General features: G+C 43.5%; 2 protein-coding genes across 2 annotated transcripts; both read right to left on the reverse strand.

The window, feature by feature from the left end:
* Positions 1-7634: 7634 nt before the first annotated feature.
* Phf2 (PHD finger protein 2) lies at positions 7635-104828 on the reverse strand. The gene is made up of 22 exons (XM_090329898.1): positions 104692-104828; positions 40330-40415; positions 39589-39703; positions 34716-34876; positions 29926-30067; positions 26666-26852; positions 25620-25782; positions 24445-24532; positions 23965-24071; positions 23409-23500; positions 22266-22355; positions 21406-21774; positions 20293-20412; positions 19759-19874; positions 17825-18003; positions 17631-17701; positions 16859-17019; positions 13628-13902; positions 11986-12081; positions 11403-11512; positions 10221-10617; positions 7635-9611 (listed from the first exon to the last, which is right to left on the reverse strand). Exons 1-22 carry the CDS (start codon positions 104787-104789, stop codon positions 9523-9525), a joined length of 3312 nt encoding a protein of 1103 aa, XP_090186024.1. The 5' UTR covers positions 104790-104828; the 3' UTR covers positions 7635-9522.
* Positions 104829-114185: 9357 nt separating this feature from the next.
* Positions 114186-213960, reverse strand: Fam120a (family with sequence similarity 120 member A). Its single transcript, XM_090329900.1, has 18 exons — positions 213472-213960; positions 193600-193846; positions 188905-188987; positions 175327-175455; positions 174501-174597; positions 164015-164112; positions 163301-163584; positions 156935-157022; positions 154838-155065; positions 152236-152410; positions 140744-140993; positions 135538-135652; positions 129757-129966; positions 128546-128729; positions 127162-127299; positions 125148-125289; positions 124178-124274; positions 114186-116063 (listed from the first exon to the last, which is right to left on the reverse strand). Exons 1-18 carry the CDS (start codon positions 213943-213945, stop codon positions 115755-115757), a joined length of 3348 nt encoding a protein of 1115 aa, XP_090186026.1. The 5' UTR covers positions 213946-213960; the 3' UTR covers positions 114186-115754.
* Between the last annotated feature and the right edge of the window lie 54501 nt (positions 213961-268461).

The following is a 268461-nucleotide window of genomic DNA, read 5'->3' on the forward strand; positions in this document are numbered from 1 at the left end:
CTAGAGACACCCCTGCCTGTGGGAGCTTGGCTCAGTGGAGATTCTCATGGGAGCGCACGTTACTCTAAAAGTAGATGGTAAGGGCTGTGGTCAGCCTGTGTTTTAGAGGAGAATAAGGTACCCAGGGAAAGCCAGTTCCAACTCACTGAGCCTAGCCAAGTTCAGAGTGAGACAATGTCCAGGTGATCTCAGGCGCCTCCCCAGGGGAGTGTGGATGGAGGCCAATGGCCACTTGTCTAGAAAGGACTGGGCTGAGGAGACCTGGCTTATACTTGGCAGGGCAAGCTAGCCCACCATGGTAGAAACTGCCTCATCCGCCAGCCCCTGAGCACTGCCCAGGCACCCTCTAGCCATGAATCACTGGGGCCTCACCAGAGGAAACAGTGATAACCCCAGGCCCCAAGAAAGGCCACCCGGATGCCTGACTGACCCTTCTAGCTCAACACTGTCTGCCCTTCCCTTCCCCCCCAGCCCCATGTGTCCTCCACATCCCCACCCTGCCCTTAGCCCACACCCTCACAGGCCTGGAGCCCCCTTCCTCTTCCAGCTCCCATTCAGGCTTCAGTCTCTGCTCCTGAGATCTATTCAAGTGGCTCCTATTCTAAAAGGCCCCAGGCCACCCCCACTCCAGTCCCTTTCTTCCCAGGTTCCCTGGGTCAATCAATGAGCTGTGGAAACAGGACCACCACTGACTCCACCCGTGGCCCCAGCACTGGTCTGTATAGGGTCCATGTCCAGAGACTCTTCAAACCAGGCTGCGGGAAGGCCTATTAGAGAACCCCCGTGGGTCTCTGGAAGTCCAGGCAGGAGAATGGGGAACGATGGAGGGTTGTTGAGCTGTAGAGTAATGAAAAGAGATGGTGATTTGGAGCTGAATTCCAGAGATGATGAGGATGGGATTAGAGAGACAGGCCAGGGCCAGTATTAGGAGAACTGGAACAGTCTTCTCTAGAAGGAAATATGGGCACAGCCCACACTGTTGGGCCACACTAGCCTTCAGCCTTGCTTCACAGATCCCAGAAGAACAGGATTTGATGACTTGGAAACATGGCAAAGGAAGTAGTACTATAGAGTACTGAGTTTAGGACAGGAAAAACAACTTTAATACAAGAGGGTAAAATTCCACAGAAACCCTAGTGCCAGACACTACTACCAAACTCCGACTCCGACTCCTCCTCCTCCTCCTTGTCCTCTTCCTCCTCCTTGTCCTCTTCCTCCTCCTTCTCCTCCTCCTCCCAGAAGTGGCTCCATGGCATCAGAGGAAACTCACCCACAAGGAAACTGAATCAATGGTGACACCTGTGAGCCTCTCACTCAGAGGGGATAACCGCTCTGGGACCCCAGTGCTCAGCCAGGAGTTACAGCACATCCCAGAGGCCAAGCTAAGCCAGAAAGCAGGCTGGCATCCAAGACTTGGAGGTGAAATGGATGGTTTTCTGAGTAGAGATAATGGCCCAGGAAACACTGTGTGGTTCTTCACTGAGCTGGTGCTGGCCAGTGTGGTTTAGCTTTGTAATCCTGGTGGCGCCCAGAGGCAACAGGATTGTCCCCAAGTCACAATCCATGCATCCCTGCCCCCAGCTGAGGGAGTGGAGGAGCTGAGGCCCTGAAAGGCCTCCTGGGGTACATGAGTGCAGTGCCCCAGGATAGTTTAGGAGAAAGAGGAAGGGAGAAGGGGAGGAAAAGATAAAAAAAGAAAAAAGGAAAAAAAGAGAAGGAAGGAAGAAGAAGGGAGGGAAGAAAGGAAGAAAAGAATAGAGGAGAAAGGAAAGGAAGAAATGAGGGCAGAAAGAAGAAAGGCTAGAGAAGAGAGGAGGGGAAAAGGAGGGGGGAGGGAAGGAAAGAGAAGGAAGGGAAAGAGAGAAAAGGGAAGGAAGGAAAGAGAGAATAGGGAAGGAAAGAGGAGAGAAGGAGAGGAGAGATGAGGGGAAGGAAATGGAAAAGAAGGGAAAGAAAGGAAAGAAAACAAGGGAAGGGAAGGGGAGGGAGGGAAGAGGAAAGGAAAAGGAGGGAGAGAAGCAAAGGGGAGGGGAGGGAAGGAGAGAAGGAAGGAAGGGAAAAGATCAAGATGTATCAGAAAACACTGCATTTCTGTTAGCTCTATCTTTGACAAGAAAACACAAGACATTATTGACATGTTTCTGTTAGATAACACATGGCAAGAAAAATGTCCCTCTTCCATGTAAAAAGGCCCCCACAGCCACAGTGATGTGTCCTGGGCACTTATTAAATCAACCAAATGGATTTAATGAGGTGATAAGGCAGAGCATGTTTCCTGTGTGCAGAATGTCCTAGGCAGGCAGATGTCCAATAGAGTGGCCCAGGGACCATGGTGGGGGTGAGTGGTGCTCAGGCCTGGCAGGTGCAATTCTCACAAAATGCCAGAAGGTCCCTGGCTCTCTTATGCAGCCACGCTACCCTATTTCCCTGGGAGGGCATGATTCCCAAGACCACCCAACATGGCAGTCGGAGTGGGCGCAGCTGTCTTTGGGTGCCTTCCTGGCAGCTTTGGCACCCTGGCCTTCAGTGTGCCAGGCCAAGCGGGACTCCAATTTGAGAGTCCCACGAGGCTGGATCCCAGGGCCCTGGTCCAGCTGAGCCAGCCGGACAATTTGTTAATTACTGGGATCTTGCTCAGAGGCCTTGCAAGGGCCCAGCCGGCCCGTGTTTACACACTGGCTCTTCTGTTTGGGGCCTGTAAATCCGTGTCAGATGTTAATGGAATCGCCTCATTTTTCTGCCGAGGTGGCATCCCTGGGTTGTTTGGACTCAGAGTGGGCGGTGGGCGGTTCAGGAGGGAGGCCAGGACTTTATTGGAGGCCATTTGTCAGGCCTAAGACAGTCCAGCTCCCCTCCTGCAACCACCCCTCCCCACTGGCTGTTCTGCCCTGCAACCCCCTCCCTCTACCAGAGACAGCCCTGTTTCTCCAGCTGAAATGGGGTGGAGGGGGACAGCAAAAAACTGTGTGTGTGTGTGGAAAAATTCACAAAGGGTTTACTCCAAAGTGTGAAAACTGGAAATAAGTAAATGTTTCATTAACCATCCAGAAAGGTCTGGCACCTGGCATGCACTGGCAGCTTCTCCCCTTTACCCAGGACAGATGTGCCCACCAGCCATGTTGAAAGTCCTTCCTTCTCCCTGTAGGTGGAGAGGTTTTATTGTCAGGAAAGCAAAGGGGGAAAAGGCCCAGAGAGAAAAGTGACTGCCCAAGGTCCCACAGCCAGCTAGATCCTCTGGGCAGAAACACAGAGTAGGGGGCCTCAAAGAAGGGCTGGGTGGGGCCCTCGGGTGGCCGAGGCTGGCCTGTAAGTAGTACTGGTTGGAGTGAGGCCCACTGCTCCAACTCTGCAGTTGTGAAAGCTGAGGTCCCAGCTGATGACACACAGCCAGGTGAGAGGAGGGCCTGCCAAGGCTTGGAGAGCACACGACTTAGCCGGCCTTCACCCCCTTTCTCTCTGCTTTCACTGCTTTCTAGCTATGCCTCAGCAACCCCACTTTGCTCCCCACCCCACTTCCCAGTTCCCAGAGCCTTTGTGCATACTGTTCCCTCTTGAGAACACTGTGTTCCTTCAGGAGCTCAGGGTTCTGTCTGCTCCATAGTTACCGTCTCAGATTGGCCTCCCAGGCCAGACTGGTCCACACTCAGTCCTGTTCTCTCTGTGGAGAGCACTTGTGGGGGGGCATGATTAGGAGTCAGTGCAACTTTAGTATATGTGAGCCGTGGCCACAGTCAGGAAACCTATGGCTGGGCATTAGTAGCTCACATCTGTAATCCTAGATACTCAGAAGATGATGATCTGAGGATTGTGGTTCAAAGCCAGCTCCAGGCAGGAAAGTCCATGAGGCTCTTATCTCTAATTGCACAGCAAAAAGTCAGAAGTGGAGTTATTGCTCAAGTGGTAGAACACCAACTTGAGCTAAGGGAGGGCAGGGAGTGTGGCCTAGTGGTAGAATGCTAGTGTTGAGAAAGCTCAAGGACAGTACTCTGGCCCTGAGTTCGAGCCCCAGGACTGGCAAAAAAAAAAAGCGGGGGGTAGTGGGGCTCTGGTGGCTCATGCCTGTAATCCTAGCTATTTAGGAGGCTGAGATCTGAGGATCACTGTTCAGAGCCAAACCCAGGCATTAAAGTCCAAGACACTCGTATCTCCAATTAACCACCAGAAAACTGGAAGTGGCACTGTGGCTCAAGTGGTAGAGCACTAGCCTTAAGCTGAACAGCTCAGGGACAGCACTCAGGCCCAGAGTTTAAGCCTCATGACTGACCCCTCCCCCCAAAAAAAGAGAAAAAAAAAAAGAAAAAGAAAAGGAAAAGGAAAAGGACACCCACTAGAATTTCTTACATCAGTTACATACTTTGCTTTGTTGTATGTCTGTTTTATGTTGCTATAGGGGGTTTGCTCTCTTGCTCAGCTTATTTGCACAAGACTAGTGCTCTATCACTTGAGTCATACCACCAACCCAGCTATTTGCTGGTTAATTGAGATGGAGTCTCACATACATTTATGACTAGGCTGGCTGGTTTTGAACCTTTATCCTCTAAATCTTAGCCTCCTATGTGGCTAGGATTACAGATGTGAGTCACCAGTGCCTGGCACATGCTTTTCTTATTCCTGTTGTTTAATCTCCCGATGCCATGCACAAGAAGGGCAGAGACCCCTGGTTACTATGCAACCATACAAACTCTGCCTCAGTGTTTCTCTCTGCAAGCAGGATCCTTGTTCAGGACTGTGCAGGGTCTGAGGCAGGGCAGGCCTGGTCAGGCTGGGGACATGAAAGACCTAGAGGAGGAGAGTGGTAGGTGGGCATGCACCTCAGGGAACCTTGAGTGCTTCCCTCTAGTGGGCATGAGCCCACGCCCACACATTTCCACTTGCACTACCATCTTTGGACAGTTTTGTCCATATCCTGGGCATTCGTGCACTTTTAATACTCTTCTAGATGGCTTTGGGGGCTGTTTTCCTGGCCACCATCTGCAGGAGAGCCTCTCTCAAAAACCTAAGTGTTGTGGAGATGGTTTGGCTGTAGTTAAATCCTTCTCTACCATCTGTATACTCAGTACCTCAGTTTTCTCATTAGTAAAGAGACTCACAGGATCTCCCTCAGAGAGCAATTGTGTAGCATACAACAGATGATACAGATACCAGAGTCAATGACTAAGGTAGTCTGGATTTTACTTCCCAACATCCACAGCCTGTGTGTCATTCCTGAGTCACTGTCCCCTGCATCACCCCCCCCCCCACCCGTCCCCCAATCCAGTCAACATTCTGTAACAAGCCTTAGGTGCTAAATAACCACCAGCAATGGGCATCCTGTTGCTGGCCCTGCCCTGCCCCCTGGTGTTCATTCTAGGCATTGCCCCCTTGGCCTTCTTTTTGGGCCCTTTTCTGCAGGTTCAAGGACTGGCTCAGAGGCAGTGGGACCGGAAGACTTCTATGAACTTGATGGTGAAGACAGACTGAGCTGCTGTATTACTGAGATTCTAGGCAGACCTGGAGCAGATGGGCACATGGCAAGGAAGCGGAGGCAATGCCCTACCCACTTTTTCCTCTGCTCACACAGGTCTGGCTGCCTGCCTCAGAAACGTCCCCATTTCCCATGGAGCTACTCCAGGGACCTTCCGGGCCTGTCCTTCACACAGGTGGGCCACCCATACCTTATCCTATGATGCAGAGGGAGCATGGCTCTGGCTGTGCTCTGAGCCTCTGTGGACTCAGTGACATGGACTAAAGATGAGGCCTCCTCCTGGTTGCTGTGGCCCCCAGTGACAGCTGGGGCAGTATCTCCATCCAGCCCTCACTGGGAAATCTTTTAGGGGAGCCTGCAGGAAGGTTGGGGAGGGGCACATGTGGGTTTTCCTGCTCTTTGGACAGATGAGGTTGCATCAGTCAGGTAGAGCCACGACAGCTGCAGAACAAACAGCCCCCAAACCTCAAGTTCTGGAGCAAAGGCCCTGGCTCTCTATTCCATAGGGACCAGCAGGAGGTGAGGACCAGCTGCAGGGAATTATGCCCCAGGCCAAGGTCAGGGGAATCTCTCTGAGCACAAAGTCCCATCCCAAGGCTTCCTTGTAATGTGCTGGGATACAAGGGACAGGCAGCTAGACAGGCCCAGGGAGGGCTGAAGGTCAGGTCTCCCTTCAGCAGAAACAGCCCCAAGTTTGGGTCCTCTGGCATGGAGGGACCACACCATCCTGGCCTCTGAGCTAAGATGCCCACCGAGGCCAGAACAAGGACTCCTCCTGGTGGTGCCCAGCAGAAAGCGAAGGGGCCTGCTCCCTGTCCCCTCCTCCCTCCCCTCCACATGGTGGAGCAAAGGGGTGGAGCTGGGAGTCCAGGGAGCCTCTGTGCTGTGGGCTTCACCTGCCCAGGACGGCCTCGGCCAAGCCCCGCTCTGTACCTCAGGACCACGCAGGCCCTCGGCCTCAATCCAGGATACACAAATAGAAGAATCCAGTGAGGACCAGTTTACAACCCTTGGCCATATGCCAGGCTAGTGCCAGGCTGACACAAGATGGAGTCTGGGCCCAGAGAGAGGCCACGTTGCATCAGGAAGCCCCTTCTGGGATTGGGGACCCCCCAGCTTCTTGACAGTCCTCATAGCCTCAATGGGATAGGGGTACATCAACGAGTACCCGGACAGCCCCGCTGTGGGAAGTCCAGGCTCCAGAACCTGAGCCAGGAGAAGCAGCACAGCCCAGAGAAGCTCAGTTCAGGGCATTGTCTCCCATCAGCTGTGGGGAGGGACCCCAGGGACAGTCCTACATTATTCCAGATTGGGGCTGACAGGCCCCCTAGCTCTTGCTGAGATCTGGACTGTGAGTGTCCATACTACATCTGGAATCTTCACCAACCTACAGCTGAATATAGGCCCAGGGTGGCAGTACCAGGACCCCACCCTGGCCCTGCAGCTCCGAGGTCCAGGAGTCTTAAGGGGACCCTTCCTGCAGTTCAGGGGGTCACTCTGGAGCATCAAACTGGAACTCGAGGATGCTCAGAGAAGGAACTTTCCCAAGGTCACGGCACAGGCCTCCAGATGAAGGCCAGAGTGATTTACACCCACAGTGCCTCACAGGGGTCGGGAGGCCTGGAGTGCAGCTGCGTCTCTTCTGAAGAATCTAGCTTGCTCGACTTCCTGCACAACTGGGTGATCTCCGCCACAGGCCTCCTGTCTCTAGTTCTTTCTCTGGAGTCCACAAGCTAGCTTCTGTCAAGGTTCCCTGGAGAGACCCAGGGGGATCTGAGGCTGGAACCTGCACAGGAACTTGACTAGCAGGTGTGGGCTGAGGTCAGGCCACTCCCAGAATTCAGTTCTCTGGGTCATCAGGCCCCGCATGCATCCCTCCAAACAGCCTTGCTCATGTCCCCCCACCCCCCCTGCACCATGGTTAGTTACCAGGTTGCCATGGCAGCACACTCCCCGACCTCAAGTCACTCCAGGGAGTGTTGGTGTGGGTTTGTTATGAAGGTGACCCTACCCACAGGACAAGATCCTCCCCTCAGCTGCAGGGCCAGGCTCAAGTCCCAGCCTCTCCCAAGGAATGCTGCTCGCCATGGCCTAACAGCAAGGTGATACCTGGACCACAGCAACTGAGACAGAAACCACACAGACATGATTCTATACAAAACCTGAAATATTTTTACTTTTTTTTTTTTTTAAAACTTTGGTCTAAGGTGCCTTAGACCTCATGGACTCGATACAAGAGTAATATGAATTGGGAAATAAAACACTTTAATAGCCACGATAAACTTTTGTTAGAAATGTACATGTTGCCAAAATAATAATAAAATTAAAAAGAGAGAAGAGAGAGGACAGCTTGGTGCCTGGGATTAGATTATATAAATGGTCACAAGGACAGGGAGAAAAAGGAAGCTTTAAAAACACCAGTTCTGCGTGGCCTGGGGCTGGGGGGGGTACGGGGGTGGACTCTCTCGAAGCCTCAGGCCCGGGGGGACGGTGGGTGGCGGGAGCCCCTGCTCACAGGACGGGGGTGTGGGTAAGGCCTCCGCCAAGCTGCCTCTCCTTGCAGACAGAACACCCAGATCATGGGCATATAAACAAAGCTCATAAGAAATGTACAAATATAAAAAGCTACAAACATTAATAAATTACAGCATCACAAAACACAGAAACACTTCACAAGGTGCTAGTAAAATAACTGTTTCCCCGACCCCTCATCATACAAGAAGGAAAACAAAAGAGCTGGTATGAAAATTGAAGACGCGTCTTCAAACGTGTCTGAAATACATCTCCTGTGGACTATTTGCTTCTGTTAGAGGCAGAGTATATAAGGCTGCGCGCACGGCACTTGTTTTTCAGGCAATACCTTAGTTCCTAAAAGAAAAATCAGAGTAAGAATAATAACAAAAGGAAAGAAGGAAAAAGGAAAAAAAGCGTCGGAACCCAAGTGTCCATCATAGTCAGCAAAAAACTCGTATAAAGGTTAATGAAGGACTCTATAGAAAGAAATTCCTAGGAGATACTTTCACTCTTATAAAAAAGAAGTCATTTAAAAAGCTATTTACACGCTACATTCTATGAAAAATATGCTTCAGGAAATACATCTAAAATTAAAATACAGGATTGCCTGAGAAACAAATCCAGCCCCTCCGTGTCACCGGGCAGACAAGCCATTTAGGACGGCCGCGCCCGACGCCACGCGCCCACGCGGGGGAACACAAGTGCTGTCCACAGGCACCCACGCCACCCAGCCGCCACCTGCCCAGCCACCGGCCTCAGGGCTTGGGAGGGGAGGCAACTTGACCAAGAAGTGCTTCTTCAGAGTGTAGCCCGCAGAGCTGGGCGGGCTCTCCACGCGGCTTAGCCTGGGTCCCCTGGACCCTAAGACATGGCTGAGCCCTCGCCCGTCCCTGGGGCCCCACAACACCCACCCCCAGCTTCACATGAACACTCCAACCCGGCTGCTTGGTCCTAGCCGCCCCAGAGAAACAGCTCTGCGTGGCCAGCCTGCCTGCCACCTGCCAGCTAGGGGAGCTCAGGGCAGGCCTCTCCTCGATGGCAGAGTGCTCTGTGGATTTGTCTGAGACCTCTCGGAAAGAGAAAGGATGGGGTAAAAGAAGTGTCCTGCTTGTTCCTCCTCATCTCTGTGTTATTTGCCTTTTTTTAAGCCTCTGGAGGCTACCAGCCTGTGGCCAGCTCAGACTCGGGCTGATGAGCTTTGGCTCACTCCACCTTCCTTGAAGGACTCAAGCTCCCAGAAGAGCTGCAAAGGCCCTGCAATCACACCCACACTCTGGGGTGCCTGGAGGCTGTCTGAAACTGGAATGGTCCTCAAATTGGCTTCTGAGGAACTGGTCACTAAGCAACGTGAGAAAGGATGTCCATATTCAAAACAAGGGACAGCCTCTCACTGGGCTCACTCCGCCTGCTCAAGGGACAGACGCTGATTTGGGGGAGTGATGGCTGGGAGGAGGCGAGGGCCACCCTCCGTGGGGGGAGGGGCTGATGTCTCAGCGGGGCTTGGGGGTCCTGAGCAGAGCAGAAGGATCCTGGCTTTCCACACTTTAAAGGAGCAGTTTTCCATTCCGATGAATTTTCAGAATCTTCCCAAGCCTCTGCTTGGCGGTGGCCATGCCCTTTTTTGTACGTTTTCCTGTGATAGGGAGGGGAGGACACAGAAAAGAAAGTGAGATGGCTGGGGAACAAACCACAGGTTGGGGTTCCCAGACCCAGAAAGGTGGCTCTACGGATTGGGACTCTGAAACCACCACCACCCTGCCCGGGTCTGGGCCTGGAGGACGCTGTGCCCACCAGGGGTGGTGGGGAGTGGGGTAGACTCAGGGTTGGGGAATAGGAGACCATCTGGTCCCCACCCCCTGGGAACAAGGCCATGGCAAGCCATGCCAGTGAGCATGCACCCTCTCACAGCCACTGCCGGAATTCAGGCTGCTGGCTGAGGGTGCCCGACACTCTGGGTGGCCAGTGCCCCGCGCCCAACCTCAGCCAAGGGCTGAGCACACACAAGGCAGTATGTCAGGCCCCAGGCTGAGGACCTCCACCCTAAGGCCCAGTCAGCAGATGGCCCACCCCAGCCCCATGGGCCACACCGCACCTGCTCTCTGTTGTCCTCACAGAGGCCCAGGCCTGCTCTGATGGGAACTCTTTGGGCGGCACTGCCCCCCCCCCCCCCAGCCTACACTATCTTCTCCCACAGGGCAGAAGCTTCAAGTCTGGGGTTTCCCAAGGGCCCAGTGGAGGGTACCTTTGGCAGCGGTGTTGTTGGGGGATGATGCAGAAGGCCGCCTCTGTGTGAGAAAGACTCCAGGGGCCATGGGTTGGGAGGCGCGGCCAGCCTGAGCCCCTGCAAAGGCGCCGGCCGCTGTGTACTCGTGGTCGGCCAGGCTGCTGCTGTGTGATTCAGGTGGGGGCTCCGGGGAGCTGCCCTCCTGCGAGGCCTGGCTACTGGCTGTGCTAGTGGAAGCTGGGGTGGTGGAGGCTGGGGTGGTGGAGGCCGGGGTGGTAGAGGCCGGGGTGGTGGAGGCTGGGGTGGTGGAGGCCGAGGTGGTACTGGTAGACGCCGAGGCAGAGGCAGAGGACGAGACAGTGTTAGGAGGCAGCTTCCTTTTAGTGCTCTTCTTCTTCCTGCTCTTCTGCTCCTCCTTGGATAAAGCACACACACATGTCACCCACAGAGCAGCCCCTGCACTGAGCCTGCTCAAGATGCAGCACAGCATGCAGCCGGTATGGTCTCTGCCTACGTCCAGGCATGGAAGAGACTCCGGCCTCAGGACCAACCGAGCTGTGGCCCAGAGGCGTCTGCCCTGGCATTGGAGAGTGGCGAGGGCTGGATGTGGAGCGCTCTAAAGCACTCTTCTTGAGGGCGCGAACCGGAGCTGCCCGGGGACATGCGGTTGTATGGAGGCATGGCTCTGATGTCCAGCAGCTGCCAGCCTGGCCCCCTTCAGTGTGGTCGCTAAGTAGCTGGACGTCCAGGATAAGCCCACCCTGGTGCTTCGCTCGGAGTTGTCATGGGCCTTTTGGCTCTTAGATACCCGTATGTGGCCAGACCTGGATCAGGTCCCCAAGACCCCAGGACTCACTCTCTCAGGATTAGGAGGGGATAAAGGCGGCTGGTGAGAAAAAGGGCTTGTATGGATGGGCTTCATTAACTGACTTGGGGGAACCACTTGACCAGGGTTCCCAGCGAAAGAGAGAGGCCTCAGAGGTGTAGTGGGGGCCGGCTCTAGAGGACAGTGCAGTCCCAACAAGACGCTCACTGTTAGGGTGAGGCTGTCAGTCCAGTCTGCCTGTCACCCAGCTGCCTGTCACCCAGCTGTGACCAGGAGGAATCAAATGCCCCTGGTGTTCTGGGTGGAGGAGAGGACCGAGGAGTCAGGAAGCTCGGTGGAGGTGGCCTCATGGGATCCCCTCCACCCCTTCTCACCTGCTGGGACAGCTTGGCTGCGGCCGCTGCCAGCCCGGTCTCTATGGAGGCTACTCGAGTCCCCTCACGCACAGGCCTGTCCTGCCTTGGCACCGACGGGCCAACCCTTGCTGTGGACGAGAAGGACAGGCCCTTTAGCCTCCAGCCCGCCTGCCTCTCCACGCCTGGGTGCCACTCCCAACCCCAGCTCAGCCACCTCACAACTCCAGAGGCTGGCGGCACACTGGGGTATCCATGAGGAAAAGGCTGGGGAAGGCAGGGGCATAAGCCCCCGTCCCACTGGCCACCCCAGTAGGTGTCCCTTAGCCACAGACACAGAGGTGCCCTCATATGGACACTGATGAGAGAAGACACCTGACAGGGTACGTGGGGCTGTGGGGTGAAAGGTTCCATGTGGGACCAGGGCTCGGGGCCGAGAACAAGGCAGAGCCCCAGTCGAGCTCCCGGGACAGCAGACTCCTGCATCCTAAGAGGCCTCGCCTGCCGCACGCAGGCTGGCATAGGCAGAGCCTCTTCCTCAGCAGTCGGGGCAGCAGATGTTGGCACAGCGCCCTTGTCAGGTGCCAGCCCACCCCGACACTACCTGTGGGGCTGTAGGGGGCATCGTCCGAGCCTTTCCTCCTCTTCGACCGGGACTTGAAGACAGGATTGTCTTCATCAGACTCCAGCGAGGGGTAAACTGAGGGAAGAAAGAGGAGAACACGTCCCTGAGCTGCTGGGCACAGTAGGGCAGAGCTGCAGGGGCCACAGCCTAACAAAGTGAAGTTGCATGCTTGGGCCGAGCCCCCTGCTTGGGCACAGGCGCTCAGACACTTCCAGATGAGAGGGCACCTACACTGACCCAACACCAGGATACCCCAGCCCAGCTGCTGGCTGGAGCCCCTTTTCTCTCAGGTCTGCCAATTTGAGCTATTCCCACAGACTGGGATGAGGAGAGGCCACCTGGGTAGGGTGTGCCCAACAGGGAAATACTCCAGCTGCCATCAAAGATGACAGCACTGAAGATCTGGGGAGCAAGAAGGGGGGGGCGGGGCTGGGAACTTCCCAGTGACTCTGGGCACGGTGGCTGGGGGAGGCACTGCAGGCCTGTCCAGGAGGCTCCAGGGACTGTGGCTCTGGCAGCTGAAATGGGGCATTCCACACCCCCAGAAGAGCACAGAAAACAGGAGTTCACTTCACTGTCAGCCTGTGTGTCAAAGCCCAAATCTGTCCACCAGATGTGGGGCAGGGCTGCCTTGACCACGGGTGCCGCCAGCTCAGCAGCCTGGCTTGGCAAAACCCCCACCTCTAGCCATTAGCACGGTGTTGAGAAAGGCTCGGGACTGAGCCAAGGCATGGCCCGACCTGGGAACAAATGAGCCTGGCCAGCACACAGTGCTGGTGATGTGTGCTGGAACATTCCCTAAGGTGTAGTGGCAGCCCTTGCCGTCAGGCCCTCCAAGCTGGCTAAAAACAGCCCCTGCCCACAGTAGGCTCTGGGAGCCTCGGCCTGTGCCGGACTCACCACCTGACCTCAGGTGTGGCCACCAGGGTTCAGCTTCATGAACCCTACCTGCTACGCAGGGCCTCCGGAAGATAGAGACATCGGACCTGTGACCTCGCTGTGCCCACTTGGGAACTTAGTGAAGGGGCCCTGGGCCCAGGCCCATGTGCACACATGCATTTGCACGCATGCACACACACACACACACACACACACACACACACACACTTTCACAACAGCTTAGAGTGGAAGTGCCCAAAGAACCTATCAAGGAATATTACTGAGCCTTAAAAGGAAAGTACCAGACAAAACGGATAAACCTGAAGACAGCTGAGTGAAATAAACTAGTCATAAAAGGTCACATGTTATATGGTCCATTTACATGGAATGACCCAAACTGGCAAATTCATAGGACTCAAAGCTTATGAGTTGCCAGGTAGATAGGGGCGGGGCAGGCCGGGGGGTGGGGGCGGAGGGAAAGGGGGAAAGAAGGGAGAATGACTGTTAATGGCCATAAGACTTCCTTTGGAGGGGATAAAATGTCTTGAAATTATGGCCATAATTGCACATATCTCTAAAGATATTGTGGATTTTATGGTCTATGAATTACATCTCAAAATTGACAAGTGGCTTGAATGTTCAGACGTCTGGATGGGCTCCCAGTGGCTCAGGGGCGCTGCTGCCATGTGCCCTGGTCCCCAGCCCCCTCCTGGCACTCGGGCCTCCTAGACCCAACGCTCACCATAGTCAGAATCCTTGAAGCAGGCATCCAGGTGGTCCTGCTCCTCCTCGTAGTCGTCCAGGTCCACGCTGTTCTTGGCGGTCCTCTTTAGGAGCCGCTTGCCCCCGCTCTTGCTGCCACCCCCATTCTTCCGGGCACCATGGGCTGCCAGCGAAGCACCCTTGGCCTGGCCAGCAGCCCATGTGGTCTGCAGGCAGGAGTCAGAGGCCTGCAGGTTGGCCATGGACAGCATTCCCTGAATGGCTTCCTGTGTGCTGGGGGAGGCAGGTGGCTGGCTGGGGACACACAGAGACAGGCATTCAGCCATGGTGTTCCACTAAGGCTGGATATACAAACCGCAGCCCTTAGCCCAAAAGACTTGGACTCTAGCCCACAACCTGCAGAGGGCACGAAGTGGCATGTTATGATGACTTCCTTATGGAAAAGGCGAGGCAGGCCCCTCTGGTCATTACACACATACTGAGGGAGGGTTGGAGGGCCTGTGATGGAGAAGGGCCACACAGAAGAGACACAAGAGGATGGCAAACGAAGGGCCTGCTTCTCGAGAGATCATGCACTGGGCTTTCCTCCTTCACCATGACTAACAGACTCAGCTGCCTCCCTCCTGCATCCCTGCCCACTCTGTATCCACTTGGGCCCTAGCCAAGGGCTCTGCTAGAACTAGCCCAACTGTCACTGCACCTGGATGGTCTTAGACCCAGGTTAGAGGCACACGGGACCTCCACTGTCTCCTCCCTCTGCCCTCTGGGCCTATCATTCCTCCTGAGATGCCTGTATCAGCGTTCTCCTCCTTCCAGCCCTAACCTGCCCCCACCCCCACCGGCCATCCAAGGTCACTGACCCAGGGCCACGGGGCAGCATCTCAACTGCTGAGGAGAGAGGGCAAGCTGGGAGGGAGATGAATGCGTGCAAGCCCAGGACCAAATGTTGACTATAAAGAGCCACAAGTGCACACAGCACTCTGCAGCCCTGTGTGGGTGTCTCTGGGTGTGGTGGGGGAGGAGCATTCATGTCCCTGCATACTTGTCACCGAGATGGCAGTGTGTGAGAAAGACGAGGAGGTGAGCTGGGCATGGCGGTGCGTGCGTGTAACCCTACCACTTGATTACAAGTTTCAGGCCAGCCTGGACTACACAGCAAAACCAGGAGGAGGCAGAAGGAAGCAGCAGCATGGTTGAGGCAATAATCAGTAGGCCATCGAACCCTCGTTGAAATGACTAGGGTCCCTCTAGGGACCCGGAAAAGCCACTGCTCAGAACCCAGAGGGCTCCACACACAGAGGCCCTGTGGGAGGTGGACAGGGACAAGGAGCCACCTCCCGTGAGCACAGACAACTGTCTGTAAGGGACATCACTGGGGCCAGGCCTACTGCTAGCTGAGGGCTCCAGACTCAGAAAAGCCTTTTCCTGAGCCAGGAGAAGAGAGGGTGGCCAGTGGTCTCTGCAGCTCTCAAAAAGGCTGCCTCCTAGGACAGAGGCACAGCACTACAAAACGAATGGTCAGTAGCCCTGAGCTCCTGGGCAGTAGTCCTGGCCTGCTCTGTCCACGTTGCCTGAGCTGTGGTTCTGCAGGCCAGCTGCTCTACACGCAACTGCACCATCCCGAGTAGGGAAAGCACATACAACCAAGCGCCAAACCACACTGCACTGGACCCTCCCTTGTTCCCAGCCCAGACTCTGGGGGTGCCAGGACACCCACCATGCGGTTCCCAGACACAGGCGGCAGGGCCCATGTTGGGGCCTGTGTATATGTGAGCTGCCCACCTGTGCCATCTGGGCGGCCCCCGGGAGGGGACTTGACCACATGCCCAATGGCCCATCTGTCCACGTGGTCACTGGTAAATCAATGAGCAAAGTTGAACTAGTCAGCGTGGAAAATAATACTTTAATCCTCCAATTATCATACCAAAATCCTCTTCTTTCTCCCCTAGAGGTAAACACTAAGCAAACCATCCACAAGAAATTAACATATTTTCCTCCATTTTCTTCAGCTGTTCCCCCCTCCCCCCAACAGTCTGAACTTAAAACAGAGCAAATGGACCATCAAAAACTGACCTACACTCCAAATGGGGAACTCTGGGAAAGGAACTGCCCGCGGCAGGCTGGGCTGAGGGGGGCAGCCAGCTCCCAGGCCCCAGCAGGCGTGAGTCCATGTGTGTGAGTACACAAGCCTCTACACAATGTGCTCCTAGAGACGGGGTGCAGACGATGGGGTTTCTCACTAGCAGCTCAGTCTACCCTCCTAGACACAGAGCTTCCTTGCAGATGCAGGCCTGGAGCCCGCTGGATACAAGGTATCTGGAGACTCAGCCAAGGCTCCTAGCCTGCCTTCACGTAGGGTGACCTCTGTCTCATCCAGGTCCTTGGCCTCCGGAGCTTCTCACAGGAGCCCATGATGGGCAGCTGGTACATGAGAGGACTCTCAGACCCAGAGGTCAGTCCTGGAGCACCTCCCAGGAGGAAGGTACCTCTGTGAGGTACATAGCACAGCACTGCAGCCTCTACTGGGGTGGGGGCCACAGCCAGATTCCATCTCTCAGCTACAAATGCCTCTCTGCAGGGAGGACAGAACAGGGAACTATTCATGCTGAGCAAGGAATCTGTATCCCAAATCCAGGGTGCTTTTCTCCAGTCATGTTGCACTCTCATGAAAAGAAAGTGCCTATGGCTGGCTGGCTGTGAACACAGCATCTCATGCAAAACAGTTATTTATGAAATAAAACACAGCCAACTGATTTAGCAAAAACTCTTTTCAATCAAGCCCTTAATCTGCCTCTATGGAGCGCTGCGTGGTCCCAGTTAGGAAGTTGTGAAACCAGGGGTTCAGAGGCAGATCTGTGCAGATCAGATCCCACGGACCCTGCTTTCCCCAGGATACCCAGCACCACCAAGAGTGGGGTCCTGACTCAGGCAAGGGGACAGATTGGTGCTGTTTCTCCCCCTTGGGCTGTGTGTGGGGCCACAGGAAAGGTCTAAGCTCTCCCAGGCTCTTCAGCGGAGGAAAGGAGCCTGCCCACAATGCCTCAGGTGCCCACCTGGAGACCGCTGGGGATGTTGGAGAAGGGGGAAGTCCAGTGATAATTTCCGTGAGAAAAAAGGAATGATCAAATGCTTAAAACCTCAATTGAAAGCCTGTGCTTTAGATAGGATTTAACTGGAAGAGAGATGCAAATCCAACTCAGGACTCTGGCTGGAAGTCCATGAGTGCTGCCAGGCACGGACCAGGACCCACCTGTTGGGATTGTATTCGAGCGCCCCCACCTCCTCGCTGGCCTGCAGCAGGTCCAAAATGCCGGCTGCGGAGCTCCCACTTTCCTTCTTGACTTTGGCATTGCGGCTGGGCTTGGTGTCTGTGTCGATGTGCAGAGAGCCCTCGTCTGAAGAGTCATCACTCTGCAGTACAGGGACAGAGCAGCTGGTCACAGCAGGAGGTTAAGATCCAGCCAGACAAACTTAGGGTAGGTGTGGGTACCAGAGTTTTCCTAGGACCCCAGACCATGAAAGAGCAAGCTGTCTTTGCAACCACACTCCAAGAGTGAGTGCCAAGTGTTTCACCAGACATGCAGAGGCTGTGCAGGGATGAGCAGGGCTCATCCCAGGCCTTTGATGGCTCTGGACCTGACTCTCCTGCGTCCCCCCAGAAGGTGTGGGGCCCCATCAGGACTATGGGAGTAACACTTCCTACTCTCAACAGGCTCCCTGGTCCCCAGACTCCAACCTTATTGCAGTTATCTCCCTGCAGGGTGAGTTCAGCTGGTGGGAGGGGCAGCAAGCCAGGCCTGGGACCAAGGACTCGGGCGAGCACTCACCTCACCTACAGCAAGCAACTCTACATCCTAGCCCAGTCCCTGGCCTCCCTACAAGAACACCCAGAGGCAGGAGAAGCTGGATGCCCTGACCATTGGGAAGAAACACAGAAACCTCTCCACCAAAGGGCCAGACCATGAGCTACTCCCTAGGCTACAGTCCACAGGAACTGACAGCCAACCCAGAAGGCAGCTCACCTTGTACACCGCCGAGTCCAGCTTTGGCTTCATGACAGGAGTGGGAAGCATCTCCTTCTTGTCCAACAAGACTGAAAGCAAAGCGCAGAGGAGTTCACTAGGGGCCTCAGGTGGAACTGGTCATGCTCGGACCCAAGCAGGGCCAGACAGGTTTCCCCAAGTTCCTTGCCCATGCCCTCCTCCCCCCTACTCACAGGACAAGTCCCTCTTCGGGGTGTTCTTCTTCCTCCTGATGGGAAACTCATCAATCTTGAGCTCCCCATCATCTGACACATACTCGTATTCATCCCTCACTGGCTTGGCCTTGTCCTCCTTGAAGTTCTGCAGGGCCCCGAATACACCAGGGCTCGTTGGGGGCCTGAGAGCCTTGGAGCTAGGGCAGCAGAAGGAGTGAGTGGGTCAGCAGCATCCCCATGGCCCTGACATGAGCAAACAGCTCAGATCTCCCAGGAGATCTGAGGACTCCCAGAGGGTGTGGGTCTGAGCATCCCCTTAAGAGGCCAAGCAGCAGGTGTCAGGAGACCAGGCTGGGGATGTGGGGACACTTTTCAACCCCATACCTCCCCCCTCTATACCATGTCCTTTGATGTGTGGCTCTGGTATGCAGTTTACAAGACACAGAGAAAGCTCCTCCCTGAGCAGGTTAAGTTCTTGAGTCTGTATCACCACAAGTTGGCAGGGGGAATCCTGGCAGGTACTGAAATCATTCTCAGTCCCAGTTGGGAACAGAATCCAACCTTCTTATCTTTTTCTGCATAGCTACATACTTGGGGGGAAAAAATCTGGACCTGGGTGTCTAAACAGTATAACCTGTGTCCCTGGGGTGAGGCAGGACTTCAATGAGCAAGGAGCCCTAGGCTTGGGGCAGGTTTCTGTCAGTTCAGGAGGGACAGGAGACCTAGGCAAAATGCCTGGAACTTCCAACCAACATAGCTCCAGAAACATGGACAGCACACAGAATCACACTGCCCCCAGTGCCCTCCGTGAGGGGGAGCAGCTAGGCCTGCCATCTTAAGGCTGGTCTGTAGAACACAAGCACATATATGCATACATATACTCCATTCTCCAAAGTCTGTGACACCATCAAACTCAGAATTGATGCTTCTAACAAAGCAAAGACCATCCCTCAACATGCTTAGGGCCAGCCAGTCCTGACAGCAAGACCAGACCTATGTAGACTCTGCCTTTGCTGAGTGACTATGATAACACTGCCTCCCCTCTCCCTGGCTCAGCCCTAGCACCAACCACTCAGAAGGGACCTTCTCCTATCTCTCAGACCAGGAAACAGATCAGGCCAAGTCAGAGAAGCTGCTGCCCTCCACAAGGACCTATCTGATTCAGTAAGAGACAAATGGGAGATTCAGTGGGATACGGCTATGTGTTGTTGAGCAGATATGGCCATCTGCAGCTGAAACCATGAAAGTCCCATGGCTTGGCTCCTAGGTTTGCACCCTCTTATCTCTTGGCTCAGCACCACCTCCCCCAAGAAGCCTTCCTGACTTTCTAACTTCTGGGTGCTGGCAACAACTGAGAAGAAATGAATCTGTCCCATGACACTCATCAAAGCTACAACTTTAGGAGGACTTCCTGGATTGCTGGGTTCACATGGCCCCACCCACAGGCCACAGGGCTGACAGCCAAGTCCTGACGCCCACCTAGGTCCTGAGCATGAGCTCACAGCAGCTGCTCTGCTAGTGGGCTCCCTCCATGCCTGGCTATGCCTTCCTGCAGGTCCAAGACGCCCAGCCCACCTGCCGGCAGAACATCCTAGAAGCAGACACATAGCTCTCTTGGGTCCTAGACACAGATACGGGTGTGTGGAACATAGAGCTGCACTCAGTGAACTCTGCAGCTGGGATGGGGAGGAGCCCACAAAGGGTTGTGTGGGCAGTGTGCATGTGGCATGTAAGTATGATAAAGATTGTATACGTGGTATGTGCTTGGCATATGTGTATAATGTGGCATTGTCTCTGCTGTGTGTATGGTGTACATGTGTGTGTGTGATGCATCGTATATGCCTGTATAATGTGTGGAGTGCAGGATGCACATGCACGTGAGACACATGGCATATGCACAGTGTGGGGTGGGTACCTGCATGGTCACCCCTCCCAAACAAGCCCTCACATACCCCAGGAGTTTCTTGTTAGAGAAGGAAAAGGAGAACTTGTCCTTGTTTCCAGCCAGAGGTGACTTCTCCAACTTCTGCTCCTCTTCCATCTTCAGTAAGGAGTCAGGTTTGCTGTTCTGAAAGAAAACCAGGGCTGTTCTGGAGCCCACCCACAATGGGGCCACGGTCCCAAACCTGTAGCAGTGGGCAAGGACAGTGGTCTGGAACAGGCCGGAAAATGTCACTCACAGCTCTGAGGGCTGCCTGCCCCAAGAGGAGATGGTGAAGACAGTGAGGATGCCATGCACAGAAGGTGACACGCTTGGCCCTTGTACCTGTACTGCTCCCCAGGAGTGACCCACCGGAGGCCATACACACTAAGGACCCACACAGACATGCCTTATGGTCACCACTTCCTGAGGACAGGCAGACACATGCCTCTACACACCATGCCAGGTTCACATCTCTCATACTTGCTACGCATGCACACATGTACACATGCACACGCACGCGCACACACACACACACACACACACACACACACACACTTCTCACCTTGTACTTCCACTTGGCCTCTGATTTGCTCTTTGTTTGCTCTCGGATTTCTAGCCTCTCCACATCATTCTGTGTGTGAACTACATCCTTGTTGGGAACACTCAGGACATTCTTTGGGGTCTAGAAAACAGAGCAGCCAGGTGGGACTCCCTTGGTTCACAGCACAAAAGCCTCTCCATTCCTACTGTTGCCACATGCAGTGCTCCCATTCATCTACCCAGTCCTCCACCACAGGTCCACATGTTCATCTGTTCATTTATGCACTGTTCAACCATTCTCCAGTCCATTTTACCCATTCGTTCATCTAATCATCCATCATCCATCCATCCAACTGTTCACACATTTATTTGTGCACCCATTTTTCCATCTGTTCATTTCTAATTCATTCTCAGTTCTGAGCCCTCACTAAGAAACAAAATACCAATTCACCCTACTGCAAGCCTGTAAGGATGGCCCCCAAGAAGTGGAGAGAGCTGAGCTTCCCCCAAGAAGGAATTCACACTCAATGGTGCTTGGTCTTACAGGCTCAGGTTCCTGAAGTCAATACTTAAGACCTAGTGGGTCCTAGGGTTGGGCCATTTCTCTCACTGTCCAGAGGGTCTCAGGCCTAGGACACCTTCGGCATGCTTTCAATCTCTCTTTCTCATACCTGTATTTTCTCTGCTGTTTTTGCATAGAATCCTTATACGCCTTCAAGCTCCAGCCCCAGAAAGTTCCTTAGTCCCCTGGTAATTTCTAGCCTGGTGGAAAGACTAAGTGGGGACACTCCTTCCTAAAAGACCTTTCTGCCTGCTGCATCAGGAAGCTCTGCCAGCTGCTGCCCCTGCTACAGCACAAAAACGGTGCTGCCTCTCTTTGGGAGCGCTTCACCTGTCACAGGCTCTCAGGGGCACAGCCTGCCCACCTGGGGTCTGGGCCACACAGGTCAGGAATATATTCTTTGGACAGGCTTTACCCACAGCAAAGCTCCAGACTTTTGTACCCATCAGGGACCTTGCCCTACAGATGGTTTTCCCTTCCCACTCAGCTAAAAGAACTTGGAGGGCAAAGACCCAGAACACCAGCTGGTTTCTGGCCCAGCCTCTAGGGGGTAAAAAGGAGCAGTGACCCCACCTTGCCCTTCTTGGGTGGCTCCATCTTGGTCAGTGCTTCCTTGGTATGGGCCTCAAGCAGATCCAAGTTGGGGATGGTGGGTGAGGCTGACTCCCGACTCTTCTTCCCTTTCTTCTTGTTTCCATCCTTGAGCTTCAGAGATTTGGGGGGTTTTGGAGGTTTGGGGGGCTTTGGAGGCTTGGGCATTTTAGATGGCTTAGGCATCTTCATAGTCTTGGGAGTCTTTTTTTTGGACACTTTCTCCAAGAGGGATCGAGGTGGGGTGGCCTCAATAGGAGATGGGGGCTCCTCCTTTTCCCGGTCCCCATCACAGATCTCATCGGAGGAGACAACAGTGTTTACTTCTGGTCGGACAACTTTGGAGGCGCTCTGGAGTGGGGAATGAAAAGGGTCATGTGCGTTTCTTCCAGAGGGCAGCCAGGAAGACTCCATATCAGGACTTAGGAGATCTTCACAGCTACACTAAGGGAGGTACGTCAGCCAGAGAGGCACACACTGCACACACGATAGTGACACGCCCACACCATCCCACTCTATCATGGGATGGCTCACGCTGCCCTTACCATCCTACAGCACTTATGTGGCCTCACATCCTCAGCACTTCTGCCTTCCCCAAGCACCAGGGGCTGCCAGGGTCCAAGTAGGAACTCAGGGCTGGATTCAGGAGCTCCCTCCTAGGTTTCCTACCACAGAGGATCTGCGAGGCTGTCATCCATCATTCCCTCCCTATGCACTCACACCAGGAATTGGCTCCAGAGACCTGCAGCTCTCGATCTAGTTGGCTCCCAAGCCCAGAGACAGTATTTGCTTCCCTCTGCAGGGGATGCCAGGCCATGAAGGTTCATTTCCAGGGATCCTACCTCGCTGAGCCTGATCTCTTTAGCCAGGTCCTTGATGAGCTGCGAGGGCCTGAAGTGTTCAGGGAGTTCATCTTCGTGCTCTGCCAAAGCCTGTAGGGCAGCAGGGTCAACACCAGTTCTCAGACCAATTTCTCCATGTCCCTCCAGCTCATTCTCTGCTTGGCCAGTGGGACTATGTCTAGCCCAGTGGGCCTGAGCAATAGGCTACCATGGAGCCCAGCCTGGCTTCATGGGGTCTGAGCACCCTGCCTGACAAGAGCCTCTCCGTGAGACCTACTCCACAGGCAGCTACACCCTGTCCCAGGGCACAGAGCTTCCCCTGAGCCACGGCCTGCAGGATGTGGTGACATGAGCCTACCTCTTCTTCCCATGAGGCTGAGATATGGGAGGAAGGACCCCTTGATTGCTCCATCCTGGAGGACCAAGGGGCCAAGGGAGATGTTAGCAGAAAGATAACCCCAAAAGGGGACTAGCCACCTTCCAGGCTCATCCTGAGCACGGTAGGTTGCACATGGGGCTCCCTACCTGGCCTCCTCTCATGAAGGCCCTATAGACTCTCCCTCATGCAGGGAGCCCTCCTTCCGGAGGCTGCGGTAGCCAGGTGACTCTGAACAAGGAAAGGACCTGAAGGGACAATGTCCTAAAAGTGCCTGGGACTGAGTAAGACCTAACCCCCACAACCCAGGCAAGACAAGAAACCGAAAGCTAGCTTCTTTATACCTGTGGGGAAACAGCCTCGACATCCCCAAAGGAGCCAATGCCGAGGGGTGAGGGGAAGAGCAAGTTGGCGGGGGCTGCACCCATACAAGATACACGGCTTCTGAGTGGGAGGGGCCAAGAGCAGCCCAAGAATTTCTTGTCCAGATCCTGATGCATGTTCACTAAGCGCCTGCCTGTCCCTCCCATTTTATAGTACTCTCCCCATCAGAGCCCCAGGTGTGGGGCTCTCTCAACCTGCATCCATCCTCCCTGCCCCTCAGGGTCAGAAATGGAGAGATGACGGCTCTGTCTGTGTGACTGAGTCAGGCTGGGCTAACCCGGGCAGACAGCCATTTGTTACCTGATGAATAGGACCCACTTTGTCTATTTTCCAGCTCACCCTCCATCCCCCCCACCTAAGAACACGAGTGATTGGCTTCCTACCTGCTTCTTCGTCCATGACCTGAAAGCACCATTGAGAATTTTAGCTCCTTGGACTAAATGAGAGGGCAATTGTTTCCCAGATTTATGAGAACCTAAGGAGGAGACAGTGGTTAATATGGGTGGTGGGCACGAGGCCCAGCAAGAGGCCCTTGGATTCACATGGCTCTGCTTCCCAGAGGCCTCTGCCCACAGCTACCTGCCCAACTGCCAACGGTTTCTTCTTAGAACCTGGGGTACCCACTCAGCAAGGGGAAGGGTGAGCCCTCCTACCCTGAACAGGAGGTCTGGCTCTACCCTCTCTGTCTCATACACAAGCCTTGTCTTCACCAGGGGTTGTAATTATGCTTGGAGATGCCACACACCGACCCCCCCCCCCCCCCATGGTCCTGTACCAAGCACCTCCAGGTACCTTCTTATTCCCACAGGTTTTGTGCTAAGGGGTTGCAATCAGGCCACATGAAGATAACACCCAGACCAAAACAGCTAGCCTGGCCCCAAGTCTGGTTGTTCCTGAGACGGACACAGACTCAGATGTCCAATCCAGAATGACAGGTACCTTTGAATGCCTCCAGTAGGTGCTTTCCCATGTACCAGCAGGCAGTCTCAAAGTTGGGAAACTGAGTCAAACTGCCCAGTTTCAACCTTCTTTCTACTTCATATGCCCTGGAAGCCACAGCAGAAAACCATTCAGTGAGGAAAGCAGCAAGCCAGCCATGATAAAGGAACAGCCCTATGCCCGGCCACAGCCCAGCCCATCAGCTCCACAGGTCCCTGCATGGCTGAGGTGGACCAGAGGCACACATCAGAAGGGCCATAGGGGTGGAGGAACTGGGATGTGGCAAAACCCAGGCCACCCAGAAGACACCTTCAGTGTCCTCTCACCTCTAGCACTTTTAGACCCAACACCTCTGGAGCCAACCTCCCCCACTTAGGTCAGGCCTATCTAGAATGCAGGCCACAGTGGTCATCACAGCAACCCAGTCATAGGGAGACCTGCCAGGTGAGGCCAGAGAGCACCCGGCACTGTGGGCACTACCTCATCTGCATCTCCACACTCAGGCTGTGGAGGAAGTGTCCCGCGAAGGCTAGGCAGTCCACAGGCGTGAGCGTGGCATAAATCCAGCCTGGGAGAAACAGAGAAGGGCAAGGCTAACCTCCACACTCGGAGGCTACCCGTGACTAACAGACTCCAAGCTCCTGTCAGGGCTGCCTTAGTCCACCATTGACTCTTCACTGCTTAGCACTGCTATGCTGCTCCAGACCCCTCCACCTTCTGAGAGAACACACCAAAGGTAGTGCACTGTCCAATCCAGTGCTGCATGAGGCAAACAAGGAAGCTTAGGTCCAGGAGCAAAGGGAATGTGCCCAGGCCACTCTGGGGGAGCAGAGCAACCAAGGACAGTAAAGCTAAGCCACATATTTGTATATGCCAGGGCAACAGAAGACGGAGCTATGGCTACCACTCTTTCTCTGGGAGCTAGGATTTGGCCTTGAATTATCCTCCCCCAAAAAACTGACTGTGAAGAAGCCAGGAAAGGAAAGAAGAGCCCTTAGAGATTATAGAGGTTCAGATATCAATTGAACTCGGAAGACTTCATTTGGATCCTGACTTAAAATGGAAAAAAAGTGAATACATAATCATTAGGAAATCTGCACATCAATTGGTCATTGGATGATACTGCAGGCTTGCCATTAAATCCTTCACAGGATGTAATTACCTACTTTTAAATGAAGTATTTCAGATAGCAGACTCCTTGAAGTCTCAGATTTACTCTCCCAGGAGGACCTAGGGGCCTTCAGCTGCTCAGGACACACTCCATCCTATCCTGGTTCAAGATGTCCCCCCAAACACTTCAAAATCAGCAGATGGTGACCTTGTGGTTTGGCCTCCTTGTCTTAGATGTCATGGATGCTCCCCTTACCTTGGGTTCTCTAAACTGGTCTTTCCCGTGTCAGAGGCTCAGTCACAGAGAACCAGGCCCTGAGGTTGTGGTGAGCTGGCTTGCTACACAGCCCCAAAATGGTCCTGGCCCTAATGCTTCCTCGGCCATGGAGCCAATGCTGGGTTTATTACAGGGACTGGGCTGGGACAGGCAGCCAGCCAGGGACATCAGAACATCCCAGTGATGGGACATGTCTCGTGGGGGTCAGTGCAATGACAATGACAAAGGTCAGTAAGCCTAGGCACCAGATCCCCAGGACCCTGCTCACCTGAGGGAATGAAGAGGGTCTGACCCTGCTTGACAGTGCACTTGTAGCACTTGTCGACCTGGTCGGCAAAGAACATTTCACTGTGGTTCGAGGATGACCGCCAACGCTCATAAAGGGAGATGTTGGCAGAGGCTGGCCGGATGAGATAGAAGATCTTCTCCCCCTGCCAAGAGAGCCCATTGGCAAAAACCACAATGTTGGGGATGCAGAGACAGAGCTGAGAACACAGTGGTGTGGGTGAACAAAGCCTACCCTGTCTGGGAGGCTACTGGGAACCAGACAATGCGTTCTGATTTGCAGGTATCAGGCCCAGGCCTGCTGTACCTACCTACCCCAGTGTGGTCAGGGGTAACATTCCATAACCCTATGCCATCATTCTGTGGCACTACACATGGCATATGGGTAAATAAAACTATAACCAGCTGTCTTTAGCACCTCCACTCTTGAGAGCTGCAGGGCTTCCAGGCCCGGCCCTGTACCCACAATAGTGAGAATCCCATCCTCAGGCACTGGGGCTCCCGGGCTGAGATGATACCAAGGCTGCTTGCTCAGAGCCAGGACTGGTACTTGAGCCCACCACTCCAGCCTGAGCCCACTCTGGTGTGGAGAAATTCAGTTTGTGGCTAGTTAATCCCAAAGCTTAGGGTTTCTGTCACCTGTGCTTTCTTCTGGCCTTTCTCTTGTTGCCCCAGTAAGGAGCCCACAAGCTCTTCCTACCAGGTCAGAAGCCCACTGCCTTCTTGGCTAGCTTCTGTGTGGGCCTGGCACTGGATAAGCCTCCTAGGAAACCTTCCCAACATCTCTTTCTCTTAGGAGTCACCCACTGGCCTTATTTGATGGTTAATGAACCTCAGTCCCATTAGAAAATGGAGGTACATATTTGTCATTGGTCCCAAATATACCCTGCCATGGCTTCATAGCCTAAGGACAAACATGTCAGTGTCCCTGTGTGAGAAACATACTGCAGGACCTGGAGGGATCATAGACTATTAGCAAACATACCACAGATATGCCAAGGCAAGCCATGCTCTGAGGGCGAGGCTTACCTTGAGCACATGGTACCAGGCGGAGGCACCACCGGAGTCAATATGGAAGTCAGTATAACTGTCCTTCACGCAGATCAGGCAGTACTTGGTCACTTTGGGCTTGGCCAGCAGTGCATCATCAGGCCAATAGTTTTCTACCCAGGACAGCTTCTTCACAATGTCAGGTGGCTCCACAAAGCTGGACATTCTGGAGCCAAGGAGGAAGACTGATCAGTGGTGATAGGACCCGTTGCTTCCTTTTTTTTTTTTTTTTTTTTTTTGCCAGTCCCAGGGCTTGAACTCAGGGTGAGAGCACTGTCCTCGGGCTTTCTCAAGGCTAGAACTCTACCATTTGAGCCACAGCACCATTTCTAGCTTTTTTCTATGTATGTGGTACTGAGGAATTGAACCTAAGTCTTTGTGCATGGTAAGCAAGCACTCTTACTACTAGGCCAAACTCCCAGCCCCTACTTCCATTTTTTTTTTTTTTTTAATATCCTCTGAGGTGGAAACGGTCCTATGAGGTGTGTCATATCCCTATTTCACTACATGCAGCAGCATCCCTATTTTACTGAGGATCTGGGGCTCTCATAGGGCTGAAAAGGCCTAGCTGTTGGATAGTTCCCTTTCTAGGAACTGGAAAATGGTCAGCTGATTGATCCGAATTTCATAGTACTGCAGCATAACAGAGCCCTGACAGTAAGCACTTTGCATACTCAGTGTGGTGCCTCCTGAGGATCACCTGAACAAAAGCCACTGCTGGCCAGAGCAGAAAACAAGCATCCCACCACTTCCAGCTATGTGTAGACTCTGTCAATTGGCTGCGTCACATCCAAGGGCAATGACAAAAGGTGAAGGTTGCCCCATGATTTAGTGAAATGTCACTTCCTGGATAAACTGTGCCATGATGTATGCATCAAAAACACCAAGCTCAGAAGTCTCTGAGTGGTAACATTTCAGCTACCACAGAGAACCAAATCTTGGAGTCTTTGCTGCCTCAAGTAAAGCAAGGTCTCTCAAGTCTCCATGATCCTATCTGAAATTCTCTGTGGTACCCTCACATTCCTTCTCTAACTGAAGGCCCCCACACCACAGACAAGACTGTCTATGTGAATCTTTGTAATCTACTGCTGCATAGACATTTTACCATTCAGCTGGCTTTTCCCATTCTACAAGAGCTGAACCCTCATGGGGGTCTGGCAGGCTCCATTCTCCAATCCCAGCCTCTTCCCTGCCTTGGACATCTGCCTTGGGAACCACCCCCTGAAGGACAGTCACATACAACCTAACCAGCCCAGCTGATCCACGCACTCTGCAGGGACTGCGGTGCACTGTGTGGCACAGTGTGACCTCAGGATGCCTGCCTACTATAACCCACCAACTAAAATTTCCTGAGTGAATCCTAAATGGATAAAGTCCTGGACTCTGCAGACTCTGACCCAGAGATCCCTGCTTCTCCCTGATTGGGCCTGCCAGCTCCACATGTGACCTCCAGGCAGGTCATGTACCCACAGGACCTATGAGAAATAAAATCTTTATTTCCACCTGTGTCTTTACCAGTGGAAGGGAGCTTTCATCTCAAAGATCTCAAAGCAAATACTGCTGCAGACTACAAGTCTGGTTCTGCCACCAGATGTGATATGAGTGCCTTCACGGCAGACAGTTGACACATCATCCCCACAGCTCACTGCACAGTGGGCACTTCTCGGGGTTACTACAAGCTACTGCAGGCAGTGTAGCCTGGGAGTCACCATGACAGCCAGTGAGCTTGGGCCTGACCACTGTATCTTGTGGACAACTTTCCAATGAGGCACAGGCTTCCTTCTTCTTGGTCAGTGCACGAATTCTCAGAGCTTGTACCAGAGCAATGGCCTAGCTCACAAGAATGCTCTGGTATGTAAGTACCAACAAAAGCTACAAATGAGGCTGGGAGTTTGACCTATGGTAGAGTGCTTGCCTAGCATGCACAAAGACCTGGGTTTGATTCCTTGGTACTATGTACATAGAAAAGGCTGGAAATGTGTTTTGGCTCAAGTGGTAGAGCTCTAGCCTTGAGAAAGCCCAAGGACAGTGCTCAGGCCCTGAGGTCAAGCCCCAGGACTGGGAAGAAAAAAAAAGCCACAAATGATCCCTCCGAGTCTCCCCAAGTGGTCCTTGGACGAGGCAGGAGACACAGGAAGGCAAAGCATCTCTCTCCCTAGCTCCATCACCTGATATCTCTGGATGGACCAAGCAGCAGGACAACAAACTTATGGATACAGGACTCTATGTTCTCTGGTACCAGAATAATTCATAACTTAGACTATAACCATGGAGAAAATCCTTAATACATGGGGGGTACCTTCTCCATTCCCATATTCTACCCATTTTTGCCTTTGTTGCTAGAAAGCAAGTGCCCCCAGTTACATTCCTTTTCTGTGGCTCCTGGCATAGACTGTTTTTCCTACACCTCCATTTTGCTCCTGTGTTATCTCTTTATGCTTCCTGGAAGAGGGCAAAGTGGAAGTAATGCAAAAACAAATGCATTCCTAGCCACTCACGCCTCATGTTGGGGAATATTCCACATCTTTCCTGAAGGGCCAGTTGGAGAATAGAAAGGCCTGATGGGAGGCAGGACAGAGGTTACAGAGCATGTGTGGATATGGGGCATGCATGAGAGGCATATGTGTGCACAGGATATGTATGTGCAGTGGGTATGTGAGAGGCATGAATGTGAAGGATGTGTATGTGAGGGGTTTGTATGAAGGGAACATTGAGGGGGTATGTGTTTGCAAATGGCATGCATGTGCAAGGGGACATGCATGTGACATGTGTCATAGGTGCCAGGGAGAGGAAAGGTGTATGTGTGCCAGTGGGTCCATGGGCCACAAACTGCGTGGATAAGCACCTGTGGTGGTCCATGTGTCAGTGTTCTGAGTATGCACCTATCGGTAAATCAGGAAGATTCACAAGTTTGCCAGTGTCTTTTTCTCAGTATGCACATGTGTCTAGGTACACATCAGTAGTGTGTGTGTCACAGTGAGTCATTCTGGAAGGGACTGCTCCACACCTCACCATAATTCTCTCTAGGAGTGTGAGCCTGGTCAGGCTGACTTCCTTTCAGCTCCTTTTGTCTGAATTGTTCAGTGTGTTACTGCTGTACTTTAAGAAAAAAGAAACAGCAGGTACTGTGTGCAAGCACTTCACAGTCCTGTCATGTCTCTCCTGGAAGCTGCCAGCCCAGGGAAGGAAATCAGCTCGTTTTGGGCCCTTGGGGACTGCCTCTAGGGTATCTCCATCACCTGGTATCAGAGAACTCGAGGTTGGTGACGTTGAGGACACGCTTGCGATTGGTGCTGTAATAATAGTCCACGAATTCCTTCAGCTTCATCTTGCAGTCCTTCTGTTTGGTGACGTCTGTCACGTCCACACTCCGCTCAGGCCCTGGAGGATTGGAGGAAGAGTGAACATTTCTAGGAGGTGGCATGGCCTCCCTGAAGACAAACATGGGAGCAAACCCTGACACTGTCAGCTTCCCTCAGATAGGGCGGTAACCCAGAATAGGCAGGGAGGGTGGATTTCAACTTAAGGGACTCTGAGCACCAAGTCTCCTTTAGCTGCCATTCCTCAGTGCTTTCTGCAGTTATCAAAAGACATAGGTGAGGCTGTGAGGTGGTCAATCTCAGGCCTCAGAGAGGGGAGCCAGGTCAGAAACTAAACCTATAGTGGCCTGGTCAACCTGAGTTTCACAAACACAACAAATACAAATTAGCATAAACATTATCCTGAATGATACAAAAATTAAAATATCAAGGACCCTACATGTTACATGAGTAGTATAATACTATGGTTTGGTAAATGTCCCCCAAAGGCCTATGTGCTAAATAAAGGCTTAGTCACCAGCCAGTGACATGATAGGAAATGGGATCTTTGGGAGGTGGGGCTGAGTGGGAGGGAAGTTAGGTCACTAGGTAGGGGTAGGACTTGAAGAGGCTATTGGGTTTTTTTTTTTCCTTTGGCTTGCTGGCTCATAATGGAACAGTCTGCTTCACCATACCTTCCTTCCATATCCCACCTCTGTTCAAGTCCCACAAGTATGGGATCAGGGCTGGGGACCTTCAAAAACCTATCTTTTCCCCTTGTCAGCTATTTGCCTAAGACATTTTGTTAAGTGACATAAAGCTAACTAATATAGATACTAACTCATTATTCTAAAAACGGATCAATGGAGGAGTGAGGGAAAAATGTTTGTTTTGATGAGGAAAAGCTTAGGGCAGTCAGCTAATTGAGGTGGGAAAGTCTTTACAGAAGACTCAGTCAATGAAGGGACAGCATGGGTGGCTTCAACTGCAAGGCTCCAATGGCTGTGGTGACATCACCAAACGTATGCCAGGCCCTGAGAAAGTTCTCTCTGTGAAGGCACAGGGCCCAAGGGAACAACCTACCACAATCTGAGCCTGACCCCCACAGGCTTCTGAGCTTGTATTTACAGGAAACACCTGGGATATGGGAACTTACTAAGCCACACCACAGGGACTGACAGCCATGACCCAGAAATGAGAGATGGCATAGCTCCTTTCTCTTATTGTGCCACAGACAGGAGCTTGTCAGAGAGAAAGAGACTTCAGGATATAAAAACCAAATGTTATATGTAGTCTTGCTTGAATTCTGATTTTAAAAGACCAGTGTAAAAAAAGGTTCTGTTGAAGGAACTGTCATACAAGACAGAATTAAAGTGGATCTCAGACTCCATCAAGGAATTACTGTTAAGTAATTGTAGAGTATGATGACAGAATTAATATTTAAAATCAGCTGCATTATTTACCATAGATAAGATATGGAAGCAACCCAGATGCCCCTCAGCAGATGAATGTATGCAGAACATGTGGTATATGTACACCATGGCATTCTATACTTCCATCAAAAGGACTGACATCATCCCATTCATAAAAAAAAATGGAAAGACTTGGAAAAAAATCCTATTAAGTGAATTAAGCCAGACCCAAAGAAATATAGGATCATGGTTTCCCCTATTTGTAACAATTAGTATGTCTAGGATAATCCTAGCAGAGGATCACAGCAGCTCAATAGCTACGTATGTATGACCATTTAAAAGATGCTATTTCCAAGATATGGAAACAAGATGTTGTTGTTATTGTGGATAGTGAGTTCTTTCTTTTTTCCTTTCCCCCTTTGGTTTATCCCTGTAGTCACTGCTCTTGATTCTGGTAGCCTGTCTCTTGTATATAAGTTTAGGTTTGGGGAAAGAGAAAGGGAAATAACAAAATGATGAACCAAAGACACAGGGTGAACCATGCAACAGCAATACCCTCAAGATGCTCGGTTGGGAATGAACTTAAGCGGGGAAGAGTCGGGAAGGAAAGAAAGTAAAAGAAAATGAAAGAGGGGGTAACAATGTTCAACAAGAAATGTACTCATTACCTTACTTATATAACCGTAACCCCGTAGTACATCATCTTTACAACAAAATCAAATTAAAAATTTTAAAAGCTGCTCAACAGCTATGTGCATATGATCATGTAAAATAATGCTTATCGAGCCGACTATCAGTGGCACACATCTGTAATCCTAGCTATACATGAAGCTGAGATCTGAAGATTGCAGTTCAAAGCCAGCCCAGGCATGAAAGTTCATGAAACTCTTATCTCCAATTAACCACCATAAAATCAGAAGTGGCGCTGTGGCTCAAGTGGGTAAAGTGCTAGTGTGAGCTGAAGAGCTCAGGGACAGTGCCCAAGCCCAGAATTCAAGCCCTGAAACCAACTCTCCCTCCCCTCCCCCCAGAAATGCTTATTGAAATGAACTCCAAGAAATAAAAACATGGTCATGGGCTTGCTACCAACCTACCCCTTGAGCCACAGCCCACTTCCAGTTTTCTAGTGGTTAATTGGAGATAAGTCTCACAGACTTTAATGCCTGGGCTAGCTTTGAACCATGATCCTCAGATCTCAGCCTCCTGAGTAGCTATGATTACTGGTGTGAGCCACTGTGCCCAGAGAAACAAGGTTTTTTTAATTTTATTTTTTGTGGAATTTGTTTTTCTGGTTTTCTCCTATTGTTGCTGTTTTTGATTTCTGTACCTTTTGTCCTGTATGTAAGTTTATGTGACTTGAGAGGGGAAGGGGAAGCACAGAGATGGTGGGACAAAGTGTGAAGCAAATGCAACAGTGACACTCACTAGACCTGTGTTGAAAATGAACTATACAACTTCGTGGGGTAAACGGGTTGGGAAGGAGAAGAAACTAGGGGAAAATGAAGGAAGAGGTGATATTGTTCAAAAAGAAATCTACCCATTACCTCACCCATGTAGCTGTAAACCCTCTGTATATCACCTTTACAATTAAAAAAAAAATAAATCAGCTGTGAGAACTGCATACTGAGTTTTACCAGTGAAAAGGTGATCTGCTTTAAAATACTCCAAGCCAAAGAAAAATGGAGATGACAGAAGAGCAGCAGGAAGCGGTGGTTTGTGGCCAGTGAAGGTGCACCTGGCATACTTTTCATTTCTTTCATTTCATGTATTTTAAAAGTTCCATAATTTAAATAAATGAATGAATGAAAGAGAAACTTATAAACAATAAACACCTTTAAGAAGCATATCTTGCCCATTCTTGGAGGGAAATGGGGACAAAAACCTGAGAAGGGGTATCAATGTGTGAGAAGTAATGCACCTACTACCCGGCGAATGTAACTGTAACCCCTCTATATATTACCCTGACAATAAAAAATTTAAAAAAAAGAAACAGATCTTTCCTGTTCCATAGGCCTAACTATCGAGGATGGGGCTCTAGTAGCTGGGGCAGCCTCAGGCCATAACAGAGTAGGTTCCCATCTCCTACTATGAGTGAGATGAAAGTCACTCCTACATCACAAGAGCTGAGGGAAATGCCTGGCTGGGCGGGGAGGGGAGAGCACTCCCTAAACAGTAGTTCTCAGTGGCAGAAGCATCCCTGAACAAGGCTGACATGGTATAGGAGAAAGGCAGTCCCTGGTGAGCAGAGCCAGACTTCTGTATGCCTGGTAAACTCTACCACCTTCATGGAAAAGGTAGGAGGAGGCTGGTTCACCAGCATGGTGGAGAAGAGCAGTAACAGCTACCCCATCTACCCACAGTCAATCACTGCTGGCCAAAGACTACCCCTGGCACAGCACAGACACAACCATACCCTATCTGCACACCCTTTTGAGAAGAGTCCCTCAGAATAAGCCTCCTCCACAGATCTCCCAATCCCTTTAACTCCAGCCCAGGATGAGTGCCCTCTTCCCAGAGGTCTCACAGTTCCCTTAGTCCATGTTATCCTGTCCCGCTGCTGAAAAAGAAATACAATGGCTTCCCACGCGGAAGCCACCATGTGCCTGGTGTTCTCACTGGACCCCAGAACCCACCCACTGTGGGCTCCAACGATGTGGACAGGCAAGCTCAGAGCAATGTGTCCACAGCTTATCATGTCTACCCAAGATATCCCCACCAGTACCTGAGTTCAGTAACCACAGAGATCTCAGAGCCCAGCCTGGCAGCTGCCAGCCCCACCAGAGTTACTACAAAGCTAAGTCTGCCTCTCACTCACCATGCAACACCTTTCTCACTCACATGTGCCCTGACTGGGCATGTCAGAGTTATGGCTGCAAGTGGGCATGTGATAGCAGTTACAAAAAGCATCAGCAAAATCCTAGACGAACCCAGAAGGGGAGTGTGGGAGGCAGGTTTCAGTGTGGGTGAGGAAGGCCTGGCCCTTGGCTGGCAGCCAGGATGGGAAAGGAGCCTCATAGCTCAAGGATTTTGGCCATGGAATAGCCATGTGACATCCCACAGCAGAATTCATAGCTGGGGAAAAATCAGAGTAGGTCCCTCTCATGATTAAAGCAACTGAGAGGGAAGGGGTTCCTACCAGGGTCTACTTAGTGGACCCAGTATCATCTAAGAGTTCCTAGAATAGAGGTCCAAGGCTTTACCTGCTCATACAGTACCCAGAATGTGGCCAAGATGCTAAGGATATGTGCCCAGGGAAGTTAACCAGGTCCAGCCCCCCAGCTCCAGGTCCCCACAAGATATAAAGGAGTCAACACTTACCCACATAGTTCTCGACGTCACTGACGTAGAACGTGGGGGCTGGGACGGCCAGGCCCAGCCCATCTTTCTTGGGGACAAGAATGGGTTCAGTGAAACCATGCTCTTCCATGTAGCCCAGCGTGAGCTGACTGCCTGGCACACGGGACACCACATCTTCAGCGCTGAGGAGAAAATGTGGGTCAGAGTTTATGCCACATATGTCTACACGAACCCTGGAAGGTCAGCCCAAGGCATCACATTGGGGACTACCAGAGCAGCCACACCCACAGAGCACAGGGAGACAAGAGACGCTGTGACCTAGGAAAGCCTCTCTCACTATTCATGTCAGTCCAGCTTAATGGATGAGGACAAAACAGATCCTTCCACTAAGTCTGGGCTGGTTAGGGAATAAGGCACTGTCAAAATGAGCTCCACAAGGAACAATGTCCAGGGAGAGTCCCTCCTGGGCAGATATAATCAGTCCAAGGTTTCCAGTCAACCCTCACAATCAACTGCATCACTGGGATGTGAGATCCTAAAGCAGCACTCTCAGGAAATCATGTCTCCATGGTGGAAGGGACATCACCTTCCACATCATTCACCTGGAGACCTAGGCACTGCTTAGTGCAGCCACAGAAACTGTCAGATATAGAAGGCCCCTTTGCCCACCCCTCCTTGACTCAGTTTCCCCATCCATCCAGTGGGACTTGTCAAGCTCCATGCATTCCAGTTTTATCTAAAAGCAGTAGCTTTCAGGATCAGGGATGACCAGCAAAGAACCACCAAGAGTCCACCCCTGAGAAGGTTCCCAGAGCTAAAGTCACATGGAAAACTAAAAAGTCAGGCTTCAATTGTCCCCAGTCCTGTCCAGGCCTGCCTACTCCAAACTCCTGCCTTGGCTGAAGAGGCAGGGGTAGAGCCCAGGACTCCACCAGGTTGGTCACCGTGAACCTTGTGAGAATGTCTAATCCTGGCCCCTGCTGGATACTGCTGCTACCACAGACCAAGAGGTGGATGTGGTAGTGTGGAAGGACAATGGACTGAAAATATGCACTAATCCTAGAGAGATTCCAGGAATGGTGTGGCCCAGAGAGCGCCTCGTCTGTTCAAGATCACATAGCCAGATGTCCTCTGTCTCACCTCTGTGTGTTGGGCATTGCCCTGGTGTGTGGACCCTCCTGGATATGCGGGGAACAGGTCCATAAAAAGCACACAAGATGACAGTTGTGTGTGGCTTGGGGAAAACAGCAACATATCACAAAGGGGCCTGGAGACAGGAGTAGTGGGCAATGAGCACATACGGAGTTAGACTAGGAACATAGCTGGTCTAAGGTCAGCTTCCCCAGGGTATGTGCCAACAGAAGACAGGAGAGGAGAAAGGTTGTAGAATCTCAGAACAGGGACCCAGAGCCAAGATGTGAGCAAGAAATGTCTCAGAGAGCACAGTCAGTAGAGGAGGCAAATAGGTGGCAGGAAAACCCAAGAAAACCCAAGAAAGCAAGGACATCTATGACAAGGGAAACTGGGGTGTTCAGTTTTGTTGAGGAGCCAGTTAAAGTCAGGAAAGAAAATCTGGGTTGAACACATAGTAACAGTGTTAAAGATAAACCAACAGAGTGACTGGAAGAAGAAGAGGAGGAACAACTATTACCATAGACAACTGAGCAAAGGCAGGGATACCAAGGTGGTGCCAAGTAAGCTTGGGAAGCCACAGAAGTCTCCCACCTAGGGGACTGATAGGTAAAGATCAGCATTGGGAAATCCAGACCTCTAGCTCTTATTGCACTGGTCAAAGTTCCAAATGTATTCCAAATCCAGAATGGAAAAGTAAAAGTACAACCCACAGAATAGGAAAGAAGTATTGCATATTAAATAGAAAAGTGTACTGTGTGGGAAAAGATATGTTCGATTCCTACCAAAACTTGGAATGTTAGATAAAAATACAAGGCATTCAAGCTGGGCATGGTGGCTCACGCCTGTAATCCTAGCTACTCAGGAGGCTGAGAGCTGAGGATCAAAGTTCAAAGCCAGCCCGGGCATAAAAGGACCTGAGAGTCTTATCTCCAATTAACCTCTAGAAAATGGGAAGTGGGGCTTGGCTTAAGGGTAAGGTGGTAGCCTTGAGCTGAAGAATTCAGGTCCAGGGGTAGAGGTAGGGTGGTAGCCTTGAGTTGAAGAGCTCAGGGACAGCACCCAGACGAGTTCAAGCCCCATGATCCACAAGAGAGATAGAAAGAGGGGGGGGGACAGGGAGGGAGAAGGCATTTAGATGACCTTGTTGGATGGCCTTTCATGACTTCTAAATTCACTACAAAGAGACATCAGCCTGGAGAACACAGTGTTAGAGTAAGAAGAGATACAGAGCAACAGGGCAGAATTGAGCATCCAGAATGAGACCTTGCAATATGCACAAAAACTGACCAGGAGAGAGTGGGGAGGGAAAAAGAGCGAAAGAGAACAAAGATTATAAACAAGTTGTCATACCTAAAAAATTTTCAACCTAGCATGTATCAAAGAATAAACTAGTTGTTACAGTGACAAAACTTTTAGAAGAAAACAATGATAAAGCTTCATGTCCTTGGATTTGATAAAGGATTCTCAGCTATGACAACAAAAGCACAAGGAACAAGAGAAAGATCAGATAAACTGAACAGTACCAAAATTACTTCTCTGCTTCAAAGGATATAAAAATACAAAAGGAAAAGTACTTTTACTGCAGAATAGAAAAGAGTATTTCCAAGTCACATATCTGATAAGGGACATATATGTAGAATATATAATAATGAACATCATTTTACACAATTCAGTAATAAAAAGACAAAAAAAAATGAGACAATGGATCCCACTAGGCTTTTCTCCAAGAAAGATACAGGAAGACCCTCCCACCCCCTAGCACAGTGAAAGGCTATTCAGCATCTCTAGTCACCAAAGAAATGCAAATGAAAACACAGGAGGTGATACTTCACACACTAGCATAACCAGACTCAAAAAGCTATCCACATATTGCTGACAGCAATGTCAAATAGTGTGTCCCTGCTTTAGAATAGCCTAGCAGGTCCTTGACTAGAGAATGAATTACTATAGGACCCAGCAATTGTACTTAGAAAAAAAAATTAAAACATAACTACACAAAAACATTTGTACATGAACACTTAAACTAGAATTATTTGTAGTAGTCAAAAAGTAGAAACAATCTAAATGCCCATCACTTGAGAATGGATAAACAAAGTATTTTGTCATACAATGGAATAAGACTCAGCCAAAAAAAAAAAAAAAAGGAGTCCTGGAAAATACAATATGGATAAAAGTAGATTAGCAGTGGCTTAGGGCTGTGGAGAAGGGGGTGGAAGACAAGGGTAATGAATAAACGGATTTTGGGGAGGGGATGAGGAAAAAGTTCTAAAATTGACCAGTGAAGATCCATGACTCTAGGTACACTTGAAAAGCCATTAATTCTTCCCTTTAAACGGGTGAATTACAACTCAATAAACATGGAGGCAGGGGAAAAGAGAGAAGAGGGGGGAAAACACTTGACACATAGAGGACCAAGGATAAAAGCAACACTAGATTTCTCATCAAAAAGCACATAACCAAGAGAGTGGAGAGAACATTTCATGCATCAATAGAAAACCTCACATACATAACATTATTTGTCCAGTAATATTCTTCCAAAGTGAAGAAGAAATGAAGATTGTCAAACATAAAGAAACCACCTGACAGCTGTGGGCAGGTGGACTGGGGACGGCATCTAGTAGCTGCCCTTTCTCCCCAGGGCCACTGTCTGCCTTTGTGGGAGGCCTGTCTGGCTCCCAGCCTGGGCCTGGGCCTCAGGCAGAACAAAGGTGTAGGCAGAAGAAAATCTCTACAGACACCTCAGGACATCCACTAGGGTGCAGAGAGGATACCTGGCAGGTATTAGGCACAAGAGGAAAGGAGAAAAGTGCCTGCTTCCCAGAGAAAAGTCACTGGCACAATCTTTTTTTTTTTTTCATATATTTTTTATTGTAATTATTAGAAGGGTAACATTATATTCACCAGATAGAAGGTGCACTACTTCACAAACGTTGACACCCTTTCTCAAATCTTAGTCCCCATTTCCCTCCCCCTACCCCCGCCCTTCATCTTATTTCTCCCCCTTCCCTATCCTATTTTAAATAACCAACTAAGCATATATACAATATATCAGATAACAAGGAAAATACTGCAACAATATGAAATAACCAAGGGACAGCAAAAGAGATGAGAGATAACATAGTACATTAAGGACAACAATCACTCATTATATGGCTTTTGTTTCTATATCTGGAGGTTCTTTCATTTAGTGTCATACTATATGGCCTTATGTATCTAGGTTTTGCTCTATTGTAAATCTCTGCTAGGAGAGCCCAAGGTTTCTATTGGTTATGACAAATGAGGGAAACCATTGAGCCTATGTTCCTTTGAGTCTGACTTACTTCACTTAATATGATTTTTTTCTGTCTTTCCATTTCCTTACAAATAGGGCGATGTCTGACAGCAGCATAGAATTCCATTGTGTATAAATACCACATTTTGTTGATCCACTCATCAACTGAGGGGCATCTGGATTGGTTCCATATCTTTGCTATGGTAAATGGTGCTGCAATGAACATCATTGTGCTAGTGGATTTAGTATGTCCTTGTTTCTGGACGAGTGGGTAAATACTGGCACAATCTTTTGTCCCCCTCTCCAGCCCGTGCTAGGTGCCAACGAAGGGGGAAAGCAGGCATCCATGAGAGTGCTGGGGCCCAGATGGGGGATCCCCTGCTCCCTGATCAGGTTCTTGGCTCCTTCTCCACTGACTGGGTTACAGTGGGTGAAGGGAGAAAGGTCAGCCTGCCCCATGCAGGCCCCACCTGAGAAAGGCCTTCTTACCTGGGGAAGGTCCGACTCCGCAATTCCTTGATAAAGACCTGGCTGCCGTTCTGTACAGGCTTCACATCAGGTGTCTGCCCTGGACCATGTTTGTGCCAAGTCCGCTTTTTCTTGACTGTAGGGGAGACAGGTGTTGAGATCTATCACCAAACAGTCTCACCTGGCCTCTGTGGTCCTCATACCCATAGCCCTGAAACAGAACTCAGATGGGAATCTAAGAGCCAGTAAAAAAGCTGGGAAGTCCATGGACACAGCAAAACTCAACACTTCTCCTAAGGACCAGCCTCCTACACACACCTAGCACCTCTCTCTACACATGCACGCACATATACGCGCACATGGAAGAACCCTCAGTCTCAGGACTCCTTCTCACCCTACATGCCTAAAGGAGCTATGACTTATAATCACTCTTTGATCCCAAAGCAGGGATCTCCCCCAACCCCTCCTCATTCAAGACTACCTGAAGCCTGACTGAGCTGATCTGGGGTCACTGGTAGTAATGTCTTTGAACAGGAGGGAGTTGGTATCCTATAATGTACAGTAAGCTAGGCTGGAGCAATCTCCAGGTACCAGAATTCTCAGGCTATAGCACTGCCATCAGGAGCTACCAAGTACATGTCAGCCCCAGCAGCACAAGGATAAGGCTGATGCCCAGCGAAAACCCTGCTCTTCGGCAACCCAGATAAATGTATGCAGCTTTGGTCAACAACACAAGATTACTACCCAGACTGTAGTACTTACGTGTGGACTTTCCATGGGTTTTCTCACAGTTTGGGCAGTGGTAAATATCAATGTCTGGAGCCTCCTCTTCTTCTACCCCAACACAGCTGAAATGGAAGGAGACAGACCATGATGCTTACTCACCTCCCTCAGCAGCTTCCACACGCCCAGCTTGAGGGAGGGTCCCTGCTTACAGAATGGGACTACGCCAAATAGAACGGCCTTATGTGGAGAGTATGGTCCAGACCCAGTGTCAGAGATGGTCATTATGCAGAGCCACTGAACAGGCCACTCATCCAAAGACTACCTCAGTGAGGGCCACCACCACCCTGGCAATCCACGACCCAAGAATGGCAAGAGGGTGTCTCAGCCAAGCCACATTCATCACTTCCCCATGAAGCATTCTGGAGCACAGGACATACCCAGACAGCCTAGTGCCACCCCATATGGACACCAGCCTCGTTCTGCCTCAGAGAGTTCATGACAAGGCCTCTGTGGCAGGCACTACGGCCTGCCCTGCTCCATCCCTGGACTTCATCCAGGCTCCTACAAGCTTGCTTGGACACTTATCCCAGAAGAGCGCTTCCTACTAAGCAGCCACCGGCCTGATCACTAGAGAAGCATTTAGGAAATGATGATGGTGTTAAAGGATATGTTGTAAAATATTGACAGGCTTCTAGAGTCTCAAATCCAGCAACAGATGCTTCTGGTTAAAAATGACAAAATAACAAATGTAACTATAACCCCTCTAATATATTATCCCGGCAATTTTTTAAAAAAGTGACAAAAGAGCCCAGAACTGGTAGCTCATGTTGGTAATCCTAGCTACTCAAGAGGCTGAGATATGAGGATCACAGTTCAAAGCCAGTCTGGCAGGAAAGTCATTGAGACTCTTATCTCCAATAAACCATCAAAAAGCCAGAAATGGAGTGAGGTATATTTCAAGTGATTGAGCACTAACTTTGAGTACAAAAGTTCAGGGACAGAGGCCGGGAGTTTGGCCTAGTGGTAGAGTGCTTGCCTAGCATGCATGAAGACCCGGGTTCGATTCCTCGGTACCACATACATAGAAAAAAGCTGGAAGTGGTGCTGAGGCTCAAGTGATAGAGTGCTAAGTATTGAGAAAGTCCAAGAACAGTGATCAGGCCCTGAGCCCAAGCCCAGGACTGGCAAAAAAAAAAAAAAAAAGTTCAGGGACAGCATCCAGGCCCTGAGTTCAAGCCCCAGGACTGTCACACGCACATATATGCATGTGTGCGCACGCAAAAGCACATGCGTACACACACATACACACACACATGCAGCAAAAGAGCAGCCATCTCTACTATGTGATAAGTGAGAACTCAGCCCAGCCCAGCAAAGCAAGACCAAGGAGAGTTCAAAACCCCATTACTACCAAATAACAATGATGATGATGATGTGGCATTTTCTCCTTGATCACCTGGAAACTATCAACAGGCACTGGGCAGATAGTTTTTACTTAGGTCAAACACTACTAATCCATCAAAAAACCAAGATTCCAAATATTGGTTTTAGTCACACTTAACATAACCGAATTTTTTCTTTTGTTTTATTTTCTATGTGGGAGCTTGAAGGAGCTGATACCAGTTTTATTTCCATCAAAATTAGCAGAACATTTTTAACACTAAGATGTAAAAGTGAAGAGACTAGGAAATAGCAACAAGATGATTCCTGTGGGTAGTGTATGTGCCAAAGCTGGTCCCCTGTTTCCACTAGATGGGAAGCTTACCCCAACAAATGGACTCTGAAAAAAATCCATCGCACAAGTTTTTGTTATTGTTCTGTTGTTGCTTTTGTCCATCATGGGACTTGGACTCAGGGCCTGGGTGCTGTCCCTGAGCACTTTTGTTAAAGGCTAGAGCTCTACCACTTTGAGCCACCACCCCACTTTTAGATTTCTGGTAGCTAATTACAGGTAAGAGTCTCAAGGACTTGTCTGCCTCAGCTGGCATCAAACTGTGATCCTCAGATCTCATCCTCCTTAGTAGCTAGGATTACAGGCATGAGCCTGTAGTACCTGGCTCAACTTGTTAGTTTCTTATCTTAGTTACAAATTGAAATAATGAGGGGAGAGCAAGGGAAGTGAGAGGAAATGAGAAACAACTTATTCGTCCATTTACAGGAATAGACTCTACTGTCTAGTGTCCCTCCCCTGATGAAACCATGTCCATGGCCGATGTGGGCATGAATGACAAGACTAGCTGGGTAATGTCACAGATGAACAGAGCCTGGAGATTAGACCAGATGCTGCAAGTTGGCTCAGCTACATCAGGGTTGGGAATTGGTGAGGCTTTCCCTCTTCTACTGCCTAAATTCAAACCATTGTGAACACAGTACATACTGCAGTGCAAATGTTAGCACTGGTCTTACACTTAATGGGCTGGGAGTTTGGCCTACTGGTAGCATGCTTGCCTAGCATGCACGAAGACTCAGGTTCGATTCCTCGGTACCACATATATTGGAGAAAAAAAAAAAAAGCTGGAAGTGATGCTGTGGCTCAAGTGGTAGAGCTCTGGCCTGGAGAAAAGTCCACGGACAATGCTCAAGCCCTGAGCTCAAGCCCAGGACTGGCAAACAAACAGACAAAAAACCAAATGTCACTTTGTTTGTCACTCTTGCATGAGATGAGACTAGAGGCCCCTCAGCCCAGGCTCTGAGACATTCACTCACAGTCACCTTGGCAATGTCAAGAAAGACCACCAGGCCCTCCCTGGATTGGAGCCACTGGGGACATGGGCTCCGGGGGAGGGAAGCTCAGGGTGACTGGAGCAACTTCCTCAGGAACATTTGCTCCCAGGCTAAGCATCCAGGAAGGCACTATTCCTGACTTCCTACATCCCTCAAGTATCACCTGATGAGAGAGAAGCATGCCTGAGCTTTTTCTCTCATCCCAGTGTGGATCTCTTAAATGTGAGGGCAAGTAAAATATTTATGTATAAATGAAGCCAGCAATGAGAAAAATCAACCAAATCTAACATTGATAAGCACTTAGCTAGACTGACCAAGAAAGAAACAGAAGACTCGAATTACTAAAACTAAATGAAACTATAGACATTGTTATTGGCCTTAAGAAAACAAAAAGAACTGTTATAAAATATCATGAACAATTATAGTCCAACAATTAAGGCAACTTGGATAAAATCCTAGGAACATATAAACTTTCAAAAAGGGATAGGAATGTAACTCAGTGGCAGAATGCTTGCCAAGCATGGATTTGACAGCCAGTAAACATACCATACACTCCCATTCTCTCTATCTCTCTCTCTCTCTCTCTCTCTCTCTCTCTCTCTCTCTCTCTCTCTCTCTCTCTCTAAGGAATAGAGAAATTTGAATTTGTCTTTTATTGTAGAGCAGCTGTAAGAGCTCTTTAGCATGCGGGGATGCTTATCGGATATGTAACATGTACATATTTTCTGCCATTCAGTTATTTTTTTCCTCTATTGATCTTTGATATACAAAAGTTTTCTATTTTGATCAAGCAGTCTAGTTTTTTTTTCTTTTGCTGCTCATCTAGTAATCCATTGCAAAATCCAAAGTCATGAGCACTTATTTCACGTTTTTTCTCTAAGAGTTTTGTAACTTTAGATCTTATAATTAACCTGTTAATTGATTTTATATGGACTAGGAGGTAAATATTTAATTTTCTTTTTTAGTATGATGAACTGTCAACCATAATGCTCTGGATCTCATACTCCAGAAGAACTAGGATTACAGACATAAACTCCTGGCTAGCTGTACTGTTTTTATACATGGCCTTTATTATTCTGAGGGAGTTTCCTTTTATTCCTAAAAGCAGTCTCTAAAAGATGAGCTAAATAAAGATGTGGCTCCAGTAGTAGAGCACCAGGACAAGTGAGTGAGCAATCCAGCCAAGCAAGTATGAGTGACTGAGTTCAAATCCTGGTACCAGGAAAAGAAACAAAACAAAACAATTCCCAAAGCAGACAATAGACACAATGATAAGCAGCTAAAAGTTCTTCTGCAAGATTACAAAGAAGGGAGGGAGAAAGGAGGAAAAAAGAAAATAATAAAGTTAAGAGACTTGGCCAGGCATAGTGGCCTGAGTTGACCACTAGAAAACCAGAAGTGGGGCTGTGGCTCCAGGGGTAGGGTGGTAACCTTGAGATGAAGAGCTCAGGGACAGCATCCAGGCCCAGAGTTCAAGTCCCATGATTGGAAAAAAAAAAAAAAAGTTAAGCCAAGCGGTGGCTCATGCCTGTAAACCTAGCTACTCAGGAGGCTAAGATCCGAGGATCAAGGTTCAAAGCCAGCCCAGCACAAAAGAACCTGAGACTCTTATTTATCTCCAATCAACTTCTAGAAAAAACAGGAAGTGGGGCTTGGCTCAAGTGTAGGGAGGGAGCTTTGATCTGAAGAGCTCAGGGACAGCACCCAGGCCAAGTTCAAGCCCCATGACCCACAGAAGACTTACACGTCCCAATTTCTAAATTTACTACCAAGCTATGGTAATCCAAACACTGTGGCACTGGCATATGGCTAGCTAGATGCACAGGCCAACTGAATAGAACTGAGATCCCAGAAATAAAACCAAAGATCAATTGCCAGCTCATTTTTGACAAGGGTTATTACAATGTTATTCAATGTTTTTCTATCAAATTGGGTAAAGGATAATCTTCAAGAAATGATAGCCACATACAAAAAATGAAGTTAAATGTCAACCTCATACCCTATACGAATGTACAGGGTCAGCACTCTAAATACAAGATCAAAAATTATAAAATTCTTAGAAAAAAATGAAGTAAATCTTTACAACTTTGGATTTTGCAATGGATTACTAGACATAATACCAAAAAAGCATGAGCAACAAAAGAAAAAAAAAATAAACTAGACTGACTGGTCAAAATTGAAAAGTTTTGTGCTTCAAATATCAACATAGTAAAATGGCAAGTGAAAAAATACAGTTGCAAATTAAGTTTCTGATAAACATTTGGCATCCACACTGTATAGGGAACTCTGATAACTCAACAATAAAAAGACAATCTTATTTCAAAATGGTCAAATGCCTTGAACAAACATTTCTCTAAAAAAGATAAATGTCCAACTAGCACATGATATAACATTCAAGTTCTTACTAGAGAACTACACAAATAAAACATTTCATACCCACTGAGTGGCTATACTTCTTTGTAGGTATGTAAAAGGATGAGGAGAAATTGTAATCCTCATAATTTTCTCAGCTGAGAAAATGTAAAATGGTGCAAGCAGGATGGGAAAAGATTGGATTCCTCAGAAATAAACAATAGAGAGTACAATGTGACCCTGAAGTTCCATAATGATACACCAAAGAGCTAGGGACAGGCATTCAAACAAATCATTGTACATAAAACACAATAGGAACCACAGTAACAGCCCACATCTCCTACGACCAGTGAATTGATAAAATACATAATATAACTGATAAATAAAATAGATACAAAGGAATATCATTTACACTTTAAAAAGGAATAAACAATAAAAGTTCAGATACATCTAACAACATGGATTAACATCAACATATTACTTTAGCTAAAATTTCCAGACATACAAGTACTACTACTGATTGATTTAATCCACAAGCAATGTTCCTTACAGGCAAATCCAGAGACACAGACCAAGTAGTGGTAACAGAGGGTGAGAGAAGAAGGGAAGAATCACTGCTTAATGGATGTGCAATTTCCTTTGTGAAGTGACTTGTCTTGGAACTACATACAGGTAATGGTTATACAACATTGAGAACATCAAGGGCAATCAGTTACTAACTTTAAAGTGGTTACCTTTAAGTTATAAACTTATATGAATTTATCTCCATTAAAAATGAGGGGACAGAGGGGCTCACACTTATAATCCTAGCCACTCAAGAGGTGGAGATTGGAGTATTGCAGTTCAAAGCCACTGGGCTCTTATCTCTAATTAAGCACCAAAAAAGCTGGAAGTAGAGCTTGACTCAAATGGTGGAACATAAGCCTTGAGCAAAAAAGTTCAAGGAAAGCACTCAGGCCCTGAGTTCAAGACCCAGTGTTAGCACACACAGAAAAGAGAGGAGTAAAAGAGTCAGATCACATCATCACTATCACCACCATTATCAGTAAATTCACTATCATCACCACTACTATCACCATCCTTCTCCTCCTTCTCATCACCATCTTCAGTCTTCACCATCACATCATTACCAGTACCATAATCACCTCTAATCATCATTATCATCACTGTCAGTGACATCACACAGTTAGCACTATTCCTACATCCCCATCTCCACCACTACCATCACCCCCATCTTTATCATTGCCACCATCACACCACCTCCATCATCTTCACATTCATCATGTTTTTCTTCATCATCACAAACCCATGAAATCTAAAGATTTTGGCTGAAGTACTCATTCTGACACAGACTGAACATCATAAACTCTAAAGACAATTTTTGTAACCCTGCAATGATAGGAATTAATATTAGCTCTGTTTAGAACAGGGAAAATGGAGTACGAGAGTTTAATTATATTTATATCTCTTCACTCACTAATTCGCTGGAACTGTACTGACCAGAGGTAGATGAAGCAGGTAGGCTGGGGCATCAGGTGCCAAGTGGCATTCACAGATCTAGTGGTCACTGTCCATACCCAATGCAGTGAGTGAGCTCTTCCAGGACACCCAACTACTGAGACTTAGACTAGTGGCTTTACTGCCACTGCCACAGTCCTTTATATCTGGACAACAAAAGATGAAGCCTAGAAGATGGCCTTATATGCTTCAAAGCTGACTCTGTTAGAACAGACATGGAGTAAGTGGTGCTGTGGCTCAACTGGTAGAGCACCAGCCTTGAGCAAAAGATGTCAAGGACAATGCCCAGGCCCTGGGTTTAAGCCCCATGACCAGAATAAATATATATAATAGAACAGAGATGGAAACAACTTCTAAGGTATCTGAAGAATTAAGTAAAAGACAAAGCCCCCAAAAGCAGAAACTAAAGGAGTATCTGCTTTAAGGATGCAACATGAATTTGCACACAAACAAATTGGAAAAGAAACTCAGGAAGAACACTAATAGACTAAAACATGCCCAAATCATCAAAACAAAGTTTAAAATGTACACTGTGAAAAACGATGACCATATACAGTCATTATATGCAAGGTATATGAAGTAAAAATTGAATTCTATAACTGAGAGTAGGGAGGGATGAGGAAAGATGGGGCAAATGACTGGAGGGAGGAGTGACATGATCAAGATGCATCATACTCATAACCTGACTCCTGAAGTGGAAAGATCATAAAACAGCTACTTAATAAAAATTAATTTATTAAAAACATTGAGGGGCATTGATAATTAGAGTCAGGTGTTATTCGGGTTTGGGCTGTTAATACTGTTAGGGCTTTTTCGGTTTTTAGGGTTTGGGGTGGGGTAGTTAAGGAAATTTAGGCTATTAATGTTTTTAGGGTTACATTTAGGTTTGTTAAGAATGTTAAGGTTTGGGGCCAGGAGTTTGTTATAACGTTAGTCCTTGCCTCCTAGGCTGGAAGACCTACATTGGATTCTTGGTTGCAAAATACATAGAAAAAACTGGAAGTGGTGCTGTGGCTCAGTGGTAGAGCTCTAGCCTTGAGAAAACTCAAGGGCAGTGCTCAGGCTCTGAGTTTAAGCCCCAGGACTGGCCAAAAAAAAAAAAAAAAAAAAAGAATGTTAGGGTTGTTAGGTTAGGGTTTGGTTTATTCAGTGAGGGCTGTTAATCCTGTTAAGAGTTGTGAGTATTAAGGTTAGGTTTGTTAAGATTCTTAGTTTTTTTAGGGGTGGGGGTCAGGCTTGCTTTATTAGTTTCAGGTGTTGTTAGGATTAGGCTGGATAGGTTAGATAGGGCTGTTAGGTTGTTAGGATTTGGATTATTAGGCTTGTTTTGGTTGTTAGGATGAGAATGTTGGTAAATAGCACCAGGTGTTGTAAGTATTAGATCAGTAAGGGCTCTGAGAACTGTTAAGGTTGTGAGGTTTAAGGGTAGTGTTTTTAGGGCTCTTAGGGTTGTCATGGCTAAGATTTTTCTCTACTAGGTTCACATGGTTAAGGATTAGGCTTCTTAGGGCAGTCAGGCCTGTTATAGTTTATAAGGGTTGTGTTCTGATAGAGTCAGCGGGTATTTGAGCTTGAGCTGTTTGTGCTGTTAGGCCTTTACAGTTTTTATGGTTAGGGTTAGGTTTGTTAAAGCAACAAAGGCTATTTGTATTTTTAGGATTAGGTTTAGGTTTGTTAAGAATATTATTTGTCTGGAGTTAGGAGTTTGGCCTTGTGGGAGAGTGCTTGCCTAGCAAACACGAAGATCCAGGTTCGATTCCTTGGTACCACGTACATAGAAAAAGCCAGAAATGCTGCTGTGGCTCAAGTGGCAGAGAGCTAGCCTTGAGGAAAAAGCCCAAGGACAGTGCTCAGGCCCTGAGTTCAAGCCCCTGGATGGGAAAAAAAAAAGAATATTGCTGACTTATCTCACTCAACTTGATTCGCTCTAGACAAAGTCAAGACCAAAGGAACAAAAGGCACATGGTCTCCTTAATATGTGGATAATAGATCCAAACAGTACAAGAGTGATGACTCAATATTTGGGTACCCAAGGTTATGGATATGGTCTTGGAGATACAGACATAACTACAAAGACATAAAAATTTATGATGGGCTATATATGCTATAGACATAATGTTTTATTACATAGATTAACATGTATCTATGACATACAAACCCTCAATTTAACTTATGTTCTAAAATCTAGGTGCCAGTGATAGAGATTCCCTTCTTGAATACTTGTTTTATTAAACATGATATTGGAAATATGATGTAAAAACCAATGTTAATTAAAAAAGAAAAAAGCCATTAATAAATAATGTGTATTTAAATAAATACAACAAATAAATGTATTTTATTAGCACAATAAAATTGTGCTAAATGAATAAAACTATAAAAATTCTGTGATGTTTAAAACAAACAAACAAACAATAGTGAGGGGTCAGGAGTGTGGCCAAGCAGTGCTTGCCTAGCCCTCATGAGGTCTGGGTCTACATAAACACCAGCTGGAGAAGGTACTATTCCTGAAGGCTGGAGGGGGGGAACCTCTGCAACAACACAACCCTACAACTTCCTCCTTCCAATACTACCTATTACTCCCCACACACCAGGAAATAAACCTGATAGCATGGGTCAGAGGCAGTGACTCATCTCAGCAGGATGAGCAGGAAGCTCTAGGAAATGATAGTCGAGTTCTTCTGTTTCTGTTCCAAATAGGCTCAGAAGACAGGGGGCTTTATCTTCCTTACCCAGGGAGAACTAGGACCCTAGAACCTGGGCCAGAGGTAGGTGCAGTATCCACAGGACCAGGTTATAGATGATAACAGGAGCTACTTGCTCACTTAACACAGCCAGAGAAAGCAGAGTTTTAAAAGGTCTGATATACACATCCTGAGCCACTGCCCCAATCCCCACTGCCTGGACCATTAATGGAGAGACTAGTACCCAACTCTCAACACCTAACTCCTAGGGCCATGAAGACCCAATTGTGCAAGCCACTCACACTGCAGCCACTATCATCGCACAGGCAAGCTACTCGTTGACACTGGTCAATTATTTTATTGTGCCAAGGTTAAAACTTTCCAAGTGCTCCTAAGAAATAGTTGGAAAATGATTTTAAAAGAAGGAAAGGGAAGAGAAAAAGGAGGGAAGAGGAGGAGGAAGACAAGGAGAGTCAGGCATTGGATATTTAGGAAATTGAGCTCTGGGGAATTGAGGTTGGAACACAGATTAGGCAGAAAAGTCTGCAAGACTCCACCTCCAATTAATCAGGAAAACAAACAAAAGCCAGAATTGGGGGCATGGCATAAGTGATATACACTCAGCCAGGAGCAAGCAAGTTAAATGAGAGTACAAGGCCCTGAGTTTAAACACTACTACTGGCAAAAAGAAAGAGATCTAGGGCCGGGAGTTTGGCCTAGTGGTTAAAGTGCTTGCCTAGCATGCACGAAGACCCGGGTTCGATTCCTCGATACCACATACATAGAAAAAAGCCGGAAGTAGTGCTGAGGCTCAAGTGGTAGAGCTCTAGCCTTGAGAAAGTCCAAGGACAGTGCTCAGGCCCTGAGCTCAAGCCCAGGACTGACAAAAAAAAAAAAAAAGAAAGAGATCTAGACAGACAGACAGATAGACAGACACACGTGCACACGTGCACGCACACACACACATATACACACACACACACAGAAACAGAGACAATAGTTACAGAAAAAAAAGTTACCTATTCTTCTAAGATAAGCCAGGGATAGGTAAATGATGCTAATATTCTGAATGGGATTTAACAACCCTGTGGTTATGTGGTCCCTAGAGCCCTGGTGTGTAATTGATACTGTCTACTGAATGACAGAAAATGTAGCTTCCTGTAGCCTTTATGTGAAGAATCCATTAATTAAATACGAAAAGAACTATTCATTTATTAACGTTATTTCAATTCTCTGTCATTCATGCAAAATGGACAAATGGATAGTGAGTATAAGTTTGAAAATTCCTGCAGTTTGTGTCCAGTGACCCTGTCTGCTCTGCGCTCTGCAGAATGCCACCATGGGCCACCTGACACTTAAGCAATCAGATGAAACAGATTCTGTGCGCCCTGACATGTATGACACAGATGTATGTTTTGTGTGTGTGCATGCTGTGTTGAGATCTGTGTGCTTGTTTGTATACACATGTCCACATCTGCATATGCATGTGTGCCTGTGTGCATGTAGTAACTTGGTCTACTATACCCATGTTGCCTCTGCGGCACCTCCAGTGTAAGGACAGAAGTGAAGGTGGTGGCATGTTGAGAAGGCACAGGAGCAGAAGCATTATCTCATGTCACTGGACCACCAGGTAAAGCCTGTTGGTTTCATCTGGGCCAGTTGTGACCCTAGCAGCCCGAACTGAATTAACTCCAAAGAAGATTAAAACTAATGCAGTGCCCAAAGCCCAGTAACTAGGAAGATAATGGAATTTCCCAGTACAGAGGTGGATGGAGGTGGGGGATAAGACAGTCAAAAAAAAAAAACAAAAAAAAAACCTGGCAAGAAGGCTGGTGGGGAGGGCAGAACTCAGTGTCTTGCAGGAGACACAAAACCCTATTAAGTTCTCTAAAGAAGTTTGTCTGCTCTCTGGAAAGCCTGGGCTCTGTCCCAGTGTAAAACCCTAACCCTGCCATTCACCACTGCTCTGGTTGGAGGACATACAAGGGAGGCCTGAGAGAGAAAATGATGACTATGAAGCTGTCCTGCAGGAGGAATCCTTGCTCTGCAGATAGGCAAAGGCCTGTCAATGTGGCTGTCTCTTTATCCCAGCCCAAGTGTGGAGGTATAGGTTGTGCAATGGCGGCCTGCCTATAGAGCCATGCTCTGCTGCAGATCACAGGGCATGTGGTTCTATGGGGCTTCACATGGGCTCGGGCTCCCTCCCGTAGAGCTTGAGCACAGAGCTTGAGACTCGGGTACCAGTGGCTCACACCTATCATCTTTAGCTACTCTGAGGATCAAGGTTCAAAGCCAGCCCTGTCACAGAAAAACCTGTGACATTCTCACCTCCTATTAACCAGAAGAAAGTCAGAAAGTGGAGGTATGGCACAAGAAGTAGAGCATCAGCCTTGAGTGAAAAGCTAGGGATAAGAGTAAGGCCCTGAATTCAAGCCCCAGTACCAGCATCAAAAATAAAGGTGGGGGCGCTGGCTGGGAGGGTGGCTTAATGGTACAGTGCTTGCCTAGCATACATGAAGCCTGGATTTCTCAGTCCCACATAAACAGAAAAGTCTGAAAGTGGCACTGTGGCTCTAGAGCACTAGTCTTGAGCACAGAGAGGCTTGAGCTCAGGGCCTGAGCAATGATTTGTGGTTTTCTCAAGGCTAGAACCCTACCACTTGAGCCACAGCACCCCTTCTGCCTTTTTCTATGTATGCAATACCAAGGAATCAAATCCAGGTCTTCATGAATGCTAGGCAAGCACTCTATCACTAGGCCAAACTCCGAGGAGGAGGAGGAGGAGGAGGAGGAAGAGGAGGAGGAGGACGAAGAAGAAGAAGAAGAAGAAGAAGAAGAAGAAGAAGAAGAAGAAGAAGAAGAAGAGGAGGAGGAGGAGGAGGAGGAGGAGGAGGAGGAGGAGGAGGTGGAGGATGTGGTGGAGGAGGAAGTGGTGGAGGAGGAGGAAGTGGTGGAGGAGGAAGTGGTAGAGGAGGAAGTGGTAGAGGAGGACATGGAGGAGAAGGGAGGAGGAGGAGGAGGAGAAGAGGAAGAAGAAGAAGAAGAAGAGGAAGAAGAGGAAGCAGCAGCAGCAGCAGCAATCCTAGTAATAATGCCTTCTTTTTTTTTTTGCCAGTCTTCCCCCCCCTCCTCAAGGCTAGTGCCACTTTTGGCCTTTTCTGTGTATATGATCCTGAGGAATCAAACCCAGGTCTTTGTGCGTGGTAGGCATGTACTCTACCACTAGGCTATACTCCTGGTGGTGCCTTCTATTTTAATCCCAGAGGAAAAGTGGACAAGCAGAGCCCTCGTCTGCAGAATCTGGAGGGGGCATTGAAGCACATAGTAGGATCTCCACTGCTGGTACAAATTCAAAGAAGCAACTGTTGGTACAAATGGCCCTCTAACAAAGTTTAACCTTTAACGATACTACTACATGATGCAGGAGAGGTTGCAGAGGAAATACATTCTCATCCTTCCATTTGGGGACCAAGGTAGGAAGGGGTCTCTTCTACCCGAGTCATAGGAAACAAGAACTTGGAAAGGTGTGTATCCTTTAGGCCATCTACAAACCTAAGACAAAGAGTGGATATGCACCAAAGACTCATGCTTGAGGGAGCTATTCACACTAACAAAAATTAGGACCAACATCCCTTCTCAGTCAGTGAGGATCAGGTAACCGGGTCACGTGATTTCCACATGAGTTCATACAGTTATTTGAACTATCCTTTTTGGGGTGAGGGGCTAGTAGCTCAAACCTGCAATCCTAGCTGCTTAGAAGGCTGAGATCTGAAGACTGCAGTTTGACACCAGCCAGGCAGTAAAGTCCAAGAGATTCTTATCTCAAGGAATCCCTAAATAGTCAAAAGTGAAACTGTGCTTCCAGTGGTAGAGCACCAGCCTTGAGTGAAAAAGTTCAGGGACAGTGGCCCTGAGTTCAAGCCCTAGGACTGGCACAAAAGGAAAAAAGAAATCTATCACCTTGGGGTGGGGATGTAGCAATGGTGGTATTCTTTTTTTTCCCATATATTTTTATTGTAATTAATAGAAGGGTTACATGATATTTGCCAGATAGATGGTGCATTAATTCCCATACATTGATACCCTTTCACATGTCTTGGTACCCATTTCTCTCCCCCCCCACCACCCTTCACCTTGTTTTCCCCCGTTCCCTGTCCAATTTCAAATAACCAAATACAAATATATCCGATATATCAAGTAACAAAGTGAGATACTGTAACAATATGAGATGACCAAGGGACAGCAAAAGAGATGAGAGGTAACATGGTGCAATGGTGGTATTCTTCCTTACAAAACCTTGGGTTTCATCCCCACTACTGCCAAAACAAACAAAAAGAAAGTCTACAGCTTTTTTTTTTTTTTTGGCCAGTCTTAAGGCTTGAACTCAAGGCCTGAGCACTGTCTTTGAGTTTGTCTCAAGGCTAGAGCTCTACCACTTGAGCCACAGCACCACTTCCAGCTTTTTTCTAGGTATGTGGTACTGAGGAATCGAACCTGGATCTTTGTACATGCTAGGCAAGCACTCTACCAGTAGGCCAAACTCCTGGCCCAGAAAGTCTACAGATTTTAAAAGTGCTTGAGTTCAGACCTTTAAGGTCTATGCACATCCTAAAAGCTACATCATTTCCTCTGTATTTGATGATAACCATGTTCTTTTTCTATATTGTTCTGAAGTTCATAAATAATTTTAAAAATGAGCTTATCACTGAAAATTAGCTTTAGCTTTTATAATCAACAACTAAAAGTCCTGTTTTTTTGTTTTTTTGTCGGTCATAGGGCTTGAACTCTGAGCCTGGGTTTTATCCCTGAGCTCTTCAACTCAAGGCTATATTCTACCTCTTAAGCACAGTGCAACTTCTGGTTTTCTGGTGGTTAATTGGAGATAAGAGTCATAGACTTTAGTGCCTGGGCTGGCTTTGAATTACAATTGTCAGATCTCAGCCTCCTGAGTAGCTAGGATTATAGGCGTGAGCCACCAGCTCCCCACACCCTGGTTCATTTTTAAGGCTAGCTCTTCTAGTCATCTCTTCCTCCTTTCCTATTCCGGATGGTCCTCATACGATTCCTGAGCACTTCTAGTCTGGAGGAAGGTTGGGGGCCCTTGACTCAGGACCACTGTGGCAAAATAGGCTCTTGCTATTCAAAGTTCTTTTCAGAGTTCACAAGGAAGCTGGCAGACATGACAGAAGAGGAGCTTACAGGATAGCAGGGAGCCTGGTGACTTAACCTGCAGCAAAGTACACGGGGCAACTTCTAGATCCAATACCATCCAACACACATAAAAACTCTCCATTTTGATTGCCACCACCAACTGTGTGACCCCAAGAGGCACTCAATCTCAGTGAGTCTCAGACTCTTTCTCTGTAACCAGTGGACCAACATAGCAGGTTGGCAAGACAATTACAGGAGGGGTATGTGTACCATGGCACACACCAGGTAACTGTAAAGATGGCTTACTGCTTGTCAATCAGCACCATTCCATCACCTGACCAGTGTATGCCTGGAGGGCATACATGACTATGCTAGCTTGTGCATTAGTGGAATGGGTGCTATGTGTGCAGGTTGCAGGCACAGGACAGGCTGCCTCTGCAAAGGACATACTGAGGATTCTTGATGAGCCGAGTCCCACAGGTCCTTTTTAGATGAAGGCATGAAAAAAACAGCATGATGTCTGGAGTAGCCCTGGCAGGTCTGCTGCTCCTCAGGGGGTTTCCACTTAGCAATGTGTCTGAAAAGCTCTGGAAAATCTAGACTCTAATTCCTATCTGTCTATGCGACCTGCTGGCTCGGAACCTATTCCTAAAGACAAGCCAGGCCCGGCCCTATGCAGTTGGGCCTATCTTAGTCCCTTGGTAAAGTTGGAGAACCAGGCCCAAGTGGCTTTATCACCTCTCACTGGGTTTCCTAAGACCCAACTTGTGGGGCTGTGACTTCAGTTATGGAGACCATAGAATCCTGTATAGACAAGCATCCCAAGTGTGGAGCCTACCTCCATCCTTCTTTTCCTGTCAGCCTCTTCATAACCACTCATGGAGCCTGCGCCAAGCTGCTGGCTTTAAGTCAATTATCTGGGAATTTCCTTCCTATCTACATATTTAGACTGGTCTTGATTACAGAAAAGCCCAAGTGGTGAGTAGAAATCACACAGAGCATACCTCCCTAAATCTGCAGTGTGTCATTTAGTGGTGATGATCCCAGGGCACTTAGCCCTAAAGCAAAGGGCTTTGCTGTGAACATCTCAAAAGTCCTGACAGCCAATGCTCTGTGCAACCTGAAAATCCAGCCCTAGCCAGACCCATTACCAGAGGAAGCAGAGAAGCCGTGAAGTTCCGATGACAACCCAACTACACATGGAAGACAGGAGCGTGGAGAGCACCAAGATCAAAGTCCCTCATGGTGACTTAGCAGAAATAAGGCATTTCTTAGGGGTTTCCTCTGAAGATCAGACCTCTGACACAGTCAACGTACAAAAACACATTAGCAGGTTTGTTCAAAATAGGTCTCACCAGAGAGAAGGCAGCAAGGTCCACACCAATCTAGCCATGATATGTGCCTAAGGAGAAGAGGTCCCTCTCATATTTCCATGGAAAAACAAAAGGTGGGAGACCCTTCTTAGACCTGTGAGGGTTCACTGCCATCACTAGTTGGGTGCAAAACTCAAGACAATGGAACATACGCCCATTATCAAGGACCCAAATAAATGAACACTTGCAAGCAAGTTGCATGTACTTAGAGAGCTCTCGGTCTAGTCCTGCAACACATACTAAGGATGTAGCCAACAGGTAGGAGACTCATTTTTGTAGGAAAATAACAGAAGGAAATGGTATCTTTCAGTCTAATGATTTATAGGAAGGGACCCACAAATGACTTTTTGACCTGGGAGAAAGTATGCCGTCCACTAGAAATTCTCTTGAGATTTCTCATCCATCAGGATGGCAGAGATCAAAAAGTCTGGAGAGTTCTTGGTGTTACCAATCATGATAATCAGCTTTCCATCACTGTGATGAAACACCTCAGAAAAATCAAAGTAGAAGGAAAGCTTTATTGCCATGCTGTTTCAGATGTTTCAGTCCATGGTCCCTTGAGACTGCAGCCTTTGGGCCTGAAGCAAGACAGTACATCGTGGGGAAGTATGTGGTACAAGAGACCTGTTTATGTCACGAATGGCAGGCAGCAGAGATAGAGGAGTCAGGGTCCCAATATGCTCTTCAAGGGTATGCTCTCAATAACCTAACTTCCTCCCACTGGACTCACCTCCTGAAAATTTCACCATGTATCCAAGCTCATCAAGCTAGGACCCTAGCATTCAACATGGCTTTGGAAGACATTCAAGATACAAACTCCAGCACACCGGCATACCAACAAATGTTCTTGACAATTCTTGGCAGGAATCGCCATTAGCACAAGTTCTTGAGTGAGAGCAGCTGATGCTGTAAAACACACACACACACACACACACACACACACATCTGTTGTATGTCTTTTTCAGAAGACATGCGGACACAAACACATAAACACGGCATTCACTGCAGCAGCCAAAGATCTGAACCAGAATTAAGCATCCACTCAAGGGAAATAAAAGTCAATACACTCAAGTGTCAGGAAATAAAAACTATATCTTGCTGGGGGAGGGAAAGGGGGACAAAAACATGAGAAGGGGTATCAAGGTTCAAGAAGTAATGAACTCATTACCTGACCAATGTAACTGTAACCTCTCTATACATTATTTGACAATAAAATACAATTAAAAAAAAACTATACCTTGCTGATCTGCACAATCTCCAGGACATACTGCTCAGTGAGAGCATAAATTGCAAAAGAATATAGAACTACACTTAGATATTTTGGGGGTGGCGGGTAGGTGTGAGGAAATGAAAAGAATCCCAAAAGATGCTTGTCAATGACCAAAATGTTCTGGAAAGATATATCTCTGGAAGTTTGGTGCCTGTGTCAGCTGTAAAGGAAGACAGAATTTTCACTGTGAAGTTCGGATTGTTGAATTTTTTCATATATGTATCTATTGTTATCAACCCCCCAAAATATTCAGGAAGTGTGTGTGTGTGTGTGTGTGTGTGTGTGTGTGTGTGTGTGTGTTACTGTGGATAGAATGGAATTGTTACTGTGGATAGAATGGAATCCAGGGGGGGCCGGGAGTTTGGCCTAGTGGTTAACGTGCTTTGCCTAGCATGCATGAAGACCCGGGTTCGATTCCTCGGTACCACATACATAGAAAAAAGCCGGAAGTGGTGCTGAGGCTCAAGTGGTAGAGCTCTAGCCTTGAGAAAGTCCAAGGACAGTGCTCAGGCCCTGAGCTCAAGCCCAGGACTGGCCAAAAAAAAAAAAAAAAAAGAATGGAATCATGGAATCCAGGGTCCTGTACATGCTAGGTAAACACTCCACTAGTAAGCTAGCTATTCATCCTTCCCTGCCACTAAATGATATTTTTAGTTTCTTTTTCTTTTCTCTCTTTTTTCCTTGCTTGCTTGCTTTCATAGTACTAAGGATTCATACTTGTTAGGCACTCATCACTTGAGATAGAGTCAAGTACCCTTAGAATTTTCTTTTTTTCTGACTGCAAGGCTTGAACTTGGCATTTGTGCTCTCAATTGACTTGCTTGCACATACTGGTACCCTACCACTTCAACCATGCCTCAGTCTATTTTTTTCCTAGTTAACTGGAGATGGTGTTCCATGGACTTTTCTTCCTAGACTGGCTAGAAACTGTGATCCTCCAGGTCTCAACTTCCTGAGTAGCTACAATTATGTGATATAAGCCACTGGATCTGGTGCACTAGAATATTTTTAATAATGGCAAACTATCTTGGGCAGTGCTATATGAATCTTCAAAAATACATAGCAACATATATGTATATATACAAGTGTTTTGAAGATATTCTTCTGAAAACAAATAAAACTCTTCTCTGACTCTCAAATAAACCCATGTACAGTACAAATCAAAAGCAAGAACTGGTATGTTCACAACGGTCAGGGAAAGTGGCTTGATGCAGGCAGAAAAGGAGGCTTTCAAACAGCAAAGGGAAATGGCTGCATGTCTGGTCCTCTTGTCTAACCTTTTGGTTGGTGAGAAGACATGAAAGCTAGGCACAGGGACTTCCCTTGATCTAAAATGTTTGCCCCTTAAGTTAGTTAGCCACTCAGAGTAGCCAGAAGAAGCTGCATATGCAGGGAACAAACTTTTAGAATATATCTCTAAAGACACAGAGAGATTAAAACAGTGCTTCAAACCATAAATAGCAAAAAATGATCTCAACATCCAGAGAAGACTGGCAGAAGAGGCAGACACGTGCAAGCATTACAAGTAACGCTAGGTCCATGCTGATGTATATGGGGATAAACTCCTTGCTTTTAAATTTGTCTATTGCTCCTCCCACCAAAAAAAAATTACAAAGCATATTATAAGGATGTCCCAAATTCTACATAGTCTTAAGACACAAAATAAGGATAAGAACCAGACTTGGATGTGACAGTGACTTTGGAAATTGGAATTATCAGAACAGGAATATAAAACAACTATGATTAATTTGCTAAGGTCTTTACTGAGAAAAACAAACTGGAAGAACAGCCAATATAAGTGGAGAGATGGAAGAAGCTCTAAAAAGGAAATGTTAGGAATTGCAAAAAGTGATCTGAGCTGGGCTTGGTGGCCCATGCCAGTAATCCTAGCTACTCAGGAGGCTGAGATCTCAGGATCATGGTTTAAAGCCAGCCGGGACACACTAAAGACCCTGAGATTCTTACCTCCAATTAACCACTAGAAAACCAGAAGTGACACTATGGCTCAAGGGGTACAGTAGCCTTGAGCTTGAAGAGCTCAGGGACACCACCCAGGCCCAGGGGTAGAGTGGTAGCCTTGAGCTGAAAAGCTTAGGGACAGCACCCAGACCCACAGAGTTCAGAGTTCAAACCTACAACCGACCAAAATGAAAAAAAAAAAAAGTGATCTGAGGGGAAGATTAGATAAAGCTATGGAAAAACAAACTAAAATATATGTCAATAGAAACTTCCAAAGCTAAAATGCAAACAAACAAAAGAGACAAAGACAAAACAATTTCCAAGAACTGTGGGACCAAAAGTATAACAAATATATTGCAGGGGAAACCAAAAGGAGAAGAGAAAGAGAAAGTGGACAGAGGATATATGTAGCTGATAACTTCCCCAAATTAATATTAGTCACCAAACCATGGGTCCATAAAACATAGAGAGCATCAAGCATGATAAGTGATAACAAATAAACAAAAACCACACAGAGGCAAATCACATTAAAGTCACAAAAAAATCTAACACAAAGAAAATGTCTTCTGAAAATCCAGAAGAAGAAAATGCCTACCTGTAGATGAGCAAGAACAGAATGACATTGAACTTCTTAGAAGCCATGTCAGCAAAAAGAGTGTAGAGTGAAACATTTAGTGTTAAAAGGAAAAACTTAGCAACCTAGAAACTGAATCCAAGCAAAATCATCCTTCGAAAGTGAATTAAAAAAAATACTCTTTATTATATAACCAAAATCTGTGCGAATTGGCTACCTGTAGACCTGCCTCACAAAAAACATTAAGTTCTTCAGAAAGAAGAAAAATAATGCAAGTCAGAAATGTAGAGTTAAGCCGGGCGCAGTGGCTAACGTCTGTAATCCTAGCTGCTCGGGAGGCTGAGAACTGAAGATCAAGGTTCAAAGCCAGCCCGGGCACAAAAGGACCTGAGACTCTTCTCCAATTAACCTCTAGAAAATGGGAAGTGGGGCTTGGCTCAAGGGTTGGGTGGTAGCCTTGAGCTGAAGAGCTCAGAGACAGCACCGAGGCCAAGTTCAAGCCCCATGACCCACAAAGAAAGAAAGAAAGAAAGAGAGAGAGAGAGAGAGAGAGAGAGAGAGAGAGAGAGAGAGAGAGAGAGGGAGGGAGGGAGGGAGGGAGGGAAGGAGGGAGGGAGGGAGGGAGAGAAGGAAGGAAGGAAGGAAGGAAGGAAGGAAGGAAGGAAGGAAGGAAGGTAGAAAGGAAGGAAGGAAGGAAGGAAGGAAGGAAGGAAGGAAGGAAGGAAAAGAAATGAAACGTAGAGGTATATAAAGATATAAAATTAGAACGTATTTCTCATGTTCTTAATTTAACTAGTAGACAATAATTGGTTTGAAATAGTAACAACAACAGTTATAACAGCTACAGTTCATGGGCGAGGAGCCAAGTAAATAATTAAGATTTGACCAGTTAAGGTAAGAAGTAATTAGAAATACTGTTTCTTGTTACCCATGAGGTGCTACAATATTATTTAAAAGAAGACTTGGATTAGTCATAAATGTGTATTTCATACACAAGGGAAAACACTAAAAAAACTTTTTAACTTTTTTAACTTTTAGTTAAAAAGCACTAATGAAGCCAGGCACTAGTAGCTCACACCTGTAATCCTAGCTATTTAGGAGGCTGAGATCTGAGGATCAAGGTTCAAAGCCAGTCCAGGCACAAAAGGACTCTTATCTCCAGTTAACCCCTAGAAAATGGGAAGTGGGGCTTGGCTCAAGGGTAGAGTGGTAGATTTGAGCTGAAGAGCTCAGGGTCAGCACAGGGTCAGCACCCAGGCTGAGTTCGAGCCTCATGATCCACAAAAAAAAAAAAAAAAAAAAAAAAGTACTAATGATCTACTGGGAGGATAAAAAGATGAAATATCAAATATTCAATCAAAATGAGAGAAGTCAGGGTGGATGCTGTGACTCAAGACTGGGAGGAAGTGAGGAGAAGGGATGGGAAGATTGTAGCTGCAAAGCAACCCAGACACATTCCTGTCAATATATATTTTATATATATATTATATACGTGTGTGTGTATATACACACATAACCCTATCTCAACAAACAAGCCAGCTAGAGCGGTGTACATCTATAATGCCAGCTTCATGGGAGATGGAGGTAGGAGGACCCATCTGAACGTGAAACAGTTTCTGAAAAACAAACTAGAAAAAAATGGCTGGGATATGGCTCAAGGTAGAGCATTTGACCAGAAAACACAAGGCCCTGAATTCAAACCTCAATATCACCAAAATAATGACTTGGATGATTATGATAATTGTGATAATACTACTACTAATAATAAAACCAAAGAAACCACAAGAAAGACAAAAACTCAAAAGATATAACAAGGGCAGTAAGATAAAACATTAACAAATATGGTAGATATTAATCCAACTACAGCAGCAATCACTTAAGCATTAATGATTTAACTGGTCAATTAAAAAAACAAACTGTCAAAGTGGACACAAAATAAGATCTAACAATATGTTGTGTACCAGAAACCCACTTGAAATATGAGGTTACAAAGTTCCCTGAGGGCAATAGCTGCTCCCAGTATGCAAAGAAGGGAAGCCTCTATAATGAAACCAACTGAAAAGTGGACAACAGACCCTTTTACCAACTAGTTTACCTCAATCTGAACATTGCTTGGGTCCAGACCTCCTGCAGAGACACTGGCTGATTACTGACTACTGAGCTACATCCTCTAGTCCAGTGGTGAGAAACTGCACCTCAACCCAGCCACAGCACTGTCCAAAAGAGATTATTTCAGCTGAAATAGTATAAAAGATTATAACTTAGAATGAATGACATGGTCTCAAATATACAAATTCTAGCACAGAAACACAAGAAACATGAAAAAATAAGACAATCTGTCTCCTCCAGAAGTCAACAATTCTTTAATAAAGGACTTGACCGACAGTGAAGTGGATTAAATTTCAAGCAACGAGCCCAAAAGACAAGGATGGGAGTTATCAACAAAATTATAGCGAACACGTATAAGCAGTAGAATGAATTCAAAGAGGATACAAATAACTAATTTAGCTCAAGGTCAAGACAAATAAACAGGTAAATGAAACAAGAAAAACAATGCCTGATAGAAGGATTTCAATAAAGACATAGAAATCCTGAAAACAAAAATCCAAGAAATGAAAAGCTCTATAACCCCAATTTCCAAAACTTAATTGAAAGAATTTAAAATGAATAGAATTTAAAGTAAGAGTATCAGAAAACAAAGATAAAATAGAAGAAATAGATCAATAAGACAAAGACAAAGAAAAAAACACCAAAAAAAAATACAAGTACAACAAGCCAAACTTCTAGGATACTATCAGAAGACCAACCTATGAATTCTGAACACAGAAGGAAAAAGAGACACAATTAAAGGAACAGAACATAGATTCAACAAAATAATAGTTGAAAACCTCTGGTCTTGAAACTGAGAATCATTCAAATAAAGAAGGCAATCAGACCACTGAAGATCAGAAAACAAACAACTCCTAACATGTTAGAGTTAAAACATTAAATACACAAAGTAAGAACATTGAAAACTACAAGGAAGATGTAACAAGTCAAATGTAATGGCAAACCTATGAAAACAACAGCAGACTTTTCAACAAAAACTCAACAAGAAAGGACATTAGATTATATACTCAAAACTGACAAAGAAAATGACTTAGATTACTATATCCAAAAATCTTTTACAATTGAGGGAGAAATAAAAAACTTTCTATGATAAAAACAAAAGAAATGCTGGTACCCGTGGCTTATGACTGCAGTCCTGGATATGTAGGAAGCTCAGATATGAAGATCTGAGATTCGAATCTGAAGCCAGCAGGGCGAGAGACTCTGTGAGACTCTTATCTCCACTAAAGTACCCAAAAAGCCAAAAGTGGAGTTGCAGCTAGCTCAAGTGGTAAAGCTCCACCCTTGAGCAAAAAGAAGCTTGAGGACAATACAAGACCCAGGATCAGCACCAAAAAAGAAAACAAAGAAATATATAAGCAGTAAACTAGCACTGTGGGAATCCTACAAGCCTGGCACAATGGGAGTGGTGGCTCACTCCTGTAATCCTAGCTACTTAGGAGGCTGAGATCTGAGGATCAAGGTTCAAAGCCAGCCCGGGCACAAAAGGACCTGAGACTCTTATCTCCAATTAACATCTAGAGAACGAAAGTGGGGCGTGGCTCAAGGGTAGGGTGGAATCCTTGAGCTGAAGAGCTCAGGGACAGTGTCCTGGCAGAGACACACAAGAAAGAATGAAAGAAGGAAAGAAAGAAAGAAAGAAAGAAAGAAAGAAAGGAAGGAAGGAAGGAAGGAAGGAAGAAAATAACACAAAAACAATAAAATGACAGAAACAAACAACATATCTTTTAATATTAACCAAAAGATACAGAATGAGCTGGGTATCAGTGGCTCACATTTGTAATCCTAGCTACTCAGAAGTTTACATTGTGAAAAGCGAAGGGTCAAGACCAGCCAGGCCAAAATGTCCACTAGACTGCATCTCCAAATGCAGGGCTAGAGTGGTAGAGCACCAGCTGAGAAAGCAAGTGAGTGTGGGGCTCTAAATTAGGACCTCAATACTAAAAAAAAAGAAGACAATGGCAAATTGGATTGTAAAGCAAGAAATGGTCATTTGTCCTTAAAAGAGACCCATCTTACTAATGTGAGACAAGCATTGACTTATGGTGAAAGGAGGGAAAAAATCTTTTCAAACAAATGATGCAAAAAAGAAATCATGAGGACCGGGAGTTTGGCCTAGTGGTAGAGTGCTTGCCTAGCATGCATGAAGACCCAGGTTCAATTCCTCAGTACCACATACATAGAAAAAAGCCAGAAATGGTGCTGAGGCTCAAGTGGTAGAGCTCTAGCCTTGAAAAAGCCCAAGGACAGTGCCAGGCCCTGAGCTCAAGCCCAGGACTGGCAAAAAAAAAAAAAAAAAGAAATCATGAATGGTATATTCATGGTATATCTGTTAACTAAATCTTCTAACTAAAATTAGCCGGAAGAAACAATGATAGCAGCATAATAATAAAGAGAACAACCTATCAAGGAGAGATAATAGCTGTTAACACACATGTTCCAAATACTGGAACACCCAATTTTATTAAATACACATTACTGGGCTTGACTTACAGGCACTGACAGAACATAGCACAGTAACAGTGGGAGAAGGCAGTACCCTATCCTCACTAATGGATAGGTCACCCAGACAAAATAATCAACAAGTAAACTGCAGATTTATTGAAGCAGAACAATACATGTTGAACAACTAGTGGGTCATTGAAGAAAGAAGGGTAGGGAATAAAAAATTCCTTGTGCCTAATAACTGCTTTTGTTTTATCTCCTGGGATCTAGCAAAGGCAGTGTTAAACAAAAGTTTCACATCTATGAGCAACTACATCCAGAATAAAAATAAAAATAGCTGAGTGCCAGTGGCTCACACCTGTACTCCTACTTACTCAGGAGGCTGAAATCTAAGGATCATAGTTCAAGGCCAGTGAGGTGGGATAAGTCAATGACACTCATTTTCAATTAACCACTAAAAAGTGGGAAATAAAGCTGGCTCAAGTGTAGATTGCCAGGACAGCACTTAAATTCAAGCCCCAGTAGTGATACCAGAAAAAAAAAGTTTTAATTAATTTAACAACAAAAAATAGATCTTAAATAAGCTGATCATGCACTTTAAGCTCCAAGAAGAACAAGAACAAGCCAAACCCCCAAATAGCAAGTAAAAAATAACAGTAGTAATAAAAAAATTAGGGAAGAATAAGACTAAAAATGTCAAAAATTTAATAAAACAAAAAGCTGATCATTTGAAAACATAAATCAAATTGATAAGCCTTGAGCAAAAGTGGCCAAAAAAATAGATGGAAAAAAGCCCAAATCAATAAAATTGAAGATAAGGAAAAAGGGATATCAATACAGAGCAAACAAAATCCAGAGGATCATTAAGTAATACTTTAGGAACTTACATTCTAATAAGTTGGAAAACATAGAAGGAATGGATTCATTTCTAGATGCATTTTACTTATCTAAATTGAACTAATATGCTATAAACCACTTCAACAGATATATAAGGAAAAATGAGTCTAAAGCAATAAAAAAGATTTTCTCTCTGTCTCCCAAGGTGGGGAAAAAAATAGCACAAGACTTCTGAACTTTAACAACAACTACGTTACTTAAGCCACTCCACAAAACAGAAAGGAAATACATGATGCCAAATTCATTCCATGAAGCCAGTGTTACCCTGATACCAAAACTGGAAATGGACATCCAAACAAAAGAAAATTACAGACAAATCCCCTAGATGTCCAAAGGACATGTCCCCTATGACCAAAAGGACATATTATCAATAAAATAAAGATACTTATCAACTATGTTCAACAATACATAAAGAAGATTATATACCGAGATCAAGTTTGTTTCATTTCAGTAATGCAAGGATGGTTTACCATATACAAATCAATAAATGTAATACACTATATAAAAATCAAAGACAAAAACCACATGGTCATCTATTATACAAAAAAAAAAATTTGCACAAATTCAACATCTTGCCAGTACGAGGCTGCAATCTAAGAATCATAGTTAAAGTCAGTCCAAGTGAAGAAATCCATGAGATTCTTTTTTTTTTTTTTTTTTGCCAGCCCTGGCCTTGAGCTCCCAGCCTGAGCACTGTCCTTGGACTTTCTCAGTGCTAGAGCTCTACCACTTGAGCTTCCGGCTTGTTTTTTCTATGTATGTGGTACCGAGGAATCAAACCCGGGTCTTCATGCATGCTAGGCAAGCACTCTACCACTAGGCCAAACTCCCAGCCCCCAAATCCATGAGATTCTAAACTCCAATTAACTACCCCAAAATCTGGAAGTAGAGCTATGGTTCAAGTGGTTTAGTATTAGCCTTGAGCAAAAGGTCAGAGATAGTACTCACTCAGGCCCTGAGTTCAAGTACAAAGACCAACACACACACTTACACACATACACCCCAACATCCATTCATAAGAAAAGCTCTAGGGCTGGGAGTTTGGCCTAGTGGTAGAGTGCTTGCCTAGCATGCATGAAGACCCGGGTTCGATTCCTTGGTACCACATACTTAGAAAAAGCCGGACGTGGTGCTGAGGCTCAAGTGGTAGAGCTCTAGCCTTGAGAAAAATCCAAGGACAGTGCTCAGCCCCTGAGCTTAAGCCCAGGACTGGTAAAAAAAAAAAAAAAAAAAAAAAAAAAAAGAAAAAAGAAAAGCTCTAAAGACAGGAGTATAAAATGCCTCAATATAACATAAGCTATATCTAACAAAACTATACTGTCATATTAAATGAGAAAAATCTGAACTCATTTCTACTAAAGTCAGGAATGAGACAAGAGTGTCCACTTCTCCTGACTTTTATACAATATAATACTGAGATTTCTAACCAGAGAAATAAAGCAAAAGAAAGAAGGAAAGGTGATTAAAATAGAAAAGGAAAAAGTCAAATTATGCTTTCTTGATAATATACCTAAACGACCACTGAAAAGTAAAATGGAGGGAGAGAGGGAGGGAAGGAAAAAAGACACTAAATCTGATAAATACTCTAAGCAATGCAGTAGGATACGAAATTAACAAAAGATCAGTAGCTTTTCTATGGGCCAATAATGATCAGACTGAGAATAAATCAGGAAACAAGCCTAGATAACGGATGTCTACAATGAACACTATAAAACTCTGGAAAAAAAAAAAAAGAAATTGAAGAAAACACCAGAAGATGAAAAGACGGTGTATCGCATGGATTGGCAGAATTAATTTTTTCATATATTTTATTGCAATTAATAGAGGGTTACATTATATTTACCAGATAGAAGGTGCATTACTTCACAAACATTGATACCCTTTCTCATGTCTTGGTCCCCATTTCCCTCCCCTTATCCCTACCCCTCATCTTGTTTTCCCCCCTTCCCTATCCAATTTCAAATAACCAAATAAGCACAGATAACAAGGTAAAATACTGTAATGAGATAACCAAGGGACAGCAAAAGAGATGAGAGATAACATAGTACATTAAGGACAACAATCACTCATGATATGGCTTTTGTTTCTATATCCTGGAGGTCCTTTCATTTAGTGTCACACTATATGGCCTTACGTATCTAGGTTTTGTTCCATTGTAAATCTCTGTTAGGAGAGCCCAAGGTTTCTACTGATTATGACAAATGAGGGAAACCATTGAGCCTATGTTTCTTTGAGTCTGGCTTACTTCACTTAATATGATTTTTTTCTAACACTTTCTATTTCCTTACAAATGGGGCGATGTCACTCTTTCTGACAGCAGCATAGAATTCCATTGTGTATAAATACCACATTTTGTTGATCCACTCATCAACTGAGGGGCATCTGGATTGGTTCTATATCTTTGCTATGGTAAATGGTGCTGCAATGAACATCATTGTGCTAGTGGATTTAGTATGTCCTTGTTTCTGGACAATTGTGTAAATGCCAAGGAGTGGAATTGCTGGGTCATAGGGGAGCTCTATGTTTAGTCTTTTGAGGAACCACCATACTGCTTTCCATAGTGGTTGAATGAGTTTGCACTCCCACCAACAGTGTAGTTAGTAGTGATCCCTCCTGGCCACATCCCCATCAGCATCTGTTGTTACTAGATTTCTTGATCATGGCCATTCTAACTGGAGTGAGGTAGAATCTTAAGAGTTGTTTTGATCTGCATTTCTTTTATGTCCAGAGATGTCAAGCATTTCTTCATGCGTCTTATTTCTTCAGAGAAGACTCTCTTTAAGTCTTTGGCCCATCTTTTAATGGGATGGTTGTTTCTTTGGAGATTAGTTTTAGAGTGATTCAATTTTTGAGCTGTTAATATATTTTAGATATGAGGCCTTTGTTGTATGGTTAGTGAAGATCTTCTCCCACTCTGTAGGCTTTCTAGTTAGTTTGCTAGCTATGTCTTTTGCCATACAGAAGCTCTGCAGTTTAATGCAGTCCCACTTATCCAGACTTTTTCTGATTTGTTGTTTCTAGGTCCTTATTAAGAAAGTTTCGACCTGTGCCAAGGACACCTAGTGTATCTCCAATTCCTTCTTGTAAAGTTTTCAGTGTATGGCAGGATTAATTTTTATGAAATTTGTATACTTCCAAAATTTGTATGCTTCTACAGATTCAATGAAATAGATGTTCAAGTTCCAATGATATTCTTTCAGAAATAGGAAAATCAACCCTAAAAATTATATTAACTATAAAAGACCCTGAATAGCAAAAATTAATCGTCAGCAATGACTGCAGCGCTAGAGGTATCATAAGAGACTTGGAATTATATTACAGAGCCATAGTTACAAAAACATGGTGCTGGCACAAAACAGATACTAAAAACTAATGTAAGGGATCAAAAGGCCTGGTAATAAAACTCTCCAGCTATCACTATCAATTTTTTTCTTACAAAGGAGCTCAAAACAGTCATTGGAGAAAAGACAGCAACATCTCACCAAATGATGCTGGCAAATCTATCTACATCCAGAAGCCTGAAACTAGACCCCTATCTTTCATCCTGTAAAAAATCATTTCCAAATGGACCAAAGATTTTAATCTGAAGTTTTGAAACTCCTATGAGAAAACCCTGATTGCATGGGCAATTATTTTCTGAATAAAACTGTCCAGGAAATAAAAGCAAGAACAGATAAATGGTATTGCATCAAATTGAAGTAATTATCTAAATCAAGAGACCACCTAGTGGGTGTGGTGCAGTGGCTCACTGCCTGTAATCCTAGCTACTCAGGAGGTTGAGATCTGAAGATCACAGTTCAAAGCCGGATGGGACACTAAAGTCCTAAAACTCTTATCTCCAATTAACCACCAGAAAACCAGACATAGCACTGTGGCTCCAGGGGTAAGGTGGTAGCCTTGAGCTGAACAGCTTAAGGGCAGGGAGGGCCCAGGCCCAGAGTTCAAGCCCCATGACCACCAAAAAACAAAAAAAGAGATCATCCCAGTTAACCACCAAAAAGCCATCAAGTGGTAGAGTACTAGTCCTAGGAAGAGTATTAGCCCTAAGTTCAAGCCCTATGATTGGCTCATGTGTGATGTACACACACATACACACACACCTTGGAATATACAACAGACTCAATATTAAAAAGAACAAATAATTCAATTAATAATTGAATAAGTGAGCAAATGAATTGAAATGACTGTTCTCAGTAGAACTACAGATGGCTAAGAAATATATAAAGAAATATTCAACTTCCTTTGCCATAAAAATGCAAATAAAAATCACACTGAACACATGGTAGCACTGGTACTTACCACATACTATGTTGAAAATGAAGTATACAATTTGTGGGTGGAGATGGGAAGGAAAAACTGTGTACTTAATACCTGACTTTGAAACTGTAACCCTCAGCTGGAGCAGGAGGCCCAGAGTCCAAATCCCAGTACCAGCACACAAACAACATCAACAGTGATTACACACATGATAGAGAGGAGCTGACTCTTAGAGAAATGTGAAACATTTCCCCTCATGGGATCCAGAGGGAAGACTTGACCTCTCAAGTACAGAATGGGTGAAGGAGTGCATTACCAGCACAGATTCTGAAAAATATGCTGGACATAGGGAGTCAATGTATCCAAAGATACAGGTGAGAGAGAGCATGGAGACAGTTAATAAGGCAATGAGGTATCACGTAGTATTTAGCTCATAGCAGACACTGAATAAATACAACTTGTCCTTTTCTTTTAATAATGTATCTACACATTTATTCATCTCTACAACCAGGGATATCAGTATAAAGATCCTTGTTCTCATTTATGATAGTCTCAACAAGATATGTGTAAATTATTAGAAAGGCATACATTTAATTTTTCAAATACATGGAGGAAAATGATTATAGATAAATGCATGTCTATATTTTTTCTTTTTCTTTTTGCATGAAACATTCATTCTTTCTGTTCACACCAGATTTTACTACCCTCTGACTTCAGATTTTGAGTGAAAAACAATGTTATTATTTGTTCTTCAATCTCTAATTTTTTCCACATACCCTTTACCTTTTGATTATTCCAGTCTTCTCACATCAAAATTCCCTACTGGGGGCTATATTATAGGATTATGAAGCACCAACATTATAGGGAATTCACTCCAGTATCCTGTTAATAAAAATATAATGGAGCTGGGCATGGTGGCTCACACCTATAATCCTAGCTACTCAGGAGGCTGAGCTCTGAGGATCAAGATTCAAAGCCAGCCAGAGTTCTAAAGACCCTGAGGCTCTTATCTCCAATTAACCTCTAACAAACCAAAAGTGGCACTGTGGCTCAAGGAGTAGGGCAGTAGACTTGAGCTGAAGAGCTCAGGGACAGGGGCTGGGAGTTTGGTCTAGTGGGAGAGTGCTTGCCTAGCAAGCACGAAGACCCAGGTTCAATTCCTTGGTACCACATACATAGAGAAACTTGGAAGTAGTGCTGTGGCTCAAGTGGTAGAGCACTAGCCTTGAGTAATGCCCAAGGACAGTACTCAGGTCCTGAGTTCAAGTCCCATGACCCACAAAAATAAATAAATAAAATGGGAGCAAAAAAACCCTAAAATAAACAAACAAAAATCTGAGAGTCCATATCAGCCCAGTCATATGTCTGTCATCAAAAACAAAACAAAACAAAACAAATGCTGGCAGAAAGGCGTTCTCATATACTGTTAGTCAGATGGTAAACTAATATACCACTATGAAATCAACATGGAGGCTCATCCAAAATTAAAAATATTACCTAGCTTATGACACTGCCCTAATATTCTTGGGAATTTAATGAATCAAAATCAGCAAATAAGACAGATTTCTGTACAGCCATATTTATTACTGCACTGTTCACAGTTAATGGAGGGATTAGCCTAGGCACCCAACAACTGATGATTGGATAAAGTCTTACTTAGGTAAAGTATTATTCAGTCATAAAAATGAATGAAATTCTGTCATTTGTAGAAAAATGAATGGAACTGAAAAATCACTGTAAGCAACATAAGCCAAGCTCAAAAGTCTAGTCACATTATTTTTGATTATGTATAAAATCTCAACCTAAAATGATGATAATAATGAATAAGAGTGTAAAATGGGGTTACGTAGTATGAGATCCAATAAGAATACAAAGAAGCTAATACTAGGAAATGAAAAGAATCAAAGTTTAGATAGATAGTAGGGAGTGAGAATGAAAAAGAGAGGATGCTAGATATAAGTTTGCCATTTTAAAAAAGTTATTCATCTTATATATACTGCTATCTTAGTGAATCTTATGAATACTTGAAACTTAAGACATCACTGATACTAGCACTCCTAAAACTAAAATGGGTCAGAATACAACAGAATATGTAGAAGATCTGTAAGGAAATCTATGGACTCTGATGAAAGAAACCATAGTACTAAAAAACACATAGAAAGAGTCCATGTCAGACAGGAAGACAGCATTGTCAGCTGTCAGCGATTCCCAACTTGATCTATAGAACTGGCACAGGAGCAGGAAATCCCCAGCAAGTTACTTTTGTGGAGATTAATAAACTGAATCTAAAGTTTATGTGGAGAAGACAACACAACAGAACAAAGGAGATCAAAGTGAGAAGGGTGGTATTACTGGCTTCTAGACCTATTATAAAGCAACGGTGATCAAACTGTGAGGTATTAATGAAATAACAATAAAACAGATCAATGAAAAAGAATAAAGATTTCCATAGAAATATAACTGGTTGATATATGACAAAGAAGGAAGGCAATACAATGGAGAAGAGATGGTTTTACAACAAATGAACTGAAATAACTGGAAATTCATATACAGAAAAAAAAGAATCTAATCCCAACTCTTATATATTTCACAGAAATACCTTCAGATCATATACTGAAATGTAAATATAAAAATGCTTAGAAGATAAGATGGGAGAAAATTTGCACAACCTCAGTTTGGTAATAACTTTTTTTATTAAAGTATTAACATTGATTTTTACATCATATTTTAAGTGACAAGTTTAGCAATCAAGTGTTCAAGGGCGGGAATCTCTATTTACAATCATTGGGACTGGAGTCATAGGTTTTTAATGTCTATATAGTTATGTTTATATTTCTATTACCATGTCCATAGCATTGGGTATGCAAATACTGAGTCCTCGCTCTTGTACTCTTTGGATTTAATAGCCACATATTAAGGATACCATGCGCCTTTTGTTCCTTATGTCTTGACTTGTCTCACTCAACATGATTCGTTCTAGATTCATCCACTTCCCTGCAAATGCCATTATTTTATCTTGTCTGTTGGCTATGTAGAATTCCATTGTGTATATATACCACATTTTCTGTATCCATTCATCTGCAGTAGGGCATCTGGATTGTTTCCATCGCCTGGCTATTGTGAATAGTGCAGAGATGAACATAGCTGAGCAGGTGTCCTTATAATATCTTGGGTCATGATGTTCAAGATAGATGCCCAGAAGTGGTATGGCGGGATCGTAGGGAAGGTCTATTTTCAGCTCTTTAAGAAACCTCCACACTGCTTTCCAGAGTGGCTGAACTAGTCTACATTCCCACCAGCAGTGTAGTAGGGTTCCTTTTTCTCCACAACCCTGCCAGCAACTGTCATTGTCTGAGTTCAAAATCTTGGCCATTCTTGTTGGGGTAAGGTGGTATCTTAGAGTTGTTTTTATTTGCATTTCCTTTATGTCCATAGATGATGAACATTTTCTCATATGCTTTTCTGCCATTTTAATCTCTTCTGATAAGTCTCTCTTTAGTTCCCTTGCCCATTTACTGAATGGTTTATTTTGTTTGGGGGGGATTCGTTTCTTGAGTTCCCTGTAGATCTGGATATTAAGCATTTGTCAGATGTATTGTTGGTGAATCTTTTCCCAGTTGGTTGGCTGTCTCTCTACTTTTGCAACTATATTTTTATCTGTACAGGAACTTTTTATTTTTAGGTAGTCCCATTTATCAAGTCTCTCTCCAATCTGTTGTTACCCTGGGATTCTGTTCAGGAATCTTTTGCCTGTGCCTAGGAGTTCCAGTGTCTCTCCTACTTTATCATGTAGCAGTTTCACAGTTTCCGGTCTGATATTGAGGTCTTTGATCCACTTTGAGTTAATGCTTGTGCATGGTGAAAGGCTAGGGTCAATTTTTAGTTTTCTGCATGTGGCTGCCCAGTTTTGCCAGCACCAATAATTGAATAGGCTGTGTCTGTTCCACTGTATATCTTTGGCTCCTTTGTCCAATACAAATTGCCTATAGGTATGTGGTTCTATTTCTGGGTCTTCTATTCTGTTCCACTGATCTGGTCTGTTTTTGTGCAAACACTAAACAGTTTTTGTTATTATGACTCTATAGTAGAGTTTGAAGTCTGGTATTGTAATACCACCAGCATTACTCCTTTTGACTAGAATTGTTTTGGCTATTCTAGGTCTTTTCTTGTTCCATATGAATCTTTAGATTATATCTTCTATTTCCGTAAAGAATGTCTTTGGGATTTTGATGGGGATTGCATTGAATTTGTATATCAATTTTGGCAGTATAGCCATTTTCACTATGTTGGTTCTCCCTAGCCATGAGCATGGGAAGTCTTTCCATTTCCTAGTGTCCTCTTTAATTTCTTTCATTAGGCTTTTATAGTTTTCATTGAATAATTCCTTTACATCTTTGATTAAGTATATTCCTAAGTATTTTATTCTTTTTTTCCATATATTTTTATTGTAATTAATAGAAGGGTTACATGATATTTGCCAGATAGAAGGTGTATTAATTCACATACATTGATGCCCTTTCACATGTCTTGGTCCCCATTTCCCTCCCCCCCACCCCCACCCCTCATCTTGTTTTCCCCCCTTCCCTATCCAATTTCAAATAACCAAATACAAATATATCCAATATATTAGGTAACAAAGTGAGATACTGTAACAATATGAGATAACCAAGGGACAGCAAAAGAGATGAGAGATAACATAGTACCTTAAGGACAACACTCATTCATTATATGGCTTATGTTTCTATATCCTAGAGATCCTTTCATTTAGCGTCATACTATATGGCCTTATGTATCAAGGTTTTGCTCTATTGCAAATCTCTGCTAGGAGAGCCCAAGGTTCCTACTGATTATGACAAGTGAGGGAAACCATTGAGCCTATGTTCCTTTGAGTCTGGCTTACTTCACTTAATATGATTTTTTTCTAAGTCTTTCCATGTATTTTATTCTTTTGGGGGCTATTGCGAATGGGATCATTTTCTTGATTTGGCCTTCTGTTTGTGTATTGTTGGTGTACAAGGCTACTGACATCTGAAGGTTAATTTTGTATCCTGCCACTTTGCTAAAGTAGTTTATTAATTCTAGAAGTTTGGGAGTGGAGTTTGTTGGGTCACTCAAGTAGAGGATCATGTCATCTGCGAATAGGGATAGTTTGATTTCTTCTTTCCCTATGTGGATCCCTTTGATGTCCTTTTCTTGCCTTATTGCTCTGGCTAAGGGTTCCAGCACTATATTGAAGAGAAGTAGAGAGAGTGGGCATCCCTGTCTAGTTCCTGATTTTAAGGTGAATGGTTCCAGTCTTTCACCATTTAGTATAATACTGGCTGTAGGTTTTTCATATATGGCTTTCACTATTTTGAGGAATGTACCTCTTATTCCTATTTTTTCTAGTGCTTTCAACATGAATGGATGTTGTATTTTGTCAAATGCCTTCTCCGCGTCCAGAGAAATTATCATATGATTCTTATCCTTAGCTCTATTGATATGATGTATTACATTGATTGATTTGCAAATGTTAAACCAGTCTTGCATCTGTGGGATGAAGCCTACTTGACCATAGTGTATGATTTTTTAAATTTGTTTCTGGATTCTGTTGGCTAATATTTTATTGAGGAGTTTTGTGTCTGTGTTCATTACAGAGAGAGGTTTGTAGTTTTCTTTTTTTGTTGGGTTTTTCCCTAGGTAATAACTTTTTAGGTGCAGCATTATAGGCATGATTCATGCAGAAAGATTGACAAGTTGGACTTCATTAAAATTTCAAAAACTTCTGCTCTGCAAAATACACTAAGAAAATAAAAAGAGAAGCTACAAACTGGGAGAAAATATTTACAAAACATATCTTGTTAAAGAACTGGTACCTGAAATTTGCAAGAACTCTTAAAACTCAATAATAAAGCAACCCAACTTAAGCATGGGCTATAGAACTCAGCAGACAGTTCAGCAAAGAAGATATCCAGATGGCAATTGTGAAAGCATATAAAAAGATGTCAACATTATATATCCTCAGGGATACAAATTACGAAAATGAGCTCCCACTACACACTTATTAGACTGGCCAAAATCCAGACACTAACAATACCAAATGCTGATGAGGATTGGAGCAACAGAAACTTTTCTTTATTCCTGGTGGGAATGCAAAATGGTGGGAAGACAATCTGGCAGAGTTTTAAAAAGTAAACATATCATTTTCAATGATTTAGCATTGGTTTTCCTTGGTATCTACCCAAAGGTACTAAAAACGTATAGCCTCATGAAAACTTGGATGTGTGTGTTTACAGCAGCTTTAGAAACACAAAGCAAAAACAGAGAAGCAAACAAGATGTTCCCTGGAGACTAAGTGGATAAACTGTGGCATATCCAGAAAAAGGAATATTATTCAACACTAAAAAAGGATGAGCTGTCTCTCCATGTAAATGACATGAAAAGAACTGGAATGCATAGTACTAAGCAAAAGAAATCAATCTGAAAAGGCTACCTACTTATGATTCCAACTACATGACATCCTAGAGATAAACTGGAGAGATAGTTGTTTGTTTTTAAGCAGTTGTCATAGGTTCCAAGAAGTAGGACAGAATAAGTAGGTAGAGCATAGAGGATTTCAGAAGAAACTATTCCTTGAGATACTATAATGGCGAATTTAGGGCATCACAGTCAAAGTTCATAGAGTAAATTCTAATTCAAACTGTGGATTTTGTTGATGAAAGCAGACCAATCCTAGTTCAATACCTTAAATAAATCACATTAGGGCAAAATGTAACAGAAAACTTGTGACAGGGCCGGGAGTTTGGCCTAGTGGTAGAGTGCTTGCCTAGCATGCACTAAGACCCAGGTTCGATTCCTCAGTACCACATGCATCAATAAAAGCTGGAAGTGGTGCTGAGGCTCAAGTGGTAGAACTCTAACCTTGAGAAAGTCCAAGGACAGTGCTCAGGCCCTGTGCTCAAGCCCAGGACTGGCAAAAAAAAAAAAAAAGAAAAGAAAAAGAAAAAAGAAAAGAAAAGAAAAAGAAAACTTGTGACAGTGTTGGGGGAACTCTGTTTTTTTATTCACTCAGTCTTTCTGTAAACCTAAAAACTAAATCTATTAAAAGATAATCCATAAAGAAAAAGTTCTCTTTATGCCCACATGTTTCCTAAATGGAAGACTCACAGAAACTCACACTTGTCCACTGGACTTGGGTGGGAATGCTGAGAGATACCATGAAAGCTACCCAAATGGGAAACTCTCATGAAGGAATGGTAAATAAACACTTGAAATGCTATTACTCTATCTCAGATATTGCTTTAAATAAGCACTATTAAGCCAGACTACCACTCTGGCAGCTCATGGCTATAATCATAGGCTACACAGGAGGCTGAGACCTGAGATTATGTTTCAAAGTAAGCTCAAACAGACAAATCTAAGAGAAACCAGCAAAAAGCAAGAAGAGGAGGTGTGGCTCAAGTGGTAGAGTGCCAGCCTTGAACATAAAAAGAGTCCAAAGGCCTAAATTCAAGACTCAGTGCCAGCAAGAAAAAAGAAAAAAAGTAAACAGGGACAAAGGTAGAATGCACAAAAACTTATTTATGACCAGGCATGGTTGTTATGTGTCTATAATCCCAGCCACCTGGGAAACAATACTAATTCAAGCTCAGGTGAGGAAAAACGCAAGATTCTATTTGAAAAGAACTAACTTGGGGAGGGAAATGGGGACCAAGACATGTGAAAGGGTATCAATGTATGGGAATTAATGCACCATCTATCTGGCAAATATCATGTAACCCTTCTATTAATTACAATAAAAATATATATATAAGAAAAAAAGAACTAACAGGCTGAAGTGTAACTCAAATGATAAAGTGCTTGCTTAGCAAGCAAGGCTCCAAGTTCAGTGCCCAGTACCTTCAAAGGGGGTAGGGAATTGACGGAATAAGATCACAAAAGCCGGACACCGTGGCTCACGCCTATAATCCTAGCTACTCAGGAGGCTGAGATCTGAGGATCACAGCTCAAAGCCAGCTCGGGCACTAAAGTACATGAGACTCTTGTCTCCAATTAACCACCAGGAAACCAGGCTGAGGCTCCAGAGAACTAAAACTTCCCACCTCCATGGAGGCCTCACAACCTCGCCAAGTTCTCTACCAGTGGACCTTTTGAGAGGCAACTTCAAAACAGGAGCCACAAAATGAGACGGGTCCTCAAAGCAGGTAAACTATGGCTTGAAGTCTTCCCCAAAGTGAGATTCCAAAGGATATGAAAAGATATTGCTGTACTTATGGAGCTTCCAGGGCCCACAGCAGATAACCACAAACTCCAGAAGGCTAGAGACCTTAATGTTTTTGGAATTCAAGGAAGCACTCAGACACTTAAATATGGCCTGTGTCCCCAGGGCAGGCCAAGGGCTGAGGGATGAAGTTTGGTGGCAGGACTGCACATGAAAACATTGTTGGCTCTTTTGCTGGGGAAATGGCACTACAGGTGCCTTTACTGGTCTTTTTTTTTGGGGGGGGGGATCACTTGTGGGGCTTGTACTCTGGGCCTGGCCGCTCTCCCAAAGCTCTTCAGCTCAAGGCTATAGCCCTACCCCAGGGCCTGGGCATTGTCCCTGAACTCTTCAGCTCAAAGCTGCCACTTTATCCCTTGAGCCACAGCTCCACTTTTGGTTTCCTAGTGGTTAACTGGAGTTAAAGAGTCTCATGGTCTTTAGTTCTTTAGTGCCAGGGCTGGCTTTGAACCACAATCCTCAGATCTCAGCCTCCTGAGTAGCTAGGATTACAGGCATGAGCCACCACATCCGGCCACTCTTTCTACAATACTGCCACTGCTAGATCCCAGGGCCAAATCCCCAAAGGGCCTAGTCAGAGAAGCAAGTCTAGAAGGATGACAGGAGAGATGGCTGAAGAACAGAAGAGACTGCCTAGAAGCCTGGGGATGGGTGCAAGCAGGGTTTCATGGAGGCCTGAGTGGGGCCCAGGGCCTAATCTGAGTGCTCCGATAGCCAGAACTCTGCTGCACAAAGTATGAACAGATGGTGTGGAACACTGCCTCTGGTCCCCGCTGCCACTGTGCTGTCTGTAAAGATCTCCCCCCGGCCCCCCAGCTCCAACTGCAATGTGGAAGGACACAGGAGGTGTGGCCAGTACCCATCAAATACCCAGCCTGGTGGTCAGGAAGTGTGGGAAGGTAGAAGCAGGGAAGCAGGGGGAGTACAGCTAGCTTCAGACGTGGGTCAGAAGAAGCAGTAAGCTGCAGTGAAACTCTGCTCCAGGCCCACAGGTCCAATGAAGGGCTGTGTCTTCACCAAAGACCCACCACAGGGTGGCAGAGATGACCTCTCCCCCCACACCATGCTAGGACCTGCGTGAGGAAACAAAGTCTTCCTGACCAGCCATGGGTCTATCTCCACAAGGACTTACTTTGGGGAGCCAACCTGAGCTAAGAGGCAAGGCACATTGCCTCACCAAGTCTGGTGCAAGTTGAGCACAGTTTTGAGTTTCCAAGCAAGATGGTGAAGGAGTTAGATTTTGAGAACTTAATACAATAGAGTCATCCAAGAGAGGAATAAAATCTGATTCAAACTGGGTGCCAGTGACTCATACCTATAATCTTAGCTACTAAGGAAACAGATCTGGAGGACTGACATTCAAGATCAACTGAGGCAGACTGGACCCCACTAGACCCCACCTACTTCCCAGCAAAAAGCAAGGCCGGAGACAAGGCTCAAGTAGTCAAGCACCAACTATAAGTACAGGCAAGGCACTGAGTTCAGCCCCTAGTACTGCCCCCCCCAAAAGAAAAGAAAGTCTGTTTCAAATAATGGGGGGAGGGGGAAAGAAACAGAAAGATGCAAAGATATGAGATGTACACTCATACACTAGGACAGAATGATCAGATAAACTAGAAAAACAAGAACTTCCAGAAATGAAAGATGGCTTGAAATTTTTAAACTCAATGAACATTTTATTTTTATTTTTATATATTTTTTTTATTTTTTTGCCAGTCCTGGCCTTGAGCTTAGGGCCTGAGCACTGTCCTTGGACTTTCTCAAGGCTAGAGCTCTACCCACTTGAGCCTCAGCACCACTTCCGGCTTTTTTCTATATGTGGTACCGAGGAATCGAACCCGGGTCTTCATGCATGCTAGGCAAGCACTTTAACCACTAGGCCAAACTCCCGGCCCCGAACATTTTATTTTTAATTTGTTTATTTTTGTTTCATTTTCCTGTGGTACTGAGGACTAAATCCAGAACCTTATGTTTTCAGATTATGACTCTGGCAAGGAAAAACCCTGGGTTCAAACCCAGTATTGCCAAAAATCAGCTAATCAACCAGAGTTTTATGCCTGCTAGACAACTCTACCTCTGAGCAATTCCCAGCCCTCAAAGGACGTTTTAAAAGCAAACTGGGCATTGTTGTGTAGTCCTTTCAAGACATTTGAGGAACTGGTGAGAGATCTGAAGAAATCACCCAGGGGGTCACATAGACATAGGGAAGGAACAGTGAGGACCTATGCAGGAATGAGAAGGACCAACAACAAGCAGCAGGAGTCCCAGAAATTGAAAAAGAACATAAGAAAACTTCAGTGCTGAGGTTCTCCCTGCACAGAGCCACATAGTCTTTTTTTTTTTTTTCTTTTTGTCAGTCATGGGGTTTGAACCTAAGGCCAAGGCACTGTCCAAGATTGCTCACGGCTGGTACTCTACCACTTTAAGCCACAATGCCCCTTTCAGTTTTCTGATGACTAATTGGAGATAATCTCACAGACTTTCCTGACTCTGAACCATGATCCTCTGACCTCAGCTTCCTGAGAAGCTAGGATCACAGGCGTGAGCCACCAGAGTTCACCTTAGTCTTTTCTGAAACCGTGGAGCTACTCTGTCAGCAATGGTTAAGGTTCAGGATACAACCACTCTGCCAGGACATGGTGACCTCTCCCAAAATGACAAGAACAGTGACTAAAGCAACCTAAGTTGATCATTTTGTAAATCAACAGATGTCTGATTTCTGATATTTTCTTTATGAAATAGAGACATTGAAACGAAAAAGATGAGGTACTCTAGGTGCTTCTACCTGTCCAGGTCCAGTTCACAAATATGCAGCAACATGGGTTTTATGATTTCACACCTAAGCCAGATGTGAAAATTTTACCAAGTGCCACAGCCCTTTAAGCAACCCCACTGGGTTTGGCTTGTGTGTGTGTGTGTGTGTGTGTGTGTGTGTGTGTGTGTGTGTGTGTGTGTGTGTGTGTGTGCAGACTCAGCCAAGTTTTAGCAGATGGTAATGCAGAGTTCTATAAACACTTAACTGGAAATATTTGGGGGAAGGAAGGAAAACTGGATAATTTGTCTTCTCTCTTCTCCTCTCCTCTTTCTTTTTCCTTTCTTCCCTTCCCTTCCTTTCTTTTCTCTTCCAAGGTGGTTAAGTGCTCTAGACAAAGTTATTTCTGTTAATTAATAGAAACTGAGGGAGGAAAAACCCCTCCCATACCCACAGTGTATCACTGGCCAGTCAGTTCCTTCTCCTGCGAAGGAATTCTGCTACTCCTCTAAGATCATTCACTCTTCAATCACAAATCTCAAAATACAGAAGTTAGAGAAATCAGATCCTTAAAGGTAAGGGACAAAGGCTTGCATCAGACACCTGGCTTCCCAAGGAGCTTGCAGTTCCCAGTCAGGCCAAGACCTAGGCGGAACCGTTCTGGACCATCAGGCAGGACGAGTGTCCCTGGAGTCTGGTAGGCACCAGGAAGTGAATAGAGTGCCTAAATGCCAGTCCTGCCTCAATCCACAAGACAAGCTGCCAGGTGATCAAATCATTTTCATCTTACAGGTAAGGATGAGAAGAGAGGGACAGGAGGGAACAGACCTGAATTGCCAAGGAAGACACACTGCAGGAAAAGTCTAAACTAACTGCGTAAGAGCTCAGGGTGGAGGAGTCCACAGGACTCACCCTTTCTGAACAACACAGGGCCCTGTGACTCCCACTCTTCTCAGCTTCTCTGTCTTCACTGACAAAGAGCTGAACTGCACTTAGGCAACCACATTTAGCAAATAAAACACAGGAGCCCAGTTAATGTGCCAAGTAAGCAGGAACACATGTTAACTAGGTATCCACGTGAAGCCTGGCACTCATACATCCATGCTCCTTTCAGCTGAAGTCCCAAAGCTACATTTGCTCAGGTGTCACAGGAAAGCTGGATAGCAGCAGCCCCAGTGTGACACTGTATTTTAGTTGAATGCAGGAAAGTTGGCTTTCTCAGGCATCCACCAGCTCTTCTTTACCAGCAGGTATCCCACAAGAACATTCACAGCACAAATCCATGTGTTTGAAACACGGGGCATTCAATGGATATGGATGTTCTTTCACTTAGATTTATTTTTGTTGGTTGTTTCTTGAACTCAGATCCTCACACTCTTGGTTCAGCTTTCTTGCTAAGTGATCTACCACTCAAGCCAGCCTCTCCTTGGTCATTTTGCTGCTTAACTGGTGATAAATTCTTGTAGACTTTTTTGTCCAGGCTGGCTTTGAACCTCCAGGTCTCAGTCTCCTGAATACCTAAGATTATTGGCATGAGCCACCTGGCTTCCACTCAGACTTGTAGGACAGTTTCTGGCTCCATCACCTTGCTCCAGCTTTGCCACAGTTCACTAAGATGTTGTCTGTAATCCCACCTATGCTCCACGGGGCTCCTGATCATTAAGACTTTCTGAGGCAGTGGGGCTTCCCCTAGGGGTCAGAGAGGTGTGCGCTGCACATCCTAGCACACACTCACTCTCTAGTCAAACCGGTGTCTCTTGGTATCTGCCCTTTGCTGTCCCTTCAAGATAAAGATGCTGATGATATAACCACAGTGCAGGAAAGGTGACCTCCCTTCTGTTGTGGGTATACACGCCAGCAACCCACAGCCACCCAGGGAACTCCCGCAGCTGCCCATGTCCCTACAGACAACCCCTGGGAACATCTCTGTTGAATGTAAGCTGCAGGCTCCCAAAAAACAGTGTAATGAATGTGTGCCCCATTCTTCAGAGGGCATACATGAGCACCAGGCCAATACACAGTGGTGCCAAATGGGGCCAGGAAGAATGAGGGTGACTTGCTCAGTTGGGAAGAAGCCACTGGGAAGGGGTCAAAAAGAATATGCTGGCAGGATTTTAGGTAAATGTATTCTTATGTGATCTGAAGGTGACTAAGAATGATCTATCTACCAGGCCAGGACTGTGGCTTAGTAATAGAGTGCTTGCCTAGCATGCATGAAGCCCTGGGTTTGATTCCTTGGTACCACATGCACAGAAAAGGATGGAAGTGGTACTGTGGCTCAAGTGGTAGAGCACTAGCCTTGAGGAAGCCCAAGGACAGTGCCTAGGCTTTGTGTTAACCAATGGTCACACAACAAATGGACAAAAAGTACTTGCTTGGACTCCAAATCCTAAATATTTCAGACTTTACAGTTAATATTCAGGAATTCATTTTCATTCCTAAAGGAGAGTCTACTTAAAATGGCTCTTCAAGCTGGGCACTGAAGCCAAAGCCAGCTCACAGAGAAGTCCATGAGACCCTTATCTCCAACTAACCAACAAAAAGCCAAAAGTGGAGTTATGGTCCAAGTGGTAAAGTACCAACCTTGGGCAAAAAAGGCTAACAAGAAATTCCCAGTACAAGCACACACATACACACATACACACACATACTGGCTTTTCATATTTTTAGAGTACCATATTTTCTCTACCTTTCCATGTGTAAGTATATACATGGATAAGTATATAATTATGCAAGTCATTAGCCAGCACCTATACACAGATCCCTGTTTGGGATATGCAAAACTTGAATAGCTAGAAGTAACTGTTCAGTATCTATAAGTACCTGAGTATCAGAAAGGTAATACTTTGGCGTCTCTAAGTATCCAAGTACCTGGAAGTGATCATTTAGTATCTGGTAGTGCCCCAATGTCTATAACTAGCAGTTTAGCCTCTATAATAGCTAAGCTGCTACCTGTAAGCAGTCATTTAGTATGTGCAAGCAACGTAGCACCCATAATTATTTAGTATCTGCAAGTACTCAAAGAGCTGTATGAACTCTTTAAAAGTCATGTGCAAAAACAGTCTCTAGCTGGGCACAGTGGCTCACACCTGTAATCCTAGCTATTCAGGGGGTTGAGATCTGAGGATGGAGGTTCAAAGCCAGCCCAGGCACTAAGAATGTGAGAATCTTATCTCCATTTAATCACTAGAAAATGGGAAGTGAGGCTGTGGCTCAAGGGGCAGGGTGGTAGCCTTGAACTGAAGAACCCAGGTACAGGGCCCAGGCCTAGAGTTCAAGTCCCGTGACCCACAAAAAAAAAAGTCTATATAAAGGAAGAGCATTCAGTACCCCAAAAATAGACTACAGGGGTCTATATTAACGCCAGCCTGATGAGGCTGGGGTACATCGGACTCACCCAACAACTCTCACTTGGTTCACACTCCTGTCACCTACAACCCATAGGAGGCACAAGGTCCCAACTAGCTATCCCTCTTATATATCTGGAGAAGCAAGAAGAGCTAAGCTGCCAGCCAAGAAAAAAAGAATGTCAGGGTCATTTTGGCCCACAGTGGCCTCCACAGCTGGCCATGTGCTTAGGCCTCCATTTACAGCAGACACTGCCAGTGAGAGAGTACTCCTAGGCCTTAATCTGATCACTGGAAACCACTAACTCAAGGTCAATTCAAAGAAGGTGGGAGGGTAGCTACGAGGGACCCTGGGGATAGAAATTCCACCTATATCCCCCTGGGACTCTTGAGCGGCTCTAGTCCAGGGAAGCAGGGGCTAACATGCATTAATGGGGCTGAGATCACAGAAGAAAAGGGAGTATGACAGAAGAGTGCCCATCCTCTCTTGGCTTTAGTATTAAGGGTCCTAAGACCAGAAGCTATAAGACATGGAGAATAAACTCCATCTTCAATGTCTATAAAACCTCTAGTCCATAAACCTGTTAACCAGGGGACCAGGCAAAATAACCCCGGAGACCAGGCAATATAACCCCTCATTCTTCGTCTACTTATTTCTGATTATAAAAATAACACAATACCCTATGGCTCTGAAAATTTAAAATAATATTTATTGAAATAAATTCCAAGAAATGGGGGGTTGGTTTTTTGTCTTTTTTGGGGGGCAGGGGGCACAAAATAGAGGGACAAAAGATGAGAAAATGCAGCAGTGATACTTGCTAGACTTTATGTTGAAAATGAAAAATACAACTTGTAGGCATGGATGGGATAAGGAAACTACAAGAAAGTGAGTAAAAGAATACAGTCATTACCTGACTTATGAAAATTATGAAACCCTCTGTATAGCACCTTAATAGTAACAAAATTTTTTCTTAAAAATAACCTGATAGTCCTCGAAAACCAATTGGAAAAGATAAAAGAAGTAGAAATAAAACTATTCTCAATCTTTAATAATGTTAACCTTTGAAACACTGAAATATTTAGATTTAATATTTTAATATTTAAATGTTGTAAATTTAACTAATTAACACCAGCTGTGATACTACACATTCAGTACCTCAATGTTACATCATAAACACTTCCCCATGTCATTAAAACCTGTTGTCAGCATTGTTGACTACATAATTTCTTATTGTGTGTGTACCCTGTCATTTGTTTAATCATCCCCTCAGCGCTATTATTCAATAGTGTGAGACTCTCAATATATTAAATGAATATTCAAACTGTCTGTACTTTTAAAACTGTTCTGTGGAATCTTGAACAGATATTTCAGATAAAGGGGCATGGTCTCTTTAAAACTTAGAAGCTGGTTTCAAAGCCTCTACTCCAGTGGTTTCTAAGGAAACCAATTGTATGCAGATGTAGAACAAATATCTCTTCCAGGAAGCTCCTGGAATCACAGCCTTCCATCAGAGTGAAACCCTCAGAGACAGCAGATAATCTGACTGCAGAGTACTTTGCAGTTGGAGACCTTATTATCAGAGATACTCAGTCCTAAGCCTGACAGACCTGGGGCCTAAGAACAGCTCTACTTCAGCCCTCTTAGAACAGTCCTAGAATGAAAGGTGGCCATCCAGAGTCTCCTCCTGACAACTCCAGGACTCAGAGATCTGTACTACTGGTAAGCGCCATAGCACATCTTGGTGGAATATGGTAGCATCTGTCCTTTGACCTGCTTTATTTTGTTTTGTTTTGCCAGTCCTCAAGTTTGAACTCAGGGCCTGGGCACTGTCCCTGAGCCTACATATACTAAAGGCTAGTATTCTACCACCTGAGCCACAGTTCTACCACTTGAATAGTTTATTGGAGATTAGAGTCTCTCAAAAGCCAGGCCGGTGGCTCACTCCTGTTATCCTAGCTACTCAGGAAGCTGAGATCTGAGGATCGAGGTTCAAAGCCAGCCCAAGCACTAAAGACCCTGAGACTCCTATCTCCAATTAACCACTAGAAAACCAGAAGTAGCACTGTGGCTCAAGGGGTAGGGTAGTAGCCTTGAGCTGAAGAGCTCAGGAACAACACCCAGGCCCAGAGTTCAAGTCCCACACCAATAAATAAATAAATAACAAAGATTAGAAGTGGGGAGGAGGGACAATTTGATGGGCAGGTAAAAATGTGAGCCCCTTCTCCTGGCTACAGTTAAGCCTTGCTCCTGGTTAACTGAGAGCAGGGTTCAGGACCAGAAACCTGGAACAGAGGCAGCTCTGTAGTTCTCCAGGTAAGGCCAGAGCCTTTAGATGACCCTTCTACCATCAGAGGGTTCTGATGCTGTGCAACTTTCTAGCCTCAGAGACGTCACTGAAGGCGCTGTGTCAGTGTAAAATGGAGACATTTTCCCTTACAGGGACACCAGGAGCAGCTGGAGGCACCAATTCAGATGTCCCAGCTATACCACACGTGCCTCATACCATTGGACATACCAGCTGTATACGTTTACTAGGTAAAGGCCTTTGGAACACAGCTGGTGGGAAATCTAAGAGAACATGAGATTTAGGTCTTGTCCCTAAATTCCAGTTGGCAGAGGGGATTATTTCAGGAACTGCCTTGAAAAAGCCCTCTTACTAAGCAGCTGTAAAAATTGCAGGCTGCTGAGTGTTGCTAAGGGAACTCCACCAACATCCCACTGCTTAGTTACTTAAGCGGTGGACTGTGGATTTTCCAAATACATTAGTGGTGGGGAGAGTGACACTGCTCCCCAAGTGAGTGCTCAGTCAACCTCACTGGACCATCTGTGACCATGTGGCACTGCCTGCCCTCTATCTACTTGCAGTCCCCGTAAAAGAGCTGCCTCCACAAGGCTTCCCCAAGAGTTCGAAAAGGAATCACCGTGGTTCAGAAACAGAAGCAATTCCCCCGAGGGAAAGTGCACTTGGGAAGTGCCCACCAAAGGCCCCATCCCGGAGGACTAGGGACCTGGTGAGGAGTGAGGGCAAGGCCAGCAAAATATATAGAGTCAAATGTTTACACATACTAGTGTTAGGCTGGAGAAAGTGCCCAAGGACAGAACCTCAGGCCACTGAGGGGCAGGGGATGGAGATGAAGCAAGCTAATGCAAGGACTTAAGCAAATATGAGGCCCCCGAGGAGTAAAGCCAGAGGCAGGGGGCACCCCAATTTGGATGGGTGCTGCTCAAGAGAGTTTCCAACCATTGTGCAAGATCCCCAGGTTCACCTACCTCCCAAGGGACCCACTGTCTGGGTGCAGAATCTACAAAGGATGGAAAGTGAATTATATTAGAGTGATTTCCTTCAGAGAAATAGCACAAAGGAAAAAAAAAATAGGGGGCAAAAAAAACCCCACTAAGCTGAGAGGAGACAGGAACCTGGGTCCCTATCAATCCCTAATTGGCTGTGTGGCACATTTCCTATGTGTGAAAAGAGGAGATTGCACTGGGCGCCAATAGCTCACACCTGTAATCTTAACTACTCAGGAGGCTAAGGGCTGAGGATCATGGTTCAAAGCCAGCCCCGGCTTTTAAGTCTGTGAGCCTTATCTCCAATTAAACACTGGAAAACTGAAAGTGGCACTGTGGCCCCAGGGGTAGAGCAACAGCCTTGAGCTCAAGAGCTCAAAGACAGAGCCCAGGCCTAGAGTTCAAGGCCCACAACTGACAAAAAGAAAAAGAGAGAAAGAGAGCGTGTGAGACAGATGGAGAGGGAGAGAAGGAGATTGGATCAACACTTGCTAAGACTCCTTTGTTCACTGTCCTATACATAGAAATAATGAGGGCCCTAGAAGTGATTGCCCTGTAAACTCACTCTTGAAGGAGGGAAAGAAAGACTTCTCCAGCCCAAACTGTTCTCATGGAGCCCAGATTTTAGCAGATGAAACTTCAATGCCCAGGTAATGGATTGCTTCTATTCAATGAGAAGTTCCAAATTCAAATAATATAATACATGCTCAACAGAAGAAATGTAGATTAGTCTAGCCAGTATGGAAATCACTATTGATGATTCCTCAAAACTTTAAAAATAGAACTCCCAGCCAGGCACAGGTAGCTTATGCTTGTAATTATAGCTATTTCAGAATCTGAGATCTAAAGATCATGTTGGATGCTGAATCAAGTGGCAGAATACCAGCTGTGACCACAAAGGTCAAGAGAGAACAGAAGGCCCTGAGTTCAAGCCACATCATCAGCCCCCAAAAATTAATACATAAAAAAATAGAACTTTCACATGATCACTTCTAATATATACACCCCAAATCATAGATGCTACAGAGATACTTTCTAATCCATGTTTACTGCAGCTGAATTCACAGTAGCCAAACTATGGAATCTGCCGAGGTGTCCATCAACTCATGAATGGATAAAGAAAATGTGTTGAGGCTGGGAATGTGGCTGAGTAAGAGAAGCTCAGGGACAGTGCCCACCCCTGAGTTCAAGCCCCAGGACTGGGAGAAGAAAGAAAAGGAAAGGAAAGGAAAGGAAAGGAAAGGAAAGGAAAGGAAAGGAAAGGAAAGGAAGACAGACAATTGAGTGATATATATATATATATATATTCACAATGGAGTCATGAAGATGAATGACGGAGAGTGGAACTGGATATTATGTTAAGTGAAATGAGCCAGACTCAGAAAGCCAAATGTGTTCTCTAATTTGTGAAAGTTAGGAAGAAACAAATCACAACAATAAAAGGAGGAAAGTAAAAAGGGAATTACCAGGCAGGTGGAATAGGAAGGGAACAGAGGGAGAGAAGAAAGGAGATACAAGAAACATAGAAGTAGACAATACAGGGCTGGGAGTTTGGCCTAGTAGAGTGCTTGCCTAGCATGCACAAAGACCTGGGTTTGATTTCTCAGTACCACATACATAGAAAAGAAATTTAAAAAGAAGCTGGGTGCTGTGGCTCATGCGTGTAATCCTAGCCACTCAAGAGGCTGAGATCTGAGGATCAAGGTTCAAAGCCAGCCTGGGCACAAAAGGACCTGAGAGTCTTATCTCCAATTAACCTCTTAAAAATGGGAAGTGGGGTTTGGCTCAAGGGTAGGGTGGAAGCCTTGAGCTTGAGCTGAAGAGCTCAGAGACAGCATCCAGGTTGAGTTCAAGCCCCATGACCCACAAACAGAAAGAAAGAAAGAAAGAAAGAAAGAAAGAAAGAAAGAAAGAAAGAAAGAAAGAAAGAAAGCTAGCTAGCTAGCTGGAAGTGGTGCTGAGGTTCAAGTGGTAGAGCTCTAGCCTTGAGAAAGTCCAAGGACAGTGCTCAGGTCCTGAGTTCAAGCCCATGACTGGCAAAAAAAAAAAAAAAAAAAGAAAAGAAAGAGAAAAAAGTAGACAATATAATCCAAGTATGTTATATTCATTTAGGGAATGTCACAATGAAACTCTTTACAATTTAACATGCCAATAAAAAAAATAGTAATAGGTGGGACACAGGTGGCTCATACTTGTAATCCTGGGTCACTACATTGCATATCTGCTGTGTGGCACAGGATCCCTCTAAAGAATATAGGAGTTAGCTACCTGGCTGACCTAGTGCAATGCTTTGAACTGCTGGGGTACCCTAGCTAGGGTGAGGAGTTGGCAATGCTGGGCTTTCTAGAAAGAAGCAGCGACTTTCCCTGTGTCCCCCTGTAACTCTGACCAGTGGTCCTCTGTCTGCTAGGGTCATAGGACAAAAGGAGTCTCAGAAGTCATTATGGCACCCACAGGGTCCAGGAGATATGAGGGCAGTACACGGACTCAAGGGTGTGCCTTGGCAGACAAAGGACCCCAAGCAAGCCCAGAGCCTCATAGGTAATGATGGATGAGGGCTCCTACCACAGTGATGAAAGAGATGAACATTCTGTGAAACTGGATCAGGAGATGTGAAGATGCTCAGTACCATGTGTATTTTCTGTAACACTAAAAGAGTAACTTAAAAAAGGTGTATGGGAGGAAAATGCAAATGAGTTTTGACCTAGCAGCAGACTCAACCAAGATAGAAGGACATTCAGCAAACAGGTAGGAGGCAGCCTTGGAGTAGCTACAGGGCAGGAGACAGAAAAAAAAATGGAAAGGTCACCCAAACTCATCAAAGGACTTCTTCTCAGCTAACCTATTCTATGGAACTTGTTCCTTCCATCTTTATTAGAAAGTATCAGAATCATTGCCAGAATACTACAACTCTGAAGAGAAAGGATTCCAGTGTGAATAAGCTCCATAAGTAGGCAACTGAAAATAAACTAAAATTTCCAGATTTAATTGAAAAGACCAGAAAGTCCCACTGACTTGATTGAAATACAATGTAAATACATAGAAGAATCACTGATACAAGCCAATTAAAAGAAAAATTCAAGCCCTATTCATGCCTGTAATCTGAGTAACCCTAATCATTCAAGAGGCTTAGATCGGAGGATCACAGTTTGAAGCCAGTCCAGGCAGGAAAGTCTATGAGAATCTTATTTCCAATTAACCATCAGAAAAACAGAAGTGGAGCTGTGGCTCAAGTGACAGAGTGCTAGCCTTGAGCAGTAAAGCTCAAGGACAGCACCTAAACCCCTGAGTTCAACCTCCAGGACTGGTTATCACAAAAACAAAAACAAACAAACAAAAAAAGGTACAACCTATTTTTTTTTTAATCTTTAATGCTGTATCTCCTGAAAAGAGCAACTTCTCTAATTGGAATTTAGCCAGTGGATAACTTGCATACATGCACAAAAAAATGTGCAGCCCAGGATTGCTACTGTGTGGTAATGCCACAGCCTAAGGAAGTCAAAGCATCCCTGAGCATTGCTGCAAGAACCCACAGTATGAGAGAGGGGACACTGGGACACGTGCCAGGCTGTGATGCTATGTTCCCCTCCATCCTCTGTGTGAGGAAGGGAAAAGGGCGCTGTTAAAGCACATGCTTCTGTGAAGCTGAGGATGGAAGATTAAGATTCTCATTCATACTCATTCACATTTTCTCTCTCTCTCCCCCACTCTCTTCCTCCCTCCCTTCCTCCCCCTCTCTCCATCTCTGCTAGGTGCTAGTGTTCATTTGTAAAATAATTTAATCAAAAAATTTTTTTAAAGGCTGGGTTGCTAATCAGATAGAGAATTTGTGTGAATACATGAGGTCCTGAGCGTCAACCCCAGCACCACAAATAAAATTTTTTATAAATAAATGTAATCATTCTTCTTTCTTTCTTTTCTTTCTTCTTCTTTTTTTTTTTGCCAGTCCTGGGGCTTGAACTCATGGCCTGAGCACTGTCCTTGGACACTTTTTGCTTAAGGCTAGCACTCTGTCACTTGAGCCACAGTGCCACTTCCGGCTTTTTTTGTGGTTCCAGGGAATCAAACCCAGGGCTTCATGCAAGCACGGTACCACTCCACCATGCTCCCAGCCCAAATTTAATTATTTCTTATCAAAAGATATAAATATATAGGGGAAAAAAAAGATGGATTGTCAAATGATTTTCTACCAGAAAATGGCACAATATATTCAGTGAAATGTTAGCTACTGCTTGCTCTCAGCTGGGCTCTCAGGTTTCTCATGGAACACTGACAGCGTCCAGAGCCACATGTTGTCACAGTAGAGGTGTTCCCAGGATTTAGGAGATGGTGACCAGGACTAAATATCCTACCATACACAGGCTAGGCACCATCACAAGACTTCTCCAGGCTAAGGCACAGACTGGCTGAAAAACCCTAGTCTATTAAAAACCTGCTTCAGTATCCCTTGTGGGTCAGTTTCAATTATTAGAAAAGTCCTCAAACTAAGCCGGGCATAGCGGCTCACACATGTAATCCTAGCTACTCAGAAGGCTGAGATCTAAAGACCAAGGTTCAAAGCCAGCCAGGGCACTAAAGTCCATGACACTCTTATCTCCAATTAACCACTAGAAAGCCAGAAGTGGTGCTGAGGCTCAAGGGGTAAGGCAGTAGCCTTGAGCTGAAGAATTCAGGGACAGTGCCCAGGCCCAGAGTAACAAAAAGAAAAGTCAAGTCCTCAAACTGAACAAAAGTGAGTCCACTTGAAGCTTTCTCTCCAGGCTTGAAGTCACTTGCTATGTTCAGGCTCTATAGCTGAAGAAGGTACTGAAGAAACACCCAAGGTGTGTCAGGGCATTGCAGAGCTCCAGTCCCAAACTTGGGGTATGGAATTTCAGATAGTAGCCCCACTCTCTCACTGCCTCCAGGCCCTTTCCTCTTTCATATTCTCCCCCACATCTAATTCCACCTCTACCCAATCCCCATACTATATCACTGAGAATAAAGGCAAAGCCAACCCCATCCCAGTATCCAGTATCCACCGAGAAAAGAGTAACTAGACCATATACCCTGGCCATTCAAGGAAGGGCCCCTCCCAAGAACCACCCTGGCCAGGCCGGGGGGCATCTCTACCTGCCCCTCAGACAAGAACTCAGGCAAGCAGGTCCTTCAAGCTCTAGTCCCACACAGCCACAGCTCATAGGAAGGGAGAAATATGCTCTCTCACACACCTGTCACAGGCACCCAGGTTGAGGACAGTTTCCGGGGCAAATATCAAGTGGATGGTTTAGCTCCACCCAGGGCTCAAGAATAACTCAAGACAGCACAAGTCAGGGTCTAAGGGTCAGAAAAGCCAATGGGCACACAGGATTACATAAACGCTGAGTGGCCCAGAGAGATGCTGATACAGACACAGACAGAGCTAAGTCACACAGTACAGTCAACACAGTACGTGAGAACCTTACAAAACCAAAGGCAGCTAGTATTTCCACCTCCAATAGACACCACAGGAACTGGGAGTAGGGGTAGTGCCCGGCAAGCACTACTTCCAAGGGGCAGGAAGGATAAATAGCATAAAAAGCCTTTCCACCATGATGCTCCACTCCACCCCTAAAGCTCCTCCAGCAATCACCTCAGCCTCCTCTTCCTCAATCCCTCATCTCCCAGTCCCCAGCCCTCACTCTAGAGTCTCTTCACCCCTCACTCTAGAGGAGCTCATTCTTCACTCTAAAGCTCCTCATCCCTCACTCTAGAGCTCTTCCATCCTCACTCTCCCATCCTTCTTTCGAGAGTTCCTCTTCCCTCACCTCAGGGGACCCCCTTCTCTTATCTCAGGGCTCCTCCAACAGGCTACAGGCCTGATTCAACAACTCCCTTCCTGACCCAATCCAGTCTTTAACTTTGGAGGGGCCATAGGAGGAATCAGAAGGGCTACAGATCTTTCACCACCACTTGACATGGCCTAAGCACATCATGCTGGTCCCCCTTGCAGGCTTATTGCACCCTAGATCCAAAGAAGTCCCCCCACCACATTTCGAGTTGACTCCTGGAAGGACTTCTGCAGCCCCTCTAGCCAACACTCTCACTAGATCTGCCCCTCTCAGCTCACCCAGCTCTGACTCTTAAGTACCCTTCCCAACCTGCCAAGCTCTAGCTCCAGGCACCCTTCCCAGTCCCAAGGCATTCTGAGTGTCCACTTCCTAGCCTGGAGGGCATTTCTTGTCACTCCCTTCAACAGAGTGCTTGGGACAGCTACATCCCAGTCTGTTGCTTCATAGTGCTGACCACAGCAAGCCAAACCCTCCTAACCTTGGCAGGTTTGTCCACTGGGTAGGAATAACCATCAGCACTCAGTCGTGTGAGAGTCGGGGAGGTTGTGTGCTGTCCACATAGAGCATCCAGCAGCGCTCAGGACGACTGTGACCTCTACTCCCATCCAAAGGCCCTGGACTCATCACACCACCACTTCAGGCACACAGGAGCCCTGAGGGAGGATGGCAGAGAAGACCTGAGGTAGAAGTATACACAAGGAGACCTCCCATAATACAACAGTGATCGAACCTACATAGTAAAGATGCCTAAGCTCTACAACAGGCACAGAGGTTCAACAGATGCTTACAGTTCAAAAGAGAGATAGTGATGCCCCCCCCCAACAGCATGCAAACATCTACATGACATCTGGGTATGTACACACCAGCATATGCATGAACACCAAGAATGTGTAAGGGGCAGGAAGTTCCCTACATATTCGTGCTTGTGAAATATCCAGTTACCATATGTGAAAAGGTGACTGTGAAGACAGATAAACATACCAGACCTGGGGCTGCAATGTGGCACAACAGTAGAACATCTGCCTAACATATGCAGGTTAAAAAATTTTTAAAAGTGGGGCCTAGTGGTAGAATGCTTACCTAGCATGTATGAAGAACTGGCTTTGATCCTCAGTACCACATACACAGAAAAGCCAGAAGTGGTACTGTGGCACAAGGGGTAGAGTGCTAGCCTTGAAAAAGCCCAAGGACAGTGCTCAGGCCTTGAGTTCAAGCCCCAGGACTGGCAAAAATAAATGCACGCATACATACATACACACACACGCACACACACGCACACACATAAAGTGATCATCAGGTATTGGCAGCTTATGCCTATAATCCTAATTATCCAAAATGCTGAGTTCTGGAAGGTCAAGGTTCAGGGCCAGCCAACAGAGAGTATATCTCTAAAATAATCAGTAAGAAGGCAGGCTAGAGGCATAACTCAAATGGTAGAGTACTAGCTGTGCCAGCAAGACAAGTTATCCTAAGGCCTGAACTCCTCAGTACCAGAAAGAAAGAAAAAAAAAGTCGGGCTCCAGTGGCTCACACCTGTAATCCTAGCTACCCAGGTGGCTGAGATCTGAGGATAGCAGTTCAAAGCCAGCTCAGGCACTAAAATCCATGAGACTGTAATCTCCAATTACCCACTAGAAAACCAGAAGTGGGGCTGTGGCTCCAGGGTAGGGTGGTAGCCTTGAGCTGAAGAGCTCAGGGACAACTCTCAGGCCCAAGTCTCAAGACCAACAAACAAACAAAAAGGGCTGAGAATCTTAGTTTGAAGCCACATTTTCATCTCTAGCCACTAGAAAAGTTAGAAATGAAGTTGTGGTTCAAGTAGTAGAGGGCCAATCTTGAGCAAAAAAGCTAAGAAACAACCTACAGGCCCTGGTTCTGGCACAGAGGGTAAAGAAAAAAAGTAACTGGAGACGAAAAGGAAACATTAAAAGACAACCTAAGGGCCCAGGAGTTTGGCCTAGTGGTAGAGTGCTTGCCTAGCATGCACGAAGACCTGGGTTCAATTTCTTGGTACCACATACATTGAAAAGCTGGAAGTGGTGCTGTGGCTCAAGTGGTGGAGCTCTAACCTTGAGGAAAAAGCCCAAGGACAGTGCTCAGGCCCTGAGATCAAGCCCAGGACTGGCAAAAACAAAAACAAACCAAGGAATTGGAGAAATATTTTCAAATAATGTAGCTAATAAAAAGATATAATCTTTAGAATATATAAAGGACTCTGAAAGCTCAGCATCAAAAAGAAAAACAATCCAGTTTTAAAATTAGCAAACAGGCCAAGGATATACAGCCAGGGGTAAGACTATGGATTCCATCATTAGCAAGGTAGGAGAAAAGTGAGAAAGGGATTTGATCAGACATTTCTCCAAAGAAGATATCCACAAATCACCAAGACCATGAGATGATGCTCAAAACCACCATGAAATACACCACTTTACACCCGCACCCATTAGAATACATTAGAATAGCTATAACAATTTTTTTTTGCCAGTCTTGGGGCTTGAACTCAGGGCCTGAGCTCTGTCTTTTGACTTTCTCAAAGCTAGAGCTCTACCACTTGAGTCACAGCATCATTTCTGGCTTTTTCTATGCATGTGGTACCTAGGAATCGAACCCGGGTCTTTGTGCATACTAGGCAAGCACTCTACCACTAGGCCAAACTCCTGGCCCCAACAATTTTTTTTTTTATGTAAAGAAAAATAAGTGTTGGTGAAGATGTAAAGAAATGTGCAGTCCCTGTAAAAATGCTTATGCAGAAAGTAAATTCAGGGCTGAGAGTGTAGCTCAGCAGTAGCACAGGTGTTTAATATGTCCAAAAGAACTGAAAACAGGTACACAAACCAAACATTTATGCACAAATATTCACAGCAGCATATTTACAACAGCCACAGGTGGAAACAATTCAACTATCCAACAACTGATGAGTGGATAAGATTTATCCTATCAACACAACAAAATGTTATTCAGCTATAAAAGAAAAAGTATCCAGGGGCCGGGAGTTTGGCCTAGTGGTTAAAGTGCTTGCCTAGCATGCACGAAGACCGGGGTTCGATTCCTTGGTACCACATACATAGACAAAAGCCAGAAATGGTGCTGAGGTTCAAGTGGCGGAGTGCTAGCCTTGAGAAAGTCCAAGGACAGGGCTCAGGCCCTGAGCTCAAGCCCAGGACTGGCAAAAAAAAAAAAAAAAAAGAAAAAGTATCCAGGGCCTAGTGGTAAGAGTGCTTATCTAGCATGCATAAAGACCTGGGTTCAATTCCCTGGTACCACATACATAGAAAAAAAAAAGCCAGAGCTGGTGCTGTGGCTCAAGTGTAGAGCTCTAGCCTTAAAATAAAAAAGCCCAAGAATAGTGCTCAGGCCCTGAGTTCAAGTCCCAGGACTGGTTAAAAAAAAAAAAAGAAAAAAATTATCTTAATACAGATACATGAAACAATGTAGATAAGTCTCCAAAACACAGTGCTCAGTAAAAAGAAGCCAGATTAAAAGCTACATATTGTAACATTCTACTTACATGAAATACAAAATACCCAGAATGAGCCTTTAGCCAGTGGCTCACACCCATAACTCTAGCTACTCAGGGGGTTAAGATCCCAGGATATCAGTTCAAAGGTAACCTGGGCAGGAAAGTCTGTGAGACTCTTAACAACCAAAAAGACAAAAGTGGAGCTACGGCTCCAGTGGTAGAGCACCTGCTTTGAACAAAAAAGCTAAACAATAGAACCCAGGTCCCAAATTCAAGCTCTAGGATAGAATAGGTAACCCAACTAGGCCAGAAAACAGTTTAGTGGTAGTCACAGGATGTAAAAAGAAATGAGGAGTCTACTTAATGGACAGAGGGTTTACTTTGGGATGAGGAAAATAGAGACCAGACAGAGGTGAGAGCTGTATATTTACACTAAATGCCACTAAATTACTTTTTCCTTTCTCTTTTCAGTGCTGGGGTAGAATGATTAATTTTATGTAAACTAAACCATTTCAATTTCTTTCAAAAGATAAAAGACAGCTGAGCCCCTGGGCTCTTGCCCCTAATCCTAGCTACCCAGGAGGCTGAGATCTGAGGACTGTAATGTAAAGCTAGACTCTTATCTCCAATTAACCTCTAGAAAACAGAAGTGGGACTGTGGCTCCAGGGTGGGGTGGTAGCCTTGAGCTAAAGAGCTCAGGGACAACACCCAGGCCCAGGGGTAGGGAGGTAGCCTTGCGCAAAAGAGCTCAAGGACAGCACCCAGGCCCAAAGTTCAAGCCCCACCAAAAAATAAAAAATAAAAGACTAGTTCCTCCTTTTGCCACAAAGACCTCCAGTGCTCTGGGTTCCAGGTGAAATGCACTCTGAGAATGTTTTCCCCTAGCACTTTGGGGAACATGGGTAGAGTAGATATTGCCACCAAGTCACAACACTGGTAATCAAGGTCAGCAGAAATAATGACTGAAAATGGACTGAAGCAAGAATACCACCATTATGGGTGGTATTCTGAGAGATACTCAGCACAGAAACTTGGCACGGAGCTGAGTAAGTGGCTGCTTGGAGAGAGAACCACTTCCTCTACCTTGGACCATCTGCAGCCCTCCTCGGGGATGCCTCCCATCATGCTGCACTGGCACAGCACACACACACACACAGCAGTTCCAAAACCTGCCATTTGTTCAGATCCTTGAGCCGGAAGAACACGAGCCAGATGCTTCCACCTTCTCACCTGTACCCTCTTGCAGATAAATGTCATCTCCCTGCCCTGGTCAGAGTCAACACACCAGAGTTAGAAGCTATACACCACCAAGCCCTGTGACTTCTCCTTTGGCTGCCTCAGGCCAGTGCTGAGCATGGAGGCCATAGTGTGATTTGCCCTTGGTTGCTATGGGAACCACATAAGATAACAACAGCATCATAACCCCTCAGGTGTAACCCACAGCCAGAATGGCAGTTCCTGCAGCACTACTTTCAGCATCCAAAAGCCAATTAGCAGACTTGCTTTACCCTGAGCTTTAGGAATTAGATAGATGCTTGCTTTAGACGTACTTCACCTTGGAAAACTCTACCACGGCCCACTTTCCACAGCAAGTCCCTTCATGCTTTGGAAATGAGGACCTGGCAAGGGTGAAGAAATGTAAGGAAATGGCCCAAGAGAAGATGATATCCAGGGTGCCAGGGCTGATACAGAGCAATGCAAATTTCAGCCCAGACCTCATGCCATCTGTAGCCATGCCTGCAAATGGCACCAAACAAGCATGCGCTGCAGTCCTGAGTCTCACACCAAGCCTGTTTCCAGACCAATATTTCCAATAAAAGCAAACGTTCCGGGTCCTGTGATGAGGCTCACATCAAGCTGCTTCCTTCCATACACAATTCATTTGGAAAACATCATTAGACCAGGACTCGTTCTTCTTACCTCCTCCAGAACTTGGAGAACTCACACAGGGAAAATTCCTTGTCTTAAAATGGTGAATCATTATTCCTAAACACATCGTAATGCTGTTTCTGTGGGGCCCTGGTAGGGCCTCCTCTCCTTCTGACATACACAGTCCACTGGCCAACAACAGAGCCAACCCTCTGAGCACAAACATAAAGCCCCATCCCATGTCCCCACGTACCCCAGATGCAGCTCTGCCCCAAGGAGCTTAAGGCTGAGTGAAAACAAGGAAAACTCACAGGCCAACTCAGTCCTGCAGCACTGAGGAGAAGGGAAGATGGAGTCCTGAGGGACAGACACATAGAATCAGAGACATGTCCAGCAAGTCTTATCCATTGCACCTTCCAAGCACTCCTAGAGCCTAACCTTCTCCTCATCTCAACCCCCCCACCACGTGCACTTCCTGTACCAGTCCTGCTCTCACTAAAAGGTAGTAGCAGTCCTCTCTCCTGGCTAGATCCCATACCTGTGGTCACCCCACCTAGAATCCTAACACTTCGGGAACTGAAGTAGGAGAATCTCTAGTTCTCAGCCAGTCTGGGCTACATAGTGAGCCCTTTTTTAAAAAATAAATTAATAAATATGTGGGCAAGCAAGCTAGGTACTAATGGCTCATACTTATTATCATAGCCATTTGGAAATCATGAGGCTTGCAGTTTAAAGTTAGCCCAGGCACACATGTAAGATGAGCTCCTTATCTCAAAAATAATCAGTGCACCCGAGTGCAGTGCCTCACACCTATAATCCTAGCTACTCAGGAGGCTGAGATCCAAGGATAGAGGTTCAAAGCCAGCCCAGGCTCTAAAGTCCATGAGACTCTTATCTCCAATTAACCACCAGGAAACCAGAAGTGGCACTGTAACTCAAGTGGTAGGGTGGTAATCTTGAGCTGAAGAGCTCAGGGACAGTGCCCAGGCCCAGAGTTCAAGCCCCACAACCTATCAAAATAAAAGAAAAATCAGTGCAGGGCCAGAAGCATAGCCTAGAAGTAGAGAGCTTGCCTAGCATGCACAAACCCTTGTGTTTGATTTCTCAGTACCACACACGCAGAAAAAGCCAGAAATGGCACTGTGGCTCAAGTGGCAGAGCACTAACCTTGAGCAAAAGAGAGTCTAAGGACAGTGTCCAGTCCCTGAGTTCAAGCGCTAGGAATGACAAAAATAACTAACTAAATAAACAATAATAATTAGTGCAGGGTGGGGAGTGTGGCCTAATGGTAGAGTGCTTGCTCAGCATGCCTAAAACCTGGGTTCAATTCCTTGGCACCATATACACAGAAAAAGTGGGAAGTGAGGCTGTGGTGCAAGAGTAGAGTGCTAATGCTAGCCTTGAACTTTCTCAAGGATAATGTCCGGGGCCCTGAGTACAAGCCTCAGGACTGGCACCAAAGAAAAGAGAGAAAGCAAGAGAAAGTGGGGGGGAGGGAGGGAGAAGAAGGGAGAGGAAAGGAGAGAAAGGGAGAGGGAGGGAGAGAGAGGGAGGGGAACGGAAAGAGAAAGACAGTCAGTCCTGTCCCAGGTTCCTGCCCACAACAAGCTAAGTTCTGGTATATACCTGAGTCCTCTCGCCGGCTTCCTTGCATCCATCCCTATTTCATTGCTCACATCACCCCACTCATCCCTCTGAGATGGAACTCTCTATCTCCAAGGCTAATTCCTAATTCCCTGTATAAGAAACCCCATAAGAGACATACCAGCTCCAATCTCCTCATTAAAACATGTCAACAAGTATTTACTGAGCAATAAGTGAAAACTTTTTGTCACCAAAGTTTCCCATTCAGCTTTCAAGCTCTTTCACGTCAATTTTATAGGTGATGCCTCAAAAAATAAAAACTAAAAACCCCTCAAATCCAATAGAACAAGCACCTGAAAGAAGACCAGAAAGCTTGGGTTACAGATGTTAGATACTTTAATACAATAATTCCTACTTGTCAGAAGTCAAAAATCTTCCAGTCAAGTCAGCAGATTGGTAAGAGGCTGGGTCCTCTAGTCTACAGCTACAGGCAGGAGCAGGGGGCATGGATTTGGGAATAGAACCTGGGAGGAGGCAGCTAGCCTCCTGCTTGCAACTTGTTCTCATGTGTGCACTGGGAATATGTCCTCGCCTTTTAGAGGTGTCCCTTTTATGCAGGTCCCCTCAAGTAGTCTAGAAGGAAGGGGTTGACAGCTCACTCCTGTGATTCTAGCTACTCAAGGAGCTGAAATCTGAGGATCAATGTTCAAAGCCAGCTCAAGCAGCAAAGTCCATAAGACTCTTACATCCAATTAACTACCAAAAAGCCAAAAGTGGAGCTGTGGTTCAAATAAGAAAGCATCACTCAGGGAAAAAAAAAAAAAAAAAAAAGCTAAGGGACAGTCCAGGCTCTGAGTGCTAGTCCCATTCTCTCACAAAAATGAACCAACATGGGGCCGGGAGTTTGGCCTAGTGGTTAAAGTGCTTGCCTAGCATGCATGAAGACCCGGGTTTGATTCCTCGGTACCCCACATACATAGCAAAAAGCCAGAAGTGGTGCTGAGGCTCAAGTGGTAGAGCTCTAGCCTTGAGAAAGTCCAAGGACAGTGCTCAAGCCCTGAGCTCAAGCCCAGGACTGGCAAAAAAAAAAAAAAAAAATGAACCAACAATGTGAATTAATGCACCTTTTATCTGGCAAATATCATGTAACCCTTTTACTAATTACAATAAAAAAATGCAAAAAAAAAAAAATGAACCAACAATCCAACAACACTGAAGTCCTTCTTTGTTCTTGTCTTCATCTGGAGGGTAAGACCAGCTACCTCCAATCAGGCAGGTCCTGCCCCCAAATCCATCCTTTTTGAAGCAAAGCCTCAATTCCAATCAGGCACCAGTGGCTTGTATCTGCAATCTTAGCTACTTAAGAAACTGAGATCTGGACAATTATGGTTCAAAGTCAGCTCAAGCAAAATAAAATAAAATAAAATAAAAATCATGAGGAATGCATCACGAATGAACCATCAGAGTGAAAGGTATATGGCTCAAGTGGTAGACCATCAGCTAACACAAGCAGGCAGAGAAAGCACAAACCCCTGTACTAGCAAAAGAGGAAAAAAAAAAATCCCAATTGCCAGGCTGTACCACAGACAATGGTAGCAAAGAGTGACTGGGCTGACAGTACCCAGGTCAAGATGGGAAGGAGAAAGATTCCTCTAAGGACTTGGAAAAAGGCATCTCACATACAGTGCATTATATTCCCTGACACTGTCCATCTTGGAAATGCAGGGTACAAATTTTAGGATAGCACACATGCCAACCCAGTCCAGGAGGAATGCCCTACCACATATAGCAGACACTGACTGGGGGGGGGGGGGTTAGTGCCCCTGAGAGGCAGACTTATCCCAGAAGCCTGCTCAGGTCCTAGAAAGCATCTGTCCTGTACACGTAATAGGCCCACAACTACTGCCAAGAGCAAGATTCTGCCACTGTATAAGTGACTCAGAGACCCTCTCTCCAATTCTCCCAAACCAGGCTTGCTGGGCCAAGGTAGGACACATTCAGGCTTTTTACTTGTATAGTTACTGTGTTTATTTTCACAGTTACTGTGTATGGCAAGTTACACTAATGTTCTATTTCAGGGAATGATATGAAGTTTCCTTTAAAAGAAATATTTGCCAGAGTAAGGAGACATACAATGTGGGATCCTGGAGCAGGAAAAAGACAGCAAGGAGGGAATCCTGGTTAAATCAAGCTGAACGAAGTCTGTAGATCAGTCAATTGCACTGCCAGTGTTCTCTCCTTGGTTACGAAGCTGGCACCATGGTTATTGTGTCAGATGTTAATGTTAGGGCAAATGGAAGGGAAATTGAAACACTTCTGTCAGTCTAAGTCCCCCTCAAAATAAAAAATGTGGAAAGTATTCAAACTTTTAAAAAGTGAATTAAAATGGGGACCATGACACAAACAGTACAGATGCTATGCTGGTCTGGATAGAGTCGTGGTCTCATCCCACACTTCCAATTCACAATGAGAGCAAAGGGAAGCTCAAGGGATTTACCCAGAGCCAGAGCATCGGCAAGAGGCTCTGCCCACCTTACCCTGTTCTGCTCACCAGGCCCCAATCCTTGACCCCACCTTTTCTCCATCTCAGCTCCTGCTAAGAACCAGTACCCACAGGTAATCTTTCCCCAATCAAGGGACACAAGAGTAAGTGACCATTGATTATAGATATGACAAAATGTTTTCCATAGCTGAGCTCCTTTCAGATCTTAGGACCACCACAAGTAGGCAAAAATGAGCCTGTGTTGAGCAACTAACTGCCTGTCCTGGATCAAACACAAAACCTCAAAGTAATAAGGAGAGATAAGGCCTTTAAAAGGAAAAAAAAAAATCCTCTGTCAAGTATTAGGACTTAATCACATCTCCTCTGCCTGGGCCAAATACAACAAAGATATCCATCAGACCAGCTTCTGGCCCCTCTCCCCTGCCTGCCCCTTTAATTCATGGGTTTTCACCTGGGTCTGAAGTCCAACTGAAAACTATCCTTCTCATCCAACCCCCTTGGCATAAGACAAAGGTCCTTTCATTTGGCCCAGTCCAGGTACCAAGAATATGGGCAGCAGCAGGGATCTGACAAGTACCCAAAGGTTCTGTAGGCTGTGGAAAAAGACAGGGGAGATGGGAGGGACCCCACGGTGACCAGGGCCAGCATCCCAGCATCTTTAGATGCTTTAGGTTCATGGCCTGCCCATGAACCTCTATGAGATGGATGTCATTTGATTGTTAGATTGGCCCTAGTTAGGGCAGAGAACAGTAGTCACACTTGTCACCCTACTCTGAGACTTCCTACACACCTAGATATACCAAGGCAGAAGCCAGATGAGACTAAGAGATTCTAGGGAGGCACAGAGCCCCCTGTCCTCCAGACAAGCATCCCTGTTACAGGTGGGGAGATGGGACTCTGCCCTAAGGCAGATGAGAGTACAAGCCTGGCTCCCTCTAAACTGGACGAGAGGTCAAAGTTTACTTTTAAGGGTCCCCTAAAGACAGATGGTGTGAGCCAGTAAAAGGATTTCCTCTCCAGAGGGAAGGTTAGGGACCACTTGCCATGGTACCCCTTCCCCTTCCTCAAGCCTCCTCCTGGCCATTTAAAACTGGAACCCCAGAGGGCAATCAGCCTCCCGGAGGCCCAAACCCTTCCCACAGGCAAAGTCAGACACAAGAGAACCTGTTGGAGCAGTTTAGGCAGAAGGATCACCGCCACCACCACTACTACCTCCACCACTACCACCACCTCCTCCACCACCTCCTCCTCCTCCTCCTCCTCCTACTTCTCCTCCTCCTTCTCCTCCTCTTACTCCTGGAGAGAAATGGACCTGGGTTCTATAAAACCCAGGCAACAGGCAAGGTCATGGCCAGGGGCAAGGGCCAAGAGGGCGGGTTTCAGTATCTCCGGGGCTCACCTCCTACCCCCCCCATCTTCCTTCATCGTAAGGTCATGTCCAAACTGGGGTGTTCCTACCTGGCACAGGGAGGAGGGAGATGGGGAGCCGTGAAGGCCAGGAAGGAGACATCCAAGCCACAACCCCCAGCCCCCACCACACAGTCCTGTCACTGCACTACCGCCCAGGCCCGCAGGCCGCCGGGGCCAGCGGCTGCGCGGGAACCGGGTAGGGGTCTCGCCCGCTAGAACCAAGTCCCGGGGAGCTCCCAAGCCACAGGGGAGGGGAGGGGCGCCGGCCACCATCTCCCCTGAGCCCCCTCGGCCTCCCAAGCCCTGCCATCTCCGGAACCCGCCAGTCGCGCCTCTCGGGGGACTCGCGCCGGGCTGCGCGCCCGCCTCTCCCGGCCGGGCCGCCCCGAGCCCGCGCGGGGAAAGTTCCTGCAACTTCGTAGGGGGGAGGCGGCGGGGTGCAGGGCCTGGGCCTCCCTTCCGTGCCCGGCCTCCACAGCTGCGGCGGCCCCACTGTCAGGCGATCGGGCCCCAACCCGGCGCCCCAACTTCTCCGCACACGGATCCCACCTCCTGGCCCGCGGGCCTCGCTTTGTGCGCCGCGGCCGAGGGCGCCTAGCGCGGGCCCGCCGCCCGGCGCCCCCGCCCTGGGCACAAAAGGGCGCGCGGCCCGGCCCGACCCGGGCGCCCGGAATGCGGCGGCGGCTGCGGCGGCAGCGGCGGCGGCGGCCGGTCCGCGAGCCGGGCCTGGGGCGCGCAACCGGGGGGGCGCAGGGCTCGGCCGAGCGGGGTCTGGGCCGGGCGGGGGGCCGCGGCGCGCTCACCTGCCGTGGAACCAGTCCTTGCAGGCGTCGCACTCGATCATGAAGCGGGTAACGTCGTAGGGGAGCCGGCAGACGCAGTACACGGGCACCGTCGCCATGTTGCCGCGCCGCGCCGCCGCTCGCCCCGCCGCTGCGCTGCCCGGGTCGGGTCGGGCCGGGCCGGGGGCCGGGCCGCGCGGGGGCGGCAGGGGCGGCGGGGCGCAGGCGGCGCTGCGGCCGGGAGGGGACGGGGACGGGGGCGCACGACAGCCCCCGCGCGCGCTCCCGGCCCGGCGCGTCCACACAATGCCGGCGCGCTGGCTGAGGGGCCGCGCCGGGAGCCGCCCGCCGGCCCGCGGGGCGCAGGGCGCGAGTGTGCGCGGGGCTGGGCCGCGCCGCGCCGCGCGCGGGACACAAAAGCGAATGGACGCGCGGGGGCGGCGGGCGGGGAGCCGCGGCCCCACCGAAGGGACCCCCGGCCGCAGAACGGCCTCTACGTCAGCGCCCCGGGTGGCGCCGCCTCCGCCCGCCGGCCTGGGCCCGGCTCCCGCCGCGGGGAAGGCGGCCCGGGAAGAAGGTGGGCCGAGGGTCCCTGGGGAGAAGGTGGGCTGGGAGGTGGGGGGACCCGGCAGGAGGTGGATCGGGGGTGAGCCTCAGTGGGGTGGCTGGGCTGGGAGAACCCTGTGGAGGGAGAAGGTAAGCCAGGGGGACCCGGGAAGAGCTGGCAGCCAGCCGTCCTTCCCGTCCTTCCAGAAGGCCGAGAAGCAAAGAAGCAACTCCTCGGCCCTAACTTTCTTCTGACCCCCCAAGTGGGACGGACGGGGAGGGGGTGGGGGGTTTAGTCCTCCTCTTCCTGGGCTTTGCTGCCTCCCTCCCACCCAAGTCTCCACGACGTTTTTGGCTCAAATACAACTTCCCCTTTCCCTCCTTCCCGGCTGGGGGCTGCTCTGCTCCCTCACAAGATTCCGTGGACTTTCAGTCCCCACAGGTAGAGGATCAAAGTTAGGGGACCCTAAAGCATACTGGCACTGTATGGAGTGACCCTCTAAAGAGACCACTTACCTAGCATTTGTGTTGTCCTGGAACCCCCGATGGCGCCCCCAGGCCCAGGAGACCCAAGAGGCAAGGAGAGCAGTCGAGTAACCCTGCGTCTATGCACCAGGACCCTAAAGAAGAAGCCAAGGGGCTACATTGTCATCATTGTCATAGTCGCCCCATAAGCCTTTGCACTGAACTGCCTCTTTGGCCTCCTTATCCTGTTCAGTGGCCTTTGGTTGCAGAGAAGATCCCTACTGGGGAATGGAGGCCTTCCCCTGCCCCCTCCTCAAAATGCTGCATTCTTTGAGCACCCCTGTCTTGGGTTTTGAACAAAAACAACAAAAAAAAACCTCACTGGACCCTGCCTCCTACCCTTGCCCCCAGTCCTGTGGCAAAATCCATATTCCAGTGTGAGGTATGAATCACTTACTTCAGGTGCCTTCCAGACTTAAGACTTCATAGCCACTGTCATGGCTTAGTAGTTCCATTGCCAGCAACTCAGTGAAGATCCTAGGGTTGGGGCACAACCTGCCCTCAATGTCAACACCCACTCTTCAAACAGGTGGCTCCTGGACCACAGATTCAGGATCTGGCCCAAGGTTGGGCCTTAGCTGAGAGCAAGTATGAAGAAGAGGAAGGTGAAGGTGGGAAAATCCTGTAGATAGAGGCAGAGAGGAGTACTCCACATTTGAGCTGTCCAGAAAGAACTATTAAGCCATTGTCTAGGATTAGGCCCTTGGTGTGAATAAAGGGTAGGGTTCAAAAGGAGGCTTAGGTTGAGTCCCATGAATTGGGCACAGTAATAAAGCAGTTATATGCTAAGTCTAGAAACTTCTGGAAACTCCAGTACAGCAAGCAGCACTGGCTATGGACAGAGGCTATGGACAGCCTTCCCTCCCCTGAACACTTTCCTTGTTTACAAATAGTGGTGTAGTGGTGGTTCCCAAAACTCACCAGATGCCTTCCAGATTTCACAAGGTTTTGTCTGAGTCCTGATGCTGGAGCCATTTTACAGAAATGAAAATAGAGGTTTAGAGCAACTAAATGTCTAAGTAGAAGAGGACTGGCTTTCTGAGAGGCCAGAGGGAGCAAGTGAGGGGCCCATACGTCTCCAATTCCTCAACCTGTACTATCCCAGGAAGTCCCGCCTCCCTCTACATGTTATCCCCTGGGATGTCTTCACCCATCCTCACTGGCCCCCCCTTGTGGTAGCCAGCTGTGCCCTCTGTAGCTGTCCTTATGAATGTCAGCCAAATACTTTCCTGGTACTCCGAACCCATCCAGGGCTGCTGCTGTCTGCTGCATAAACTGGCCTCAGATCACTCCATAACTTTGGGTATTCTCTCTCCATCTTTTCCCCTGATGTGCTCTTCCCTCTTCCTCCCCTCCTTATTTATGCTTATGTGTATTCAGCTGGGAAAGATATGATGGGGCAGCAGTGGTCTCCAAGCTCAGGGCATTCTGCCCCCCACATCATATCACTTCTTTGGTACTGGGTAGCTAGTATCTACAGGTGTCCCCATGTCACAGCATTAACACCAAGGATGCAGATTGGCCTTGCCTGTGGAAGGTATAGAGGGTGGGTGCAAATGTGATACCTATACACAATGGAATTTTACACAGCCATTAAAATAATATGTCATTTGCAGGGAAGTGGGTGGACTTAGAACAAATCCTATTAAGTGAGGTAAGCCAAGCTCAAAGACACAAACAGTACATGTTTTATCTGGTATTCAGAAGCAAGATCTAAAATACACTGAGACAAGCTGGGCGCCGTGGCCTGTAATCCTAGCTACTCAGGAGACTGAGATCTGAGGATCGCTGTTCAAAGCCTGCCTGGGTACTAAAAAAAGTGAGACTCTTATCTCCGGTTAACCACTAGAAAACCCGAATTGGCACTGTGGCTCTAGGTGGTAGCCTTGAGCTGAAGAGCTCAGGGATAGCACCCAGGCCAGAGTTCAAGCCCTATGACCAACAAAGGAAGAAAAAACTAATAAAATACACTGAGACATGGTAAATTATACAGGACTCTAGGCATTCACACACAATGAGACCAAAAGAGGACACACTTAGGAGAGGAACACATATGTGTAATGCCTACATGCATCTGATCATATAAAATAATAATTTATAAAATATAAATATATTCATATATAAAATATTTATTTCAAGACACAGATATGAGAGTGTTTTGTGATTTTTATCTGTTGCCAGTCCAGAGGCTTAAACTCACAGCCTGGGCACTATCCCTGAGCTTTTTTGCTCAGGACTTTACCACTTAAGCCACAGGGCTACATCCAGTCTTTTCTCTTTATGCCACACTGACGAATGGAACCCAGGGCTTTATGCATACTAGGCAAGCACTCTACCAATAAGCCACATTCCCAGCTCTTCTCTGAGCCCTTTTTGCTCAAGGCTAGTTTCTAAGTAGCTAGTATTACAGGTGTGAGCCACCAGCTTCTGGCTCTAAGAAATTCTTAATTTTCTTTTTATATTGTTTGTTAGTATATGGAAAGTTTTCTTTATTAAATTTTTGTTCCTGTGTTGGAATTTTGAACTCAGGGCCTTCAGCTTTTTCCGCTGACATTTTGGGAATTTTCTTCCTATGCTTGTTTTGAACCATATCCTTTGCATCTCAGCCTCCTGAGTAGCTAAGATTACAGTACAGACATGAATCACATGTACCCAGCAAACTGAGGTTTTCTAGAGTTTAACTGGAGATAAGAGTCTCAGGTTCTTTTGTGCTGGGCTGGCTTTGAACCTTGATCCTCAGATCTCAGCCTCCTAAGTAGCTAGGATTACAAGCGTGAGCCACCGCGCCCACCCCAGAAAATTGATTTTATATGTTAATTTTGTATCCTGTTCTTTGCAGAATTCATGTATTAGTTCTGAGGCATGACCGTGTGTGTGTGTGTGTGTGTGTGTGTGTGTGTGTGTGTGTGTGTGTGTATGTGTATGTGTAGTTTAGGACCATCCTGGACATGTACCTGAGATGTACAGTCTCTGCCTGAGTACTTCCTGTCCTCAGGTCAGTCCTGAAGGGCTTCCCCAATCCAGTTCTTCCACCCTACCCAAAGCAAGTTCTCTTTTCCTCTACTTTACCATCAGACCTTCCACTACTGCCATTATGTTTTGCACAGTGAAGTTTCTGCACTCAGGTGGAAATCCACAGCCCTAGAACTATCCCCTCTGCAACAAACCCAGCACTGGCCCTGGCCCCTTCAGGAGTGATCAGTGGTTAGATACAAAGCTTGAATACCCATTTCTCCACACAAGCAACACAGTTTAAGGGTCAGTTGTGTGTGGCTAAAACCTTCAACTTGACATATGACCTCCATTTATCAGAGAGACAGGACCAGCTAAAGTTCTGGCCCTCCAGGTGGGTTCATTCTCTATGGATCTATGGAAACTTTCACATTTCCGTTTTCCAGTCACAGGAGTCAGAAGGATCTTGGCTGCGATCCTAGCTACTTGGGAGGCTTAGACCTGAGGATTGTTGTATGAAGCCAGACCAGACAGGAGACTTTTTTTGCAGTTAACCAGCCAACAGCTGGAAGTGGAGTTGTGGAGCAAAAACAACTAAGGAAAAACATTCAGACCCTGAGTTCAAGCCCCATTACCAACAAACACACACACAAGAAAGGAAGGATTGAAAAAAGGGAAAGAATCCCAGCAAAGCCACTCTTCAGTGGAGGCAACTGTTCCAGATCAGTGGTTCAAGGTGATGAGTATTCATGGTTGCGTAATGGAAGACCTCACACTGGGTACCTTAAATGGCAGAAACTTAATGTGTCCAGTCTGGAGTCCAGAATTTCTAGATCTAAGCGTCTATAAGATAACACTCCCCTGGAGGCACTAGTTCTGTTCCCTACCTCCTTCCACCTCAAGTAGCTCTCGGCCAACATTCTCTGTCAAATGAAAAATTAAGAAACAACAAATTAGCCATGAGGAGAAAGGTCACTGTCACCAGAAAACAAAGTCATCCAGATGAAGTTAGGTGTGTTGGTACAAGCCTGTAATCCTATCTGAAGCAAACGGATAGTGAGTTCAAGGCTAGTCTAGGCTACATAGTAAACACAGGAAAATCTTGCCTCCCCCTTAAAACATCACCAGACCAGTAGCTGAGTACCAACCAGTAGCTCATGCCTTTTTACTCAGAAGACTGAGATTCAAAGTATTGTGGTTTTAAGCCAGCCTGGGAAGAAAACTCCACCAGACTGTTTCCAAACTAGCAAAAGGTAGGGTTGTAGGAATGGTTGAAATAGTAGAGTTCCAGGTCATTTTTTTTTGATAATTTTGTTTTTGTTTTTTAAATTTTATTGTTGGGATAATGTATAATGGAGTTATAGTTGCATTACTTCTCACACATTGATACCCCTTCTCATGTTTTTGTCCCTGTTTCCCTTCCCTCCCGCACCCCCTAGAGTTCCAATTTTGAAGAAGAGCTCTGAGGCACTCAGTTTAAACACTAGTATAGTTTTTAAGGGGGGTAGGGGCAGGAGTTTGGCTTAATGGTAGAATGCTTGCCTAGCATGCAAAAAGACCCGGGTTCGATTCCTCTGGACATGGTACTGTGGCTCAAGTGGTAGAGCTCTAGCCTTGAGAAAGCCCAAGGACAGTGCTGAGGCCAAGTTCAAGCCCCAGGACTGGCAAACAAAAAGGTTATGGCTAGACGCTGGGCTCATGCAGGAAAGTTTGTGACACTCTTAGCTCCAATTAAACATCAGAAAACTAGAAGTGGCACTGTAGCTCAAAATTGCAGAGTGCTAACCTTGAGCAAAAGAGCTCACGGATAGCACCCAGATCCCAAGTTCAAACCCCACAACTGGCAAAGAAAAGTTACTCAAATGAAAGACCACTTTAACCTGTCAAACTGACCAAAGGCCAGTAGCCTGGCCTTGCCTAGCAGCTGGGCCTATGCAGACAAATGGCTCTTAGGCCCCTGAGTTTCACCAGGCAGAATTTGGTGTTTACACAGACAGAACTAGTTCCAGGTGAAATGCTCAGTTGAAATAATGACCCAGGCCATCACAAGATTTATCAGGGTGGCATGGACCCTTAGAAACCACCAGGCTTCTGAGTGCACCCACGCATTTCATGGCCTTTCAAGCCTACTCCACGCCCTTGCCTCAGGTTTTTCTCCTCTCCACAGAACTCAGGGCCTGAGTGCTATCCTTGGGCTTTCCCAAAGCTAGAGCTCTACCACTTGAACCATTTCTGGCTTTTTCTGTGTAAGTGATACCAAGGAATCGAACCCCAGTCTTTGTGCATGCTAGCAAGCACATTACCACTAAGCCAAACTACAGGCCTACTTTTTTTTTTGATTGGTTGTGGGGCTTGAACTCTGGGCCTGGGTGCTGTCTCTGAACTTTTCAGCTCCTAGCTAGTACTCTACCACTTGAACTACAGCACCACTTCCAGTTTTCTGGTAATTAATTGGAGATAAGATTCTCATAGATTTTCATGCCTGCACTGGCTTTGAAACATAATCCTCAGATGTCAGGCTCCTGAAGTAGCTAGGATTACAAGTGTGAGCTACCAGCATCCAACTCATTACCTATTTTTTTTAACCTCGTTTTCTTACTTTGTTTTTTTTTTTGGTGCTGGTCCTGGGGCTCAGGGCCTAGGCACTATCCTTGAACAGTTATGCTCAAAGCTTATGCTCTACCACTTGAACCGTAACTCCACCTCCAGCTTTTCTGATAGTTGAATGGAGATACAAGTCTAATGGATTATCTTCCCCAGGTTGGCTTTGAACTATAATCTTCAGATCTCAGCCTCTTCAGTAGCTTGGATTATAGGTGTGTGTACCCTTGATGCCCAAATTTGCTTAAAGTATTCTTGATTTTACACATGTATGTTAGTCTCCCATTTAAATGTAAAAACAGGTCAGTGGTAGGAGATAAGGAGCTGTATTCTCTCTGGCCTTCCATCCCTTGGGGACCAGGCAGAGTCTAGCAAGAGGTTCCATAAGAACTTGCTCAACAAGTAAGGGAAATGTCTTGCCCTGCTGCCAAAGACAGGGAATCCACTGTGATATGGTCATCCTCACATGATCCTAGATGGGGAAAGTGATACAAACATGTATGGAGCATCATGATTGTTTTCTGCAAAAGGAAAAACAAAAGAAAACTGTTGCACCAAAGAGGGAGCAATCCAGTCTTCACAATGAGTGTCGCACAGTGGAAGAATTCCTGGTGGCTTTTTTCTTTTTGTTTACCTACATTTTTTTTAATGTGTCACAATAAGTCCTACTTTTTCAAACATGAAAAAGTCAATACAAACTATTTTTGTGAAAAGAAAGGAAACAGCCGGGTATGATGGCTCAAGCCTGTAATCCTAGCTATTCAGGAGGCTGAGATGTGAGGATCAAGGTTCAAAGCCAGCCCAGGCACCTGAGACTCTTATCTCCAAACCCCTAGAAAATGGGAAGTGGGGCTTGGCTCAAGCGTAGGGTGGTAGCCTTGAGCTGAAGAGCTCAGGGACAGTGACCAGGCCAAGTTCAAGCCTCATGACCCACACACACACAAAAAAACAAAAAAGAAGAAAAACAAAGCCAGAACTGGTGATCACACCTGTAATCTTAGCTACTCAGAAGAATGAGATCCGTGGATCCTGATCTGAAGCCAGCCCAAGCAGCAAAGTCCATATGACTCTTAGCTCCAACTAACCATCCAAAAGCTGGAAGGCGAGCTGTGGCTCAAGTGCCAGCCTTGAGAAAACAGACAAACAACAACAAAAACCCTAAGGGACAATGCCCAGGTCCTGAGTTCAAGCCCTAGTATTGGATCAAAAAAGGAAAATGTGATCTGCCCCCAGGATATTCCACAGCTACAGGGCATGGGTCACTGCCTCTGGCAACACTGTCTCCTCTGACCAAACATGCAGTCTTGATTTCTTGTTTAGCCTTAAATCACTGACCCTTTCCCCTCCTTTTCCTTCTCTCTCAGGCCCGAACCCCTTGGGCTTTAGGGACTTGTGGAGCATCCTGCCTTGGAGCTAGGCTTGACTTTCAGGGTCTAAAGCATCTGTAATTGTCCCAGTGACGAGGTGATAGGAGGGAACATCCTTGAGATGACTGCATTTGTCTCTGGCACTGACTCCTGCAGCTTCAAGCCACAGGGCTGTTCTCAAATGAGGTGAACCTGAGGTCTCTGGAATGGCAGGACCTGTGATGTTTTGTCACCCTGGGGGACACACCTGAATGAAAGATGGTAGGACTGAAAACACTGCTTCTTCCACCAGGGGTTTGGGAAACAAGAGTGGATGAAACTTTCTCACACCACTGTCCTTCATGGACTAGGGTGTTTTGTCACACAGAACCATCCTGACTGTCCAGAAGTAAAGGGGCTGAATAGTCTGACAGCTCCAGACAGCTGGCAAGCAGAAGGGCAGAGACCCTCAAAGCCTATGGAGAAGAAAAGAGGTGCCAGAGACTTTTATTTCCTCCCATGTTTGGAAGCCAAATCCTTCAGAAAAGACGGTTGGATTCATCTTGAGTCTGCAAAGGCAAGCCCAATGGGGGTTCCCAAGGACTTAGGAGCAGCTTCAGGCCCTGGACAGGTCTGAACATATATACATCAGTCTGGTTGGTGTAGAGGGGTTCCTGCTTATCCCGGGTGGGGCCAGGGAACATGGGGAATGCCTTAATTCTGGGGTCACCCAACCAGAGGCCTGCAGAGTGAGCAGGATCCCCAGCCAGCCAACTCTGGTATGGAGCTTCTGCGGCCACCGCGTCCGGAAGACTTAGCAGGCGCCGTCTGCTGGCACAAGTAGTCAGTAACCAGGCTCACCAGGAAATGAGGCTGCTGCGTTGGACACCTAGGCAGGGCCAAACACGAGGCTCCGCCCCGGGTTGCGCGCGCGCTCACCGTACCCGCGGGAGGCGGAGACAGACCACACGTCACGCAGGCCCCGCCCCGGGTGCGGCAGAAAGCGCGCGCTCTGCCTGGCTGCACCGCGCAGGTCCGGACAGTGTTTTCTATGTAACAGCAGAGTTTCAGGTTAAAAAGATGCGCCAAACACAGTCCACACAGATTAACTCCTGAGTTTAAAATCACGACTTCACCAGGATCGACTGTATATGTTCCCGAGACGCAAAGTCTGGAACTTACCCGATTGTGGTTTAAATGTATAAAATCTCTATGGAATCTAAACTTGAAACATGGACGGGATTTTCATATTCACTACATATTAGTGCTACCCTAGAGCTAGAAGGGTGGAATTACGCTGAAAGGGCATGATGCGTCTTAAACTGTGATCAAGCTCCGAAGACCCGGGTAGATTCCTTGGTACCACATACATACAACAACCCAGAAGTAGTGCTGTGGCTCAAGTGGTAGAGCCAGCCTTGAGAGAGCCCAAGGACAGTGCTCAGGCCCTGAGTTCAAGCCTAAGCCCAGAGTTCAACCTCCCCCCAAAAGAAAAATCCAATAGGTTTCTGCTTTTACAAACTGGATTTAAAGGCCACACAGTAGTTTATACTAAAAGAATAAAGATTTTTATTAAGCATTGTAAGTTGCATTCAATAGCCTCCAGATACGCCACACCACAATCCATCAACAGTCAATCAGACCCAACAGCAGTTCATTCTTCACAATCCATGAGTTAGGGCAAAACTCCCTTCAACTTACAGTAAGATCCTACTTAGCTCTTGCGGGCAGGGGTGGGGGAATTACACCTCATTTCTGATCACTAATGTGATGAAGAGCATCAGAAGTATATGAAAACGATAAGAAGTGATTCGGATTTCAAAGTACATTGTTTGGAAACATTAACAAAAACATCAAAATGATAGAAGTATACCTGCTTCTACTAAATTCTTGATGGGAAAGTTCTCAAGAACAAGCAATTATTTCCTGCTACAGAAGGAGGGTGGGATTTTTTTTTAAGATCAAAGGGTATTTTTCTTCACAGAATTTCATATTTTGCTAATATGAAGGCATAAAACAGCAACAAAGAACAATAATGCATACAGCAGTGAATACACCAGGGTAATGTCGATATTTGAAACGGCTAGATAATTTTTTCAGGGGGTTGGAATAAATGCAACAGAGGTCAATAATCACAAAATTTTAAGGTTAGAGCAAGATCAGTCAATGACTAAACAGAGTTAACATTTTTATAGGACTATTACTGATTATTAGCATTTTTGTTTTGCAAATGGGCACGTACTGGTAAGAATGGAAGAAAGGACAATAACATGCATAATATTAACTACACACTTTAAAAATTATGAACCATGCAGAAGTTTAGCTCAAGTAGTAGTACTAATGGCCTACATCCGATTCAAAACCACATAGTTCATTGATCACAGATGCATGGTATTAGTCACAAAAAGTTTCAGAACATATTGTGTTGATTTTGAAAGGTCATTTGCATCTTCTATGATTTCAACTTTATCTCCATTGAACTTGCTTGTAAAGTATGTATGATGTACTGTATATTTAAAATCAGCAGAACGGCAATATTACTCTATAATTTTTTAGTTTCAATAGTTGCACTTTTTTTAACACAAAAGAACCACATCAACAGTGATGAAATTTAAGTAAGAAAGAAAAACTGTGGTTGTGCCTTATTTCTTTCATAATCATAAAAATCAAAGCCTTAAACAAAGCTTCATTGTGAAACAGTAATGCAAAATCAAATATAATGGCATACATATGGTGCCAAATGCTAGAAATTATATTTTAAGCTATATATACTTAAAAACTGCCAAAATTTGTTTTCTTTATAGTTCAAGAAACACAACTATAGGCTTTTGTCATAACCAGTTTAAACTTTATGTGTACTTCATTTTAAGTGCGGGAGTCAAATGCTCTTCATTTTCTTTCTTTTTGTTTTATTGTAGCATTTTGACTACAACTGGTTAAAACTAAAAATGTGTTGTTTAAATCTCTGATATCAAAGAGGGATCTGAATTTCCAAAGTCCTCATTTTTCTCTTACGGAAAGGACAAAATGTACATAACTGCAGGCTCTCTTTCTCTCCAGATATTTCTAAATCCTTACCCTTCCAGCATCCTTCACCCTCTATAAAAAATAAGTTTACTCTTCTTTATTTAAGACAGCTGCCTCCAGAGCAGCCTCCCTGCGGCAGGCGCTGTCTGTACTTAGTGCATTTAAATGAGGATTTGTATTGCACGTTTTAGAGTCATTGTTCAAGGCACTTTCAGGGTGGGGGGCCCTGGTGTCTCCTGCACTCCCATTCAGCTGGGGCACCAGCTTCTCTTCGGCCATCACTCCATTTTCAGCCAGGGACCCATCTGATGAGATAGCAGAGGACTTGGATTCCCCGGATTTTGACTTCAGTTCTTTGGCCACTTCTTCTGCTGAAGCAGCATAAGGAGGTCTGCCCTGTTTAAAAGGAAGGACAACCAATAAGGCATCCTGGGATGAAGAGGTGGATACAGGATAAGGCCCTAATGACTCTGGCTGCAGGCTCGAAAGCAGAAAGCGCACGGATGGGTCCCTCAGACTGTCTTTGCCTCGAGTGGCCTTCCGTTGGTGAAACTTCTGTCCCATTCAGTTCCTTCTGCGTCCCCTTCCCTCAACTTCTCCGCTGTTAATGTCCTAAAAATGAGGGAGAGTTCCATTTCAGGAGCTCTATCTAATGCCACATACAGGACTTAATCTTTTAACCTAACAAACCCTTTGGCAAATCTGCTCTAAAGTTAAGGCTCTCCCATGAACACTCCAAAATGAACAAGATCATCTGTAGGTGTCTGGAAATGAGTGGCCAGATTACATGACCTAGTTCATCAGGCTAGTAGGCATCACTGGGAAACCTCAGAAAGCCAGTTTACATAGATAGCACATATGGGTTTCAGGAAGTTTTTTCTGAGAAGAAGAGGGGGGTGAGGAGGGGGGAGGGGGAGGAGGAAGAGGAAGGAGGAGGGAGGACTGGGGAGGGGAGAGGAAGAATGGAGGGGCGGCTCACCACCTTGAGCCTGATTTTGTGCATTTTTGGAACGAGTTTCTCTAAAATGATACTAAGACAGCCTGAGTTATAAACTGCTTCTATCAAAAGATCAAGGCACTTCTATGTTGGTCCTTCACATTGTTGGACCACAGCATCCCTTTTCCCTACCCAGCAGAAGCCAATAGCACCAGTTATCAAGTGAAAAAAAATCAACATTTGTGTCCCTTTGGATCAATGGCCAGGAATGAACATAGTTGGTGTAGCTGAAAGAAGGTCATCATCTGGAGGAGGACAGGATCTTCTGGCCCCTTGCCCCATGCACACCCTCAGCACAGATGGTAGGGACCTTTAACACCTTCCTGCCTGTCCTTTTGTCCTGAAAGCCCTAGTGTTAGTCTTAAAAAAAAAAAAAATCCACTCACTTTACCAAGAACAAGGAGAAACAGTATGCCCTGTGACTCTCATTTAAAAAGGAAAAAAAAAAAGCAGCATACCTCAACTCCTCTTAACTCTCCTTTGGAACTTTGAAACAAATAATGGGCTTCCTTTCATTTGATGGTGCTAGGGGTGAAACCCAGAGCCTTGTGCATGCTATGTGAATACTCCACGAGCAAGCTAAATACCTAACTGGAGGCAAACATAACAGCACACAGTGGCAAGAAGAAAAAGAAAATGAATAGTGAGGTTTTTAAGTAGACCTCTTCAAATCTCAGGCTTCTCCCTGTCAGACAGTCTATCTGCACAGAACCACCACCTAGACACCTGTCATAGGGGCATGGGAGCAAGCAAGGGCAATCACTCCACAGGTTTCAGGTTAGAGGATGGAGGGCCCTGAGGACAGCAGGCTCTCCCCTACTGCTGCTCTACAACCTGTTTCCCTTGTGAGCTTTGCTCTCCTGCCACAAGTAAATTCAGCATCACAGTAGGCAGCATGGTTCCTTGAGTCTGTGGGTGACCCCCAGGATGGGCTCTGCACTAAAGTCAAGTGTGGAAGGAAAAAAAACAGAATGCCAAAGAAAAGACAAGTCAAATACTTTTAGGGACCAGGCTCTATACCCTTACAAGAGATGCACACATAGGAGTCTCAAGGCCCACATCATTTATTCTCAAGGTGTCAACAACTAGATTCACTTAGAAGTATGCAAGAGAAAGGACCATGGGAGGTGTACACATGAGTAGATTCATACCTCACCGACCTTAAGACACCCCAGTAAGATATGGCCCAAAGACAAGATCAAAAGTAGCGAGGTATGTTGGTACACATCTGTGATCCCAGATGAGGCAGGAAGATCACAAGTCTGAAGCCAGCAGAGCACTGCGTACACTCCTCGCTACTCAGAAGGTAGAGGGCTATAGGACCACAATTCAAGAACAGTCTAAACACAGACACAAAAGTCTGCAAGACTCTATCTCCAGTCACCCAGCAGTTCTAGGTTGGAGTTGTAGCTCAAGCACTGACACTACACTACCACTAACAGCACGAAGAACACCAACGCTGCATAAAAAAGCTCCCCAAATTCAAAAGCTGCCAAAATAACTTAGTGAGACCCTTACCTCAAAAGTTTACAAGGGGGTGGGTGAGGCTTACAATCCTAGCTATGTAGAAGGCAGAGATTAGGAAGACTGTAGTCTGAGGTGAAACTGCAAAGTTTTCAAGACCCCATCTCAATTAATAAGAAAAGGCTGAGCACGATGGCACACACTGGTCATCTGACCTAAATAGGAAACTAAATAGGAGGATTCCTGTAGAGGTCAGACAAGACACAAATGAGAACCTGATATAAAAAAAATAAAGATGGGTGCAGTGGCTCACTCCTGTAAGCCTAGCTACACAGGAGGCTGAGATCTGAGCATCAGGGTTCAAAGCCAGCCTGGGCACAAAAGAATCTGAGACTCTTATGTACAATTAACCTCTAGAAAATGGGAAGTGGGGCTTGACTCAAGTGTAGGGGTGTAGAGTAGCCTTGAGCTGAATAGCTCAGCGATAGCACCAGGCTGAGCCAAGTCTCATGACTCACCAAAAAAAAAAAAAAAAAGTAAAGCAACTAAAGTGGAGGACAGGGATGGGAGGAGGAGAGAAAAGAAGAAAAAAAATGTTGAGGGTCCAGCTCAAGAACACATGCCTAGATTCAGATAGTATAGTGAGAAAGTATGAGGACTGAGTTAAATAAATCCCCAGCTTTAGCGGGTGGAGACACCAAGAGCTAGGTATGCACTGGGGGCTCACACTGATAATACCAGTACTCAGGAGACTGAAATCTGAAGGATCAGGTTGGAAGACAGCTGAGCAGAAAAGTGTGAAAGATTCCATTTTGAAACAAGAAGCTAAAAGCTGAACAGGAGGGATGGCTCAAATGGCAGAATGCCAGCTGAGCAAGTATGAAATTCTGAGTTCAAAACCTGCTGTGGAGGAAGAGGATTGAGAATGTCTCCTCTGATCAAAACCAGTGACTGAAATGAGACGAGGGCTGGGGGATGTGTCTTAAGTGGTAGCACTCCTGCCCAGCAAGTGCAAAGCCCTGAGTTCAAGTAAAAGATTTTAAAGTGGTATGCTACATAACAGAAATCCACAAATTCAAAATGCAAGGCCTAAGTTCACTGAGGGTGGGGAAGGGGGTAGGATCATCAATTTTTTTTTTTTTTTTTGCCAGTCCTGAGCTTGAGCTCAGGGCCTGAGCACTGTCCTTGGACTTTCTCAAGGCTAGAGCTCTACCACTTGAGCCTCAGCACCATTTCTGGCTTTTTTCTGTGTATGTGGTACCAAGGAATTGAACCCGGGTCCTTGTGCATCCCAGGCAAGCACTCTACCACTAGGCTAAACTCCAGGCCCATGGATCATAAATTTAAAGAACTCTTGTAAATGAGATAGAAAGAAATTTCAAGCATTCAAATAGAAAATTAAAAAAAAAAAAAAAAAAGGAGGAGAGAGGAACAGGAGTGTGGCATAGTGGTAGAGTGTTTACGTAGCATGCAAGCCTTGAGCAAAAAGGGTCCAAGGACAGTGCCAGGCCCTCAGTTCAAGGCCCAGAACTAGTTAAAATAAAGCAAAAATAAATGGGTAGGTGGGGGGAATCCAGAAATGAAGCCTAAATTAAAACAAACAAAAACAAGAATCAATAAATACCATCGAAGATTTGAAAAAATTTGAAGGAAATGAGCATATGAAATACAAATCAAACTCACTATATCAAGTCATTCATAGATGGAAAGTGTGCGTGTACAAGAGGGCATGCATGCATACCAGTACTGAGGCCTGAATACAGGGCCCAGATACTGTCCTTAAACTTCATTGATTAAAGCTAGCACTTTGCTGGGCGAGGTGGCTCACGCTTGTAATCCTAGCTACTCAGGAGGCTGAGATCTAAGGATTGTGGTTCAAAGCCAGCCCAGGCACTAAAGTCTGTGAGACTCCTATGGCCAAATTAACCACTAGAAGTGGTGCGGTGGCTCAAGGAGTAAGGCTGTGGTCTTGAGCCGAAGAGCTCAGGGACAATGTCCAGGCCCAGAGTTCAAGCCAGACAACTGACAAAAAAAAAAAGCTAGCACTCTACCACTTGAGCGACAGCTCTATGTCAGGTGTTTTGGCACTTAATTGGAGGTAAAACTCTCACATACTTTCCTGGATGGCTTTGAACTGTGAGCCTCAGATCTCTGCCTCCTCAGTAATTAGGATTATAGGCCTGAGCCACCAGCACCTAGCTAAGATGAAAACTTTTGTTTTCTTTTTGCCAGTCCTGAGGCTTGAACTCAGGGCTTGAACTCTATCACTGGGCATGGATGTAGTACTGAGGACTTGAACCCAGGGCTTCATACAGGCTAGGCAAGCACTCTACTACTAGGCCTCACTGAGGTCCTAAACCGTAAGTATTGATTAAGAACAAGGGTGGTAGCCTTGAGCTGAAGAGCTCAGGGATAGCACCTAGGCCAGTTTAAGCCCCATTACCCACACAAAAAAACAACAACAACAAAAAAACCCATGGAGATAGTGGAACCCTTTTATGAAGCTGGTAGAAATGTAAAATAGCACAATGGAAGACAATTTGAAAGTCCAAAAAACAGTTCCACAGAATAACCACACAATTAAGCAATCCTATTCTTAGCTGTATGCCTAGGAGAACTGAAAAGAAATGTCCACACACAAATTTGTAGATGAATAATCATACCTATAGCATTTGAAGTGGCAAAGAAATGGAAACAACATGAGTCCATCAGCAGATTAATAAATGTGGGATGTTTCCTAGAACATAATTCAGTAATGAAAAAGGAAAATGCTGCCACAGGTACTAAAACATGTACATTTATTCCAATCCTTGGAACAGGCAAATCCAGAGGAATAATATAGATCAATGGTGCCAGCTGCTGGGGGAGGAAGGGAGGATTGGGGAATGACTGCTACTGAGTAAAGTGTTGCTTTTCTTTTTTTTTCATCCCCCCCTCCCACCCACCCCGCCCAGTCCTGGGCTTGACCTCATGGCCTGAGCACTCTCCTGGGGCTTTCTCAAGGCTAAAACTCTATCACCTGAGCCACATCACCATTTCCAGCTTTTTCTATGTATGTGATACTAAAGAATTGAACCTGTTTTTCATGCATTCTAGGCAAGCAATCTACCACTAGGCCAAATTCCTGGCCCTCTATGAGACTCTTACCTGCAATTAATCACCAAAAAAGTCAGAGGTTACCTATAGTTCTTGTGGTAGAGTGCTAGCCTTGAGCCAAAGAAGTACAGACGGTGTGCCCAGGCCTCAAATTCAAGCCCCAGGACTAGCACAAAAGAAGGGAAGGAAAGAAGGGAGGGAGGGATGAAGGAAGGGAGGGAGGGAGGGAGGCTCTACATAAAGATATTTTTTTCTGGTTGTCATCTGTAGTGCTAGGAGTCAAGCCCAGGGTCTTGCATATATGCTAACAAGCAATCAAACACAGAAAGACAGTATCATTTTTTTCAACTGTCCAAACTATCAAGATATCCCTCAGAATGATAATATAAAACTGGCATGCCTAAACAAAGGAGATAGAAGGAAATGAGCTCTCCATCTACAAAAAGAAGTGGAGGGGCCAGGAGTGTGGCCGAGTGGTGGAGTGCTCCCCTGGCATGCACAAAGCCCTGGGGTGTATTTCTCAGTAGCACATACACAGAAAAAGTTAGAAGTGGAAGTGGTGCTGTGGCTTAAGTGTAGAGTACTACTATTTAGTAGAAAGTGTTCAAAGACAGCGCTCAGGCCCTGAGTTCAAGCTCCAGGACTGGCAAAAAAATAAATAAATAAATAAAAATAATGGAGGAACTCAAAATGCATACTACAAAGTAAAAGATCCTGGTCTGAAAACATAAGATACTGTGCAATTGAAAGTATTTGACATTCTGGAAAAGACAAAGCCAAGAGAAGAAGGGATGAATAGGCAGAGGACAGAAAATTTAGGACAGTACCCTACTCTGAAAGCTCTTGCAACGGGAGAGAAACATGTTAATATTGTATTTGGCCAAACTTGAATAATACACAAAACCACAGACTTTGGATACTTCTGTCACAAAGGCTGATCAAGTGTAATACAATTTTCACTTTGGTGAGAGATGTTATAGTAGGGAGATTTGGTGTGAGGGAGGGAGGGAGGGAGAAAAAGGAGAAGAGGACACGGGTATATGTAGCCCTATGTCTTTTTTTTTAGTGCTGAAAAGTATTCTAAAAAATAATATTTTAAGAAAACCAAACTTGGGGCCAGGAGTTTGGCCTAGTGGTAGAGTGCTTGCCTAGCATGCATGAAGACCCGGGTTCGAGTCCTCAGTACCACATACATAGCAAAAAGCCGGAAGTGGTGCTGAGGCTCAAGTGGTAGAGTGCTAGCCTTGAGAAAGTCCAAGGACAGTGCTCAAGCCCTGAGCCCAAGACCAGGACTGGCAAAAAAAAAAAAAAAAAGAAAAAAAAAAGAAAAAGAAAACCAAACTTAGATAAAACATCTAATAGGCGACTTGTGGTGTGGGTACAAGAGGGAAAATGGGAGACAGTGAGGGACGAGGGTAACACTGTCCAAAAAGAAATGTATTCTTGCCCTGAGTTTGGCCTAACATGCACAAATACTGGGTTTTGATTCCTCAGTACCACATACATAGAAAAAGCTGGAAGTGGTGCTGTGGCTCAAGTAGTAGAGCGCTAGCCTTGAGAAAGTCCAAGGACAGTACTCAGGCCCTGAGTTCAAGCCCCAGGACTGGCAATTGAATTGGCAAAGCTTGAGATTCTTGAGAGATTCGGGACAGAAAATTTGATGTTATAGTACAGGGTGGGCAAAATTGCTAAGTCTTTTGATAGAACTAAAAGACTTAATACAGACAGATGACTTATTTTACAGGGTGGGCAAAGCACACTTATATGTGTGAACTTTTTCTTAGTGTGTACTTCCACAAAGAAAGTCTGCAAATGGGCTGGGAGTTTGGCCTAGTGGTAGAGTGCATACCTAACATGCACGAAGACCTGGGTTCGATTCCTTGGTACCACATACATAGAAAAGCCAGAAGTGGTGCTGGGGCTCAAGTGGTAGAGCATTAGCCTTGAGGAAATGCCCAAGGACAGTGCTCAGGCCCTGAGATCAAGGCCCAGGACTAGACAAAAAAAAAAAAATCTACAAATGGCTCATCCAGAAGAAAGAGCACATGAATATAAGACAAAAGAGGTGTAATGAAATACTAGAAAAAGTAATAACACATGAGGGTTTCATCTCAAAACAGCTTAGAATGTTGTGTATGCATTTTTTCGGGGGGTGGGGGTCAAAGGGCTTGAACTCTGGGTCTGGCGCTGTCCCTGAGCTCTTCAGCTCAAGACTACCGCCCTACCCCTGAGCCTCAGCTCCATTTCCCATTTTCTAGTGATTAATTTTAGGTAAGAGTTTCATAGCCTTTAGTGTCCAGGCTGGCTTTGAACTGCAATTCTCAGATCTCAGCCTCCTGAGTGGCAAGGAATACAGGTGTGAGCCACCACATCCTGCATGTGTGTGCATTTGTGGGTGTGAACCAACAAAAAAAGGTTTTGTGACTGAAATAAATCTGACAGAAGGCTGGGAGTGTAGCCTAGTGGTAGCATCCTTGCCTAGCATGCAAAAAGACCCAGGTTCTATTTCTCTAGACCACATACATAGAAAGAGCTGGAAGTAGTGCTGTGGCTCAAGCGGTAGAGCTCTAGCCTTGAGAAAGCCCAAGGACAGTGCTCAGGCCCTGAGTTCAAGGACTGGCAAAAAAATCTGATAAAAATTAATTACCTATTGATTCCTAATCTGTGGTGTTGAAATGCCACTTCTGGAAAATACCAAGCAGCAGCTATCCTGGGTGAGGGATGTCCAAGAGCCTGGGCCTCTGTGTATTATTAGCAAACAATCTGGAATGGCTTCCAAATGACAGCAGGGACTAGGGCTTGAAGGGACTGAAGTCTGTTGAGTCTTGGACCAGTATACAGTGTTGAGAGGCCTGACAGTTACAGAACACAATCCCCTCCCTTCAGCAGAGTTCAGAAAGAAGACACAGATAGAGAATGGTAGAGTAACTCTGTGATATTGTAGGGACATTACCTGAATCATTCCCTGGCTTTTATAGCCTCTGCCATAGTACCTTCCACCTCTTCCAAATGTTCTAATCACTGGGGTAGAAATAACTCCCCTTGGACGTCTAGATCAATAAGGAAAAAAAAAAGAGCAAATAGACATGACTCTCTCAAAGACCACATTTAAAATAAAAAATAATATCAAATAGATATGAAGGGAGCTAGTCTGTTATATGAGGCACTGAACTTATTTATGGTCATATTAATATAGTCAAAGGAATTGATTTTATTTTTCTACTTCAAACATTTTAAATTAATTAGTCAATTACTAGATAGCAAGCCCTGGGGCTTGAACTCTGGGACTGGGCACTGTCCCCATGCTCCTTCTGCTCAAGGCTAGCACCCTATTCTACCATGGGAGCCACAGCAACACTTCTAGCATTTTCTGTGATTAACTGGAGATAAAGTCTCTCAGCCCGGGCTGACTGTGAACAGAGATCCTCAGATCGCAGCCTCCTTTGTAGCTAGGATTACAGGCGTGAGCCACTAACACCTCAGCCCACATTGTGTATGCGTGTGCTGGAACTAGGGTTTGGTACTCTCACTAAGCTTTCTTGCTCATACCTGACGCTCTAGCAATTAAGCCAACCCTTGCAGTCTAGCATTTAGTTTTGGTTAGATGGAGATAAATGTTTCACAGACTTTTCTACCAGTGCTGGCTCTGAACAGGGATCCTCCAAGTCTTGCAGGCTCCTGAGTAGCTAGAATCATAGATAAGAGCCAATGGTATTCAGCAAAAAGTCCTTGATTTGAAACATATTACTTGAAAACACCTTTTAAAAGACAACTGGTAAATTTAACATGTAGCTAAGCATTTAATAATGGTCAACTAATAATGTAAAGAAAGCTGCATCTAATGATATAAAAACATTTCTGTTAAGTAAAGAAGCAACTCCAAGGTTGTTACAAAAGATTCATTTTACCAGTCTGGAGCTTACCCTCTTGCTGGTCCTCCCACGGAGACCACTTGCAGTGGAAAGGGCCCCCGGCCTCCACGGCCCCGCCTGCTCCCAGCCCAGTGGCCGACCACAGTGCCAGCTATTTCTAGTTTCCCTCCCTGAGAAGGTATAGGTTGGACTCCTGCACATACACAGACAAAAACAAAAACCATGAGAAAAAACCTTTTTGAGGGTTTTGGTCAGCCACGTCACCTGAACTCAGGGCCTAGGGGCTGTTCCTGAACATTTTTTGCTAAAGGCTAGTGCTGTACAACTTTGAGGTACAGCACCGCTTCTAGTTTTCTGGTGGTTAAGTCCAGATAAGGGTCTCACAGACTTTCTTGCCCAGGCTGGCTTTGAACCCCAATTCTTGGGTCTCAGCCTCTTGAGCAGCTAGAATTAGAGGTGTGGGCCACTAGTGTAGGACTGAAAAAACAAAATCTTTACAACGTATCTTGAGTGGCAAACAGAAGCAAGCAAAACACTTCAGTATAGGTTTCTACAATCAGTAAAACATTACAGAAACTAATAAATATTTATGGTTATTTGGTAGCATTTTTTCTCTCTTTCTCAATTAAACTCAGGACCTTGTTGATATCAGGCAAACCCTTTACAACTAAGCTATATTATAAGCCTGTGTTTTTTTAACTTCCTGCTTCTGGCTCCTCAATGCTAGATTGCAGGCATGAACTACCAGTCTCGGCTCAATAGTTCTTGTTTTGTTTCAATTAGGATTATTTTAAGCAGGATCTAAATTATATTCACCAATCTAGTAATTTCTGATAGTAGTTTGCATATTCTAAAGTTTTCTGATCTAAGAAAATTCTTAAATCAATAAACCAACAGCAAAACAGATAAAACAAAACAGAGGTCCTAGCATCTTATGTTCTGGCAGGGAAACAGAGTCCCATAGGCTCTATCCAGTTCTGGTGTGGGTGGGGTATGCAGCAGCTATGTCAGCACTGGCCAACAAAAACCTAGAATGAGCCTTACATTTTCTGATAGTCACACGAAAAAGTACAAGGGAAAAGGAGAAATGCTTTAATAATGTATCTTATTTTACACAACAATATTATTTCATCATGTAATGAAGATAAGAAACTAACAAGTTGATCTGGGTGCTGGTGGCTTATGCCTACAATCCTGACTACTCAGGAGGCCAAGATCTGAGGGTCATGGTTCAAAGCCTGCTCAGGCATGGAAGTCTGTGAAACTCTTATTTCCAATTAAACATTAGATAACTGGAAGTGGCACTGTAGCTCTAGTGGTAGAATGCTAGTCTTGAGCAAAACAGCTCAGGGATGGTGCCCAAACCCTGAGTTCAGGTCCTATGACTGACCACAAACACAAACACAAACAAAAACAAAAAAAACCTAACAAGTTACTTCCGTTTGTTTGTTTTCATGACGGAAGTTATTTGTGTATGCGTAGCCAGTGGTGGATGCTTGGGACAGCACAGGTGGAGATTCAGGCAGCACAGTAGGTAAGTTGGGAAGCTCCTGTGCCCTCCCCTCTCTTTGTGAATCCCTACCACAGACCACTGTCAGCACCCTGGCATGTTTGGAGCTAAAATACACGGAGAAACAGAAGGCTTCTTGGACCAACTCTAGGGCAGAAAAGCCCTAGAAGCTAGGAAACAAAAGGAAGGAGATAGACTTTCTATGGCTACAGATAAGCTGTGCCATTACTCCAAATGTGTTAGGTCAGACCTGCAATGTAATTCAGTAAGCCTGCAGCTCAGCCTGTGAGCACGAGGTGCTGGTCAGGTGACCCAATAGTTTTACAGGATGGGTTTTGTTCTAGGAGAATATTCAGTGGCCTACACTGAAAAGAGAGACAGGTATAGCCAGGCCACTGCAGAGACCTGCAGGCAGAAGGCCAGTCAGGAACCCATGAGCAGGGGCACTGTGGTGGAGAAGGTGGCTCTCAAGGTCAGTCAAGGAAGACAGGGTGCTACTTGAGCAGAAGAGGTACCAACAGGTAGAAGCTGTGGAAGGGGTGTGGGTATAATTACCGCCCTGGGACTTGCTAGTCCTGCTGCTGTCACTGCCTGAAAAGGCTCCGCAGTGTCCTGATGCTGCTGCCACCCGGAAGGCACGGTAAGGGCCTGTTGCTACTGTTTCCCCATAGGGGCCTCCAAAGCCACAAACTCCTATAGGATTTGGGTTAGAAAGATAAAGGGGAGAAACATGAGGAATGTGGCTTAGGGCCTTCTACAGATATCAGACAAAGGAAAGCAACCTCCATCTCCTGAGCTGCTGAAGAGGGGTCTCCTAGCCCCTCTTGGCATCATATCACTATGTATCTATCATCTTCAAGGGTCAGTACTGCTAGCCATCCTCGCTTAGCAGACGTTCAATAAGGCCATTGGGTACCCTGTGACATCAGTACTGGAAAATGGATCTTTTTGACTCACGTGGACTTATTTTCTCGTTCAAGAGGAAGAAAAACATTTAAAAATATGAACAGTTGGGGCTGGGAGTTTGGCCTAATGGTAGAGTGCTTGTCTAGCATGCATGAAGAACTAGGTTTGATTCCTCGGTACCACATCCATAGAAAAAAGCCAGAAGGGGTGCTGAGGCTCAAGTGGTAGAGCTCTAGCCTTGAGAAAGTCCAAGGATGGTGCTCAGACCCTGAGCTCAAGCCTAGGACTGGAAAAAAACAAACAGTTGCTGGGCATGTTGGCTCACACCTGTAATCCTAGCTATTCAGGAGGCTGGGATCTGAGGATCAAGGTTCAAAGCCAGCCCAGGCACAAAAGGACCTGAGACTTTTATCTCTAACTAACCTATACAAAACAGGAAGTGGGGCTTGGCTCAAGAGTAGGGCAATAGCTTAGAGATGAAGAGCTCAGGGACAATGCACAGGCCCAGCCCAGGGATAGGGCAGTAGGCTTGAGCTGAAGAGCTCAAGGGCAGTGCACAGGCCAAGTTCAAGCCCCATGACCAACAACAACAAAAAGTAACAGTTGGCCGGAAGTTTGGTGTAGTGGTATAGTGCTTGCCTAGCATGCATGAAGACCCAGGTTCAATTCCTTGGTACCATATACATAGAAAAAGCTGGAGGTGGTGGTATGGCTCAAGTGGTAGCGCTCTAGCCTTGAGAAATAACAAGGATAGTGCTCAAGCCCTGAGGTCAAGCCAAGACTGATAACACACACACACATACATGCAGGTCAGTTGTATTGAAAGACTTCAGTATGCAGTCCTTGCATCAGAGCTGATAGCTCCCTTTCTCTTTCATACCATTAACAGTGGAATTCAGCCCATGCCTCTCTAATCTGGAGAATTATTATTGTGAGCTGCCCACAATTAACAAGTCTTAGCAATGTAAACCATGGCTACACTACAAGGACCACTTTCTGTCCTCACCTGAGTAAGTCTTGACATACAACTCACCTGCAAAGCCCCTACCCCTGCCCTGTGCAGGAGGGATGGGCCCAAAGTGCCGTGGGTACACAGATGTGGGATAGAAAGGCAGAGCAGGAGGTGGTGGGAAGGGGAGCGGGTGGTTCTGCCGAGAGAAGTTGAGCCCCTCTAGGACACTCTGCCGCATCTTTTCCACCTTGGCAGCCTGCTCAGCCTAGAAGTCAAAAATAGTACAGGTAAAGCTGGGCATGGTGCCTTACACCTGTAATTCTAGCTACTAAGGAGGATGAGATCTGAGGATCGAGGTTCAAAGCCAGCTCGGGCACTAAAGACTGTGAGACTCTTATCTCCAATTAACTACTAGAAAATGGGAAGTGAGGCTTGGCTCAAGGGTAGGGTGGTAGCCTTGAGCTGAATAGTTCAGGGACAATGCCCAAGCTCAGGGGCAGGGCTGTAGCCTTGAGCTGGAGTTCAGAGACAGGGCCTTGACTGAGTTCAACCTCCATGATCTTCCCCCTCACACACACACACAAAAAACAGTACAGGTAAAATGTCATTCTAACTACAGCTGAATGAGCACTAACAAACTAAGATCTATTGACTATTGTAAATGCTCTCTATCTGCACATATGTCTCCTTGCTGATACTTTCACTTGCAATCCTAGCTGAGATCATATGCAACAACACTAATGGTTCTTGAGGTTTTTGTGTTTGTTTTCTATGGTTTTGTTTGCTTTGTTTTGCTTCAGTGATTTGGTTAAAAGGTGGTTTCCTTGTGCTGAAGCACCGTCCAGAGCCAGCAAACACAAATGTGCCTAATGTACCCATACAGAAACCTGTGATTCAGAGAATCTTCCATTGGTATAAGTTACAGTGGGATTGGCAATGAGTTCAATATGAATAATCCACATATATTAATTAAATGAGTATCTATAAATAGAACCCCATTCAGAATAAAGTATACATGAGTATAGGCGAACAGAAATTTGCAAGTACCAACACTGCATTTCTCAGGAACAATGATCCATGCTCATTAACTCAGTTTCCAAAGCAAAGTCAGAACCTAACTACCACAAGTGTTGAGAACCAATGGTCTCCCGGAAGTGACTCAGTGGGAGCCATGAGGTGATATTTGGTAACACAGGGCTGGGCCTTCTCTCATCGGTTTCATGACAAATACGATATAGAAGACAAAAGATTTCATTATAGTTAGAGATGGCCACCCTGACTTCCCAACATACCTGACCATCACAGAGGTCGATGAGAGGAGTCTTTTCCCGGCTGGCTTTGAGGAGTTTGGACTGGAAGAGCTTCCCATCAAAATACATCCAAGGACAACAATGTTCCCAGGGAATGGGCTGTCCGCATGCGTCGTTGGCAAACAATGCCATGTCTACTCCACTCATGAAGAGGGCTGACAGCTGAATTCCTCGGGGATCTAGGTTCTCAATCTTGAAATTGAAAAGAGTAATTTCTATGGCAGAAGAGTACTACAGTATCTAACTCTCCCAAGTGTCCCAGTCAAATTCCCCACAAGGTAAAAGAGCACAAAACTTGAAGTAGGCATGACTAAGTATCGCCACTTGAGCCTCACCTAGACCTGCTCTTACTGACTGAGGTAATTTGACATATTTAAATTTAAGAGCATGTTTTATGAACATATTGCAATACTCTAGTTTGCATTCATAAATTGTTACAAAGCGTGGATCATACTGTATTAAGGCTGAATGTCACAAAGGGTATCCTCAGAAGCCCAGAGCTCCACAATTGCTTCATGAAACACTTCCCACTTCAGCTCTGAACGCAGGCTGTGGCTGACATAAAGAGCAGTCAAAAAGGAATGTACTCTTCAGGCAGTCATTTAAAAAATAACTGTGTTTTCATTCTGAAAACAATTTATAGTTTTATATATATTGATATCCCAGATAGCCACTTATCAATCAAATTATCTAAATATTTAAGAGAAACAGCTTGCAAAGGAACAATGCAACACTAGATACTGTGTTTGAGCTGAGTACAACACTGGAATTTGCACAACTTGCACTTGCTAAGTGTTGTAAACTCGTGTCTGCTGTGCCCAGGGCCCACCTCCTACGCATGTGACGGCAGAGTTAAGACACCTAACACCAGCAGAGTCAATTTTTGATCATCTGTGTGTGAAGTACCCAGTTTGTGGATTATCCAAGACAGTTTTAATTCTGCTCTGGTTCCTGTCTCCCCATGTCTGTGGCCTATCACAAATGCAGCCTTTGGGGGATATCAGTCTAAGCAATTCTTTGCCACAACAGCAACTAAAATAGGTTTGCATCAAAGACCAAACCAGATCATTCTGGTATCAAATCCTAATAAATCTGTGATTATTTGTTATTTCCTGCTGCTCATACCAACATTTCCCATCATTGGCTAATACTATTTCACAACCTTGCCTAAGTGTGTGTGCATGCATGTGAGTGTATGCATATATGTATAGTACTGGGACCTGAACTAAGGGCTTGGGCCCTGGCACTAGCCCTTAGTTGTTTTGATAAAAGTTGGTACTCTATCATTTAAGACACAGCTCTACTTCTGGGTTTTTGCTGGCTACTTGGAAATGAGCTTCTCACAGGCTTTCCTGTCTGAGCTGGCAATTCTTGAATCTCAGACTCCTAAACAGCTAGAATTACAGGTATGAGCCACTGGCATCTGGCTCCTTTCTAAAATTTTAGAAAAGTACAATAAAACTTGGAAGAGTACTATTCAGAGGTTTACCAAAGTTGTTTATCTACACCTCCTGATTCTAAGGTTCCTACATTCCCCCATCAGTGTCGGGAAGCAGGTGAAGCTGGGTGGATGGACTTAAGATGCCCTCTCACATTTATGTGCAATGTGGAGAAAGAGGGAACAACTGAAGCAAAATGGAAAAAAAAAATGCACCTGGTTTATTTAGACTTTAGTCCCATTTGTTTAACCTTATGTGTGAGCTACAGAAAGGAAGGAGAATCCTCACAGTAGAAAGAGGAAACTGGCTATTAATGAGTGGCCAAGCAAAGGTACAACCCGTGAGTAAATCAAGTCCAGGACACGGGTCTCCTGATCCTTTACAAGATGGTGACCATGAATCCTTTCTAGTCAGGCGAGTGTCTACTCCTTCCAGCCCAGAACCTCTGTACCTATTGCTAGAGAACAGAGAACTTGGGTCAAGGATTAGGGAGAAAAATGATGAAGTTGATGGTGCTCTGCTTCTATGCAAAGTCATACCTCTTGTCTACCGATGCACATGCAGCAGCCCATGCAAAGTTCTTGGTCACAAGCTGCTGCTAGTCCTATTCCAGAAACAAAGCCCTACTGACTAGCTGCTGTCCACATGCTAAGTTTAAGATAAATAGCTCAGCAAATGGGCACAGTACAGAACCACTCCAGTTAAGAGCTACTCATCTCTGCATTTGCAGGAATAAAGACTATACTGCATGTTGCATGCAAACGTCCCACTAATTGAAGGGTTGCAATTTTTTTTTGATGGCTGTGGACTTGAACTCTAGGCCTGGGTGTTGTCCCTGGGCTCTTTTGCTCAAGGCTACCACCCTACCACTTGAGCCACAGTGCTACTTCCGGTTTTCTGGTGGTTAATTGGAGATAAGAGTCTCATGGACTTTCGTGCCCAGGCTGGCTTTCAACTGTGATCCTCAGATTTCAGCCTCCTGAGTAGCTAGGATTAAAGGTGTGAGCTAAGGGTTGAATTTTTATGGATTTGAAAAATGATGTTTATACTTTTGAGATAATTAGCAATTTTAGTAATGACAACCTCCATTAATGTAACATTTAAAAGCTACACACATGAACCAAATCTCCATCGTTATATAGATTTCTTCCTTTTGTTTTCATTTTTGTCTATGTAGCAAAATCTTGCCTTGACTCTAGATCTTCTACCTCAGCCTCCTAAGTGGCTGAGATCAAGGCATGAAACCACCATGCTCACCAGAAGAAAAAAATTAAAACCTTCCAATATGTTTTCTTACAGTGTGTTTCTTTCCTTACATGTTAATTACACAAGAAATAATAGTATGTAACACTTATGGGAACTTAATTAAAATGCTTTTATACATGCATTATCTCACTGCCAGCTCTCAATAACCTTTAGACACAGGTATTTCTAATGGCACTTCACTTAAAGACTACCTCAGGACTCAAGGTCTCAGATATTTACATTCTAACCTTATTCTCTTATGCCAAAGGATAAATACTCAACATGAACTGAAATTCTTTAAGTAGAGAAATATTCTGATTTCATAGGATATATATATACATACATATATAGAGATAGATATATATGTACACATATACTTATTTTCTGCCTAAGTAGTTCATGAACAATTTCAGTGAAGTGACTGTCCAACTTCTAATTATTGGGCAACAGACTCTTACTTTAATTTGTCATATTTACCTATATGCAAAATAATTCTTACAGGTATCACAGACATGTTGCACGCCCCTAATACTGTCTTTAAAGCTCTTCATTTTCCATCTTTTATATTCTGCACTTGGCATGTGAAACTGTTAAAAAAATTTAAAGCAATTATAGGGATGTCAAGAGCAAGGGAGAAGAAACTGTACACATATCACAATTGTACAAAGTTTCTTCTCCTCGTCCTTCACCCACCCTCCTTGAAACCCAAGCTCAGCGCTAATTTTACCTTAATGATTACATTCAAGGTGGTAACTTAGGAAAACAGCTTGGAAAATATAACAGGAAAAAAAAATGAGGATCATCAATCACCGTCACAGGTATTAAGGAATCACACAGAACACGCTCAATTATTCATGGACATGGCAGACAAAGAAAGCATGGGTGAAATGAAATTCCTGAAAATTCATTTTAGCTAATGGTTGCAATGCCTTTTCCCATTGAACCTCCCATCAGAAAAGCTAGCAAGAGTCCAAACTGTAAGAAGTGGGTCTTCTCTTCCTCTTTTTCTCCCTGATAGCAAAGCATGAGCTAGCTGGTCAGTGAGGGGAGAAGAGCGATAGTCAGGTCTGGGCAATCCACAAACCAGGTACGGGTCCCAGCACAGCAGCAGCAACAGTCAAGAGGTGCCTGTATCTTTAACAGTAAAGTGGCATCTTAGAGAAAGGCACTGATATTGCTTTTAGTATGTCAAAAATATTTAATGGTTAAATGAAAAAGCAATTTAGTTTTCTATCACTGAATTTTGGAACTCTCAGCTCTGTGTGTGAATTTTGGTAAGGCTAAAATAAGGATTATTCCTATCAATTCTCAATGTGATACTTCAGAGGATCTTTAATATTAAAAAAAAAAAAAGAAAAAGAAAACAAAACAAAACCTGCCTTACCCTCAGAAAATGCTATGTTTCTCACAACTCTTGAAATACGCACTAATCCTGACCATGAAGCTCTCATGGTGTGGGCTGTGCTTGTGAAGGGGACCATCGACCTCCACACAAGAAGACCCAGGGCGGCGATGAGTGAGACAGAAGGCAAGTGTTTATGGAATGTGTCTTTCTGATACATCTCTAGAAACACCTCGCCTTAGATGAAGAATCACTAGAAAACCATGAAAGTACTAGGACCTCAAAAGAACCAAAATGAAAGCTTCTTTCAAAAGTTATATCCTGTGTGTGGATCCGAAAATGAAAAGGATATGGAAGATAAGATGAACTTTGGTTAAAGTAACTTGATGGTGAATAAGGCTTGGTGGGCATACCTGATCCCTGGCGGTCTGATTTTCAGAACTGGGATGTCAATACTGAAGGAATAATCTACACAAGAGAAACAGGAGTAGAGGTAGAGGGTGGTACCACACTCTAGGGCAGTGTTTCCACCCCCTGAAGCACAGCCTGCGGCGAGGACGGTGGTGACGGGCACCCGGGAGGACCTGACTGGGCCCGCCATACTGCCTGACACCGAAAACAAAAGCGTTAAAGACAATAACAATTTCTGCCTAACAAACAGAAAAGCTTGATCTATAAACTAAAGAACACAATTTGAGGGGAATTCTGCTACATTTGAGTTTTGTACTTAGCTTATTTCAAAGTCATCAAAAGCCTCAGGTGAGTGACACTCAACACCAAATTACAAAATATAACACAGTAATTTAGGGAAAACCAGAAATTTATTGAGCATCACCTGTCAAATACTAAAAATCTATAAAGCAAGTCTAAAATCCCTCTGCATGGAAAGATGCGTTCATAAAGAACGACAAAAAGATCTGTCAAAAGAGATTAAGTGATTGCAAATCAAACTTCATAAAATAAATAAATATGTTATTGATGGCAAAGAAAAAACAAAACCCTGTACATTAAAAAGAAAAGGCAGATCTATGAATTTAGCTAACTTTGAAAAGTCTTGAACTAACATTTAATATAGACATTAGAAAGCAATTATAATCATGTGAATATATCAACTAATAAAGGTATACTGAAAAGATATATACACTAAAAATTGGGTGACAACTTACAGAACATAAAAATTGTCAAAACAAAGAACAAAAGAAACCACTAGAAGGCAAAATTAAAAGGAATATGATGATTAATGCGGACTCAAACATGTGTTGGGATGATAGTGTAACACCGTTCTTCAAGTGCTTTTTTTCTTTCTTTATAAAGGGATTTTACAATATTTGAAGGGCAAAGAATATTTTTTAAAAGAAAACTAAAGTTGTAGCTAGGAACAATGAAATGAAATAAGAAAAAGAATCCTGGCTAGATGTCAGAAAATACTTAAGATCAAGCCCTATTAGGGCCTGGAATCCCCTCCTAAAATAAAAAAAGAGAAGTTTACTTCTTGATGTGAAAAACAAGAATAAACATCCATTAGTGGTAAACAAGGGAAAAGTGGCATTGATTGTCGGGGATGGCAAATTTATAACTAGACAGGAATGGCCCCTTTGCCCTGAGGGCTCTCAACTCACATCAAATTAGTATCATTAGTTCAGTGCACTGAGCAATTCTACCTGATGTAAGTTAGCTTTGTTACACCGAGATCCAAAGCAAGACTTCCCAATACAATGAAACAGGTTGATAAGTTACCTTGAGCTCTTGTAGCTGGTCGGGCTCATAGAGTTTGGGGGACAGCGCCTGAGCCAGGAAGGCATCCAGTTCTTGACGCCGAAGAATGCGAGCTCCTGGCCACTGTACCATGTACCTGAGGAGGGAAAGAAAGGATTAAAATGGAATGCCTGGCCGTCTGTTCTAAGGATGAACCTAGCAGGAGAATCTAAATACTAGAAATGCCTGGAGCTGAGAAGATACTAAGGCTTCCCCCCCCCCATTCTCCCCTATTTTCCTATTTTCATGTGAGGTGAATAAAAATATAATCATTATGTGAGCTTACCAGAATGCTTTAGAATAATTAAAATCAACATGCTAAGCTGTGTACCCTATAAACTAGCTAGGTGGTTAATAATCTTTTTCAATTTTATTCAGGTGAAATATTTTCTAGCATAATCTCTCTCCTGGATCACAAAAGATTAAAGGTCATAATTAAGAAAGATGAAGAACAGCAAGTGAAGAGCTTTCCTGAAACAATTCAACCATGGGGAAGGGCAAGAGAGGTCCACAGAAGAGAAGAGAGTTTAGGGACTACAACACACAGTCTCTACAGCTGCAGCCTTCAAATGAGATGCATTCTAGTATGGGCAGTCAAAAGGAAACCAACTTCCAAATCTTCAACTTCCACTAGAAAAACTCTGTCAAGGGTCTCAGGCTGCCCTTTTCTGTACCACTACTGTGTGCCAGCTTGGCTCACTCCACAGGGCACCAATAATACTGATGTATGCTAACTCAAAAATAAAAATAAAGAAATATTTGCAATGACAAAAACTGCATCCTTTGCAATTGACTGAATACCGTAAGTCAATGCACTAGCCTTTCTGAATTTTTGTTAGATCTGGATAAAGAAACAAGGATGGAGAACACCCCTACTGTTGAAAATTCACTGGGCAAGAGAATATGCTCAGTACCCAATGCTCTTTTTCAGAAAGTATATTTGTGTTTAGGCTCCTTTATTTTTTCTCTATTACAAAATTTACTACTGTTAAGTAATATTGAAATTCTTTACCATGTTCACCCTGGTGGGATTAGCACAGTCATGCAGTCATGCAGCCCCACCAGCCTTATCAACAGGGTGTCTTTTATCTTCCAAAACTGTAACCTCAATCCATGAACACTAATTCTCTGCAACAGGCTCCTTTTGCATTTTTGAATCAGAAAAAGATGGTCTTGGCCACAGGCCCAGATTTTTCCTGTTTTCCTGGCAGCAGAGATACTCAAAACTCAACATAGCTGCAGGAACACATGGCCTACTTGTTTGGAATGGCTGTTTCCTCCATTTGCCTTTCTACACCAAAGTTACCATTTGCTTTTTTTTTTAGATACAGGCAGTAAGAGAATGAGCATACACACACGTGTGGGTTAGACACTAAACCCCACGGACAGTAAGAACAGCAGCAGCTCACTCTTGGTAAATCATTTATTTGGGCTATCCTTATTTGCACATTTAGATGTTTTGCACTGCCAAATCTTCCTAGAGAACTTTTGAAAAATTTTTCTTTCTAAGCAGAGTAAAACCAAATGCTTGAAAGTTTACTTGGGAGGAAAGTTAACCTTTTACTTTCATACTATGAAAGGTAATGGTTATCTACAATGTTCTAGAGATCTCCACATTGTTCTTTCACTGTTTTAGACTAGCATGGAAGCTGGAAAATGCGTCTCCAAGGGCAGAGAAACAGCATCTGGGCAGCATGGGCCCTGGTGTGTCATGAACAGGGCACTCTGAACTTACCCTTGAGGAGGGCATTAACTGAAGTCTTTCTAGGACTTACTTAGTCTTATCTGCTAGTCTGAAGTCTATTTGTGTTGTGTGTCCCACCTTCAGCTTCATCGCATGCTACCTTCTGCTCTGATTCCCTTCTTCCTAATTTCTGCTAGTGAGAGTTCCAGATACTGAAATGACTTTTGTCCTATCTATCTCAATTGTGGCCATAAGGCAACATTTGACAACGCAGAAATACTCAAGAGGACCCTACTAAGAGGTCAAGATTTATAATATCAATAAAAACCAAACCTGTCTTCAGGTACAAGGGATCATCACCCGGGCTGGGAGTTAGGCCTAGTGGTAGAGTGCTTATATAGCACGCACGAAGACCTGGATTTGATTCCACAGTATACATACATGGAAAAAGCCGGAAGTAGTGCTGTGACTCAAGGGATAGAGTGCTAACCTTGAGGAAGGCCCAAGGACAGTGCTCAGGCCCTGAGTTCAAGACCCAGGACTGGCAAAAAATAAAAAAATTAAAAATAAGATTATTATCCCAACATTGTGCCTGAATGCACCCACTAAATCTAATCATGAAGAAATAACTGTCAAATCTAAACAAAGAAAAACCTAAATGGGCATAAAAGCTATACCAGAGGCTATCTGCCTATGTTTGTAAACAGTGTTTACTACAACTTATTCTTTTTTTTTTTGGTGGGTCATGGAGCTTGAATTCAGCCTGGGTGCTGTCCCTGAGCTCTTTAGCTCCAGGCTACCGCCCTACCCTTGAGCCAAGGCCCACTTCCCTTTGCTAGAGGTTAATTGGAGATAAGAGTCTCTGGTCCTTTTGTGCCCAGGCTGGCTTTGAACCTTGATCCTCAGATCTCAGTCTCCTGAATAGTTAGGATTACAGCCATGAGCCACAGTGTCCGGCAACTATAGCACGTTCTTGCCTGTTCATTGTGCCTTGCCTAGTCTCCTCCTTTGAACAGCGATGAGAAGAGGCTTACAGTGAAGCTGTTGGACCCTAGGGGAGAGACAAGTACACAGAAACAGAAGCGGGAGGAGTTGTGCCCCCCATCTATGTTTTTCTAAGCTGGCACTAGTCACATCTGGGACTGAAAGAATAAAAGGTCAAGACACACAATAGAAGCCAGGACTGCCACAGCAAGGAGCAGAAACTTGACCATGAAGAATGTGGCATGATGAAAAAAAATGGACATCACACTCATCCATGACTAATACTTTGGCCCTGTACTGTTCAGGTATACCCTCAGACTATATCCTCACTTAGTTCTAGGACACTCTGCATTAGATCAAGTGTTACATGACATCTCATACTTCGAAGAAAGGAAACAAGTGATCAGATTCACTTGTTTACTTGGTCTCAAATCACCTGAAGTCTCCATCTTAAATTTTTGACTAATAGATGATTTGGTAAATAAAAATATGTCCTTAACCAGTCAACTGAATTGTCCTTAATCAGAAGAGACCAGAAAACTTAAAAAAGTGTAGTACTATAAAGTTAATGAATTAAGCATACTATGCTCTAGCTGAGCAACCTTTATTCAGGTAAGTTATATTAACCAAGTAAATGGTCTTAATGTTCATGATCTTAAAGCCCTTTCCTTTCTCAAGCCAGAGAGGTGGGACCCATGGAAGGGGTGTGAGTGGAGCCAGCTGGGACTTCAAGACTTCTAGACAGAGGGTAAGTCAACTTCTAAAAGGAGCACAGCTCCATGCTACACAGGAAACTTGAAGAAAGGGGCCAGGAAGGGGTACCAAAGTGAATTCACTGTTTTTACTGGGATAGAAATACACAGGAGGCTGTTGTCATGTGGATCCATAAATACAGCTGGAGGGACAGAGAATAAGGAATCACTAAAGAAACTAGTTTTCAAATGTTACCCCCTACTTGAAGTGGACCCATGGGGGTCTGAAGAACTGGAGACCTTGGAGCTAAGGGCAAAAAACAGGCTATGAATGAAGAGTACAGAGATTCAAAGAGGTGCTCAGAGAATAACAGTAGTTAGAAATGGTGGATACTAGGATACCACAACATTAAGGCATGTCAAAATAAATGAGTGAAAGACTCCTGGAGAAAGTGCACACTGACACAGGTATGTGGATGGCTGGATAGGAGAGATGTTTCAAAGCACTTCTTCATGTAGAAGCTACAGGATTCTACCAAGCCTTCAAGGTGCAAATCCTGACCAACAAGAGAGACCAAACTGTGTGCCCCCAAGGTGGGACATCATTTTTGAAAACAGAGAGGGCCTAGAGTGGGTCTCTTATCACAGAAAACACTGCTGGGAAAACTAAGAAATGAGCCTGAGGTGCCAGGAACTGAAGGACCTATGTAGTTGATTTTGATAATCACATGGTGATTCAGTAAGAATTTTTACCGTTTTCTCTTAGAAAACTACACTTAAGTATGCAACTAAAAATAATTTTCTGAAGTTTTTTTATAATGTACTTGCAACTTTGATTCTTTCAAAACGATCCAACCTCTAAAACTTAGTGAACATCTGATATATCTACAAATTCAAATGAACCTTACATGACACAGTCATCCATCACTACATGAGAGCCCAGGAGAGAGGCCATAGGGGCATATCAGCCTGGGCTCGAACATCTGCTTCAGGGAGCCAGGCTGTTCCATGCAGAGATGGCTGGCACCAAAGGAGATGCACCCTAAGCATCTTGGAAAGCTAGAAAGTAAGGAAGTGCTCCAAACTGAAGGATGGTCTATGTCCCAGGGCCAACCCAAGAGAAGTCCTGAGACCAGAGCCAGGACAAAGTGATCAAGAAAGTACATAATACGGGGGGGGGGGGGAGGGGGAATGGGTACCAAGACATGTGAAAGGGTATCAATGTATGTGAATTAATGCACCTTCTATCTGGCAAATATCATGTAACCCTTTTACTAATAAAAAAAAAAAAAGTACATAATACATGCTGGATCATAGCCATCATAGCCCAGAACCAGGTGATTGTAAAATATAACCATGTTCACATGGACTAAATAAAGGGAGAAGAAAATACAAAGTTTCCCCACAAAAGAATGCACATAGAAGGCCAGGAGTTTGTCCTAGTGGTAGAGTGCCTGCACAGCATGCATGAAGACCCGGGTTCGATTCCTTGGTACCACATACACAGGAAAAGGGTGGAATTGGTGCTGATGCTCAAGTGGTAGAGCTCTAAACTTGAGAAAGGCCAAGGACTGGCCAAAAAAAAAAAAGAAGAATGCACATAGAATATAGTTTCCTATAATCAACTACCAAATTATTTCATATTCAAATAAACTTTTAAAATAATATAGTATTTATAGGCTATACATATTTAATAAATATGCCTTTCTACAAACACACTCTGTACTATAAATTATTTAATGCATTTACATAGCTTACATTCCTAGAATATTATATATTCAATATACCATGATTAGTTGCCCTTTTCCCTTACTACCCTGGCACGTACCGTAGGACGCAGCAGAGCACCATGAGGTGAGTGGGCACGTTGGCAGGGTTGAGCATGGCTGGGGTGTCAGACCTCATGCAGGCCAGAAAGGCCCTCATCCTACGATTCTTGTCCTCCACTGCCTTGCCCAACCAAAGCCTCTTCAGATTGGGGCAGGTCCACTCCCGGAAGGCGAGGGCTTCCACCAGTTCTGGGGTCTGAGGAGACTTCCCCTTGTAAGCTGCCCATTCCTTAATGATCACTGGTGAAACTGTGTAAGGGGGAGGGGAGGAAAGATACTTAGTAAGGTTCACTCACCATCTCCATTCCACTCTGCAAAATAAAAACACAAAACAATTGTGCTCTATAGCAACCAGTCAGAAGATTTGGCCTTGTAGATAACTTTAGTAAGCTATCACCCACGAAGCCCTCAGGATTTTTTTTTCCCTCTTATATTCCTTGAAATTCATTGTTTATTCTGATTTTTAGTTAGGACACATAAATTTCTTCTCAGTTAGAGCATGATTTTTTTTTTTTTTTAACCAGTCCTGGGCTTGAGCTCAGGGCCTGAGAACTGTCCTTGGACTTTCTCAAGGCTAGAGCTCTACCACTTGAGCCTCAGCACCATTTCCGACTTTTTTCTATGTATGTGGTACCAAGGGATTGAACCTGGGTCTTCATGCATGCTAGGCAAGCACTCTACCACTAGGCCAAACTCCCAGTTCTAGATCATGATTTTTATACTGAATGCAGAATTCAAAAATAACAGTTTTAGTGCTAACAATTGGTATAATTCACAGAAGTATATAATTATCTGTTTACTTCAACAGGGAAATCCAAATTACATAGTGCACATCTTTTCTATAAAAATACTTTGATAAAGTAAGAATTAAGAAATATTTGCATTTGATAGTAACTTAAGGACTTGCTACTTGAATAACAGTGAACTCTAAAGACTAGTCACAAGGATCAAGTAGAAGCAGTATGCTGAGTTTTGAATCCCAGATGATGCCTGCACAAAATAATTATATTCAGCAAAACTTAAGACAGAATGCAGGATCCTCCAAATTTCACTTCAAAAAAAGAAAGAAAGAAAAAAGCAAAGCAAGACAGTCAAGGTCCATATACTACAAAACAATGGTCTATTATCCACAGTGTTCAGTCACTAGAGTCACTTAATTCTTACAAATACAGAGTTATGCATACCCCCCCGACACACCAGTTTTCAAATAAATTAAAGGAAATCTGAGGACATACAATGATGACAGTCTATGGTTCAAACTAATATGTTTAAATTTCTCATCAACTGCACTCAGATGACAATTTGGTGGGAAAATATGAGTGTGCATTTCAGAAGTACAAATAGTTCACTCTGGCTCAGTAAACACCAGAAGCAGAGAGGGACTCAAATGCTCTGTGCCCAGTGTAAGCCCAAACCACCACTGCTCGATACCAGATCCTCAGCAGCATGGCTGCTCCAGGACAGAGAGAGGGTGGAAACCAGGATGGACCCCTGGATTTGAATTTGATCTTCAGCACATTAATTCTAATCAAGTAACATTAATCCCCAGGGTTTATTTTCTCTAATGTAATGCCTCTAGCCACAGAGAAAATTCAGAATACCCCAAAACCATGACAAAATTACTTGGATAAGTCTGTGTGGAGCTGGTCTCCAGTTTTGCTCCAAGACTCAATACGGTTAGGTGATGCAATCAATGACCTCTTGAACCATTACGGAACAGCAAGGAGTCAGGTATTGGAGTATACAGTTATCAGCAATAGGAAAACAAAACAAAACAAAACCATATAAACACATTTCAACCCCAACAAGTGCGGTAGCAGCATCACATACAGGAACATCAAAGGCCCCATCCACAAGTTCTGACAGTCACTGAAAATTTTTTCTTTTACAAAAAGGTATAAACTGTCATTAGGAAAATTCTTTGCATTTACACTTTACTAACTTAGATGTAAAGGTTAGCACCTTTAAGGGATATTTAATGTTAAGTCAAAATGCTTATTTGAAAGTTCATCAACTAAAAGCAAAAAATATACATGTATATAGACACATATGCTTATTTACTTTTATTCAATATTTTTAGGTGTCAAATAGAAAACCAATAAAACTCTCCATCACCAGACCCTGTCCTTGGACGCACAATCTAAGGCACCCCCCTATCCCCCACCTGGTTCCCATTGAGCTACAGCACAGCTCAACTTAGAAGCTTCCCCAGCAGCAGCAGCAGAATCTATGGAATAGTCATCATCACCCGAGCAGCCATCCTGGGAGCCCACACCTCTCCCTATCTCCCTCCAGCAGCCACAACAAACACTGTCTGATCCTACAAGGAGAAAGCAGGCCAAAGCTTCAGAACAAGATGCAGGTGCATCTCATTCCTAATGTACGGCTACCCACAGACACAAAGAACTCCCCAGAATAGACTGTTCCAAAGAGAACAGATTATATGTGCTAAGAATTCCTTTTGGGTTTTCTCAAAAAGCAGCATTATTAAAAAACCAGGCATTATTATGAAATACATATTTACCTTCAAATTTTCTTTCCCTTTGTTTGGACTTCTTTCCCTGAGTTTGTGGCTTCATTTTTTTTTCTCCCCGCCCAGTCATGGGGCTTGAACTCTGGGCCTGGGTGCTGTCCCTGTGAGCTCTTCAGCTCAAGGCTACTACCCTACCTCTTGAGCCCCAGCCCCACTTGTTTTTCTAGTGGTTAATGGAGGTAAGAGTATCACGAACTTTAGTGCCTTGACTGGCTTTGAACCTCGATCCTCAGATCTCAGCCTCCCGAGTAGCTAGGATTATAGGCGTGAGCAACTCTGCCCAGCTGTTGCTTCATTCTTAGTAATAATAGCTACTTATTTAGTTATTTGAAACAGGGTCTTGCTAAGTTTTTTTACAGGCATAAACCAGTCTCCAGTTAATCATTTTATTATGTTTTCTTCTTCATTCTAGGTGATGTAGAACTATTGGTCCTACCTACCAAGCACTTTCACAAACATTGACTCCACCTTTAGGGCCCTGCCAACTCACTGGCCTGGGTCTGAGGACTAGCAGTAGCCTGAAATGGCCTCAGCTAATGCTTTAACTCAGATTTATAATAGGCTCCAGAAGGCACACAGAGTACCAAGCAAGACCTCAGAAATAGAAGGGTCAAGAAAGAAGTCATGCCCTCCTCCACAGTGCTAAGCATTTTCACTGTCCATTTGTAATATTCAAAAGGAACATAGTGTAAATCTAACAGGAGGAATGAACTCAAAGCTGGATCACAACACAAAAGTGCTCTACAGTTGCTTTATTTTAACAAAATGCTCAACTGTTTTTAAACACTAATATCTAGGAAACTTTGACTATATCACCACTCAACAAGTGTGAAACCTTTGGCAATCATTTAACAAGTATTTTAGTGGCTACTGTGTGCCAGGTCAAGTTAGGATAAGGGAGGCAACTTATCAGTTAGCTGAGTTAGGGTCTCTTTAAAAGGTTCCAGACTTGGTCCACTTTCAAAGACTAAAACAAATTGCTAAAAATTTTCCTGTGCAACAGAATCCTGATAATTAGACCTAAAAAGCACCTGGCTCTCCTTGCCATGTAGGCAAACTCTAAAATCATAGTTCATACTATTTCTGTTACTATTATTATAATTTTATATTACTAACAAAAATTAATTTAAAACAATATTTATAGATAAAAGAATTATAAAAGGTATCTAGTTTTTGAGTTGACAGTCTTTAGGGTGTTGGGAATTGAGAAAAGGAAAGAAAGGCTCAGCCTTGATTTAAGTGAAAATGGTTAAGGAGTAGCTGAGAACCTTCCTGTTCTCTGCTTGTTCTTCCCGCTAACAGCTAACAATGAGTAATGTAGGGTTTTGTTTTTGCATAAACCTCTGGGTATGTAAATCTGCCCACAAGGATGCCAGTCAGAATAATACCCTGGGAAAAGCATAGCTGTGTCCATGATCCTGTGCAGTAAGCACTGCAGAAAGTCCTGGCCACACTGCATTTTCCAAACTCGAGAGTGGGAGTGCTTAGGTGCAACAAGCTAAGTATCTAGAACAAATCTATGTATTAACTATTTATCTTGTCTTTTCTATTACTAGGAAAATCACTGTTTCAGGAAGAAACTCATTTCTAAAAGCATGAATTCAGTCTCTTTATTCTACCCTAAGCTCAATTTTCATCCTGGCACAAACAATTCCACAGCCCTGGCTTCCTATGTGATTGGAAGCTACATTTCTAACGCTTTGTTTCTTTATAAATATGGTTCCCTTCACCCCTAAATGCAATTTGTGGTCATTAAACCCAATGTTTCCTATTAGATCTTAATCATCTTCCTCAGTTTCCTGAGTTACTGGGTTTACATACACATAACCACCATGATTGGTTTCTGGCTTGAATTTAAAAAAATATATACATATACATATATATATTTGAATATCCAAAATTAAAAACCTGACATTTGACATTGACAGCATCTTGGAAATACAAATATTAACTACATAGACATAAATCTATGATGGGATATATATTCTATACACATAATGTATATAGATCAATATGTATCTATGACATATAAACTCTCAGCTTAATTTTAATTTTGTTCTTAAATTTATGTGCCAGCGACTGCAAATAGAGATTCCATTCATGAACACCTTTTAAACTTGACATTTGAAATATGATGTAAAAAAATCAGTGTTAATAAAATCTTTTAATAAAAAAACCCCTGACATTTGAAATGGCAGAAATATAGAACTCTTTGAGCACTGATATGACAACCCCAATAGTTTCAGAGATAGAGATACAGCAAGGTGCTTGCTTAGAATGTGCTAGGTCCTGGGGTTGATCCTCAAGCAAATCTCACATACATACACAGAGTCAGATTTTGAGTTTTCAATTAAAACACTTTCAATCCCATGCATTGTAAGTAAAGGATAATCAGCCTATATAGGAAAATACACGTACCAGTTCTTGGGTTTGAACTCCTGGGTGCTACCCTAGAGGTTTTTCACTCAGGCTAGTACTCTACCACTTGAGCCACAACTCTACTTCTGAGATGGTTTTTGTCTGTTTGTTTGTTTGGTTAATTGGAGATAAAGGATCTCTCAGACTTTCCTTCTATGACTGGCTTCAAATCACATTCCTAGCTACTCAGGAGACAGAACTGAGTACTGTGGTTCATGGCTAGCCTAGGCAGGAAAGTCCATGAGAGATTCTTTGGTGTAGTTTGGTTTTTTTTTTTGGAGGGGGGGGGGCGGTATTTGGGTTATCAGTCATGGGGCCTGAACTAGGGTCCTGGGCCCTGACCCTGAGCTATTATGCTCAAGACTAGAGCTCTACCACTTTAAGCCATAGTACCACATCTGGTTTTCTGGTAATTAACAGGAGGTTCATGGACTTTCCTGTCTGGGCTGGCTTTGAACTGTGATTCTTTGATCTCAGCCTCCAGAGTAGCTAAGATTCTAGGCATGAGACACCAGTGCCTGGCCCATGAGACTCTTATATCCAATTAACTATTAAAAGGGCAAAAGTTGAGCTGTGGCTCAAGTAGTTAGTGTTAGCCACACCCTGATTTTTCAAGCCCAAGGACAGAAGAATGGAGGAAGGGATGGAGGGAGGGAAGAAAAGAAAAACAAGCACTCTTAGTTTATAAATTTGCTTGGCATTTCCATAAACTTACCTAGTATCTCTTTATTGGGGGAAGAGGGGGGTTAGTGGCTAGAGACCACACCAAGAGCTTGTTTATGTATGTTAGGTAAGTGTTTTAAGACTATCATTGGGTTACAGCACTAAGCCTTCAGTCTTCCATCTATATATATATATATATTTTTTTTTGCCAGTCCTGGGCTTGAGCTCAGGGCCTGAGCACTGTCCTTGGACTTTCTCAAGGCTAGAGCTCTACCACTTGAGCCTCAGCACCAGTTCCAGCTTTTTTCTATGTATGTGGTAGCAAGGAATCGAACCCGGGTCTTCGTGCATGCTAGGCAAGCACTTTAACCACTAGGCCAAACTCCTGGCCCCTTCCATCTATATTTTATAATAGTACTTTTCATGTAAATTTTGAGGTACTGGAGAAGATTTGTTTTGGGAAACACAAAGCAAGAAAACAATAACTAATTTTATTAAGAGGATAATTTTTGGTTTGGTCTGAGATCAGCATCTGCTATATAGTGCAGGCTGGCCTCAAACCTGCAATCCTACTACAGGAGATTCCTGACGGTATGTGTTCCTATATCCAGCTTAATTGAATGATGCTAATTTTAAAGAGGTAATCAAGTCAAGGTAGCTCAAACCTACAATCCTAGCTACTTAGAAGGTGGAGTTTAAAGCCATCCTGGGCAAGACTATCTCAGTCAGTCATGGTGGCCCATGCCTATCATCCCAGGTATGTGGAAAACCCAATGGCTGGGTACAATGGCACATGTGGGAAAGCGTAAGTAGGAGGATGCTGGCCCAGGAGGCTAGATATAAAACAAAGCCACCTCAAAAATAATCAAGAGTCAGGTGCTTGCTGGTGGCTCACACCTACAGTCCTAGCTACTCAGGAGGCTAAGATCTGACAGTTGAAGTTTAGATGCAACCTGGGGAGACAAATCCTTTTTACATACTTTTTTCTTTTTTTGGCCTGGCCTGGGGCTTGAATTAAGGGCCTAAGCACTGTCCTTGAACATATTCTGCTCAAGGCTAGCACTCTGTCACTTGAGCCACAATGCAACTTTCTGCTTTTTTTTTCTGTGTATGTGGTACCAAGGAATTGAACCTAGGGGCTTCGTGCATGCTAGGCGAGCACTCTACAACTAGGCCACACTAACAGCCCCTTTAGATTCTTTTATCTCTAAATATTGGAGGGGGGAAGACACACACATGAAAGTGGAGTTGTAACTCAAGTGGCAGAGCAAACATGAACAAAAAGGCCAATTGAAAGCAGGAGGAACTGTGAATTCAATCCCATTGGAGCATAAGCAAAGAAACAAACAAGACACCAACAACATGTTTTGAATGTCCAACTGGAAGGGGGCAACTGGATGGAAGGGGAAATGCTGGGCAAATACTGTCATAATACCCAATGTACACATCTGAAAATGGAAGTGAGAAACTTGATATAACTTGTGGGCAAAAGGGCAGATAGGGGGAATGTTTGAAAGAGTAACTTTGATTAAGATGTACCATCATTCTTAACATATATGGACATTAAATTGTAACCTCCTCCTTTTACAACTATTTAAAGATAAAAAAAATAGAAAATTAAAATAAGGGACCTGAGAAGTAGCTCAAATGATAGAGTACCCCAATTCTGAAAACAAAACAACTATCTATTTAAGCTTTACAACTTAGTAGTTAAGCTGTAGAGAAGGGCAGCTAGCCCTCTTGTAGCCAAGGCTCCTCCTTTCAAAAGTTAGGCTTTGCTCTCTTGTCCCACATCAATACAGCTCCTCTTACTTGCCCTTGAAATGAACCAGAGATGACTGGGGATGGCTGAGAGGCACATAAGAGAGGAAAAGCCCCCGAATTTGCTCTCAGGGTCGGTCTCCTGAAGGAAAAGATAAGCAGGAAAACAGATGCACAAAACCATCTGCATCTAGGAAACTCCCCACAGCTTCTCCATTTCCACAGAATGAAACCTCAGAAGATGTGGCTTCAGAGACTGACTCCTACATGTAGGCTGCCTTCCCAGGACATTTTCTACGGTGTATGGCTCCTTTTCCATGCTCTAATGATATCAGGAGTGGTACAGGCAGGAGTGACCACAGGTTAAACTGAAGATGTTAACAAGACCGAAACTGAATCATTGTTCCATCATGTTAACCAAGTCCTCCTCTGAGACCATTAAAGGTGCTTCATTGCAGCACGGTTACTTTCCTGTCTCAGGGAATCCAGAAGTGGCAGCACTCTCCCCAAAACTACTAAAATGTACAACTAATTAACAGATATTTCAAGTAAGGAAATCTCATCAAGTACCTTAAGTGGAATTAGTATTCGGTTGGTTGACATTTAAGGAACAAGTTTACAGGGGAGACATTATTCTTTTTTTGGGGGGGGGGGTGTTATGGGGCTTAAACTCGGCCTGGGAGCTGTTCCTGAACTCTTCAGCTCAAGGTTTCCCTACCCCCCTACCCTTGAGCCAAGCTCCACTTTCCGTTTTCTAGAGGAGATAAAGAGTCTCAGGTCCTTTTGTGCCCAGGCTGGCTTTGAACCTTGATCCTCATTCAGAACTCAGCTTCCTGAGTAGCTAGGATTATAGGCATGAGCTACCATACCTGGCCAGGGGAGATATTTTTATGCACACCTGTTAATCAGCTCCCCATAAAAACATTACCCACCCAGGAAGGACAAATGGAATCATGCTATTTAGTATACCCTTATGTAAAAAATGAAATACGTAATTTGTGAATAGGGACAAGAGGAGGAAACTGGGGACAAGTGAAAGAAGGAACAAGTGACACTGGCTGAGAAGAACTGTACTCATTTACTTACAGAATTGTAATCCCTCTATACAACACCTTAAAACCCATAAAATTATACTGATTTTAAAGACTTACTTCATTTATAGTACTAGGATCTGTCCACATTTAAACAATTTCCATTCAGAAGTAATTTTTATTTGTTACAACACAATAATAATGTTTCTCCAAAAACTTAAAATTTTAGAGGCTTAATGAACTGTCTAGTCAAATGTCACCTGCATGTACTTTCTTTCCCACTTGAAGGCTTCATTTCTGCTTTGGTTCAGTCTACATGTAGCTAGCCAATATATCACTAAGCACCAGTATCGAACACTGACTAGCTCCCTTACCTCTAAGAAGTGAACAAAACACTTGAGCAGAACAGGATGTGATTTACTTAGCATTTTACTTACTGACCCTCCAAAGAACCTCAGAAATTACATATCCTCTTACACAGGAATATGAATTTTCTGACATACTAATCTACACATCCTCTCTCAATTCAACCAGAGCCATCTATCACCTTCATGTCACTCTTCCATATCTTTTAATTTTGCCAGTAATAACTCATCTAACAGTGTGACACACAATAGTGACAGGCAAGTTTTTAAAATTACTTCTGAACTTTTTTTTTTTTTGCCAGTCCTGGGCTTAAGCTCAGGGCCTGAGTACTGTCCTTGGATTTTTCTCAAGGCTAGAGTTCTACCACTTGAGCCTCCACACCACTTCCGGCTTTTTCTAAGTATGTAGTACCAAGGAATCGAACACGGGTCTTCGTGCATGCTAGGCAAGCACTCTAGCACTAGGCCAAACTCCCAGCCACTTCTGAACTTTTATTTACCATTTGCCACTTGACAAGTGGCAGCTCTTACTCTTATGTGTGGACAACTGGGCAGCACTGCCTTCTCTTAAACAATCTGAACATCTGCATCTCTAGTTCTTCTTGTCCTCACCAAGAATAGTGATTCTGGATAGTGATCCCTCTTCACCTAATTCTAGACATCAAATCTGTATTCACACTCTCCCTCTTATTCTCTTCTGGCATATTCATATCTTTCTTTCTGTTCAAAAGAATACTTCAACAACAGCCAAACTTTAATTTTCCATCCTTGTAAAGGAAGAAGCAAGGTGAGGAGAAGGCAGAGTGGAGATTGAAGAGAAGAGGACGAAGTGGAGAGGAAGAGAACACAAATCTTCCTCCCGAAGCCATGACATTCTCATTATCTCAGCTGTGTCTGAAGAGAAGATATTCAGAGCACCCTATCTCTCCCACCCTTTTTGCAGTGTTCTATATTCCTATCCTGCTCTATTAAGATTTCATGTTAAGATCAACAGCATACCCATCTGAGGCCTCATGTATCTGTTTAAGTCACCTCAGACTTTCCTTTCTTCCCTTCATGACTCATTTCTGTGACCTCTGACCCCAGTTAGAGCTGGCCTTATTGGAACATTCTTAGGGACTGGCAGGCATCTCAAAGGCTAAGTCCTTGCCAGTCCCAGTAATTCTTCTCCAGTGCTCTACATACATTGTTCTTCAGAGGACTTGTCCCTATTGTTCATAGGCCCTCGCCATACCCAGGCACAGGTCAGCCAGGCAGGTGGGCTGGCCACCTGAAGCAGAGCATGCGAGAACAAGAGTATTCTCATATCTCATATCGTCTCCAGTACACTATGATACAAAACATCCTGTACCCACAACTAAATGACATGGTACAGCTAATCACTGAAAACTCCTTGAAGAGTTTGCTATGCAAAGGTAACTGTCTTTGGAACACAGTTGCAAATAAATAAAAGGACACCTTCCACCGCAAAGCCAGTCTAGTGCTCCGAGGTAGAAAATGAAGAGACAAAACAGCCCCAACACTGAGGAACAGGCATTTTTAGCACTCAATTCAAAGCAGGCTCAAGAACTTCTGGGCAGAGAAAGGCCATGCCATTTTTTCACAAGCTAATGAATCTAACAATGTAAGGAAGGAATATACACAGGAAGCACGCTCTAGACCTTTGGGAAGAATGTGTGCTTGTAGCCATCAAAGACCCAGGAGGATAGAAGATGGGAGCTGTTAGGCAGGCATTACTTCTGTCAACTACAGTCACACAAGCAACTCAGCAGTAGCTGGCAACTTAACTATTTCCAGGGAAGCAGAAGTAGGAGAGATAAAGCCTTACTGATCACAACTTTGGCAATGCAAATAGAAAATTTAAGCATCTTTAGACCTTTGCTCAGAATCACAGTCAGGACTAATCATGAGCAATATGGGGCCTGCATTTACCATATAGTAGGACATCTGTAACTAAATACCCTTGCTTTAAAGAATGATCTAGTATTTGTAGTTCCCATAATTCATAATATCCTTATTTTAGGCTATATGATTCCAGAGTCTTTTTTGTGTTATTCCTAGTAAAAACAGTAACTTTTTTTGCAATTATTCTACTAAAAGATAAAATTATAAATAATAGAAAGGCATTGTTTCTCAAAAAACATGACAGAGGCTCACTAGAAGATGAAGGAAGACACTTGAGCTAAACTATGCTCTGCATTACAAACAGTACTTTTTAGACTCCCCAGTTGATGAGCTGGAAGTTCAAGCTGTGTCTTGAGGACTCCAAGGAAAACCAGAGCATGTCCTGTGGTGACCCATTTGTCCCACAACCTCTGCTATGGTGGCAGAGCCCTGCAGGACCACTCTTCAGAAGGCTGGACTGCTAGGAGGGGTAGATCTGCACTTCACAAACACCAGAGTACAGACACAGATGTGTCCAGAGTGCTAAGAGTTCAAGAATGCTTCCAGATCAAGATTCAGTTTAAACTATAAGTCTACTGTCTTATTATTTTACTGAATAGACATAGTTACTGGAATGTTACTGAAGAAGAAAGTCTAGCTTTCTCCTTCTGTCCTGGAGCTCTACCCTGGCCTACTTTCCCGAGGATAGACCATAGAACCAAGAGCCATGGAGGCTCTTGGGGAAACTCAGTCATGATTCTTCTAAGGCTTTAGGAAATACTCAAGAGATTACAAGGTAACCAGGAAAACAAACAATGGATTGTTACAGTACATACATTCTGGTGGAAGTCTGTTCTTTCTAAAAGCAAGTCTCTCAGTTTTCTTTCTGCTTTCTGCCAAACTAAACAGGACTCCGTAAACATACTGACGAACTGGCCTATAGAGCAGGGCGGCCGGAGGCAGGTCTTTGTTGGCTTCATCTTCAATAGAAACAGCAATTTTGATTTCACCCTTTGCATGGAAGAAAGCAGAATAATATTGTACATTTTTCATATTGAATTTACATCAAACTCACAGAAACATACTGTATTATCTCCATTAATGACATTCTATTTCAAACCACTGCTTTACCAACCTGCCTACACTGAGATGTTTAGGAGAGGTGTCTGCAGTGGTCCCAACTTAATGCTTAGGGCTCAAAACCAAAAAGAAACCAAAAGAAAATCATAAAAATGACTCAAAATCATTGACACCATCTAGACAGATAACACAAGACAACAAATAGAATAGAAAACATGGAAAACCTACAATTTTTTATTTATAATCAAAATGGATATAACTTATAAAATTTTATCACTTTCAGTGACTTATACGCAATTCAAGGAATGAAGTATTCTTCAAATAAAATGGTGACATTTTCTTTACTAATAAGCTCTTTCATAATAAATTAATACACATTGAAAATGATCTAGTGAAGAGAACTGTTTAAATATCCACTAGGAGTTCTCCACAAAGCAGTAGGTATTCAATAAAACTTTCACTGAGTGAGGCTGCTAAACAAAACAAAACAAAACCACCCCACCTTGCTTGTGTTCCAGGCTTATGTGGCAAGAACTTTATTTGGCCACCAAAAGACAAACAACTGACTGGTGCTGTGGCCTTCAGCAGCCAAGTTCATCACCAGATTTCTGCGGTCCCATCTTGGGCATTTTACAGCATCAAAATACATCAACATATTTTGCAAGAAATTTTATTTACATATATTCATAATAACAAAATACATGTATGATGCTTAATGTCTATTAATTTTTTGATAAATTCTGTTAACTAATTTTGTGTAACATTTTCATATGATTTTAGTTTCAAAATTGTTATTCCCCTTATCCTAAGTATTTTAATCCTGATTTATTCTCATCTAGGCTTGTTTCTCTTAATATTATAATACTTTATGTTTTGATACCTCTCTATATTACCATGAAGCAGTTTCACTGAAAATAGCTCAACTGGATCAATTTAAAACCAGAGCTGGTCAGCTCACAGAACATAGTATGCACTGTCATCTAAACTTTTCCCTAAAGTACTAAAAAAGCCTAAATAGCATTTGAAATCTGAAAAAGACAGTGACATTTAATTTTCTCAACCACAGTCATTCTGTGAATATTTGCCCTTGGAATTGGTGAGAACTGAGGAAGAACATTGGTATAACCTATACCCCTCATATAGATCTAGTTGACTGTCCAGGCATCAGTATTGGCAGCATGGGTGTAGTAGAGGGTTCCAGGCACCTTAGGTCTTAAACAGGCCCGTGGGAAAGGGTGTCTTCTCTACACATGTCATTCTGAAAGATGTCTTCCCAAAGTTTTGGCCTCTGAAACTTACCAAGCTCTTTTGGTCATAACAAAAACTTTCATTCTTTATAATACATTCCCCTTCCATATGGTATTTACCTTATAATTCCATTTGAAATGTGATACTATTCACATATGCTCATATTAAACAATAAGATTTGGAGGCAGTTACAACCAAAATATAAATTTAAAAAGCTGAATAAAGTAGTATTGGCAAAATATTCTTTGTGTCCTTTAGTTCACGAAAGTAAGCAATGTTGGATTAAAGAATCAACAGTCCAGCTCACGAGCCCTGTGGAATAGGAGTCATACGAAGTTACTGACTCCATTTTACAAACCACAGATGGATCGCATAAGAAATAGAAAAGGTTGTAGTATAGGTATTGAGGAAAACATGTTAATACTAAGATAGAAATAAACCAATTCTGCATAAGTCTGTCACTGAAGTAACTTGTGCCAATATAAAGACTACAAAGTATTAAAGAAATTTAAATACATAGATGCATCTGAGACACAAGATTCAAAACAATGCCACATTATATATCTAACATTTGGTAAGACACTAAAAAAGTGAAGTTTGACATTGAGTAAAATAATAATTGCATTTTCTGACTTTTCACATGTTTAAATCCTATACTCCATTTCTTTTTCTTAGAACTATTAAAATTGCATCCAGAAAGATAAATCAACATTCAAAATGCATGAAGTGTACGTTTACCTAAAAACAAATAATAAAGGAATCAGTATGACATCAGAATCAAGCCTGACATTTCAGCATAAATATGGTATAAAAATTCTGGAGTTAAAAAAAGGAAATAGTTACAGGTTATAATAAAATACGTAGTATTATTACTTCATTAGACATTTCAAAACTATTTACATTAATTTAAAAGGGAAAGTGAGACTTTTCACAGGTTATTTTTAATTGTACTAACAAGCACAATTTTTCTTCTTTAGTTTAATTAGCAAAGAGAAACTAAAATTTGATTCAGACTGTAATAGGAAGGAAAATGTTTCCCAAATTGGGGGGTAAAAAAAAGACAGAACACCAGTCAAATAACAGAAGTCACTCCAGGAGCCTGAGTAATACCTTCGTCAGAACGTGGAAGATGTAGGGATACATCAGCCCCTTCTTGTGCCTATGTTCAGCCACTCTCAGCACCTCAGGTGCAACCGGGGGAAGGGGAGGTGTAGTGATGTCCATGTGGTTCCTGGTAGGCATTGACAAGAGGCATGGGATCGGCTGGACAGTGCCCATCTGGCTTCCTTTGCCTTCAGCTAACTGACTTCCCGAGGAGGCAGTGGATGAACCTTCTGCCTACAGAGCAAAGGGCAGTAGGGGGGAAGAGTGAATTAATGTCCAGTTACCACAATCTTGAATGTGATAGGTATTGTCCCACCACTTGCTAGCAACAGAAGGTATAGAGAGGACATCTGTTTAGAGACCAAATGCAAGATCCACTTAAAGACAAGTGGCTCACGCCTGTAACCCTAGCTACAGAAAGCTGAGATCTGAGGATCAAGGTTAAAAGCCAGCCTGGGCACTAAAGTCTGTGAAACTCTTATCCACAATTAACTACTATAAAACTGGAAGTGGGGCTATGGCTCAAGGGGTAGGGCAGTATAGCCTTAGACTGAAAAGCTCAGGGACAACGCCCAGGCCCATAGTCCAAGCCCCAATACTGACCAAAAGAAAAAAAAGACAAAGCACCACACAACACTCTGATGTGGTCCTTCCCTAGACCAAGAAACACAAAGAAGAATCATTAACATCATTTGTGCCAGAGAAGACAGCCTTGTGTACCCAATTACCCCAGGTCTCTCTTTGTACTTCTGTGCGGGAATGGAGAATATGACCAGGAGATATCTTAGGAAGCAGCTTCAGTCCTCCTATGCTCTGCATCACCATATTGCTTAGCTCTCTCTCTCACCACCACTATGTAGTCTGTTAGCTCTGAGAAGGGCTATATAATTTTACTACTATTATGTGACAAGATTCATATCCAGGCCTGATTCAAATTTTGTTCTCCATTGTCATATAAAACTAATTATACACAGGAAAAAAAATAAGAAAAATTACCAGGATAAAACACAATAATTGGCATACTCTGAAATAGGTGAATAACTGTTCAAGAGCAATTATTTGCACAATGAACTAACTCAGGGACTGGGTTCTGTCCCTGAGCTCTTTTGCTCAAGGCTAGTGTTCTGCCACTTAGAGCTACAGCTCCACTACTGGTTTTCTGATGGTTAGCTGGAGGTAAGATTTTCATGGGCTTTCCTACCGAGGCTGGCTTTGAATGGGGGTCCTCAGATTTGTAATCTGAGGATTACAGGTGTGAGCTACAGTGCCAAATTCTGTTTTTCTTAATAATAAACACTGAAAATGGGAACTGCTTATTACTTTTTCTTTAAAATAGTGCTACCCTAAAAACATGTACAGGTTTTTTGTTTTTGAACACAATAACTTTATTATATTAACGTGTCATTAGGTGTTTAATTTTAACATTTAATTTACAAATGCCAAAACTGGTCTTGGGGAAAATAACACATGGATAACTCATGTTCTCTGTAACTTTTCTCTTCCATGAAATACAGATATGAAACAAGTCAAAGTGCTTGGATTCCAAAGCAAAAGCTCTTTGAAAACAATTACTCAAACTATGTAATAGTAAAAATTTTAAAAAAGAAAAATAGCTATTCACATAGTATTTCTGTTGCTTATTTGCAAGACAAGAAAAGTGAAGAGTTTTAAAAAGAATTTCTCGTAATTCTCACAACCCTGTAGATAATCAGGGACAACAGTTATTAACATGGCTTTGTAATTCAATTATCTATAGCGATCACTATAGGCAGGTAGAAGTAGGTATAAAAAAGGAAAAATGGAATTTAGTCTATTTCCACTTTTAACAAACATATCCTAGGCATTTTCTCAGTTAATCCTCACAAAAGCCCCTTAGAAAGACATACTGCAAGGCTCTAACACCTTGTTTCAGAGGACAGGGAAGTACCTAGTCATTCCTACTTCATTATAGATGGCTATGGTAGTTCTGAGCTCTTCCTTCCTCTTTTGAAAAGTGTTATGTGACTTATGGCATGCTTGAGAAAAAGGATTTTTCCTTAATACTATCATTAATACACATACTCAGAGTCAATACCTAAAGAATAGACATTACAAGCCTTGTACCTTCACTTGGTCTCCTGGGTCTCCTCGTGCCTGCTGCTCTGTGTGGCTTCCGGTCTTTTCCCAGCCAATCTTGTTCCCAGTGATGTGGCTGAACATGAAATAAATATGATTATTTTGAACCACTGTCAAATAAACAGAAGGACTTAAACTATTCTGCAGACTCATAATAACAACAGTAATACGTTTTATGTTTTATTAATCTTACATTACCGTCAAGAATATATCTCCAGAAATAGTTTTACTACAGGAATTGTTCTTCGAAGTGGTGGCTAACTGATAACCACTTACCAAGGAAAAGAATGTATTAAGGCCAACTGCAATGGTTCACACTTATAATCCTAGCTATCAGGCAGACAGATATCAGGAACACTGTGTTTAAGGCCAGCCTAGACAAAAAGTTAGTAAGAAATAACATATAAAAAATACACACATGCAGGGGCCGGGAGTTTGGCCTAGTGGTAGAGTGCTTGCCTAGCATGCATGAAGACCCAGTTCGATTCCTCGGTACCACATACATAGCAAAAAGCCAGAAGTGGTGCTGTGGCTCAAGTGGTAGAGCTCAAGCCTTGAGAAAGTCCAAGGACAGTGCTCAGGCCCTGAGCCCAAGCCCAGGACTGGCAAAAAAAAAAAAAAAAATACACACTTGGGGCTGGGAGCGAGGCCTAGTGGTAGAGTGCCTGCTAGCATGCACAAAGACCCAGGTTCGATTCTTCAGTACCACCAACACAGAAAAAGCCAGAAGTGGTGCTGTGGCTCAAGTGGTAGAGCCCTAGCCTTGAGAAAGTCCAAAGACAGTGCTCAGGTCCTGATCCAAGTTCAAGCCCGGGACTGGCAAAAAACAAAAATCACACACCACGACCAACAGCTACAACACACACCATACATACACACACAAAGCCCGGAACTGGCAAAAACCAAAAATTACTCACCACGACCAACAGCTACAACACACCACACACACACACACACACACACACACACGATCTCCGTGTCACTGTTTGAAGCCGGTTTAGACAGGCAGGAAAAGTCCATAAACTCTTAACTCCAATTAACCAGGGAGGAAAACACCCAGAAGTAGAGCTGTGGCTGGAGTGGTAGCCTTGAGCAAAAATGCTTAGGGACATCTCCAAGGCCCTGAGTTCAAGCCCCAGGACTAGCTTAAGTTATATAGCACCTGCCTAGAAAACGAGAAGACCTAAGTTCAAATACTAGTATTCCCCCCTCTCCCACCCCCCCCCGCAAAAAAAAATAGTACTGAGCACCAAGTTAGGAATGACCAAGCAGTTCAAAAATATTCTCAGAAGGACAGAAGATGCTAAGAGGAAAAAGATAGGCTTTGCATAAAATGAGCTTTCAATGGTCATGAGGCAACAAAGAATCACAATTCAGCCAGCACTAGTGCTCACATCTATAATCTTAGCTACTGAGCATGCTGATATCAATCACCATTTGAAGCCATCCTTAGAAGATAAGTCTACAAGACTCCATCTCAAAAATAAGCAGTAAAGAGCTAGGCTAGAGATGTAGCTCAAGAGGTAGATGCCAACCTAGTTCAGCTTATTTGCTTGAGACTGTTCTTCTACTTGCCACCATTCCTCCTGTCCAGTCTTAGGCTGTTGCTCTGTCTTGTGACTACTTAGGATTACAAAGGTCAGCCACCAGTACCTAGCCTAAATCTCTGATAATAAAAACCAGGTCCAAAGCGAAGGAATCATTTATTAAATTAAAAAAAAAAAAAGTACCTGGATACACAAAGTCATTTAACGCTATATACTAAGCCTGCTGCAGATGAAGCTGGACGACACTTGCAAGAATGAAGCAAGTATGAAGACAAGAACAACTTTGTATTTCACTTGAAGTCAATCACAGCTGGGAGTCCAACCCATTAGGCAGGCTTCCCTCCTCTCACCCCCCAGACTTTTCTTGCTATTTAAGGCAGCACTTCACAAGGGAAGGGTGGGCTATGAAAGCCTGTCATATCTATATGCAGCCCATCATATCTATATGCTTCTATAGGCAGCAATCATTTCCAGCCACTGAACCATCTTCCCCACCCCCATTTCTAGATGGCTGGCTGGTGGTGATAGGAGGGAATGTCCTGGCGAGCATCTCCACAGGACAGCAGCATATGAATTAAAAGCAGACTGTCAAAAGGAAAGAAGAAAGGCAAATTAAACCAATGTGGAAGAAATAGTCATTACATTCACGTACACGTAAAGTCAGATATAACCAACCTAACCAAAGCTCATTCAACAAGTACATATAGATTTTTCACAGCTGGCAGCTCCTTAACTCAACAGGACTGATCACAGAAACAAAAGGCTTTAGGTCCACACGTGGCAGGAAGGGTTCAGGGACAGAAGAATGTGGCTGCACACTGACTAGGTGCCACCTTTCTACCTAAGCATGACAAAAAGGAGCTGCAGAGTCACACAGGCCAATAGGGTAGAAACAGAAAATGCTTTTCCATGCAGCAACAAGACAAGGGGGACACTTCTTTCACAGGCTTTCACAACTTCCCACTGTTCTTAGGAGAGTGTTTGCTCTGTCAGGTCTAAGTCGCTACCCTGCCCAGGAGTATGTAATAGCTGCTGTTGCAAGATCAGTACAAAGTGTCTAAATACATCAACTGATATTTAGAAAATAAAGACCCTCTCATTAATTGCATAGATTTAAAATTAATTTTTCCCAATGTACAAAATTAAACATGGTTTCTATGAGAAGATATTAGGACCTTAAGGTGTTTACAAAGATCAAAACATAATGCCTGAGACTCGGAGTGCTTAAGATTCATTAAATAATTACTGCAGCCCAACTCAAAGATTATAGTTAAAATGTCTTAAAACTATCACCTCATAGTTAAATTACTTTTCAGAGTACTGAGGTTTGAACTCAGGGCATAACATTTTCCCTTCCCTTTTCCTTTCCCTCTCTCCCTTTTTCCCTACCTCCCTTCCTCTTTCCCTCCCTTCCTTTGTGTAGTCTGGGGCTTGAACTCAGCACCTGAGCACTATCCCTGGGCTTTCATTATATTTTGGACTGAAGTATGGCTCAAAGGCTTGAATGCCTGTCTAGAAAATAGTATGCCCGGGAATGTGGCTTCGTGGTAGAGTGCTTGCCTAGCATGCACAAAGCCCTGGGTTTGATTCCTCAGCACTACATACACACAAAACGCTGGATGTGGCTCTGTGGTTCAAGTGGTAGAGTGCTAGACTTGAGCAAAAAGAAGCTCCCGATTTTGTAAGTAAACACTCAAAGGACAGAGAGAATTTCAAGGAGACAAATCAGCAGGAACCTACATTAAGGCTGGAAACAGTCTCTCAAACTTCTTATGCCAGATAACAAAAACAATGTCTACCAGCCATATTACAAATAAATATAGTATAAACCAACTTTGGTTATCTACTCCAAAAAATGTTGAGTTCAAACTAAGGAAGGAGAGGAAACATAATTCCCTTTTCTTCCCTTTTTGGAGAAGAGGACACTTTATAGAAGGGCAGAGTATACATTCAAGATTTCCTTGACATGAAAAAATGCTCAACATTTCTGGTCATTAAAAAAAAAATGCAAGGGCCAGGAGACTGGCCTAGTGGTAGAGTGCTTGCCTAACATGTACAAAGACCTGGGTTTGATTCCTTGGTACTATATATATATATATATACATATATATATACATATATATATATATGTATATATATAGAGGTGCTGTGGCTCAAGTGGTAGAGCTCTAGCCTTGAGAAAAGACCAAGGATACTGCTCAGGCCTTGAGTTCAAGCTCCACAACTAGCCCCCCCCCCAAAAAAAAAGCAAAAGGCCAGGTGTGGTAGCTCACACCTGTAAGTAATCCTAGCTACTCAGGAGGCTGAGATATGAAGATCAAGGCTCAAAGCCAGCCAGGGCACAAAAGGACCTGAGAATTTTATCTCCAATTAACCTCTAGAAAAGAGGAAGTGGGGCTTGACTCAAGGGTAGGGCGGTAGCCCTGAGCTGAAGAGCTCAAGGAGAGCGCCCAGGCTGAGTACAAGACCCATGACTCACCAAAAAAAAAAAAAAAAGTTCCTTAAAAGATTAAACAGAGCTTCCTTATGACCCAGCAATCCCATTCCTGGTCATATTTATCCAACAGAATACAAACAAGGTCACACTAAAGCTACAGCACTACTATGTTCATTACAGCATTGTTTATCATAGCTAAGATATGGAATCAACCCAGGTGCCCCTCAGGAGATAAATGAATTAAGCAAATGTACCAAAACTATACAATAGAATTCTTTTTTTTGTTTTGTTTTTCGTTTTTGCCAGTTCTGGGCTTGAGCTCAAGGCTTAAGCACTGTCCTTTGGCTTTCTCAAGGCTAGAGCTCTACCACTTGAGCCACAGCACCACTTCTGGCTTTTTTCTATGTATGTGTTACCGAGGAATCGAACCCGGGTCTTTGTGCATGCTAGGCAAGCACTCTACCACTCGGCCAAACTCCCAGCCCCACAACAGAATTCTATGCATCCATCAGAAGGAATGATATCGTACCATTCACGAGAAAATGGGAAGACTTGAAAAAAAATTTTATTAAGCTAAGTAAGCCAGACCCAAAGGAATATGGGCTGCATGATTTTCCTCATTTGAGGTAACTAGAATGTACCAATAAATCTAAAGTAAATACCTTGAATGATAAAGAACAAACATATGCTGGGATATGTATGATAAATTATACAAGTGAGACCAAAGAAGAAATCCTCTTAGGAAAGGACCACATAGGCACAATAAACTATGTGCATCTGATCATATAAAATAACATTTATTGAAATGAACTCCAAGAAGTGAAAACAAGAGGCTTTTTTCTCTTTATCATGGTTTTTGTTTTCATTTCTTTTTGTCTTGTTTGTTCATTTATCTGTCATGGTGGGGGGACAAAGAAATGATGTAACAAAGATAAACAAATATAGCAGTGAAACTCACTAGACACTATGTTAAAAATGAACTATTCAACATCTAGGTAAGGAAGGGAGGGAAAAAATGGGAGAGAGTAAAAGAAGGGATGACATTGTTCAAAAGAAATGCACTCTTTATTTAACTTCGGTAACTGTAAGCCCTTTTTTTCAAAAAGATTTCCTTGGTTGGATTTTAACAAGCTAATATGACTCTAATGCACTGTACATACAAATAGATATGTTAAATTGAAACCCTTTTGTATAACTATTTGAAAATAAAAATAATTTTTTTCAGTGCTATATAATATATTGCTTTTCATAACATTTACATGTATGTGGGGAAAGATAAAATCATGGAGCCAGCACAGATCAAATGTTTGCCTGAGGCTGGACATGGGAGAGGATTGCCCATCAGTACAGATGATTTTACATCATTGCATGACTGCATATGTGCCTTTCCAAGATGGGAAGACCTAGATAGTAAAAATATAGAATTTTTTTTAGGATATAGTACATTGATGTATTTCTTTATCATTTGTATTTTATCGTTGGGGTGATGTATAGAGGGCTTAGTCACATTCGTCATGTAGTGGGTACATTACTTCTTGAACACTGATACCCCTTCTCATGTTTTTCTCCCAGTCTCCCTCCCCTTACCCCACCCAGGCATCTTGACTCTCTCCTTCCCTTCCCTATTTCAAATAAACAAATAAAGATATAAACAATATACCAGGTACGAAAGCCAGATACAGTAACAACATGAGATAAAATATAGGGGAGGGGGAAAGAGAGAAAGACAGAGAAATAGAGATAGAATAGTGGTGGGAGGAGAGAGAAATAACTTCACATAGTGAGTTAAAACAACAAACACAAAAACAAAACTCTCGTTTCCATATCCTGGAGTTCATTTCGCTTACCCTCATCCTATATGGCCATGTCCACGTAGCTATTGAGCTATTGTGGTCATAATTTTTAGAAAGATGTGAACCAACTGTGCATTTGTCAAGAATTCTAGACTAGAACCAGGCAATTTTCCATGCTTCTTGTTAGACAGACAGTACTATTTCAAAAATGATTATATGAGCTGTTGAATTTGGACGGAAAGTAATCCAGGAACCAGACGAATTGGTATCCATGGGGATCAGCAACACCACCTCCTGATAAATCCTCAAGTTCTAGTTCCTATCAGACCCCTCCCTAGAAAGTTAACTGCAGCCCAGGCCATGAGAGTGGGACAAAGCAGACTGGACTTCATGGAGACCTGACAGAGCAGCTCCCTCTTCCTTTCTTCTCCCTATGCAGAGTCCAAGCCTGTGGACAGGGTATAACACCTACCTGCAACAGTCGCATCTGAGCCAAATACCAGAGTAGCTGTGGCCAGAAGGGGGAGCCCCCCAAATCACAGGCACCAGGGAGCACTCTGTGAGTGCAAATACTCACTTGGTTGCCCCTCCAGTGCCCTCGTCGTTGTCTGACGATGATGATGTGGAAGAGCCAGGGAAGTAGGTAGAATCCACATGATTGGGGCTGCCACTTTGGGCTGGGTTGATGGGTGAGGACCGCTCGTACAGTGGCGTGTGCTTTCCCTCATGAGGAATGTTGCTGTAGCTGTTCTGTTCCGAAAGGTTCTTCCCACCCGTATCCAAAGTGAGGGCTGGCTCAGTGAGGCTGTATGGGTATGGACTCTGGCCTGGGACACCCCCTGGGCTGGGCACCTGTGGGGCCTGAAGCACATGGCACAAGTAAACACATAATGTTTTCAGCACCTGAGGCAGGCCTGCTTGGACTGCCTGTGTTGTCCACTTTTTTTGGTTTTTTTTGGTCGGTCATGGGGCTTGAACTCGGCCTGGGCGTTGTCCCTGAGCTCTTCAGCTCAAGGCTACCACTCTACCACTCAAGCCATGATGCCACTTTCAGTCTTCTGGTGGTTAATTGGAGGTAAGAGTCTCACAGACTTTTGTGCTGGGGCTGGATTTGAACCATGATCCTCAAATCTCAGCCTCCTGAGTCACTAGGATTACAGGCATGAGCCATTAGTGCCCGCCACTCGGGTAACTTTGAATCAAGAAACACTGGCCTCTCTCTCAGATCAACCCAAGAATTGAACAAATTTAGTATTCTTTAGACACCCCAACTGCCTTGGGGACACCTTACCAGGGGCTTTGCTTGCAGAGGATTATGTGGAATGTTGAGCATCTGAGGGGGAACATATGGTGGCACCATCCCAGGCATTCCAAATGGATTTGGTCTGGCTGTTTCACCAACATGGGAAGAGAAGAAAACAACTGTTAGGAGAATGCCACTTCCCCACTACATCCAGAGTTACACCACAGCCCATGTATCTTGCCCTACTTAAGATTCCACCACTTGTCCCATTTCTCAGAAATCTTCAACAACTGTTGTTGAATAAGCAGTTCTTGGCCTGCAATTTCAGCAGAACTAGAAGTTGCCTGGGCTTTCTGTAAAAAGGGAACAAAATCAAGTCCAGGATTCCCTGAACTTGGCATTCCCCCTTTAAGCAGCAAGAGTGCTTCTCTTATCTCCACAGCACTGATAGATGAGTGCTCTAGACAACCACACCTCTCATTGCCTACTGCCAATTAAATACACATGCAAATACAACTCAAACCATGCTTCTCACACTCTCAAAGCAAACTTCCACTCTCAAGCTGACAAGAAGCTTCTTAGGTCAATACAAGGCAGGGAAAAACCACGTCTTCAAATGCAGAACTGGACATCCTGTCCTGACCCTGGGACTCACTGCCTCCTAAGACTAAAGACACAGCCCACTGAGGCTGGGAAAAAAACACAGGGTATTTGTTCATTTGTTTTTACCCAATAAGAAGGTATAAACTTCACAAGCTACAGTCTATTTGAAATTCCCATCTTCAACAATCTATAGCTCTCAAACTCTGAAGTGTCCCATCAGTCTTTAATCTAGTTCTCACTAAGAAATCTTGGCGCAGCTTCCACCTTTAGACCAAACAAAGAAAACTACTGGCATGTTTGTGCATGGGTACGCTCAGAGACACATCACGTAAGTTCAGTTAGAGTCAAATCTCTGAATGTGAGGTAGAAGTTGCTGCTGCAGTTGTTAAAGGTCCAAATAGGAATTCCAACTCCCAGATTTGAACGAGAGAGTAATATAAAATTCAAACAAGCATTAGTATCACCATGTAAGTCACTGTAAAGCCTGAGCACTGGTGGTTCTCATCTGCAATCCTAGCTACTCGGGAGGCAGAGGCCTGAGAAGATGGAAGTTCAAAATCAGCCTGGACTGACAAATCCATCAGACTCATATCCAGTTAACCAACAAAAAGCTGGAGGCAGAGGCGTAGCTCAAGTGGTAGAGGGCCAGCCTCAAGTGAAAAAGTCAAGTGAGAGGCCCTGAATCCAAGCCCCAGAAAACCATCCAAGCCCCAGAAAACCAGCAAAACAGATAACCAGAAAACATGAAAAGTCTAGTTCTTTCCCTTCCTTCCTTCCTTCCTTCTTTCCTTCCTTCCTTCCTTCCTTCCTTCCTTTCTTTTCTATTCTTTCTTTTTACTGGCACCATAAAAAAGTCTAGCTCATAAATTCTTGTAGCTAACTCTAAATAATAAAGATGAAAGACTGGCATTTGTAGGTTACATAGCCATAACTTTCTGGGAAACACGATCATTTCTATATTCTTCCACTTGTCCATCACATGCTAAAAACTTCCTGTAAAGCAGAAACCTTTCAAACAAACCAGCCAGTATTAAAGTGTCAAAACAAAGATTTCTACAGAAAGACTATTTCTAATCAATGACCCTAAACCTCTGTGATTCCACAGAGAAGTCACTATTCTATCATAATTTAGTCATAGAATAACTGAATTCATTTGCTTCCATGTTTCTAAAGCCTGAGAAAACGCCTAGCCACCAGCCTTCCTCTAAATCAGTTGTTGTTCTCCATACCACATGCTGCTGAGAAGAAGCAGGGTCTTCCCTTTCCACCACAAGGATGCTTTTCTCAGCAGGGCCATCAGCCCTAAGCGGAGGCAGCAGTACCCATACCCGTGTCCCTTCTCACAAACACATGCTAGAGGAAGCTTTTGTTAGAAAGACAAATGACGACAGAAGAAAAAGAATGGAGAAATACTCAATTGCTACATGAGGACATTTTGATAACATTTTTAAATATTTCTTTGATTTTATAGGCTTTTTTTTGGGGGGGGGGGTTATGGGACTTGTACTTGGCCTGGTAATTTTCCTGAGCTCTTCAGCTCAAGGCTACCACCCTACTTTTGAGCCAAGCCCCACTTCCCATTTTCTATAAATTAACTGGAGATAAGAGACTGGGTTCTTTTGTGTCCGGGCTGGCTTTGATCCTTGATCCTCAGAGCTCAGCCTCCTGAGTAGCTAGGATTACAGGTGTGATCAATCCCCCCAGTTAGACTTCTTTTATACAGTAAACCAGCAGGCACAGCCAACTGAGATGCCCGCTGACTTTTCCCCTAGATGACAAAGTTCTGCTCTGTGACCCACATCCAAGTACACGTGGGGTCTACATAGAGTTGTTTTTTTGCTCTGCATTAAACCAAAACTTTTTTAAGGAATAGTGTTAAAAAAAAATGTCAATTCAAGTAAAAAAAAAAAAAAAGAACTACACCAATATAAATATAAATTAAGCGCAGTAATATGATTAAAGTAAAAAAAAAAATCAGCCAGAAAAACACGATTTCACCTAATGACAAATGAAAACTATTCAGTATCTGAGGAAATAAATATGAAAAAAAATTTATCATAAGTGAATAGAAGTGTGACCAGCAAAGCATTTTTTTCTTTTTTTGGCCAGTCATAGGCGTTGAACTAAGGGCCTGGGTACTGTTCTTGGGCTTTCTAAAGGCTTGAGCTCTACCACTTGAGCCACAGCACCATTTCTGGCTTTTTTCCATGCATGTGGTACTGAGGAATCGAACCTGGGTCTTTGTGCATGCTAGGCAAGCAAGCTACCACTAGACTAAACTCCTGGCCGACATTTTTTGATATCTTGGTAAGATATCTTACCATTGCTATCAGCAATGCTTTGTTGATGAATATATTAAGCTATATAACCACGCAAGTTCTTACAGTTAGTTAGAAACCACCAATGTACGATATACATTCATATTAGGATATGACCTAGGGGTCAAGAATTCAAGGCAGCACAGGGCCCCTACCCTATATCACTCATTATTTCATGACCTCTCTTCCCTGCTTCCTGAGCTTTCCTGGCCTTCTTCCATTTACCATCTCAGGTTCATGTCATCTCCTCTCCATGGAATACATTTCCTTCCACATCTACGACTTCCTACCCAAACCTTCAAACTTCAACTCAAACATTAAATTACCAGCATCAACCCCTAATTTAATTATATTGATTCGATCAAGGTCATCTTCCTTAAGCTTCTGGTCCTCATTTTTCCATAAGGGCATCAAAGATAGCCATCTTGCTAACTCTACCACCCAGTATCCTGCAATGGTGTCAGGCCTAGAGTGAACAAATCAATGGGATCTTTTTTTTTATTTGTCAGTCCTGGGGTTTGAACTCTGGGTCTAGGCGCTGTTTCTGAGCCAATTTGTGCTCAAGGCTAGCACTCTACCACTTGTGTCACTTGAGTCACAGGGCCACTTCTGGCTTTTTCTGAGTAGTTTATTGGAGATATAAGAGGCTCACACACTTTTCTGGCTTCGGAACGTGATCCTCAGATCCCTTTTGAGTAGCTGGGATTATAGATGTGGGCTGGCATCACCTAGCTTCAATGAGATGTTTATAATACACATATATTCACCATTATAATACCATAATGAATACTATTGCCCCAAAGTGCTCTATGTACCATTATGTACCACTATTTCCTCCTAACTTTGAAATCGATTCTGCCTTTTTCTGTAGAAAATAGAAATATAGAAAATATTCTTCCTCGAGGAAGAATATATTTGTATATTTGAAGTCCCTCAGTGTCTTTTCATGGCCAGATAGGTCACTTCTTTAGTGTTGAATAACATTCCATTGTCTGGTCTATCAATTTATCCATTCATCAATATAGCTGCTTCCAAGTGCAGGCAGTTATGAATGAAGCTGGCATCAACACCCATGTGCGGGTTTTTATATGGCTAAGTTTTCAACTCCTTTGGATAAACAACCACAAAAACCACTGCTGGATCTAATGGTAGAAGTATGTTACCTTTTAAACATAATTGTCAAGGGGCCGGGAGTTTGGCCTAGTGGTAGAGTGCTTGCCTAGCATGCACGAAGACCTGGGTTCAATTCCTCTGTACCACATACATAGAAGAAAGCCAGAAGTGGTGCTGAGGCTCAAGTGGTAGAGTTCTAGCCTTGAGAAAGTCCAAGGACAGTGCTCATGCCCTAAGCTCAAGCCCAGGACTAGCAAAAAAATAAAAAGAAAAAAAGAAAAAGAAAAATAATTGTCAAATTGTCTTGTAAAGGGCACCAGTTTACATTCTCACCAGCAACAGAGAGCTCCTGGGTTCCACTTCTTCACCACCATCTTAGGGGTTTATATTTTAACCATTTGAACACATGCATAGTGGGAGTTCATTTACCTTTCACAAGGAAGGCAAGTTACATACAATGGCTGCTTCTTGAGCACTGGTGGGCTGCTTCACTTAGCAGCCTTTCAAAGTACACTAGCACTAGCTTGTGCTCATCCATTGGCCCTTGTACCTGTGTTATCTGATATTTTAAAATTCTGTCAATGCAATTTAAGTTACTGGTTTAACCAGGAAACTACACATCTTGAGAACTCAACTGTGACTTTTTTTTTTTTACTGAAGCTTACATTCAATGGTCATTCCCTAAGGAGCTATATTGTAGCCTGTGTGCTGTGACAGAGAGGACAAATCACTACTGGCCCCAGAGCTGCATGTCCTGGAACAATGCTTTTAACAGCAAATGAATTAAAAGGAAGTATTTATTGCACCTGTACTTATACATATATTTTTAAAGCTCAAGAATAGGTATTTGCTAGCCAGGCATGGTGGCTCACACCTGTAATCCTAGCTACTCAGGAGGCTGAGATCTGAGGATTGCAGTCCAAAGCCAGCCAGGGTACTAAAGACTGCTTATCTCTAATTAATCACTAGAAAACAGGAAGTAGGGTTGTGGCTCAAGGGTAGGGCAGTAGTCTTGAGTTGAAGAGCTCAGAGACAGCACCCAGGCCCAGAGTTCAAGCCCCATGACTAGACACCCTCCCCCCCCAAAATAGATTTTTCCTGAAACCCATGGCACTGAGAAGGACAGTATGAACTGGAACATGTCCTTTTGTTCATTCTTCAAAAAGAGGTTAGAGGGGGCTGGGAGTTTGGCCTAATGGAACAGTGTATGCCTAGCACACTGGAAGACCGGGGCTCTATTCCTCAGTACCACATACACAGAAAAGGCCAGAAGTGGTGCTGTGGCTCAAGTGGTAGAGTGTTAGCTTTGAGAAAGTCCAAGGACAGTGCCCAGGCCCTGAGTTCAGTCTATAGGACTGGCAAAGAAAAGGGGTGGGGGGGTCAGGAGTTTGGCAGTTTGGCAAGAGTAATCGCTTAATATTGCTTGCAAGTGGCAGAGCACTTGTCTTGAGAAAGCTCAAGGACAGTGCTCAAGCCCTGAGTTCAAGCCCTGGAATTAGCAAAATAAACAAACAAAAAGAACAGGTCAGTAGTAGAATACTTGCCTAAGCATGCAGAAGGACCTGGCTCTGATCCCCATCACCACAAAACAGAAAAAAGCCACACTTACCCAGCCTGGGCCTTACAGCATTGCTGGGACAATAGGAACATTTGTACATATGTGTTTACAGGTCTGTTTCCTCCTATAATATACACAACTGTCTGTGGAGATCTGAGGTATTTGTTTTATATTTCTAACACTGCAAAAGACCCATAGGGTTCAAAGGGGGAAAAATACTGAGGATAAGAAACAATTTTCACACATGTACTTCTGCTACTGCCATCTAGCATGGCATGATACAGCCAGGAGGCCCTCACCAGAGCCGGCAGATACCAGTACCAGACCCCAGACCTTTCAAAACTGTACACCAAATGAATGTTTTTGTTTGTTTGTTTTTTGACAGTCCTAGGCTTGAGCTCAGGGCCTGAGTACTGTCCTTGGGCTTTCTCAAGGCTAGAACTCTACCACTTGAGCCACAGCACCACTTCTAGCTTTTTCCTATGTATGTGGTACCAAGGAATCGAACCCGGGTCTTTGTGCATGCTAAGCAAGCACTCTTCCACTAGGCCAAACTCCTGGCCCCTGAATGTCTTTTTTCCCCCTCCCAGTCCTGGGGCTTGAACTCAGGGCATGAGCAATGTCCTTGGACTTTCTCAAGGCTAGAGCTCTACTACCTGAGCCACAGTACCACTTCTGGCCTTTTCTATGTATGTGGTACCAAGGAATCAAACCCCGGTCTTCAAGTATGCTAGGCAAGCACTCTACCACTAAGCCAAACTCCCTCCCCATGTCTTTCTTAGAAGTAGCTGGCTTCAGGTATTTCATGAGTAGTAGCAAGCTGATAGTACAGGTTCCAAGACCCAAGTGCCCCTGGTATAGCAGTTTGAAGTAGCACCTAAAATCCTGGAGAGGCTTAGAAACCTCCAATTAGAGTCAACATGACCATTTGTCCCCAATAAAGACCCTTTCAGCATAAACTGTCTTCTAAACCCTGCATGTGTCCTAATTTCCAGAGTAATTCAGACAAGTTTTAAAACAAGGCACTTTCTCCATCTCCATCACCCCCCAGAAAAACTTGATAGACCAGGAGCTCACCAAGGACAACTTAAGATCTACCAGTGACTTAAAAGAACATTCCTATAGATGCAAATACGTGGTCTAACTTAGAATGCTAAGAAAGTACCTCTCCCAAGTTGGCACTGTTTTCCCTCATCCTCATCCTTTCACTGTGCTGGGCTGGGCTGGTAGCAGGCACAGTAAAAACCAACAAGTGCTATCTCCACATTGCTTGTATTTCTCAACAGTGATCAGAAAAAAAAGTTAAAAAGCTATTTTCTAAGAACCTTCCTCTTCCTCCTCCCCTTCTCCTTCTTCTTTTTCTTGTTTTCTCTTGGTAAGTCATGGGGCTTGAACTCTGGGCCTGGGCAATGTCCTTGAGCGCTTCAGCTCAAAGCTAGTGCTCTACCACTTGGAGCCACAGCGCCACTTCTGGTTTTCTGGTGGTTAATTGGTTTTAAGATTCTCATGGACTTTTCATGCCTGGGCAGGCTTTGAACCTTGATCATCAGATCTCAGCCTTCAGGCTAACTAGGATTATAAGCACGAACCATTGAATTGTGAGTCTACAACTTGAAAGAAACCTGCCTTCTCCATCTCCCCTTACCTCTTTCATCATATCTCCCACTCAACAGCTGCACAGAACCCACTTTGAAGCTTGCACTGCCCCAATTCCCTGCCCTATTGCCCTAGTACAGACTTGTCTTCTTAGACTGCCAAAGTAAGAAGGATCTGGAAATGCTCTACACGAGGAAGTTCAGAGAGTTACCACCTACATCATCCTGCCCAGAAATGATCACCCTACACACCCCAAATTCTTTAATTATACTCGTGTTTGCTAGAAATCACTTTGTAGTAAAAGAAAAAAATGAAGTTTAATTGAGTCAGCGTTATCTATAAAACACCTAAAATATTATTAATCATTAAGGACATGAAAACACTTGGTAGAACCTATTTTAAAGATGTCCAAATTTAAAATGTAATTTAAAACCCACTCTGCTTATTCAAAATACCTTCAAAATGGTTATTATTAGACTAAATCAATGCCAAATGTTAGATGTACACTTGTACCTTAGTCTTTCTCGAGGTCTGTTTCCAGGAACCCCAGTGGGTACTAAAATCTTCAAATGTTCAAGTCTGTTATATAAAATGGCTTATTTGCATACAAACTGCATATCCTCGTGGGATACAGTAAATCATTCCTAGATTACTTATGATCTTTAACACAATGTAAATGATAAGTAAGAGCTATTATACTGTAATATTTGAAGAATAAAGCTGGACATGTTTTCGTGGGGTTTTTTTTCAAATATTTTCAAGTCAAAGTTGGTTCAATCTGGCAGGTGAAATCCACAGACATGGAATGTTGACTCTACCATTTTTCTTCACATTTACTCTTCTATTTTTTTCCTTGTGTATCCTTGAATGAGTGCTTAAATTACAACTACCACCAAAAGTACCTCATAAGCTATGATGTACTTTGTCTTCCAAAGGTTCAGACACTCAAGGCTTGGTCCTCAGTCGGTGGTATAGGAGGTAATTGAACCTTTAAATGATGAGGCTTGAACTAGAGGCATAATCCAAGTAACTAAATACCTGTCTAGTAAGGAGTGAAATCCTGAGTTCAAAAACCTCAGTACCAGATAAAAGAAAACACAAGACAAGAGCAGATGGAGCTCACCTGGAGGTCACTAGGTTATTAGGAGTGCTAACCTCAAAAAGAATTATAGAACCCCTGTCTATCTTGCTTTTGCAATATCTCTCTGTTTTACAATTTCTCACTCCAGTATACTCCTGCCTCTGTGGTTCCATCTATTCTCCTAAGGTCCTCACCACAACTAAGCTGGCACCTGTTACATGCCCTTAATTTCTACAACTGTGAACTAGAGAACTCTTTTTTTTTATGGAGTTACCCAGCTTCAAGCATTTTGTTAGCATAGCAAATGGACAAACAACTACACAGGAGGCACAGAATACTGACAGAGACACTTCAAGATGTCTACCAGCTCATTTCTGTGTGCAACTTTCAGGCTTCCTGTCTTTTCATCATTCATTCAGCCATTGGGTGACCTCTTAAGCCATTCAATCTATAACAATGATAACATATGCCACTGAACTTTAACACTGCACTTCACAAAAGCATTTTTGAACATTTAACTCTCTCTGTCTCTGTCTTTCTATCTTTTTGTATTTTGGGTAATTTTGTTTTATATTTTATTGTCAGGTTAATGTATAAGAGGGGGTTACAGTTACATTGGTCAGGTAGTAGGCACACTGCTTCTCACACATTGATACCCCTTCACATGTTTTTGTCCCCATTTCCCTTCTTTACCCCCTCCCAATCATCTTGTTTCCCCTTTCCCTTCCCTATTTCAAATAAACAATACAATGCATATACAATATACCAGGTAACACATTTTATCTCTTGAATGCCCATATATTCTATCTATTAGAATGATGATACTCTATTAGAACAGGAAACCCAAGGGCAGAGAGTGTCTAGAGTCAACTTCATGCTTTACATTATCTCAACAATCAACTCTTAAACATCTCTTGTGGACAAGGTATACTACAGAGTGACATTAACTGACATAATAGTATATACCTAAGTCTCTCTCTTTTCATACCATGCAATCCAAAATACATCTTTTTACTTCACTCCCCTGACTTAAAAACTGTCAAGAGCATACTAAATAGGTCTGGTGGTCCCAGTCCCTTTACTGTTCTGGGGAAGGGGAAAAGAAAGGAGGAGATAAGTGTGCAGAGAAGAAAGCAGGGATTACAACAACTGTCAGAGAACCTCTACTACTAGCCTTGGTCTCACACATCAGGTAGCCCAAACACAAAGGAGATCAGGAAAGAGTGCACCAGGCATAATAGCTGATGCAAAGACCACAAGCAGAAACTAGCTGAGCTCATGCAAGGCAAGAAAGAAGGCTGGGCCTCAGGTTTGAGCGGCACGCTGTGGGCAGAAGCAGCTGAATCAAGGCACAAGAGAGGTAAGGAACAGAATTCATTCTAAGTTAATGGGAAGTCCCTGGGGGTTTTCAGTGCGGTCTGATACACATTTTCAAACAGTGCTCTGGTAGCTGTGAGAAAATGAGCTGTAGAATATACGAGTGAGCCTGTGGCTATCCACACTGTCAACAGGAAGGCAGCAGTCCAAGCTCCCAGTTCTACCTCCTTCATCTATGGCATCTTACAGACAGTAAGGCCACCTTCCATTTGTAAATATAGTCACCCTGAGCCAGCTTGTCTCCAATTTGTCTTCAGTGCCTGCTACTACTCTTGAATCCAGGAAGGAGTCCTATCAATCATAGTAAAGGCCAGCTCTAAGGGATACTTTTCAGCTTTTTTTCCCCTAATAGTTGACATGAAGCAAGTATCACAGTGTAAACAGGCTGGGGTACTTTTCTCATGTTCCTATTGCTCTGCATCATTACAAGGTAGATTTAAATTTAGGAAAATGAAGAGTATTCATGGATCAGGATTGTACAATCACACACAAGCTAACAGCTTAAAAAATTTTCAATCCCCAATTTAAATCTCCTCTTTTTTCAAAAAAAGTTACAGAAAAAGAAAGCACAGTAAGTTACTATATTTAACAAGTCATTTACAGTTCCAGAGGCCTTCCTACATCTCCAGGGAGTTCAGGGACACTAACACTTCTACATTGCTGTGATCTGTCATCCTGTGTCTCCATAGCCCCAGCTTTTGTCTTAGTCTGTGAATTTGCTCATAAGTTCTGTAAATTTGTCCTTAATATTCTCAAGCATTACTAGAAAAGTGGACTACATTTACAAGATCACACTTGAATAAACCTGTAAGATTTGATAGTTAAAAAATTAAACCTCTGAATTATCAAATGGTTAACACTGATCATAGAGAGGCTTTATTTACTTACCTAAGTAATGTGGTGGATGAAATGACATAGGTTTACTAGTCGCTGAGTAATATCCAATTGCTCTCTTAAATCGAATAACTTTGTCATCTGTTCTAGACTGAAACAGATGTAGGAAAACCTTAGTTATGCCACTGGCATTATATATGAATATATTTTACAATTCAGCACATATATAGTACTCTGTGGGCTTTCAATTTAGATAAGAATGTAGAATGACATTAAAACCTTCAAGGGATTACTACTGAATAAAAATGAATTAACTCTTTTAAAGCAATGTAGATAGAATTCTGAGCTGAGAGCAGGGCTGAGCACTACCTCTAGAACTTCTCTGATGTTAGCTCTGCTATATCTTTGATCCTTGCAAGGGGTTCAACCAGCCATTGGCTGCACCCCAAACCTCACCTAGTCTACAATAACTGAATCGCTTTTATTTCCTAGTTCCTTTAAAAAGAAGAAAAAAATTTCTCTGACTCTCACCAGAAGGGTAGACAATCCCATGTGACCAATTTGATATTGATCTTGTAAAAACCCTCAAGTACAGATCTTCTTAACAGAAAGTAGAAATAGCAGAGATTCAACAATAATCTATTCTAATCTCCTTTCCTATTCAGGCTAGTGAGGCTAGAAAAGGGAAAAGCTGTCGAGACCACCCGGTCAGGGGAGAACATGACAGGGCAGCCTCATCCTTTGGCCCTGTGTCCAGGGCTCCTTCACTGGAGGCTGACAGGCCAAGCCAAGCAAGAACTCTCAGACATACCCAATCAGCTTATACCTCCCAAACTGATCACACCATCATGCAAAGCCCTATCTCGTAACTATTTTTTACCTGTGAATGCTGGAAAACATCTTTTGCTATGGCATCAAGGTCAGAGGTGTCCTGAATGTTGCGGACATAATCAGCTACAGCTTTGATCACTACATCACAAGGTGGCAAGACCAGCTGGTGGGCGCGAACCTGGGAAGACAAATGAACATGTCAGCAGCTGGCATGGGACCAAGAAACTCCAGCTAGGATCTCATCAGGATCCGCTTGCCACCTCTGTGAGACTGTGGCCCTATGGCTTTCCTAAGTGTTGCAGGTGATAAAATACAACCCCTGTTATATTAACACAGAATAAGGTGTGGCCTAGTGGTAGAGTGCTTGCCTAGCATGCATGAAGACCTGGATTTGATTCCTCAGTACCACATACACAGAAAAGGCCAGAAGTGGTGCTGTGGCTCAAGTGGTAGAGCAGTAGTAGCCTTAAGGAATGTCCAAGGACAGTGCTCAGTATCTGAGACCAAGCCGCAGGACTGGCAAAACAAACAGATGAACAAAAACAACTGAATAAGCATAACTTGAGAAGTCTGAAAGAAGGACCTAAAATCCACAAGAAGCTAAGCAAAGAGCATCTTAAAAGAAAAGCCCTGAACTACTATTAGCTTCCTGCCTTTTCACATCCACAGGGAAAAGTTGATACTGGCATAATTTGGGACTCTTGAAATGATAATGATAAAATGCATTTACCAAGAGCCTAAATCCACCTTCAAAGTCCTAGTTCAGCTCTGAAGTGGAAATAATGCTTCTAATGCCCACTTGAAGAAATGTCTAATGAAAAGCGATAAAGAATGTGAAATAATGTATATGAATACCTCTTCATTTAAGAATAGCTGGTTATTGGGCCCTTGTGATTCTCTCCTACGGATATCTTCTTTTGTTCTCGCTGTGTAAATGTTTAGAGTGCTAGTAAATTAATCATGTCTAAGTGTAATTATTTGTCTTTCACTATACATTGTGTTTACTTGTAGATTTATTGGTACATTCTAATGATTACAAATAAGGGAAATCATGCAGCTTAGGTTTCTTTAGGTCTGGCTTACTTCACTTAGGTTGTTTTTTTTCCTTTTCTTTCTTTGTTTCTCCCCTCCCTCTTGTTATTTTTTATTTCTGTACATTTGTCTTGTATTTAGGTTGATGTGATTTGGGGTGGGGAAGGGGAAGCAGAGAAATGGTGATGGGACAAATGGAGAACCAACTCAGCAGTGACACATACTCACTAGACCCTATGTTGTTAGACCTATACACACTGGAGGAAGGGAAAAACTGGGAGGAAGGAGGTGATGCTGTTCAAAAATAAATTTTATCATTACCTGACTTTGTACTTATAAGCCCTCTGGATATATCACCTTTATAGAATAGAGAAGTTTTGTTACATTTGTAAGGTAGTGAGAACATTAATTCTTGAACATTGTTACCCCTTCCCATGTTTTCTCCCACTTTTCCTCCCCAACAACCATCCAAGTTGTAAAGTTCATTTCCACCATATTGTCTTGTGAATATCACTGTTATACTTAAATTTTTTTTTAAAAAAGAGAAAGTTATGGAAACAGTCCAGATGCTCTACAATGGTTGGGAGTCTTTATTTTTATTTCCAGCACAGGGAAAAAGAAATGTTTCTCTCTCTCTATCTCTCGCTCTCCCTCCCTCCCTCCCTCCCTCTCTCCCTCCCTCTCCCTCTTCCCCCCTCCCCTCTTTTTTGGCCAGTCCTGAGCCTTGAACTCAGGGTCTGGGCTCTGTCCTTGGGCTTTCTCAAGGCTAGAGTTCTACCACTTGAGCCACAGCACCATTTCTGGCTTTTTTTCTATGTATGTGGTACCCAGCAATCGAACCCGGGTCCTCATGCATGCTAGTCAAGCAGTCTACAACTAGGCTAAACTCACGGCCCTAAGAAATGTTTCTCTCTTTTTAAAACATCTTTTCCCCACCTTTTCCTACACTTTGCCCTATTACACAAAATTTTTAAAATTTGTGTCCAAACTTTAAAAAAAGTTTTCTCTTAAAACATGTTTTTGTTTGTTTCCTGTTTGAATAGTTATCTTTCACCTCCTAGGGCAATACCCTCGCCATGCTTTGGTTATCAGCATTTGGTAAAGGGAAAATCCTAATATTTCCCCTACTAATATGTTTGTGGATATGGACTATGAGCACTTTCCTAGAAATCCAATTGCATATCTGCAGTAAAAAGCTACTGCTGCTACACACATGCTCTCATCAGATATGGAAGCACAAAGCACACTCAAAGGGTCTAAGTAAACATGTTCAAGCTCTGCTTCTTGTGGAATCTGTCAACAATCCCACAGTACACCAGACAAGGGACTGCCATGACAGAGTCTGAGTAGCAAGGCCAGAACAGAAACCCCTAGCTATCCTTACCCAGTTCCTGTACTCTCCTATGAAGAGACACTTAAGTACCTTCTCACAGGTCAACTGAGGATTGTCCCTGATGGTCACAACTCAACCTCAGCCTTATTCTCCGCCTGATCTTGTGGATAGGAGACTACTCAAATCACTGATACTCCACAAACAGATGCAAATGGCATTCCCGCAGAGGCAAGGTGCAAGCCTGTTCCTGGCAGTGAGTGAAGAGGCAGCCCTGTCTAATCAATGGTACTTCAAAGTACTTCAATGTAGAAAGGACAGCTGCTGCTCTTGCTCCAGTAGATACCCTTCCTGTGGCTCCCCATCCACCATAATGACTGGCCAAAAGATCTTGGACATGAGAAGACCCTATAATTAAAATGTCCCCTAAATCTTTCTGAGTGCTAAATGCTGTCAGTTACATGTTAACTGTGCAGTGTTTCATCCTCCACAATCCATTCACAGACAACCATGAGCCTTTGCAGCCAGCACCCACTTCCCTCCAGCTGGTTCCTAATCCAGCTCAGGTAAGCTCTGGCCTGTTTATGTGTGGGACAACTCAATGGCCCTGTTTTAAGGGCTTATTCACACTGTAGTCCCTGACCTGCCTACAGTACAGCAAAGCAGCCAGGAGACAGAAAGAAAACTGCAGTGCCATGTGGACATATGGTTATCGCCTCCTATATTGCAGTTTAAAAGAAAAAAAAAGTGATCCCTCAACCATGGCAGGAGTTACATTCCAGAGAACACTGTGATGGGTGAACGTCTATGAAGCAGTAATAAATGTTCGATGATATAGAGAGGGATGACTAATGTTTCTACTTCATGGATTTTCACTTATAGTAGGGGTCTCTGGAATGTAACTCTTATAGATGCGGAATCACTGTGTAAAAGAGCTTTACTATTCTAAGAGCATACAAAATAGCTAATATATGTGATACAGTGGGTTTACCATGTCAAAACATGTAATGAGTTTCAAAATAATTTACTATAAAATTTATTATAGTGTAAAGATTCCTTGGCACATTAATAAATATACATGTTCATATACATGTAGATGAAAGTTATCTATTAATATACTTTCAACTAAAGAAAAAAAACACATTGACCTGATTACTCACAAAGTAGCATTAGACTTTTCCTAAAGATTCTAAAATGTATGAGACTAATTATCACAGCACTGACTTCACAGGAGAGCTAAATAAACTGTTCTTGTCTATTCATAAAAACAAAAGTTATGGGCCAGGTGTGCTGGCTCACATTTGTAATCCTAGCTACTCAGGAGGCTGAGATCTGAGGCTCACGATTCAAAGCCAGCCTGGGCAATAAAAGTCCATGAGATTCTTTATCTCCAATTAATCACCAGAAACCCAGAAGTGGTGCTGTGGCTCAAGGGATAGGGTAGTAGCCTTAAGCTGAAGAGCTCAGGGACAATGCCCAGGCCCAGAGTTCTAGTCCCACAAATGGAGAAAAGTCATGGCCAGGGAACAGGGACTCATGTCTACTCAATCCAGCTTCTTGGGAAGTAGAGGATCAACAAGATGGCAATCCAAAGCTATCCAGGCAAACAATTAGATCACCCCTTACCCCAACCTGTGATCACAGCTACCTGAAAAACCCAGGAAGATGTAGGCAGGAAGATCATGGCCGCAGGCCAGCTGCAGGCAAAAAACGTGAGGGCCTATTTGAAAAATATAGCAAAACAGGTTTAGGTATGTGGCTTAAGTAGAGTACTGGCTTGGCAAAGAGGAGGTTTGGAATCCCCATACCACCAAAAATATAAAATATCCAAATAATAAAATTTACACCATTAAGGGAAGTTTTTGTGGCCTAGAGACACACTTCAAAGTATTAGTGCCAAATCCCCATTTCATCTTTCCTTTCTTTGTTCAGTATTTTGCTTTATTTTTTTTTTAAACAGTAATAGAGTTTAATTTGTCAAGGACTCCTAGATTGTTAGGCAGACACTCCATTACTTAAGCCACATCCCCAATCCTTTCTATTGTCATTATTTTTCAAATAGTGTTTTCCCTTTTTGCCTGGTTGGCCTAAACCTTGGTCTTCCTATACTTTTAGTGGAACTAGAGATTCTGATGGAAACTCTCTCCATAACCACTTGGCCACTATAACAGACATAGCTGATTTGTTTACAGTTACTAATTTTAGTCCATTTTTTCACTTTTTCAAGGAGCATATTAAGAAAGCTAAGAAAATACTCTGCGAATAAATTCAAATAAAATAAAATCTCCTCCAGGTTATAAAGGCGAAATAACAAATTGCCCTGACTACAGAAGCGTTTATTTATTCCTCATTTCACTGCTTTGATCTGTAGTCTTGGTCTATATTTAGATATATAATTTTTTTCTTTATTGGTAGCATTACTGGGGCTGGAACTCAGGGCCTGGGAGCTGTCTTTTAGCTTTTTCACTGAAGATTGGTACTCTACCACCTGAGCCATTTCCAGCTTTTTGCTGCAAATAACAATCTCATGGACTCTCCTTTTCAGGCTAGCTTCAAACTGCCATCCTCCTATCTCTGACTCCTGAATAGCTAGGATTAGTGTTCTGAAGATTGTGGCACCTAACTCGGTCTTGATATTTATTTATTTGTGCAAGTTCTGGGGCTTGAACTCAAGGCCTGGGCATTGTCCTTGAGCCTGTGTACTCAAGACTAGGATTCTACCACTTGGAACACAGTTCCACTTCCAGCTTTTTTTAGTGCTTAATTGGAGATAAGGGTCTCCAGGCTAGCCTTGAACCTTGATCCTCAGATCTTAGGTTAAATATTTTAAAACTCAAAAATATTTTTAAGCTCTGAATTTGTTTAAACATAGCCACCATATTGTATTTCAACTGTTAAGATAAATCCATCATACCACAGTACTCAGGATTCACTTGAAAGCCAAGATTTTTTTTTTTTGGACAGTCCTGGGTGTGGGCTCAGGGCATGAGCACTATCTTTGGGTTTTTTTGAGCTCTAACACTTGAGCCACAGCACCACTGCTGGCTTTTTTCTATGTAGGTGGTACCAAGGAATCAAACCTGGGTCTTCATTCATGCAAGGCAAGGACTCTACCATGAGGCCAAACTCCCAGCCCAGGATTCTTTCTCAGATACGATTATTGGTGACTATAAATTCTTTCAAAGCTTTTTAACATTTATCATTACAGTGGTCATCAAGTCAAATAATGTGTGCACTGCATCTTGATCAGTAACTTCCTGATGACTATCCCCGTCTATCCCATCCCCACCTATCTTTCGAGTATCTTAGATTCATTTTCACATAAGTACTGTTTTTGCCCACACATGCGACTGACTGAATTTGCCCACCATTCATCTTCCCATTTGATCTCTCTCCTTATCTAGTCACCCCCAGTCAAGATGCGTTTCAGTTTCATGGGTTCATTTTGTCTTGAAATTGTCATCCACCATTGTTCTAACTTTTAAAAATAGTTTCTGAGGCTGGGCTTGTAGCTCAGTGGTACAGCACTTGCTTACCAAGCATGAACAAGGCACTGGGAGCAACGTAATATTCTAATGTTAAATACTGATGATTATTCCACCTCTGTGACAACTAAAAACCAATAAACTGTACAGAGTGCTTGATTTTATGGTACATTAATAACATTACCAGTAAAGATGTTATTAAAAGGGAGGGTGAGGATCACTCTGGGAGTAGCTATGGAACACCCATGTCTGGACAAGTATTATAAAGAACTCCAATACCAAAGCTCACAGCAAATACAGCCTATAGAGGCAAAGACAGTTCATGCCAGACAGAGGTAAAAGGGGCTAGAATCTCCAAGACAGGGTAAATGAGGTCAAGAGGGAAAACCAACCCTAGAAAAGGCCTAAGCTAATTGTCAGAGACACAAGGAAGTCACTAAGTGCACAAAGCTAGGACTTGTGCTGGAAAACACTGATTCTGCTCAAGGACCAAGTCCAAAGAACTATCTCTAAGTGCCAAATGGGTGGGAGATACCACACATGTGACAGCTAAACCTCATTTTGCAACACTGAGGATGGAGCCCAAGGCATTGTGCATGCTAAGCAAGTGCCCTGCCAACTTATGATCTGGTCTTAAAAGGGTAACAATCTTCACAATGAGCACTACCCAGGAGACTCCAGTATATGGCTGAAGTGTGATAACAGTACTGTCATCCTCTCAGGGCAGGCAAGCAGCATAGGGCAGGGAGTAGCAAGCTCTGAGTTGCACTCCATACCAGCATTGTCATGAAGTTCAGAGTATAATACTATGAGCAGTAAGTGACAGAGGTCAACTGGTTAGGAACAGAGCCAAAGCTATGGACTTACAGAATAGAAAATGAGCCCAAAAATGTTATTATTTTTGAGACTGATAATGTGCTGTTTATTTAAAATGAAATTAGAGCATTCCATGATAAGCAGGGAGAGTAAAAAACATTTATCACTGAACCTCCTTCCTTGCTCACCTCCTTCTGGTCTATTCCAGTGCCTCAGAACTGTGGCACTGTAGACTCTCTCAGACTAAGCAAGTGCTCTATGATGTCTCTGCCCCAGTTATCTGGCTACTTACCCCAGGAAACATGTTGCCTAGAAGCCCTATCTAGTCCATAAAAGAGTAAGGTTGAGAGAAACCCTGAGGCCCTCTCTTCCTGGAAGAGGTTAAATCCCAACAGATTCCAGCTGATTCCTCTGAATTATATGTTTTCTAGCTCAGACTGGAAAGTATAAATAGGCAGAAAATCACTGAGTTCAGTGTTGTATTCCATTTTTAAATTCCATACATAAATTTAAAACAAACAAAGAGTAAGTTTCTCCCCTATAATCCTAGCTACTCAGGAGGCTGAGATCTGAGGATCGAGGTTCAAAGCCAGCACAGGCACTAAAGAACCTGAGATTCTTATCTCCAATTAATCACTAGAAAATGGGAAGTGGGGCTGTAACTCAGGGGGTATAGGGCAGTAGTTTTTGAGCTTTAGAACTCAGGAACAGCACCCAGGACCAGAGTTCAAGCCCCATGTCTCACCAAAAAAAAAAAAGATTAAGTTTCTCACTAAATTCAAGACTCTTACAAAGGTTAAAGCCACAGAGTGATAGTGGCTCATGTCTATAATCCTAGCTACTAAGGAAAATGAGATCTGAGAGGCACAGTTCAAAGCTTGCCTGGGCAGAAAAATGTGAGCGACTTTCACCTACAATTAACCAGTAGGAAGTAAAGGCATGATTCACGTGGTAGAGTTCAAGCCTTGAGTGAAAAGTTAGACTGGTAAAACCTTTTGAGTTCAAGCCCCAATTTGGGCACACACACAAAAAAGTGGCTATTTACCAAGAAGTAAGGATATTAAGTATCTTTCATTTCTATACTCTTTTGGCTATTTTTCATATTTTTGTGCTGAAAATGTTTGTAAAATGACAACAAAGTTCTCTAAGACCATAAAAATGGGGAAAAAATATGGAAAGCTAGATCAACTAATAAGATCAGGTCTAGGTAAACTACTTGTCTATTTCCATATTTCCCTGCATTTTGGCTGGGTGAAAAAAAGAAAATAATACTTAACATGTTTGCCTTCTAGGCCTCTAATGTTTTTTCTCTGGAGCCCCTAAGAGCACTTAGATTTTGTGATTTTTTTCTTAGCTCTCATTTCCTAAACTATAGAACTACTGGGAAATAAATATATATTAAGCTAATTTCACTAATATACAAGCAGGAATTCTTTCACTGGAAGATACACTGAGTGTAAACTATCCCCCACCTTCTGCTATGATGGAAAAAGTGAAACTCAAAAAAAAAAAAATCAAAAGAAGTAGCAGCTTACCTTCCTATTTGTTTATAACAATAAAGCCTCAAAATGCCTGAAACCTTGCAGCTCCTCATGAAATAAAGCTGCATAGACAAGGGCCAGCCATAGGTACTTGGGTAGCAGCCTGTTGAAGCATACCATATTAGATATCCAGCTCAAAAGAAACAGAAGGGCCCTGAACGCTATAAAAAGTGATACAGTCCCACACAGTTGCAGTCCAGCAATGAGGCTGCTGTCTATGCCCAGAAACCCTGGTTCACAGATTCCTTGCTACCACCAGAACCAGACTCAACTACCATACCCAGCACACTCTGATTGAAAACCCTAAGATATAAAAAATGCAAAGTTAGAGATACCCTCTGATACAATTGGAGGTAAGCTGAAAGTTTTCCTGATGTACATAGGTATAAGGAGGATGGTAGAAAACAAGTACATGGAAGTGATATGGTTACAAACACTGACAAGAGTTAGAACAAAAAGGATTGCAACAAAAAAGGACAAAGCTAGAAGCTGAAAGAGCTTCTAAAAGATGCAAGACAAAGCCAGAGTATTTGCGGGGAATTCAGTGAGAGGACGAGGGGCTTCTGGGGCATCTCTTATCTGCATTCAATATACTGACAGGAACAGAAATTCTCAAAAAGAGTGGAATAGTGATGTAGAGAAAGCAAAATAGAGACTTGCTTAATGGAAAACAAAATAAACAGTAGAGTCTAGGTAGAGGAGAGTCAGCAAGTAAGGGTGGTCCAGACAGAGCCATGGAGGCATGAGGGAATCTGGGGGGTTTACAATAAACCAACAGGATCAGAAACTTAAAATATACAAGTTCAAGCCCAGGATTGGCAATAAATATGCCCACATAAAAATTTCTCAACTAATTAAGACAAACTATGAAACAATATACAAAAGAACCCCAAAAAGCACATTTCTAAAAGCACTCATTTAGTGTGTTCTCCATGGCTAGGAGAAAGTCCTGTGCTAGGGCTAGTGACTACAGCCACACACTCCTCTATGGAACACCCGCTGTACTGGGGTTGTATGAGGTACTTAGTGACTGCCAGGTCACTAATCCTCAGACCCAGGCAAACGAACAACATTATTCTCAGGGGACAGAACAGAGATGAGCTAGATCATAGTCTATCACTTGAAGGGGACACAAGCAAGACTTCAAGATTTGAGCTCTCTGCCATGACTTAACAGAACACAGCAGTCCAGGACAGGACTGGTAGCAGCAGCTTCCTAAAGGGCCATGATACAGTGGTCTGGTCTTCATTATTGTAAAGACAGTATGGGCTCTTCATAACTACTCTCTCTCTCTCTCTCTCTCTCTCTCTCTCTCTCTCTCTCTCTCTCTCTCTCTCTCTCTCTCTCTCTCTAAGTCCATCAAAAAATTAACAAAGTTTCTCCCTTATTTAGAAACAGGCCACCTAAGAAGGGCACTCCAAAGCCAGCACCAATGGCTCATCTTTGAAATCCTAAGTACTCTGAAGGCTGAGAGCTGAGGATTTAAGGTTCGAAGCCAGTCATGGCCTGAAAGTCCATGAGACTTATTTTCAATTAATCACCGAAAAACCCAAAGTGGAGCTGTGGTTCAAGTAATAGAGTACACAAAAGAAAGAGACAGTTCCCAGGTCCTGAGTTCAAACATCAGGTCTGGCAGGCCGCACATGTACACATATACACCTACAGACACGGACACACACACACACTCACAAAAAGAGGAGGAGGAAAAGGAGGAGGAAGAGAAAGAAAGGGAGGGAGGAAGGAAGGGGAAGCAAGAAGAAGGAGGGAAGGAGGAAGGGAAAAGGGAGGAGGGAAGAGGAAGGAGGAGGAAGAAGATAATGACAACAACACTCAACTATTTCAAGAAAGTGAACTATTCTGGGGCCGGGAGTTTGGCCTAGTGGTTAAAGTGCTTGCCTAGCATGCATGAAGACCCGGTTCGATTCCTCGGTACCACATACATAGCAAAAAGCCGGAAGTGGTGCTGAGGCTCAAGTGGTAGAGCTCTAACCTTGAGAAAGTCCAAGGACAGTGCTCAGGCCCTGAGCTCAAGCCCAGGACTGGCAAAAAAAAAAAAAAAAGAAAGTGAACTATTCTCCAAAGTTTCTACAACCAATAAAACAGAATACCTTCCCTCAGACAAGAAAGTGCAACCTTGGGTTTGGATGCAAGATCTGTCCTGAACTCTCCTGACCTTTTCTGTGTATGCGGTACTGAGGAATCGAATCCAGGGCTTTGTGCATGCTAGGCAGGCACTCTACCACTAGGCCACGCTCCCAGTCCTTTTCTTCTCTTTTATTACCTAACTCAAGGAGGCTTAGGAGTGCCTCCCCCAATCATATCCATACATTAAAAAGCTTCAAGTTGGCTGGGAGTTTGGCCTAGTGGTAGAGTGCTTGCCTAGCATGCATGAAGACCCGGGTTCAATTCCTTGGTACCACGTACATAGAAAAAAAGCTGGAAGTGGTGCTGAGGCTCTAGCCTTGAGAAAGTCCAAGGACAGTGCTCAGGCCCTGAGCTCAAGCCCAGGACTGGCAAAAAAAAAAAAAAAAGCTCCAAGTTGTCCTGAATACAAACAAAACAAAAAATATTCTTTTTTTTTTTTTTTGGTGCATCATGGGGCTTGACCTCTTATCTCAAATTAACTTCTAGAAAACAGAAGTGGGGCTTGGGGCTTGGCTCAAGAGTAGGGTGGTAGCCATTAGCTGGAGAACTCAGGTACAATGCCCAGGCCCAAGGGTAGGTCAGTAGCCTTGAGCTGAAGAGCTCAGGGACAGCGCCCAGGCCAAGTTCATAACCCACAAAAAAAAAAATAAAATAAAATACTGTAGCAGGGTATGGTATTATATATCTATAGTTTCACTCATCATTTGGGTGATTGAAGCAGTGTCCAGCCAGCCTGGGCTACACAATGAGACCCTGCCTCCAAACAAATTAACAGGCTGGGCATGGTAGCACATGCTTATAATCCAGGTACCATTGAGCCTATGAGGATAGTAATGTGAGGCTAACTAGGAAAAAAAAAATAGTGCAGTACTCTATCTAAAAGATAAAGTAAAAAAAAAAAAAATAAGACATAAAAGGGCCGGGGAATGGATCGAGTGGTAAAGACTAAAAAAAAAAAAACCCCTCAAAACAACAAAAAAGATACCCTCAGTAACCTTTGGGTGACAACTGGAAATTCTTGAAGATGTATCTAAATTCATGATATTAAGTAATTATAATTTTGTAGATGTGTTTAACAGTAATATGATTGAGAAAATAGAAAAAGAATGTCCTCATTTTTAGGTTGTGGTATTGCAAGCTAATGATTTCATAAGAACAATATCTATTCAAATAGTTTGAGTTAAACCAAGACACAGATATAAACAAACATATATTCCATGGCAAAATGTCAATAATTTCTATACAAAGATGATGGGCATACCAATAAAACATTTTCCATCCTTTTAATATTTCTGTATTTCAAATTTTCTTCAAAAATTAGAAAGGACACAATGAGAATGTTACAGACTGAGCAGGTTTTGCAGTAATGTCTCAAACTGTTCCTTGCTTCCAGCCCTGTGACACCATAAAATAAGAATGGAGCAAGTGAGATACATGCATCTGGCCTGAGACCCTGGGAGGATGTTAATTCATGTCCTTCTGAAGAAAATCAATCTTCTAAGAAATGAGTCTTCATTAGTGTCTCCACTTATGAAAAACTACTGCTTAACAGCTCTAATGAGCACCTGTGCAACACTCTGAGGACCTGTTGATCAGAGACTACAATTTTAATCTACATTTCAATCACAGTATCATCATGAATTTAGGACGAAGTTTTCAGATCCTACCACTTCATTCCTGAAAGTAAATATGAGGGACTCTACCACCCATAAAAAATAGAAAGGTTTCCCCTTTCAATGACAAAAAAAGAAAGCAACTTTTAAAGCCAACTTTAAAACCAAAATCTGAAAACAGCCCAAACCAAAATATGAAAAAGGGAAGCGGTGTTAATTAGCAAGAAACAAAATGAGAGGTATAACAAAAGAATTTTCCTCAAACCTTTGAGGACCAACACACTTCAAAGTAAACACAATTAAATCAGTTTATGGCAGGAAGGCCATTCTGACAAAATTCAGAATGTATGCCTTGAGGAATGATTCACTTTATCTCACCTGCTTTGACTTTGACTGAAGGAAACTACTCTCAGAGCTGGAAGCAAATATACAAATTTTCCCAACTCCCCAAGTCACAAAGTGCACTTGTGCCTAACAAGCCACAATTACAGTGACAGGAGTCACTAACAAGTTTGTTCCTGGCTCATAAATTTCATCATGCCATTACCAAACCCAAGCTCCTCACTTTATCACTTCATAGAATCACAATCAAGTGCCTCTTCTCTGACATTTATCACTACGGTACACATAGAGGAAATCAAAAGGTAGAAAGGTTCAAAAACAATTAACTGTTGGGCCAGGAGTTTAGCCTAGTGGCAGAGTGCTTGCCTAGCATGCACTCAGAGCAGGGCTCAAGTTCTCAGTACTATATACCTAGAAAACGCCAGAAATGGTACTGTAGCTCAAGTAGTAAGCTCTAGTCTTGAGAAAGCCCAAGGATAGCATTCAAGCCCCGAGTTCAAGCCCCAGGACTGGTAAAAACAAGTGTTGCCCAGCGTCAGTGGCTCGTGCCTGTGATCCTAGCTACTCAGGAGGCTGAGATCAAGGATTCATGCTTAAAGTCAGTCCTGGCAGGAAAATCCATGAGACTCTTATCTCCAATTTAACCACCAGAAAAGTGGCACTGAGGCTCAAGTGGTAGAGCTGAAGAGCTCAGAGAGAGCACCCAGGCCCAGAGTTCAAGCCTCACAACCAACAAAAACAAACAAACAAAAAAATTGTTAACAAATAGTAAAATGGACTAGTTCTCTAATGAATTTAGATCTCTAAATTCATCATCTAATCTAAAATTTTTATAAAATTAATAAGAAAGTTATGAAAGCTCTCAAATTGTACTAAAAGATAGTGATCAAAGAGAGCAGTGACTTATTGCCTACTGAAAGAAAAACAAATATCCTGTATTTTAGCAGGACCAGAGTTTGAATCTTCCTAGGCAGGCACTTGAACACTGAGCTATGTTACTAGGAAAAATAGTATTTTTGTTTATAAATCAATATAATAACATAAAGATTTCAGCCCAAAGATTTTTTTCTATTTGCATACATGGCATTCCTTGAAGGGAATTTTCCAAGAATTTATAAATTTATTTACAGGTGCTAGAAACATGGAAGCAAAACAGTTTTCTAAGAGAGTACAGACCATGAGATAAGGCGAAAATATGATATTGCTAACCTGGTAACATATTTCCATGCTGTTCTATTATGTACAATACAGTATATAACATATAATAACATAATAGCAAAATCAACACTTGGTTAGTATAAATGCTAGAAATGAAGTGTGTACCTTTAGTGAGGCTAGTGGATGTTCTGGACCAAGTAAACTCCAATGAAAGGAAGCCAGATCTTCATCAGGTAGTATATGATTTCCTAGAACGGCACACAACATAAAACAATCACTATAAATGACATAGGGAAACATCACCCCATATTGTTTGCTGTTATGCACCATACATAACTTCCAAACAAACAGTATTTTTCCATATTTTTAACATGCAGCAACAAGCAAGCAGATTCCTTGCATCTGCCTCAGTGTAATATAAATTCCCCATATAGTCCCCACAGCTTTCAAACTAAGAACTGCATAGTGCTATGCGTGTCAGCACTTCCAGTCATGTTAAATAAATTTCATTTTTCAAAAAGTCATGCAATGACAAAATGTCACTTATCAACTGGATCTAAGTTTTATTTGTTCGTGAAAACAGCTATGACTCAAAAATATGTGTACAAGGCACAATTTTCAAATGTGGAATCAATAGTTATAAAATCTAAGCAAATTTAAATGGCAGAGGGAGTTTGGCCTAATGGTAAAGTGCTTGCCTAGCAGGCAAGAAGCCCTGGGTTTGAAGCCGAAAGTGGTGCTGTGGCTCAAGTGGTAGAAGGCTAGCCTTGAGAAAGCCCAAGCAATGAGCTCAAGCCCCAGGTCTGTTCCCCCCCCCCAAAAAAAATAATAATAAAATGGCAGAGATGGCTGACTGTAGCATCAATGTCACCAATGAACAGCATAACCTACAAAACTCATAAATGCTACTCGGCTATCTGCCCTATCACTGAAGTTGTGCCTACATATGAAGAACTGCATTAAACTTGAAAAACTACATTCTACATTCACATAAATGTCTGAATATCCAATAGCAGCTGTAGTATGTTTTTTTTAATCACAATGCAGTTTAAAAGCAGCAATTTTCTAAATAGGTCTGTCATTTTTATAACTGAGTTAATCACCTCCACAATAAGACAGCATATTTATTAATTAGCTGCTATCAGAAAGCAAAACAAATTAAGATCATCTGCAACATTGCCATATCATACTAGTCCAAACACAGAAACATAGAAAAACAGAGATATAAGCCACCAGGATGTCCAGAAGAACTAAGTAAGCCAAGCCTTAAGTGTCCAGATGACTGAGCTGTGCTGCCTTCCCCTGTTAATGGATTCTATATAACTTTACTGTGAAATATGATGTCACCTATGCAACAGTGGATCACACTTCTTTTGTACAAGGCTACTGTTCTACCACTTGAGCCACAGTATCACTTCCGGCTTTTTCTATGTGTGTGGCTTTATGCATGCTAGGCAAGCACTCTATCATTAGGCCAAGCTACCAGTCCCAATAGTATATTTTCTATTACAGAAGAAAAGAGATAAATAAGCTTTCTCACTTAAGGATTCTGAAACATTTACAAAATCTAAAGCTTACTCAATTAAGACCTTACCTATAAGTCGCCTAAACTTTTTTTAGGTTGGTTGTGGAGCTTGAACTCTGGGAATGGGTGCTGTTGTCCCTGAGCTCTTCAGCTCCAGTTTAGTGGTCTACCATTTGTGCCACAGTGTCACTTCCAGTTTTCTGGTGGTTATTTGGAGATAAGAGTCTCATAGACTTTCATGCCCAGGCTGGCTTTGTACCTTGATCCTCAGATCTCAGCCTCCTGAGTAACTAGGATTATAGGAGTGAGCCACTGACACTCGGCTTCACCTAAACTTTTTAAGGTATTCTAAGACATAAAACAGTTGGATGTAATATTACTACTGATTTTATTTCAAATCTTCACTGTATAATTAGCTAGAAAAGTATGAGTTAGCATTATTTACTAAGAAATATACTCAATATTGCTTAAACTAGAAACTCAAGTAATCTTCCATATTTTAAATTAGTAAGGTATTCATATTACAATAGCATACAATCTGCATAATATACATAATCTGTAAACAAACATGGAACTTTCTATATACCCCCCACCAAAGCATTAGAGAAGCATTCCTTTTAGTATGTAAAAATAGATTTACTTTTAATTTAAATATCCAAATCTCAAAAATCACTATTTCCTAAGAAATAATATTTGAAATTAGATCTAAATAACTTGTGAAGTTGTAATTTTATTACCCAATTGTTATACATTAAAAAACTAAAATTGCAGAGATTCCCTTCTTGAATACTTGTTTGTTAAACATGTCCTTTGAAATATGATGTAAAGATCAATGTTAATAAAGAGTCTAAGGTCCTAAAAAAAAACAAAACCTAAAACTGGTTTTTGTAATACTTAAAAAAAATGTTTCTGGGACCAGAGTGTGACCTAGTGCTAGAGTGCTTGCCTAGCATTCATGAAGACCCAGGTATGATTCCTCAGTATCATATACACAGAAAAAGCTAGATGTGGTGCTGTGGCACAAGTGGTAGAGTGCTAGCCTTGAGAAAGCTCAAGGCTCTGAGTTCAAGCCCCAGGACTGGAAAAAAAAAAATTCTGATAACTAGGAATTCCTCAAAATAACCCCGTGTAATTTCCCTCACAAGCAGGTTGAGACTGGGCTCCAAACTTCCATAAAAAGCACAGTACTTTCACTAGAGAATGCACACCTTCCAAAAAGATCCTGAGTGTCTGTAACAGCCACTTATTCTCACCAGAATCTCACGGTCTAATCATAGGTCTAATCACTCTAATACATATAAACTTCTATTTGAACACAATTAATACAACTTCAGCAAATAAGAGCTGCGATTAAAGTAGCTTGAGACATACACAAAAAAGAAAAAAAATAATTACATTAGGCAGATATAAAGTATCCCCTTGAAAACTGATTATAAAATCTTAGTTAAAACAGTATTTTACATAGCTACTCAGGAAGCTGAGTAGCCAGGTTGGGGCAGGAAAGTCTATGAGATTCTTATTTCTATCTAACTACCAAAAAAGCTAGAGCTATGGCTCAAGTAGTAGAGCACTAGCCTTGAGTAAAACTCAAGGACACTGATCAGGCCAGAGTTCAAGCCCTAGGACCAACACAAAAATATCATCAACCAAAAAACCCACAATATTCTAAACTTGGAGTCATGGGTCAAGTGGTAGTACTTACAGGGAATGGAAATAAGATTTCATTCCTTTTTGGTGTATGGCATAAAAATTCTCCAAAGAGAGCTGGGAAGATGTCTTAGTGGCAGAAAGCTTGCCTAGCATGCATAAAACTCTGGGTTCCATTCCTCAGTATTACATAAACAGAAAAAGTGGTGCTGGGCTCAAGTGGTAGAGTACTAGTCGAGTAAAAGAAGCTCAGAGACAGTGCCTGGGTCCTGAGTTCAAACCCCAGGACTGGCAGGAAAAAAAAATTATTTCAGGAGAATCTTTTGTAAAAGTATTGTACATACAATATATATTATATATTTGCTTAAAATAGTTTTGTTCTGCTTTTTTTGTCAGTCCTGGGGTTTAAACTCAGGGCCTGGGCACTGACTGTCCCAGAGCTTCTTTTGCTCAAGGCTAGAGCAAAAGAAGCCACTTCCAGCCTTTTCTGTTTATGTGGTACTGAGGAATGGAACCCAGGGATTCATGCATGCTAGGCAAGCACTCTATCCCTAAGCCACATTCCCAGCCTTTAAAATAGTTTTGAAGTAAGGGCTGTCCTAGGACTTGGTAAGGGGGAAGTCAGGAAAAACAAAAAGTAAGAAGTGTCTGGAAAAACCATATATATATATATATTTTTTTTTTTTCCCCCCCTCCCAGTCCCAGAGCTTGAGCTCAGGGCCTACGCACTGTCCTTGGGCTTTCTCAAGGAAAGAGTCTAACACTTGAGCCATAGCACCATTTCCAGCTTTTTCTATGTATGTGGTACTGAGGAACGGAACTGGGGTCTGCGTGCATGCTAGGCAAGCACTCTACCATGCTCCTGGCCTCAATTATTTTTTTTCCTTAGTGTTTAAATACGTAGTATAATTTGTACTACAAGTTTAACTACCTAACACTTTCATTAGTGAACATATTATCTATGACTAAGAAAATGTCATTTTCCTAAAACTTTGTTTATTCACAAATTAGTTTTTCAGCCTAGATGAAACAACACATAAACAAATGCTTAAAAACCAAGCTGGCTGGTGGGTGGTTCATGCCTATAATCATAGCTACTCAATAGGCTGAGATCTGAAGATTGAGGTTCAAGGTCAGCCTGGCATGAAAGTTAGCATAAAAGTTGTGAGATTCTTATCTCCAATTAACCACTAGAAAACCAGCATTGGTGCTGTGGTTCAAGGGGTAGGGCAGTAAGTAGCCTTGAGCTGAAGAGCTCAGGGACAGCACCCAGGCCCAGAGTTCACGCCACACGACCAACCAAAAAAAAAAAGAAAGAAAAAAAAAGAAAAAAGAAAAAGAAATACCTGTGAGGTTCTACCTCTAAATTAACCAGAAAGCATGCACGCACACACACATACACACACACTCTCCAATATAAAACAACATAGGGCTGCAGATGTGGCTCAAGTATCAATTTAGCAAGTGGAAGGCCCTAAGTTCAAACTCCAATATTATTCCCACAAGAAACAAAAACAATACATTATCAGCTCTGCCAAAAAAGATCGTAAGGAATGCTATGGAAGAGCTCTCCTCAGTGCTTTAAAATTTAAGATATATAATCAAAACTTAAATGTATCAAAATTGCTAAAAGTTCAGTATGTTGTTTAACTCTCTTATAAAATGAAGTGTTACACTGCTCCACCTACCTAAAAGAGCAGCAAAAATTGGAAAACGATTTGGGTTCAGGTCCAGTTGCTTGGCAACTTCATGCATCAGGTATTGGCTTGTCGTGAGACTTTTCCCATTGCGGCTCAGTTTTAGGGCATGGGCACTGAAGTAGTAGGGGATGTTGCACAGTGCATAGTCGGAGTCATAGGCCACCAAACCATGGAAACCATTCTCTCTGCAGAAACCAATCACTTCTTGATGGTGATCCTCAATGCTCTGAGCAACCTATGTAAATGAGAAGAAAAATTCATGAGGTATGGGGTAAAAATGTAGCAGCATGCCACACTGGCAGATATCTTTGTACATAGCTGCAAAATTACAAGATAGGAATATTATCTAGGAAAAGGCAGTCAAAACTACTTTTAATAAAGTGTGTAATAATATTAAAGAAAGCTCTGTGGGAAATCAGATTCAAGTCATCTGTCAGTATTTAGAATGCAAATTAATTGTTCATTCTCCTCAAGTTCAAAGATTGCCTTGAGTGAAAAATACACAAAGCTGGCTGACTCTTGTAACAAGTGTTTTGAAGGAGTAAATACAGGGAAACAGAAGACAGAAACTAAGAAAAAGGAGAAGGGAGTCAGAGAAGCTACCCACCTTTAGTGGCTTCAACTTTTTGAAAGTAAATCAACTTGCATCGAATTTCTACAACAGTTTAGTTCTAATGTTTTGTTTCCCAATCAAAGCTGCGGATAATATCCCTTGCCCAACTGTCTCCAGCCCTACTTTCCTGAGATGTTCAACTCAGGAATTTTAAAGGTGTGCACACTTATCCTAAAAATAACTGCCATATTCCTCATCAGGGCCATTATTTGGATGAGCTCTAAATAAACTGTCATTTAAGTGATGAAAATATAAGCCAAAGTTTCTTTTCTTCTGAATCTACACAAAGAGACCATGAGCCAGATTAGTTTTCTACAACATAACAGAGAAGCGGTACAGAAGCAAAACCACAAAAAAGGAGAAAGCCCTCCCTATGAAATCTACTAGAAACATACCCAAGAGCATTAGAAAATCCTAAAATATTTCAAGTCTGAAACCATCTATTTCTCTTCTACTAACTCAATGTTCCTTGGGCCAACAAAAATTCTAGGTCTTTGATTCCACAATAACTATGGTACTTCAGACACTAGAACTTTAAAGAAGATTCAGTTAACAAGGAAAAATGTTTTCAGAGACATTAGAGGAAAAACATATGTGCCTTTAACCCAAAATTTCTACAACTCCTTCCAATGTAGTTGTGCTGAATAAAAATTTAAAAATTAAGTTCTAGTGTCCAATGGTCACATGTCTGGTGGCTAAAATCCTACCTGGATATCATAGACACAGAACATTTCCATCTCCTCAGAAAATCTCACTGGCTATTAATCTATTCACACTGACTTTCACAATAGAAGTGAATTCCAAATATTCTGGAATGTCAGCTATAATGCAATCTTTCTGACAGACAAATCAAACAGGTAAAGAGATTTATTTAAAAGAAAAGTAACTTTCATAAAATATTCAACAAAAATATTTTACTTGGGCTGGGAGTTTGGCCTAGTGGTTGAAGAAATATATAATGTTCTACCCCTTTTAATAAGGAAAATGTTATTCCACCCTTAAATCTAAAACCACTGTACACTAGTTAAAATAGAAAAGTATAGTTTGTTTTTTTAATCTCTAAAATTAGGCTACTTCATCTTCTGACTTCCAGAAATGGTAATCTCTCAATCCAAGTTCTTTACCCCAAATAATTTTATTACACAGAACTTAAAGAACCCTAAGCAAGTCACCAAGGAGTAAGTCCACATAGATTTGGAACAAATGCAAGGGCGCAGAAACAAATGTGCACATTCCCAGACCAGAGCAATCCCAGTAAGAAGGAAATGAAGTTTGAGAGTCAAGGTGGGGTCAGGTCTAACCTGCCAGCTTTCAAATAATGCTGTGAGCATTTTAAAACAGTAGGCAATATATTTTAAGAGCTGTAAAACGTTCATGCTCTTTGACCTAGTAACCACACTCCAGGAAATGGAATCTAAAAAGATAAAAACAATCCATCAAATTTTAAAAATTACAAATCTAAAAAGGATCATAACTTATTTAGGAAAAAAATAAATTAACATTATAAACTAGATGCATCAAGTACAGTACATTATGGAAATGTGGAAAAACTTGGGGAAAGTTTCACAGTAAAAGATTGAACAAGCATTTCAAAATACAATTATGGCACACAGGCAAGTATGTGAACATGTGCTTTTAGAAACAGACTAGAGGCTGAGGAGTATGGCCTAGTGGCAGAGTATTGCCTAACATGCAGGAAGCCCTAGGTTTGATTGATTTCTTGGTATCACATACACAGAAAACACTAGAAGTGGTGCTGTGTCTCAAGTGTTAGAGTGCTAGCCTTGAAAAAGTTCACGAACAGTACCGAGGCCTGAGTTCAAGCCCCAGGATGGACTGAAAAAAAGAAAGAAAAGAAAAGAAATAGACTGAATACTCACTAGACACTATGTTGAAAATGAACTATTCAACTTGTGGGTGAGGATGGGTAGGGAAAACCAGGAGAGAGTAAGGGATAGGGCGATACTGTCTTATTAAAAAAAAACTCCCCAAGGATTCCTTATCTATAAAAGTTAATATTGACTAATATCCCAGGGAACTTTATAAAGCAAAGTTGTATATGTACAGTTCATTTTCACCACTTTCTCTACTCGAACAGAAATCCAAACATTTATTTTCATATGTACATAAAAAATAAAACGTAGCTAGGTATGGTGGCACATGTCTGTAATTACAGCATTCTAGAAGTTGAAACAAGACTGAACATTTGGTGTCAGTGTATGATACACTGCAAGACTACATCTCAAGAAAAATTAATGTAAAAATTAATAGCCTACTACAAATATGCAAATTAATATCTTAATCTACCCCCTAAAGGTTCATGTAACATTAAATAAATAGCTACCTGCTAGAACTACAGTGCATAAACACAAGGTAAAGTCCCACTCATAAGTGCTGGCACCACACCTGCTACTCAGAGTTCACTCAGTCCAGACCTCCATTAGCTTCTCCATCTTAACTGAATGGGGAGGGGGGAGGACAAAGAGGGGGAATGGGGTGGGAAATGGAAAGTATGGAAATGTCTATACTCCAGCTCTTTTTCTATCCCCAATCTACTGGATACCCTGCCCAGCTACCAAGGCAAAAACTTTCTTCAGTTCTAACTGTAATAAATCCAAAAGACATTGCTGGGTCTAGCACAGGAACATAAAAACATAAAATGCACTTGCATGAGGCTGGGAATGTGGCTTAGTGGCAGAGTGCTTGCCTAGCATGCATAATGAAGTACTGGATTCGACTATGGCTCAAGTGGTACAGCTAGCCTTGAGCACAAAGAGGCTTAGGGATAGTGACTAGGCTGTAAGCTCAAACCACAGGACTGGCCAAAAAAAAAAAAAAATGCACTTGCAACATGAAATTTATAATCCTAGCACTCAGGGAGTTGAGGCAGAAGGATTAATAGCTCTAGGCCAGTCTGGACTACATAAAGATCTTGACTTAAAAATAAATAAAAAATTATAATACAAATTATCTTGAGTATTAATATTCAAAAAAATTTTTTAAAAATGCTGGGCAGGTGGCTCATGCCTGTAATCCTAGCTACTCAGGAGGCTGAGACCTGAGGATTAAAGTTCAAAGCCAGTCCGGGCAAAAAGGACCTCAGAGACTTATCTCCAATTAACCTCTAGAAAATGTGAAGTGAGGCTGTGGCTCAAGGGTAGGGCAGTAGCTTTAAACTGAACAGCTCATGGACAATGCCCAGGCCCAAGGGTAGGTTGGTAGCCTTGAGCCAAAGAGCACAGGGACAGAGCTCAGGAGTTCAAGCCCCATGACCCACAAAAAATAAAAATAAAAAAAATACCTTGAGACATTAATGTTGAAAAGGCTATTTCATTTCGAACTCCCCAAAAGTATAAAGCAACTTTAAAAGGCCCCCAAAATTACTTGCTGGTAGTTCACAAAAAGACTAAAACCACCTCTAACAAGTAAATTTTGATTTGAACTGCCTCATTACAAGAATCCCAAACTAGTAACCACTGAGACAGTTTGCCACATTAAAAGTGGTACAAGCAATAAGAGCAAGGAAGTAAACTCCAAGACTCCTGGACAGTCCCCTTCAGCTGCTGGGTGAGCAATGAGAAAGCCAGTGCCCTATACAACCGTCTAGCCAGAGAGGTACAAAACCTATCAATTTCCTCCCTGCCATGCTCCCCCAAGAAATGCTGAGAAGTTTACTTAGCAGCAAAATGCCCTGCTTGGGTCCCCAGGAAGCATTGTGTATCTAGCTTAAGATGATCATCATAAGCTTATCACAAGAATCCTAGGTGACCACAACTAAGTGCTGGGAGCTCTTATCTATAATCCTAGCTACTCAGGAATCAGAGAACTGAGGATCATGGTTCAAAGCTGGCTCAGGCAGGAGAGCTTGTGAGATCTTATCTTCAATTAACCACCAAAAAGCCAGAAGTAGAGTTATGGCTCAAGTGGTAAAGCATCAGTCTTGAACAAAAAAGCTCAGGGACAGCATACAGGCACTAAATTCAAGCCTCCTCCATCCCTCCACACACCAATCCTAGGTGAACATTTTTTTGTGTGTGAAAAGCAGCACTTGGGATAGTTAAATGGAAACAGTACAATTGCTTCTCCTTCACCCAAGGAAAGTCATATTACCACGACGAGTATTGTGCCTGACAACAGGTGGTGAACTCGACCTGCTAATACTTCTAACTCCATCCCTTCCAACATGAGGTAACAGATCAGAATCAATCCAAGTAATAAACACTTGTCATTTGCTATTTTTAAAGTAAGCTATGAGAGGTTTCTTAACCTTTATTTTTTTTTCTTTCCAGTCCTGGGGCTTGAACTCAGGGCCCGGGCTCTATCTCTGAGCTGCTTTGTGCTCAAGGTTAAATGCTCAAATGCTCTACCACTTGATCCACAGAACCACTTCCAGCTTTTTCTGTTTAAAAGCCACATTCCCAGTCCCTCTTAATCTTTTTTTAAAACCAGAGGTTGACATAAATACATATTCAGACACACACACAAAAAAATGTTTCCTTTCTTTGTATGGCCTTTCCTCAGAATAATTCCATACTAGTTCAGAGAATAACAGGACACATTTCCAGCCAGCTTCCTGAATTAGAAGATGATCATAAGAGGATGTAAATCAATCTCAATTCTTTCATTTTAAAAGGATTGCTCTCTCGGAGAGCACCCTTACTGTCCCAGCATGCCTCTGCCCTTCTGCTTGTCTACATACCTACTTGTGTACTTAAGAAACTCTGCCAAGATTTTTTACCAAAAAGAAATTTTTTTTTAAACTTTTACCCAGAAGACTTGTAGTTCCACAGGTATTAGGTGGTAAAACTTACTCTCGACCTTCTGGTCCTTGCTGTAGTTCAAATTTATGAATAAGAAAAAAAGTCTCCAATTTGGTGAAAGAGTTTTCTTTAAATTTTTTTAAATGTTAAATTTAAATATACATTGTATTATCTTTTAAAAAGAAACCTCTCCCCCCAGGAAATTTGAAATCGTAGGTGAACTAGTGTATCTTACATATCTTGTTTAGTCCATAAGAATTGAGTGCCATCAAAAGGGTGGAGCAGGATCAAGGGGCAGCGATGGACAAATGAAGAGGAATAGGGGGGGAATGCAGTCAAGAATCCAATGTAAGGGGAGAGGGGAGGGGGAGGGAAATGGGAACAAAAACATGAGAAGGGATATCAATGTGTGTGAAGTAATACTCCTTCTATCTGGCAAATATAACTGTAATCCTTCTATTAATTACAATAATTTTTTAAAGGAATCCAATGTATAGCCTGCAAAATTAAGAAGGAAAGGCTAGGTGGGCAGGGGAGGGGTTAGTGAAAATGCTGAAAGGGGTGATATTAATCAAGATATATGCTATTCATGAACTGCTTTCTTAAATCGCAATTCTTTTGTACAACTTCTTAAAGATAATTTAAAAACAAGAATTAGGCCATGAGTATGGCCTAGTGGTAGGCTTCTACTGCCCATTTTTTAAAAAAGGAGTGAGATGGACGAGGTGGCTCACACCTGTAATCCTAGCTACTCAGGAGGCTAAGATCTGAGAGTCGTGGTTCAAAGCCAGCCCTGGCACTAAAGTCTGTGAGACTCTTATCTCCAATTAACCACCAGAAAATTGGAAGTGGTGCTGTGGCTCCAGGGGGAGATAGCTTTGAGCTGAAGAGCTCTGGGATAGGGCCCAACCCCAGAGTTCAAGCCCCATGACCTAAATAAATAAATAAATAAATAAATAAATAAATAAATAGGAGTGGACATAATAAAAGAAATGCAAATTAAACTTGAAAATATTTAAAAACCCAAATAAAGATAAGACATCCATGTGAATTGTATTTGGAATCTTTTGCCTATTGTATTTACCTCCTAAGGACTCAGCCAAATCATAACATAATTATTCTTACTAAAATTTTATTCCAAGTTGGACACAATGGCATCCAATATGGTTTCAGCTACTCGGTAGGCTTGAGGGGCAAAGGATTGCTTGAGCCCACAAGTTTCAGTCTGGTGTGAGAATCATAACAGCAACCTGTTTCTAAATAAATAGTCATCCCACCTATATCTGAACTGAAATGTGAAAAATCTTTTGAACCTCCATCTCAACAGAGGAATCAATGGGCAAGCTTGTCATCCAAGCTTTGTCACAGACTAAAATAGGCAGATTTTTGTCCATAGACACAGACAAAAAGCAATACTCTTATCTCAAAAAATAGCCAGTTCAATAAACCAGTAGAGCACCTGCTTACAACTATAAGTCCCTGAGGGCATAGCCCAGCACCACCACAAATGAATATTCATTCCAAAATACAATATACCAAAATTTTACAAATTAGAAAAATGAAATTTAAAACTGGTACAATTTACTTCAAAATAGTGATACTAACAAATTTTCCATAAGACCTGGTGATTTAAAAAGGCACCAATGTTGTAAAAATCAATGTTAATAAATTCCTTAATAAAACAAAAGGTACCAATGAACTCCAGTAGAACCCATCAGCAGTTTGTGCTGGCCGTCACTGCTGAGATCTGGGATCAGCTCTTGGTGAATGTGCTCTAGTTCAGCAGGTGAGCCCAGCACTTCAGACCCATGAAGGGTCAACTCTTGGCTGTACAACCCGTTGATACTGACTATAATGTAAAATGCCAATAGCATGATAAATCCATTCTTTCCAAAACACTGTTCCGGTAACAACCAAGAAATGCCAAATGACTAGAACACAAAAGCTTCTTGTCTCTAAATTACTGACCCATTACTATCATAACCTAGATATATAAAGATACATTTTCCCTAAGGTGTTGAGAAATAAATGTCACAAATGCAGGTATAGCAAGAAAAAGGCCAGCTACATTTGACCAGTTGACCTAGGTAGTAACTCCCCTGTGCTTTCCACACATTGAATATCTCTAGTTAAGAAGCATAAAAGGCTTATTCAAAGATAAAGTCCCTGTACCAGGTGGCCAGACTTCACCTTTGGAATTAACTCTGACTGGCAAACTTCCACTTCCTGCCATCACACTGCCATGTGGGAGGGGAGGCAGTGGTACTTACTCTACAAATATTCTGTGCTCACCTGTTACACACACACCAGTACTGTTCTAAGAGCTAGGTAAAGGTAAGATTGTCATGGTCTCACTTTCTAGACAGAACATAAAAATAAGCAAAAGTGAAATAAAAGAGTTATGTGACAAATTATACAGGCTTCTAAGTATCTACACCCAGCAAGACCAAAGGAGGATATTATTGGGGGAGGAACACATAAAATATAGTATTTATCAAAATGAACTCCAGGAAATGGAAATGTTTTCTTTGTTAAAAAAATAAAAATAAAAAAGGATGAGCTATATGGGCTGGACAAGTTTAAAAAATTGTATGTGAATTGATTCATATATCTAATTGTCTTATTTGGATACTTTTCTATAAGTTGATTGAACAATAGTCTTGTTCTAATTTAAAAATACTTCATATATGGGCCGGGAGTTTGGCCTAGTGGTAGAGTACTTGCCTAGCATGCATGAAGACCCGGGTTCGATTCCTCGGTACCACATACATAGCAAAAAAAGCCGGAAGTGGTGCTGAGGCTCAAGTGGTAGAGTGCTAGCCTTGAGAAAGTCCAAGGACAGTGCTCAAGCCCTGAGCCCAAGCCCAGGACTGGCAAAAAAAAAAAAAAAAAAAAAAAAATACTTCATATAGGCCGGGAGTTTGGCCTAGTGGCAGAGTGTTTGCCTAGCATGCACGAAGGTCTAGGTTCGATTCCTCGGTACCCTATACATAGAAAAAAGCCAGAAGTGGTGCTGAGGCTCAAGTGGTAGCGCTCTATCCTTGAGAAAGTCCAAGGACAGTGCTCAGGCCCTGAGCTCAAAGCATCAGGACTGGCAAAAAAAAAAAAAAAAAAAAAAAAACCCAAAACAAAACTTCATATATATATATGGAAATGGGGACAAAAACATGAGAAGGGATATCAATGTGTGAGATATAATGTACCTACTACCTGATGAATGTAACTGTAACCCCTCTATACATTATCCTGACAATAAAAATACTTCATATTGTCTATGACTTTTACATTTATTCCTATAGCTGTCTGCTTACTAAGGTTGGAATATAGAGTATATGTTAACTAGCTTCTTCCCGTTAGTATTCAGGAAACTAAAATGAAGAACAATGTAAGACTAGAAATATTTCATTAGATAGAATAGATATGTATGTGTAGATTAGATATACATGTGCACTTTAATTTAGAGATCTCATGGCTTGATAACTTTACACAATTTATATGGCTTTACAAAGGCCCAAGGTTTAGAATTCTTGGATTTGGCCACATCAGGATTTCCTTCGTTGGTATTACTGGTGTTTGGCCCAGACAATTTTCTTGTTGTGGAGATCTATTCTGTAGAGACATTATATATGGTAACTCCGCAATGCCTACAGTTGACACACACATTGTTGTCCCCCGACAATCATAGATGCCACTTGACATAGCCACTAATATCTCACTTGTCAACTCTAGTTGAGAACTTCTAACAGGTAGCATATTGTTTTATGCATCAAGGGAAAGTTCCAAATGTTAACACTGGCAAATGATTTTAATGCTCCTGGAGTAAGCTTCCTAGAAGCTTCCCTACTTTCCTGTTCTGTTTACTCTTCCATGCCTGGGCAATGGCAAGCACTCAATAGTGTGCTGAAGGAATTAAGCACCCTGATAAACTAGTCAGAAAAGAAATTTAAGGTAAGAAAATACATTTTAGCTGGGCACTTTGTGGCTCTTGTCATGAGTAAAGCACTCAAAGTGGTAGAGCACTAGCCTTAAGCCAAAGAACGCAGGGACAGCGCCCAGGCCTTGAGTTCAAGTCCATGACCAATAAAAAAGGATCTTCGAGCTGGGTGCTGGTAGCTTATATCTGTAATCCTAGCTACTCAGGAGGCTGAGGTCTGAAGATCATAGTTTAAAGACAGCCTGGGCAGGAAAGTCCATGAGATTCTTATCTCCAATTAACTACTTAAAAAAGTGGTAGAGCACTAGCCTTGAGCACAAAAGCTTAGGAACGATACACCCTGAGTTCAAGCGCTGGGACAGGCAGAGGGAAAGGAAAAGGGAAAGAAAGGAAAGCAAATCTTGGGTCTGGAAGTGTGGATCATGTGGTAGCGTGCCTGCCCACCAAGCCTAAATCCCTTGTAGTACCAAAAAAACTTAGAAAAAAAATGAATGATGACTTTTAAAAGTAAACTAAAGTAAGTTCTGCCAGGCATGGTGACATACACTTGTAATTCCAAAACAGGAGTTTTAGAGCAGTCTAGCCTACATAGCAAGATTTCATCTTTAAAAAAAAAAAAAAAGGACTTTAGGACTTGGAATGTGGCTTAGTGGTAGACCCAGGTTTGATCCCTCAGTACCATACACATTAAAAAAAAAGCTGGAAGTGTTGCTATGGTTCAAGTGGTAGAGCTTTAGCCTTGAGAAAGCCCAAGGACAGTGCTCAGGTCTTGAGTTCAAGCCCTGGAACTGACAATAAATAAATAAATAAACAAATAAAAATACTGCACAAAATAAAACAAAAACAATGTGAAGAAAACTAACAAGGACAAAGATATTTACAAGAATGTACATAAGAAAATTTGAGAGCTTAGAAGCCTGGCTAAAGTAGCACATATACATACACATGGACTGCAAATGTAGCTCAATGAAAAAGCATGCAGGTAGCTCTAGGTTTGATTTCTAGCACTGTAAATATATAAACAAAAACTAAAAGCACAGTGGAAAACCTATGAAATGCAAACCTCTGTGGTTCCAGTTGCAAGAGGATTTACACATCTGAACAGATGGACCCTAATGGCTTTATTCAAATCTGAACAGAAGATATAGTGAACTGCTCTGCCAGGGTATATAGGTTAAGGAACCACAAGGCATTCTAATGGTTCCTAAAATATGACAAGTCAGGACATGGTTATTAGTCCTCCATATATTTCTTACATTATATATTATTGTAATTTATTTACATCCATTTAAAAATGATGATAAACGGGCCGGGAGTTTGTCCTAGTGGTTAAAGTGCTTGCCTAGCATGCATGAAGACCCGGGTTCGATTCCTTGGTACCACATACATAGAAAAAGGCCAGAAGTGGTGCTGAGGCTCAAGTGGTAGAGCTCTAGCCTTGAGAAAGTCCAAGGGCAGTGCTCAGGCCCTGAGCTCAAGCCCAGGACTGGCAAAAAAAAAAAAAAAAATGATGATAAACACCAATGAGTTTGCAAAGCAAACCTTTGAGATGACATTGGTAAGTTCATGTACTACAATGTTGGGAATGAGAACAAAGCACAGGTGAGGAGGGCTTGGCACCCAGGAGGATGCATGTCATTACTGTAGAGTAGGCAGAGTGGGAGAGTAGGAACTAATATGGCAAAATGGCCCTTGAGTAGCAATGACCCTGATGTGAGAGGTCACAATGGTCAAGGTTCAAGACAGCTGGGGCTAGTATGTGAAACCAGAGCCTAGGAGGAAACACACAACTTATGCATCCACTATGGGAAATCTTCAAAAAGAGTTAAACAGGTCTGAGGTTACAGATCAGTGATAGGGTGTTTGCCTATTGAGCTCTGAACTCAATCTTCAACAACAACTTAAAAACTTAAAAAAAAAAAAATAAATGGATCTGAGCAGAGTAGCTTAAGCCCATAATCCTAGTTACTTAGGAGGTAAACCATCAGAGGATGGTGGTAGCCAGAACTCTGAAAGACTCCATCTCAACTAATGGCTGAACTTGGTCATTCCAAGGTATGGGGGAAATACAATGGCTGGAGACACTAGCAAATGTCTGGCATCTCAGTGACAGAGGAAAGCACCAATAGGAGTCACTGTCAAGACCAGGAAAGGCCATCTGTCAACATTAATGCAGAAAGTGGTTGACAGAACTGTTCAAGCAACACAGTGCCTGTTTAGCAAGTATGTGGTCCTGAGTTCAAACCCTAGTATCTCTGTCTGTCTCTTTCTCTCTGTCTGCCCCCCCCCCGGCCCTCTTTCTCTCTCTCACATACACATACACACACACACACACACACACACACACACACACACACACACACCCAACAATTCTTGAATGTAGTTAAAAAAACAAACAAGATGATTGGGAGAGGTGGGGGGAAGGAAATAAGAACAAAATCATGAGAAGAGGTATCCATGTGTGAGAAGTAATTCACCTACTACCTGGTGATTGTAACTGTAATCCCTCTATACATTACCCCAACAATAAAAAATAAATAAATAATTAAAAAAATCAGCAGGTGCCAGTGGTTCACATCTATAATCCTACTTTAGAAGGCTGAGATCTGAGGATCACAGTTCAAGGTCAGCCCGGGCATGAAAGTCCATGAGACTCATCTCCAATTAACCACTAGAAAACTGGAAGTGGCACTGTGGCTCAAGTGGTAGAGTGCTAGCCTTGAGCTAAAGAGCTCAGGGACAGCACCAAGGCCAAGAGTTCAAGTCCCACAACTAACAGGAAAAAAAAAATCAAGGACATGGAATGTGGCTTAGTGGTAGAGTGCTTAGCAAGCATTCATGAAGCCCTGGGTTCAATTCTTCAGAACCACATAAACAGAAAAAGCTAGAAGTGGTGCTTTGGCTGAAGTGGTAGAGTGCTAGCCTTGAGCAAAAGAAACTCAGGGACAGTGCCCACCCAGACCCTAAATTCTAGCCCCAGAACCACCAAAAAAAAAAAAAAATCAAAAGCAGGATTCAAACAGGAATCTGTAGGCCATGTTTATATTATTCACAGCTCACAAGTGGAAGCAACTCAAATACTCAGTGGCATTGAATACAAATGTAACATTATTTAGCCTAAAAAAAAAGGAAGGAAATTCTGGGGCATGTTGCAACAAAGATACTATGCTGAGCAAATTAAACTGTAGCCATGTGCTAAATAACATTCCCATGTTTGACTGCATAAGCTGTGGTGATTCCTTAATGTAATAAAGATAAAAAAGCCCTATGGTCTAGAATTTTTACTGCCACGAAAGTACCACTGTATTAGCAATTGTCTACAACATTCAGAACGGTAACATGTTGTACAGGTTTGTAAAACCTAGGCTTACATTTACCTGTAGGCTATACCAGTTGGTTACTATGAAATAGCCTAATGATCTATTTCTTTGACAGTCCTTAAGTAAAACATGACTGCAGGTACAAAACTGGCACAGTAGAGAAAAATACTCAACTTACATGATGAGTGGTCTGAATTATGATAGAACAAATTCTGAACAAGAATTCCTGGTAAATTAAAGGTCCTTAAGAATAAGACAGCAGGGCAGGGAGTTTGGCCTAGTAGTAGAACGCTTACCTAGCAGGCACAAAGACCCAGGTTCGATTCCTTGGTACCACATACATAGAAAAAAGCCAGAAGTGGTGCTGTGGCTCAAGTGACAGAGTGCTAGCCTTGAGAAAGCCCAAGGACAGTGCTCAGGCCCTGAGCTCAAGGCCCAGGACTGGCAAAAAAAAAAAAAGAATAAAACAACAGAGCTGACACAACTACCACAGCTGTCATGGGGTGAATAGTAGGTAGGCACACCCCCAAAGTACTCTCACACAATAATTTAAGCTGCACTTCCCTCCTGCTGAGGTTAAAGTGACTTGTACCCAGATGTTGCTGAATCAGCAAATCCTATTTCTTGACTAAAATGTGTCAGTAGGGCCCTGACAAAACAAATGTGAGGTAGAGCTTAGCAAGCACCTGGTATGATACCAATGAGCTCCCTCCCCCAAAAAGTACACATGGAGATCATCATTCCAAAAAACAAACATATTAGGCTAAGCATGAAAGTCTGAAACCATGGTCCAATCTCACATTCTTTCTGTCTTATGTACTAAACATGATTTTATGTAAGATCTCAATAAAAACAATAGAACACCAGTTTAGCAAAACTTCACTGGAGCATTCAGGATAGGATCTGAAGTACTTCAAGTATTTATAAAAACTCCAGTGATTTAAAGCCACCAAGATTTTAAAATAAACCCAAGTCACTTGCTGAAGTTTCAAAGGTTATAATGACTCAAGGCACACAGAGAAAACTCTGAGTTACCACCTAAAGCCAAGTCCAAGTTAGTCTGTTCAATGCCCTAAATTAGTTAATATAGTAGGCCAATTGCAAATGATCAGAAAAATAGTTATAACTTAAAGCGAACAAACAAAAATATCAGTGATTATTACTCTACCAAGGAAGTATTCTCTACATCAAAAAGTATTTTACTAAGCAAAGGTGACAGGAAATTAGATCTTCCTGTCAATTACAAAACACTAAAGAAGAGTAATAAAATGTTAAGGTTTTATAATGTCATATATTACATATAGCTAGCTGCTTATGTTAATTCCATTGCCACCAGTGATCCCTTACCTATCAAGTGAGTTACATGCTAGAGACCCCCACAATAAGTGAAAATACATAAGGTAGCAGGATTAGTTGTCCCTCAGTATATGGTGGTTAATTATTCTACTTCTCTCCAACAGCTCACCCTTGCTATCCCTGTGTGTACAAACTCCTGTTCTCTGCTCTTATAGTCATTGACTGGTCCCTAGAAGTATAGTTTTCTCTTTGTACATAAAGAGAAGTATACCTTTTGAACTTGTCTTCCTATACAAGTATGAAACTTCTGTTAAAGACTGTAGCAAGTAGGGCCCCAAGTTTGGCCTAGTGGTAGAGTGCTTGCCTAGCATGCATAAAGTCCCAGGTCTTCCTCCATACTACAAACACAGGGGGGAAAAAAGCCGGAAGTGGTGCTGAGGCTCAAGCTCTGGCCTTGAGAAAGTCCAAGGATAGTAATGTTCAGGCCCTGAGCTCAAGTCCAGGACTGGCCAAAGGGGGAAAAAATGCTGCAAGTAGCCAGGTGCCAGTATACCTATAATCTTAGATAATCAGGGGGCTGAGATATGAAAATTGAGATTAAAAGCCAGCCCCACCAGACAAAACCAAGAAACTCTTTTATCTCAAAAGAACCAAAAAAAAAAAAAAGCTGGAACTATAAACCTCAAATGGTAGAGCTCCAGTCATGAACAAAAACAGCTGGGAGAGAGAGAGACAGAGACAGAGACAGAGACAGGGAGAGACAGACAGACAGAGAGAGAGAGAGAGGGAGCGTGTGTGCGCACGCGCGCTCCAGGCCAAGTTCAAGCCCCACTATCCGATACCAGAGAGACAGACAGAGAAATCCGTGAGAGTTATTGCATACATATAATCCATCAATCAACAGTTCCTTTTTTTTTCACTGCCAACAGTATTTAATAGTATAGATCTACCAAAGAATTCATTAATTTGTTAAAATATGCTCCAATCATTTCCAATTTGAGACTATCATGAACAAAGCTGTTAATAAATACTAAAGTGCCACCTTTTATAAGAACAAAGTTTCCATTAGGAAAACACCTAAAAGCGAGACTACTATGTAAGAAACTGCCAAACTGATTCCAGAGTGACAGCACCATTCTGCATTTTCAACAGCAGTGTGCGAGAATTCCAGCCACTCAGCATTGCTGCCAGCACTTGCTATGCTCAGTCTTCTTTTACTTTACCCATTCTAGTAGATAGGCAAAAAAAAAAAAAAAAAACCCTCATTATGGTTTTAAATTTTTAACCATTTTAATGGGTGGCTTAAAAAGAAAAAGAAGGGGTCAAATTGTGGTTCAACCTGGTAATCTTAAATACTTGGGAGGTAGAGATCAGGGGATCAGGGTTTAGGGCCAACCCAGGAGACAAAAAAGAAATTCCAACTCAACCCATGGAGGGACTCTCCAGTCATCTCAAGCTAGAAATACAATGACAGTGCACAGGGGTGTGCCGTTCTCCCAATAACACTTGGAAACACAAATAAGAGGACCGCAAGAGGGCTGGTACTGTGGCTCAAATGGTAGAGTGCTTGCACAGAATCTGAGGAAAAAAGGTGAAAAGTGCAGCAGTAGAGCACACCAGACATTGATGAAAGTGAACTATCCAACTTATGGGTGGAGATGGGAGGACAGAATGGTAGAGAATGAGGGAACAGATGACACGATATGAAAGGAAATGTATTTACTGCCTGACATAACCCCACTGTATAGCTAAAATAGCAATCATTTTAAAAAGCATACATATAGAATAAACAATACACAAAAACAGACCGGAAGACCAATGGAACAGAACAGAAGATCCAGAGATGAAACCACATACCTATGGTCAACTTATATTCGACAATGGAGCCAGAGATACATAGTGGAATAAACACAGCCTCTTCATGTGGCTGGGCAGCCACATGCAGAAAACTAAAAATTGACCCCAGACTGTTGTCATGCACAAACATTAACTCAAAATGGATCAAAGACCTCAATATCAGATCTGAAACTCTGAAACTGCTACACGATAAAGTAGGAGAGACACTAGAACACATAGATACAGGCAAAAAGTTCTTGAACAATCCCAGGGTCACAACAGATTGGAGAGAGACTCAACAAATGGGATTACCTAAAAATAAAAAGTTTCTGCACAGACAAAGGCAGAGCTACTGAAGTAGAAAGACAGCCAACCAACTGGGAAAAGATATTTACCAAGAATACATCAAACACAGTATCCAATATCTACAGGGTACTCAAGAAACTAATCCCCCAACAAACCGATCATTAAATGGGCAAGGGAACTAAAGAGAGACTTACAAAAAAGACGAGGCTAAAATGGCAAAGAGAGAGCAAGAGCCAGTGAGATGTGGAGGGAGGGAGAGAGAGAGGGAGGGATAGGGAGAAAATGCAAATAAAAACAACCCTAAGATACCATCTTACCCCAATCAGAATGGCCAATATTCGGAACTCAGGCAAACACAAATGCTAGTGGAGAAAGAGGGACCCTACTGCACTGCTAGTGGGAATGTAAACTAGTACAGCCACTCTGGAAGGCAGTTTGTAGGTTTCTCAAAAAACTCATAACCCAGGATATGATGACACCTGCACAGCCATGTTCATCACTGCACTATTCACAATAGCCAAGCGACGGAAACAATCCAGATGCCCCATTACAGATGAATGGATACAAAAAATGAGGTACATATATACAATGGAATTCTACATAGCCAACAGACAAGATAAAAAAAATAATGGCTTTTGCTGGGAAGTGGATGAAACTAGAGCTAATCATGTTGGGCAAGATAAGTCAAGACCAAAGGACCAAAAGACACATGGTCTCCTTGATATGTAGATATTAGATCCAAACAGTAGAAGAGTGATGACTCAATATTCGGGTACCCAAGGTTATTGACACTGTCTTGGAAATATAACTACAAAGACATATAAATCTATGGTGGGCCGGACGTGGAACGTGGTGGCTCACGCCTGTAATCCTAGCTACTTAGGAGGCTGAAATGTGATGATCAAGGTTCAAAGCCAGCCTGGGCACAAAAGGACCTGAGATTCTTATCTCCAATTAACCTCTAGAAAACCGGAAATGGGGCTTGGCTCAAGGGTAGGGTGGTAGCCTTGAGCTGAAGAGCTCAGGGGCAGCGCCCAGGCTGAGTTCAAGCCCCATGACCCACCAAAAAAAGAAAAAGAAAAAAAAAATCTATGATGGGATATATACTCTAGAGACATGATGTTCTATTATACAGATCAATATGTATCTATAACATACAAACTCTCAGCTTAATTTTAATTATGTTCTAAAATTTATGTGCCAGTGACTGCATAAAGATTCCCTTATTCAATACTTATTTGTTAAGCAAGACATTTGAAATATGATATAAAAATAAGTGTTAAAATCTTTCAGTAAAAAAGAACAAACAGGGGGGAGGGTGGGAGGGAAATGGGGACCATGTCATGAGAAATGGTATCAATGTTTGTGAAGTTATGCACCTTCTATCTGGTGAATATAATGTAACTCTTCTATTAATCACAATAAAAAATTATTTAAAAAATTTAAGAAAGAACAATATACTTCCCTCAGCAATATAAGCACATGAGGTTGTTTTTCTAAAATAGTCTCAGAATATCTGTTTTTTATAGCATTTTAAATCTTCTCCTGTTGTCACTTTTTGCTATTAATGGTACTTCTGCCTCTGGCAGACTTTCCTTTTCACTCTCTTCTCAAGCTGAGTGGAGAAAATAAACAACCAAGCTTGATAGAATTACATTTAAAGAAAAGAAAAGAGGGCAGTGAGAGAACATAAAGGGTTCTTCAATGAGGAAAGAGAAAGCTAATTTTTCCTGTCATTGTCCCAGAACTTCCTGATCTCTTTCTGTGGGTTGCTGAGAAATTTCTACCAGCTAACTTTTTTCCGGCATCAGTAGAAGCCGAGGTTGTCAGGTAAGGAACCATCAGGTAGTAGTCATCACAATATAAATCTATGCAATTAACACATTATAATCCCTTATCAGGAATTAAACCTTTATGTAAAGCAAAATATAGGCAAAGTTATCCTGTATCCAGAAACCTAAGTGGCATGCATCATCTTGACTGAGGTATCAATCTACCTAGGCCCAAATAATCTTTTGAGTTTCCAATTTAAAAAGAATCCAACAGTTCTTCCAAAAGATGCTGCAATCATATACATATACTGATAGGAATGTGAAGTAATAGTATTCCCGCAAGTCATATGACTTAAGATACTGCTTGTGTTGTTAACAAGAGTAAGGGAGAAAAGCTCAACCTTTCTCAACAAACCAAAACTAAAGAGAGACTTTAGAGATCGCTTTGTATCACATCAGAAAAATGGTATCACCTTCCCTTTCCCCGAGCTTAAGGCTACTACGGAGAAAACGTGAGGCACAGGGCTTCTCACCCGAACTTCTCGAGGAATGGCACGCGGCCGGTCTGCCTGCCAGGCTCACCGGCCAATCACCACTCCTCCGGCCGCCTCCGCCCTCAGACTTAAACATCGGTCTGCCAATTGCAACAGGATGCTGGGTGGGACTTCCGCTATCATTTTCGGCTTAACTACCACCATCTCATCACAGGCAGTGGGGCCACCAGGAAGGGAATTTTTTTTTTAAACTTGGGAAGCAAGCTAGGTTTCAAAAGAAATAAAAGACCAAGCCAGAGTGGCATGTGCTAAACAAGCAGAAAACAGTCTCCTTCCATCAAAAAAAAAAAAAAAAAAAAAACGTTTTAAGGAAAATGAAAATGCAAGCAACGTCCGGGATCGTTTCTGCGTTCATCTTTCCAGTCAACTGCCGGGTCCTGAAGTTCTCACTCTGGCCCAATTCTGGCCTCAGAACCGTCTGCCACAGGGATAGCAGACGGCTGACAATGTACAGTTCTCACTGCCCACCCATTAGGGTACTGTTGAAGGTCACTGTACACACTGTGAGCCAGAATCGGATCCTGCAAGTTCATACCTGTATTGCACGGCCTCCACTCTTCCCCTCGAATGTTGAACTACTTCGTCGCCTCAGACCTAGCGAACTGAGCTTCCAGAACAGACAAAATCCTATTCCTTCAAGTTGTATAATACCTTGGAAGAATCTAACACCAAAAATTCCTCTAGGCATCAATTTTCAAAAGCACAGGGGCAGGGCATCGCGTTCTGAATTACAGGCCCATGCACAAGGCTCGCCTCCCACGGCTACGGAGACAGAAATGCCATATCCTGCTGCTTCTTCTCCTGGTCCTGGCGACACCCCCCCCCCACACACACACACAACACTCCCCTATTACTACTTATCCCACAGCTTTCCAACATAAAACTTGTTGCTGGGAAATAACGTTTTCAATTCGGGGAGGGAGGTAATATATTGTTCAAGTCTAAGGCCAGCGAGTAACCTGCCAACCTCCTCCCAAAGGATTAGAAAACCACGCTGGATATTGGACAAGAATGATGACAAGATGATGACACTGCCAATCCGAATTCTGATGCGGGGCTTCCCACCAACCCTCGAGTGTGCGGCCCGAGGAGCCTGACCAGGAGGGACCACAGTAGGCGCACTTCTACCGTGCGCGGCCTCAAGAGCCGGACATCATCCATCTTGCGCCGTCGAGCCGGCACCAGACCAGCTCTCCAGAGAACCCACGCGCCACAGCCTGGAGACACGCTGCACCCCAGAAAAGCAGGCGGTGCGGCCTGATCCACGGCTCTTAAAGAAGCAAGAACCGTCTCCTACCAGCAGAGCCTCGGCCCCTCCCGGCTGCCGTGAACCTTGGCCCAGCCCTGCCTGACCCTGGCCCTGGTCCTGGCCCAGGGAACCCCCGAGCCCAACCTTGACCCTAATCACCAGGGGCCCCCAAGCCCGGCCCTGAACCACCACCCCCCCCCGCCCATTCCCCCGGGCACACCTTGACGTGGAAGCGGATGAGCGCCAGGCGGATACAGTGGGCCATGCAGACCGGCGGCAGGAACCAGACCTTGGGCGGCGGCGTGCCCTTGTTCTGGACATGGCTGACGATCTGCTGCGCCGTCTGGCGCTCGTTGCCCTGCCGCTTGACCCACTCGTGCAACCGGGCCTTCTCGAGCGCTCCGTTGAAGAAGACGAAGAGCTCGATGTTGCCGCCGAAGCAGGCCTTGGCCAGCGCCGCCAGGTAGCCGAGCATGTGGTTCCATTGGCCGCCGCTGACCCAGTCGGTGTAGAAGCCGCCGTAGAGGCGGTGCAGGCAGTTGTCGGCGTCCACCAGCAAGCGCAGCGGGGTCTGCGGGGGCCGCTGCCGCCCGCCGCCCACCAGGCTGCCCCGGGCCAGCTTCTGCAGCTCCACCGGCACCACGGCGCTCGGGCAGTGCTTCTCGATGTAGTCCTGGAAGCCCTGCACGCCCATGGCGGCGGCGGCGGCGGCAGCGGTGGCGGCGGGGCGAGCGCGGGCGGGCGGCGGGGCCGGGGGCGGCGGGGCGGGGGGCGGCGGGGCCGTGGCGCGGCCGGCGGGCGGGGGCGGCCTCTAGGGCGGACTGGGGCGGGCCCGGGGCTCGCTCACGGCCGCCGCGGCCGCCATGTGCCGTCGCCTCCCGGGGCCATGTCTGGGGAGGGACCTGCGCCGCCGCCGCGCTGCGAGGCCGAGGCTGGGCCGGGCGGGGCGGCGCTGACGTAGGGCCCGCCCGCGCGGACGCCGGCGGGACGGAAGAGGCGGTGCTGGGACGCGGCCGGGCTCCCGGGAGGTGGCAGCGGCTGCCGGGAGCGCGGAGGAGGGGCCGGAGGAGCCGGCCTCGAGTCTGGGGCCCTCAGGGCGCCGCGGCCAGGCGGGCTCGAGGAGGCGCCTGGGCCTGCTCAAGCCGCGCCCCTCAGAAGCCAGAGGCCGCCCAGTCGAAGCTCCGCCCCCTGAGCGCCGGAGGGCGTGGCCAGCCTCGTCGGCTCCGCCTCCCAGTCTCCCTCTGGCTGCCGCTGCCGCCCTGCCGCTGGGAGCGGGAGCTGCGGGCCTGGGAACGTAGAAGGAGGGGTTGTGGGTGAACGCCGAGATGGAGCTGCGGGCGGGCCCCCTCCACAGACAGGAGGGCGGCACAGGCCTGTGTTTCAAGAATCACGGGCAGACACTTTTCTGGAGTGGGAGGGCCCAGCAGTCCTTCCTTCCAGTGCGAAACCGCGAAAGGAAGACGCGGAGCGCCGCGGATCTCCCCGCCGTGTGCGGTCCTGGACAGCGCCACCCCCAGGCCAGGGATGGATCTGCGCTGCTCCAGGAATGTCTGCGAGGGGGCGGCTGTGAAGGCACAGTTGGTGCCTGAGCTTCTTCTGGGAAACGTTCTGAAGGAGAGAAATGTCTTTCAGAATGCTCCCCCGAATCCTGCAAAGTGGCGTTCTTTGCTTGCCTTCGTCTGTCCATCAGTTCTTTTTCTGGACAAACCTGTGAAGGAGCACCTGATCCCGTCGTGGCTGGGAGCCCGCGTCTGCTCAACTAGTCCGTGCAGACCCGAAGAAGCCAGGGGGCAAGTCGAATTCTCTTTAGTTTCTTGTAACAACTTCAAGTTCAGACTAGAATGTGTACATACATAAAATGCTTTCGGCGTTTTGCAAAGTTATTTTTAAAATAACGGGCAAGTTCTGACACTTAAGCATAAATTGAATAGTAAAACCAGGATTACCTGTTATTTAGAAATACAATTAGCTGTTTAAAGCCAGGTTAAATAACACCTCAGACAGAGCCAAATTTCTTTTTGGAACCCACGGTAGGTATGCAAAATTGAGTAGTAGTTTTCATCACTCATATTTTCATTTTCTTACAGCATTGAATTCTATACGTATTTTCTATTTGTTTTTTATTTTTATTCTTTTTTTTTTGTCACTCGTGGGGCCTGAACTCTGGACCTAGTGCTCTACCACTTGAGCCACAATGCCACTCCAGTTTTCTGGTGGGTAATTGGAGCTAAGAGTCTCACGGACTTTCATGCCCAGACTGGCTTTGAACCGCTATCCACAGATCTCAGCCTCCTGAGTAGCTAGGATTACAAGGGTGAGCCACTGGCACCCAGCTTTGCTTTTTGTATTTTTTGTTTTGTTCTGTTTGGATTTGGTCATTTTTGTTGTTTGGTTTGCTGGACATGGTAAGGAAGCCCTCTACCAGTAAACTATATTCTCATCCTGTTTCTTTTATTATGTGTGTGTGTTTGATATTTTGCTAGTTCTGGGGCTTGAACTTAGGGCCTGGACACTGTCCTTGAGTTTCTCAAGACTAGTGCTCTACCACTTGAGCCACAATACCACTTCAGGCTTTTTCCTGCGTATGTGATAACCAGGACTCCAACACAGGGCTTTGTGCATGCTAGGCAAGCACTCTACCAGTAGGCCACATTCCTGGCCCTGTGTTTCTCTTAATTGTATATTGTTTTGTTTGGTTTAAAATTTGGGTGCTAGTATCAAGGATTCTGGAGCAGGAGTATATTTTCTACCAACAGAACATCAAGTCTGTCTAATTTTACTATATGTCCTTGCTAAAATGTAATAGTTTCTTTGGGGAAGGGTGGGACCAGTTCTGGGGCTTAAACTTGAGCCTTACTCTCTTATGTAGGTTTTTGTGCTCAGTTCTGATACTTTACCACATGGGCCTCACTACCACTTCCAGCTTTGGGGTGGTTAATTGGAGATAAACATCTCTCTGGTTTGTCTGCCATGGCTTGTTTCAGATCTTCAGATCTTAACCTCCTGAGAGGCTAGGGATGCAAACATGAGCCACCAAGCTCAACCAAGGTTAGAAACTTCTAACCTTGCTTCTTATCAACTGGAGAATGAGGATATCAGTAGTACTTATCTTCTGGGTTGATTTTTTTAAAGGCTTAATTAATGCTGGCCTTTTAAATAATTCCACATATATAATTATATCAAGTTATGCTTATAAGGATCAGTTCAATTTTGAAAGTTTGAAGTTTGTTTTATATGTTTAGTTAGTTGAGTTAGTTGTACTGGTAACTAGGGCTTGATATCAGAGCCTGGGCACTATTCCTTAGCTTTTTCCACTCAAGGCTGGTGCTGTATTGCTTGAGCTATAACTCCAATTCCAACCTTTCTTTTTCTTTTTTTTTTTGATTAATTGCAGATAAGAGTCTTACAGACTTTCCTGTCTAGACTGTCCTCATATCTCAGCTTCCTGAGTAGCTAAACGTTGGATTTAAAATGTAATTTAAACTTTTTTTCGGGGGGGGGGGGGGCGGTGGTCATAAGGCTTGAACTCTGTGTCTGGTCGCTATCCATGAGCTCTTCCGCTCAAGATTACTACCCTACCCTGAGCCACAGCCCCATTTCCCATTTTCTTTCTTTCTTTTTTTTTTTTTTTTTTTGCCAGTTCTGGGCTTGAGCTCAGGGCTTGAGCCCTGTCCTTGGACTTTCTCAAGGCTAGAGCTCTACCACTTGAGCCTCAGCACTACTTTCTGCTTTTTTCTATGCATGTGGTACTGAGGAATCGAACCTAGGTCTTCGTGCATGCTAGGCAAGCACTCTACCACTAGGCTAAACTCCCAGCCCCCACTTCCCATTTTCTAAAGATTAATTGGAGATAAGAGTCTCATGGTCTTTAGTGCCCAGGCTGGCTTTGAACCACGATCCTCAGATCTCAGCCTCCTGAGTAGCTAGGATTACAGGTACGAGCCACTGTGCCTGGCTAAATCTTTTTTTTTTTTTTGCCAGTCCTCGGCTTGAGTTCAGGGCCTGTGCACTGCCCTTGGGCTTTCCTCAAGGCTAGTGTTCTACCCTGAGCCACAGCACCACTTCCAGATTTTTTTTTTTTTATGTATGTGGTACCGAGGAATTGAACCTGGGTCTTCGTGCATGCTAGGCAAGCACTCTACCACTAGGCCAAACTCCCAGCCCAACCTTTTTTTTTTTTTAACTAACAATGATAATAACAATTTTTGCTGGGTACAGTAGTGCATGCCTGTAGTCCTAGCTACTCAGGAGGCTGAGATCTGAGGATCAAGGTTCAAAGCCAGCCCAGGCACAAAAGGACCCGAGACTCTTATCTCCAGTTAACCTCTAGAAAACAGAAAGTGGGGCTTGGCTCAAGGGTAGGGCAGTAGCTTTGAGCTGAAGACCTTAGGGACAGCACCCAGGCCAAGTTCAAGCCCCATGACCCACACACATACACACAAAAAAATAATAATAATAATTTTCGAATGGGCAGGAGTTTGGCCTAGTGGTAGAGTGCTTGCCTACCATGCATGAAGCCCTTGGTTTGATTCCTCGGTACCACATACTCAGAAAAAGCTGGAAGTGGTGCTGTAGCTCACATGATAAAGCTCTAGCCCTGAGAAACCCCAAGAATTCAAGCCCCAGTACTGGCAATAATAATAACAATTATTATTATTTGGGGGGTTGGTTGGTTTGGGGGTTTTTCTGTTTGTTGTTATTATTGTTGTTCTGTTCTCATGGCTTTAACTTAAGGTCTAGAAACTGTGCTTGTGATTTTTATTTTTCCCCTCAAAGCTAGTGCTCTCATACTTGAGTCACAGCTTTAATTCCAACTTTTTGGTGGTTAATTAGTTCTGGCCATCCTCACTTCAAACTGTGATCTTCAGATCTCAGCCCTCTGAGTTGCTAGGTGTAATAGATGTGAGCCACTGTACCCACACTGAGTTTTCAGTTTATTATTATTTTTATTGGTGCTAGTGTTTGAGGTTGAGAGCTCACTCTAGCCCTGTTTTTTTATTAAAAAATTTATTAACATTGATTTTTACATCATATTTCAAATGACATGTTTAAAAACAAGTGTTCAAGAAGGGAATCTCTATATAAAATTGCTGGCACTTAGTAGCCTGCATTTTTTTTTAAGTAAGGTGACAGAGACTTAATTATTAGTACAGGTTAGAAAAACCACAAACTAGGCCTTAATATGGACTCTGGGACCATGGAGGTCACAGTGAAATCCCTGTTTAGGACTAAAGCACATAATGTTTATCTAGCACCAGTCCTAATCTGTTCATTGATTGTCAGTTTAAATTAACTGGAAGAGTATATGCTTATTTCTATAATCATAAGAATTTCATTTAGGGGGCTTTTGAGATTCTAGAATTAGAAAGCTTTTTTTTTTTTTTTTTTTTTTTTTTGTCTTGCCTGTAATCCTAGCTATTCAGGAGGCTGAGAATTGAAATTCAAAGCCAGCCTGGGCAAGAAAGTCCATGAGACTCTTATCTCCATCTAACCAGCAGAAAACCAGAAGGGGTGCTGTGGCTTAAGGAGTAAGGTGGTAGTCTTGAGCTGAAGAGCTCAGGGACAGCACCCAGGCCCAGAGTTCAAGTCCCATAACTGACCAAAAAAAAAAAAAAAGAGTCAAGATTTACTTGATTCACAGTTCTGAAAGCTGGGAAGTTCAAGGTCATGTCACATCTGCTTTTGTTCTTCTGACTAGTGGGGTGAACTCCCAGCAAAGTCCTGAGGTGGCATCATGGTAAGACAGAATGTCCCTTTCACCTGTCCAGTACTAGGACCACCAGTACTAGGGCTTGTACTCAAGACCACATGCTGTCAAGGCTGGAACTCTACCACTTGAACCTCAGCTCTACCTCCAGGTTTTTACTAGTAAATGGGAAATATGAATCTTTGAGATTTGTCTACTGAGACTGGCTTCTAACCTCAATCTAGGCTTATAGGAGTGAGCCTTCCCCAGTGCCACTGGCACCCAGCTCAACTACATTTAAAACAAGAATACTTTTAGTTTTAAGTTATAGTAGAACACGAGGCACGATTTCGATAAAATCTCATTTCTGGCACTAGTGAAACATAGAGCTTTCAAATACTTGGCTGGCAAATATCAGTGTAATATCTCAGCCAAAGGTGGCTACATTCCCTTGATTACTAGATTGCCCATTCCTTCTCTATCTACAGTAGAGGGCATTTGGTTTTCTGGAAGCCTCTCCCATACTTCTTGGCATTTCAGACCTTTTTTCTCCCTACAGTCTCTCTACTGCAGCCAGAGAATCAGGTACACTCACAAGACTCCTGCCATAAGGTCTTCATTATTCTATTTGCCAGGATAGAAAGGGAAGGGTAAGAGACGCCCCTAACTCTTCACACTAAAGCAAGGATACTGGTATTAAAGATCTTCTGGATGAGTAGATCTCTGCCTTCCCCTCTACGCCCTACAAATGATTAATGTGATTCAAAGGCGTAGATTGCTGTCTGAAGAGAACCTGTGGTTCCATGTTCCTCTTAGTTCCCACATGAGAATGCAAATGAAGGAGAATAATTCATATCCCTAAATGGTTACATTGTTTGTGTAATTTGGAACTTCATAGAAAAAAAAGACAATGGATCACACATTTTCGTCATGTCATCAGTTAAGTTCAGGTATTCTTCATGCCTATGATATCCCAGCATTAATGTGGGAAAGATTGGTCAATTTCCACACACTTTAGGTGGTAACAGTGTACCATTTCATGTTTCAAACAACTGATATAACTTACTTTTTTCTTTCTCTTCATGATTCCCGAAGTCAATCACAAGTACTTAGAAGGAGATGATCAAAAACAACAAATAAAAACATACTCCAAGGGCCATGGGTATGGCCTAGTGGTAGAGTGCCTGCCTAGCATGCACAAAGACCTGGGTTTGATTCCTCCTACTACATACACAGGAAGAGCTGGAAGTGGTGCTGTGGCTCAAGTGGTAGACCACTAGCCTTGAGCAAAAAAATGCTCAGGGACAATGCCCAGGACTGATGGGGAGTGGGGAGAAAAACAGCAACAAAAAAACCCACTAACACTCATGATCATTCCTGAAACTAAGTTGAAAACTGGGATCATTGATATGGTAATGGAACTATATATAGGATTAGTAAGTAGACAGATCCTATCATATCAGTGAAAACTCTGAGCCCACCCACTCCTGAGCTTCTGCTTTGGGCTTCAGAATTTGTGAGTTTGTGGAAGTTAAGATGGCATCAGAAGGCAAGAAGAAAGATGTTAAGGTCAAAAGTCCCACTCTGAAGAAGAAATAATTAGTTGGGAATTCTTTGTACTGTCACTCCAAATATTTAGGAGTTTCCTTTAACCCTTCAATATTAGAAGGAGCTTTACCCGCCTCCTATTTTCACAGATCTCTCACTACAGAGATCAGTAAGGGAGATGGGCCATGTCCAAAGTTAGAGTACAATCAACAAAATGAGACAACACTTACTGAGCAAGAAGTATATGTATATCTTGGCTACTACCTGGGATAGTGGCATGAAGTTCCTTTTTAAAGAAGCTCAAAGGAGATAGATAAGGAAATAGATCCCAGTGCCATCTGGAAGTACATCAACAATCTTGACTAGAAATGAAGAGGAAGGTCCAAGCCTTCTGCCCCACATTATACTCCCCTCCAGGGTAGAGATGGAAATCTTGTCAATCCTGTCTCACTAAATTGCACTGGCACTTTGGAGCCAGACCAAACACATATGTAGATCTGAACTCTCCCTCTCTCCCTCCCATCTTTTATTTCCTTCCTTCTTTCCTCCCTTTTGACCTCCCTCCCTTCCTTCCTTCCTTTGTGCAGGTCTTATGGCCTTGGCACTGTCCCTGAGCTTTCTTTCAAGTGGTCTTTGGGATATTAAAGTCATAGACATTCCTGCCCCTGCTGGCTCCAAACCATGATCCTCAGGTCTCAGCATCCTGAGTAAATAGGATTGCAAGCCATGCCACTAATAAACAGCATCATGTCAGGCAGTTTTCATCTGCCCTCTGAATCTGAGCTAATGTCATTTTCAGCCAGACTGACACTGTTCAAAAGGGTGAGGAAGACAAATAAGTCTACAGCCAACACTGTCCCTGACACCTTTTTTTTGTTGTTGTTGGGTCATGGGGCCTGAACTTGGCCTGAGCACTGTCCCTGAGCTCTTCAGCTCAAGGCTACCACCTTACCCTTGAGCCAAGCCCTACTTCCCATTTTCTAGAGGTTAATTGGAGATCAGAGTCTCAGGTCCTTTTGTACCAGGGCTGGCTTTGAACCTTGATCCTCAGATCTCAGCTTCCTGAGTAGCTAGGATTACAGGCGTGAGCCACCATGCTAGGCTTGTCCCTGACACTTCTATGCTCAACAATTTCATTTTTAACTTTCAATCTGAAACAGAAATGGCTGATTTTTTTTTGGCCAGTCCTGGGCTTAAACTCAGGGCCAGAGAACTGTTTTTAGATTTTTCTCAAGGCTAGAACTCTACCACTTGAGCCTCAGCACCACTTCTGGCTTTTTCTAACTATGTGGTACCAAGGAATCAAACCCGGGTCTTTGTGCATGCTAGGCAAGCACTCTACCACTAGGCTAAACTCCAGCCTGTTTTTGTTTTTTATTAGCCACCCTGTTCACTAACCTTGTATCCAGATGGTTTTTCAGCAATTCAGAAATAGCTATGCTCAAGGGAGAAAAGTTGTCCTCAAAGACTTTGCAGTAAGGGCTGTAGGTTCTCTAGGCAGCTCTCCAAGTGGTATCCCCAGCTGTGTGAGTAGTGGTAGCTGCTGTGGAATGAATGGGCAGCACCTGCTTTGAAAGGACACTGTTAGACATGTTCTTGTACTATAAGAAAACTTCCTACTCATCCCTTCAATCCTACCTGACAGGATCTTGAAGATGAACTCATAAGTGAACTAAGTTTATTGTTAAACATGATACAGGATCTTAATTAACTACCAAAATGATAGAAGTGGAGATGTGGCTCAATGGTAAAATGCCAGCCAGACTTGAATAAAAAAATGTTGAGCAGGCCAGGAGTTTGGCCTAGTGGTAGAGTGCTTGCCTAGCATGCACAAAGACCCGGGTTTGATTCCTAGGTACCACATATATAGAAAAAAAAGCCAGAAATGGTGCTGCGGCTCAAGTGGTAAAGCTCTAGTCTTGAAAAAGCCCAAGGACAGCACCTAGGCCCTGAGTTCAAGGGCCAGGACTGGCAAAAAAAAATGTTGAGCGGCATTACCCTGACAATAAAGAATTTAAAAAGTTGAATGGGAACCAGGAGTTTGGCCTAGTGGTAGAGTGCTTGCCTACATGCACAAAGACCTGGATTCAATTCCTCCGTACCACATACATAGAAAAACCTGGCAGTAAACATGAGAAGGGGTATCACCTTCTATTTGGTGAATATAATGTAATCCTTCTATTAATTACAATAAAAAGAATATAATAAAAAAAAAGAAAAGAAAAACCTGGAAGTGAGCCAAGTGTGGTGACTCACACCTATAATCATAGCTATTCAGGAGGCTGAGATCTGAGGATCAAGGTTCAAAGCCAGCCCAGGCACAAAAGGTCCTGAGACTCTTATATTAACCCCTAGAAAACGGGAAGGGGGCCTTGGTTCAAGGGTAGGGCCTTAAGCTGAAGAGCTCAGAGACAGGGCCTAGTCCAAGTTCAAGCCCCATGACTCACCAAAAAACAAAACAAAACAAAAAACCCTGGAAGTGGTGCTGTGGCTCAACTGGTAGAGCTCTAGCCTTGAGAAAGCCCAATGACAATGCTCAGGCCCTGAGTTCAAGCCCCAGGACTGGCAAAAAAAAAAAAAAAAGTTGAGCAAGAGCTCCAGGCTTTGAGTTCAAACCCCAGAACCACTAGACACACACACATACACACACACACACACACACACACACACACACACACACACGCACGCACACACACAAACACACACAAATTAATTGGAAATTGGAGCATCTTTTACTTCTAGCCAAGATATAATAAGAGGTATTGAATCACTCTCTCACATGAAGTATTAGAAACATCAAAAAAAAAATACATGAGACATTTGAACCACAGACAGTGAGGGATAGAAATCCTGGAGAGAAGGATATTGAAACAAAAGCCATATAACGAATGATTGTTGTCCTTAATGTACTATGTTGTCTCTCATCTCCTTTGCTGTCCCTTGGTTATCTCATATTGTTATAGTATCTCACTTTGTTATCTGATATATTGAATTTATTTGTATTTGGTTATTTGAAATTTGATAGGGAAGGGGGGAAAAGCAAGACGGGTGGGGGGGGTGTGGGGGGAGGGAAATGGGTACCAAGACATGTGAAAGGGTATCAATGTATGTGAATTAATGTACCTTCTATCTGGCAAATATCATGTAACCCTTTTACTAATTACAATTAAAAAATGCAAAAAAAAAAATCCTGGAGAGATTAAAAGAGGAGTCCTACAATTGACCCAGATTATTGCTTGTGGTGTTTCCAAGCCAGGATGTGAGAGATGAGATGTGAGACAGAGCCTGGCAGTCTCATGAATTGAGGGTTGGACAAGATGGCTGGAATTCAGGGGCTGGATCTGAGATGAATGCTGTACCTAGGATGGCAGAGATCCACTGAGACTCTTCTGATATTCAGTATTCAGACTGTTGGTGTTTGCTATGAAGAAGCTACCAAAGAGAGAGGAAAGGACATTGCAGTCAGGCATCAGCTAGTCCTATATACTCAAGAGATTGAGATCTGAGGATGCTGCTTTGAAGCCAGCCCTAGCAGGAAAATCTGTCACTTCTCTCCAATTGACCACCAAGAAGCTAGAAGTAGAGGTGTGGCTCAAGTGGTAGGGCATTAGAATTGAGAGAAAGCTAAGGGCCAACACTCAGCCTCCTCCCACCCCACAACACATACCCACAAAGAAATTGCAAAGTATAAGAGCATCATGTCAGAAACTCAGGGACAAAAGTAGTGCCTGTTCCAAGAAAACAGATAGGGACTAGAAAATCACATCAGAGAAAAGTCACACCTAGGGCTAGGAATGTGGCTTAATGGTAGAGTGCTTGTTTAGCATGCATGAAGCTTTGGGTTCAATTTCTAAGTACCACATACATAGAAAAAGCTGGAAGTGGTACTGTGGCTCAAGTGGCAGAGTGCTAGCCTTGAGCAAAAGAAGCTTAGGGACAGTAGTTCAAGACCCAGGACTGGTGAAAAAAAAAATCTCAGGGTCTGTGCCCAGGCCCTAAGTTCAAGCTCCACAACCAGCACATACATACAAACATACGTGCACATAAACATACATGCAATGGAATGCTGTTTATCCATAAAAAGGAATGAATGTGTACAATAATATGATTAACCTAGAAAGAATTTTGCTAAGTAAAATTCAAAAGGACAAATGTAATTCTTACAGAAAATATCTAGAATAAATAAATTCATGGAGGCAGAAAATAAATGAGAGGTTGCCAGGAGCCAAGGATGGGGAGATTCGGGAGTAGCTGTCACATAATTGAAAAGTTTCTACTTCATTTGATAAAAATTAGGGAACTATGGGGCTGGGAGTTTGGCCTAGTGTTAGAGTACATGCACAAAGACCCGGTTCGATTCCTCGGTACCATATACATAGAAAAAAAAAAGCTGGAAGTAGTGCTGAGACTCTAGCCTTGAGAAAGTCCAAGGACAGTTCTTAGGCCCTCAGCTCAAGCCCAGGACTCGGAAAAAAAAATTAGGGAACTATATAGTTGTGAGGGTTGCATATTATGAATCTAATTAAAGTTCTAATTATATACCTAAAGAAGGTTACATGGGAAAATGTTTGTACTGGGGCTTGAACTCAGGGCCATGTGCTCTTGTGAGCTTTTTTCCACTCACCAAGGTACTCTACCACTTGAGCCACACTTTCTTTTCTGGCTAACTGGAGGTAAGAGTCTCATGGGCTTTTGTGCCCAGGCTGGCTTTCAACCTCAGTCCTCAGGTCTTAGCCTCCTGAGTAGTAGTAGGCCTGAGCTACTGGCTCATAGCTATCACATGGGAACTTTTATGTTATATGTATTCTATCAAATATTTTCTTTTCTGTTTTCTTTTTCTTTCTTTTCTTTTCTTCTTCTTTTTTTTTTTTTTTGCCAGTCCTGGGGCTTGAACTCAGGGCCTGGGCACTGACCTTGAGCTTTCTCCAGACTAGAACTCCACCACTAGGTCACACTCCCAGGCTTGTCTATCAGAATTAAAAAAATATATATACTATAACAAACCATTAAACCATTTTTTTTCTGTTTATGTAGTGCTGAGGAAGTGCTTCACGCATGCTAGCAGACAATCTAGCACGAAGCCACATTCCTAGTTCCACCATATATGTTTAATGAAGGAACTGTTTGTAAAATATGACTCAGTAAAACTGTTTAAAACCCACAATGGGTTAGTACACTATACCCCTATTAGCATGACCTAAGATTAGGATGGCTCATCAAGTGTGGAAGGAATGTGGGAGAACCGGAACTCTCCTGACTCTGCTGATCAAACAGTCTGGAATGGCCATTAAAAGTTTTGGTAGATGGGCCTTTCCTTTAGCCAGAGAGCCTGGCAGTAAATTCCGTTTTTCCACTTTCTTCATTTTCAATCTTTTTTTCTTTGTCAGTTCTGACCTAAATACAACTAACTCTAGGGATGGGAAAGTATTGCTGAAACGAAAGCACTGGAGAAAGAAACCAGCCGGGGGAAGCAGAAGTGACCCTATAGTCTGAAGAATGTGGAAGGAATCTGGTTTTTGTTTGTAATGTCAGTCATGAGGCTGGAACTCAGGGTCTGGGCACTGTTCTTGAGGTTCTTTTGCTCAAGGCTAAAGCTCTACTGCTTGAGTAACAGCTTCACTTCTAGCCTTTTGTTGTTGTTATAATTATTTTTTAAAATTATAATCTTATAATAAAGGATATGTACAGAAAGGTTACAGTTACCTTAGTCAGGTAAAGAGTATATTTTTTGTTTGTTTTGTTTTGTTTTATTTTATTTTTATTGTTGGGGTAATGTACAGGGGGGTTATAGGTACATTCGCCAAGTAGTAGGTGCATTACTTCTCACACATTGATACCCCTTCTCGTGTTTTTGTTCCCATTTCTCTCTCCCCAGCCCCTCCCAATCATCTTGTTTTCCCCCCTATAAAGAGTATATTTCTTTTTGGACAATGTCATTCCTTCCCTTGTTCTCTTCCAGTTCCCCCACCCCACTTCTGGCTTTTTGATAGTTTATTGGAAGTAAGAATCTCATAGACTTTCCTGCCCAGAGTGGCTTTGAGCCTCATTCCTCAGATCTGAGCCTCCTGAGTACCCAGGATTACAGGTGTGAGCCACCGGTGCCCAGGTTGTTGTTTTTTTTAACTTGTTCGTTTGTTTTTTGAGAGATTTTTCTGTGTGTGTGCAATATCAGGTAGCATGCAAAGGAAGTATTGATAAGTGAAAAATCTCATCTTCTAGCCATAGCACCCGGAAAAGGGTCTCCCTGGAAACTAATAAATCTGAAGCAGGAAATGGGAGTGGTAGTAGTATCCTCAAGTGGAGATTTTCTGATTCTGTGTATGGATTGAGACGGGTCTGTGTTCAGAGGAGGGAAGTTGGGAGTGATGGTAAACAGAGAAATAGATATTCCAGGAGCTAGTGGCTCGTGCCTATAATCCTAGCTGTTCAGGAGACTTGAGATCTGAGGATCAAAATCAACAGGGGCAGGGAAGTCTGTAAGACTATTACTTTCAATTAACTACCAAAAAGCTAGAAGTAGAATAGAGGTGTGGTTCAAGTTGCAGGGCACCAGCCTTAAGCAAAAAAGCTATGAGACAGTACCTAGGCTGAGTTCAAGCCCCAATACCAGCACCAAACCAAAAAACCAAAAACACATAAGCGCTTCTTTACTGATCATTTGGCTAGAAGATATGGCCTTCCTTGGTGAATTTTGTCATATCCTCCTGTTGAGAGTGCCTGGACTAGTGTAGCCTTTGTATCAAAGTTGAGAGAGCTAAAAGAACACAAAATCTGAAAACGACATTCCAATATCATGTTTCTTTACATTCTGACACCTCACCAGGCACCAGTGGCTCATGCCTATAATCATAGCTACTCAGAGGGCTGATATCTGAGGACCTTGGTTGGAAGCCAATCTAGGCAGGAATGTTTGTGAGACTCTTATTGTCAATAAACTACTCAGAAAAAGCCAGAAGTGGTGCTGTGGGAAGTGGTAGAGCACTAGCCTTGAGCACCAAGAGACTCAGGGACAGCACCCAGACCCTGAGCTCAAGCACAAGGCCAAAAAAAAAAAGGCTCCACAGACCTTCCTGGCTGGGCTGATTTTGATTTCGAATCAAGACCCTTGTAGCCCAGCCTCCTGAGCTCCTAGGATTACAGGCATAAGGCACCAGAGCCCAGAACAATTCCCATCTCCTGTCAACCACCCCAAAAATCCAGAATCGGAACTATGGCTCAAGTGGTAATGCACCAGCCTTGACCTGAAAAAGCTAACAGACGTGTCCAGGCCCCAAGTTAAAGCTTCAGTACAGGACCCCCCCCCCTGCAACAAATAATAATAATAGATACCTCCTATTCCCTTTCTAATTTGTAGCCATTATTTACTTTCATTTTAGTTCCAGTAAGATCAAGGTAAGCTGAAGTGCTTTTACTCTATACTGCCCAGCCTAGGCAACCTTAAAACTCTACAAATCTTTTTTTTTTTTTTTTTTGCCAGTCCTGGGGTTGAGCTCAATGCTTGAGCACTCTCTCTCAAGGCCAGAGCTCTACCACTTGATCCTCAGCACCACTTCTGGCTTTTTTCTATGTGTGTGGTACCGAGGAATTGAACCCAGGTCTTCATGCATGCTAGGCAAGCACTCTACCACTAGGCCAAACTCCTGGCCCAGCTCTACAAATCTTATAAAGACTATGCCTGAGTTGTTTTTGTTTTTGTTTCTTTTTTCTTTTGCCCATCCTGGGACTTGAACTCAGCTTGAGCTTTCTCAGGGCTAGCACTCTACCACTTGAGCCACAGTACCACTTCCGTCTTTTTCTATGTATGTGGTATCAAGGAATCGAACCTGGTCTTTGCATGCTAGGTAAACACTCTACCATTAGGCTAAACTCTCGGCCCTTGTTTTTCTTTTTGTTATTAGGTAATTAAGTCTTTTGTTGCTGTTATATTTTTTTCCCTAGTAACAGAGATTTACAGAAGAGCTTGCTTGACAGGTAAAGATTACAATGTTATGGTTCTTTACGATGAAGTAAGACACTACCAAACTTCACCTTAGCTCTGTGTGTGTGTGTGTGTGTGTGCGCACGCGTGCGTGCGTGCGTGTGTGTGTGTGTGTGTGTGTGTGTGTGTGTGTGTGTTGAACTCAGGGACTTGCAGTCTCTCTTGGCTTATTTGCTAATGGCTGGTACTAAATCACATGAGACACACCTCCAGTGTGGAATTTTGTTAGTTAATTAGAAAAGGAGTCTTGCATACTTTTCTGGTATGCTGACTTTAAACCTTGATCTTCCAGGAAGAAAACTCGGATGCTAGAGTAGATAGGATTATAAGTATGAGCCACTGGCACCCTACTCTTCATCTTATGTGTCTCTCAGTTTGACTATCCTGAAATTTTCTCTCTTTTTTTTTTTTCCAGTCCTGGGCTTAGGCTTAGGGTCTGAGAACTGTCCTTATGTTTTCTCACTTAGAGCTCTACCACTTGAGCCACAGCACCACTTCTGGCTTTTTTCTAAATATGTAGTACCAAGGAATCAAACCCAGGTCTTCATGCATGCTAGGCAAGTACTTTACTAGTAGGCCAAACTCCTGGTCCCAAAGTTTTCTTTTTCTCTTTTTCTTTCTTTTTCCTTCTTTTTTTTTTTTTTGCCAGTCCTGGGGCTTGAACTCAGGGCCTGAGCACTGTCCTTGGGCTTTCTCAAGGCCAGAGATCTACCACTTGAGCCACTGCACCACTTCCAGCTTTTTCTATGAATGTAGTATTGAGGAATCCAACCCGGGTCTTCTTGCATGCTGGGCAAGAACTTAACCACTAGGCCATGATTCCAGCCCAAGTTTTCAATTTCTCTAAATGTCATAGGACTATTTGTGTTAGCAGTAGTGGTTTGTTTTTTGTCGCTGTTCTTGGTTTGGTTGTGTGTGTGTATGTGTGTGTGTGTGTGTGTGTGTGTGTGTGTGTATTTTGGCAGTTCAGGGGTTTGAACTCGGGACCCCATGCTTGGTAGGCAGGCAGTCTCCTGCCAAGCCATGTCTCTGCTCTAGTACTGTATTTGTGAATCCCATGTTGGCTTCTCTCATAGATTCAATTTGATTGAATTTAATTTACAATTAGATCTTTTTGATTTGATTTAGATTAAGCAGAGTAAATGTGTATAATTTTACTTTATTTCACTAGGAAAATATTGTTAATCCAGTCATTGGTGGCTCATACCTATAATCCTAGCTGCCAGCACTGGCCAAAATGTCCAGGAAACTCTTACGTCCCAAAAGCCGGAAATGGCACTGGAGTTATTGTAGAGCACCAGACTTGAGCACAGAAGGTCCAAGACAGTACCCAGGCTCTGAGTTCAAGCCCTAGGATTGGCACCAAAAAAAAAAGTTAAACAAAAGTTGTTTGTTTGCTTGTTTTTCAAAATCAAAAGCAGTATTCAACTTTTAGTAAATATTTGATTTAGGAGCATATGTTTTCGATCATGTTGCTGCTTAAAGACAAAATTATGCTGCCTATCAAGAAACTACTTACAAATTTATTGGGCAAATAAGGAAGAGTTGTAGAAGTTCTGATCACTTTTGTCATATGCCCGGGAGAGAAGAACTTGTTAACCTGTTACTAAGCAACAGTGCTCCTAGACCAGGACTTCTGGACACCAAAGGGAGGGCAGGGCTATGAATTGTCCAAAGTTACAAAAGGGGAAAGAATGGGCAGTGCACAGATGAATAGAGATCCAGGAAACCACCTTTTGAAAACTAACCAGAGGCAATTCAAATTCGTACTTGAGAAATAAACTAAAGACCTAGTTCTCAAGTTCTTCCATACAAGACACCCATGGGAGAGCTACAAAGATTAACTCCAATGTGGCTCAACGAAATCAAAGTGAAAAATAATGAGTGAATTTTGATTAACATGCCTAATTAAGACTTGATGGAAAGAGCCATCTTCATAATAAGAGAAAATCCAAACTATTTTTTTTTCCTGTCAGTTGTCGGGCTTGAACTTTGAGCCAGGATGCTGTCTCTGAGCTCTTCAGCTCAAGTTAATCACTCTACCACTTTGAGCCACAGCACCACTTCTGATTTTTCTGGTGGTAAATTGGAGATAAGAGTCTCTTGGCCTTTTGTGCCCTGGCTGGCTTTGAACCAAGAGCCTCAGATCTCAGCCTGCTGAGTAGCTGGGATTAGAGACATGAGCCACCGACACTGGCCCCAAACTAAGAAAAAAAATATATATATTTTTTGCCCATCCTGGGCCTGTGCACTGTCCTTGAGCTTTCTCAAGGCTAGCACTCTATCAATTGAGCACCACTTCTGGCTTTTTCTGAGTATGTGGTACTAAAGAATTGAAACCAGGGCTTCATGTATGCTAAGAAAGCACTCTACCACTAGGCCACACTCCTGGTCCCCCCAAACTAAAATTTAACTAAGAGATTATTAAATTTCAAATCTGAAGTCATCCAAATTCAATGGTGAGGTTGGTATAATTATAGATTTAAGAATTCTATTTTCTCTTACATTTTAAATTGAACTCTTAATCCTGTAGAGAAAGATGTTTAAAGTTAAACACAAAAATCCCTTGTTTGTTTTTGTGTCGGTACTGGGGCTAGAACTTAGGGCCTTGCACTTTCCCAGAGCTTTCTTCACTCAAGTCTGGCCTTCTGCTACTTGAGCCACACCTCCACTTCTAGCTTTTTGCTGGTTAATTTGTCTGCTTGAGCTGATTCTGAACCTCAGTTCTCACATCGCAGCCTCCTTTTTTTTCTTTTTTTTTTTTTTTTTTGCCAGTCCTGGGCTTGAGCTCAGGGCCTGAGCACTGTCCTTGGACTTTCTCAAGGCTAGAGCTCTACCACTTGAGCCTCAGCACCACTTCTGGCTTTTTTCTATGTATGTGGTACTGAGGAATCGAACCCGAGTCTTCATGCATGTTAGGCAAGCACTCTACCACTAGGCCAAACTCCCAGCCCCAATCATCGAAGCCTCCTTAGTAGCTAGATTTACAGGGCATTTGTTTTATTTCAGCAACAAAAAGATTATAATTTTCTTCCCTACTGGTAATTTTTTTTGACTAGTCCTGGGGCTTAAACTCAGGGCCTAGGCATTGTCTCTAAGTGCTTTTGGTCAAGGCTAGCAATCTACCACTGAGTCTCAACACCATTTCTGGCTTTTTCTGTTTATGTGGTACTGAGGAGTCAAACCCAGGGCTTCATGCATGCTAGGCAAGCACTCTACCATTAAGCCACATTCCCAGCCCCACTGATAATTTTTTAAAAAATTAATTGACTTTATTGTTATTATAGAGGTGATGTACAAAGGGATTACAATTACATGAGTCAGGTAATGAGTACATTTTCTTTTGTACAGTGTCTTCTGTTCCCGCATTCTCTCCCAGTCCCTCCCTCCCGTCTCCATCCACAAGTTGTATAGTTTACTTTCATCAGTGTCCAGTGAGTTCTACTGCTGTACTTTTTCATTCTTTTTCCCTTGAGTTCTGTACCCTCCCTCCAACCCTTCTAAAAAATATACACTTGAATACACCATATATAAGGAAAAGAAGACAGAATCATCAAAAAATTAAGATTTAAAAAAAAATTTTTTTTGCCAATCCTGGGGCTTAAGTTCAGGGCCTGAGCCTTTCTCAAGGCTAGAGCTCTACCACTTGAGCCTGAGCCCTACTTCCAGATTTTTTCTATGTATATGGTACCAAGGAATCAAACCTGGGTCTTCGTGCATGTTAGGCAAGCACTCTACCACTAGGCCAAACTCTGGCCCAAATTAAGAAATTTTTAAAAAGGAAGAGTGATCTCTTGTTTCCATACCTTAGAGTTCCTATCGACATATGTTATTTTATGTAAATATGAAGAGGCACTTAGGCATTGAGCCCTTGTGTTTCTCTTCTAAGAGTAACATCTTTTGGTCTCACTGTATGCGAGTATCTAGAATCCTGTATAATTTATCATATCCCAATGTCTTTTAGATCTAATTTATGCATATCAAAGAGAAAATGAGCCATTTGTTTCTCTGAGTTTGGCTTACCTCACTTAACATGATTTTGTTATAGTTCTATCCATCTTCCTACAAATGACATTATTTTATTCTTTCTAAGGGCTGTGTAAAATTCCATTGTGTATAGATACCACATTTTTTTTGTCGATTGTGGGACTTGAACTCTGGGCCTGGGTGTTGTCTTTGAGCTCTTCAGCTCAAAGCCACCTCCATACCCCTTGAACCACAATGCTACATCCTGTTTTCTGGTGTTTAATTGGAGATAAGAGTCTCACAGACTTTAGTGCTGGGCTGGCTTTGAACCTTGATCCTCAGATCTCCTGAGTAGTTAGGATTACAGGCGTGAGCCACTGCACCTGATTTTTTTTTTGGTCAGTCATGGGGCTTGAACTCTGGGCCTGGGTGCTGTCCCTGAGCTCTTCAACTCAAGGCTAGTGCTCTACCACTTGAGCCACAGTGCCACTTCTAGGTACCACATTTTTTGGATCCATTCATCTATTGTGGGGCATCTGGGTTGTGAATAGTGTGGCAGTGAACATGGATGTACAGGTGTCTTTATCATATCCAGAGTCATGATGCTCGAGGTAGATGCCCAGGTGTGCTATTGCTGGGTTGTAAGGAAGGCTATATTTATTTTTTAGAGGAACCTCCACACTGCTGTCCAGCTGAATGATAAAATTTCAAATGTTTAAATATAGGGTTTTTTTCTCCCAAGCAATTTTCTTCCTTCCTTCCTTCTTTTTGTGGCTTAAACTCAGAGCTTGGGTTCTGTTCCTTAGCTTTTTTTTTTTTTTTTTTTTTTTTTTGGTGGGGCTTGAACTCTGGGCCTGGGCATTGTTCAAGCTCTTCAGCTAAAGGACTCTACCACTTTGAGCCACAGTGCAACTTCCATTTTTCTGGTGGTTAATTGGAGATAAGAGTTTCAAAGACTTGGGGCTGGGAGTTTGGCCTAGAGGTAGAGTGCTTGCCTAGCATGCACGAAGACCCGGGTTCAATTCCTTGGTACTACATACATAGAAAAGCTGGAAGTGGTGCTGTTGCTCAAGTAGTAGAGCACTAGCCTTAAGGAAAAAACCCAAGAACAGGGCTCAAGCCCTGAGTGCAAGCCCCAGGACTGGCAAAGAAAAAAAAAGTTTCAAAGACTTCCATGCCTCGCCTGGCTTTGAATGGTGATCTCAGCCCCCTGAGTAGCTAGGAGTTACAGGCATGAACTACAAATGTCTGGCTCCCAAGCAGTCTTTGCAAAGTCCAAATAGTCCTTGCTACATATATTTCTAAAGAAACTATTGAAATAAAAAACCTGACAGCTGTTGGAATGGGAAGTACCATTATTCTAAGCTTCTATGGTTACCAAATGTTTTCAAATGCTCTCCAAATTAAGCTCATATTAACTATTTTGTCACTCTGCTCCTCTACCTACTCTAGTCCTCTTGTTTATTCTTAGTCCTTTTGCTTATAGCCTGGAGCTTACTCCCTTTGGGGTTTCAATGGTTCATCCCACAGATCTACAGATTTTCTTCTGCCAATTGGTTTGGACAACAGATGAAGGTCAGAGGATAATAAGAAAGCAAGGCCAGGTTATTTTATTCCTCTCCTTCCTGCCTTTCAGCAACTAAATTTCACTAATAGAACAGCTCAGCCAGAACTCACTCAGTAGTGACAAAGCCACTTCTTGCCCTGCCATTCTGGGACCATCATCATCATCATCATCATCATCATTTTGTGTGCCAGTCCTGCGGCTTGTACTCAGGGCATGGGCACTATCTGTGAGCTTTTTTGCTCAAGGCTAGTGCTTTACCACTTCAGCCACAGGTCCACTGCTGGCTTTTCTGGGGAATAGCTAATTGGAGATAAGATTCTCAGGAACATTCCTGTGCTGACTAGCTTCCAGTCACAAAACTCAGCCTCAGCTTTCTGAGTCACTAGAATTACAGGCATGAGCCACAGGGCACTTGGCCCTAAAGTCATTTTTGTTGGCATCTGGATCCTTTAGCATCCCTGTTTCCCTTAACTCTGCCTCCTCCTCTGTCAATGCCCCAATGAGGAATTCTCTGAAGCCTCAAAGAAGATGTACTCATTCCTGAAGAATTCTACCAAGCATATAAAATATATAATTACTGCTAAATAAAGATGACATCTGATGTTAAATCAGTCAGTGAAAATACTAAATTTTGCATAAGACAAAGATAATGATTTAGTATACTTTTTTTTGTCAGTTGTGGGGCTTGAATTGGGCGCTGTCCCTGTGCTATTCAGCTCAGGCCTAGTACTCTACCACTTGAGCCACAGGGCCACTTCCAGTTTTCTGATGGTTAATCAGAGCCAACCATCAAGTTGGCTTTGAACCATGATCCTCAGATCTCCACCACCTTGGTAATGGATTACAGGCATGAACCACCAGCATCCAGCTTAATTTTAGTATTTTTAGTTAACAATATTCTCCGTCTCTCTCTCTGTCTCTCTGTCTCTCTCTCTGTCTCTGTCTGTCTGTCTGTCTGTCTGTCTGTCTGTCTGTCTCTCTCTCTCTCTCTCTCTCTCTCTCTCTCTCTCTCTCTCTCTCTCTCTCTCTCTCTCTTTCTCTGTCACTTGTGGAGCTTCAACTCAGGGTCTGGGTACTTTATTGAGCTCTTTTGCTCAAGGCTGGCACTCTACCACTTTGAACCATAGCTCTATTTTCAGTTTTCCAGTGGTTAATTGGAGATAAGACTTTTCTGCCCAGGCTGGCTTTAAACTGTAATCCTTAGACCTTAGTCTCCTGAATATCTAGGATTACAAGCATGAGCCACTGATGCCTAGCGATTTATTATTATTATTAAAAATAATTACCTTCCATTAGTTATTTAGGATGGAGGGATTTCATTGTTAGCATTCTACATGTGTTCACAATGTACCCCAGTTTCCCCTCTTATCACTCTCTCCCTTACCTTCTTCCCCCAAATAATTTCAATAGGTTTCATTGTTCTATTTCATATTTGCAAATATTCCATTTTGACTGTATTCAACCTCCTTTAACCTCCCTGTTAATTCAATCCTTTCCCAGTAATACCAACCTCTATCCAAATTCTATTTCTTCCCAACTCCTCCATGCTATTTTTTAGGTCCAAGACCAGGATTCAAATTTATTACCTGATAATTTTGTTCATTAGCTAGTGTTCTACTAATATACGATGCCTCCAACCCTTCTATTACCCTGTAAATCAGCAATTTTCTTAAGGCATTTATATTATCTTCATATGTGCTTGCATTGTATTAGAAAACATCCACTCTTCCTTTTCTTCTTCTCCTTTCCCACCAGTAGTGTGAGTCAGGTTCTATGTTTGTTCATATACTTATGTATATAGATATACATATTTTCATACATATTCATATATGTATTTGTACGCATATATCCAAAGGATCTACAGAAAACTCTTGACAGATTAGTTGTCACTTCTGAAAATTAGAAGGATGAGATACAGAAAACTAAGCTATTGGGCCGGGAGTTTGGCCTAGTGGTAGAGTGCTTGCCTCAAATGCACGAAGACCCAGGTTTGATTCCTCGGTACCACATACATAGAAAAAACTAGAAGTGGTGCTGTGACTCAAGTGGTAAAGATCTAGCCTTGAGAAAGCCCGAGGACAGTGCTTAGGCCCTGAGTTCAAGCCCCAGGACTGGCAAAAGAAAACTAAGTTATTTTTCAGGAGATGATAATTCACTGACGGTGTAGATCAAGTGGTACAACACTAGCCACGCAAGCGCAAGGTCCTGAGTTCAAATTCCAGAAGTGAAAAAAAAAGTAAGATAATAATTCCTTCTGTGAAATAAGTATTCAAATGCAAAGCTATGATTGAGTCATTCGGAGGATATAGGGAAGGGGAAGCAAAGTATACAGGACTAAACTCTGTTAAGACACTCCAGGTGGCTAATACCTGTAATTCTAGCTGCTTAGGAGGCTGAGATCTGAGGATCATGGTTTGAAGCCGCCAAGACAGGCAAATCCAGCAGACTCTTCATTTAAGTAGCAAAAGGCCATAAGTGAAGGTATAGCTCAAGTGGTAGAGTGACAGCCTTGAGCAAAAAGCTAAGGGATAGAGCCAAGCCCTGACTTTAAGCCCCAGTACCAGCACACACACACACACACAAGAAGACAGAGGCAATATCTAAAATATTAGATGAAGAAATCACAATATATTCGTACAACTCAGGAATATAGATATAACTAGAAGATACAGCTTGATAGTCCTCTGAACATGGTTTCTTATGACTGTAAAGTAAAAGCAGTGAAGAAGAAAGGAACAGAAATGCTGTATTTGTTTCTATCACTATCAGTATTTGTTTAAAAACTATAGACATGGATCAAAATGATAAACATTAAAATTGCTTTTCTTTTACAATGGAATTCTACATAGCCAACAGACAAGATAAAATAATGGCGTTTGGAGCCGGGAGTTTGGCCTAATGGTAGAGTGCTTGCCTAGCATACACAAAGGCCCGGGTTTAATTCCTCGGTACCACATACATAGAAAAAAGCCAGAAATGGTGCTGAGGCTCAAGTGGTAGAGCTCTAACCTTGAGAAAGTCCAAGTACAGTGCTCAGGCCCTGAGCTCAAGCCCATGACTGGCAAAAAAAAAAAAAAAGATAATGGCGTTTGCAGGGAAGTGGATGAATCTAGAGCGAATCATGTTGAGTGAGACAAATCAAGACCAAAGGAACAAAAGGTGCATGGTATCCTTAATATGTGGCTATTAGATCCAAACAGTACAAAAGTGAGGACTCAATATTTGCATACCTAAGGCTATGGACATGGCATGGGAAATATAAACACAACTACATAAACATTAAAACATAATAACTCAGGGCTGGGAGTTTGGCCTAGTGGTAGCGTGCTTGCGTAGCATGCACAAAGACCCAGGTTTGATTCCTTGGTACCACATACATAGAAAAAAGCTGGAAATGGTGCTGAGGCTCAAGTGGTAGAGCTCTAGCCTTGAGAAAGTCCAAGGACAGTGCTCAGGCCCTGAGCTCAAGCCCAGGACCGGCAAAAAAAAACCCAAAACAAAACATAATAACTCTATGAGAAAGGGTATCAATGTATGTGTAGTAATGCATCTTCTTTCTGGTGAATAGAATGTAACCCTTCTATTAATTACAATAAAAATATATGAAAAAAACTTATGACTCTATAGACATAATATTTTATTACATAGATTAAACAAACCCTTAGCCTAATTTTGATTATGTTCTAAAATCTAAGTGCCAATGATTGTATATAGAGATTCCCTTCTTGAATAATTGTTTGTTAAACATATCATTTGAAATATGATGTAAAAATCAATGTTAATAAATTCTTTAATTTAAAAAATGCTTTTCTTTAAAACAACTAAAGAAAACACAGGAAGTACAGCAAAAAGCCCTAATGCTAGTCAATGTGTTGTAGTCCTAAATGAGTTTCTGATGAAGTAGAACTAGCCAATCAACAGCAAGCTCAGAAAGAATGTAGCCAGTGTGAAAAATATTATTATTATCATTTGGGTGTACTGGGGGTTGAACTCTAGTCTTTAATCTTTCTAGGCAGCCACTCTACTGCTGAGTTATGCCTCCAGCCCTCTATCGTGCTGGTTATTTTTGAGTTGCTGTCTCACTCTACTTGGGATGCATTCCGGGATTGTTATCTGCATATCTGGGGGCCCTGTCATGGTTAGGATGATAGACACACCCTGCTTCTCTCCTTTGAGATGTGATCTCATTGAATAGTTTTCCCCAGGTCAACCTGTAACTGCAGTCCTCATGATCTCAGCCTCCCTCGTAACTAGTCCAGTGTCAGATGTAGCATGCCACACTGATGACACACCACCATGCCCAGCTATTGACCGAGAAGGGAGATTTGCAAACTTTTTTTGTCCAGGCTGATTCGGGACCTTGATCCTCTTGGCTCAGCCTCACAAATAGCTAGGATTAGAGGACTGAGCTTTGGGCCCCTGAGTGAAAGGTATTATTTAAACGTCTACCAATAACGCAGCTTGGCCAATAGTTGCTTCATAATATACATCAAGAAAAAAATAAAGAATCTGTTAGGTGGCTAGCCTAGCAATTTCACAGATATGTTTCTGAGTAAAGCCACAGATTGCCTCAAACAGCTCAGTGGGCACTGACTTGGAGGTACAGGTAGAGGCTAGGTTAGACTGCTTTTCATTGGCTAGGCTGGGAGATGCTTACCAGCCCATTCCTGTGTGTGTGTTTTGTTTTGTTTTTGTTTTTTGTTTTTTTGCCAGTTCTGGGCTTGAGCTTAGGGCCTGAGCACTGTCCTTGGGCTTTCTCAAGGCTAGAGTTCTACCACTTGAGCCACAGCACCATATCCAGCTTTTCCTATGTATATGTGGTACCAAGGAATCAAACCAGACTTCATGCATGCTAGGCAAGCACTCTACCACTAGGCCAAACTCCTCGCCCCCATTCCCATGTGTTTTGAGTTCATTGCCCATCAAATAAGGGTGTCTACAAGTTATACAAAGTTCTTTTTTTCCCTCCCCGTCTTTTTCTAAATCTAGATGTTTTTGGTTTTTTGTTATGTTTGAATATGGCATGCCCTCCCCCAGGAGTGTGTGTGTGTGTGTGTGTGTGTGTGTGTGTGTGTGTGCCTCCCAATCCTGGGCTTGAACTCAGGGCCTGGGCAGCACTGTCCTGAGACTTTTTGCTCGAGTCTAGCACTTTACCACCAAGCCACAGTTCCACTTCTGGCTTTTAGTGGTTAATTGGAGATAAGCGTTTCATGAGCCAGGTGGCTCATGCCTATAATCCTAGCTATTCAGGAAGCTGAGATCTGAGGATTGCAGTTCAAAGCCAACTCAGGCACGAAAGTTCATGAGACCTTTATTTTCAAAAAACTATCAGAAAACCTGAAGTGGTGCTGTGGCTCAAGTGGTAGAGTGATATCCTTGTGTTGAAGAGCTGAGGGACAGCACCCAAGCCCAGAGTTCAAGCCCCATGACCGTCCAAAAGAAAAAAAGTGATTCATGGACTTTCTTGCCATAATTCTTTGAATTATGATCCTGAGATCTCAGCCTCCTGAGCAGCTAGAGATGTGATCCCACTACTGTCTGACTTCCCCATGGGCTCTGTATTGAATGCTTGGTCCCCAACTGATGGCATTATTTCTGGATATGGTGGCAGTGTAGAAGGTGGCATCAAGTTGGAGTAGGTAGGGTAAAGAGAAGTATGGTCTTGAACATCGTACTTGGTCCTGACTCCTTCCTTCTCCTGCTTCCTGTCTGCCATGAGGTGAGTAATCTCTGACATATGATGACACAGCCATGTTTTCCCTTGCCATGAATCCACAATCAACAGAGCCAAGGTCTATGAACTGCAATATCTTTGAAACTATAAGCCAAGATTAATCTTTCCTCCCTCTAATATTTTTGTTACAGTTATGAAACTTGAACTCAGAGACTGTCTTTTCATTTTCTCACTCAAGGCTTGTTTACCACTTGAGTCACAGCTCTACTTCCAGCTTTTTGCTGGTTAATTGGAGATGAGTGTCTCACAAACTTTTCTGCCCAAGTTGACTATGATCCTTAAATCTTAGCCTCCAGAGTAGCTAGGATTACATGTGTGAACCACTGGTGCCCAGCTTTGCCTCCTTTTAAATTGTTTATGTCCGGTGTTTTCTTAGAGCAATAAAAAAAAAAGTCTAACACTGCTTCATTTATGTTACTAACCTCATCCGTCTGATTTGTGTCAATTATTACCTTATTTTCTTTGATTTTATTTATTTATTTATTTATTTTTTTGCCAGTCCTGGGCTTGAGCTCAGGGCCTGAGCACTGTCCTTGGACTTTCTCAAGGCTAGAGCTCTACCACTTGAGCCTCAGCACCACTTCTGGCTTTTCTCTATGTATGTGGTACTGAGGAATCGAACCCGGGTCTTCATGCATGATAGGCAAGCACTTTAACCACTAGGCCAAACTCCCGGCCCTTTTCTTTGATTTTAAAGCAATATATTTTCACTATAAACTTCTTTTAGTGTGTGCTAGTATTGGGCCTTGAACTGAGAAAGTGAGGCTCTCATTGAACTTGCTCTTGGCTGGCACTCTACTACTTGAGCCACACCTCCATTATATTGTCAAATTTTGAATTTTTTGTAGTATGTATCTTTAATAGATAAGAGGGTTATAGATTTGCAAATAACAATTTTGCCAGTATACCTGGGCCTTGTAAAACACAATCAATGTTTAGTGCTTCTCCTCACCTTTTCTCACTGAACTTTTCAGTGCCTGAGGGACTTCCTCCAGTGTAAATCACTGGACGCTGGTTTTACTGCCACCTTGTGGTCATCCTTCATCTTAGCCCTCAAATTCTTTGAACTCTCAACAAAATCCTGACTGTCATAGAGGGAGCTCTGCGGGGCAGCAGTCAGACAATGGGGCATGGAAATAATTAGACTGCCAGGACTTCAGTCTTGCAATTAATTGATTGTAAACCTGGGCTTGGAGTTCAATTTCCCTGCATTCTTATCTATAAAACTGGAATAGTGGTGATCAGAGCAGTCTGCCTATAAAGCCTGGCAGAGAAATAGCACCCAAGAGGAGGTAGCTGTTACCTTCTGTGTGAATAAAACATTAGGCAGCTCTCCATAGGGGTTCATTAGGATAGAGTTTGTTTTTGTTTTGCTTTGTTCTGTTTTGGTGAGGGGTTGGTTGTGGGCCTTGAACTTGGGCCTTGGTGCTGTTCTCTTTTGCTTAAGGCCAGTGCTCTACCACTTGAGCCACAACCCTACTTCCAGTTTTCTGGTAGTTTATTGACATAAGAGCTTCATGGACTTTTCCTTGTACAAGTTGGCTTTGAGTCATGATCCTTGGGTCTCAGCCTCCTGAGTAGTTGGGATTATAGTTATGAACCTCAGTGCCTGGCCACCATCAAGTTTTAATGCTCTCTGTCAGGTGTTTCTATCAGCTACTTGAAAAACATCTCTCTCTTTCTCTCTCTCTCTCTCTCTCTCTCTCTCTCTCTCTCTCTCTCTCTCTCTCACACACACACACACACACACACATACACACACACACACACACATACACAAACACTGTACAGCCTTGCAATCTGGCTTTTTTGGTAACATAGAACACTTATTGAGCACTAGAGATGTGTCAGACACAAAATTCACAGAGATAACTTCCTTTAATCCTTATAAAAGCATTTCTTATAGGTACCATTATCTTCATTTTACAGATAAGGAAACAAAAGACAGAAAATGTATCTTGTGCAGCAGTACAAAACTAGCAAATAGTAAAGTCCAGCTTAGATATTTACTGTAAGGTACAGTCTCCTAATGTAGCCCAGACTGGTCTCCAACTCACAATTCCCCTGCCTCAGCTTCCCTAGTGCTGGTATGATAGGTCTATGATCAAATCTTGCTATATTTGGTCATGTCTTTGCTATCTTGATAGTTATTTTTTAAATATTTTATTGTTATTAGCAAGGTGATATATAGAGAATTATATATAAGTCAGGTAATGAAAACCTTTCTTTTAGGACACTATCACCCCTTCCTTCACTCTCGCCCAATTTTCCCCTACTACCCCCTCCACAAGTTGTATAGTTTATTTTCAAAAGTGTCTTGAAAGTATTGTTGTTGTTTTTGTTCACCCTTTACCCTCCATTTCTGTGCCCACCTCCCCTCACAAAGACAGATAAATGAATAAACAATATAAAAATAAAAGAAAATACACACAAGAAAGAAAAAAAAATTCGTTTTTCCATTTCCAGGAGTTCATTTCAATCAATATTATTTTATATGATCAGTGATTTTTTGTTAACATAACAACATTTTGAAGAAAATTTCACATCACAAATAAAACATGACATACAGAATATGAAAGATCAAAAGTGGGTTTACTAATGTCATGTGCGAATTTATGTCTAGCTGGAGGAAATTTCTAACTACATTTCTGATTTTCCAAATTCACTTAGCAAATAAATGTTCAGTATACTGAAACCCAGTGTCTTCTATGCTTGGGAAGTAGTGAAACGTGGCGGATCTTTGGCAGAGATATGATGGCAGGGAGAACTAGTTTGATAGGTGTCACTGCTTGAACACTGACAACTGCCACCTTAGTAGTTCTTTCTTTTTTTTCCAGTCCAAGGGCTTGAACTCAGGGCCTGGGCACTGTCCTTTGGGCTTTCTCAAGGCTAGAGCTGTATCACTTGAGCCACAGCACCACTTTTTTTTTTTTTTGCCAGTCCTGGGCTTGAGCTCAGGGCCTGAGCACTGTCCTTGGACTTTCTCAAGGCTAGAGCTGTACCACTTGAACCTCAGCACCATTTCCGGCTTTTTTTTTTATGTATGTGGTACCAAGGAATCGAACCTGGGTCTTCGTGCATGCTAGGCAAGCACTCTACCACTAGGCCAAACTCCCGGCCCAACACAGCACCACTTTTTGTGTATGTGGTACTGAAGAATCGAACCCAGGGCTTCATGCATTCTAGGCAAACACTACCTACTAGGCTATGCTCCCAGCCCCCTTCATGGTTATTTATTGTGAGACAGGTCCTCAGAAAGCCCTGGATCCATGTAGCATCAGAAGATAGGTGACTTACATGACCCAACAGAGAAAAAAGGAGGCAAGAGTGACCACTAGAGGAAATGAATGCAGGCTTGACAATTTAAAATGTAAAGAAAATTTCATGTTAAGCATATATCTAGATCATGTCTGATAGTCCTGGGCTTGAACTGACAGTCTGGGTGTTGTCCCTTAGCTTTTCTTTTAAAACTCTCTATTTTTTGTGTTTTTTGTTGTTGTTGGTACTTCGGACTGAACCCAGGACATTGCACTTGCTAGGCAAGTGCTTTGCCACTGAGCTACATCCCAGACATGTCCCTTAGCTTTTGCAGTCGAGGATGGCACCTTACCACTTGAGCCATAGCTCCACTTTCAGCTTTTTGGTGGTAAACTGGAGATAAAAGTGTCATAGGCATTCCTGCCCAGGCTGCCTTTGAGCCACAGTCTTCAGATCTCAACCTCCTGAGCAACTAGGATCACAGGCATAAGCCACTGGCACTTGGCAAAATAACTTTTTTTGGTGGGTTATAGGGCTTGAACTCTGGACCTGGGCACTGTCCCTGAGCTCTTCAGTTCAAGGCTACTGCCCTACCCATTGAGTCACAGAGCCACTTCTAGTTTTCTGGTGGTTAATTGGAGAAGGGTCTCACAGACTTTTGTGCCCTGGCTGGCTTTGAACTGTGATCCTCAGATCTCAGCCTCCTGGGTAGCTAGGATTACAGGCATGAGACACCAGAGTCTGGCTTAAGATAATAATTTTTAAGTAGCTTCATTGTATAGGGATAGAAATATTTGACCAATCGCCTATCTGGATAGTGAATAGATATCTCACTTTTTTTTTTTTTGTCAGTCATAGGACTTGAACTCTGGGTTGGGTACTGTCCCTGAGCTCTTTAGCTCAAAGCTGTTGCTTGCTCTCCCACTTGAGCCACAGTGCTACTTCCTGTTTTCTGGTGGTTAATTGGAGATAAGAGTCTCATGGACTTTAGTGCCCAGGCGGGCTTTGAACCACGATCCTCAGATCTCAGCCTCCTGAGCAGCTAGGATTATAGGCATGAGTCACCGCGCCCTGCTCCTGTAAGTGTTTTTAACTGCACAGCGGAATGATATTGGGTTTACTCACATGACTTTACCACCATCCCTTCACAGAAGTCTATTTTGCAAAAGAAAGAGATTTTTTACTTATTAAAAGTAACCCACAAATTAGCCAGGTGGTTCATTCCTATCATCCTAGGTGTTCAAGAAGCTGAGATCCTCAGATCTCAGCCTGAAGCCAGCTCAGACAGACAAATTTGTGAAATATTTACTTCCAGTTAACCACCCAAAAGCCAGATGTGGAGGTGTAGCTCAAGTAGTAGAGCCCAGCCTTATGCAAAAAGCCACAAAACAGAGTGAAGCTCTGAGTTCAAGCCCCAGTAGAGTCACAAAAACAAAAACCAAACACATGGATAGTTACAGCAGCTTTGTTCATAATTTGTAAAACTCAGAAACTGCCAAGACACACTTTAGTAGGTGAATAGACAATCTAGGTCCATCCAGACAATGAAATTTTCCTCAATATCAGGAAGAAATGAACTACCAAACCATGAAAAGTCATAGAAGAACCTTAAATGCCTGAGGTCTCCAGTTTCAAGTTTAATACATCCCTGTCCATTTTGGGACTCTGCTCCATTTATCACATTCCTGAAACCACTGGCAAAGGACCAGCGCCCACCCCTGTCCCCAGGAACAAGCCCACCAGCCGTGGAATCAAATGTTGATCCTGAAAGCCATTCTAGCTCTGTTCTCAGTGCTTCCTAACCAGGGACCCAAAGAACACATTTGTGCTCCTACTGGAAGTCCAATGATCTAGCTGTGGACTCTGAAATGGCACTCATCTCTGCTGTGGTCTTGCTCACCCAGGGAACTGGTAGAAGACAAGATCTCTGACCTACTAGTAGCAGAATCACTGGTGGAAGTCCCTGATGAATTCCTGAGGCCCGCTTCCAGCTCCGCGTTCCCACACGTTCCCAGATTTGGAGGTTGTTCTGTCCGTACAATGACCTGGGGGATGGGAAGTCATACCTATCCCAGAACTGGCCATGGCCTCAACTTTGGACATGGAAATAGTAACAGGCTGCTACACATCCTGGGTTATAGGCCCAGAGGACCTTAGATCCATTTAGGGTTCTCTTAGGAAATGTGCTCATCTGTTCCCATGGCAACAGTTCTGCCAATCACAGATCCTAAGGCAGATGGGGACCTGGGAGCAGCTTCAGTCCAGGTGGATTGAGATACAGGAAGCAGATCCATCAATCTGGGAACAAGGCCAGAGAACATTACCTGCTAAAACTATCTGTACAACAGAAAGACTCTTTGCTCCTTCAGAGGATCTGATTGTTTGTAGAAAGGCTTCAAGGTTACAGAGAATCAGCCAAGCATGGTTACTATCAAAAGAAACAAATTCCAGTAATTGGCCTCAGAGAACTAAAGATATGTAAAATGCCTCACAAACAATTCAATATAATTGCCTTAAGAATGTTCAGAAAGCTACAAGATAGCACAGATAAAGAAATGAATCAGGCAAAAAAATTAAAAATAGAACCGATTAAAAGGAAGCAAAGACACGGGCAAGTAAAAAATAAAAATCATGCAGTCAAAAAATCTCTGAAATTGAAGACAAGTCATTATAAATTAGTCAGAGGAGAACATTTTTTAAGGAACACAAAGGAATGAATAAAACCTACTAGATTTAGGCATATTATCAAGAAAACAAAATTATGAATTATGGAAGTGTCAGAAGGAGATGAGAAAGGAAGCAAAATAGTTTAAAGACACTGTAGGCAGTGACACTGGTGGCTCATGCCTGTAATTCCAACTACTCAGAAGGCTGACATCTGAGAATCGTGACTTGAAGTCAACTTGGGCAGATAAATGGGCAAGCCTCTTATCTCCAGTTAATCAGCAAAAAGTTAGAAATGGCTCAAGTGGTAGAGTGTCAGATGTGAGCCAAACTGCTAAGGGGCAGTGTCCCAGCCCTGAGTTCAAGTCCCAGTACTGGCACACACTTAGGACCGAAAAATCAATTACATTTGTATATGTAAAGTACAAGCGATTCAAAAAAGAAACTAAGAAAATAATTAATTTACACTAAAATTTAAAGCTAAACAAATGCATCCAAGGAGGTGAGAAAAATCCATATAATGAACCTAAGATGAAAAAGATGAGCATAAATGGAAAAACAGCATGTTTGCATATTGTGAGAATTAATACTGTAAAATATTGATGTCATTTAAAGCAATCTACAGATTTAATTCCTAATGGATATTTTTTTAATCCTAATGGGATATTTTCAAAGAAATAGAGAAAACAATTCTAAATTGCTTATGGAACCATAAATGACTCATATAGCTAAAGTAATCTTGAGTAAAAAAAAGGAAAAGGCAAAACTAGGCCGGTAATCCTAACTACTCAGGAGGCTGAGATCTGAAGATTGCAGTTTAAAAGCCAACCTGGGTACTTAGGTCTGTGAGACTTTTATCGCCAATTAACTGCTAGAAAACCAGAAGTGGCACTGTGGCTCAAGGGGTAGGATGGTAGCCTTGAGCCGAAGAGCTCAGGGAAAGAGTTCAAGTCCCATGACCACCAAAAAAAAAAAAAATGGGGGGGAGCAAAACTGGAAGAATCATACCTCCTTATTTCAATTATGTTTTATAGCTATAGTAATCAAATAGGTTAGTACCTGCATAAAGGTAGATACATAAATGAGACGGGGAGTTTGGCCTCGTGGTAGAGTGCTTGCCCAGCATGCACGAAGACCTGGGTTTGATTCCTTAGTACCACATACATAGAAAAAGCTAGAAACCAGGCAGGCATGGTGGCTGATGCTGTAATCCTAGCTATTCAGGAGGCTGAGATCTGAGGATCAAGATTCAAAGCCAGTCCTGGCACAAAAGAACCTGAGACTCTTATCTCCAGTTAACCTCTAGAAAACGGAAGTGGGGCTTGGCTCCAGCCTTGAGCTGAAGTGCTCAGGAACAGCACCCAGGCCAAGTTTAAGCCCCAAGACCCACCAAAAAAAAAAATAAAAAGAAAAGCCAGAAGTGGTGCTGTGGCTCAAAGGGTAGAGCTCTAGCCTTGAGAAAGCCCAAGGACAGTGTTCAGGCCCTGAGTTCTAGCCCCAGGACTGGCAAAAAAAAAAAAAGACCAGTGGATTACAAGGCAGAAATTAATCCAGACACAAATAATGAGCTGATACTTGACAAAAGCACCTAGGTCACATGACAGGGAAGGGGTATCTTTTTTTTTTTTTTTTTTTTTGCCAGTCCTGGGCTTGAGCTCAGTGCCTGAGCACTGTCCTTGGACTTTCTCAAGGCTAGAGCTCTAGCCCTTGAGCCTCAGCACCATTTCTGGCTTTTTTCTATGTATGTGGTACCGAGGAATCGAACCCGGGTCTTCATGCATGCTAGGCAAGCACTTTAACCACTAGGCCAAACTCCCAGCCCCAAGGAATATCTTCTTCAACAAAAAACAAAATTGGATCCTTATCATATGTTATACACAGGCATTATCTCTGGATGCATTAAAAACCTGAGACTTTAAAACTCCTAGAAAAAAACAAAAGGGAAAAGCTCCATGAAATTAACCATAACAATGTTTTTTTTGTGTGTGACTACCAAAAAATACACAAAACAAACAACAACAGAAAGAAAAATCCACAAGTAGCAACAGGGGAAATAGGATCTAGGGATGTAGTTCAGTAGTAGAGCTTTTGTCTAGCATGTATGAGGCCATAAATTCAAATTCCCAGCACAGCAGAAATAGCCAGTGGGCTTGGATTGTGCTTGTCATGCTATGTGGAAGATTAATATTGAGAGGATTGTAGGATGAGGCCAATCTGGGTAAAAAAAATCGGAGAGACTCCTCAACCAATAACGACATGGTGATGCCCCTATTTCATCCTAGTTCTGTGGGAGTCTCAGAGCAAAAGATAAAGTTCAAGGCTAGCCTGTGTAGAAAACATTCACTAGGTTGTCTTGATGGAAGGAGCTAGGTGTAGGGTCTATGCCTGTGGTACCAATTACAACAGGAATTCCTGCCTAAGCAGGAAACAAGACCTATCAGAAAAATAACCCTTGTTTAAAAAAAAAGGGGGGGGGCTGAGAGTTTGGCCTAGTGGTAGTGCTTGCCTAGTATGCACAAAGACCCAGGTTCCATTCCTTGATACCCTATATAAAGCAAAAAAGCCGGAAGTGGTGCTGTGGCTCAAGTGGTAGAGCTCTAGCCTTGATAAAGTCCAAGGATAGTGCTCAGGCCCAGCGTTCAAGCCCAGGACTGGTTAACAAAAAAGGCTGGAGGCATGGCTTAGCAGTAGATAGCCTACCTAGTAAGTGCAAGGTATTGAGTTCAAAACTCCAGTACCACTAAGCTCCAGTGTCTTAGATCTATAATTCCAGTGACTCAAGATGCTGACATCTGAGGATCACAGTTTGAAGCCAGCCTGGGCAGGCCAATCTGTAAGACTCTAATTAATATGCAAAAGCCCAAACTGGAGATGTGGCTCAAGTGCCATGAAGGAAAAGGTGACTGAAAGTTCGGTACCAGGCCAAAACAAAAACAAAATATACCTTCCACTACCACCAAAAGAAAACAATAATAAAATTCCGAAATAAACATGCTGAGCTAAAACCTCTTGCATTTATCAGATATCACTGAGCTTCAGCTCTATTGGGGTGTTCGGGAAGCAGCAACAAAACATAACACAGAGGCCTGAGGATGCCAAGCTTGTCACAATCTAACCTGGCAAGGGGCCGCATCAGACTCCAGGGCCCAGTAAACAAATGAGGATGATGCCTACTCTACCCAAAGGCACAGTATCATGAAGAGAGCATGGATGACTGGATGCTCCTGGAGAGGTGGCATGTGACCTAAAGTGTGCCTTCATGTCCAGCTTGTGGGCCAGAGGATTCTATAATGACACTGCATACATAGGACACATACACAGCCATACACATACATTCACAGATGCCCACGGTTTCAGATCCCCATAGACACACATATACACACTTTCCATATGCATACACATATACACAATTCCAGACACAGAGGGACACATACAAATACACAGACATATAGATCCACACAGCACAGACATAGCTATAGCCACATCCCTATGAATACCCATGTAGACACGGGTACACACATACACATACACAGGCACACACTTATACACATACAGACACACATATACAAACACAAACACACTGTCCAAGGAACCTTTACATACACATATACACACACGGAGAAGCACACACATACATTCATGTAGACACAGCAGCACACAGGAATGTTCAAGTGTTCTCTTGAGTTCTACTCAGTGTTTGAATGAGACATGGCTTGACACTGGGGAGAGAACCTCTTGAAAGAAGGGCAGAACACAAACCTTCAAGCTCACACAGGCCTGGAAAGAATTTCTTTCCCACCAGCCAGAGTGGAAAACTAACCCACCAAACACTGCCTAACATGCCCAGAGGCTGTTGTTGCCTCAGTGTGAAGAAGTAGGGCTGGATCAGAGCTTTGCTCTGTGGGCTCTGTGGGCGGTACAGGCGGAATACTTTTTGCTGAAAGGCCTGTCCTATAAATTGTGAATGTTTGGCAGCAATCCCGGCCCCTCCCCTAGCGATGCGAGAGCAGGCTGGAGGCGCAACTCAAGTGGTAGCACACTTGAGGCCTTGCGTTTAAGACTCAGTACCATGAAAACAACCACAAAATAACACTCCTGCTAAATGCTGAGTGGTGTTGCTGACTTAGGACAACCACCACGACCTGCAGACATGGGAAAAGTCTCTTGGGGAAAGAAAAGATTAGTGAAGAGACAACGATCTACATCAAAGACTGTTCCTACACTTCTTCACAAAATTTAAAGCAAGCATCAGATAAATGGGCCGTTGAAGTCTGTCAGCTACATCCAAGAAAAAGCTCAAGAATATGTCTTGGAACAAAAAAAAATATTGATATATGTAGAAAGGTGAATGTTCAGTCCCGGTACCAGTGGCTCAAGCCTTATCCTAACTACCCAGGAGGCTGAGATCTGAGGACGAATTTTGAAGCCAGCTCAGGCAGGAAAGTCTAAGAGACTCTTATTTCCAACCAACCAGCAAAAAAGCTGGAAGTAGACTTGTGGCTCTGGTGGTACAGTGTTAGCCTTGAGCAAAAAGATAAGGGACAGAGACAAGCAACCAGTCCCTAAATTCAAGCCCCAGTACCAATACACACACACACACACACACACACACACACACACACACACACACATAAAGCAAGCATTTATAATGTTTGGCATGCACCAAAAGATGCCAGAATCAATAAAATATAATTCAGAACAAAGGGAAAATAAGGCAATAAAAAGAGATTATTAGGCAACAGAGATGACAGAATGTGAAGACAAGGATATTAAAAGCCTAATACATTTTAGTGTGGTTTTTTTTTAATATTAGTATATATTAGTTGTACGGGGGGGGCATTTGTTGGGACCATTCCATGCATATAAACATTATCCTAGTCAACTTTGCCCCCATTACTCTCCTTTACTCCCTCCCTCTCCTTAAAGCAATTCCACTGGGTTTCATTGTTCATTTTTTCAGTATGTGCCTGTGCTGGAGCTTGATCTCAAGGCCTCTTGATCTCTTTTGGCTTTTCCCGCCTCGAGGCTAGTGTTGTACCACTTGAGATACACCTCCATTTCCTGCTTTTTGCTGGTTGATTGGAGGTAAAGGCTCCAACATTTGTCTGTGTAGGCCAGTTCTAAATTTCATTCCTCAGACCCCAGACTCCTGAGTAGCTAGGATTACATGGGTGAGTAGCAACTACCCAGGCAAAATTTAAGTATAAAGTATGGTTACCTACAAGCCAAATGTGATGCAATGAATCTCTCAAATGTTCTCATCCCCCATAACTAAAATAATACAGCAAAGCAAGTCTCCACTTCTCCCTCCTATCCACCCCTGTCAATTCCCATTGTTCTTTAGGTTTCCATGAGTTTCACAGCTTTAGATACTCAGATAAATGGAATTTTGCAATATCTGACCTTCTGACCCTAGCGAGTTTCACATCACATAAAGTTTTGTGTTGTGCTTTTGTTATTGTTGTTGTTGTTGTCTTTGGGGTGGGGGGGAGGAAGGGTACTAACACTGTTATCAGCCTCAATTAGTAGCACAAGGCTATTTTCTTTTGACATGGACATTGTGCAGATGCTGTGCCTTCACCAGACTCATCCCCTCCTTCATTCTCACTGCCCTCCCCACTTCCAAACCTGTCCTAATAAGCTTCATTGTTCCATGCTCATGTACATGCGGGAAGTATTTTGACGTGTCACCCTTCTTCACCCTCCCTTTCCAACCTTCCACCCTTCTGCTGGTGTCCTTATCCTGGGCAGGACCTGTTTTACACTTCTAGAATTCAGCATAATTCACATAAGAACTTCTAGGATTTGTCTGAATGGGCTGGTTTCAAGCCACAATCCTTGAACCACAATCCTCATAGAATTACAGACATGAGCCACTAAGCACCTGGCTTCTTGTTTATTTTAAGGCTGAGTACATTCCATTGTGTGTATGTACACATTTTCTTCATTCATCTGCCAGTGGACTTTAGATTGCGTTTACATATTGGCACTGTGAATAGTATTGTGACATGAGTATGAAAATGTCTAAAAAAGGCATTAATATTAATAACTTTAGATAAATACTCCAAAGTAGAATTAGATCCTGTGGTAGCTTTATTTTTAAGTTTTTGCCCATCCTGGGACTTGAACTCAGGGCCTAAGCACTGTCCATGGGCCAGAGCTTTACCATTTGAGCCACAGCACCACTTCCAGCCTTTTCTATGTATGTGGTACCAAGGAATCAAACCCGCGTCTTTGTGCATGCTAGGCAAGCACTCTACCCTAGGTCCTTTAATTTTGTGTGTGTGTGAGATCTACTGTTTGCCATTTTAGGTTACACTATTTTTGATGCCCGTCAATGGTGCACAGAGGTTTTAACTTTTCCTGGTGGTGTTTATAACACCCGTGCTAAAGGGTATGAGTTGATGTAAGCGATGTCTCATGGTGACTTTGGTTTGCATTTTGAAACAGATTCATCATTTCTATGTTTTATTTAGGAGAAAGTTTATTCAATTACTTTACTATCTATTAACCTACCTATTTATGTATTTATATATTTATGTATCTATTATCTATTTATTTATCAGTCATCTATCTCCTTATCCTTATTTGCTATTGAAGTGCACGAGTTCCTTGTTTTCTATGAATCTATATCTTCTCACATAGATGGTTTGTGATATCCTTTTCCCTATTACATAGATTGCCTCCCCACTTTTTTTTTTGCCTGTCCTGGGGCTTGAACTCAGGGCCTGAGCACTGTCCTTTGGTTTTTTCCTCAAGGCTAGCACTCTGCCACTTGAGCCATTTCTGTCTTTTTCTATGCATGTGGTACCAAGGAATCGAACCCAGGTCTTAGTGCATGCTAGGCAAGCACTCTACCACTCGGCCAAACTCCCGCCCCCCACCCTTTTTTTTTTATTGTTTTCTTGCTGTGCATAAGATTCACTGTCCCCATAAAAAGGCTAGGCTGTGTGTGTGTGTGTGTGTGTGTGTGTGTGTGTGTGTGTGTGTGTGTGTGTATACACGTGTGCACACACAAGCAGGTACACCGGGGCTGGGACTTGAATTCAGAGCCTGGGTGCTGTCTCTGAGCTCCACTACTTAAGTCATGGCTCCACTTCTGGCTTTTTTCCTTCCTTCCTTCTTTCCTTTTTTTTTTTTTTTTTTTTTTGGTGAGTCATGGGGCTTGAACTCTGGGCCTGGGCACTCTCCTTGAGTTCTTTAGCTCAAGGCTACTGCTCAACCCCTTGAGGTATACCCACACTTCCCATTTTCTAGTGATTAATTGGAGATATGAATCTCATGGATTTTAGTGCTGGGGCTGGCTTTGAACGGTGATCCTTAGATCTCAACCTCTTGAGTAGCTAGGGTTACAGGTGTGAGCCACTGTGCCCAGTTCTTTCCTCCCTTTTAATATTTAAATGGAGATAAGAGTCTCCTGGACTTTACTGCATGGGCTGGTTTCAAACTGCAATTTCAGGTCTCAGCCTTCAGAGTAGCTTGGACTGCAGGCATGTCCCAGCATGGGGCTGAGGATTTTACTAGCCCGTTTCACACAGGAGAAGGGATCCAGTCAGGAAGTACACATTACTGCAAACTGTTCTCACCAGTTTCCAACATGAAGTTCTTTCCTTCTGTTATACAGAGAAGGCACACTTTTAAGAGGTAAAACTGAAAGTCTTTATTAAAATTCCAGTATCTGCAAATGAACTCATACTGCCCCCCCCCCAAAAAAAACTTGCAGCCCCAAAAGTAGCTAGCATAAAGCTTACAAGGGCAAAAACCAAGGCAAAACAAAACATATATGGTGTGAGGAACTAAGGCTAACCAAAATGTTATACATAAGTAACCAAACCAGGCCAGGAACAATCAGGGGCTTAGGGAATGAATTCCCTGGAGCAAAGCTTTTTCTGGAGCTTAACATGACATAATTGACAGTTCAAAGAATGACTTATTTCAGCTCTAGAGTTTTTCTGGAAAGTCCCCATCCTCTATTAAGATATCAAGATGGCAGTGAGGACAAAATGGTGTTACTTAGACCCAGTATTCATATTTTATGATCAGTGATCATGATTAGGCAAGCCATAAACCAGTCCCACGGAAATCGCCTGCAAATTCAGAATGTTGAATGTCTAGCCCAATCTTCTGTTTTCCTACCCAAGAAGAAACCAGAAGCTGGAGTTTTCTCCTTGCTCATGGAGTTCTGGGTCAGAACTGAGAGGATGCCATACTTTTTTTTTTTCTTTTCTTTTTTCTTTGCCAGTCCTGAGCTTGATCTCAGGGCCTGAGCGCTGTCCTTGGACTTTCTCAAGGCTACAGCTCTACCACTTGAGCCACAGCATCACTTCTGGATTTTTCTATGTATGTGGTACCGAGGAATCTAACCTGGGTCTTCATACATGCTAGGCAAGCACTCTACCACTAGGCCAAATTCCCAGCTGGGATGCCATACTTTTTACAACTAGCTTCAATGTGGTTAGTTTGATTCTTGCTCAAGTTACAGAGCCAGCCCAAGAGAGATTGTGGCACCAAGCAGCAAGGTGCAAGAGGAGAAGGGCTACTAAGCCCTTTGGAGTTGGTATCATGCCACGTTTTGCCCCTAATGTGGGACATGGAGATGCAGGTTTAAGTGCTTGCCCTCCCTGCTGGGCACGGGTCTTGTTTGGTTGGTTCCATCCTTTCTTTTTATATCCAATTTCTTCCCTTTAGAGTGGGAATCTTTACTCTGTGTCACTGTTTTTTGGTAGTTGCTTTTGTATGTGTGTGCTGTCCTGGTGCTTGAATTTAGGGGCTCATGCTCTCATTTGGCTTCTTCTGTTGAAGGCTGGTGCTCTGCTACTTGAACACTGCAGCAGCCAGCCGTGGACTGTAACTGCCATAATAAATAATTCTTTCTTTGAAAGAAATGTTATCTGATTTAATTTTGCATTTGAAACTGACCAAAACCAAGAAAATTGGTTAATTTTTAGGGAATTAAAGATTCATTTGCTTAAAACCTCTTACAACTGTATTATAAAGGTGATTTAAGAGGGTTATAGTTACAGAAGTCAGGAAATGAGTACATTTGTTTTGGACAATGTCATTCCTTCTCTTGTTCTTTCTCCTTTTTTTTTTTTTGTTGTTGTGTGTCAGTTATATGACTTGAACTTAGGGCCTGGGTGTTGAATTCTCAGATCTTAGTCTCTTGAATAGCTAGGGTTGTAGATCTGAGCCACCAGTGCCTGATTTAATTTGCTTTCTAAATGTGAAGTTGAACATCCTATAGGAAGTAAATGTATAGTAAAGAAAGATACTTTTGGGGCCAGGAATTTGGCCTAGTGGTAGAGTACTTGCCTAGCATGCACAAAGACTCGGGTTTGAATCCTTGGTACCATATACATAGAAAAAAAAAAAGCCGAAAGTGATGCTGAGGCTCAAGTGGTAGAGCTCCAGCCTTGAGAAAGTCCAAGGACATTGCTCAGGCCCTGAGCTCAAGCCCAGGACTGGCAAAAAAAAAAAAAAACCCAAAACAAAAAACCCCATACTTTCAACTTGAGAATAAAAACCCCAGTTTGCCCAAATTGGTGGAATTTTTGACCCTTTATAATTAGTTGTCTGGTCCTAATAATAAGATAAATGTAAGATTTTTTTAATTAACCAGAATCTTTCTGCTTTCAAAGACACTTGTGTCTGGAATGTTATTTTTCAATTAAAATGTAATTTTGGAAATTAATAAACTTATTTCAACAGTAAAAAATGTGGTTTATTTTCACTTTCACTAGTTGGAAATTGGGCCTAGGTGCTGTCTCTGAGCTCTTTGGCTCCAGGCTACCCAACTTTAGTGCCTGGGTAGGCTTTGAACTGAAATCTTCAATCTTCAAATCTCAGCCCCCTGAGTAGCTAAAATTACAAGTGAGAGACACAGGCACCGATTTTAATCTCCATTTTCTAGCTATTGATTTGCTATTCCATTGGAATATGAGAGCATGCATTGAATGATGTATATTCTTGAAAATTTGCTAAGGTTTACTTTATGGCCTAGAATGTGTCTACGTTGCATATGTCCCATGTAAGCATGAGTAGACTGTGCATTCTATTCAGTAAAGTGATCCACAGATGTCAATTACATCCAGGAGAATGATGGTGTTGTTGAGTTCAACTATATCTTTCCCGATATTCTGCCTGATGAACCTTTCCATTACTGGCAGAGGGCTTTTGAAGTCTCCCAATATAATAAGACGTTTATCTATTTCTCTTTGCAGTTCTATCATTTTTGCCTTGTGTATTTTGATGCTGTGTTATTAGTAACATACACATTAAGATCATTGTGTCTTGGAGAATTAACTCCTTCATTATCCTGTGATACCCTACTTTAACCCTGATAATTTTCCATTCTCTGGCAGACTGAGATCTGTTCCCCATGAACTTAATGTAACTGCTTCAGCATCTTTTAAATGAGGGTTAGTATGGGATACAGTACTTCATCCCATAATTCTTTTTTCTTCCAGTCCTGGGGCTTGAACTCAGGGCCTGGGTACAGTCTCTGAACTTTGGTTCAAGGCTAGCACTCTACCACTTGAGCCACAGTGCCACTTCTGACTTTTTTCTGTTTTTGTGGTATTGAGGAATCCAACCCAGGGCTTCATGAATGCTAGGCAAGGACTCTATCACTAAGCCACGTTCCCATTCTTTAATTTTAATTTAAGTTGACATTCCCTCTGTTCTTTAATTCATGTTTATTTTGTATTTCTTGTACATAACATGCAATTAGGTCTTGTTTTTTCATTCATGTTGACAGTCTGTCTTTTAGTGCACACATTAAAATATTTTTGTCTTTAGGTATTAGGGATTGGACTCAGGGTCTTACAAATGCTAAATACATCATGTTCCTCTCACCTCACTCCCTGTACAGTATTGATGTTGAAAGCATTTATTGATAAAATTGGTATAATATTACCACCACTGTTACTTATTTCTATTTATTACCTTTGTTTTCAACTTATATTCTCTGCTTTCTGCTCTTATACCTTTTCTCATTTTGAGATTTTTATTGTATTACTCCAGCTTCTTTTCTTTCTTTGTGAGACATGGGGCTTGAACTTGGCCTGAACCCTGTCTCTGAGCTCTTTCGCACAAGGCTACCGCCCTACCCTTGAGCCAAGCCCCACTTCACATTTTTCTAGAGGTTAATTGGAGATAAGAGTCTCAGGTTCTTTTGTGCCCAGGCTGGCTTTGAACCTTGATCCTCAGATCTCAGCCTCCTGAGTAGCTAGGATTACAGGCGTGAGCCACTGCACCCTGCTATATTTCTTTAAACTTTTAAAAGTTGTTGCTCTAGCATTTGAAATATATTTTCAATGAATTCTAATCCACTTTCACCTATTCCAGCATTGGATTATGCTAGAGTAGTTCTATCAATTTCAGACTGAGCAGATCTCAGAGAAGGAAAGATGTTCAAGCTTACAACTTGCCATTAAATGGTGGAGAAGAATCAGCTCTCCAGGAAGACACTACAGTCATTAATAACAGGCTGTTTTGCTTTTGGGTTTTTGTTGTTGTTGTTGTTTGTTTTTTGTTTTGCTGGGCCTGGGGCTTGAACCCAGGGCTTAGGCACTGTCCCTGAGTCTCTTTGTGCTCAAGGCTGGTGCTCTATAACTTGAGCCATAGTTCTAGTTCCAGCTTTGTTTGAGTAGTTTATTGGAAATGAGTCTATGGACTTTTCTGCCTGGGCTGGCTTCAAACTGTGATCCTCAGATCTCAGCCTTCTGAGTAGCTAGGTGTGAGCCCCCAGTGTCCGGCTTGCTTTTAGGAATTTTAGGGGAGGGGATAAGGGGAATACAGAAAGGGAGGGAAGAGGGGTGAACAAATGCAATCATGCTGTTCAGTGTACAAGGCAGAAAATAAACCATATAATTTGTGGGCAGGGATGGAAGGGAAAAACTGGGAAAGTGAAGGAAGGGTGACATTGTCCAAAAAAAAAAAAAGTAATGTACTCATTACCCTCTGTACCCTCTGTATTCTGTACCTATGTATCCTCTGTATAATACCTTAATAATAACAATAAAATTATATTTAAAAAAAGAATCCTGTACCAGACATAACTGTTCCTCAAAAGTGAGAGAAAGGCTGTGGGGAGGGAGATGGGGACAAAAACATGAGAAGGAGTATCAATGCTTGTGAAGAAATGCACCTTCTATCAGGCAAATATAACGTAACCCTTCTATTAATTACAATAAAAAATAATTGGAAACAAAAGTGAGAGAAAGGAAGAGGTGTGGGAACACATACCTGTAATTCCAGCACTCAGGAAGCAGACCTTGAATTTGAGGGCCACCTGGGCTATGTAGTAAGTTCCAGGCCAGCCTAGTCTGTAGAGAAAGAGCTTGTGTCAGATAACCCAAAACAACAGCAACAACAAAGAAGTGGAGTGGAAATGAAGCTATTCCTAAATGTCTTGACTGGTTTAGAACAGTGATTTCCTGGTTCCTACCTCTCCAGAGCTAAAACAGCTCATTGCTTATAAACTTGTGCTGTAAGATACTCAGGGGAGTTGTGTGGGATAAAATAAAAGGACACAAAACAGTACATTGAAGGAAAGAAGGAAGGGAGGAGGGAAAAGATTTCTATAAAGAAGTACATCGACAATCACGAAAGCTGACATTGTAACAATGGTTTGTAAAGTTAATTTTTCCATTTGTCTTCACAATGACCTAAGAGATGAATACATTTAAAAGTTATTCATCTAAATGATAGTATGATTGCAACTCTTGGTGGTAACACATTTTTTATATTTACATAATTTGAGATACTAATATGTACTTAAAAGAATTATTAGTTTATGATTTAGTGCACCCATGCATAAATGTAATCTTGTGTTCTCAACTAAAAAGCATGGATGGCTTGTGAAAGAGCAGAGTTTGTATGCTATTAAAGTTAATCTGGAAGAAATTCAAACTAAAGTGTTAGAACTTTAGGATGGTAAATGTGATCTCCATGGTAACCAGAAAGAATACAGCTATAGTAAAGGCAATAAAAAAAGAAAAGTGAACATTTCACAACAAAATACATTAAATTCGCCTATGAAAAGTCAAAATAAAAAAACAAATCACATATAGTCCATATATACTCTGCTTGCAAGAGTTTGAAAGTTTCAAATACACAGAAAATTAAAGAGTGAAAAAGATATTCCACACGAATAGTAGACAAATAGATCAAATATTATGCAGGTATCAGACAAAATAACTTTGTGTGTGTGTGTGTGTGTGTGTGTGTGTATGCGTGCATGCACATGAGCCAGTCCTGGAACTTGAACTCAGGGTCTGGATGTTGTGCTTGAGTTTTTTGTTCAAGGCTAGCACTCCACCTCTTGAGCTACAGCTCCACTTACAGATTTTTGGTGTTTAATTGTTTTATAGACCTTCCTATCTGAGCCACAGCACCACTTCTGGTTTTCTGGTGGTTAATTGAAGATAAGAGTCTCACAGACTTTCCTACCCCGGCTGTCTTTGAACTGTGATCCTCATATCTCAGCCTCCTGAGTAGCTAGAATTACAGGCATGAGCCACTGTTGCTTGGCATAGACTAGAGTTTCCTTGTTTTTGTTTTCTGAGCCAGCCTCCTGTTGTAATCCTTCTATCATCTCTACTCCTGCCCCTGCCACTGCTTGGAAACTCTCAGGGCAGTAGGCTGGTACAATTTCAGGTCTCATCAGCTTGAGTTCCTGTCAGGGATCATGTGTCTGCATTGTAATGACGACCACTTGATTTTATTGCTTTTTTATATTTGCTTTGGGAGCAGACTTGGTCAGTCTCTCCAGGAGAGAGTAGCCTGCAAGGCCCAAGACTGGGGACCAGAAGAACAAAAAGCATTGAGTGGCAGTAAAGCACAGCAGTTGTAGGTGCTGGGTCTAGGGTTGACCAGTTGTCCAGCTGTGGTAGCAATGACTGATTGCTGATAGTGATGGATTGGATTTTCAACAGGGGAAGCTACACCTACTTCTGGATTGATGGCTCTTCATGCATTCAGCTGTGGAGAGTCTTTCAGTAGAGGGATGGTAGATTTCTTGCATGTCTGACAGGGACAACAAGCAATCGACTAGAAACAGGATATGTGGACATATCTGCTCTGCTGGCTTTGGAGTCATTGGTGTGAAAATATAGCACCACTGGGAGAAGCTGGTTTTGCAAAGCACAGCATTTCCTTTCCTTAGAGTTGGAAGCTGCTCTTTAATCAAGTCCCATGCTGTTTCCTTGAAGGGAAGAGGAAGGAATTTAGTTTCACTAAGAAATGGATTTGCTGGGGCTACCGACCATAAAAATTGATTCTTGGCTTAGAAAAGGAAACACGGGAAAGCCATCTGCCTCATTAAGTGAAGGGAAAGTGATGTGTCTTTCTGCTAAGTGCACATTCTTAGCAATCAAAGAGTTCCCCATCTCCAACCCCACTGACAAGCGCAATGCCTGAGTAGAGAGGAGTTTGGAAGAAAGATAGAAAAGACACAGAAATCTGCAAATTCTGTGACATTAATTCTCCCTTGTCATAGGGCATAAGACAAGCCACACAGCTAGTAAATGAATATAGCTTGAAGTGTATGAATACCACTTTCCCACTGCCAGGCTGTCTGTGCATAAACAGCCTTTAGTCCTGTGGAGGTCTTGCATGGCCAGCGTTTTCCATCTGGTGGGCTTGTTTCCAGGCTAACTCTGCTGCCCATGCCTTGTCCACCTCCCTCACTCTCAGCGGGAATGCAACAGCCTTTGCATTCATAATGCCTGCATCAATTGTCCCAGTGAATAGCCCTCTGTGCCCACCATCCTTGAGGGTCAGGCCATCCACAGATGCAGAGCCCAAGGCAGCCTTGGTTCTCCTGTGCTGAAACTGCACATGCGCATGATCTGCAGCTTGTATTGTCATGCCTGGATGGCACAGCAGGCTTAGTTTATTTTTACAATTGCCACCAACTGGGAAATCACGTGCCACCTGCACAGCTTGCATTTGAAGCAACAAATAGGAGGTGAGCACAGGCTAATGGTTTCTTACAAGAGCTATCCAAGACAGTATGGCACATCCAGACCTCAGTGTGAATGCAAAACCTAAAGGCATCCCTAAATGTGGGTTTACATAGCAGAAAGTCATTAGCAATGGCTCATTAAAAAAACAAAGGAAGCAAAAGGAAATCATAAGTCTGTGTCAGTCCTGGGGCTGGAACTCAATGCCTAGTCACTGTCCCTGAGCTTTTTTTTTTTTTGCTTAAGGCTGGCACTGTACCACTGAAACCAGAACTCCACTTCCAGTTTTTTAGTGGTTAATTGGAGAATCTCTTAAACTTTCCTGCCCACTCTGGCTTTGAAACACAATTCTTAGTTAAATCTCAGCCTCCTGAGAAGTTATGATTATAGGTTTAGCCACTGGCACTTGACAAATCCTAAATCTTGTTGGGCAAATTAAAAAATGGACAAACGGGCTGGGAGTTTGGCCTAGTGGTAGAATGCTTGCCTAGCATGCATGAAGACCCAGGTTCGATTCCTCGGTACCACATACATAGAAAAAAGCCAGAAGTGGTGCTAAAGCTCAAGTGGTAGAGTTCTAGCCTCGAGAAAGTCCAAGGACAGTGCTCAGGCCCTGAGCTCAAGCCCAGGACTGGCAAAACAAAAAAAACCAAAAAAACCCAAAAAAACCCAAAATGGACAAAGAAGTATTTAGTTCAACTTTTTAACCCCACCCATTATATTATTATGATTATTTATTTTTATTATTTTTAGTAATTTTTAAGCATAGCTTTTCCCCCATTAACTTCAGGTTACTGGTCTTCAAATTTAGTGCCATTAAATAACATTGCTTTAGAAAAGGAAAAAGCTGGGCTGAGAGCTTGGCCTAGTGGTAGAGTGCTTGCTTAGCATGCATAAAGACCCAGGTTCGATTCCTTGGTACCACATACATAGAAAAAAGCTGGAAGTGAAGCCAGGCGGGGTGGCCCAGGCCTGTAATCCTAGCTACTCAGGAGGCTGAGATCTGAGGATCACTGTTCAAAGCCAGCCCAGGCATAAACTGTAAGACTCTTTTCCAATAAACCACTAGAAAATGGGAAGTGGCACAGTGGCTCAAGGGTTAGGGTGGTAGCCTTAAGCTAAAAGCTCAGGGACAGTGCCCAGGCCCAGAGTTCAAGCTCCACAACTGACAAAAAAAAAAAGCTGGAAGTGATGCTGAGGCTCAAGTGGTAGAGCTCTAGCCTTGAGAAAGCCCAAGGACAGTGCTCAAGCCCTGAATTCAAGCTCCAGGACTGGCCAAAAAAGAAAAAAAAGTAGAAAAAAAAAGAAAAAGAAAAAAAAGAAAAAGCTAATATGGACTTGGAGAATAGGTCAGTGGGAGAGAATCTGTTTGCGTCAGTGTTGAGGCCTTGGGTTTGATTCCCAGAACACACACACACACACACACACACACACACACACACACACACACACTCACGTGTGCATACACACCCAGAGTGAATGAATCAAATAATTTGTTCAAAATGAACATTTAGGAAATACTGATAAACAATAGAAGGGGAAAACCACCTTAAAGATCACCTGTAATTTTAAGATGAAAAAATTACCACCATTAACAATTTAGTAGATTTTCTTGTGGTTTTTCCTTTATATGCAAGCAAAAAATTAAAATAGAGAAAATCTCATGCTACAAATATGGCTTTATAGCTTGGTTTTTCATCTTTCTGCATCAATATTTTTCCACATTGTCATCTTGATCTAAATTTATATATTTACATTATGTAATTTGTATGGATGTGCATTTATTTACATAGATTGCACTTTTTTATTGCCAGTACAAAGATATTTAAATTCAGGGTTTCATGTTCTCTTTTAGCTTTTGGTGCTTCTTTATTATTTGAGCAATGTCTCCATTTCATGGGTTTTGGCTTGATTAATTGTATATGAGTCTCTTGGATTTGTCTGCCCAGGCAAGCTTTTTGTGTATATGTATATGTGTGCTGGTCCTGGGTCTTGAACTCAGGGCCTGGATGCTGTCATTGAGCTTTTTGTGCTTAAGGCTAGTGTTCTACCACTGAAGCCACACTCTACTTCCAGCTTTTGGGAAGTTAGTTGGAGATAAGAGTCTCATAGACTTTTCTGCTTGGGCTGACTTTGAACGGTGATCCTCAGATTTCAGCCTCCTGAGTAGCTGGGATTATAGGCATGAGCCACCTGTCCCTGTTCCCATGCAGGCTTTGAACTCAGATCATCAGATTTTAGCCTCCTGAGTTCCTAGGATTACAGTGCTAGGATCATAAATTGCATGATCAAACTTGTTTTATTTTATTTTATTTTTTGTTGGTCATGGGGCTTGAACTCTGGGCCTGGGCTGTCCTTGAGCTCTTCAGCTCAAGGCTAGTGCTCTACCATTTGAGCCACAGCACCACTTTGGTTTTCTGGTAGTTAATTGGAAATAAGAGTCTCACAGACTTTTTTTTTGGTGGGTCATGGGGCTTGAACTCAGCCTGGGCACTGTCCCTGAGGCTAGCACCCTACATTTGAGCTAAGCTTCACTTCCCATTTTCTAGAGATTAATTAGAGATAAGAGTCCTTTTGTGCCAGGGCTGGCTTTGAACTTTGATCCTCAGATCTCAGCCTCCTGAATAGCTAGGATTACAGGTATGAGTCACTGGTGCCCAGCTACTTTTTTTTTAAGTTTTGAAACAATTAATTTGGAAAAATTAATTTCTTCCCAAAATAATTTCTTCCCAAAGTGCCTTAAAAAATAAGGATACTGGGGCCGGGAGCTTGGCCTAGTGGTAAAGTGCTTGCTTAGCATGCACGAAGACCTGGGTTCAACTCCATGGTACCACATATATAGAAAAAAGCCAGAAGTGGTGCTGAGGCTCAAGTGGTAGAGCTCTAGCCTTGAGAAAGTCCAAGGACAGCGCTCAGGCCCTGAGCTCAAGCCCAGGACTGGCCAAAAAAAAAATAAGGATACTGGACTCACCAATATCCTTGAATAGTTAATGTCTGTTTTCTGAACACAAGTGTATTTTATTATACTATACAAAATTACCATCAGAAGCAGAAGATTCACAATGATGAATCAATGCCACCTAACCCTCAGAGTTCATTCATGTTTTGCTGATGGTCCCAATGATTATTTTGGCTACCCAAAAGACTCAGATTTAAAGCTCTTTATCAACTCTCAGCAATGGCTCAGCTCTAGATAACCTATGGCTAGTAGATCCCAAGGCATCCTGAAGGGTAAGAATACCAAGCCAAGGGCATGACACTGACTTGATCCACCTCCCTGCTCTGTACAGTAGCTCTGGTGGAAAGGGTTTGTGAATACTCCTAGGAGTTCTGTTTCCTGAGCTCCACACCCTGAAGCCACTCAGAAGTCTGCAACCTGGATGACATTATAGTGATTGCCCCAACTTCTGTCCCAGCCACTGATCTTCCCGGGAGGCTATTGGTAACTTGGATTGACCTGTGGTTTCCAATTTTTTTCTTTATCAGTCCTAGGCTTGAGCCCAGGGCCTGAGTCCTATCCTTGGATTTTCTCAAAGCTAGAGCTCTACCACTTGAGTCTCAGCACCACTTTGGGTTTTTTTCCATGTATGTGGTATTGAGGAATCAAACCTGGGTCTTCATGCATGCTAAGCAAGCACTCTACCACTAGGCCAAACTCCCGTCCCCCCAATTTTAACTTTTTTGCGGGTCATGGGGCTTGAACTCAGGGTCAGGGCATTGTCCTTGGGGCTTTTTCAAGGCTAGTGCTCTACCACTTGAGCCACAGCACCACTTCCAGCTTTTTCTGTGTATGTGGTACCAAGGAATTGAACCCAGGGCTTTGTGCATGCTAGGCAAGCACCCTATACCACTAGACCATACTTCTGGCCCTCAAATAATTTTGTCCATGGTTCTTTAAATGAAAAATACATTTTAGGCAGTCACATAACCCTGCAATCCTAGCTACTCTGAAGGCTGAGATTTGAGGGCTGTGGTTGGAAGCCAGTTTAGGCAGGAAAGTCCAAAAGCTATTCTTATCTTCAATGAAGAAAAAAAAATCAGAAGTGGAAGTGTTGATCAAGTTAGGGAACACTTGCTTTCAGTAAAAAAAGCTAAAGGATAATGCCCAGACCCTGAATTCAAGCCTTGGGGCTGGCACAAAAACAAATAAGGAAAACCTAAAAACAAAAGAAAGCTCCTTCTTTCAGGGGTGTCTTCTCCCAGGGGTGTCTTCATATGAATTACAGCGAGATCTTGGAATTTCTCCAAGCCTCAGTTTCCCCTTCTATAAAGCAGACAGACTGGGGCTGGGAATTTGGCTTAGTGACAGAGTGCTTGCCTAGCATGCATAAAGACCCAGGTTCCATTCCTCAGTACCACATATATAGAAAAAGCCAGAAGTGGTACTGTGGCTCAAGTGGGACAGCTCTAGCCTTGAGAAAGCCCAAGCATGGTGCCTAGGCCCTGAGTTGAAACCCCAGGACTGGCAAAAAAAGAGGAAGAAGAAAGAAAGAAAGAAAGAAAGAAAGAAAGAAAGAAAGAAAGAAAGAAAGAAAGGAAGGAAGGAAGGAAGGAAGAAAGAAAGAAAGAAAGAAAGAAAGAAAAGAGAAAGCAGAGAGGCCGGGTGAGAGTCTAGCCCCTACAAAGAGGAACTTCTAACCCCTCATATTATGGATATTTAACAGCCCAGCTGTCACCTCTGATAAGCAAGTAATGGAATTCAGTGACTAGCTTGGCTTTATTTTAATAGGTCTTCACATGGTGGGGTAGGGGCCGTTGCTTTTGATAATGGCCCCAGTTGCACTGAACACAAACACATCATTTTCTTCTGCTGACTACTGACCACGTAATTGCACGAAAAGATCAACAGCTGTGAGGACGAGATGATTACAGGCCATCCCTGAGCTTTTGAGAAGTTTTTCAAATACACTCTGCAATTATTTTTAGAGTGCTCCAAACACCTCTGGAAGGGAATGACATCAGATGCAGAGGGATATTTTAGTTGCAGGCCTGTTGTGAAGCCTCTTGGAGAGGTTCTGGAGGGATGGCTTTCTTGTTTTCTCCGCTCCTAAGCCCTTAGTGTTGAGGGAGGGTTTGCTACATCTGTCTCTTTGAGTTATGCATGAGTGAGGAGAAGGGTTTTCTGAGTGGATGAAAAATATCTTTCAGGCCAACAGAATCCAGTGAAGAAATCCCATAAAATCCTTCACTGACATCTCAGCCGGAGTGTGGGCCAGGCTGACAGCCTTGTGAGTGCCACGCCCTCTTCTGAGTCCACACTGGGTACACTTGAGCCCTGAGCCAGAAAGCAAACTGAAGGGGCATGGCCTGAACCATGTCATTTTCCTCATATAAACAAGCTAGAGAATGTAGTAAAGGCCCTGCACTGTTGGCTCACACCAGTATTCCTTGCTACTCAAGAAGATGAGAGCTAAGTATTGTGGTACAAAATCAGTCTGAGCAAAAAAGTCTGTGAGCCCCTGCTCACCAATTAACCAACCAAAAGCCCAAATCAGAGATGTGGCTCAGGTGATAAGAGGGCCAGCCTTGAGCGAGAATATAGTATAATACTGAGCCCTGTGGACACATGTTCCGGATCTGGCACTGTCCCTCAAAGGCTCATGAGATCATGGCGTGGTCAGCGGCCCCTGGCACTATGGGTGGGCAGTGCCACTGACTAGAACATTTTAGGTCATGAGGATGTGTTCCCTCAAATGGGTCAGTGGGGTGACTCCGCTCCTTTCCTCTCTTGCATTTCATTTACTTTTTTGGTTACTTACTCATTAATTTGTGTCAGTCCTGGGGCTTGAACTCAGGGTTTGGGCACTGTGTCTTCTACTTCTGGAATTTTTGGATGGTCAGACAAAAGAATCTGCAGGAAGCTGGGTGCCCGGGGCTCACACCTATAACCCTAGCCTCTCAGGAAGCTGAGATCCGAGGATCACAATTCAAAGCCAGCCTGGGTATGGAAGTCTGTGAGACTCTTATCTCCAATTAACCACCCAGAAACGGGAAGTGGTGCTGTGGCTCAAGTGGTAGAGCACTAGCCTTGAGCTGAAGAGCTCAGGGACAGCACCCAGGTCCAGAGTTCACGCTCCATGACCTACCAAGAAAGAAAGAAAGAAAAAGAATGTAAAGGACTTTGCTGCCTGAGCTGAAGTTGAACTTTAATCCTCAGACCTCAGCTTTTGGAGTAGCTAGGATTATAGGAATCAGACACTGTAAGTTTTTGAAAGTTGAGCTTCTATAAATTCCTTTCCATGTATTATGTTTGGTTGCTTATATTTTGTTTAGAATTTGCATATCTATATTCATGAGGAATATTGGTCTATTTTTTTTGCCAGTCCTGGACCTTGAACTCAGGGTCTGAACACTGTTCTTGGGCTTTTCCTCAAGGCAGGCACTCGACTGCTTGAGTCACAACACACTTTCAGCTTTTCTATGTGTGTGGTACTGAGGAATCAAACCTGGGTCTTGTGTATGCTAGGCAAGCACTCTACCACTAGGCCAAGCCCCAGCCCTGGGCTATGTTTTTTATCTCTCCCTTTGTAATCTTTTCTGGTAATACTTTGGCCATAGAATGAGGGCAGAATTATCTGGAAAAGTTTGTTCAGAATAATGGTTTCATCTTTGTTAAATATATATGATAATTCATGAGAGAAGCCATCTTTACCTGGAGTTTTCTTTATATGATGTTTTTCAACTACAAACTGAATTCATTTCATATTATAGGGCTATTCCATATGTATGAATATGTATGATCTTATTTCAGCTTCAGTAAGCTTTGTTAATTGTGTTAATTAGTCCACTTCATATTTTTTTGGGTACAGTATTCATAATTTTTTATGGTCCTGTTAGCAACTACAGGCAGTCTTATTGTCATCTCTCATGTTATTTTTTTTTCTGTGCCCTTTCTTTGCTTTTGCTGAGTCTGAGCTAATGAGTTTTCAGTTTTATTAATTTTCTCAAATACTAGCTTTTAATTTTATCAGTTTCCAGTTTCCCTGTGTATCTGCAGTTTCTTCTGTGTACTTTGGATTTTATTCATTCTTTGATATTTTCTTAAGGTGGAGGATGAAGCCACTGATTTCTTTTTCTTTAATGGTTTTTTAATGACATAAATATCCCCCAAGTATTTCTTTAGCAGTACTCCACAAATTTCAATAGATTTTTTCATTTTTACTTATGCTTTGTCTAATTTCCTTTTTTTTTTTTTTTTTGGTATCAGCTGAGTCTTGAATTTGGGACCTGGATGCTGTCCCTGAGCTTGCTTTTTTTCTTTTTGGTAGGTTATGGGGCTTGAACTCTGGGCCTGAATGCTGTCTTTCAGCTCTTCAGCTCAAGGCTAGCACCCTACCCCTGGGCCTGGGCATTGTCCCTGAGTTCTTCAGTTCAAGGCTACTGCCCTGCCCCTGGAGCCAGAGCCCCATTTCTCATTTTCTAACAATTAATTGGAGATGAGTCTCTAGGTCTTTAGTGCCCAGACTGGCTTTGAACCATGATCTTCAGATCTCAGCCTCCTGAGTAGCTCTTTTGCTCAAGCATTCTACCACTTTGAGCCACAGTGCCACTTCTGGTTTTCTGCAGAGAAGTATCTCATGGACCTTCCCACCTGCTTTGGACTGTGATCTCAGATCTCAGCCTCCTGAGTAGCTATGTGGCATGAGCCACCTGTGCGTGGCTAATTTTCTTTTTTTCATTTCCTCAGTGTATAGGTTACTTAGAAGTGTGACATTTCACTCCAAAGATGACTGTTTTATAGCATTCTGTTGACTCCAAATTTAATTCTGTTTTGTTCAGAGAACATTGCGTGTATGACATGAGACCCTTAAAATGTATGGCATAGAATAAGATCTGTCTTGAT

Source organism: Megascapheus bottae, chromosome 3 (assembly GCF_031878675.1).
Source record: "Megascapheus bottae isolate mThoBot1 chromosome 3, mThoBot2.hap1, whole genome shotgun sequence".
Lineage (NCBI taxonomy): Eukaryota > Metazoa > Chordata > Mammalia > Rodentia > Geomyidae > Megascapheus > Megascapheus bottae.

Coding starts and splice junctions, on each gene's coding strand:
- Phf2 (XM_090329898.1), bottom strand. CDS start 104,789: ATGGCGACGGTGCCCGTGTACTGCGTCTGCCGGCTCCCCTACGACGTT. Junction 22,356..23,408: donor GGTCATGGACGAAGAAGCAG/GTAGGAAGCCAA, acceptor GCTGCCCTACAG/GCTTTGGCAGAGCACGAAGA. Junction 11,513..11,985: donor TGCCCCCTACAGCCCCACAG/GTAGTGTCGGGG, acceptor TCTCGTCCACAG/CAAGGGTTGGCCCGTCGGTG.
- Fam120a (XM_090329900.1), bottom strand. CDS start 213,945: ATGGGCGTGCAGGGCTTCCAGGACTACATCGAGAAGCACTGCCCGAGC. Junction 193,847..213,471: donor TCATCCGCTTCCACGTCAAG/GTGTGCCCGGGG, acceptor TCATTTACATAG/GTTGCTCAGAGCATTGAGGA. Junction 124,275..125,147: donor GTGGGAGGACCAGCAAGAGG/GTAAGCTCCAGA, acceptor TTATTGATCTAG/ACGTCCAAGGGGAGTTATTT.